Source organism: Camelus bactrianus, chromosome 5 (assembly GCF_048773025.1).
Source record: "Camelus bactrianus isolate YW-2024 breed Bactrian camel chromosome 5, ASM4877302v1, whole genome shotgun sequence".
Classification (NCBI taxonomy): domain Eukaryota; kingdom Metazoa; phylum Chordata; class Mammalia; order Artiodactyla; family Camelidae; genus Camelus; species Camelus bactrianus.
The window spans coordinates 54,104,786-54,393,143 of record NC_133543.1 but is presented as its reverse complement, the minus strand read 5'-3'; the positions used below and the strand labels follow the sequence as shown (position 1 = coordinate 54,393,143).

The 288,358-nt window shown below is 40.8% G+C and overlaps 2 protein-coding genes, 2 long non-coding RNA genes and 2 other non-coding genes across 22 annotated transcripts; 2 read left to right on the top strand and 4 right to left on the bottom strand.

Annotated features, from left to right (window-relative positions):
- Positions 1-30,790: 30,790 nt before the first annotated feature.
- On the bottom strand, positions 30,791-30,865 carry TRNAS-CGA (transfer RNA serine (anticodon CGA)). The gene has a single exon. It is a non-coding gene; the product is annotated as a tRNA-Ser (tRNA).
- Positions 30,866-71,733: 40,868 nt separating this feature from the next.
- Positions 71,734-84,226, bottom strand: CDCA7 (cell division cycle associated 7). 4 transcript variants are annotated; one of them, XM_074363899.1, is made up of 10 exons: positions 84,073-84,226; positions 81,070-81,192; positions 80,416-80,652; positions 77,599-77,835; positions 77,215-77,292; positions 75,996-76,199; positions 75,507-75,644; positions 74,494-74,643; positions 73,965-74,101; positions 71,734-73,041 (listed from the first exon to the last, which is right to left on the bottom strand). In XM_074363899.1, the coding sequence occupies exons 1-10, from the start codon at positions 84,091-84,093 to the stop codon at positions 73,011-73,013; spliced, it is 1,356 nt and encodes a 451-aa protein (XP_074220000.1). In that variant the 5' UTR covers positions 84,094-84,226; the 3' UTR covers positions 71,734-73,010. The 4 variants fall into 4 exon arrangements, with proteins under 4 accessions (XP_074220000.1, XP_074219999.1, XP_074220002.1 ...); XM_074363898.1 differs by lacking the exon at positions 84,073-84,226 and adding an exon at positions 83,920-84,066; XM_074363901.1 differs by lacking the exon at positions 80,416-80,652.
- An 88-nt stretch (positions 84,227-84,314) lies between these two features.
- On the top strand, positions 84,315-164,163 carry LOC141577712 (uncharacterized). 11 transcript variants are annotated; one of them, XR_012507030.1, is made up of 12 exons: positions 84,315-84,455; positions 85,153-85,356; positions 86,159-86,255; positions 125,186-125,414; positions 133,365-133,506; positions 136,092-136,231; positions 139,143-139,318; positions 142,274-142,424; positions 145,430-145,801; positions 147,820-147,966; positions 153,593-153,763; positions 164,023-164,161. It is a non-coding gene; the product is annotated as an uncharacterized LOC141577712 (long non-coding RNA). The 11 variants fall into 11 exon arrangements; XR_012507032.1 differs by lacking the exon at positions 142,274-142,424 and adding an exon at positions 163,815-163,879 and having other exon boundaries at positions 84,317-84,455; positions 164,023-164,156; XR_012507033.1 differs by lacking the exon at positions 142,274-142,424 and having other exon boundaries at positions 84,318-84,455; positions 164,026-164,163.
- MAP3K20 (mitogen-activated protein kinase kinase kinase 20) lies at positions 130,382-286,947 on the bottom strand. Of its 4 annotated transcripts, none has more exons than XM_074363894.1 (20): positions 286,540-286,947; positions 274,498-274,690; positions 219,720-219,807; positions 210,696-210,797; positions 206,725-206,790; positions 203,495-203,523; positions 203,240-203,377; positions 196,657-196,743; positions 191,137-191,211; positions 185,615-185,721; positions 177,831-177,966; positions 166,167-166,211; positions 164,306-164,336; positions 164,070-164,209; positions 159,695-159,757; positions 158,642-158,734; positions 142,741-142,857; positions 137,837-137,911; positions 135,040-135,190; positions 130,382-132,587 (listed from the first exon to the last, which is right to left on the bottom strand). In XM_074363894.1, the coding sequence occupies exons 1-20, from the start codon at positions 286,788-286,790 to the stop codon at positions 131,887-131,889; spliced, it is 2,688 nt and encodes an 895-aa protein (XP_074219995.1). In that variant the 5' UTR covers positions 286,791-286,947; the 3' UTR covers positions 130,382-131,886. The 4 variants fall into 4 exon arrangements, with proteins under 4 accessions (XP_074219995.1, XP_074219996.1, XP_074219997.1 ...); XM_074363895.1 differs by lacking the exon at positions 286,540-286,947 and adding an exon at positions 286,343-286,500; XM_074363896.1 differs by lacking the exon at positions 286,540-286,947 and adding an exon at positions 274,861-275,260.
- On the bottom strand, positions 131,187-131,259 carry TRNAA-AGC (transfer RNA alanine (anticodon AGC)). The gene has a single exon. It is a non-coding gene; the product is annotated as a tRNA-Ala (tRNA).
- On the top strand, positions 164,152-168,655 carry LOC141577713 (uncharacterized). Its single transcript, XR_012507038.1, has 3 exons — positions 164,152-164,287; positions 166,342-166,462; positions 166,843-168,655. It is a non-coding gene; the product is annotated as an uncharacterized LOC141577713 (long non-coding RNA).
- Positions 286,948-288,358: the final 1,411 nt, after the last annotated feature.

The window sequence follows — 288,358 nt, the reverse complement described above, 5'->3', positions numbered from 1 at the left end:
CCTTCTGACACGCAGAGTACACTGGTGAGCCAGCCCATCTCTGCCAACCTGCAAACCAGCCCAAGGTGTGATGCCACCTGTTCTTGTTTAATTCACCCCGGCCTGGAGGTTAAATGAACCGCCGGCGGCAGCCCGAAGCCCTGCGTGCAGCAGACTGGTCTCCCGACAGCAGCAGAAGCGGCGGTCCTTCCTCCAGGTCCCCGCCGTCCCCAGCGGGAGCATCTGCAGCGGCGGTGGTCTGCCTGGGCTGCTGCCAGGCAGCTGGAGGGGGATCAATCTCTCTGCATGGAGATTTAAACCAGTGTGTCTGCTCCACACCAAACCCCTTCTCGCCCTGTACCAGAAGAGGCTTCCCTGTCGGAATGAGGCTCTAAGCTTTGTGCAATCAAAAGCCTTTGATTAAATTGGACCCAGTCCTTCTACTGCCGTGGTATTGTGTGACCTGGGAAAGCAGCGGGGCTACAAAACAGCCCAATATGTCGCTAGGTGGGCTGACAAAGCAGGGCTAAACACACAGTGGATTTCAAGCTACGTTACATCTCCAAGTTGCAAAGCTGGTGATAAAGCAAGCCAGAAAAGCAGACCCGTAGGTGAATATTTCTCACAGACAGAGGCCACTCTGCCTCTGAGAGGACTGTTGTCCTTCCCACTGGGAGTTTTTAAGCCACTTAGGGACAGCAACCATTTGAACAGAAAATTGTTCCTGTTTCTAAATGATTTTTTTTTTTTAAAAAAAGAAAAGAAAGAAAAGAAAAAGGTCCCAGGAAAGACGCTGCTTTTCCGACATCGAACCCATAAAACACACGTGTGGTCACACAAAAAGAGACCAGTTTGTGAGAATTAACTCAAACAGATATTTGCTTACTCTGAGCTTCCCCTGCTGTTGGCTTCATCCTCAGCCTTTGTTTCTATCTGCCAGTGCAATACATCCTTCCCCAGCCTCTTAGCCCTCAGGACAGGGCCCAGGAGAGCTCCGGCTTCCACCTTTCTTTACTGGACCCCACGTTAACAACCTCCTTGCAACCAGAATGAGACCTGTGGGCACCCAGGGTCACCACTTGGGACCACTTTAAACCAGAGTTCTTTAAAGATGCTTCAGCATTCATTCTGTGGGAAATAAGATAAGCCCTGAAGAGGTGAAGAGCTTACGAGGACGTAAGTGATGGCCCCTGAGTAAAACCACAGCCTGGAATTTAGAGGCCGCTCCTCCCCACAGGCGGCACTTGGGCTAACACCCGCTGTTACTCGAGCACGCTCCTTGCACGAGAGACCTCTCCGAAACTTTCCCCAACCCTAACGGTCTAGAACAGCAACAGATTCCTTCCAACTATGTGCATTATTCTTCCACAATTAGATCCTAAATTCAATGTTCTCCATCCTCTCCTTTCCATATGTTCAAAAAGCCCTTATCCTCTGGTACCCCCAACGCCCCCTGCCTGACTCAAGCCTGTCTCTCTCTCTTTAATGATCTATGAGGCCTTATCTCTGAGCAAAGCTGAGATCTCACCCAAGGGATGGATTCGATGACAAAAAACTGAGGGATCCAAGCAGCAGCTATTGAAGAGCAGGTGAGGAGAGTGAACGAGAGTCCAAAGCCAGCCTTCTCTGAAGGCTGGGATCAGCGTTGCCATCAGTAGATGGTCCTAAGGTGACCAGGGGTTTCATGGCCCCCTCTACCCCACCGAGGACCCACACCCCACCCCTCGAGATCCAAGTCCATCCACTCACATCCACATGTGAGGCTAGTCTTTGCAACAAATGAAGAACCAACATTTGCTTGAGTTTAAGTTTCATCACTTCTTTAACCCACTGGTGCCTGAGTTCCATTTTTTTTTTAAAGTTGACGTTGATATTGGAAAGCTGTAAAATCAAGAAGGGTGACAGGGTGTTGTTACTGACATGGGGTGTGTCTGGGGGCACATCTGCAGTAAAAATGAGTTTCTAACACATCCCCACATAGGCGGCTGCTCAGCACCATCGCTAACCGCTATTTAATTCATTGAATATTATTCAGTGAAAAACACTTCTTCCGTTCCATTTGTTAATAAATCTATTTTCATTCTCATGGAAATCAGCCCCTTTCACATTCATTTAAGAAGAATATTTCATAAATTCCTAGTAAGGGAAGTATTTTTGTTGAAATACTTGCACAAATAAATTGAAAATTTACACCTTTCATCTTTAAAGATATTTTTCTTGTGGCTCTTGGATGCTTTGTGGTTAGAAAAGATTGAGAAACTATGAAACATGACACAGAGAATGAAATAAAATGAAAATTGTTTTCCATAACATTGGCTCTGTTGGTATCATTTATTGTGAGTCAATTAAATAACAGGAATTTATTTTTAAGTTAAAAAATTTATAAGGGTTTCATCTGCCTCAGAAGAAGAGAAATAAACATCTGAAATAATAACATCAGTAGGGGAAAGTGTGTTGCAAAATTTTTAATTCTATGCAATTATTGTTGAGTTTTTCTTTGCAAAAACAAATAACAGTCTCAAAAGGTAGATTCTACAGTGTGAAATGCTTCTAAGAGAAGTATTTGACGCAGTGTTTTTGTGGCTTCCTACTGTTCCCATCAAGCTGTATTTGGGAACCACGGGTACCAAGGAACTGTGTCGTTTCTACTTTGTAATTTTCGTTCATTTTAAAACCCAACAGCAGAGGCAATATTTGTGTATGCCTGAGACCCGAGGTGGTTAGGTCTCCGTTTTATTTTTTGAAAAGGAAGCAGTATTCCCCACCGCATCCCCATCTGTTTCTAATGCACTTTTGATGTACAGTAGTAACTCATTTCACTGTTACCTTTTAGTAGATCAGAAAGGAAAAAGAAACCCTACCCTAACTTCAGCAAGAGGCTTTGCACACTGGCAGCCTGCAGTGGTCGAGGTAAGGGAGCAGGTAGGACATGGAATCCAGGCTAGAACCAAGCCTTGCTAGAGTCTGAACAGGGATCACTTCCAGGATGCCTTGGCATCAGTCAACCTGGCTTCTAGAAGTACTTGTACATAATGATGAGAAAATGTTAATAATGATTATTTTCAGTAGCATAGTACAGTCAAGCCCTCAGAAAGAGGAAGTTTTCATTGGTAAGGCATTTCATTTAAACATTGAAATCTGGTGTAATGTGAAGTATGAAATAAGTTTTGAAAGGAAGCTGATGATTAAGAAGAAATGCAGTGGGCATTTAATAAGTGGAGGAACCGCAAGATAATTAACTGGCATGCATAAAGATTCATGCTTTATACCAAAATTTTAATTTTGCACATAAATGTGCCTGATGTAGGCAGCATTTAATCACCTAGCTGACAGGAGTAACTACTTTCATTTAACCTTGACTGAAGATCATGAATTCTAACAGGTTTAATTGGATACATCATTTAACAGAATGAACAGAGCAAATTTTTCTCAATTCATAGGTTCTGATTGACACGCACCAGCAATAAGGCGTTGCACAATTACAGCTGCTCTGCATTCCTGCCCTGGGCAGCAATTGCCATAGTGATGTGACACCATTGGCTTACTGGGGCACGGGAACTGTGCTGAATCTCCCCTTGTTTTGAAAAGGGCAATGCTTAAAAAGAAAGAAAGAAAAAAGAATGGGGGGAAAAAAGAGAGGGATGCTGGAAAAGAAAGGGGTTTGGACACAAATTTTTTTCCATATTAATCACATTGATATGCACATCCTATAAGAGAAGGGGTATGTCTTATCAGCCATATGGGGAAAATGGAGGAATACTGACATTATCTTTCATCTGTTTAGCACTTCTTTTCGGAGTGTCAGAAAAGACTATAGTCAAACAAAACAGACTCGGAAACAGAGGACCAAAAAGAAAACCTCACCAGCTTGAAGGCGCCAGCCCTTCTAAAGGGAGTGCTGTGTGATGTGAGCTCGTGGTGCCACTGTCTGTGCAGGGAGTGTGGGCACCTGTCTCCGCATCTCCAGAGTCTGCCATGCGCTGGGGGTACAGACCCTGGGGTGGAGTGAGTGGTTTGTGGCTTCGCTAACAAAAACCGAAATGAATCCAGAAAAAAAAAAGAAAGTTGCCAAAATAAAATTATAAACCTTTTCCTCCTGATACAGTGAACAGTATCAACCTTAAGAAACTGCCCAGGTGGCTGAATCCCCAACTACGTCAGTTACATTTGTAAATATTCCAGAGAGAACCAGAAGAGCTCTACCTCAAGGAACACTCTGCAAGCCTGGCTAGTTTCAGATATGAAAATAAAAATTAAAAACACTCAATTTTTAAAACTTTCGTCTACAAGTCAAACATCAATCGTTCCCTTACTCCTGTTCCTTTGCTTTCCATCCATTGCTCTTGTTGAGCAAACCTATTCAGTGGTCAGAACATCTCCACTCCAGCAGGCCTGGCCAGTTGCCCCTGCCCCTCCCCGATGTCACTCTGTGGTACACACTGGTTGGCTCGTTGGTTGCCCTTTCATCTGTGACCGCCTCGGTGCACATCCCTCCCCCATCACCGCCTACGTCCAGGGCTTCTTGAGGACAGACACTATATCCTTGGTCCCCACTTCCACAGTTTCTGGAGTGCCTGGTGGCTAACCCATAACTATCCAATGAACGGGTGAACTTAGGGCCGTGAAGAATCACAACTCTTCAGCTTTTCCTCTACAGTCTTTTCCGTCCCCTCATCTAGTCTGTCTTTCTTTCTTGCTGTTTCTGTCTTCCCCTCTCTTTCCTAAGCCTTGCAAATTGGTATTCATTCAGCAGAAACTGTGTATCAGCTTCGAGCCGGGCCAGGGCTGGGTGCTGGGTCCTCCAAGATGAATCAGGAGAAGCTGCTCTCCTACAGTGGTTCACGGTCTCCTAGGGGAGATGAATGAGAACTATGTCATTATAATAGGACAGTATTTGTACTGGACTCTGATGAGCAACAAGGCTGTGTGAACTAAGAGGAGGGTGAAGGTGTGACTACTTTTGTCTGGGGTTCAGAGAGAGCTTTAGCAAAGGAAGCAACACAAACGAGGAGCAAGTTTGGAAGCCTGGAAGATTCTGCAGACAAAACAGCATGGACAGGGCTCTGTCTGTGACACAGCATGACTTATTTTGGGAACAGGCAGTAGCTCTGTGAGTCAGGGGTGGAGGTGGGGGCAGGGAAGAGCTGGAGGGAAGTTTGAGAGGCAGGAGCCAGCTCGGGAGCTTCCCGTGTGATGTGCCAGCGGGTCTGGACGCTGTCCTAGAGATGGTGGAACGGTAACAAATTATTTTAGGGCGGATCAGTCTGTGTTTTAGAGCTATAACTCTGACTAGTGGTGTCGAGGGTGGATTTCAGCATGTAAAGAATAACAGCCCAGAGTCCTGTTTGGGTTCCTCTCTCAGAAGTCCCTCCCTCCATCCCCTCCCCTCTCCACCACTGGGCTTCCAGCATCCCCACCTTCTTTCTTTCCTCTCTTCTTTCCAGTTCCCAACTTTTTTCTTTCCCTCCAGAATGAACTCAAATGATTTTCCAAAGAACGGTCAAACCACAGATCTTTGAAATTCGGTAATGTTCCATAAAGAGTGTGAGTCTCAAGATTGTGCCACTGCTCTGGTAGAAGTTCCTCTACTCTCCTCATGCTGGTGGAGGAGAGACATCCAGGGCCTACTTTCCCCTGGGGTCTGTGGAGCAGCAGAGGCCCCGTGAGGGGACCCCTCTCCCCTCCACTGGGTCCCCAGAGGTCCCTGACGCATCTGGGCTGAAGTCACAGCACCCATCACTATGGGTACCTGCCCTGCATCCTCCCCCTTCCTCCTGACCCCATCATCAAGTACTCTGCTCTCTGACCCACCTGAGTCACAGAACCAGGGGATCGCTCTCCACCTGACAGCGAGGCGGTGAGCACTGGCCCTCCCAGCACAGCAGGGCACCCGCTGGAGCAACTTCCACTGTATTCCTCCCTCCCTTCCCCAGAAACAGACTGCCTGGGCTTCTCAGTTTCAGGCTCTTTGTGGCTGTAGTTGGCTATAAATTCCCTTCTTTTATTTTATTTGCCTTCGTTTGCCATATCAACCTGCCTCTCTCACTAAGTGGTGAGCATGTGAGGTCAGGGGCCGTACCTTATTCATCGCTGTGCCCTCCCTTCCCTTCAAGTTCATAGCACAGTGTCTGGCACTGGGTAGCTGTGGCGGGTTAAATGGCATACCACCAAATTCATATGCTGAGGTACTCACCCTTAGAACCTCAGTCAGACTGTGGCTGAATTTGGAGACAGGGTCTTTACAGAGTTAATCAAGTAAAAATCAAGTCCTTTTATAAGGACACCAAATATGACTGATATCCTTATAAAAATAGGAAATTTGAAGACTTTCACACAGGGAGAACGTCATGTGAAGATGAAGACAGACATCAGGGTGAGGCATCTTTAAGCCAAGAAACCCCGAAGATTGCCAGCAAAGCCCCAGAAGCTGAGAGAGAGACCTGGAACAGATTTCTCCTCCCAGCCCTCAGAAGGAACCAGTCCTGCCCTCAACTTGATCTTGGACTTCTAGCCTTGAGAACCGCAAAACAAAAAATATCTGCCGTTTGAGCCACCCAGTTTGTGGAACTTTGTTATGGCAGCCATAGCAAACTGATACAGCAGCCATTTGTCTAATATATTATTAATCAGAGGGTTCTAGGCGCAAGGGACGATGTTCTCCCTGACGAAAGACTGCCCACTTTGCCATCTGTGTTACCACCAATGCAAATAGGCACCACAGATACTAGAAAGACTTCGCAGTGTTTGGTCTTTCCTCCTAATTCAGTTTAACGGTCTTGGTTTTTGCAGGTGGACAACTATGAGCCCGCTGTTTGGGAAGAAGGGAGGGAAGAAGAAAACTCAGAAGGTTGGAGTGGGGGATTGCTTAACCGGCTTGAGGAATTGGGAGTGGTGACTAGATCGGGGCCAGTCTAAGAAATGATTCCACAGGCCCAAGAAATACTGGCTGGGGTCTTCCCTAAGCTTCTGTGAACAGTTCTTTCCCTTTTCCCTCCAGGCTGTTGGCCTCAGTTTCCCTGAGTATAGAACAGACAGATAACCACTCAGCAGCCCCTGGGTAACAGGCAGTCATGGCAAAATAATTTTGAGATTCTCATTTGTTACATATCAGAAGAGAGTTTTCACGGTTCTTACTAATTATTTCCAGTGTTAATATGTTTTCATAAAATTGTGACAACAAAATTCTACATAATGCCATGAGCTTTCTGATTTGCCACTACAGATGCATCCTAGCATACTGCTGAAAGCATCAGTTGTCTCCATGTCTTCATGGGAATTCTTTTTAAACATTAAACGAGTAGACGATTGGTTGCAAAAGAACAGCAAATCCAACACACACAGACACACAAATAGTTCTTTTGCTACTTGAACACTGATTCTTTTTGAACATGGCCTTTTCTTCTGCAGATCTCTCTCCTCTCACCACCCCCTCCTGCAAAGAACCGGCCAAGTCTCTCGACTCTCTGGAACATGCTACAGGCATGGCCTTCATTTTCCCACCCATTCTTTCCGCTTATTCTCGCCACTGACCTCCGCTCCCTGGGACCACCGTCTCCCCATCTCCCTTCCTCCATCACATCCTCCCCTGAAAGTTCAGTTCTTCCAGGCGTGGCCCCAGCTCCGCAGCCCCAGCTCCCTCCCCCTGAGCTGTTGATTCCTCACAGCTCTTTAAATCCCACCTTAAAAGCTTCCCCTGGGTTTTCTCTTGCCATCAGCTCTCAATACAAGATGTTTTGGGACACTTTGTACTAAGTGTGTCATTGGCACTAATGGTACAGGCGAATCAATTGTATTAAATCTTCACGACTTCAGGTAATTCGTCTGGAAAATGGCATTCTCCATTTCCCCCTAGGATTTTGAATTTGTGTGTACGTTTCTTTCTTTCTTCTTTTGTTCCCCCTCGATGCTGTTTTGAACAAACAACAAAAATTACATAAACTGCCGAATATCCTTTTCTTCCATTTTCCCTACTGCACCTTCTTATTGTGCGAATTGGCACAGTCCCCGGTCCGCCGTTGTGTCTACTTCTGGGGCACACTGTATAATTTAACTTTCTGCAATATAAAATAAGTCAGCGGCGATATTTTCCCTTGTTCTGACAATGTCCAGAGTTGTCTCTCACTGTTTTTATTTAAAGGAACTAGACACAAACCTGGCTGCCTCCATCACGACCTCTGGGAGGGCTACAGCTGGGAAAATCCGCTGTCAGGAGGAAGTGAATAGAGCTAACAAGACTATTGAGCTGGCCAGCAGATTAGTGAAGGTCTGGAGGTGAGGTCCTACAGGGCAGGCTAATGAAGCAGGCTACAGAAAGCACTCCTTTGTTACACACCACTGATCTGGCAATAACAGCAGCACTTAGCTAAGAGCCTGATGAGCTGAAAAAATTATGTCATTATCATTCATTTTTTTCATAATAGAAACATGTTTTTGACCTTTACATTTTCTTACATTTTACCATGCTGTGGCCTGGATTAACTGTAAGATTACCTAGTGACTAGCATATTCACGGAGCCCAACAGGAAAGGGAACAGTCGCTCTTGCTGGAGTATTGACAAATAAAGTTGGGGCGGTAAAAAGGCAAAGACTTGATTTGGAACAATTAGACGAGGTTAATGACAGAGCCCTAGGTTGGTTTACCAGGAAGCGCGAGGCAATTTGTCCGACTTAGTTAAGGAATATGATAATGCCCTCATTATCTGTCTAAGATGAGCCCTGGATATTACAGAGGAGACAAAGAATAAAGGGTGGCAAACCATGAATTATCCGGAATAATCCATATAGTGAAAGGTTGGCTCCTGAGAAAGTCTGGTCACTGGCAGCTTTCTCATTTGCCATTCATCTATTGTTAATTTAATCTTTTGTATATATTCAAATTTTTTCCTCCCTGGGTTAACATTTGTTGGGAGAATGTCTCTTCTCATTCCCTGCCATCAGAGGAGGCATGTTTTTCCAACCAGCGGCTTTCCATGCCTTTATTTTATTCTGGTGACTGGACTTGCAGTAGGCCAAGAAAGCATCAACCCACTGCTAATTGAACAGATTTATCCAACTGGATACTGTTAGGAGAATTCAAAATATAAATTGATGAGTGCTTGATTAGTGCCATTTGAAGTAACAATTGAAAGGATTTATCGGCTGAGAAGGAAAAATCTCAGTGTCTCAGATGAAAGCCAGAAAATCTAATGAATTTAAATGTATCCCACCCGGGTAGCCATATTTCTTCTCACTGCGAGACACTGTTGTCTCTCAAATTAATGGGAGTAAATTACTGTCTTAATCTGACAAATCTATCACTGTTTTATCAGGTCAATTTGCCTGCTCCCAAACAGATCAGGGAAATAGTAGAGGAATAGCAATGGATTCCTTTTTTTCCAAAGAGCAGAGTGAGCCCCATGTTCTGAAAGAACACCCATGCCTGAGCCTCACTGACTTAACTTTCACCCCGTTTGATTGAGGTCTTTCTGAAAGAAAGAAAAAAAAAAAAAAACCTCAAGGCAATAATTACATCTTAAGTCCAGAGAGTGTTGGATCTCCCAGTGTGTTCCATGTCTCTTGCTCTGCCCTTTCTGATGTAATGCATCTGTGGTCTCCAGAGAACATTCTACCAGGACTGTGATGCAGAAAGACCGGCCTCCCCTCAGCATCTCTGACGTTGTGCTGGATCCTTTGCAAGCCAGGCAGGCACTGGACGGATGGAGAAACCACGTTGCCGTAACCCGTCCACAGGTAAATTCTACCACCCCCTGGTGGACATGCTCCATGTGTGGTCTCCAGAATCTGTTGAGAGACATGTGTGGCTCACTTTGAGGCATTCATAGTACAGGAAAGCCTTAGAGACAGGGTGGCAATGCAGAAACGCCCACACTTCTGTACTTAGTTCCATGATGACAGGGCCCAACTACACAAGTGCCACAGAAACACTGCCACCTCCACTTCTCTGGCAAATTGGACAATTAAGGCTTATTTCCTGAAAGCATGTCTTTCTTGAGCTATATATTCCTAGTACTTAAAAGTGTTTTGATTTTTAGCCAACTAAATATTACCATCCTAGAGATGCAGTTCACTTAAAATTGTTTATCTTTTCTCTCCTCTGCCTGTGTTCTCTTCTTGCACTCTTTCATATTTTCTTACCTTCTAGTTTTCCTTCTTTCCTTCATTACTCTCTCCTTCCTGCCTCTTTTTAAGAATGTTTTATTTCTGCTTTATTGAGGTCTGATTGATGAATACAACTATAAGAAATTTAAAGTGTGCATCGTGGTGATTTGATGTACAGATACATAGAGGATTTCCCCTGTCGAGTTAATCAACACATCCGTCACCTCAATTATTTATCTTTTTTTTCTTCTTGGAGAAGTTCTATCCTCTTAGCAAATTTCGATTATACAATGCAGCGTTCTCAATGATGGTCGCCATGTTTTACATGACATCCTCAGACCTTATTTATCTTGTAGCTGAAAGTTGGTGCCCTTTTACCAACCTCTCCCTATCCCCCTACCACTCAGTCTTTGGCAACACTTTTCCACTCTGTTTCTATGAGTTTGACTTCTTTTTTTTTTTTTTCCAATTCTACATAAAAGTGATTCCATGCAGTACTTGTCTTCCTCTGTCTGGCTTATTTCCCTTAGCATAACACCCTCAAGGTCCATCCATGTTGTCACAAATAGCAGGATTTTTCTTTCTCATGGCCGAATACTGTCACGTTATGTGTGTGTGTGTGTGTGTGTGTGTGTGTGTGTGTGTGTGTGTGTGTGTGTGTGTGTTTTATATTTTCTTTATTTATCCATTGATGGACACAAGTTATTTCCACTTCCTAGCTATTATGAATACTGCAATGTTCATTGCAGTTCAAATACACACATCTCTTCAATATTCTGTTTTTGTTTCCTTTGGCTATATACCCAGAAATGGGGTTGCTGGGTCACATGGTAGTTCTAGTTTTAATTTTTTGAGGAACTTCCATAGTGGCCTCTTTTTTTTTTTTTTTTTTTTTTGAAGTCTTCATGACTTCTTTTTCTCTTTCTTTCCTTCTTTTTTCCCTTCCTTCCTTCCTTCTTCATTTCATACCTTTTTTTCCTTCCCGGAATTTTTTTTTTACTCTAACTTTCTGGTTGAAGAATAGAAATCTAATCATGGCTGATTTTTTTTTTTTAAAAGGCAATTCTTTTGGAGTAGACTGTTAAATTGTCTCTTCCTTTGTAAAGTACAAAAATGATCAGTTACAGTAAGTTCTGTGTTTACAGTTGGAAATTTATGTTTGGAATAATCAAGATCTTCATTTGTAAGATCTGAGCCTTTCTTTCTCTTTGGTACTGTGCTAATAGCCACTTCATTGTCATTTTAAATAATTCTTTGGCATCACTTATTATTAAATGCTGTTATAAAAATTGTTTTATCCAAGATTATTGCATTACCATCATGAAATTCATTTCATTAGCATGTTTTTAAAATTAGAACACATTAAAAATGAAATGCAAAAAATTTACTGATATTTAATGCTCTAAAACATACTGTTAACCTTTCTGGAAGGAAATTTCAGAGTATGCATCAAAAATATGAAGAGTATATATACTCTTTGACTTAAAATTCCCATTGCTAGGACTTCACCCTAAGCAACTCACTACTAGACTATTTATTGCAAATATTTATTTGTTCACAATATCTATAGGTTAGAAATAACCTGTGTCCCCAAACTGGGTATTGCCTAAATCAGTCATGGGTCACCCATAATATGGAATATCACATACCCATTAAAAATCAGGTTGTAGAAGACTATTTTTATCATATGGGAACATGTTTTTAAGTATACAGGGCAAGTTACACAATGAGGTGCAGGTTGTGATCTCAGCTTGGTTTGGCAATATCCTGCCTCTCAGCTCCAAATCCACTTTCATTACCTCTTCTGCCCTAATGGGCTGGACCCTTTACACATTTCTCCTTTGCAGTGAGCATGATGTTAGGTTTGTTACTAGCGGGAGTGGGAGACACAGCGCAGGAGGAGGAAGCTTCCCCTCCTGATTCAGGGGCTTCCCTTTTGTTTTCTTGCTCCTACACCACTGTCAGAGCCTCTGCCCCCGCCACACGCCCAGAGTGTGTGGTCCCTCAGCAAGCACTCGGCCCCACCCCGGCCAATGACCACTCGCAGCAGTCCTCCTGGTGGTCATTGCTGGTCACCCCACCGTGCCAGCAAGCCGACTCTCGGTGTCCCACCTGCCTCTGAGCGCCTGTCCGGCACAGGTGCATTTCCTGCTTGCCCAGCAGCTGTGGACCAGTTCCAGCTCAGGCAACCCAGAGACCGTCACCATCCGCTGAGGCTGCAGACACAACCCCTCACCAGCAAGGTCTCCGTCTGTCTTGGGAAGAGGCCCCTCTCTAAAGTTGTCCCTCCCTTGGATGCGCTTTCTCAGCCCTAGGGTTTTTCTTTTTTTTAGTTTTCTTTTCACCTTCCTGATTGCGCCTGTGTCATAGTTCTTTATAATAAATTTTCCCTGTTCAAATTACTGTGTGGTTTCTGTCTCCTGATTGGATCCTGACGAATACATATGTTTATGTATAAGGAGAGAGAAAAAAGACTGAGACAAAAACCCAAAAACTTAGCAGCGGTTGAGTCTGGGTGGTGTGATGATAGGTCTTAGGAGGGAGGGGGAGTCTTTGTGATTCACAATGTTTTCCAAAATATTTTGTCAGGGTCTTTTAATTTTATTTATTTATTTCAGTTTCCATGTCTAAGATTCATTATTATACTAGCAAAAGTGAAGCCTCATTACAAGTTTATGTTCTGGCTACAAAATTCAGGCTGCAAAGCAAAATGATCATATTTAGGTGCCTATTCAATCAGCAAACAGAAAGGAGCTGGCCTGCTGGGGGGACCACACCAAGTCCTAAATCCCTTCTAAGAAGTGGCCTCCATAGAGTGACCGCTATCAGCTCCCCCTACCCTGAGGAACCCCCTACGAGTCTGGTTGTAAAGCCACCCTGTTGATACAAAGGTGTGGGGGGTTTTTTGTAAATGGTAAGATGACTTTAAAAATACTGTAGCAATCTTGAAAAATATATCATGCAATTTTACTGCAGCCTTCTGCTACTTAGCAATGTGTGCCTATTTACATAGCAAATAGGGTTGTTACCATTTCAGCAGAAGTACCACTAAAATTAAGCACAGGAAAGGTGCTGTGGAAGGCAGAATTCTAAGATGGTCTCCCAAGTTGCCCAGCCCTTGACATGCACACTCCTTCTCCCAGTTATTCAATCAAACCCTGCAGTGAGAGGATTTTGCAGATGTAATTAAAGTCCCACACCAGTTGAGATTACCCCAGTGGGCCTGCCCTAATTATGTGAGCCCTTCAAAGGAAGAGGGTTTTCTCTGGCTGGTTGCAAGAAAGGAGAAAGTCAGAGATTGGAAGCACCAGGGGGATTCAATGTGGAAAAGTTCTCCACTGCTAACTTTGAAGATGAGGAGCCTCCAGGGGCTGAAAGCAGCTCCCGGCTGCTGCTGGCTGGGAAAGAAGCAAGGGCCTCAGTCCTAGAGACACAAGGAGTGGGCTGCTGCCAACACCTGGACAAGCCTGGAAGCATGTTCTTCCCCAGAGCCTCCAAATGAAAATAAAGGCACTAGAAAGGAACAGACTGGATCTTGCTGGCCACCTCTGCTCTTAAGGATCCAATGATACAGTTGAAAATGTCCCTTGGAGGGACGACAGAGTCCTTGGAATTATGAGATAAATCGATGTGGTTGTCTTTGTGGAAAGGCACACCCACACTCCCAATGTAATAGAGAAGAACAAATCTGACTCCATATTGGATGTTCTTTTACTTTAACCTTTGTATTCTATTGCTTTTGCTACAAGTCAATCACTAAAGGGATGTTGTCTGTCAGCTTAAATTACACATAACGGCCCAGGTAATGAGCGCTAAGCTAAAATCCCTTTGTGTAGCCCACAGAAAACATCCTGACCCAGGCCCACCTGTGAATGACTGCAGGAAGGAAGGAATTAACACACCCCCTTCGGGGGCTGGCCGGAACCAGGGAATGTCTGACTTTACTCCTTCCTCTTTTAGCATAAAAGCAGCGTGAATTCTAACTCAGGCAAGATGGTTCTTTGAGACACTAGTCCACCATCTTCGCCATCTGCTGGCTTTCTGCATAAAGTCACTATTCCTTGCCCCAACACCTCATTTCTCAATTTATTGGCCCGTCATGTAGCAAGCAGTACGAGCTTGGACTTGGGGCCACCAACATGAGTGGGGAGTCTGTGACGCGGGTCCACACTGGGTCAGAGGCAGCGCATTCACTGTCGGAGACACTGGGACTGTCCTTCGTTGTTCACACTCCTTGAGGACTTGATCACTTGAGTGGCTTGATGGTGGGCAAAGACTTGGGAAATGACAACTACTTTTTGTTTTGGTTACAGTTTTGAAATGGAATAATCTCTTATTCAGTAACAGGATACTGTTTTCTAGCACTTTCTTACTCCTGCTATTAACTCTCTTCCCCTTGTAGTCCTCTCGGCCCTTCTTTTCCTAATATGATTTCTCTAATTTGATTACTTCTTGCTTTTATTTTTGATTTTCTGTGTAGCCATTTTTTTCCACTCGTTTTCTTATTTTGGCCATTTGCCCAAGAGTAGGGAATAGGAAGTGTAAATTTTACTGGAAACCTGAAGTGATTTTCTTCTTAGCTTTCAAATCCTCAATGAGAATCTGAAATCCGGTTCCAGATCAGTCTAAATGATTTTGCCAGTGATCAGAGACGGAGAAGCTAAGCTCTTCATAGAGGAGAATGAAATTGCAAAGTCCTGAAGAGAAGGATTTACTCTGTGTCACTTTGAACTTCACTGATGTCACCAGAGTGAAGGAATCACCACTGTGGATGGGAGCTGCCACAAGGCCTTCCACCCTCCGCAAGCTTTCTCTGCCCTCTGAGTGAGTTGCTTTTATCCCAGTTTCTCAGTAAGTGTTAATCCTGGTCCACTCATCCTGAATGTTCCCTCCGCAAATGGTTATTTCTCTAGTCTCCTACAGCCATGTCGAGAATAAGGCAGAATAACACTTGATTTCCCTTTGGATAATCGACTGGGAACTGAACTACAGAAGCCGTGAAATCACAGTGAAAGCCCGTGAAATGATCAAGCTGGAAGGGCAGTGCCGCACGTTTCCTCTGTTGACAAGACTGACATTATCAATTCGAAAGTCTTCATCGCCGTTTCAGTCTGCACGCACCAAGAAGGAAAATGACTGCAAACTCAGGCTGAAAATTCATCTAGCAGATGAGTTTCTCACCTGCCTTCCCTCGGCACAGGGTCGTTTCCCTGGGGACTTCTTTCCATCAGAAAGGCTAGAAACAACCCCATCCAGCAGCAGGGGTTAGAATGGAGGTTAAACATACAGGAAATCTATTTGGTGAGTGTTACGACTTGAACTGGGTCTCCCACACACCAAAGGCACATGCTGAAGCCCTAACCCCCAACGCCCTCAGAATGTGCCCCTATTTGGAAATAGGGTCATCGCACATAAACCTAGATAAGTTCAGATGAGCTCACATAGGAATAGGGTGGGCCCCTAATCCAGTATGACAGTGTCCTTATAAAAAGGGGAAATTTGAACACAGGGACACACACACCAGATGAATGTCATGTGAAGACTGAAGCTATGGGGCCACAAGCCAAGGAAACACCAGAAACTTGGAGGCATCCCAAGAACAGACCCTCCTCTAGCACCTTCCAAGAGGGCACAGCCCGCCAACACCTGGATTTGGATTTCAGGTCTCCAGAATTGTGAGACAATAAATTCTGCTATTCTAAGCCACCCATTTGGGGGCACTTTGTTACAGCAGCCCTACGAAACTGATACAATGAAGACGGTGATTCTCTCTCCCTGGATGTTGAATGCCTTTGCAAACAATACATCATTATTGCCTTTAAATGCATTGTCAAAATTGCACGAGGTTTGAAGCATGGAATGATCAGGGCTGCATGAGGCTTTTGACCTAGGGGCAAACCAGAGATCTCTGGGAGCTGGTGCCCAAACTGACCTCTGCAAAGTCCCGAAATGAGTCCCAGTGACGTCCTTCACCACTGGCGATTCCCTGTGGTGACTGAGCCCAAGAGCTGCTGCCCATGCTTATGATCTAATGTCCTCCCCTGCTGAAAGTGGAACAGTAATTGCCTGGAGCAGATGAGTGTGTGCATGTGTGTGTGTGTGTGTGCGCACGCGTGTGTGTGTGGTCGTTTTTTAAATGATGAGAATGTTCACAGAAAAGTAAGAATTTCTAATTCTTCCAGTATAAATTTTTTTTTCAGTATTTGAAAAAAATACCCAAACACTACTATTCAAATGGTTACCTAAATATACCTTTTGAACACTAATTTTTTTCCTCATTTGGGGGAAATCTATATTATTTTTAACAACTCTTTATTTTGAATCACTCCTATCAAATTAGCCAGATTTGTTTTCCTTTCTGTGGGAAGGTCTTTTGTGGTGATATAATCAAATTAACTCCTTTAAAAGTCGGATGTATCATGAACTAATTGTTTTATATTGAAACTTGCAGTTGGCTGTGATATTAATGTTGAATTTTATTCTATAAACATTCAGTTAAAACCACTTAGTCTTAGCATGCAGTCTAAGCAAATATGTACGACATATATGTAAGTTATGCCCCATTTTTAACACAGGGATTCCACGCTGAAAGACACAGCTGCTTTTTTTCAGAAGGAAGCACATTCTGTAGAAGGTACAGGTAGGAGGGTAAGTTTCCCTTCATCCTTCAACATCAAGTTTATGGACGGTTTTAACACTCAATTCAAAGACAGATACAAATCAGCATGTATTACTATTCTGCCCCTAGGTTTGCATGGAACATCCTCTTAAGTGCAAACCTCTGTGGGGAAGATCGGGGGGTTCAAAGGCAGAAAGTGTCTGTGCTTCTGTGGACGTCTCAACTTTCTCAGACTCCTGCTTGAATTCATTTTGCCTCATCCTCCAGTTTCCAGTAACAAATGCATGAAAAAGGAGTAACAAATGCATGAAGAAAAATAGGGTGCCCTTAGCAAAATGCCGAAGGGACTCTTCCTAGTGACCAAAGATGAAACTCCTAATTTAAGAAAGGAGTTGGGAGGGGTGGTAACAGCTCAGTGGTCAAGCACGTGTTTAGCATGCACAAGGTCCTGGGTCCTATCCCCAGTACCTCACTCAAAAAAAATTAAAAGAGAAAAGGAGGCGGCAGGTTCAAGATGTACGGTCATCCTGAATATTTGAATGAGGAAAGATGTTAAAGATTTTACACATGATTTGGCAGCTTCTTATTAATCTGGATTTTTCTTCCTTGAATATTCTGTTGTTTCTCAAGAGCCACCCATGCTTCCACCCCAGGACCCTCTCCAAGGAGTCCCGCAGTCTCCATTAGGTCAAGGACAACAGAAAGATTCTATGTGGACACATCAGAAAAGTGCCACTCTTCACCACAGCAAAAGTGACGCAAAGAGCACGCCCCCTTGGTAGAGCATCACAAGCCTCATTTTTAGATGATAGTATAGAGCACTTTCAGAACCATCTCTGGCTAGAATACCTGAGTTTGGTTGTTGTTGTTGTTGTTTATTTAAGTGATCTGTGAAAAATGAGAGCAGTCTTGCAAAATTCTCTTCTTCACTCAAACCTTGGCCAGAAATGTTTAATTGTGGAAGGGGTTTTGTTTCCAGCTAGACGTGGCTGATTGAAGAATTGTCTGGAACCAACTGGCTACTCTCACCTATATGTGATTTTACCTTGTCAGTGGGACTTTCTGAATATTCAGAGGCCCCTTAGAGACTCAAGCAATGGATATTAATGTATATATGTACAAATCCAGAGCTGTGTACTTCCTTGCTTTATAATTCATCAGGGCAGATTGAAATAGTTAATGCCCCCCTAAAAGAGGGCAATTTACTCTGGTCTCACAAGTAAGATCAGAGCCAATAAACTGTAACAAAGCATAATATTTAGGACACACATCTAACTCCACTCAAGGATAATGTTCTACACATAACTCATAGAGTTAGTTCCAATCAATCCTCCTGTGAACACACAGGGCTAATAGGTCTGCTGTAGCCTTTAAATTTCCACCCACATTTTGATGCATATGTTCACAGGAAAGCACAAATTATTAATTAGAGTAGCCTCTTTCATGCCTCTATTATTTGTACCTATAGCCATCTGGAATATAAAGCAAGAGGAATAAAATTCAGAGGTCAAATCATACCCAGTTTGCCATATTAAGTTGAAAGTTAAGATGAAAAGTTTTTTTTTTAAAGGCAACTTTTCCCTGTCTGCTTCCAGGGCTCTATTTAGGTTCCAACTTTATGGCTGCCTGTTGCTACCATATCATGTAAATTTAGTTATCATGCATTTGAAGTTGAAGAACTGATTTTACAGCTCATTGAAGTTCTAAGGGATGCACTGCATTTAATTAAGAGAGTTCTTTACACAGGGTTTAAAAATATTTATAATGCTTCCCTGGCTATCAACAGGTGAAGTTAAGCAAGTAACTGGAAAAAAATATTTGCCTCCAGATAATAATGGACCAGCCAAAATTTTACATATTGTTTTCACATGTACAGGCACAAAAAATTCTTCTGCTTAAAAAAAAGGTGATAGGGTAGAAGGAAAAATTACATAGAGAAGGAAGAGTAGTATTTTTTAAACACAGTAAGTATTCAATTTTATATGTACCAGTGGCTGAGGGGGTATAGCTCAGTGGTAGAGCACATGCTTAGCATGTATGAGGTCTTGGGTTCAATCCATCACACACACACACACACAAAAAGCATAGTAATAAAAAAAAAAAGTGCCATCAAATAGATTTAATCACAGAGGAGAGGTTACCAACAGCAATGGAGACGGGGCAATTTATGAAGCAGAAGGTGAGAGCAGAGGTCAGATGCCTTTTTGACTTATCTGGAACCCTCTCTACTGCGGAGTGACCTCCTGTTACACAGCTTTGGGCCCCGGTTCACCCGTAGTGGAAAAGTACCCATCTGATAGCCTCGAACAACAACCATACATGGCTTAGCTTTGACACTGAAGAATTTTGAGACTATACCGTAAGTGAAAACGTGAATAAGGGAGTCTGCGGTGACTGTCTCTACAATGTCAGAGAAAAAGTAACTGGCTGAGGTTTTAGAAAAGTTCGAGAGAAGTCTTACACAATAACAAGGAAATAATAGTGATATCTGACTAAGAGATTTGCAGTCTCTTATCTGAACCCCTTTGCACCAGATGTGTTTCAGAATTCAGAAATGTTAGGAATTCAAAACTATAATTGAGTACATATGTTATATATATATTAGATATTAGATAACATCACCACTGGAGTCCGGGCAGCACTCCGTAATCAAACACATTCACATCTCTGTAGCTAAATGTGTAAATGTTTGTACTGAGATAAATTAAAATTACCAATAGCCTCATATCAGGTCATGCCATATTTTGCTGCCAAGAGAGTTATGAAATAACATCCAATTTCAAAATTGTGGTTATGGGATAGTCCACCTGTGTTCTCCTTTCCAATGCAGCATTACACACAAATTTTACAATCGTCTGTCAAAGACACACCTGGTAAAACAGGTAATAGCCCCCCAGTATGACAATGTGGAATTGAGGGTTGAAAAAGCTGAAATGATTTGACCTAACGTCTTACAGTTGGTTCTTGGGAAAGTGGGAACCGAGCACTGGTTTATAGGGATGCTCAGATAGTAATGAAGCACAGAAAAATATCCCCCCAGCACTGTCCTCAAAGTCCACACTCTTGAAGAGCAAGGTGACGACCTCATCACCTGCTCCACTGCCACTTCCATTAATACCTACCCTCATGGTGATACAGTTACCAGCATTATAATAAATTTCTGGTGTCCTATTATATGTGCAGAGAAAAATTTTAAAGACTTCTCTAAAAAGGAATTTCTCTAAATAAAAATTGTTTCTATTATCTTTCAGCAAGTGACAAAAAGTTTTCCTTTATTTTTGTATAACTTGTATGTAGAAGAGCATAGAAGGCAGATATTTCTCTTACCCCTGCCCTGAACGCCAGGTTCCTACTGAGAGGGAGAGGAGATATGAAATGACAAGAGTGAGACAAAACCTAAGAGAACGGTTGTGAAAAACACTCCTTCCCAGAGAGTGCAGCATACAAAGAAAAGGAAAGGGTAACACTGTTGTAGAGAACCCTGACAAACACTTCCTCAGCCAGGTGATCAAGGTCAACCTCCACAGGGATAAGTCAGGCGGAAATTACGTGCCCTTGATGGGGTATGATGAGAATGAATTTTTCTCGTGTCTTCCCCACCCCCCAAAAAAACTATAACCCCAGTCTAATCAAGACAAAGACATCAAATAAACCCAAATTGCGGGACATTCTACAAAATGCCTCACCAGTTCTCCTTGAAACTGTCAAAGTCATCAAAAACAACGAAAATTATCTGAAAAACTATCAGAGTCTAGAGAAACCAAAGGAGATGTGGTTACAAAATGTAATGAGATATCCTGAATGATATCCAGAAAAAGACATTAATCAAAAACTAAGGAAATCTGAAGAGAATATGGACTTTAGTTAGTAATAATACTGTATCAGTATTGGTTTATTAGCTACGACAAACCCACCATACTAAAGTAAGACGTTAATAATGGGGGAAGTTGATGAGGGGCATATGAGATCCCTCTGTACTAGCTTGGCAATTATTTTGCAAATATCAAACTATTCTAAAATTTAGGGGGGAATGTAGAGCTCAGTGGTAGCATGGGTGTTGGGCATGCACAAGGTCCTGGGTTCAATCCCCAGCACTTCCATTAAAAAAATAATAAAATAGAATTTTAAATTTATTTTAAAAATACTCAATAATATGCCAAGTATATATAATTAACCAGTAAAATGGAAAGAATTATTTAGGGTATGAAATAGCTTAACTTATGCAAAAATATTTTTATAATAGGGAATGTTCTTCAATGTGTGTGATTTATAAAACGATTTCTAGTAATGTTCATTCATTGTTATTTTCAGTTTTCCTATTTAAAGCTTGGAAAAGAGATCTGTAGAACTTGGAATTGTATCGCATTTTGTCTTTCTGTGTCACATTTGCAAATTAATTCACATGATAACGGTGCATATGGAGTATAGCTTTGTCCTTTTGTCTCTGGTTAATCTTCCTTTTGAATTCACACTTCATGGCTGGTGGGGAAAATAATTTGTTTTATGCCATTCAAAACTTAGTCTGATCCGACCATTCAAAATCCCTTTAAATGTTGTTCACTCTCTCAAGGAAGAAGTATTTCAGTCTCTCAGTCTGCACCATCTTCTCAGCTGAATTTCCAAGACAATGACTGAGTTCACTGGGGGAGAATGTGACCCTGTGCAGGCTTGTGGTGGAAGGAAGAGTCGGTGCCTCTGGATCCTCTGGTCTCCAAAGAAATCTTCTGCCACCAGATTGCCAGGCATCTGTAAGATCTGGTGCTGGGGACGTTTCCTGGTGAACCTGACGTCCCTTCTTTGTGCCCGCAGAGAGCACGTGAGGACTTCGAGCTTCTGGCATCACCCTAGCAGGCTACAGCAGCCAATATTAACTCCAATTCAAGGTGCTCTTCCAAAAGCTTCTAATTCATTTTTTTTTTAAACAATCATGAATATTGTTAAGCTACATCTTGAGGTCAAAATAAAACGGTCAGAGTTAACCTCTTCCTATGCTTTCAGATCCATCCTGAAAGTGGAGATCCTTCTTCTCCCTCTGTAGAGGATTTTCACCAGCCAGACCCAAAATAGAGTCGTGTAGAGTTGGATTATGTCACTTGGTTTCTCTAAGGTCAGATGTCATAACCCCCTGCTTTCTAAAGGGCTTGCTGTGTGCTTGCTGATCAACTAATTCAGAACAGGGCCGGTACAACCCAGTGCTTCTGAAGCAGTGTGTGCTCAGACCCCTAACCGCTATTGACAGAAGGATTAGGTTTATAAAGACCAACTAAGCCTTTTGTGAATTAGCAACTAGAGAAACATGGAAGTCTTCCTTGTCTGGCACTGCTTGGACTTCCCTAAAACGCAGACGGACGCTGGGCCTCCTCTTACTCTGAAGCCCCCTGTGACTATGATGGGAAACCTCAGGCCTTCCGCTTCCTTGTGAGCAGTGGCGCTTGTAGCTGGAAAGCTCCTTGTACAGATAGGCTGTGCTCCTTGTACGCCTTGTCACGCCAATAAAGTTACTGAAGTGAGGCTGACAGGTCAGAAATGGATTGGGAACGATGAGGGGAATGGTGGCCTCCCCACTTCCAATTCTTTTAAAGGTTTGATCTTTCTGTGCCAAACGGAGAACTTTAACTCTCCCACCTCTTAGTCTGACAGGACAAGAGAAGGTTAAAGAGATTACAACTTTAATACAAGACTTTTCTGTCCAGAAAGAAGACTCTAAAGTAAAATTAGCTTTCCCCTTCACCTTCTACTCTTTGCTTCATACTCTTTGAACCAGTGATATGAATAGTCAACCTACAAATCTGGGTGGAAGACTGAATCCCATGGGCAAATAACGACTCGGAGGACTCCAAGATCCCTGCGCCTAGCTCAGAGCATCCTGAGTCCCTCACCACCTCTCTTCCACCTTCAAGCCTCCCATGCTCTGTGGAATCCCACTTATCCCCACGGGCCTACTGTAATATCCCCTCTGCTTGGAAGTCTTCATTTATCTCAATCTATCCCTCTATTCTGAGCTTGAAAAATTCATAACACCTTCTGGGCTTCTCTCACTCCCAAATGGTACCTTAATTCATCTGCTCACATTGCATTACATGATTGTTTGCATCGTTATTATTGTAGAGAAGATTGGGAACAGTGTCTTGTGCATCTCTCTATTCCCCATACCTAACTTGTGTCTAGAACGTAGTAGGTGCTCAGGAGTATTTGTTGAATAAATTAACGAATGGAGGAGTACTAGGGGCAACATTTGCAGATAAAATTCAGGGATTATGATTGTTACATGTTCTTAGGGAAGAATAGCTGCCCCCACTACAGCCTCAGAAAATGAATTATGACTGGTATAAGGCTGCAGTCTTCCAACCACCCTCTACCAGTGATTGAACTAGGAGGGGGCGAGTATCCCTTCCATCGCCATGAAACATAAGGGAAGCCTCTGAAAAACTTCTGGGAGGGCATTTGCTGACCTCACAGCCTTTTTTTTTTTTAATGGAGGTACTGGGGATTGAACCCAGGACCTCATGCACACTAAGCATATGCTCCACCACTAAGCCATTATCCTCTCCCTGCTGACCTGATAAAAAGAACAGAAACATACAATGTTCCTCTTTCTACCCCTTGTCTTCTGCGTCTTTCTATTCCTAGTGCCTAGTTTTGTGTTGGGACACAGCAGGTTCTCAGTAAATATTTGTTGAATAGGTGAATGAATGAATGAATGAATGAGTACTAGGGGCAACAAATGCATTACCTGCTCAGGCATCACCTTGAAAGCAGCTATGGAGGCTGGTGCTGCAGGAGCCATCGTGCGCCCGTGAAGGGAAGCCTGAGCATCCCAGATAACATACCAAGCTGCTGAACCAACATTGAGCATCCATCCACTTTGTGATGTGAGAAAAGCAAGCCCCTACTTATGTAAATACTTGCAGCCAAAAACATCCAAACCAAATACAAGTATCATATTTTTATCCCTGTTGCCTCCTTGCTACCTACTGTGTTCAGCCACACCTCTCCTTATGGGTGTGTCTCCATGGTATTGACAGACTTCACAGTCCATGGGAGAGAAAACTTGAGATTCTTCTAGATCTATACATTTCTACATGAATGGAGGCAGGCTAGACATTTAATTCTAAGCATATCCCAGTAATGGGACGTAAACTGTGTGTCCATAATCAAGGAAGGCAAAGGATCTCATCTTTATCCATCCAATCTTGACTAGAATTCTAGAAAAGTAACTCTTTGTAGGGGAAAAGAATTAGCAGTCAAAAAGCTGGAGAAATACATGATACTATCCCTAGAGGATGCGTGATTGAGAGCAAATTAAAAATCTTGAAACAAATTTGATTTGAAAAAAGTCTTGTTTTATGTCTCACACTTGTTTGATTCACAGAAACTTTTCTGGTTTGCATTTGGGGAATCATCGGTATTGCGTGATGGGCAGTGAGACCTCCTTTCCAGTGCTGCCTCCACTGGTTTCTAGATCCACCGTTCAGAGATGGGCAAATGTAAAGCAAGCACTCTAGCTGCTCCTGGGGAAGCCCAAAATGCACAGGAGCCTGACTGGGAAGTTGAGTCTTTTCAGTAATGTTAGCTGTATGTGGCTTTTAATGAGAGCTATGCTTCTCATTAGTTTGCTTGTTTTCTTTAGGAAAAAATGTTTTCTTACTAAATATGAATTTAGGCCACACAGACTCCAGATAGTGCCCTCATGCTGGGAGACTGGAATTGCCAAAGCCCAACCTTGACTCTTCTGCAAAAGCCCCAAACCTGAGCCATTAACCCAAACTTTGGGAACTAGATGACATCAGACCATTGAATTCTCAAGTCTTTTATATGTTGAAGGGCAAGGTCATAGGACCGGGGCTGTGCCTACAAGAAACATATGTATTCAAGTAATCATAACCCTGGGAAGAGAGCAAATTCTATGCAAAGAAGGAAGAAGCAGATCTAGTTTTTTTTAAAAAAAAAGAACCTTTTCCTTTTTCTTGTTCTGTAAAAGGTTGGGTCTGGACTCGTGGACAGAAACATAAACATGCCATGTAGGGGAAGGGTGGCTACCTCCCATCTACGGAAGATAAGTAGGTCCTGCACATGGTTGTTGACAGAGTCTAGGAAGAAAGGTGCCCAGGTGGGTATCCCTGTGAGGGACGGGGTGATGGATTCTGAGAGCAATCCTGTCTGCTGTCCTGACCTCGGAGATTTAATTCACTTTCTGTGCTCCCAGAAACACTTAAAAGTTACAGCCTAGCCTCAGTTTCCACTGGGGGATTACAGGAAGGATCTGTATCCACCCTCAGGATGAAATAGGATAGAGAAAAACAAAAGAACAGGAAACTGGCCACAAGACGAGGGAAGAGCAGAGCAGTGGTCCAGAGCCAGACAGCTGGATTAACCAGCAAACAACCAGGAGAGACAATGTGGAAATGACCAGACTTCCTAAACAGAATAGGGCCTCCAACGATTGTGACAGAAACACCGGAGTGATGAATCTGGAACATGTGGGAGGCACGTTCAATACCAGACATGGCTCATACATTTCTCTGACAAATAAGGAAGCAGATATGGTTCTAATGAGAAGATCACCTTGATGGGGGTGCTGGTTATTACTCCTCGTGGGCAAGGATGACAACATGGTGGGTATTTCTGAGCGTGCTGGAGGAATTCCAAAGGAGGGATTAAAGGCAAGAGGAAATCTGAATGTGAAAAGGACAGTATTTTAACCCTACTTACACCTGGAGACAACTGCCTTTGTTATTTCCTGGTAGGCTGCACACATTACCACCCATGGTCTCACAGTTTCGCCCAGCAGTCTTCCCCGCCTTCCCACTTACCGAGTATTAAATACGCGAGCATTTTTTTAAGAACTAAAACAAAGGGCATTCTACAATAGTTCCAGAGATTTGTCGGCTCTTCTTTAAAAAGCATTCTAGAAGGTAAGGCCCAGGGGATCCTCACCTCTGACAGAAAAGTATTCTCTTTTCTAAACACAAATCTACTATGGATGTTCTGCTTTGAAAATTAACGTGATTTACCTGTTCTGTGTAAAGAATAGTAGTGAAATAGCTGACCAAATGGAACTGGAAATTCTGACTCATTATGAAAAAAAAAAGTAACGCTGTAAATACAATTTAGAATGAGCTGGAGCCAAAGCAAAACCAAGCTGCCTATGTCATGGTGGTGTTAACGTTTAGGACACCGTGAATATTAACTCCGAGTTTGCTACTCACTGGGGAGTTCTGTGGAACAATTTGCTTAAATTCAGAGGCTAAAACGCCTTTTTTAAATGTCAAACGTGTATAGGGGAAAAAAAGGGAAAGAGCAAGGTAAATGCAATTAGCAAAAACAGAAAACTGCGGAAAGTGAAATCTTGGCGCTTGTATTTTGACCTCACGTAGAGATAAATAGGGCCGTGAATCAGTGAGCATAAGGACTCTGAGTCCAAGACCGGCCTTGCACGGCTGTGCTCTGGATGCTGCCAGGGGAGGCACGGGTGCCATCAGCTTCTGACTGTACTGGCCGCCTCGGGCTTACCAGCAAGGGACCTACGTGAATCGCGTTGGGGACCCGTATTGCAAAAGCTGCACACAGGACATTATGTTTGCAGCCCACTAACCATACAGTTTTTAATCTAGAATGAGCCACTTACATCTTAAGTACTAACAAGCAGCATTTCAAAATAGCACTTTACAGAGACATAATGATCAACCACATTGACTCTGTGGTATGCCTGTGAGGCTCTCTATGGGGTTGGTTTTTTTTTTTTTTAACTTTTTTGACTTTTAAAAAAAAATTCCTCATGTCTCTGTACCTCATTTTTTTTCAGGGTGGTCCTTAAATGACAAAACACATCACTCTGAGGAAGAATCGCAGTAAAGAACTAGGAGGTTTCATCCACTGAAGTCCATCAATGGCATCTTGTGATTGAATTAAGGCTACAAGGAAAGCTACAAAAGCCACCCAGATTGAAGGCCATGGGGCAGGGCACCTGTCAGGATGTGGGAAAGACTCTAAAGCGTACATTCCACTCGAGGAGTTTATCATGAGAAAACCACACATCGGACAGTATTATTACTGTAATACTGTACAGATATTCCTTTTTCTTTTCACAAAGTTTGTTAATGCTTTTACATATAAAAATTATCTAGACTGAAGAAATCAATGATGTAGTATACAAATCCCTTTGGAGAAACCTCTGTAAATGACGTGAATTGAAGAAAATAGAGAAAACTCAAATGTGAGAACAGAGAATTTATTCAAAGATGACTAAAGTATGGCTCTTGCACTTACATGGCACATGGTCTATGCAAAAAACTAAAGATATCAGGTAGAAAGAAGTAAATGCTATAAATGAGATGTGTGTGTGTGTGCGAGAGAGAGAGAGACAAAGACAGAGACACACACAGAGACAGAGAGAGAGAGACAGAAAAAGAGAGAGACAGACAGAGAGAAGACATTGAGGGTAAGGAAGCAGTTTGGGGGAAACAAATTTTTACCAGTAAGAATGACTCTGCTGAGAGAAAATGCTCAAAGAGAGGACATGTGGCCATGAATGACCAGGGACTGGAAGCCTCAGCCACTTCCAGGAAGTTTGAGGAGGAAAGGAAGAACCCAAAACCAAATCAGGGAAAGCAAAACCCTCTCTGCTCTATTTAACTTGCCATGGCAAGGTTGCGTATCTCTGAGGACTGGGGTGCCTTGCCACTGCATAGCAACCAGGTGGGAGCTCCCCAAGATGGCCCCTGTAACCCCAAAGGAGGCACTGCTCTCGTGCCCTAAGCCAACCGAGGAAGCTCAGTCACCAAGTGTCCTGTGCAGCCTTGAACCAACTCCTAGACAGCTGGTGGTGACTCCAAAGAAGTGCCAAGGGAATGTCATTCTCCCTGAGCCCTTCTCAAAACCTCTCCAGAATCCCACAAGTAATTCAGTGCCTGGAGACTCTCTGGATTTTGAGATCTTGATTAAAGGATTGACATTCAGAGGTACCTGCTGAATGGTGGTGGTATTTATCAAACCGTCTATCCATTTATTCATTCAATCAACAAACATATACTAAGCACTCGTGTGCCAACTCTGGGGAAAAAAAGAAGACCCAATCTCTACCTTCCAGATGGGGACGGATGGGTAAACAAGTAAGCACACGAAGGATTGCCAGCACCACTAGAGAAGAGATGAGAACAAAGAATTGGAGAGCTACGTAGACACAAAGGAAGGAAGAGGAGGCATGCTTTTATAAACCAAATTGTGTCCCTTCAAAATTCATACATTGAAGTCCTAACCCCCAGTACCTTAAAATGTGACTGTATCTGGTGAGCAAAAATGAGGGATAATTCAAGAGAAAGAACACCCCTGAGACAGAGGGGAGGGTAAATGTGGGATCCTCTGGTTGGCCTCAGTCTCACTGGCAAAGGAGGAAGTGAAGTAGTCCACTGGGATAGAAGAGGCATCCTCAAAAGAGGAACAGGAGAGGCTTTGCCTCGGAAGCTTGACAGCAGCAGATCTTACTCTCACTAGCAATGCTCTCCAGTCCAGGATGGATGTAGGAATGTGGGTCCTGTTTTTCCAAACTTCCAGAAAAGTAAAAGAAATCTAGGGGAGTACACGGAACTATGTTCAACATCTCGTAGTAACCTACAATGAAAAAGAATGTGAAAAGGAATACACGCATGTACGTGTATGACTGAAGCTGTACACCAGAAATTGACACAACATTGTAAACTGACTATACTTCAATTTTTTAAAAAAGGAAAAAAATAAATAATCTGAGGGAAAAAGAGAAATCTAGGGGTTTGTGAATGATTCTGGGATCTCATAACACCCTGGGCCTGCCTGTATCACTGTGTTTACACTCTGAACTGGCATCCCTGGCTAGACTTATCTGGTCCCCACTAGGTGATAAACTTGAGAAAGGGACCCTGTCTTAGCTGACCTGGAAGCCATGATGCTTTGTGCTGTGCCTGCAGACAGGAAGCACGTGCTTCATGTCTGAGGATGGAGAAAAGACAAAAGAGGGACTGGCTGACCATGGAGTCAGAATCTGAGATGTCCAGGAGGGGATTCATCAGTGAATGAAAGGAGAAGGCTCACCGTCCTGAGGGAGGTGGAATCACACTGGAGCCAGCTCACACTAGTTCCCAAGAGTTAATGTGGCGTCTCTTCCCAACTCCATGTCAGTGAAATCACATCGGCAGCTTAAAAATCATCAGTGACGGGAATATTTATACCATGGTAATTGGCAAATGCTACCCATCAGAGCTTCTTTTTTCTTCTTTTTTTTTTGAAGAAGTGGTTGTTAAATAGTTACCAGCACACCACTGGATAACACCCAGATTCCACACAGGTCGGACAGTACAAGTGATGATTGGAGACTGAAGACAGGGAAGGGGGCCTCTACACAAGACAGCAGCCCCAGGTCCTCTCTGCAGAGGACACACTTACCAAAAGAGTCACCCAGAATCAATTCTCGTGCCTTTGCTGTTAAGGGAGGGGTCGAAGTGCTCCCGTCTTGCTGTCTTCCATCTTCTGTCTGCTATTATGACCCCTGGAAATGACAAAGAGGAAGAGGAATAAAAGCAAGCAGTACCGAGATGAGTTGGTTTACTATCACCTTTAATTCTCTAGGGAATTATTTTGGTTTTGCCTTTAGCTTTGGAAAGGGGAGAGGAATGAGAGAATGCTCTCGGGAGTGTGCACATGCACAGACCAGAGGAAGGGGGTGATACAGACAAGACTTTGAAGGGACATGTCCAATCCCCTCCTGTGTTTAAAAGCTGTAACCCCTTGGCAGGAATGGTTGAAAAGAGTCTACATGTTCTTTCGTAATATTATCAGTATTATCCAACACAGATAGTATGCCAGGATATTTTCCCACAACTCACTCAGCTCTGTGTAACGCTATCTCAGTCATGGACACTAGCATGGCCTCAGAGATCAAAAGAAATTAGAGCAGGGCCAAGAAAAGTCGAGATATGGATTATACGAGGTTTACTAAAGATTCACAATCTTTCCCAGGGACAATCTTCAGTCTGATAGTTGGGAGCTACTACATTAATAAGTGTAAGTCTACACTGGAACAGCCAAGGCCATTCTGTGAGAAGGTAAAGAATTTTAATGCTGATAAACAGATGGTAGGAGTGCATTCTTGTGCTGGCGGCACACGTAGGAGTTGAGCCCCAGGGAGACAGCAGCGTGTGTGGTCAGGCCGGGCAGCTGGGACGCCTCACCACCACTGTCCTCGGCACATATTTTATATGCAGACAATTTTGAGGGAAAAATAAAAGCTCTATCCAAACAAAAGAATGTTTATGTTCAGAGTAATAAAAGAGAAATTATTAACCAGGAAGTGTATCTTATTAAAACAAGGCAATTCGGGGTATTAACCCAAGAAAAAGTTTGCAGATCATAAGTAGTTCACTTGTAATAACTCTTGTAATCTACATGGTTATTTCGATTTAAAATGGACAGCCTAAAATAGATAACAAAAAAATCCTACTGTATAGCACAGGGAACTACATTCAATATCTTGTGATAACCTATAATGGAAAAGAATATGAAAAAGAATATGTATATGTATGGCTGAATCATTGTGCTGTACACTAGAAACTAACACATTGTAAATCAACTATATTTCAATTTAAAAAAAGAAAAAAACTAAAATAAAATAAAATGGACAGTCTGAGGTTTTCTCCTCCACTAATTTAAGTTTTAAAAACATGATAGATATTTCCAAGGAAAATATGAAATGGGATCAAAAATTATATCAGAGTTACATTTGACTGTTTTGAAACAACAGTGTATAATTATTAATCCATGATATTTAGAGTTGAAACTTTGACATTTCTTTCTTGCACTTCTGTTATTTGACACTTAAGCAATTTATGGCGTGTACAGAATGAGCTACACTGCCAGAATAACACAACCAAGTTTTAAGTTAACATAATCTAATCTATGCATTCACATTCTCTACCAGTGTTTAAATGTTCATTGAGTTCCTAAGGAAAATAAAGAATACCTTTTTTAAATCAAAACTATTTAGCTTTGTCTTTTTTAAAATTTGTTGGGTTTGGGGAGAGGGGGGCGAGGAAAGAAGGTAATTAGATTTGTTTGTTTATTTAATGGAGGTACTGGGGACTGAACCCAGGACCTCATGCATTCGAAGCATGTGTTCTACCACTGAGCTATACCTTCTCCCCAGGGATAATTTTAATAGCAATTCATATTTCTGGATTTTTAGGGGTTTTTCAAGTAAATAAACACCAAATTTTGTCTGACAGATGAAACTCTAGTTGAGCAAGATGACAAGGCTATTCAGGAAAGTTTGGGCGACCACGTATAAAAGGGCAATGATGAGCCAGTGGAGCTGACCTTCACATTCCTGCTCAAAACAGTAAACTTCTCTTAAGTAGTAGGGTTTGAAGATTAAGTTCAAAATATCACAAACCTGGTTCTGTAATTCTACTTCTTACAATGTAGTCTCAGAAAAATTTCTAAAAATAGAAAAAGCTTCAAGCTCAAAGATGTAGACCTAGCATTATTTATAATCGAAAAATTTTAAATGACTAAACTGTCCAGTAATATTTGGGAATGTCAGCTGGAATATACCAGCACCAGGGGATATGTGAGGGGGTTTTGCATGACAGAGTCATGTCACCAGGAGGTCCCATGGCCCAGAGTGAAGATCATGGTACCTGGATCATTTCTCCAAGGACACCGAAAAAGGTCAAAGACAGTGTATCTTTTCTTTTTTTGAGCTAGCATAAGGTGATATTCTGATGTTTACAGCCACTTCTGTGATTGATTCCACTTGTTAGTTTTGAAAGCATCATCAAATAAGTCTAAATATTTAAGAGAATGCAAATTTTGCCAAAATGTCAGTGTATTATAGAGCTGACTCTGTAGCTAACCAGAGAAAAGGGAGTGCAGAAAGACAGCAAATTTCCTGTTCTCAAGTAGGCTAGCACACTAAATAAATAAATAAGATAAAATAAAATAAAAATTGGAAAACATGGGGAAAAAAATCATTTAAGGGTACTTTAAAATATAGTATAAATGAATGTATCAACACTGAAAGGCTTTACATTAAAAAAAAAAAAGGAAATAATACCATTTGCAGCAACATAGATGGACCTAGAGATTACCGTACTAAGTGAAGTAAGTCAGACAGAGAAAGACAAACATCATATATCACTCATATGTGGAATCTTAAAAAAAAAAAAAAAAAGACACAAATGAACTTACTTACAAAACAAAAACAGACGCACAGACACAGAAAACAAACGCATGGTTACCAAGGTGGAAAGGTGGGGAGGGGAGGGATAAATTAGGAGTTTGGGATTTGCAGATACAAACTACTATATACAAAATAGAAAAATATCAAAGTCCTACTGTATAGCACAGGGAACTATATTCAATAGTTTTTAATAACCTACAATGAAAAAGAATATATACATGTATAACTGGATCACTATGCTGTCCACCAGAAACCCACAAAACACTGTAAATCAACTATACCTCAGTTAAAAAACAAAAGAAAACAACACACACACTAGAGGCTTTAGCGCATAGGGGCTAATCCAGTCCGGGGGTGACGGAGGCGCGCCCCGGGGCGCAGCGGGTCAGGACCGCGCAGCGCTCAGAGCTCGCTGCAGACGCTCTGTAAAGTTTTAGGGGCACGAACAGAGTACAGCCCTGCTCCAGCCAGTGGCATATTTGCTCACTTCGTAATCTGCTTCCTACATAAGCTGTTACTGAATGGAAAACAAATGGCCTGCGCAGCAAGTCTGCGAACAGATGGCGCTTCTGTGTGATGAAGAAAAACTGAGGGCAGAGGGACCGCAAGTTTAAAAAGGTGGCTCCGTCCCCTCCCCCCACCGAGGCCCGGCTTCCTCCCGGACCTCCTCGGGTTGCCGCATCCTTCTCGTCGGCTCCTCCCACCTTTGTTAGGATGAAAGGCGTTACAGGTTAGAGAGAGAGAAGATGAGGCTTAATCCCAAATCCCCCGTGTGCGTTTCGGGGGAACTCTTGTCTCCCCAAGTGAAATAAAGAGGCAAAGGCAGCTGTAAAATGGCAGCGAGGCCGCACACAAAGAGCCCCGGGCATATGGTGCCCTTCCTTTCTCCCGGGCCGGGGAGCCTCCCTGGTCATGCTGGGGGCTTGTTCTTAAATATCATTTGGAAGCTATTGTTCGTCTGAGGCCCCGAAAAATGTGGCCGTCTTACCGAGCTGGAGGGAAGAAGAATTTTAAAAGGATTTATGGAAATGCCTGGAAATTTTGCCAAAATGTCAGTGTACGAATCGTCTGTGGAATGACATCTGAGGCAGCTCCACCTCCGTGCAGGAGTCTTCCTTGTTGTGTACTGTGTGTGTGTGTGTGTACTTCCCTGTTGTTCTTTGGTTCTTGCCTTGTTTGGGACCAGGATTCTATAGCATTACAGCAAAAGCGGTGTGCTACATGTGACAATGGCCACACAAATCAGATCTTCCAGGCTAGCTCCTATTTCAAACATTCTGTTTCTCTGCATCTATTTAGGACTCTCCTACTTGTCAGACCATATGTTGCCCAGGTTTTTAATTACAAAAATAGATCCCTCTTGGTCCTTTGTTTTTATGAAACAAGTACATAGTAGGCCTGAATAAATACTGTGGGAAGGAAGGAAAGGAGACTGACTGAATGAACAAAGTGTTGCAGGAGGACGTGTCAGGAGGTTTAACTAGTCGTGTTAGCACTGGACCAAGAAAAGACCTCTGGGTCGTTGGTTTCTTCATCTAGAAAATTTCTAGACAAACCTAATGCATTTCTGAGATCCATCCAGACCCCAAAATCTATATTCTAATAAAAAAGCACTTCATCTAACATTTTTAAGCTCTTTTTCTTGGTTCCTGGTCTGATGACTTAATTGTGACTAATCAGATGTACCAGTCCTCTACTCGAACAAAGGCAAGTTTCTTTATCCTATGGTAGGCGGCAAGCCCAGGACTGGAAGTCACTAAAAGAACACTCTATAATGGGGGGTGAGAAACTAGGTGATTTAGGCTTCTTGTGTTTCTTTAAGAGGAAAACAACTATTAGCTTTAGGGCAGAGGGGATACCAAGGTGTAGAGGCAAAAATTAAAGAAAACTTAGGCAATAATTTGAATAGATGATTTAAGAATAATATACTAAGTAACTTGAAAGACATAAAAGTGAAATATGAGCAATTTGGGGCTTGCATGGGACTGTTCTATAATGAAGACAAGACATCTGAACTTACAGCCAAAGGAAGAACGCCTTATACTCAACGGCATGCACTCACAATGTGGTCCCAGTTATAAGAGAAGACGTGAGGACTACTTCTGAAAATAATTTTTATTCTAATATTTAATTTTGCTGGAAAGAGTGTTGTGATCAAATGCAGTAGTTAAAGGAAAGCTGGCAGAGATATAAGAGATGCATTCTTTCAGAGCCCAGGGCCTCTGAGGGGCCCTCCAAGCTGGGGCAGGGTGAGAAACCCCAGACAACAGAACTAGCAACTTCTCTCCTCAGCTGCAGGAGAGCTGTCTGAGGACTAGGAGGAGGAGAAGGAAACCTGGGGATGAACCCTGTGTCTGTGCACGGGTGTGGGGTGCATCTCCCAGAGAAACCCCCTCAATACTGGTATATATGCGGCGGAACACCAGTATTGAGTAGTGGAAGTTATTTGCTACATTAGCCACCTAATTAATTTTCTAGTTACATTTTTAGTTAACTTATTCCCTTTTTATCTGACGCTTTTTGTAGATCAGTTGGCAAACAGGTAAATTTACACAAGAGGATGTTTTTTAAGAACTGATAATTTTGTAAAAGAAAGGTAATAAGAAAGAAAAAAAGGAAGAAAACGAGGAGGGAAGAAAGTGGGGAGGAAGGGAAGAAAATGTGCTGCAACCCTTCCATCCCCCTGTGGGAAAAGCTTTGTGTTTTCTAAGTCCAAGCTCAGAGCATGGTTTCCTGCTAAGATCCCAGCCTCCGGCCCCTAGGGCCGGGAGAGCTGGCCACTAGGACATAATTCTGAACTTGTTTTTAGTATCTGTTGAAGCTCCCAGGGTAGCATACAAGGATAAAAACAATCGAGTTTTTGAATGGCACGGAAGCAAGGCAAGTTGAAATAGTCCTCTGCCACTCTCCACGCCCCACTTCCTGCCTCCCATGAGCCCCTCCTTGCTTAGAAAAACTTAACAAAAAGAGAAAAGCTTTTTTTTAAAAATATAGGGTATCCACATTAGACTTTGCACAATTTCACTAGCTCTGCCATTGATCTAAATATCTATTCCATCTAAAACAATAATAGTAATAATAATAATAATAACTGTCAGGTATTAAGCATTTAATATATGCCAGGTAGTGTTTATGTGTATTAATTTATTGAATCCTCAGAGCAACTCCATTGAGAAGTTTGCAAATATTAGCCCCATTTTGCAGATGGAGAAATTGAGGCAAATGAAGAAAAGTGATTTGCCAGAGTCATATGACCAGAATCAACCTCAGGCATTCTGGTTGCAGTGCCTATTTTCTTAATCCTGACATGGTGCGACAGTGAAAGCTTTTTTGCAAGAATTAAGCCTCCTATTTTCACTTATCTTCTTCCTTGTTAAGCCATACAAAATCCTTCTACTTTTATTTTTTCAATGAAATCTGTAATCGGGTAAGTATGTATACATATATAAATGTGTGTGTGTGTGTGTGTGTATATATATAGAGAGAGAGAGAGGGAGAGTTTCAAAAAGAAAAGTCCGAGAAAGCTTTGGAAGCATATTTGTTCATTTTAAAGGACTTTCAGCAAAAATGCTAGTGTTTTTAATCTCTACTCCCATATGTTTGAAATAAAAGGTTTTTATTAGAGCAAGTCAATTACTAAGATGCAAATTTTTTTTAAAAAGAATAAAGAAAGAAAGGGAGAAAGAGAGAAAAGACTCTCCTGAAAATAACCCAGAGCCACTGTCTGGGAAGAAAATGGTAAACATGATCACAGATAAAAAGTTTTAAAAAAATCTCTAAAGAGTTTTTGGGTTTAGTTTGGATATTTTTTTACATCTACCTTTAATCATCAAGGATGGTGGTTGTTAGCATTTTAGAGCATTTCTTCCAATAAGCATTAATATTTCTAATCACAACCATATTGCTTACATAATTTAACTCCTAGATTATGAGTGGGTTGTTTTTGGTTTTGTTTTGGGGGAGGGGGTTGGAGAATTTTTGTACCTTATAAAGAGCCCCCAAAGCCTTGTGGGAAAGTAATGGTATTAACGTATCAAAAGAAAATACCTGTAACACCAAAAAAGCAAAAGTTCCATGAAGAAGTTAGTTCTGATTCAAGTGTAAGTCCACATTTCATATGGTTTCGGTTTCACTGTTTCTTGTCCACAGGACAGACATCTGTAGCACAGGAACAACTTGGAAAATAGCTAGATTGTAGTTATTAAAGGAAACAAAAATCCAATCAACTGAGAGATTTGCCATCATAAATATGAAGAAAAGAAATTAACCATTGGAAATGTCTAAGTTTAAAATTTTTAACCCAATTTTTAACCCTGTGCTCTATGATACAACTTCATTTGATCATTTCCTTTCTTGAGTTCCTTGAATGGGTTTGGTACAAAACAACCACTATCAGAATATAGCTCAATTAACTTATTTAAAACATCTCAAGATGCTTGTTGAATTGGAATGGGGGGAAAAAAAAAGAAGTCAGTACAGGCTGAAATCTCCCTGTGGAAGGACTAATGCCTGAGAAGTTCATAAAAAAGACTGATAATTAATTGTGTTCAGGCGCACCCACTTTTTCTCGTCCATCCCCTAGTACAGATGATCTTAGTCACTGGTGACCCACGTGATTCAGATAAATGTATGTGACACAGCGGGGCTGTAACTGTGTGAGTGATGTGATGTAACCCAGTGGTTCTTAATCCCAACTGCTTGGTAAAATCACTCGGTGAATTCCTTAAAAATACTGATGCCCTGGCCCCAGCCCGGAGCAATTTCTTTAGAATCTCTGGGTGTGGAACAGGGGCAGTGGAGTATTTTTTAACTCCCAGGGGATAGGATTGTGTAGCCAGGTTTGAGGCACACAGGTGCAGAGAAACCAGCCCAGCTAGTGCTGGGCGCAGAGACTGGCCCCTCATTAACTGTGCAAATTTGAATCTTGTTTTCTCATCTGGAAAAGGGGATGATAAGACCTACTTTCTAAAGCCATTGTATCTACTAGATGAGAAAATATGTAGAAAATGCTCGGTAAATAGTGAGTACTCATTAATGCCAGACTTCTTCCCTCTAGAGCTTCAAACTTTGTTCTACTCTGAAACAAATCTAATTTTGCTAAATTATTTCAAGAAAGTAGCTCAGATGGCCAGTATCTTTTCATTCTGTCCCAAGGAACTGGCTTGGTGAAGCTGTGGAGTCCCTGGCTCAGGAGCTGTCTGGCGGGATTGTCAGAGAACAAGCCAAGTGTGAACACCATGCTCTGGACCCCAGGTCCGCACCCGGGAACACTGACCCATGCCACGGCACAGGAGGAGGAGAAAGGTCTCACTGGTGTCGGTCTCTGATTAGGTGTAATGGGTGGATTCTTCCCGCCTTTAGGAAGTGACTCCTTAAAGCAGCCCAGAGGCTCTCCGTTGGATGACTTGCTGAAACGCAAGGGTTCTGGTGTCCATTTCCAGTGATCTGCAATGCAAAAATGCAACTGCAAATGCAATGTGCAAATGTGCCGTGCAATGAAACTCTGACCCAAGGCGTTTTCTTTAAAATAAGATGCATAATGTGGTCTTAAAGACCACAACAGACCTCCTTTTAATGACCTTGAGACGCCCAGTGAGCTCTGTAAGGTGACACAGAGGGCGTGAACGTTTGCAAATGGTTAGTGCCGGGCAGATTCAAGGCTGTCTCTACAGGTCTGTGGCGGTGGCAGCGGCACTTACCTGACAGCCCGACCCAGGGGTGTGTGAGGGGGGAAGTGAGGGGCCCTTCCCCTTAGTGCTGCTCTTCTTCCGTCTTCAAGTCTCCAACAGTCAGACTTCTGTCCACTCAACATTCTAGAAAGGCCTGGGAATTCTGTTGACATCTGTGCTCACTTCACAAAGAGAGAAAGAAGTATGTTTTTATTATCATATTTCATTGGCCTGAATTAAATACCAGCCACTTTTCATTGGTGTTCATTATTTTGCCAAGAACAGTATATATGTTTGGGGGCTCAAGTTTGGATGCTTCAACAGTTAAAAAAACTCAGAATGTATCCTAGAGGCAAAGACAGGAAACTTCAGCACCAACAGTCTTGGTAACTGCATCAAAAGAAGGCCACTGGATTCTGCTTCAAGAACATCCACATTTCCCGGTACATCTGTGGTGTGTTGCAGGACTGAAATCTGTAGCTTTTCAACATAATATGTGTCTAGATCAAACAGTATTAAATAATCATTAAAATCTGCTTTGTCCTTCTTGAAGAGCTGCTCATAGCTTCACATTGTGCTCTGTGTATTAACGGAACATTGGATATTATATAAAATGTGAATTGCAACTGTCTTGTGTGGTAGACAGTTTACTAAAGTATTATCCAGAACACATGCTATCTGATTTACTAACTTATTATCCATTAAAAGAATCCCTGGGTAAATAAATGTGTAACTAAAAGAATTGTTACTCTGTATAATCAGATGAATAGATACAAACAGGGAAGATTGCTGTCATTATGTTGTATATTGTGCTAAACAGATGCACATGATTTTTTCAAAGAGTGTGCTATATCAAACCACTTTCTTCGTCTAGGCTTTGCTTTTATCAATACAATGTTTCATATTTCAGTCAATCGTTGTTTTCTGAGAAGGCCAGTCCTCTCCCTCTCTTTCTCCCACCCTCCTGCCTTTCCACCCAGCCCCAAATCTTTCAGCCACAGGGCTTGGCACAGAAGAGAAATGACTGGAAAAATGAGGTTTATAAGGTGTTGCTAGCACTGGGTCTGCCCTCACCCCAAAGAGTATATCATGCCACAGAGGACATTGGAAGCTCAACACAAATCACAGGGAGTGGAAACTGAGTCCTTGGTAGTTTGCCAGTTGCCCTGGATAATTGCTCTGACAACGTCATTTGTGTTCTGGATGCTTCAGCGGATAACAGTGATGGAAATACACTCATCTACACATTCTGTCACTCTCCCACTGGCACACATATGTTAGGTAACTGGTATGATTTCCAAGGTAGTGGTCATGGGCAGAGATGATAACTGGCCCTTTCCGTCCATCTTATAGTGCATCTTAAGGTGCAAGAAACCTTCTAAAGAACCTATAGCATCAGGCAGTGTGTTAGGAAAGGAGATGGAAGATGCCCAGAGACTTGCTAGCACAGCACCAAGTATAATCTGGAATAATAAATGAGATGCTCACGTGTGAGATGCTTTTGGAGCACAGAGGAGAAGCTCTTGACCCAAACTAAGGCCAACTACTGCACTAATAGTTGGAATCAGAGAAGGAGGTAATCACTGAACTGAAAGAGGTGGGGATGTCAGAATAAATTCCAGAGCTTGGATTTGGCAAAATGAGTAAAAAGTGGTGGCATTTGTTAAGATAAACAATTAAGGAGAATATGGTATCTGCCATGACACACCTCTCCTACAGAAAACTGCCTGACGAAACACTCTTTTTTAAAAACAGCTTTATTCAGACATAATTCACTTACCATACCCATTTAAAATGTATGCTTCAAATGGTAACTAGATTTATCATGGTGATCATTTTGAAAAGTATAGAAATATGGAATCACTATGCCGTGTACCAGGAACTAACATAGCTTAATAGGTCAACTATACTTCAAAAACAAACAAACTCAGAAAAAGAGATCAGATTTGTGGTTACCAGAGGCGGGGGTGGGGGGAGGGTGAATTAGACGAAGGCAGTCAAAGGGTACAAACTTCCAGTTATGAGATAAATAAGCACTAAGGATGCAACGGGCAACCTGATAAATAAAATTAAGTGCTGTGTGTTATATATAAAAGTTGTTAAGAGTTAATCCTGAGTTCTTATTACAAGGAAAAAAATTTTTTTCTATTTCTTTAATTTTGTATCTATATGAGATAATGGATGTTCACTCATAAGCAACTATCTTCAAGATATTAATAAACCCTTTGAGCTAAAACAAAGTAATAAAAATAAATAAAGTGTACACTTCAATGGCTTTTAGTACATACACAAAACTTTGCAACCATCACCTCAATCAGTTCTAGAACCTGTTCATCACCCCCAAAAAGAAACCCCATCCCTTAGCTACCATCCTCCAACTCCCTACTCACCCCCAGCACTAGGCAACCACTAATCTACTTTCTGTTTCTATAGATTTGTCTATTCCAGACATTTCATGTAAGTGAAATCATCCAATATGTGATCTTTTACAGCTGGCTTTTTCACTTAGCACAGGACATTTAGGTTGTGGAAACACTTGAAGAAAGGCAGCCCAGGGCTCCTACCCTTGGCCACGGCTGACTGGATCAGATCTGACCCAAGGGTAGCCAATCCATATACGTTGGCCAACAGCCCGTAAGGTGGTCTGGCGAGAAAATATGGGCTAAGCCATCAGATCTTCTCAAACGTGAACTGCAAAAATACTGAGAGAATGATTCCATGGGATTCAGGGGCAGGACCAGTGGGAGCTAGAGGTGGCAGAATGCACACGGATTCCATGAGCCAGACAGAGTCTGGTCGTGAGGGGTCAAGGCAAGCCAAAGTCATGCAGAAGCAGACACTCTGGGCAAGGTGAGGGAGTGGAAAGTTAAAGAAGCTATGAGGTAGAAAGAAAAAGATGCGCAGCCTGAAGGGTGGACCAGCCACTCAGGAGCAAGTGCAAAGTAGGGCAGACCCTGGAGAGCTGAGTAAGGCGAGCAGCAGTGACCCGACGAGAAGCACCCCAGCTCCTGCGCTCCCAGACTGCTCTGTGTTCCCGCTTCTCCTGACCGACTGTGGTTGCGCTTCCCCTGAAGCCGGGTTTTGGTTTTTGGTTTTTTCAGCTTTAACGGGTTCTCTAACATAGGTATTCTTACAGTAAAACCCTCATTTACCTGAAATGATACAGATAAGCTTAAAAGGAAAAGCAGCTAAGCGGGATGAGGGAATAATGACTTCAGTACAAGATGTGCTATGTATGAGGTATGGGCTCCAAGCTGGGCAGGTGCTGGGGCTATAAATGCACCTGCAGGAAGGGAGTCGGTGCTGTGAGTTAACAATGGAGAGGGAGCCCCTGGACACAGTAACATGGAGGTGAAGAGAGAAAGAGAAGCCTAAAAGGAGACTACGAAGAGGCAGCCAGAGAGATGGGCAAAGAACCAGCGACAGTGTTTGGGGACCAAAGCCACAACCCTAGTGTCATTATCCTCCATCACAGATGCCAGCAGCCTTTGCAGTGTGGGCACTTGGGTCTTCACGTATTTCCTCCACCCGCTTAGGAAAGCAAAACAATTTCTCGTTCTCAGCTTTGATTTCCACTTAACTCAATGAAACTTTATTGAGAAACAACTTCTGCAAAGCACTGTAGCATAGGGAATATCTACCTGGGGGTGGGGACAGTGATTAGGCAGGTGCCCAGACTCGAGGGAATGGAGAGACAGACCTAGAGTTTACTGTGAGCTCACCATGGGTCAGGCTGGTACCATGCTATTTATCTTATTTAATCCTTTCCACAACCAGTGCAGAAACTGTGAATCAGCACAGGTTAAAAACTGACAAAATGCAGCTTTCAGTCCCAGCACTATCGGTTGGTGATTGGAAACCCTTGCTCTAAGCTCCAGCGAAGTATTAAATGAGTGCTACAGACTGAATGTCTGTGTCCCCCTAAATTCATATGTTAAATCCTAACCCCCAATATGATGGTGTTTGGAAGCGGGGCTTGTGGGAAGTGATCAGGTCATGAGGGTGGAGCCCTCATGAATGGGATTAGTGCCCTTTCAAAGAGACCCCAGAGAGCTCTCCCACCCCTTCCGTCTGCCACGTGAGGTACAGAGAGAAGACAGCCGTCTATGAACCAGGAAGTAGGTTCTCCCCAGACACCAAATCTCCTTGATCTCGGACTTCCCAGCCTCCAGAACTGTGAGGAATAAATGCTTCTTGTTGATAAACCACCCTGGTATTAGCAGGGGGTTAGCAAGTCTCTGGCATTAGCAACCCAAACAGACTAAGACAACAAGATAAAATGTGTGCAGTGCCTCATACATAGTAAGTACTGAATACACAGGAGCTGTCATTATCACCATCACTACCGTTCACTCGCATGTGAGGGGCAGACCGACTTTTAGTCCCAGGTGTTCAGACTGAATACTCGTCCTCTACCTCTTAGTACAGGCTCTGAGGGTAAGGGACAGTTCTGACAATGACCACAACGCAAAGCAAAACACAGGGCAGGAGAGGGTCAGAAGAACCTGACCCCCGCCTGCCACCTCTTCCTCACTCTTTGTGCCAGTCACCTGCCCTCGGCCTCTCCACCACCCGCTCCTGGTTGCTTTACAGCTCAGCTGACATTGTGCATGGAAGCATTCTGCGGACTCTAAAAACATGCAAAGGTTACATACTGGGATAATTGGGAAAGACCGGACCAGTTAGGCTTTGTGAAGGATTTCTGAGTATTTCAGATAGACTGATTTTTCACACAAGTACACACTTGGAAGGGGACCCACTGTAAACACTTATCAGCCCCCAACCTACTTTGGCAATGACCCTGCAGCAGGGAACACCTAAGCTGGGCTCCAGAGGAGGTACAGAGTTAGGTAGAGGTAGAGACTCCACAAGGTAGGCAAGGATGCCAGGAGGAGAGGCGTGAGAAAGGCAGAGACAAACGTCCACTTCCCTGCGGGTCCCTCTGAAAGAGCCCAGACCCCACAGCCCCACAAATCCTCTTCTGGGCCACCTGGGGTGTTGGTGCCATCTGTGGCTACATCAAACCGACTGAAAGCCTCATAATTAGCCCGCAAACTAGTAAAACAGAAAGCCAGGGAAAAGACCACATCAGTGGAAGTTGCCTTTGGAGATGAATTCAGACCACCCAGAAAGGCACTTAATTCCATGGAGTTCAACAAGTCTTACTGCCCAACATTATCAACAACAAATAGTGAGAAGGAAACCCAAAATCAGAGCCTCTAATCCTGAAGCTAACAAAAACCCACTGAAACACAGAGTACACATGACAGTTGTGAGCACATAACACACGACATACCCCATTGGCTCAAACACACATTTTAATGCTCAGACGTGCAGAGGCCTTTTGTCTAGAGGACTCCCCAGATTCTGCTTTGATTGGTTGTGATTTGGTGAGTTGTATTTAAGGAGGTACCACGGGCAAGGAGAAGAGTGTTAGGATGTAGCCCCTGCTCTCAGGACGCTTATATCCTAGTTGGGAATTCATATACGACCACAGCAACAAGGCAGGATGTAACGAGTGCTAAGTTGTGTGGTCTGCCTGTAACAGTTTAGCATCTGGCAGCTATCAGTAAAGGCTGGAGAGATCAGGGGAGGCTCCAGAAAGGAGCCAGAACTTGAGCCAGAGCTTGGAAGAGAAGACTTTCCACTTGGTGAGAATAAATAAGCATTTGACACATAGGAGGTGCTCAATCATTATGTGCTGGATTTGTTCCATGTTGCTGGACAAAGACTTGCAGATGGGCCTGAGCAAGACACTGCAAACCCCCGTCTCCCCAACTTCCTTCTGATTCACTTCATCAGCATCCCCAAGGAAAGGCATACAAGGTAACACCACTTCCACTTCCAAGTGAAGGAGAGGTAGGGATTCGGGGAAAGAGCAGAAAGACTCTTAACCCCGAGAACCTGATACTCTAACCACTGTCCCTTACAGCTATTTAGAAATAAACCTTCAGGTGTATGCTTTCCAGTTTGCACCATTTCATTAATGCCAGTCCCTGACCACTACGAAAGACACTCTGGTTCATGCTGTCACTCAGAGGAGTCTGTAAATCCTTGCAATCTGTGGAATCCCTGTAAAAATTCTGGATAAATGTCATCAACAATTAAAACTCATTCTACACATGGATTAAATCAAAACTTGTACAGATAAACAACAAGGTCCTACTGTATAGCCCAGGGAACTATATTCAATATCTTATAATAACCTATAATGGATAAGAATCTGAAAAAGAATAGAGATATATATATGTATAACTGAATCACTGTGCTGTACACCAGAAACTAACAAAACAATGTAAATCAACTATACTTCAGTCAAAACAACAACAAAAACAAACTGTCACAGTCTTGCCCATGAAAAGCAAAGAGAACGAAGCCTGCAGCTATTCCACAGATGAAGCAAAGTGGAAGATAAACACACAGAGGTAGCCACACTAGTGTGGTTTATACACCAAATACAAAGAGAAAGGAATAATGCCTCCTCCTGTCAGATGGTTTCATCAGTTTTGACTATTCATAGACAAACGTCTACAACTTACTTTTGACATAAATGTGTGCTCAGTTTCCATCTTCAGAAACATAGGTTTTATGAGCTCTGAATGCATCTGAACATCTGGGATCCCTTTTCAACCGGGAGCCCCGTAGATGCATAGAACTGACGCAATCATCACTTCACAGGAGAGGAAACCGAGGCCCAGGAAGGCCAGATGACTCCTCAAAGATCATAGCAACAGTCAGATTCAGAGCCCATCTGCAGAAGCAGGCAAGTTTCTTCACCCCTAGAACTTGGCTTTTTCATCTGTACTCAGCATTTCTCTAAGTGTATCCCCTAGAACTCAAGTGCCTAGGGCATAGGTAATTGCTGGAGAGGGTAAAAATAGTTCGTGGTTAGATAAATTATGGAAAAGCTGGATTAAAGAAAATTAAGCGGGTGTTTTCACTGGTTCCTTTGAACTTGCAACAAGCTTTCTCGCCATGGGTGGGGGTAGGGGAGGGGTGCACGGGTGTCGGGCACAGCCTTTCTCCAACTCTGTAAGGCAGCAGTTTTCTGCCCCCTGAAATACCCGGGCGCTCCCTAGGGACAGCAATGTTCCACACGACACAGCTCGGAGACCAGCTGCTTCTCAGATTATTTAGATTATTTCCTGGGCTGGAGTGGCTTTTATAACATGTATCTTCGTTTTGTGGGACTGCCTTCCTCTCTCTGCAGAACCTTCTGCACCAAGCACAGAAGACATGGGGAGTGGAGTCTCTTGGCCCTGACACAGTTACAACTGAAGGGTTTTCTGCGTCTCCTTCCTAAAAAGTCAGAGCAGCAGGAACCCAGCAGTGACCCGGAGCTGACTGATGGCATGGAGAAATCCGGTTCATCCCAACCACCGGCAGCTTATTCCACTTGGCAGGCTCCCCCTGAGAAATGTGTCTTTTGAGTGTCCTCTCAGACCTCAGGCCACAGAAACAGACTTGTGCCCAGAGGCGGAGGAAGCGAAAGGACGAAGAAAAGGCTTTTTCTCTGCTCTCTTTGAAAGACTTCGGTCACCTGCTCCGAAAATGCCTCTTGTATCCGGCCAGGGGACCAGCTCTGCTTCTATAAAGGTATTAACTGCTCTCCGCGTCCAGGGACCACGCGAAGGGAGACCTCTCTTTCTGGTTCAGCGACGTCACCCGTGGGTCTCCTCACCGACCTCTGCGACTACTCGGTGCTCAACTCCTTGGAAAGATCTAGACCCAGTAAAAAGCTTTCGGTGACCGCTGACGGGTTTCCAGAGCTAGAGCTCCCCCTGCTGGCGGCCCAAGCGCTTCGTAACTCTGTCCGGAATTACTTCCCGCAAGAGTGCGTGGAGCCCTGATTGAGTGAGCTTTCAGTCAGCCACTTTATTCTCACAAAGTGGCTTCGTCCGAGGACTGGAGCTGACATCGGTTCAGCCATTTGTGATTCTTACCTTCCCGAGGCTATTTCCCTTTTACTGAAAGATACTTCAGTTTGCCCAGCCTTGATCCAATCAGGATTCAGGCTGGGAATTTAGGTTTGGGGAATTTCCCAAATTAAAACAAGGTCCTTGTAGGACAAGTTTCTTGCTAATAAAATTACATTTTCAAATATCAGAACCTTTGCGTTGGCCATCTAGATGGATGAAAGAAAAAGAAGGAAAGAAGGAAAGAGGAAGGTGGGGAGAGGGGGAAGGGGAAAGAGAAAGAAAGAACAGCCCTGCTTTGCTATCATGGAAAAAAGACAGTCTAAAAAAATGTTTCCCTTGACATCCAGGGGATGAGGGGGTGGAAAAATCAAGAAAGTTGCCCTTAGTGAGGTCTACAGCACAGAGGCTGGGAATCTGGTTTCACTCTGCTCTGATTGCTAAGCCTTTCCTTGCTATGGGACCCTGTGGTTTCTCTCTAGTGAAAGAACGATCAGTAAACCTTCCCTCATTTCTAACTTCATCTTCAGAGACCAGACTCTCCAGGATCCCTGGTGGCTGAGTAATTTCATGTCCCTCGATTTGGGGAATTCCTGCTAGGTAAAGCTTTAATAGACTATTTTAAATTGAGAACTCTGCGCATTTTTTAATTTTCCAAATAGAATGATGAAGGAAAGGAGAGAATCGAGGCCAAAATGGCTCTCTGGCTTTATGGTGCAGGGTAGGGGCAAGGTATTCTGCTGGGTTTTTTTCAATCAGATGATGATTCATTATGATCCACTGGCACAGAGTTCAGAGGCTTTTTACAACCTAAGGACTGGAGAGTGTGTTTTCTGTGTTTCCCTCCTCTGAAGGTAGACGGTGTGCCCATTTGCAGGCTCATCGAAAATAGGAAATGGAAAGACATCAAATGCAAAAATCTAAATGAAGGCATACCTCCTCCAACCCACTGAATAATGATTCAGATTTACAAAAATGAATAAGGGAGCAGATCTTCATTTTACAGAAGGATGCACCATGGGATTCCTTTACATTTCAAGTTCTCCTGATGCATAAAACATATGATTAGATTTACAAAACTTGATTTACACAGTTTTGGAGGAAAACATCTTTGCAGAAAGATTAGGCGTGATTAGATGCAAGAGCTCTTCTCTCAGGAGGGAAAACAAATGAGCTTAGCTAACAGGAGACGGTAGAGTTAATAACCAAAAACTCTGCCATTGGGACGGTTGATTTCAATTTTGTGGAGTTCTTAGAGATTTCTTAGGCAACTCCAAATTACTGCTTACAGGGATGGGAATGGGGCTTCTCTAATGGCCTGCCTCCACACTGGGTGGTGTTCATACTTATCTGAACTCATGCGTCCTAGAAAAGTCCGAACATGGCAGCTGTGAAATGGTAGCATGGGGCCTCCTCTGAAGCAAAGGGAATCTGCTTATTGTCCTTGATGACTGACACACTCCCCTCTCCTTCTGAACTGCTGTCCCTCCCTTGCTGTGAGGCAAAACGCTGTTAGTTAGGAGAGAGAGACAGAGACAGGCAGAGAGACCTGTGTGGCACTGAGAGGCTAAAATAAGAAATCTGTTATTCTAAATTAATTGGTTTGCATCGAGGAGTTCAGGTTTTTCGAGCACGAGCCACCCTTTCTCCTTGCTCAGCCCTACAGTAAACCTTTTTTTGCTCCAAAATAAATTAATTAATTTAATTAATTAATTGGTTTGTTCTAGGGAGGTCTAAGAAGACTCACAGAACCTACAGAATACAGCTGGGTTTTCCAGTTGCAATTTCCATTATTTCCAAAGACCTGTCTTCCTGTGCAGTCCTGCCATGCACAGGGCAGGCGGTACAGCCAGGGGGATGACAGGCAGGATAAGCGCTCACCTAGCTCCCTGCGGGGTCAGAATCCAGTTCATTTTAAATTTTAGATTCAGGATAATTAGCCATCCTAAACTTAAAGAAAAAAAAATTCAGTTCACACACTATCTTTTCTAACAAAGAAATCCTACTCCGATCCTTCTGAAGTGTCTGGGAATTTCTGTCACACTGCGGTCTAATCCCTCATCTGCTTTTAGCCTTCCGATCTGAGAAGGAGCTATGAGCATCCACATCACGATCCTCGCTCTCTCCCTGTCACTCTCCCCACGGCCGCACTTCAGGGTGCTAGGAAAGAGTGTTCTCTTTCTCTCTTCTCTCTCTTGGACTCCAAGCCACATAATGCTGAAAACCAGTGCAGACGTCCACTTTGTTAGCTTCCATCTCTGTTCACGCTACAGTATTTGTTTATGATCTTGCACCCGTTCTGGTGATGCAGCACATTCACAGCTCATGAATATTTGATACTGAATTAAACCGTTTGTCATTCTATTACATAAAGAACACAATTAAGTTCAGAGCAAACCATTTGAAAGAGAACTCATTATTATGATACCATGATTTTACTTTATTTTACTGGAGTGTTTTGATTGTTAAGTAGACAATACATGTCTTTCTCTCTCTTTTTTAATTTTTTTTTTTTTTTTTTTGTCTAAAGATAAGCCCTGCCTTTTACTTTGCAAACTATATTACTTGTTTTCATTTAAATAGGGAAAAGTCATTTTCTTAAATATTAAACTGTTTAATTGGAACAAATGGAATAATAATATTTTGCCATGAGACAGAGCTTCAAAAATTAGAGAGGGAATGTCTGCCCCCTTTTTTTTTAAAAAAAAGGCCATGTTTGTATTTCATAATAATTCAGCTAAAAGAACCAGCAGCAGCCCAGTTGGAATGTTTGTCAATGAAGAGTTCATAATTGTGTTCTGTGCACATTGTTTAAATGATATGGATTCGTTCAGGCGTGCACGCATTATAAATGTTGGGTCATTATCAACACTACTGCCGCAACAGAATCGTTGGCTTGCGCATCTGATCTGGGCACCTACCGCGAGCCATGATGACAATAACGGGTTTCACTAGACGACTGTTTCTTGCCCACCCCACCCTGTTTCATGGCGGCTTCTCCCCAGATTTCCAGAGCTCACCAAGGTGCATGGTTGAAAGACTGCCTCAAGGGGTTACCTGGCCCTGCTAGCCCTGTTCCCTCAGGGAGAGATTGACTTCCTGACAGTGACATTGGATAGCTCGTCCTACAGCCCGGGAGCCCAGTGTTGGTGGGGACACCACCAGCGGTTAGTAAATACAGAGGTGCTCAGAGGGAGCGGTCCATACACGCAGCAATGGGAAATTGCCCACGAAAGTGGCAAAGGGTGTGTGTTCTTCTGTATGGCCATTGACTTCACTTAACATAGCTATTTTCTTGTTTGATTGTTCTCTTCCCTTCAATTTGACCAAAGCGAAGCAGGAAATGGTACTACAGCTTAAAAAAAAATACCCAATAAAACAAATCAAACTACATAAACCACTCTTTAAAATCATAAAGATCTTTTCTTTTATTTTCAATAATTGATAAGACCTAGCCATATAAGGAATTGTAAGAGAGAGAACCCATCCTCAATTTACAGTGTCAGTTGTAACTCTCTCAAATATTTTCCTTTCTTCATTTTCCTCCCTATAAAAATATTTTTCTGTTTTTTCCAAGAGAAGAATTGCTTTTTAAAGATCAGGGTAGTGGGGAGGGAATAGCTCAAATGGTAGAGTGCATGCTTAGCATGTGCTAGATCCTGGGTTCAATCCCCAGTCCCTCCTCTGAAATAAATAAATAAATAAATAAATAAATAAACCTAATTAACCCCTCCTCCCCTGAAAACAAAAAATAAAAATAAAGATCCAGGATAACATTCTGTCTGCCCAGTATTTGCTGATTTATACTCTAATATCGAAAATGTGTTTTTTGCCCCATCCAAATGCTTCATTTGGTGCATAATTTAGATGAAACCATAGTCAAATATAACTAGAACAAACAGACCCCTGCATTCTAATTGTCTGTATAAGACACCAAAAATATTTAGAATTCCTCTGTTTTCTTTTACATTTGATGAGCCTACTACTGTATGGTATTCTTTAAAAACTTCCAAAAGCACATGGGCTACATCTGATGTTTTTTCTAGAATAGTAAGTGGCTCTCTGTAACCTTCTAGAATATCCAGTTAGCCCTCTGTATCCTTGGGTTCCATATCCATGAATTCAACCAACAGAGGATTGAATATTTGGAAAAAATTTTTCAGAATGTTCCAAAAAGCAGAACTTGAATTTGCTGTGCACCAGCAACTATTTACATGGCATTTACATTGTATTTACAAGTATTTACATAGCATTTACATTGGATTAGGTATTATAAGTGATCTAGAGATGACTTAAAGTATATGGGAGGATGTGCACGAGTTATATGCAAATACTACACCATTTTAATTTATATAAGAGTCTTGAGCATCCAAGGGTTTTGGTATCTGTGGGGGTTCTAGAAACAATCTCCAAGGGGACCTAAGGATGACTGTAAAGGAAAGACAAGACTAGTCAAATTATGCTTTCTCTTCAACAAACTATTTTACATCAGAAGTTACTGTCCATGTGTTTGTGATGATTTTTCCTCGTGATTAACTTTCCACAGTAATCTCCTGTGTGCATCTGCATTGATCAATATCATGCTCAGATCATCACGATTTCTGCTTTCATATTAGTTCCCCATTATTGACCACAAGGCAATGAACTCTAAGGTAGATTTTATTTTTTAAAGGATTAATAACAACAAAAAGCTGGGCTGGTTACATGAAGTGCTACATCTGCACAATGGAGTGTATTTTTTGTTTGGTTGGTTGGTCATTTTTGATATTTGAGGACCCTGTATCCTCAGCTGTATAGTTGGATTAGATGGTATTTAGGTTTCTTACAATTCTATTTCAACTTCAGGGTTGGCTTGTAGAAAAAAGCTTGCCCTTTTAGGGTATAATAGTTTATGCTGACTCCTGTGCAGCCTCATCAGCCACCTGGTGTCACTGTCAGGGTACCTGGTGGGTGTTGCTGACCTTAGAGAATTTGGGCAGGACTCCATTCTCTGGGATTTGATGTTGTTTTTGTTGTTTGGTTTTGGTTGTTGCCATTTGGGCGCATTTTCACTCAAGTGATTTGATTTCTCTCCCTGGCCTCTTTTTTTTTTTAAAGTAAAGGTAGATTTATTCAGAGAGATACGTGCTCCATAGACAGAGAGCAGGCCATCTCAGAAGGCAAGAGAAAGGCCACGAGGAGCAGGGTTTGGGTGCTCAGTTTAAAGTAAAGGTAGATACACACTCCACAGACAGCGTGCGAGCTGTCCGTCTCACTCAGAAGGGAGAGTGGCCACGACGTGTGGGGGCTGTTAGTTTTTATGGGCTTGGTAACTTCATATGCTGACAAGTGGGAGGACTGTTCCTACTTTGGGGAAGGGGCTGGGATTCCCGGGAACTGGGCCACTGCCCGCATTTTGACCTTTTGTGTCAGCCTCTCCCCCGGCCTTCTCATTGTTCTCTCTTTCTCTGTGTGTTTCTCTAACCCACACACCTCACCTCCTTCCCTCTTCCTTTTAGTGTCCCTGACTCCCCTTTCTGGCTTGTTTGCCTGCCTTCTTCTCCCAGGCCTCACGAGAGTTTCCTCACAAGACTTTCTACTTACTCGCCCTTTCCCTCAACCACTGGCTTCTAAACCACTTTAGCTCTAGGGCTCCCCCCAAATTTCCAGGTTTGCCTCAGTACTCCTAGGGGTGAGAGGGTCCCATAACCTGAAATGGAAACAGGAGGCTGCCTAGAGGAGGAACGGTACAACTAGATGTTTTTTATGGAATGTGTTTGTTGGTGGTGACGTGGGTTCTCCAGGGGCTCAGACAGAGCCAAGAGGCCTTCAAAAGATAAAGACAGGGGGCCGGGGGGGAATAGCTCAGTGGTAGAGTACGTGCTTAGCTGCACAAGGTCCTGGGTTCAATCCCTTGTACCTCCATTAAACAAACACACAAACCTAATTATCCCCACCCCTGCCAAAAAAGAAAATAAATGTAACCAAAAAATTATTTAAAAAATAAATAAATGTTGGTCCCGGGGGAGTCAGTTTCTCTCCCAGAAGTCACGCAAGTGTGGAGAGACCCAGACCTGTATCTGGCCTCCTCTGTGGGCAGGCTGAGGGCTTCCCAATGCCTCTGAAGTCACCAAATTAATGACTAGCATAACCTGATCATGTCATTCCCACTGACCAACAAAGACACGTCTTACTGTTCATTGTAGCCCTTCCATCAATGGGGTGTGGATGGATCACCATGGCCTCCCACCTGGTCAGCCTGAAAAGAACAGCTTTCAAAGGAATGTAAACCACTCAGGGACTAAAGGTTAATCACACTGGGATTCCAGCTACTTTAAGTCTCAGGAGAAAGTATGGCATTTAAAAACTATAGTGAAGTTGGTCATCAAAGGATGTAATAGTAGAGGCCAGCACCCACAGAGCAGGAAGAAACACTTTCTAAAAAATCAGAAAGCTCCTCTGCCCCATGGTTATTACTGGTATTTGATTTTGACATGTTTTCTACCCACACCAAATTGTGGACAGAATGTGCTATTTCCCACCCAGTCGGTGCCTGCAGGCTGAGAGCGCACAAAGCCCAGACTTTCCTCTCCACCTCTGCCAGCACCTGGCCTTTCAGATGCACATGCAAGACTCTGTCTTGACTCACTGAGTAGCCCCCATTGTGAACTCCAAAAGCCAAAGCTTGTGCGTGGAGGAAGTTTGTGCGGCAGAAACCCTTGGACCCCACTGGGGCACGTGGAGACCCAGGCTCAGTCAGAACCCTCTTCCTGAGATCCACGCTGAGCAAAACCCTCAGCGACTCTGGACCAACCAAGTTCAGCAAGCATTTGTTAAGGACCCACTCCAGGCCCGATCCTGAGGGCACCTAGAGGGCCCAGCCGGGCCCAAGGCTGAGCTCTGGCAGCAGGCACTTGAGATCCAGAATCAGCTCTGCCCAGGCCAGAGGAGCCCTCCCACCTACTAGACATGGTCTAGTTTGCTGTGGGCGGGGGACTCCCCCCAGGAGCACTTTGGGGGCCAGGGAATGTTACGAGAACACCGGGTCAGGAGAAAAGTAACTGCTTCCTGCAGGTGCCGCGTGGACTTCAGCTGTCTGCCAAAGCATTTTCATCTCCAAGTGCAACTTGTTCACAGTGTATCAACGGCTGTGTATGAGCTAGAGAAGCAAGCCTGCCGAGGTGACCTGAAAACACTTGAAATCGGTGCCATCCCTGCAATTCATGAGGGGTAAAGCATCTCCGGGGGACAATTTCCTATTCAGATGCACTCAAGTTCATCCAATGTGTTTCAGAATCATAATAAACGCCCTCAGTGAATCCAACAGACAAACCCCTGTTCCTGGGGCTTTGCCAGATGATGATCCCACTCTGAATTTCATGGAGGGACTGGATCTGCCTAAATCCTTCTTGCTGCAGGGTACACTGTATCTTCTTGTGCAGTGGGCACAGTCAAGCAACTAGAGAAAAGATATGAAAGGGAAAGCACGGAATTCTTAAAGAGTTCTCTTAAAGCTGTTGGCAACACTGGCTAGAGAACTTAGGCTAGACATCTGCAGACACTTCTGTGGTTCAGACCAGCTCACCTTCTTAAAATAAACAAGCCTCGACAATTGTGCGGGCTGAGGTTTTCTTTGCACTACACCATTTAGCTACCTTGTGTGTTTTTATGGCAACCTTCCTCCCACCTCCACCCCGCCATTTATCACGTCATCTTATCAGTCTCTTTCTGAGACGCAAATAGCACACTAATGTTTCCTTTTGTTAGGGTGAGTTGTCAATCTTTTCAGAAAGGGAGCAACTACAGACAGCTCTTTCTTTTGATAATCTTCCTGACACTTGCCTGAGCCCAGCTGATCCATCTGAGTGCCTGGCTCAGGGGAGAGGCACATGCTGACAGTCAGTCAGTATGGATGTCACTGTGTCCATCAAGCAAATATGTAATGTGAAGTATCATGTATGTGTATCTGGTTCTGGTAAATTGCTTTCCTTTTTTCCTATATCTTGTCTATTTTTCATGGGCTGACAGTACAAACACAACACACCGAACTGTGCCCTTTTAACGTGTAAGTCTGAAAGCCATCCTGTGTGTGCAGTTTTCAGCTTATTAGCGTACTCTGTTATTTTCCACGATGGAGGAGGGGGAGCATGAATGTGAAGACTCAAAACACCGTATGCCGAACTCAAGAGCGTTCTGTTAGAATCAGGAATGCTGGACTTGCGGTGGAACTGCTACTACATTGTGTCATCAACCATAACCCTCCAGCCACTGGAAACCCTCTCATAGAGAATAGTCAATATTTCATAAATGCGGAACAATCCAGATAACTTGTAGGAGAAAACTAGGAATATGGAACCAGAAAAATATAATGCAGCCATTTCTCCAAAGGAGTTTGTATACATCCGCCTCCCGGAAGCCCAGAACTTTCTCTTAGAACCTTTTTTTCCCATTTGATGGGTGGGGGGCAGGGGGAAGGTGTGTGGGAGGAGGGAGTTAGGGGAGGCTGGGATGGAAAAAGGAGAGAATGGGTTTTATGTTTATACTTGTGTACTGGGTGGGCAGGCCAGTCACTGGTTATGGATTGCCCCATTCCCTCTTTTCTGAGAACAGAAATGAATGAAAACCACCAGCCTCCAATTGTGACTGGCTAAGCTTTGTGGCTAGAATTATAGCTGGACCTGTGAGACATTTAGATTCAATACACAGGTTCTTAAACAGAAAATCTCTAGAAAACCTAGATGTCCACTGATAGAAAATGGTTTAAAAAGTATAGGGATTCATACTATGGAATCTCCTGCTGCCATTTTAATGGGACAGATCTTTGTGTTCTGCCAGAGAGATGTGTCCAGTGTGGGTGGAGTGAAAACAGCTTTTTGCATCATGATATGAATAGTGCAATCTTACATTTTATTTCTAAAGCATGATAACAAATGCCAACTATTAACAATGATTAATCCTGAGGTCATGGGACCACGAGAGACCAAATTTTATTTTTTACATTTCAGATGTTTCCTTGAATATTTTCAAACAGGTATTAATTTGCTTGGCTGTTTCTTTTAAGCCTATACAAAATTTTTACTTTCTTTCACTCACACATAATCTCCTAGCCAGGAAGGGTTTTAGGAGAGAAACTTCATGTGCCTTCATTGCTTTGGAGAGGAGAGTATGCGGAGATATATATATATATCGCTCAGGCCAAAAAAAAAAAAAAAGAAAGATGAAAAAAAATCCATTTAAAAAAACCTCCCAGGCTGACTTTGCTCTCCTTGGCTGAGAAAAGTAAGATTTTGGTGTGCTCTGCCAATGCGAGTGAATTGAATTGAATTTGTTTAAATGGAAGAGAAACTGGTTCTTCTAGGCCTCCCACAAAGATCTAGGGATTCCATGACAAAGAAATAATAATCCCTGTGGCTTCTACACTAAAAAGAATTCTGTAGAGTCGACATAAACAAACATCCTAATAAAAACCCCTTTTACTTTAAATACATATCTCTGAGAATTATTTTTACTTGTCTTTTTGACTGAAAATAAAAGATGTCTGTAAAAAATAAATTAAATAACTGACCAGGAAAATGAACCCATGATTCGAAAATTCAGCAAGCGTGCCAACCCACAGCACTGGAATTTTGTATGACAGACTCTAACTCTGAATAAAAAGCATGGAGTATTGTACAAAAAGCCTGAGGCTGGGGCTAACAAACCAGGGCAGTGACATTCATGGATTACAGCAGAAAGAAACACACTGTGCGTGTTCACAGAGGCGCTTTCTAGGGGAAGGGGTGACGTTACAATAATGACGGAATCGGAGGACTTAAGCCAGGTACCCTTTTTTCTTTTTTTTTTTTTCTTTTGTTTTGCCCCGTAAATAGAATGATCTGTGAAGAAATGAAATGAAATTTGACGAGAATTTTAAAATGACTTTTAAAACCTCCTGACATGGTGTGTGGACCCGAACATACTTTCTGTCTCCTGCTCCAAAACTATGCTAGATTGGGACTATTAGATTAACAATAACATAGAATAAACACACACACACAGAGTGCTGAAAGATGAGTGTGTGCTAGAGAAAGAAAATGTGCAACAAAAGAGATGGATAATATAAAAATGTAGAAGCATTTAAGAAATACTCACACTTAACGGTAAAATAGGATTACAAAGCGTGTGGAATAAGTTTGCTCACAAATGTTACCCTGATGGCAATTTCTAAATATAATCAAAAGAGAACAATGCTGAATGCCCATCAGTAGGAAAGCAGTTTACAAATTACGCTACACTTAATAATGGGACGCAGCCGTTATGAACATATGATGGTTAATTTTAGATTTATTGACATAGAAATATATGAAGTGATAATTATGTAAATTGTATATTTGAATATTATATGAATGTGAGATTTATTGGTATTATATAAAGTGATGTTATACAAATATTTTATTATATGTATAAAAATGTGAAATTTTCATTATATAAAGTGAGAAGGTCAGATCACAATACTATCTGAAGAACTTGGTTCGTTTTTGTAAAAATGCCTGATATACATAAGCATAAAAAGTGTAATATAGAGAGAACAAAGTATAAAAATGGGATATGTGTATTATATGTGCTAGGAAGGGACCTCTGGAGGGCTACTAACTAGGAGGGACATGACAGACTTTCCTGTGGTACAAAGGATGTTTTGATGTGGGTGGTGGTGATATGGATATATACAATTAAAATTTTTTTTAATGTTGAGATGTGCATTTATGATTTATGTACTTTTCTATGTGTATTTTATACTGCAATGTAAAAAAAAAGAAAGGAAAACATAAGATTGAAGGTATTAAGGCTACAATCTTTGGAAAATATGACTGATGTTTATTTTTCTTAGTCTATCTTTCTCCATTACTTAAATTGCTTTTACATCACATATTTCTCTTATACTCTGAAAAAAAAAATCAGAAAGCAGTTATTTAGAAAACAAATAAAGCCATAAAGGCCAGGGCTGTCGTGATTTTTCAGAATGAAGATAGAGCCTCCCTCGGCCAGACTCATTTCTTAATTTGTGGGAGACGCACATTACCTATGCCATGTTTTCCATACATTGTGCACATTATCCCCCTTCCCAACGAAATCAACAGTTTTTACTTCGCGGTTAAAAGGTGTAAGTAACATGGAGACCTCATCCTCCTGCCTCATTAGGAAAACATCCAACCAAAAGAGGTCATAAACCAGAGCAGTGTCCAGCCCGGGAGGGAAGTGAATGAGAGAGGAGCTGAAGGCAGGCCCGTCTCAGATCCCCGCGGCTCTGGCCTACAAGTTGAAGGGCTCCGTTGAGGTGTGTTGCTGTGTACGTGCCAGGTTCTGTTTATTTCATGTTCTGAATGGTTCCTTTTTAACCTACCAAGTATTTATAGCCCATAGAAACTCAGAGATGAAAGTTTTTCCAATGCGCAAAAGCCACAAATGACAAAATCTTGTTAGAGTGACCGAAGCCAGGAGGGCTCTCAAGCCCGTGTGTGTGTCTGTCCGTCTGAAGCCCTGTTCATTATGACTGAGCTTTTCTGGGCTGGTCCTCAGTGCAGAATGGGTGACCCTAGGAAACCGTTGCGACCACTGTGTTGTGAGCTGAAGGAGAGCTATTGAACACAACAAAAAGAATGCTTCAAGGACGCATCGCCACACAATCAGAACCATGCCACGGGCTCTGATGGCTAGGAGGTGACAGCAGGAGCGACACAATTAGGGACAGGAGTGGTTCAATTTAGGGGGAAAAAAGCCAACAGAAGTATGCTGTTTGCGGGACAAAGAGGCTGAGTTCTAAAGTACCCCCGATAAGCAGCTTCCACAAAGAGCTGACCATGTGCCTGGAGCAGATGGCCCTGTCAGCCACACTCGGACCTGGCGCTCTAAAAAGAGTTTGGGGGCAGCAGGCTTGCCGGCGAGGGAGAGCAGAGCTGCGTGAGGGTGTGCGGGTGCCCCGGCGTACCAGAGGCAGGCCGGGCCAGACAAAGCCGCGCCTGGCAGGGCTGTGAGCCTCCAGTCTGTGTCTGCTCTTCTGCTGCCTCTTCCCCGATCTCCCCTCCCCACCACTCCCAGGTTGATGCATTTGGAAGTGATGAGACAGTTCAGAATGCCCACATCTCATTCATTCAGCCATTTTGGTGACAAAGCTCAGTCAACCCATCAGTGGACGCTTTTCCTCTAGACAGAAATTCTTGGAAAATAAGAGCTTTATAAACCTCTGGACGTACAGGTTGGAGAGTGCTATGTCTCCCCTAGCAGGAATTAACGATGCACAGGATACCCTCAACGACAATGACTCATCACGGAGAACTAAGGGAAAGTACAGATGAAGAAAACAAATGGGATGAAATATATGTTTAACCAAATCGTCTTCCTGAGCTACGAGGCCCAGGTTAATCCTTTATAAATATGTTCATGACCCACTCATGCCAAATGAACCTCAACTAGCCTTTGATGGGCTCATGAGGAAACTTTTACCACTCCTGGGTCCGGGGACATGGAGTTCAGGGGTAGCAAAGATCCAATTCGACATCCTCCAAACATCGACATCGTTGACCTCTGGGAGGGCTCTGGGTGCAAAATTTTTAACTTCTCTTGCAGTTCTTGCGGGAAAGCCTCTTCAAATGTGAGAGTTGTGCGCGATAACATTAGTGAGAGGAATGTACATGCATCTTTTAGAAAAGATAAACCCCGCAAATCTTAGTTTTAGGAAACAGACTTCCCATAATAGCAAGCACAAGAGCAGTCTGGCCTGGGAAAAATATAGACTTTTCAGTGCTTACGGATTTACCACTCTGTAGGCACTCAAAGAACGGTGTGTTGGACTCAGAGCTTCTGAGTATGGTTGTGCAGTTTGTTGACTGAACAAATCTCAAATAAATTATGATGTGCAAGCTAATCTACCACACGTCAATGAATGTTTACTTTGGGATATTGTTGTCATGAAGCCATGTAAGTACCCGCTCTTCTGTTCTCTATGTCCTGACTCAGGTATGATGGCACTGCGATGCCTTCACATGCCTTACCTTTGTCTGCCCAATGCCCCTAAAGTCCATTTAGCACAAGCACTAGGCTGTCTGCATGCTGTCACATAGCAATAAGCTCACCAGCCTGCCCCTCAGTAACAGTTATGATTATTTCCAGGCACTGAATTTCCACTACATGCCACGACTTGTGCTAAGGGCTTCCCAGAGGGTGTTATTTAGTCCCTTACAACACAGAGAGGTTGCCTGGTCTGAATTCAAACTCAGGTCTGTGTGACCCCGGAGGTCACATTCTTCACACGGTGCCTGTTGGGGCCACCCACCTCTTCCCTCCATCCCTCTGACCTGTCGTCTGTTCCCACGGAATCTGCATAGTTTCCCACACAGGAATGCTGCTTCCTGTGCCTCAAATGTTCTCCCATCACCGTTCCCCTCCTAAGGCCTCATCCTTTCAGTTCTCAGCTCCAATATCACTTCCTCCAATAAATGAGGTCTCTCCCTCCCCAGCACTTCCACCACACAGACCCTGCATGTGAGTCTGGATGTGTACTTGTTCAATGTCTGCACTGCGGGCCTCACAAGGCAGGTCCGTGCCTGATGACTGCACCACTGGGTGCCCAGTGCCTAGTGCCAGGCACGCGGGAGGGCTTATTAACATTTGATGAAGGAATGAATGGCCAAGGAGGGCTTCAGCAAGGCAGATAACACTCCTCTTCAAATTGCTTCTAGTTTAGCCGCATGTGATTCTAACTGTGAAGAAGACTCACAATTGACATTGATTCCTTCCTTCAGAAATCATCTTCTGAGTACCTATAGGGTGCTTCAGTCTCCCTGAAACAGCGCCGCTGGTGTGGTGGTATCGTGCAAGATTCCCCAGTCTCCCTGTGGAGCCCTGCCTCCCTTCTGCTCTGGTCTCACCTCGTCTTGACCCCGGTACTCCTCCCTCTGCAAAGAGGGCATCTTGACTGTCCCTGGGTGATGAAATTCCAGCCTCATGTCCGCAGCGTAGCCATGTTTCCTAGGTTCTCTGGTAAAATGCAAGGCTGCTCACCATTTTTAATGGTAATGTGACTCAGTCCCACCACTATTGAGTAAGTACAATATTACTCATTAGTTTCGTGTACAATGATCATATTATAGTGATATAATACACTGTGACAATCTTGATACTTTCATATGACAAGCCAACAAACCTGACAATCTCATTTTAAGGCATCTGCAATTTAAAGAAAAAAAAATGTACACTCTAATGTCATTGCATCCTCCCCGTGTGAGGAGGGGCTGAACCCACTTGGTGTACGACATTCTGAGATGCTGTCAGAACTTCTCAAAGTTAAACAAAAACCCTCTTGGTGTTACAAGTGAGAAGACAAAAGCAGCCACTACCTGAATAGATAGCTGTCACTCCAGACGACAGCCTGCCCGCTATCTTGAGAGACGTTGCTTTGGAAGGGGGATGCTGTGCTGAGGCTTCAGCGGGCATTTCTACTGGGTACCAGATTCCAGCCGCCGGTAGGTGGGAGGACCTCATCTGGCTTGGCTGGTCCCTCCTTGGCAGGCATGGTTCTGTGACTGGGGAACAAAGGTTACCACTGTGACCTGACATAGTAGCCCTGTTATGGGGCAGGGCTAATATCCACCGTATACATTAATCCAGAAAACTGCAGGACAAAGCTGTGTCGAACCACACCTCATCAAGGTTTAATGTTCCCATTTAACTCAGCTACTGTATTTTTTTTTAATTGTGCCTGCCCTCAGATCAATATATTTTCTGGCTTTTTTATATATAGGCTTTCAATCATAATTAATTACTTGCATCCTTAAAAAAAAAAGGAAAGAAAGAAAACAACTTAGCTCCATCCTATAAATAGAAGAGCAAAAATTCTGGTTAGTTCTGAGCCTTCAGAGGAGGAAGAAACCCCCAGGAGCTTGTAAAAAACAAAACAAAACAAAACAAAACAAACAAAACAAGACCATCGACCGTGTTTGCGTTAGAGCAGGCGCCAGGCTCAGCGGCCGGTTTTGAAAGCGCGGAGCAGAACCCGCACCTCGGCAGTCAGAGTCGAGCCCCCAGACTTGGCGGGCGGCCTGTGTCTGAAATCATTTCCTAGCCTTAATAAGAAGCTCCGTCCTTCCCAGGAATCAGATTAGTGCTCCTCCGTGACCCCAGCACGCCGGCAACTCCACGTCCCTGAGATGATGCTCACCTTTGGGAAAAGAACGCTCTAATCTTTACCGCGTTCTGACGGCTGCAAGAATCCACCCCCCACCCCTCACCCCGGTTGCGTGTCCTTGGTCTTTTTTTCTTGTTTGCTTTTGTGGTCTGGGTACACTGCTCCTCTCCTGCCTGGGTGAGGGGCCTACAGGGCTCCCTCCCTCGCAGCCTCATCTGGGTAGCGGGCTTTTTCAACCCCCAGTCCTTCTTCACAGGTAGGAAGCACATCACAACTCATTAGTAATTTACTGCTACAGTAATTTTTATAATTACTGCCAGGAGGCCTCATTAAATTTGATCTAATGAATAAATATTGTATTTTTCAACGTGATTACCAGAACAGCTTAAGCTGAGTGCCATAAACAATTATTTTCCTCACTACTCAGGATGTCGGTGACTATTGATTTTTATTTCATAAAGAATTTACTGTCTTAATACCAATATAAATGACTTCAGGAATAGGCAACATCCCTCGTGTCAATTCACAAGCAACACGCAGCCCCAGAAACAGTCAAAGGGGAAGGCTGGGAGTTGGAAAGAAAAATCTGTCTGGAATAGAGGTCTGCTGAGTGTTTGTGGCCCCGGCGAGGACTTCTGCATGTGAACAGAGATCAAACTTGTGATTCCTGGCATGTGGGTAGCGAGCTCCTGGGCTGAGCAGTATTGCCAGCAGCTGATTTTTGCATTTTATAAAATAGCTTTAATAAATTCTGCTCAGTTACACACTTCCCAAGTAAAACATGAAAATCAGGCTCTAACTGGGGAAACTCACACCAAAATCTAGTTGTTCATCTGTGTTACTTCACTGCCACTGAATATTTTGTGCTTTCCTGCCCTTTTTGGGGGGCAAGGGGTTCTAATGTCATGTAATTAACTAGTGCGATGGATACTTTCCTGTATCTTCTGCTTTCTATTCCACTGGATACCCCATCCTCTTCATACCTAAGCTACTGTGAAACAAACATTAGGATTGTATGTGACTTTTATTTCTCTTCCTGTAACCAAAGCAGCAATTTGCTGCCCCAGGTGCCCCTCACTTCTGCTTCTCCTGCCTGGCTCACTGCTCTCATCAGACCCCTCTGCCACCATTCTCAACCCTGGCTGCACATTAGGCTCATGCAGGAACTTAATTTTATTTCACTTTCTAATGGAGGTACTGGGGATTGAACCCAGGACCTCGTGCATGCTCAGCATGCGCTCTGCCCCTGAGCTATCACCCCCCTCCCCGTTCCCAACAGGACTTTTAAAAACATGCTGATGTCCAGGCTGGGCCCCAGAGATTCTGTTTTAATTGGTGGGGGGTAAGGTGTGGCTATAGCTTTTTTTTTTTTTAAGTCACCAGATGACTCTTAACGTACAGCCAGGGTCTAAAACCACTGCCCTGGAAGGTAAGTAGATGAAGGCAGGAAGGTTAGTGAGACAGCAGCCAGAGCTCCACGCCCTGTAGGTGGTTGTTACAGGTTAAGCTGTGTCTCCCCAAAACTCACGTGTTGACATTCTCACCCCCAGTACCACAGAATATAACTGTACTGGACTAGAGGTAGGGCCTTTTGAGAGGTAATTAAGGTAAATTGAGGTCATGTGTGGGCTCTGTCCTTAGAAGACAGGGACACAGGCACGCATGAAGTGAAGACCATGCGAAGACAGCATCCATAAGCCAAGGAGAAAGACTTCGGAAAAGAGCAACCCTGCCAACTCCTTGATCTTGGACTTTCAGCCTCTCACATTATGTGAAAATAATTTCTGTTTAAACCACCCAGTCTGTGGTGCTTTGTTATGGCAGCCCTAGCACACGGATGCAGTCGTCTTCACAGATCGTGGAGCCCAGTGGCAAAAAGTAGAGATCCTGGAGGTAGACAGCTAGGCTCGGAGCCAAGGCCTGCCAGCTACCAGAAGTATATGGCGCCTTGATGTTCTGGTGTATCAAATCACCTCAAAGCTCAGGGGCATAAAACAACACTTTGTCACATTCATGGGTTCTGTGGAACAGGAATTTAAATAGGGTACAACGGGGGCAATTTGTCTCTGTTCCACAATGTCTGGGGCCTCAGTTGGAAGACTAGAAGGATGAGGGCGACTCATCAGCTGGAATCCAGCATCATCTGAAGGCTTGTTTTCTCACATGTCTGGTGACTTATGCCAGCTGTTGTGTTGGCTGGGCCCTAAGTTGACACCATCAGCCAGATAACATACATGTGGCTTCTTCATGGAGCCTGGGCTTCCTTACGACATGGTGGTTGGTTCCGAGGGCAAGGATCCACAGGGAGAGACACTGTAAGAAGCGTTCTACCGTCCTAAACCCAGCCTTGTAAGTCATGCAGCAGCAATCTTTGCACAGCATTCTCTTCACCAAGTCAGCCACAAAGGTTTGCCCGGGTTCAAGGAGTGAGGAAATAGACTCCAAGGCAATGGGAGAACGGTAGTGTTCTGGAAGAACAGGTGGGACCAAAACATAGCCGTGGCCACACTTTGGAAAATGCAACATGCCACACTTGGACAAGTTTCTACCTCTCGGAACCTCTGTTTCCTTACCTTTAAACTAGGATTATGTAAACGAACTCATTTGGTTGTTGTAAGGATTAAAATGGCAACTTTAGAGCAGAGTGCCTGGCACACAGTAAGCGCTTAGGAAATTCTAGCTGCTCCTAATATCTGGGGCCAGTGTGCTTATTCTGGTCAGACCTTGGGGGATGATGAGGACGTGGGGGAAATAGGTCAGGAGGTCAACAGGTAGGGTCTAAACTTGATAAATCAAGAAGTATCAGGAAAAATATCATTTAAGATATGGAGGTTAGCCCTCAAAAGTTACAAAAACTGGAATTAAAAGTGGTTGCCCCTAGAGAGTAGGACCAGGGTTCTGGAGAAGTGGGAAATGGCATTGTTACTTTTCATTATGAATCCCTCAGAACATTTGATTGTTTTAACCAAATGCATGTGTTATTTTAATTTAAAAACAAAAAGGACATGTCAAAAGTGGCTATCCTATAAATATAAAGAAATTACTGTTACTTGTTATTTTTATAAGTGTACTTAAATTGATGTTTCCTAACAGCAAATCACTATTACATAATTTAGATATTAAGATAATGGAAGGATAAAAATTATATGATGAGTATGATCTTATGTCCACATTCAGCACTCATGAGTAATCCAATTCTTAACCATTGTTACCTGTGAGTGGCAGGATTATGGGTGGTTTAAATTATTAAATTCCAATTGTATACAATAAGTAATCAAAAGAAACTTTATAACCATCAAAATATATTGAACAAAAAATAAAATAAGACTAAATTTTAAAATATAATGAATATAAGCTATTCCCCCACATCTCTTTTTTCTCCTCCCCAACATATTAGTCAGCATTTTAAAATGAAGTATTATCCATGGTTAATTTAAGAGCAGAAACTTCTTGCTAACAAGACAGTGTTGAAATCCTTATATCAAGAGGGATGAAACTAAGGAGGGTCTTAATGTCCTTCAGCATTTAGAAAAACTGAAGGTCAGAGAGTGACTGTTAATCCCAAAGAATTAGCAAAAGTGAGAAAACAGTTCCCTTAAATATAATAGTAACTTCAATACATAAAAGTGAGTTGTATTTCTCAATGTAAGCAATAAACAATCTGAAAATGAAATTAAGAAAATAATTTCAATTACAACAGCAACAAAAAGAATAAAATACTTGGGAACAAATTTAACCAGGGAGATGCAAATTATAAAATATTGTTGAAAGAAATTAAACAATATCTAAATGGAACGACATCCCATGTACATGGGTTGGAAGGCTTAATTTTGTTAACATGGCAATACTTCCCATATTGAATTACGGATTCAATGAAATTCTTATCAAAATTCCAACTTCCAATTTTTCAGAAATGGATAAGCTGATTCTAAAACTCATATGGAATTGCAAAGGACCCCAAATAATCAAAATATTCTTGAAAAAGAAGAAAGTTGGAGGGATTGCATGCCCAATTTCACAACTTACTACAAAACTACAGTAATCAAAACAGTGTGGTCCTGGGATAATAACAAACATAAAAATCAATGGAATAAAATTGGGAGTCCAGAAATAAACCCATATACCTATAGTTAATTGATTTTCAACAAGGGTGCTAAGATCATCCAATGAGGAAAAAAAGAGTCTTTTCAACAAGTGGTGCTGGGACAATTGGATATCCAAATGCAACAGAATGAAGTTGGACCTTTACCTCACACCCTATAGAAAAATTAACTCAAAATGGATCAGACCTAAATGGAAAAGTTAAAACCATATAACTCTTAGAAGAAAAACATCGGCATAAGTCTTCATGATGCTGGATTTGGCAATGGATTCTTAGATATAACACCAAAAGCACAAGCAACAAAAGAAAATAATTGATATTGAATCCTATTAAAATGGAAACTCTTGTGCATTAAAGAGTACAAATCAAGCAAGTGAAAAGATAGTCTGGCAGTTACTCAAACAATTAAGAGTTATTATATGACCCAGCAATTCCACTTCTAGGTGTATACCACAAATAATTGAAGTCAGGTGTTCAAACAAAACCTTGTAAATGTATATTCATAGCAGCACTATTCAAATAGCCCAAAGTGAATACAATCAAAGTTATCTATCAATTGATGAATGGAGAAGTTATGGTATATCCATACAATGGAATATCATTTGGCTATAAAAACTATTTCAAGGATGAACCCTGAAAACATGGTAAATGAAAGAAGCCAGACACAAAAAGCCACATGCTGTATGTTCCCAAATATCCATGAGACAAAGCAGTTGGGTTCCTATGGGTTGAGGAGGCAAAGGAAAAAGAGGAGTGACTGTAGTGAGTACCCAGTTTCTTCTGGGGGTGATGAAAATGTTCTGGAGTTACATAGTGGCAATGGTTGCACAACATTGTGAATGTACTGGAAGCCACAGAATTGTACATTTTAAAGTTAAAATGGTAAATTTTATGTTGTGTGAATTTTACTTCAATCTTTTATTTTAAGTTAAAAAAGAGTAATAAAAAGCTAAACACTAGGCAAAGATAGAGCAAGCTTGATATTAGGTTGTTTCCAAAACCCAGTTTTCTGACAAAACAAAGTAAGTTGCAATAGAACCTTGTTCTTTCCAGGGGCAGCCCTCTCCAATTCCTAAGGACCCCACATCTCACTTTGCTGAAATCAATTAATAGAGTTCTTGGTGTCTGCCCTAATCATCCTTTTCTCCCTCCCCAACACTGAAAAATAACATAAATAGAATCTCTCTCCATAATTTTACTTAGTCATTTAGTTCAGTAGCACCTGTTTATCATGATTTACAAAAACTGGACTGGCAATGAGAGTTGCAGGAAGCATTTGCATAAAGGAATTTTATTTACATATTTTTCTTCCTCCAGCACTAGGATACTCAAAATGGTCAGCTCTTGGAAATTCAGGCAAACTCCAGTGGTGATTATTACTTTTTTTTTTTTTTTAAACCATACTGGATGGTCTCCAACAAGTAAGAAACATTTAAAGCTATTCAATTTAGAAGACAAACTTGAGGACCAGTTTATTAAAGAATGTGTAATCAAATAAAAATAAGAGAACACTGAAATACTGGTTCCTACTGATATGGCTTGCCTGCTAACTAAGCATGCAAAAAAAGAGAGGATTTGACTATCTGAGCGTAAGTTCTCAGAACAGTCTGACCTTTTGGTGTTTTAAATAGGAGAGAAAACCGTTCTCTACATCTTTTTCTCTGAAACTTTAAGGCTTAGTTCCATGTTCATATATGTGAGTATTTTTCAGAATTCTTTGTATAATAAAAAATTAATTATATTTATCTCTCCCATATATATAATTAAGTAAAAAAGGCAAGATAAAGAAAAGTATGTAGTGACTAGGATACACTCATTTCTCTGAGAAAGCAAAAGGGGAGCACAAATATATATATATATATATTTGCTTATAGTTTTGAAAATCAAAGTGCAAGTCATAAATTTTTTTAAAATGTTGACCTATAGAGGGAGAGACGGATCAAGAGGAAAGATAGGAATAAAATCTAGACTCCACTAGAAATACCTTATTTTGCAAGCTTGACTTTAGAAATACCTGTTTTACATCATTGCAAAATTAAAATCTAATTTTTAAAACAAGTCTTTAAAAGCAAAAGCAAAATAAAACAACTAAAGTAAATGCTAATATATAATTGCTTACATATGAGCACATTTATAAGTTGTGTGTATATATAATAGACAGATCAATATGAAAGAAAGAAGTGTGTTTTGAAAACAAAACACTGGAGAAATGGTTGATTCCAGTTTTGGGGCAGAAAATGTATAAGGCGAACCTGGAATATTTTGTTTTAGCAGAAAACAAAGGAAATTATCAAAGACCACTGGGGTCAGTCATATCAGAAGGAAGTGGGAGCCTACATGACAAGTCTCCCAATGGGCCAAAACTGTGCATTAATAATAATAACTGCTATGGACTGAAACTTATCAAATATTTGAAAAATCCAAGAGTTCATATGATACTTAAATAAACAACAACAAAAAACTCTTGGTAGTCACCATTAGAAGATACTAGAGAACTAATTTTTTATTCTGAAAACAAGTTAAAAAAAAAATCAAGTCCTTGCCTTCTATTGCCTTCTGAGATGGCCCATACTCTATGGAATGTGCATCTCCCTGAATAAATCTACTTTCACTCTTAAAAGGAAAAAAAAATCAAGTCCTTAATACACCTGTTATGTATAAACTCTACCTAGTATAATTAAATTGTTGATATGGGGAAGAATTTCCAGTCGATTAATGAAGAGGGAAAGAGAGAATTTACAGAAAATGTTCATCGGTGGCCACTAACTACAAAAAGGGAGCAAACAGGATAATAAGAGTCTTCTGATGGCAGTACACAACACTACAACGTATTGTTGTTGCATTTGAGTCAGATCAAGCTTCTGGATCTAACAGAGAAGACAGAGAACATGTTAAATGACACCATGGGGTTGCAATTAGTAAAATGTGAGAAACTCTTCAGGAAAAATGGCTGTTTTTTTCCAACAAATAAACAGCAAGGAGAAAAAAGGGAAGGGACCCTAATAATTAAAAGATTTTTAATAAATAAATGAATAAGAGTTAGAGTCCTGAATTGAAATAAAACAATTGTATAAAAATAAGGTGAGGGGTAGGATAGTGAGAATTTGAACAGAGTGGATATTTTATATCAAGGAACTCTTGTTAACTTTATGTAAGTTTAATAATGATATCTATTTTTTAAAGTCATTATCTTTTAGAAATACTTGTGTATATAAATATCACATGTCTAGGATTTTCTTCAGAATAATTCAGTGGACTGGGAGGAGCAAGGGAGTATGGATGAAACAGGATGGGCCACGAGTTGATCATTGTTGAAGTTAGTGATGGGTAAATGCGGAGGGGCAAGGGTCTCTTCTCTCTTACAGCTACTATTCCTAAAATTATCGTTTTGTAGCTCAATTTGTAGTTCATTTACAGCTCAATAATACAAATTCTTCACTCAGTACAATGGATGTATTCTTTAAACTTAGCAGGATGAAGTTGTATTTTCCCATAAAGAAATAACATTATTAGAAATACTTAACTTTTGAGGACGACCAATGCAGCTTCATAGCAAGTTAAGCATATCACAAAGAAAGATTGCACCTCACAGGAGTTAATGCTGGGATTAACCAACAGTTCAACACTGGGATCTACCTATTATTTCTCCTCCACCATAACTTTAGTTCTCTCCACCCAAATGTCAGGTACTTTGCTGCCTAGGACCCTCAACTCATCTTCTGATAAATATGTAATAAACATTTGTTGAGCACCTATTACATGATAAGGGTATTTGGATCAAAGATGGTCCTGCTCTCAAGGACTTCAGTATTATGAGGGGAAAAACTGAAACAAACAACTGTGGGTGGCTGGTAATATGTGTTATGATCAAGATATGTAGCCAGGTCTACCAGAAGTCCTCAGAACAGTGCTTGGTTCTAAGCTCTCTTCTCAGGCTAGGATGGCAGGTGTGGGGTCTTGAATCTTCACAAGTGACTTAACATCGTTGAGTCTCCTCATCTCTAATACACCTGCTATGAAAAGCTAACGTACATACTTGTCCTGAGCACTGCATCTGGTACCTAAGAGGTACTCAACTAACTCAAGTGTCCCTGTCCCTCCTTTAGTAAATATTTACAATATTGGATTGAGAACCTGCAATATCAGCAGGTTCTCTCACCTGACAATAAACACTTCCAACAAACTACCTTAAATTCAAGGCACAGGATTACATAAAACAATCCTATTTCGGGGGGAGGGTGTAGCTCAAGTGGTAGAGCACATGCTTAGCATGCACCAGGTCCTGGGTTCAATCCTCAGTACCTCCTCTAAAAATAAAGAAATAAAGAAATTACCTCCCTCCTACCAAAAAAGATACTCAAAAAACAAAAACAAAAGCAAAAAACCCAATCCTATTTGGCCAGCTATGCACATTTGCGGTCCTACAGGTTGACTTCACCAACAGGGAGCCATGCCTTCCATTTTGGTGTCTAGTCAAGTAGCTTACCTCCTCTCTCCCCACCCTTGGGCTACACTCAAGTTCATCTAGAACTCTGGGCAGTTTAGATCTACAGACCAGCTCCACTCTCCAAAACTCTCAACTCCCTACCATTTTTCATCATTATAACTGTTAATGCATTTTCTATTTATCTATTTTAACCAAAGATTTAGGCAAAACAATATTAACTATAGCATTACTCACAGCAGCAAAGGATTGTTAACAACTCAGATACACCTACGTCACAATGCTTCCGTCATTCACCTCATGTCATCAGTGGGCATTTTATCATCTCAGTACCATGAGAAGAGTGAGTGCAGTATAAGACATTTTGAGAGTGAGCGTGCATACATTCACATAACTTTTATTTACAGTGTTGTTCTATTATATTTTTAGGTATTACTAATCTCCAACTGTGCCTGATTTGTAAATTAAACTTTATCATAGGTTTGGTATAGGAAAAATGTAAGGTATCTAGGGTTTGGTACTATCTGCAGTTTCAAGCATCCACGGGGGTCTTGGAACATATCCCCATGGCCAAGGTGGGAACCACTGAACCACAGTCCTAGCCCCTCCTGTCTCCCTTTTCCACATAAGCCATCACAGCCAGGCTTGTCCCCAAGATGCCCTTGTTCTCACGACACAACCTGGTCAACCATCCCCACCTCTGCTTCTCTGACTCCTAAGGCAGGTGAGTTCAACTTCCTTAAAAAAAGACAGAGCTTCTCCCTGGAATTCTCCAGTCTAGCTTGGCCACTTTAGCTCTGTGGCGTTAGACATTTTTCTCAGCTTCTTTGGATTTAGTTCATCCATGAGCTCAATAAATATGCACTTTACATTAACACAAAATCACATTTACTCGCCTTTTATTCCCTCAGGACTTGCCATCACTTTCCTCTCCAAGCCTAATCCTCTCCAGCCACGCTCCAAAGCACTGAACCTTTCCACCATTCCCCTGGTGTGCAAATAATTTAATTTTCTACCTGACCTTGAGCCATCAGGAGCTCCCTCCTTTTTTTTCCTAAAAGCAAAATAAAACACAACCCTCTTCTGCAGCACCTTTTAACTACTGCCTTTGCCCCTCCTATGAAACCACTTAAGTCTATCATAGTTTCTATTTCATTTCTCAACCCCTCAGTAGGTGGAGGTAAAGGTGGATACCATCTCTACCTGGGGGAACCCAGGTTGGAGAGACAAATATAAAGGCAGTTCCTGAAGCAAGAATACCTCAACTACTTTTCATGTCTGGCTGTCCAAACTTAAGTTCTCTCAACTCTAAGGATGGTGCATGGAGCTTTGCAGAGGTGGGGGCAGGGGGAAGTAGAGGCCCCCACAGTCAAGGCTGAGAAGGCAGACCTGCCCATCAATGCTATGCGATGCCTGCTAATGAGAAAACACCAATTGCTTTTCCTCTCTTCACTCCTACAGAACACTACTTTCAGGTTTTTGTCTTAGTTCCTCCCCTAGACTGTAAATCCTTCCAGGGGATAAGGCTTCACAACCAACTGTTGCTAGCAGTATTTTTAATGAAAACCATATTAGTTCCACTTCGTATTAAAACATGGGTTAAAAAAATAAAAATAAAATAAAATAAAACACGGGTAACACCAAAAAGGTTCCAAACAATGACCAATTTTGACTAACTCCAAAACCATAAGCTTCCCAGTTGCATCCCTTCAAAGAGATACAATTTGGGTTAAGAGTCTAAGAGTTTAAAAAAAAAAAAAAAAGATTCTAAGAGTTTACGAAAAGAAATAACCATTTTTTTTTTGGAGCTAGATAGACTCGATACAGTTATGGCTATGTAACTTCATTAACCTGGCCTTCTCCCCAGATGAATACATGTGGGTAAACACGGTTTCTTAGCAAAGTCAGAGCAGGAGTCAGCAAACTTGCTGTGAAGTGCCAGATTGTAAACATTCCAGGCTTTGTGGGACACTGTATCTTATCACCTGCTTTCTTTTTTTTAAAAAAAACTCTCTAAAAATGTAAAAAAAAGTCGTACGGAATTCATGTGCCTTTCAAACACAGGCTGCAGCAGGATCTGGCCCACAGGCTATAGCACAGAAACCCAGGTCGTGAGAATTGGGTACGAAGGCTTTTGAACCAGGCCTTCTTTATCTTTTGGTTCTCTCAGTCCTGGAACCCGACTCAAGGCACAGCATGCATGCCTGTAAACAAATACCCGAACGGGTGATAAAAGCAAGCCAGGTATTGTGAAATCGCTGTTGGTTCTCGGGTTGGCAAATGGTCAAGGAAAAGGAAACGACACTGTAAAACTTCATGAGCCTATATTTTCTACCTGGTGATGAAGCTGTCTTAGTTGATCCTGATCACAGCTATTCGCCATTATCACCAAGCGAGGCCCTGTTCTAAAAAGCAGGCCCTCGACCGTCAGAAATGAAGCCAAAAGGAGACTGACTCTAGGAAAGGCAGAAATTGTCTTTTGTTTAAGTAGGAGGAAAAAATTAGGATTCAGTGCAGTAAGATTCAGTATCAAAGATTAAAAAAAAAAGGCAGACAAGGTAGAACACAATGTTTTATTATTAAAATAAAAAACTTTGTATAAAAGCATAACAGATCAAAAGCTCTATTTACAGTTATTGATTCAAGGTCCAATTATGCACCAAAATACTGAACGGGCACAGCTACTGGCTGCACATGCAAAGCAAAATGAATACACACACACTTAGATTCCACTTCTACCAAACGATTTGATTTATGCCAAAACAGGGGAAGGGAGAGACGACACATGAAATCTGCCCATTAGCTAAACTGGCAGAGACGTTACGTTAGCCAGCTGTTGAAAGTCACCCTTCTCCAAAAAGGCACTTCTCAGAGTTATAAAAGTGCTTCAAACCCTGTGCCTAGCTTACAATTTCTTCACGAAAGCAAGAGCAAAGACTTGTAGATGAGTATAAGCATCAATTTTCCATGCAACGTAATCAAGAATTTATTTGAAATACCTTATGTTATGAACAGCAATAAGCCTGGCAACTACAATTACACTGAAGTTTTATTCTGTGAATTCAAATCGGCCTGTTCCTGAAGCCTCCATCCCAATTCCCCAGGATGGCTTTTCTACAATGATTTCAAGTGTAGTATTGCCCATGAACCTTTGGGTCATGACCATGTGGACCAGATGCACATGATGAAACAAATCAGCAGCAACTAAGTCTCAGCAGTGACAACCTGTATAATAAGCACCATACACAGAGTATTACCAGGAGAGGCCTCCAATGTCATATGCTCCACTCGCCAACGATCACCTAATGTTTCCACATGGTTTTAAGACTTTTGTGTCTTGATTCTGTCAAAAATGTCAACTAGTAGGAACAATAAATCAGACCTACTGTTTCCATGTAAGCAAGTTAGACGGTTATTCTCTGGAATTCGATAGATGTACTTAACACTACTACTGTGTTTTTAAGTGCTTGGTTTTATGGGTGGATTCCAGGGCTATTTCAACACCAATTAAATCAAACATGCTTTCATAAAATTGTCATTTAAAAGAACTCGGAAACTAAATGATGGAAGAGAACCACTGGAAATAAGAGGGGGATGGCATGGGGTGAGAGGTGGGGAAAGAAGCAAAGGGAAACTGCAGGAGGGCAGAGTACAGCCCACACTATACCTCTGCGATGCCCAGACATGCACTCATGTCTAATGAGATTAACCTGATTTGCCTGTAAGACAGATTGATCATCAAAATTCTTAACTCAGATTTTGATCACATGACAAAATTGAAAACTTTAACAAGGAAGATTTGTGAACTGGAAGGCAGCTAGCAGATCTTCCAAATATTATGCTTGCATTTCAAACTCTTGTTTTAGACTGAAAGAGAAAAGGGAACATGTCAGGATAGGATTTTCAGCCAAAGAATTCTCTTCTAAAAACTCCAATTCAAAATGATACATGCATGCCAACGTTCACAGCACCACTATTTACAATAGCCAAGACATGGAAGCAACCTAAGTGTCCATTGACAGGTGATTGGATAAGGAAGATGTAGTATATATGCACAATGGAATACTACTCAACCATAAAAAAGAATAAAATGCCATTTGCAGCAACATGGATGGAACTGAAGATTGTCGTACTAAGTGAAGTAAATCAGACAGAGAAAGACAAACATCATATGATATCATGTATATATGGAATCTAAACAAATGACACAAATGACCATATGTACAAAACAACCAGACTCACAGAAATAGAAAACAAACTTACGGTTACCAAAGCAGAAAGAGGGAGGAGGATAAATTAGGAGTTTGAGATTAGCAGATAAAAACTACTATATATGTAATAGACAAACAACAAGGACATACTGTATAGCACAGGGAACTATAGTGTATCTTATAATAAGCCATAATGGAAAAGAATATGAAAAAGAACATATTTATATATGTATAACAGAATCACTCTGCTGTACACCAGAAACTAACACATTATAATAATCAACCATTCATCAATTAAAAAAAAATTTTTTAATTATCTTGAGAGCTCAATTCACTCTTTTAAAAATGTTATGCTCAAGTGCACACATCGTAAGTGTACACTTGAACCTCTACACACACGTACCCAGGAAGGTCATCATCACCCGGATGAAGGTGTGTTTCCAATGCTCCCAGACTCCCGATGGGCCCCTTTCCAGTCTATACCAGCACCCAATCCCTGACTTCTACTATCTTTTTATTAAGATACAAAAATGAATGAATGTAACATTTGAGTGTGGAAGGGAGAAAATCCAGCCCTACCTTTTCAAGTATGCATGGACGTTCCCAAAGCCATGGTACTTAGCTAAGTACACGAGCACCCCGGTCGCACACCGCCCGTCTCGCTGCCGACAGAAGCTACAATTGCAGATCCTGCGACACGGTGGGCAGTGCCAGTTCTGAAGGAGAAGCGTAAAAAAGGCACCGTTAAACCAAACCTAACACCCCCTTACTGATCCACTCCTGTTTAACCTCTAAGGTGGAGATCATCCATTGCACTTCTATCTTAATACAATTAATATTCATTAGCCATGCCTCACGTTCCCTTAGGAAATCCCGCAGAGAAAGTTACACAGCAATCAGCAGGGATAAATGAAGAAGTGACTTCCCCCTGGACAGCCGGGAACCGCGAACTCAGCAAGGACTCACATCCATGCAGCACCAACACTATGAATTCACCTGCCTTCCCGGGAATGAATGCCCCACAACACTAAGGACTCCATCTCTTTCTGGCCCTGTCAGCTCCGGGCTGACCTTCCAGCTCACAGGACTACCCCCTGAAGCCACCTACTGGGTCTAGCAGAGCATCCCGGACTTCTTCACCGTAACGGTTCCGGAGGCAGGGACCACAGAACTGGCCTCGAACGCCCCAGCACTCTGGGTTTCTGCAGTTTGTCTTGGTATCAATAGTTTTTTGGCGGCACTGATGACAAGTCGATCCCTGCAAATAAGAAGAAAAGCAAAAACACTGCATTTGTAGAGGAAAATGGCATATTTTGAAGAATGTCCTTCTTTGTGGGGAGAGTCTGACATTTTCTCCTTGAATCCTATTTCACATCTATGTACACAGGTATTTGCCTGGGCAGGAAAAGTATCTCAAGCATGATTTCATTCAGTTGCCATACACAATAGCTGCTGTTATAAAAATATGAAAAGAAAAGATCTTACTATGCAAAAAAACTGTGCCCAAGTCCTTTTTATCTTTAGCACACCACCATATCCCCATCGCCATCTATGTAGGTACACATTAATAGATGTATTTGCTGGGGTGGAGGGTATAGCTCAGTGGTAGAGCACGTGCTTAGCACGCAAGGGGTCCTGGGTTCAATCCCCAGTGCCTCCATTTAAAAATAAATAAATAAATAAATAAACTTAATCCCCCCCAAAAGTATGTTGAATGAGTCCATTTCTTTTTTTTTTAATTTTTGAAATTTATTTAATTTATTTGGGGGAGGGAGGTAATCAGGTTTGTTTATTTATTTTTAGAGGAACTGGGGGCTTGAACCCAGGGCCCTGTGTATGCTAAGCATGCACTTTACCAATTGAGCTATACCGTCTCCAATTTCTAAATTAAGAGAAAAGATTTAATGCTACTGAAGACTTACTAAGCAAATATTACTACTGCAAATTTGCTAAGAGGGTTAAATCGCAAGGATGTTACAGAACTGTCTCTTCCTATATACAAAAAAAAAAAAAAAAAAAACCACATAGGGGCATATCCCATATGTTAAGACCGTTAGCATATTAGCAAAACATCTCCCTCACAGAGGTGTCCATCTGCAGACACCCTGCAGAGCCACTCACCAGTGACCGGTTATAGATCTTGTCTCGAGAGCTGCTGCAGATGTTTTCCAACTCTTCCTCCGTGATTTCCTCCACCGGGCGAATGATGTGGGGAAGGCTCATGGATCCGGGGCGACGACTTCGGGGCATGTCATCTTCCTGCATGACGAGAACCAGGGCACAGCATGTTCTTATGGGCTCGCCCCAGCTCTGAATCTCAAATACTTGCTTTGTAACTTTTCACAGAAAATTCAACCTGGAAATTGTTCTTAGAGCTTACAGAAGGGGCAAGTCATAAGGTTACTAAGGATCACGAGACATCAAGGAAACGACTCCTACATTTAAGAAAAGCCAAAGAGAACTTTTGATTCTGTCGCCTGCTACCAAGAACCATCGAAAAAAGGTGATGCGACATTAACAACTCTGAGCGGTTTGAGCGTTTACTATGGTTCACTGGTGCTGAGGGGTCCTGCGCCCACAGAAGAGCCAGCACAGAAAGGGAGAACTCACGTTCATGTAGCCATCCATGGGCTTCCTCTTTCTCACCAACATGTACTTATCCTCCTCCTCCTCTTCCTCCTCCTCCTCCATGGGTAGGGCGCCAAGGGACCGAAGGACCCGGGACCTTGACCTGGTGAGAGGACGAGCTCTCCGCTCAGGGTTTCTCCTGCATGCAACACCTGGGAATGTTCGCCTCCGTGGTGTCTTTGGACGCTGGACAAAGCAGAGGATAGCTCAAGTGGCAGAGCACATTCCGAGCATGCACAAGGTCCTGGGTTCAATCCCCAGTACCTCCTCCAAAAATAAATAAATAAACCTAATTACCTACCCACCCCACCACCCGCCAAAAAACTCACAGAGGATGGCCCCATTTATTCTAGAATGAGAAGTGGCAACTTCTCCTTCAGCAGGTTTTCCTTTAAGTAAAAGGGGTGCTGCACTTTCTAATTGTCTTCCTCCCTTCTGTAATATATGGAAAATGAGCCCAGAAATGAGCCCCTCCCTTCTGTAATATATGGAAAATGAGCCCAGAAACGATACAGCCATTGTCATTTTGCTTTTGTTAACACCAAGCCTGATGTCTCTCAAGTGAGAGATGATCTGTTTATTCTTTTACTTAATAAAGATGTAAGAACATATCCCATGTTCCAAAAAACACACTCATTGTCTATAATGCATAAGAGAGAAATGGATATGTGATTTTCTTTGTTCATCTCCTTGCTGGCTTCTTTCCTTTTTCCTCAGGGAGAGGTGGGGAAAGAAGTCTTTTCTTTCATACCACAGCAGACACACCAAATTCCCAAGCTGTACCAGCTCAGTCCCTCAGAATATAGTCACGTTATTAGTATATGACTTGGTTAAGAAACTGTTTTTTTCTTTCTTTTTTCTCATTCTCAGATTTTAAAAACATCAATCACCATGGAGGAGTAATGTGCCTATGCTGGAGGACACAAGAAAAATAATTTTCGATCTTTATTCCCTACCCTTGAGGAACGTAGTTTACTTGGGTGGGAAGGAGAGAACCAATCAGAAGGCGTTTGAGCCCCACAGGGCACGGGGGACCAATCCCCACTAGGGATGCAAGGAAGAGGTCTCAGAGATCTGTCAGAAGGTTTCCTCTATGTCCTCTTAAGTCTGTCTGTAAGACCACACAAAATAATGAAATTGGACATGACACATCTCCCCTAGACCTGCCCAAAACACTATACAAACAAGGATGTGCACTTACTGGACTGGGGCCTGGCAGGGAACGCCTTCCAGGAAAGGAACCAGGGAAGCTTTCTAATTCTGACATTAGTTTTGCAAGCTACAAAGGGAAGAAATTAAACAGAAATTATTGGTTTAGAATAAGTGCTGAAAACAAGCAAATTCTGGAAACCACAGCAGTACATCTCAGAGAGTTTCTGATTTCCCCTATACATTTACCAAGCCTCTAACAGATTGAGAAAAAAGAAAAGTTGGTTTAGGGAAAGAAACACATTTTAAAGCATACATTAAGAAGACTTCAGAGCTACAGTGAAAAATAATTCTTAGGACACAGATATGAGGAAAAAGGGGCTTAGAGAAAAGCTGGGAATGGTTAGTTCTAATCCACTCAAAGTCAGATACCTACCATTGCTTTGTTTTGCTTTATATTTAAAGCCCTTTTCTCCAAAAAATTCATGCCATTTTCATCTTCTGAATCAGAATTGGAATCGGTCACCGAATTCTCTGACGGTTCAGGGGCCGCTGCCCTTTTGTTGGCTGCCCCTCTAGTGCTTCGAGTTGGAAACTTCATGGCCACGCGGAGCGGTCCGGAGAGTCTGCGCTGACTGCGGGTCCTACAGCCCGTGCCGTCTGCCTGCAGCCTCTAGTCAGTCAGAACAAGTCCGGCATTAATGACTTGTTGATTGTCGCACAGGTTGCACCAGTGTGACTACAAAATCCCTTCTCAACAAAAGACACTTGCAGCAAGTACATTCTCATTGAACATTTTAATTGTCAAGCTTTACTGACAGCTCTGGCTAACAAAATCAGGAGCTACAAATAAATACAACAACCTGAGTGGCATTTAAGTCGGGGAGCCCACCTGGGACACCTTGTTATAAGCCATCTTCACAGTCCCTAGGCCAGCGGTTCTGAGCCATTTGTCTAAAAGCGAAAATCCCAGCTCCTTTTTTCATTTCCTTAAACATAGATCTATATGTATTTTAAAAGAATTCCCACAGGGACAAATAGGTGTTCTCTCACAAACACGATTTCTTATGGCATTATTAAACTATATTAAAGATGTCTCAATAATCTTACTCTTTTAAAAAAACTGTAGTAAAATATACGTAACATAAAATCTACCATTTTTAAGTGCACAGTTCAATGGTATTAAATACATTCACATTGTTCTGCAACCATCACCACCATCCATCTCCGGAACTTTCTCTTCTTCACAAACTGAAACTCTATACACGTTAAACAATTACTCCCCATTTATCTCTCTCTCAACCCCCCACAACCACCATTCTACTTTGTCTCTGTGAATTTGACTACCACACTCTGTAATCTACTTTTTTATGCCTAAAATAAAAATTTCAGATTCCGAAAGTGATACCAAAATCCGTCATCAAAAATGTATTAAAGTTAGCCATTGGGGAAATGCAAAACAGAATCACAAGGTATCACTTCATACCCACTCGAGGAACCAAATCAACAAGTCTGGCAAGGATGAGGAACCCGCATACACTCTGGAACATACACTGGAACCCTCATACACTCTGGCAGGAGTATAAAAGGGTGCAGCCACTTTGGAAAACTGTCTGGCAGTTCCTCAAAAGGTTAAACATATGTATATGACTCAAATTCTACTCCTACCTATATACACAAGAGTATATGTCCACACAAAAACTGGTACATGAATACTCATGGCAGCATCATTCATAATAGCCAAAAGGTACAAACAACCCAAACATCCATCAACTGATGAATGGATTAATAAAATGTGGAATGTTCACATAATGGAATATTACTCAGCCATAAAAAGGTAGGAAGTACGAGCACATGGAAGAATCTTGAAAATATTATGCCAAGTCAAAAAAGCCAGTCACAAAAGACCACATGATGTAAGACTCCATTCATATGAAATGCCCAGAATAGGCAAATCTATGATAAAAAATAGATTGGTGGTTGCCAGGGACTGAGGGTGTTGGGAAAACATACACTGTTAGTGGGTACAGGGTTTCTGTTTGGGGTGATAAAAATATTCTAAAATTGAGTATAGTAATGATTGAAAACAAACAAAAAATGGGAGGGAAAAGAAAAAATATCACTCATAAAGTCCCAGAAATGGAAGACCCATTTTTTAAACATTCAAAACTTTCTTAAATCCCCACCAATTTTTAGGACTCTTCGTGTACTTTTAGTGTGCATGGATTGAGAGAATATAAAAGAAACTTTTATGAGTTCCTAAGCCTTTTAACTGACCGCATTTTATCAATCACAACAACAGCATCTACAAAGAACTGAAACATCACCCAGAAACGATTCAGGTTATAATGTTAGGGTCACAGCCAGATTTACAGACCAGCCTGAGCCAGTAACTCCAATAAGCACCGACTGAAACCAACATCACCTCTTAGAGGAAACTTTACATTACGATGAGGTTAGACAGTGTTAAACACTCCCTGGCCAGGCGTTCTCACTTATGTCAGTGCCACTCAAGTGTGGTCCCAGGCAGTGTGGACCCGTGTCAGACCACAGTGAGCTGTAAGAGCATGCACCTGACTGCAGATCAAGTTTCTTTTGTCGAGAAAGTCTGGCTAAGAGGAAAACGTGTGCAGAAGTAAACAGCATGCTCGCGGACAATGGGAGGTGCGTCAGCGGCAGCAGTGTCCTGAGCAGGACAGAAGCTAAAGATCAGACAGCATGCACAGGAAAAGCCAACGAAGGAGCAAAAGTGGAAGCAGGCAGGGCCCTAACTTTCATTATCTGCACTCAAGCTCCTGCACTCGAGTTTATCACAGGCCTTCCAGATGCAGACACAGATCCACTATGGGAACCAACATTTACCAAAGGCCTACTCTACGTCAGGCCCTAGGCTGGGCACTTGAACTTAAATGTGAACGGAGCTCATCTTGAGGACATGTGTGCTTCCTCTGATTAGGCTGGATTTCTGTGGCAACAGAAATCTGCAGGTTGGCCTATTTTATCTAACCAGTTTCCAAGATTTTCAGGGTCTACAAAAATGTTCAAGCTTTACAAGCAGAACTACATAAAAACTGCTTTTAGACATGGGGAAAATACTATTAAGACTTTTTAAAAAATCAACAAAATCCCCCTGCATGACTAAAATGAAAATCTTAAGGGGAAAAAAAAAAAACCAACACTTTCTTTTAAAGCAAGTATGTCATGCCTCTAAATGTACCTTATTTCTTGATATTGGTGAAACTCTCAAACTCACCATTCCATCTTGTATCTCACTCTCTGAGAAACCGCAAAATGATTCATCATCAGAGTCGGCATGAAAAATACTGGCCAGTTCGTTAGTGACATCTGGCCTTGGTTTCTGTAAAAATCCACAATGGTCTAACACATCTTGCACCTCACTTTCTGAAAAGCCGCAGAAAGATTCATTATCAGAGTCCTCATAAAAAACATTTGCCAGTTCTTCACTGATATCTGACCTGAATTTAGGTTTCTGTAAAATAAATAAATAAATGTGGTTGTGCATTTTTTTCCTTTTTCAAGAACCAATTTTCCATAAACCGTGCAGAGAGCAAATCACATTTACAAGTGCACTACAAGAGAATAGCTTTTGTTATGAAGAAAAACGGTTCAGAGGTTTACAAATGATTTCTGAGTTGTTATGGCAAATCATCAGGCACGTTAGGTTAGGCGACATTTCAAAAGGATAGAATAAGTAGCTAATCTACCTCCAACAATTACTACCTAGAACCACAGCAAAAAGTGAAGTGAAATTACAGTGCATACTGTATTTTCATAACGGCTGTATAGAAATGTAGGCAAAAAGCAAGCAGTTTTAATCACGCACAAAGCATTTGGGGCATTTTGAGCACTGCAGACTCCATTCTGTTTATTCTCAGGCAGCACTTACTGTGTTTGCAAAATTATCAGAAGCAAAGCTGTCACAACTGTCATCAGAGGATGACGAGGTTTCCATGGAAATCAACTTCATATATCTGAATTTCTTGAAGTTCTTTACTCTGCGGTCCTTTTGCTGCAAATGGAAAAGGCAACACTACTAAGTGGGATGCTTCCTGCAGTATCTAAGGAAAGACATCGTTTTTGAGTTTAGTAGGTTCAAACGGCACAGGAGATACGTCCATTTTTTATACCTTATACAGAAAAAGGAGGGTTTGCATTGCTACAGAAAAATTTTCAAAACCAGGTAAAATCCTCAAGAGATCCCTTTGAAGGAATATTATAATGACATCAGTTTATTCAAATATCTATAAAGCTACCCTTTTACGCGCCTTAAGAGCTCCCGAGATCTTAGCATTACATTGAGCTCCTAAGGAGTTAAAAGCTAAACCCCTAAAATCTGCCCTTAAAAAGGAAAAAAACAAAACTAGACTGTACTTTTAAAAGGAAATTTCAAAAATACAAAATGGTAGAGTGATTTCTCTCCCTCAGCCAAAATCAAGCTAATGAGGTCTTTCTGTGGCAGCTTTGGGCTATGTACTGTGATGCTAATTTCCCAAATTATGAAAACTGGGCAGCACCTCTACTTCAAGATGACAGGTTTTCAAACAGGCGTTGTGCCAATCAGGAGGGGTATGGTGATTTCAGCACAAGTCCTTACAAATCAAATATATCGACCCAGTGAACAAATGGACAAGGAGCCAAGTTAAAGGTCAAGTAGTCATCCAAACCCAGGTAGAATGCTTTATCCAACTTTTGTGCTCTGTTAGGCTGGCGTGACAGTCAGCTCTTTCTGCAGTCCCCTTGCTACACAAGTCTTAAGTTTTTAGAAGTCCTTTCACAATGCACAAATTGCCTATAGATATGAAAATGCTTCCTTCATTCATAAACACTGACCAGCCTGACACTGCTCATCAGAGTATACAATTGGTATTTACCGCATATAAAAAAGACAGCAGTTTTCTACCATTTCTTAACATTTAATGAGATTTCTTAAATGTTAAATGTATTATAGTTCCTATATTTTTATTTTCTGAAATATGGCCATGGAATAACATAAGTGACTCCTTACACTGAAAACTTTTGAGAAGGCAAGCTCTACTATGGGTCCCACAAAATAACGCCAAGATGTGAGGTATCGGGTGAACAGAACATTCTTTTTTTAAGTCAGAAAAAAAAATTAAATGGTGATACTGGGGTTGTGAACCCAGGACCTTATGCATGCTATGCACGCACTCTACCACTGAGCTATACCCTCCCCCAGAACATTCTTGTCCTTCCTTCTCCACCTAACATTATGTACTGCAGTCTCTTGCAAATAAAATTATTTTCATGTTGATGGGATCCAATCACCCAGTGCTCCTAAATAGACTCCATTCAATCATCTTTGGAAGTTTCTGTCTTTTGTCCTTTTAGAGAGGCAGAAAAACGTGGTAACAGGTAGAGTTACTCCCCATTTTCCAGGTAAGGAAGTAAAAGGCTCCAGGGAGGTGAAATAGATTGACCACGATCACAGGGCCGGGGGTGGGGGGTTCTGCAATCTCCTCAAACAGCACCACTCCTCGCAGCACTCCAGGAGTTATCACCATTTACTCATCAATCTACCTGCCAGCAGTCAGAGGACCCGGACAGCCTCAAGTGAGGCATTCTAGTGGAAGCTCTCAGGGAAATACTCGCTGGGCTTTAACAAAAACGTTAGCACATGCCAAGAGGTAGTTACCAGGCAAATGTATATACGTTTGGAGGAAAAGACAGAGAAAGAAGCAAGGCAAATGGTCATGTCTGAGATGGAACTTCTTTGGCAAGTAGGTAATAACTAATAAAATTTACTGGGTGTTTTTTTGTGCCAGGCACTAAGCATGCTTTCACATTATGTTTAATTCCTTGCAACAAAGGTGCTATCGTTATTTCCACTTAACAAATGGGGAAACTGAGGCTCAGAGAGGTGAAAGTGATTATTCAAGTCAGGCACCGTCAGATTCCAAGTCCAAATTACAAACGGCTTTCCTCATCCCGAAAGCCCATGCCCAAGTCCATTCGGGAGGAGATTTGTCTCTGAAACCACGCCCTCATCGCGCCCTCTCTCACCCACCCCTGGAGAACCCCTGCCTCCCCACGTGGGTCCCTTACCCCTGGTATTTATTTTAAGCATGTCACTCTCTTCCTTTTCACCCAACCCCCATCCTCTAACCTCTCCTGTGGCCGACCCTACACTCCGGTTTCCGTTGGAGCAAAAAGTAACGTTCCATTCAGGGTAACGTCCTGCTGCTGCGAGTGAGATGGGGGGTGGGGAGGGGAGTGGGAAACCAGCTAACGATCGGCGAACCGTTCAGAATACCAGGTCCTTCCACTGCCCTTAATCACCGCCTGGGATAGAGATGTTCCCTTAAGTGTGCGCAACCCAAGTTCTAAAGAGACAGATTTTCAAGACCTTTAAACTCCAACCCACCGACGCTCTGAGGTTAGAAGCGCCTGCCGGCGTTGCTGGAGCAAAAGCGGGCGGGTAGCGAGCCCAAGGACCCCCCCAGTGCGCGCGGTTGGAGAGGCGGCGAGACACCCACCCGCCCGGGGCTGAGCGCAGAAAAGGGCCGGGAGGCTGCAGGGCGGCGCTCCCCTCCGCGCCCCACAGACAGGGCTCGGCCAGCGGACACAATGAGGGACTGGGCAGCTCCTGGCTGCCCCAGCGCACGTGCATCTCGGGCGCACGTGGCCTGGGGCTCCCCCGTCTGCCAACCATCCTGCAACCCTCTCAAAAGCCTCCGGTGCACACGCCCGGCGGGGACAGTCCCTCAACCCGAATTACCTCCAAGAGCACAAAATCTGGGGCTCGCATAAACGGGCGCCGCCCAGGACGGCATCCAGTTGATTAGGGCACTCCGCCGGCGGAGTTGGAGGGGGTCGGCCCGCGCCCAGTACCCACCGCGCCCGCCCCGCCGCTTCGCCCGCCCAGCCTCACCCGCACGCGGCGAGCGTCCATGCTGGCCGCCGGCGCTCGGAGCGGGGAGAGGCGAGCAGCCGCGCGCGCCGCCGTCCCACAGCACAGGAGCCGCAGCCCGAGCCGCGCGGGCCGGCGGGCGGGGCGCACAGAGCCCTGGCCCAAGGGGCGGGGCGCGGCCGGCTTTCCCGCGTCTGAACGCAGGTCCTGCCAGCTGCGGTGAGGACCTTCCCGCCCTCGAGGCCCGCCAGGCGCCAGGAAAAAAGTGGACCCCCCCGGAATACCCTGAATTCCAGTGATAAGCCTTGCAGTCTCTACAGCCCGCCTGGAGAGTGGCGCTTTGGGGGCTCCAGGACCACTCTCTTTACGTAGCTGCACGGTCCCGAGCGAATGGCGCGAAAATGGTTCGTATTGCCCCGGGGTTAGCAGGCTGATTTGCATGAATTCCGGGGCTGGGAGAGGCAAGAGGCAAAGTGAAGATGGGGGTCATGGAGAACTTAGCACTTTCACTGCGGCGTACAGTTTACGTTAATAAAAAAGTAAAAATTAAAGAATCAAGCACTAATAACACCCTTTATCAGCGTAGGCACTGTTCCCGGTTGTAGCACCTCTTATCCGGTAACCGCACAATTATCTGGAGAGATAAAATGAGTTAAATCCTGAGCTTTCTTTCCAGAAGGAATGGAAAGCCGAGTTGTTTTACATAAGACTTGTGGTTTTTAAATTAGAAAGAAAGGGCTGCTGTTAGTTAAGACTTATCTATGGGATAATAAAGTCTAGAGACTGTTGGGGTAGAAGCTAAAGACTATTAATGTGATCTGGAGATATTTTTTTCCGTCAAAATTTAGAATTACCAAAATCAGAGTGAACGCGAGATTTTTTTCATTGCCCTTTTAATCGAACCTGACTTCACGAAGAAATAAAGTAAGACGATTAAAAAAAATTTTTTTTGCAGAGAGCATGGGGGAAAAGTTGCTTTTAGAAGAAAAAGTAAATTAAATTGGGTTGCTTTAAAGGACCCTAATTATAATCTTACATTTAAAATAAGTGCTAGACATAAAAACATTCGCTTTCTCCTTACTTCAAAACTTTCCCCTCCAGAATCCCTTTGCAGGGAAAGAGCATGCGTGAACACACTGCGTTCCTCTCCGGATGTATTGAATACAAAAACTTGTGAACAAGTTTTTGGACGAGGACGTGGATTGAAAGAACTGGAAGGGTCGGAGTCTTTGAGCTCTTCTGAAACACGCCTTGCCACGGTCACTCTGCCACAGTACGAGGGACAAAGAACTCACCGTCTGGAAGGTAGGCGCCAGGAGAGGTTGTTGGTCTATCTGGGGAAATTCCTGGCAGTAGCGAGCCCTCAATAAATATTTGTTGAGTAAACAGATGATGGCATGAATGGTGAATGAACTAAAATTGTCGTTAGTACTGTATCCTTGGGAATACACTCTTGTGCCACTAAAATTAAATATATGAGAATTTGTCATTGTAAACCTCATAAAGGAGGGTTAGATTAAGTCTCTTTGCCTATAGGTTCTGAAAATTCTTAGTCCCCCAGGGGCACTAAAATCGAGTTTACATATTTTTTTATGGTTGAGATTGCTGATCTATCAGTCTTTTTAACAATCAAGAAAATGCAAACTAGAACAGATTAGAACAGTGTCACAGGCAAAAATTTTAAAGCCTTTTAAGACCAGGTGTTGGTAAGGAGATGAGGAAATTCCTGCAGTGATATTATTAGTATACATTTTTCACTTTGGAGGGCCATTCAGGGATATTTAGTAAAACCGAGCAAAACCACTTCCAGTTATATACCCTAAAACAAAGTTTTTCACGCTGCAAGTTAGAACCCATTGGTGAGTTGTGAAATCAATTTAGTGGATTGCAACTAGCATATTTTCTTCTTTCCTTCTGAAATAGAGTAACAAATATGAGTAATGAGTATAAGTATTGTTTCCTGAAACTCGAGGTTCCCATCTGTGTGTGCGCTGTATAAAACGTGTATTTCTTATTGTGCTTCACCATCAACAAAGTTTCCAGGCTACTGTCCTGGAGAAGGGACATAATGAGTCCTGTACTAATGCTCTCTCATTTATTTCTTCAGGTGAAGATTGCCAGCGCCTCTTGCACCAGACACTCTTCTAAGAGCTGGGACACCAGGAGCTGACATTCGTAGCAGAGAAACGGGAGTAAACAGAAAGGTAACTTCAAATTTGATAACTTGTGATAAGAAAAAAGCAGGGTAAGGGGATAAGAAATGAAAGAGGTACTAACTCAGATAATAGAAACAGGAAAGGAGATTTTATCTGATTAGGAACCCGAATTAAAAGGAAAGGAGGAAGCCATAGGAAGATGAAGGAAGTGCTGGCGTCAGGCAGAGCAAACAGCTGGCTCTAAAGCAGTGAACAGAAGCCCAGGTCTGGACTGGACTGGACTGGACTATGGAGAACTAGGGAAAGGGGGCGAGGGGCCAGATTACATGGAGCCGCCCTGGCCATGGGAAGAGCTTTGGATTTTATATCAGGTATGATGGATTTTGATGAAGACACGACCCATTCGGGTTCCATGGGCTGTATGAGCTATAAACTAATGGGCAGCAAGAGTGAGAGACACTTAGGAACCTCCTGGAAGAGAAAATGATGGCTTGGACCAGGGTGATTGCGGGACGAGGAGAAGTGGTCAGATTTTAAGATATATTATTTTGACGGTGGAGTTAATGGGACCGGAGGAATGGCTGGTTCATTCATATTAGTATTGTGCATCATGGTAAAATATTGCAAACAACTTAAATGCCTCTCTGAAGGGAACTGGAGACATGAACAGTGGTATATTCATACAGTGGAATTTGAACAATAATTCACAGGAATGGCCTATCTCACTTGCATCACTTGTAGGTAAATCTTAGTGTTGAATGAAATAGTAAATTGCAAACATTTCTGTACACACCTTACGCCAATTTTTAAAAACAAACCATGTATCAGTTGTAAAGTATAAGAACGTGGGCAATTAGAATAGGATAGAGGTTAACTCTGAGGAGGGAAAGATGGAGGATGGAGGAAAGAGGGGAGGGTCAAGTCTTTGACTCTATCACTAATTCTTTCTTTAAAAATAGTAGGAAGCAAATATGGCAAAGTTTTCAATGTGGGTGGTAGATATATGAGTGTCTTTTATATATTTTACTTTCTGTGGGGGGCTTTTTGGTATCTGAAACATTTTATGATAAAAAATGAAATAATAAATAATTATAAAATAATAAATAATAAAATGAAACATTTTATGATAAAAATTTTTGAAATACTTATCTTCTCAATCAAGATATCTACTGTAGTGTTAAATATGCAGTCCCTTTTCCAGGGTCCTATAGATGCGAATGCCAGTCAATCTTGCAATTTTAGGTAGCGTGTAAAGGTCTTAAGTCACTATGTTAATCATACACAGATAAATCTGTTCATTTTGAACAAAATACACAACATGAACAAAAATGGAAGCTCAGTGTGCAGAGTGATGAGGGTGCAGCTGCAGCAACAGGTAGTAGGCACATACCTGAGATTTCATCAGCACATACCGGACATATACAGACAACGTCTGGTACAAGAGCTGTAAACACAGCAGGCACTCAGTAACTACTTATTACCAGCTAGCATGATTGTAGGAGGAGTTTTAAATCTGTAACACATTCTAAAATACCAGTTTCCTGTTAGGAGGGTTGTGTGCTGTTCCGTAACTTTTAGTCACTTTACACAAAGAATTCCATTTGCTATTATTAGGTTTGATAGTTGACCCTGAGGTTCTGAGCACTCAGCACTCGTGTAACCAAGTGAGCTGAAGTTGAAGTTGACCTCCAGATGCTTGGTTTTAGGGCAGAGAATGCAACATCTAATAGGAGGTGTCATTTCTAGATGGATTTCAAAACAAAGCTAACGTCCCTGTACATGTGCTGCTCTGCATTCCACACACCTTTCCTTCTTTCAGGCAACGTAACTTGAACCCAAGTGGCTCTGTCAACTAGAGACCTTCAGTAGCCCCCACACGCCCAGGGACAAAGGGCTAGGGGTAGTTTTCACTGTGCTTGTGGATACAGACAGGTTGCAGTCTGTCAAATGACAGATCTCTATTTTAAATAACCCCCTAATTATCGATTTACCTCCCCGGTGCCTGCTTTCAGGATGCACAAAGGCAAGAAACTAGAAAGGTCTAAAGTTACCCTTCTGCTGCCAAAAGCCACTCTGCGGGAGGCACCCCCTCCATAACCACCCTACCTCATTTAGATCCACAAATCCTACCCCTCCAAACCTTATTGGAATGTTTGCTTTTGATCATATGTCAACACCGTTTTAAGTAGGTCGTTTGCTGACATCTGATACCTGATTTGAGAAAGGAGTATGGAAACATGAATGCAAATCTGGCCACTTTCAGCTAGGGGAAATATTTGTTTTTTCATGAATAAGCATTGTCCATTGTGAAATACTTAACTGCTAGTGTTAAAGCACCATTAAACACTGAAAGAGATAAAGTCAAATTTTAATTACTGAATCTGTCAGTTTCAACATTAAGGAAGCTAAATTATAACTATAACCTAACCCTGCCTATGTTTTTACATTCCAAACTCCCCTCTGACTTGCTCTCCTTCCATAAATTTTTTTTTGATTTGCACTTGGCAAGGTTTTGGTTTGTTTTCATTCAAGATTTTTTTGTTTGTTTTTAATTTGATCCTCATCCCACCTCACACACACACACACACACACACACACGAAACAACTGGACTTACCAAAAAAAAAAAAAAAGGTGTGAAAAATCTCTGTTCACTGCATAGACAACTTATTCTAAACTGTCCTAGCTGTGAATTTTCCAGGTCATTGATTTCCTCTTCAGATCTGTTCAGCTTAAGCAACTCTGTGGAAGGAGAACTGTTGCAGAGAGAGGAAGTTTAACTATTAGCTAAGAGGAGACTTGGGGATTGACTGTAGATTGGTTAAAAATTCAAGATATTGGTCAGGGCCCCAAGCAAGAGTCTAATCTGCCCATTGACCTATAGAATTCAAAACCAGCCTACCAGCAATCCTCAGAAAGTTAAACATAGAATTAACTATATGATCCATCAATTCCACTCCTAGGTATACACCAAAAAGAATTAAAGCAGGAACTCAAAGAGAAATTTGTACACCCATGTTCGTAACAGTGTTATTAGCAATAGCCAAAATGTGTAAACCACACAAATGTCCATCAACAGATGAATGGATTAAAAAAAATTTGGTATATACTTACAATAGAATATTATTCAGCCTTAAAAGGAATGAAATTCTGATATATACTACAACATGGATGAACCTAAAAAGCATTATGCAAAATAAGCCAGACACAAAAGGACAAATACTGTATGATTCCACTTATATAAAGTACCTAGAATAGGAAAATTCTGAGGCAGAAAATACAATAGAGGTTACCAGGGACTGAAGGGAAGGAACGGAATTACTGCTTAATGCATACAGATATTCTGTTTGGGAAGATGAAAAAGTTCTGGAAATGAGTAGTGTTGCACAACATTGTGAATGCACCTAATGCCAGTGAATTGTACACTTTAAAATGATCACAGTGGCAAATTTTAAGTACATTTTATCACAATTAAAAAAAAAAAACAAAAAAACAGCAACAACAAAAAAAACAGCTCACCAGCCACCAGGAAGAAACGAGAAGAAAACATCCAGCATCATCAATCTGGCCCAGGTGGACAGAGATCCAGCCTTGGGAGAACCAGCATCCCGTCCCTTGATGAGCGTCACATAGTGTGAAAAGAAATGATTCTGATAGGCTACTCAGACTAGGTTGGCCTGGACTGCTTACGGGATTTTGGGCCCAAAGGGATGGTTTGGAGTAGGACACAGTGATGCCACTCAAATGATCTCCAAACAGGCTAATGAAACTTATGCCTCCTGGGCTTGTAACTCAGAATGGACTGCTCCCTTTGGAATTTAATGAAAGAATTATAAAAGTGGGTGGGGTCTGGGTGAGGAGGCTGTCGCAGCAAGACCAGTATCTGCAACTACAAGTGCCACCAAACATCCTCATTAGTGACTGAGGGGAAATGGGCTGGTGTGAGTAGTATTAGCAAGATTCTTTGCTGAGTAGGACCACCAGGCAGTGGAGCAGAAAAGAGGGACTGACGGGGGCAACATAGATGATTTAACGGCAACCAAGGAGATCACTGGGACGCACTGGGCTAAAATTGGAAAGGCCTAAAGAGTTTAGGTTGTATCCCATAAGCAACAGGGTTTTGAGCAAAGGAAAAATATAATAATATTTGCATTAGGAATCACTCTGGCAGCAGGATAACGAATGCACAGGAAGGGAGCAAGGAAGCTGGATGCTGGGAGAACAGAAAGCTATTCCAGCTATCTAGGACACAAAATGATGAGGGCCTAAATTAATACTGTTTTAGTGGAATTAGGGGGAGGGGTGAACATAAAACAAGGTGTAAGATGTATTTAGGAGGTCAGAGACAGCCAAGAATATAACCAGTGGGAGAGGAGCATGAAATGGTAGGATTAAAAAAGAGATTTATCTAGATGCCCCATGTTGTACAATACATCCTTGTAGCTTATTTTGCCAATATTTTATAATAATTATAAATGGAGTATAACCTTTAAAAATTGTGAATTACTGTATTGTATACCTGTAACATATAATCTTGTACATCAACTATACTTCAATTTTTAAAATATGATATTGTAAAATAAATACATTAAAAAAAAGCCAAGGGAGAAAAAAAAAAGAGATTTAGAGTGCGGTCATTAAAAGAAAATTCCATTGATGTCCTCGAAAAAAGCCAATGAACAACATTCATAATGTTAAGTTTGGAGATACATTTTAGAAGCTATATGAAAAACTAAAAACCATGATTATGATTCCAATAAACAAACAGAAGTTAGAGGGGGAGAGTATAGCTCAGAGGTAGAGCATGTGCTTAGCATGCACAAGGTCCTGGGCTCATTCCCCAGTGACTCCATTTTTTTAAAAAATTAATAAACCTAATTGCCATCCCCCCAAAAAAATTAAAATAAGAAATAAAATTAAAATAAAATAAAAGTCTAAATAAAAATATTGTCCCTATCGCAGGCCAGTTATCTTTTTTGCAAAGACACGGAGACAAATAAAGCAAATACCATAGGAAAAATAAGTACTTTTGAGGTTTTGCTCCAATTGTAGTGTAGAAACTCATATAGGACCAACACCCTTGGACAAAATATAAAAATCAGTTGCCTGAAGGCACAAGAGAGTGACCAAAAACAAGCAGGAACTGCAAAGACATTTATAGTTGGAAGAAGGAAATAGCTGTGTGTGAATTTCCCATTTTTATGACTTTTCACCTGAGGTCAGTCCTTAGTTGGCACCAGACAGGGTGGTCAAAAAACTCCATTAGAAACCTGCAGTCTTACTGGTTTGAAGAACCAGAGTTTGAAGTGGATACAACACTGGAAACTGAGGGGAAATCTCAAAAAGAGTCCTACAGGAGTAGTCTCAAATTCTGCATGTCAATTCTACCCAAATCTTTGGCTGATTCCTAAACCATACGTGTGCACTGAGATCCAAGAAGTCCATCCATGGCTAAAAGAACTAAACAGAGTGGGGAGGGTACAGCTCAAGTGGTAAAGCCCTTGCTTAGCATGCAGGAGGTCTTGGGTTCAATCCCCAGTACCTCCTCTAAAAATAAATAAACCTAGTTACCTCCCCCCACCAAAATTAAAAAAAAAAACAAAACTAAACAGAGATTTCAGCTGCTGACAAGTGCTAGGGAATCTGAGTGTGGAGTTTGAAGCAGGCCTAGTTAGCCTCCTGTTAAAACAAATAATCAAGATTCTTTAGAAGAACAAAACAGAATCCAGAGTCTCTACAATGATTATTTATAATGTTTGAATAAAACCCCAAATCACTAGATAGAGGAAAAAAAAAGAAACCCATGACTCATAGGCACTCAATGTAAACTGACCTCAAGATACCCCAGATGCTGAAGTGAGCAAAGAAAGATTACAAAGCCACTATTATAACTGAGCTCAAGGACACAAAGGAAACATTTTTTTTCCCTCCAGCCACACTAACCCTGTGGTTAGGGCCCCGATCAAATCCAGAGGGGCCTACGTAGGAACCTCCAGGGGGTAGCAATTTCCTTTAGGAAATCCTAAGCAGAATCAACCCTTGAGTATTCCAAAGAATGCAGGAGCCTCAAATCCTGTCTGACCAGAGGCAGTGTAGCAAGATGGTAAAGATTCCTACCACCAGCTGTGACCTTAGGCAAATACTTCTCCAAGCCTCAGTTTCATCATATGCAAAATGGGAATAATACCTAAATTTGAAGGATCCTTGTGATGATTAAATGAGACCATGTATCTCATTTGAAATGGCTGGCAAAGTAAACTTAAAAGTTAGTTGTCATCACCACTGTCAAACCAGGTTGGGCCTCCAGACAGCATCTGGTTAGGCACTGACACAGCCAAGGAACAAGGTTTCTCCTAAGTGACCCAAATCGACTTATTCCCATGTGCTCCATTCTCCATCCTTCTCACACTCCCAAGCCCCTCTGAGGGTTGGGCGCTCCACCACCCCAGGCCTTCCAAAGTCCATCTCCCCTCCTTCAGGCAGTCCGAACCCTTGGAGCCAGACCGAATCGGCTTAAGCGCACCTGCTGGCCCAAACACCCACTACAGCCACCCCTAGGCCCAATTCGCTGCCACAGAGGCCAGCAGGCCTCTTTTTCCCCACCCCGCTCCCATGCAAGGCCCCGCCCGGCCTCCCTCCGCCCGGCCTCCTGCCCCTTCCCACGGTCCCTGAGGCCCCCGGAAAATATCTTGTAATAAACAAATGAGATATCAGCATAGAAATCAAAAGTATAAAAATAGAACCAAATGGAAATTCAAGAGTTGAAAAATAAAGTAATCTGAATAAAATATCTAATAGGCTTAAGAGAAGATTGGAGACAATATCAGAATAAGTAAGCATAAAGATAAATGATTAGAAATTACCCAGTCTAAAGAACAGAGAGGAAAAAAGATTGTGGAGAAAAAAGGAAAAGAATAGAACAGGGACTTAGTGACCTATAGGGACATTATATTTTAAAAAATTCAAATATATAAGTAATTGGACTTCTAGACGGAAAGCACAGAGAGGATGAGACAGAAAAAAACAGTTGAAGGAATAATAGCTGAAAATTTTCCAAATTTATAGATTCAAGAAGCTCGGCGAACCCCAAGCAGGATAAATACAAAGAAAACCACATCTGTGATATCCTTAGTAAATTCTCTGAAAATCAAAGATGAAGATAAAAACCTTGAAAGCATTTTTTTAATGTATTATATGCAGGAGAATACAAATGACCACTGACTTCTCATCAAAAGTATTGGTTTAAGTATTCCAAAGCCTATATTGTAGCATAATCCAATTGTGGCATACTACCAGCCAGAAAAGACAGCATAAGGATCATGTCCATGGCACAAAGCCCTCCGCAGAATTACCAGGAATTTTTTTTTTTAGTCCATCTTTCAAAATAAATCAAAGAACGAGTTGTTCCATAGTGAACTGACTAAAACCTAGTTACTTAAGAAAATAAAATTGTGCCCTCATTATATAGATAAGTATTAGCACCAGGTAGTCATACAAATTCTTAAAAAGCCAGGGTAGAAAGGATGGATAGCAGAGAGTTTAGAAAAAGAACAGCTGATTAAATTGGATTATCATCCTGACAGACCCTTTTTCTAATCTCTACTCAATGCTGTCTCCCTGGGGGTTTATTTTTCCTTATATTCTTTGGATAACAAAAGTGTTACTTTTCAGGTGCTATTGACCTGATCTAGGACTAGAGTCAGATGACTTAAAAGAAAATTTTATAGCTCTCCTCAGGATCAAGATCAATGTAGGAAAGAAAAAAAAAAAGGAAAGTAACAAAAGACATTTCTGAAATTGAAGTTTCATCAGACATTCAAACAAATGAACTTATAGACGTATTTTAAAGCTACATTCACAATGGTTGGAAATAGAAAGCAAAAAAATCAAATAAGAAACATAAATCAGAAGTGGAATTGAACATGCTATACTGATTCTTACAAAATTTAACAACCTGTAAGGATAAAAACATCTTAGGGAACCAAAGATAGAACCTCTGAGAATGACTGTATTCTCAACCTTTTACATTAAAGTTATAAAACTTGATTCTAACACAATGGCACTGGACTGAAGGTCTTAAGCCTTTGAATTCTCTCATCTCTATTGCGTGTCCTGACTTCTCTTCCTAACCCTAGACTCCCATTCACCACTGTCTCATGGTCAACGGAAGTATGTTACTGAATGGCGTTTTCCTGACTTCAGTGTTTCCAACACTGTTGTCTCATGTTTTGCCGTAACTCTGTGACCCTTCTACTATTAGTTCTTATGAGTTTCCTTTACCTCGACTCACTTGTTTTACTTGTATAAAACTTAAAATTATAGCTATAATGTGAAAAGCAGTATAATTGGCCATCGAGAAAATGATAGATGGATGAAATATGAAACATGATTATTCAATTCTAATTAGAAGTTATTGTCTTCCAAAGTCTGAGATGTGATCTCTTGGACAAAACAATGAGTGTGATGTTAAATAGCAATATCAGACTGAGGCTTTCTCATCGATATAAGAAAGACTTTTAGATATACAATTTGATGAATTTTGATAGATACACCAATGAAACCACTATCACAATCAAGATAGCTAACATTTCCTTCACTCCCCAAGAGGTGCAGTTTTTAAAGGATTAAAAGAGAACTGAGTGTAATGGTGCTGATAACGGCAGAGTTGCCAGTAGTAGAACAACTCTGCCACAGGTAACAATTACAAATTGTAATTCGTGGACAAAAGGCAATCAAAAAACTATGACACTGGTGAGGGGTGAAAGCAGGCGGAAACTGGAGGAGCCTTCAAACCTTAGAAGAAGGGAACTACACTGATGAATAAGATCCACTCATATAAATATTCCATGTCTGTGCAGCACAGGGCAACTGGAACTCAAGCAGAAATCTGCAGTCTTACTGTTTGAGGTGTCAGGGCCAAAAAGCTAATAGAGGGACTAAAATTAAATAGTAAGCAATATTTGATTTACCAGAGGATGGAAAGGAGAAATAGAGGAACAAAAAACAGTTGAGACAGATAGAAAACAAACAGAAAAAAATAATAGAGTTGAATTAAGCATGCCAATAATTATATCAGATGTAAATGAACCTAAAAAACCAATTAAAGGACTAGAATTGTCTGAAAAAAGGAAGACCTAACTGTGTGATCAACAAGACACCCGCTTTAGAAATAGCTATACTAGTATGAGGCAAATTAGACTTCAAATCAAAATGTATCACCAGAGATAAAGAATATTTTATAATAATAAAGGGATTGTTTCACCAGGGAGACCTATCAATTCTTAAAATATATAAACCGAACAGCAGAACTTCAAAACACGTGAAGAAAAATCTGACAAAGCTAACAGGAGAAAGAGAGAAACTCGCAATCATAGTTGGAGATTTTAACATCCCATCTCAAAAACTGATAGAATTAGACCAACACACAGAAAAATTAGGATATGAAGAATTTGAAAACCGGGGGGGAGGGTATAGCTCAGTGGTAGAGCACGTGGTTAGCATGTAGGAGGTCCTGGGTTCAATCCCCAGTACCTCCTCTAAAATAAACAAACAAACAAACTTAATTACATCCCCCCCAAAAAAGGAATTTGAAAACCACCATTAAACAACCTTACCTAATGACTTAATTAACATTTATAAAACATTTCATCCAGCAATGGTAGAGTAGCAGAGTACATGTTCAAGTGCAAAGGGGACATTCATCAAGATACATATTATTTAAGGTAATGAAATAAGTCTCAATAAACTTCAAAAGAAATTTCAATTGTACCTAGTGTATTCCCTGACCAAAAGATAATTAAATTAGAAATTAATAACATTACGATATCTAGGAAAGTCTCAAATATTTGGAAACTCAACAGCACACATCTAAATAATCTGTGAGTCAAAGAAAGAATCATAAGGGAAAAAATATTTTGAACTGGATGATGATGAAAGTACAATACCGGTATCCCGTTTTTCGAAAGTTTGCTTTACAGCCACTTTGCTTTTACCTGTTTTCAACACTGAAAAGAAAGCTAAAGAGCATTTTCACTTTCACAAAAAAAAAAAGGTGAAAAACGAAAATAGCCGATGGTGCTTATTTTCCATCCAGCAACAGACAGAGGTGGCGAGCATCCAGGAGCAGCAGAAGCGGCCCCACCAACCTCTTTCCCCGGAACGAAACTCAGCATCTCAGCATCAAGCTGCCGTAGATTTGAGCTAAATCTATGTGTGCTTTACCTCAATTTATTTTGTGCACCAGTTAGCAAGATGTGTCCTAAGGTAACTGCTGCTTCACTTTGCACCATTACGGCTTAGGAGAGTTTTCACAGGAACACTCTACTCTCAGGTAGTGGAGGGGAAACCTGTATTAGAACATGCAAAATGAGACTATGGCAACAGAAATCAGAACAGTGATTGTGGATGTGGGGATTACCTGAAAGATGGCACCGAAGCTGACATGTTCTCAAGCTAGCAAAGATGTGACTTTATCCAACTGTTTTTGAGGAACAGGTCATCTGAACTCATGGGCAGTGGTGCCCATCATATCCTACGACTCCCAATATTGTATCTCCGGCCAAGACTTCTCCAGAACTCCAGACTCTCATATTAAACCAGATATTTGGCGTCATTTTGAATATGTCAACAGTGGATCTCTTGATTCCCTTCTCAAAATCCATTCATCTCCAAATCTTTCCACCTCAGTAAGTAGCATCATCATCATCTACCCAGCTGCTCAAGCTAAAAACGCAGGTGTTATTCTGGATTTCTCTGTATCCCTATTTCTCACATCTCATCTGTCACCAAAGACTACTGCTTCTACATCACAAATGTATCACAAACCCAGCCGCTTCCCTCCCTCTCTACTGCCATCGTTCTAGTTTAAACCACTATCATCTCTCTGGACAATCCAGTGACTTCCTGAATTATATGTATCTACATGGGAGACAGAACACTGTTTTAGAAAAGTAACTTGGATTGTTCTCCTGATTAAAAATCCTTCATTAGGTCCCCATTGCCCTAGTCCTGCCAATCTCCTGCCCATCTCCTCTATACCAGTGGCCCCTTGCTCAGTGTGACCCAGCTATGGAAGCCTCAGGCTCTCCCACCTGGAGGTCTTTGCACGGGCTGTTCTGTCTGCCTGAAAGGGCCTTTGTGCTTTTCGACCTCAAGTCTGAGTTAAAATGTCACCACCCCTAGGCCCTGTGTTACATTCAGAGAGGCCTCCCCTAAACCTTACTATATTCTATCTCAGGACCCCACTGTCTTCACAGCCCTCCTCGGAATCTGAAGTTTTCAAGGTTATTTCTTTATAATCTGTCTCACTTACTACCCCCAACACACACACACACTCACACAAAACCTACCTAGAATATTAATTCTAGGAGAGCGAAGATCCTGTCTGTCTTATTCATGGCTCCCATCTTAGTCCCCTAGCTGGTATAGGGGTTCAGAACATGTCACCCCAAAATATGCCACTTTGGCATTTGATTATTTTAAATTGGAGGGAGGGCATTGCTTGGTGCTGGAGTTCATGCTTAGCATGCATGAGGTCCTGAGTTAAATCCCCAGTTCCTCCATTAAAAACAAACAAACCTAATTACCCGCCCCCCAACACAAAATAAAATAAGTTTAAAAAATGAATTAAAGTTACACGAGAAACAGCCAGTGCAAGGGAGACACTCTGACCCTCCTTTGTGCCCCTAAAATCGGGAGATAAATCCTCCATGTGAAAGGTACTGTCCCAGTACCTGGAGGCTAGAAGGCATCCTCACCACCAGATATAGGGAATTTAGGGCCAAGAGGGATGAGTAAACAAACCTTACTTCCTCACCATTTACTACTTTTAGCCCAAACCCTTTTGTCTTTTAATTCTTCACAAATTTATTGTTTCTTTGTCTAAAAGTTGGGGGCGGGGGGCAGGGTATAGCTCAAGTGGTATATTTTATGCTTAGCATGCACCTCACGAGGTCCTGGGTTCAATGACCAGTACCTCTGTTGGAGCTGGCAGATAGCTAGATGTGAGCAGAGAGATGGGGACACAGACCAAATGGCAGGAATTGGGCAGAATGATGGGGCACAGGCCAAATGCAAGAAACCATACATCATCTAAGCACCAAGGGTCCCTGGACAGAGAAAGAAAAGCAGGGATCTTTGGGCTGATAAGGGGCCACACCTTTTGGCCTGGAGACCAACAAAGAAAGGTGAAAAAAGGCAGGAATTTCCAGTGTCTGAATGTTAACCTTTTACTCATTATGCCCTCATTTCAATAAAATTAGCCTTGCAGATCAGAAGTACCCATCATGCACTTACACCATGACACTTCCGATCCAGACTAAATAAGGACAAAAATCCCTCCTCCCTTTGGGAAAGTGGAGTTGGGATGGAAATCAGGAAATGCAACCCCAAGCCCTTCCCTCCTCAATGAATATTCCGCCAATTCATTTTCACACCCTATGTAACTAACTTGCCAAAGAAACACAGGGCAGCCTCTCACGTGAGTCGGCCTGCTCTCTGCCTGAGAGTGTGCTATCCATTCTTTAATAAACCCTCACTTTACTTTTTTTAACTTCTGCATTGTCTCTGAATTCTTTCTGGGACACGACAATAACCTGGAACACCAGTTGCATCCAGCGGCAACACCTCCATTAAAAAACAAATAAACCTAATTATCTCCCCCCACCAATAAAAAGGAATTTTAAAAAAGGTTACCAAAAAAATAAAAAGCTTCCTGCTTCCTCTCTTCTTTCCACCTCTTATCCTTGTGGAGCTTTCATATATAGGAACGGAATTAAACTTTTCTCTTGTTAATCTGTTTATCACAGGGGTGTCTCATCCAAGAACCTAGAAGGGTAGAGGGGAATTAATTTTTCCTCCCCTCCACTGACGTATAGTAATGTTGAATGAATTACGGTAATACCTGGGGATGGCAGGACAGCCAACTGAGAGTTGTAGTAGTTATGACAATCCCTGTTCCGACAGTCTCCTTTTTGTTAAAACCTAGCAAGTCTTACTCTTTTTCAGTGAGAAAGAGGCTACGTTTGTCACTTTCATTTCTGACAACTGTGAAAAGGAAGAATCGCCCCACACAGCCTGGGAAGAAAAATAAGTCTCTGGCCTAGGCATTTTTGGGCTCCTGTAGAGAGGGAGAGGAAGAGAGAAAATAAATGATGGACCCGCCTCTTGTCCCACCGTCACCCACCCAGCCTCGCAGCTTCTTCCCAGTCAGCAAGCGGTTCTAACACACACACAACCGCATAGTCCCCCTATTTGCAAGTCCTCGATGGCTCCCCATCTGCTACTGAATAAAAATTACAGAATTTCAGCCCAGCTCAGTTACTTATTGATCTTTATTTCTTTGTCCTCCCCAAAGACAGCCTGTTTTTCACTCCTTCTTAAAACTCCCCCATTCACCCTCTGCAGTCACTTGGTGTTCTTTTTCTCTTTCCCAAGACAGGCTACAGAATGGGTCTCATTTCCTGGGGAACCTGTGTAGCCACCTTGACAGGCGTCTTTCTCACTGCCTCTGCCCAGCCTACAGATGTCAGGGTTCCTGGGGATTGTTCTAGGGGCCTCCCGGATCCACACACTCTGTGACCACATCCAACATCGCTGCCTCTTTCCTCTCCTTTCCGGTTCCCCTTCTACTGACCTTTTTGGGGCCAAGTCTTTAGAGCTAGGGTGTGTCTCTCTTTAAAAGAAAGGTGAATAGTTTCAGAGGCAGAGTGCGGGTAAACAGTGTATTCGTTTCTACCCTTCCTTCCCTACAAGCCGGGCCGCCCTAGAACTGGCAAAGGCTCGGTCTTTGCAGTGCTGCCCAGACTAGAGGCCAGCAACGGATAGATATCTCATCTCCCTCTGACCCCCCACTATTCTTTCACTTGGCCCCAGGCTAACTTCTTTACTCAGAAAGTGGGCCAGGAACAGCAAACAATGAGAAACAATAGGTCCTCCTAGGTCTTAAGTGGCTTATTTGCATTTTGAAATAACTTCCTTCCAAGGAAGTACCTGTCTCAAAGAGCTTTTGCCTCACAAAGAAATGTCCTCAGAGAGGGCATTTTCTATCACACTTTCTAGATTTAGGTGTTCCTTTTCTGAGCCACCATCAAGACTTGCTTATCTCCCACTCTGTCCCCACCCCGATCACCAAGATCCTTGAGAATATGCATGGGGGTGGGGCCTGGGAATTAGGTTTTTCTTTATTTTAATGGAGTTGCTGGGGATTGAACCTAGGACCTTGTGCCTGCTAGGCTCGCACTCCACCCTTGAGCTATACCCTCCCCCCAGAATATGGGTTTAGTATTCCCATTAGCAAAAGAGCAAACTCTAATGGATTGGTAGTGGTTGCCTGGAGCACTGAGACTGATCATGTTCTGGGGAAAGAACAGCAACTCTATTTTGATATTTTGATCAAACCATCTCCAGTTTGATAGGAATTGTTGGGGCCCAGGGCAGGCTGCCCCCAAATGTGCCTCACTGGCATATTATTTTCAATTAAAGTTACTTAAAGTGGCCAACACAAGAGGGACACTCTGACCCTCCTTTCTGTCTTCCTGAGAGCAGGAAATAAATCTCTCATGTGCAAGGTATATACTCCCTGCATCTGGAGGTAGGATGCACTTATTGCTAAAGATGGGGAGTTCAGATCGAGGAACCTATTTAAACAAACCTTGTTCCTTCCTTCGTTATTACCCTGAGCCCAAAATTCTGTTTAGATTCTTCACTAATTGGGCACCCAAGTTTCTTTGTCCTGTCAATGCCTCAGAAATTTGTTTCTTTCTCTTACTTCTTACTAAAAAGTAAAAAAGCTGCCTGGCTTAGCCACTTCTTGGGTCACATTTCAATGAGACTTCCATGTGCATGAATCAAAATTTGTTCCTTTTTCCCCTGTTAATCTGTCTTGTGTCAATTCGATTATTAGTCCAGCCACAAGAGCTCAAGAGGGGTGGAAAGGGAAATTTCCCCCTCCCCAACAGGATGAATGAATGAATGGTCACAAGACTGCCATCAACATTCTCTTTGTTGCCTTCATCTAGAGATGTCGAGGTTTCCTGAGGATCAAAACAACCCTATAGAGCTCCGGCTTTTGTATAGGAACCCTTGTTTCTCTCCAGCTTCCATGGGAATGACTAGAGTGAAGCTTTCAGCACTTCTAACTCCTGTCAGACCCGGCCCCTCATCATGACCCACCTTGGGAACTCCAGAGTCTCCAGATGGCACCTACCGGCTTCCTACACCTCACATACCACAAATGAGAAGACAGTGCATGAATTCTCCTAGCTCTCTGCAGCTGACTTCCATTCATTAGTCTCCAACCTTGACAGGAAAGACTTTGAGGCTCCCTCCACTTCTGCCTTCAATTACACTGTCCCCTCGCACCCATCCTGCTCCCTTACCAACACCAGGTGTCCCCAGATGTGTCATTATCCTCAGGAATTTTAATGCCCATGCAAATGACTCATCTCGCAGTTTACCTTCAGATTCCTTCCATCTGATTCTCTTGATCTCCAAATCCTTCTCACACCTCAGAATGTTTGCAGAACGGTCAGCTCTAATAGAATGACAAAACCAATCTCCTGTCCCATCTCCAGCTTTCTCACTCACTTACTTCCACCAAGCCTGCTTTATATTTTATCAAACCTGCTGTCCTTCCCCCCAGCCCACCCCCACCTTTTTTTTTTTTTTTTTTGGTTTGTTTTGGCAGGGAGGAGATAATTAGGTTTGTTTATCTATTTTTTTAACGGACCCAGGACCTCAAGCGTGCTAGGCACACACTCTACCTTTGAGCAATACCCACCCCCCAAACCTGCTGTCTTTTTGACACTTTTTTTTGCATGTTGGTCAGCCCGGTCAGAGCTTTCATCTCCAGCCTCAGTCACTTCTAGTAAAGTCACCACTAGCCTAAGCTCCTCACCCTGCCCTCCCCTGGGCGGCTGCCCTTCTCACCCTTTAGGCATCCTCAGGCAGCTGAGCACTGTTGCACAAGATCATAGGATGATGAAGGCTAGTCGTCATTTTAAATGTCTGTCTAATTTAAGCTGGATTTTTTCAATGCCCTTAGTTAATGCTTTATAGGATTCCAGGTCAGTTCCTTCATTAACCCATTGAGGCTTACCCAAACCATTCACTCCTTTTATCACACCTTTTACTCTACTCTTAACCTTCTTTTCTGGCTGAGGATTCTACCTCCTACTTAAGATGGGAAATAAAGATGCAATTTCTGGCCTAGGTTCCACCTAACAAACAACTTTGCACGTTCATCTATTCTTAACTTACCTCCTTATCTTCTCTTGTTCGAGACGATTTTTCTGTCTGTCGTTTCCATCAGTGTTCTGCCCTCAGTATTCTTCGAGTGTGGTTCCCAACCAATAGCTTTAGCCAAGGCTTTGGAACTTGTCAAAAACTTGCTAAAAATGCAATTATCATTTTCCCCACCCCAGACTGACTGAATCTTTCACTCTAGGGATGGGCCCAGCAGGCTGCTTTAACCTGCCCTCCAGGCTACTCTAGAGTTTGAGAATCACTCCTTTGAGGATTTGCTCTTTCATATTTCTGCATTCTCTCTTTTTTTCATGTAGTATTTCCACTTCCATGAATTTATTCTGTTAAAAAAAGAGAGACAGTAGACCCCAAATGGAGTCACTCATGCTAAGCCCCACATCAGCAAACCAAGACTCAATACCTAACCTAACTGCAGTGCCAGCCTCTCCCAGAAATGTAATCTTTCACCAGTCAGTCTGCAATTACCTGGTCAGCCCTAGTGAGGTAATCCACAATAGGTCATTCCCCCACGGAAGGGTGACCTGCCATAAAACAATGCGCTCTTCCTTGTCCCTCCCCCTTTCTACTATTTTGTACAGTCTTCCATTTTGCACCGCTCCTCGAAGTTCCTCTCTACTATCTATTGGGATGCTGCATAATTCATGAATAGGTGAATAAAACCAATTAGATATTTAGATTTACTCAGCTGAATTTTTTTTAATTGAAGTATACTTGATTTACAATATTGTGTTAGTTTCTGGTGTACAGAACAGTGATTCAGTTATATACATATATTTTTTTTTCACATTCTTTTCCATTATAGGTTATTACAAGATATTGAATATAGTTTCCTGTGCTACACTGTAAATCCTTATTGTTTATCTGTTTTACATATGGCAGTGTGCATCTGTTAATCCCATACTCTCAATTTATCCCTCACCCCCTTTGGTAATCACAAGTTTGTTTTCTATGTCTGTGAATCTGTTTCTGTTTTGTGAATAAATTCATTTGTACTATTTTTAAAATTTCATACATAAGTGATACTATGTGATATTTGTCTTTCTCTGTCTGACTTACTTCACTTAGTAAAATAATCTCTAGGTCCATCTGTGTTGCTGCAAATGGCATTATTTCATTCTTTTTATGGCTGAGTAATACTCCACTGTATATATATACCACATCTTTATCTATTCATCTGTTGATGGACACTTAGATTCCATGTCTTGGCTATTGTAAATAGTGCTGCTATGAACACTGCATGTATATTTTCAAATTAGAGCTTTCATCTTTTCCAGATATTTGCCCAGGATTTGGACTGCTAGATCTTAGGGTAACTCTATTTTAGTCTTTTAAGAGATCTCCATACTGTTTTCCATAGTGGCTGCACCAATTTACATTCCCACAGTTAGCAGATGGAGGAACCCCTAAATTAGGAAGCCCACCAAAGTGTGGGTTCTTGCCACCAACTGCGAAAGAATTCGTGTAGCAGAGGCAGAGGGATGAAGTAAACAGCCCCTTTATTGCTCAGCAGGGGAAATGGAAGAAAGTACTCAAGCAGGGAGAAGGGAAGAAAAAGCACTTGAGCCAGGGAAAGGCACTTGAGTAGAGAGCTGTTAGCCAAGATAGGCGGTAGGGACGGCTCTGGCCCTGGTTGGGCCACGTGCAGTTTTTTTTTTTAATTGAAGTACAGTCATTTACAATGTGTATGTCTCTGGTGTGCAGCACAATGTCCCAGTCATGTATATACATACATATATTCGTTTTCATATTTTTTTCCATTAAAGGTTATTACAAGATATTGAACATAGTTCCCTGTGCTATACAAAGGACACTTTTTAAATCTATTTTTGTATATAGGGGCCATGTGGACTTTTATGAGAGCCTTCCACCATCATGTCCTCCTCCCAGGTGTGATGGAGCCAATCAGTCCTTGTTCGAGTTTTTCAGTCCTTACATGGACTTTTTCAGTTGTTGTCATGGCAATCATCAACTGTCATGGTGCTGGTGGGTGTGTCATTTAGCATGTTAATACATTACAATGATCTTATAATAAGGCTCAAGGTCCACTGGAAGTCAGATCCTCCACTATCTTGGATTGGGTTCTAACCAGTTCTTGTTTCTTCTCTGCAGCTGCCTCCTGAGACTTAGATAAGAGTAACTGGTTTCTAGTCGAGGGAGGAGCAGGGGTATGATCTTGGAGGCAGCAGCCTTGGTAACAAAAAGGAAAGTTGCTTTTAACCGGTATGCTTACAGTCTGGTGGATCCAGTACCCCTCACCCCCCAAAAAATCTCCAAAGATTCTGTTCAGCCATGAAAACTTTATGGGGAGATAAAGGAATAATCTCAGTTAATTGCTGAGATAGTTGGCCAGAGTCATCCCCCAGTGCCTGCAGGCTTCTCCTAATCAACTACTTGAGCCTGCTCTTCTATGACTCAGAGAGGCCTGGGAGACCAGCTTTTCTATAAACAAGAGGCAGGGTATTTTGAGTGGGGAGTGGGAAGCAGCACAAGGTCCTATTCCCTTTCACCACCAACAGTGTAGGAGGGTTCCCTTTTCACCACACCCCCTTCCAGCATTTATTATTAGTAGACTTTTTTCCCCTGATTTTTTTAAAATTGAAGTACAATCAGTTGCAATGTGTCAATTTCTGGTGTATAGCACAATGTCTCAGTCATGCATATACATACATTTATTTGTTTTCATATTCTTTTTCATTAAAGATTATTATAAGATATTGAGCATAGTCCCCTGTGCTATACAGAAGAAACTTTTTTTAAAAATCTATTTTTATATATGGTAGCTAACATTTGTCAATCTCAAAATCCCAAATTTACCCCTTCCTACCCCCTTTCCCTGGTAACCATAAGATTGTTTACTATGTCTGAGAGTCTGTTTCTGTTTTGTAGATGAGTTCATAGTGTCTTTTTTTTCCTTTTTTTCTTAGATTCCACATATGAGTGATATCACATGGTATTTTTCTTTCTCTTTCTGACTTACTTCACTTAGAATGATGATCTCTTGGTCCATCCATGTTGCTGCAAATGGCATTATTTTATTCTTTTTTATGGCTGAGTAGTATTCCATTATACAAATATATCACAACTTCTTTATCCAGTCATCTGTCAATGGACATTTAGGTTGCTTGCATGTCTTGGCTAATGTATATAGTGCTGCTATGAACATTGGGGTGCATGTATCTTTTTGTGTTTGTAGACTTTTTGATGATGGCCAAGTTGAATTTTGTTTTTTAACAATTCTAAGGAAATAATCTAAAATGGGGTCATTGTTTTATATACAAAGATGTTGTTACAGTATTATTTAAAATTAGGAAAAATTAGACATAAGCCCAATGTGTCCATGATGAGGAAATAACTGAGAAAGGACAGTGCCATATAAGCAACAATTAAAATGATGTTTATCAAGTTTTTTTTTATCACATAGGGAAATGATTATACTATAATACTAAATTTTAAAATTTTAAAGGAAATATGAAATTGTACATAAAGACTAGTTTACAATTTATTTGCTTTAATACCAGCAATTAGCCATGTTACCTACCCACACTTCACTAAACTCACAGTAACAGAGATGTTGAGCTGTACCCCACAGGCCTACAATGCCAACTTCAAGACCAGAGAAAGAGCCCAGAGTCAGCAACAGAGACATCAGTGGTTTTACAGCTGGGCGGAGCTCACACATCTGAAGCAAGGTCCTGGCGTGACATCCTACTGTGTTGGGCAGATGGCAGGCAGGATATGGTGGCAGGCTTCACTCCCGGGGACAAGGGGAGGTTAGCAGTAATAGGGGAAGTTGACATCAGGTTGGCTCATTGGTTACCAGGGAAACCAGCAGAGGGGCAAACCTCTCACCACCCCTTTGATAAGAACAGTCACTAGCTGGGGCCTGGCAAGTATGTAGGAAGGTCAGTCCTGTGAGTAGGGTGTAGGTGAAGCAGGCCCTGTCATGCAGGCGGTGTACAGAGAGCCAGAGAACAGCCATCTTGATTGGTCTGACCATGCAAGGGATTTCCTTTGTTGTTTGTCGGTTTTGAAAACAGGAAAACATAAAATCACAGAGGTTAGGGGAGGAAACAAAACAACAACATTGTAGAAGCTGGAAAGAAAGGGTGCAATGGTAACCCTTGAGAAAATGGCCTCCTTAGCAGTGAGGAATGCCAAGAAACAGACCCATTTACAGGGCAAATTTCCCCCAAAGAATCAGGAATTGGCAACATTGTATACCTTTCTGAATAGGGGTGCAGATGAGATACAAAACAGGAGGAGCGATTGAAATTCAGTGTAAGGGGCAGTTGGACCCCTAGGCTGCACCCCTCTGGAACCCCCAAGTGGCTGCCCCTCCCCTGAGACTAGAGCTTTATCCTCTGCAGAGGTTAATATAAAGGGCCTCTGAAGTGAGGGACTCCACCTTGACACTGGTGATTAATAACAGTTCTCATGTTGAAGATCAAGGCCCCCAGCTTCTACCCCAATTTGTCTCCCAAATTTCTGGCCACCAGGGATGAACTCTCATGAAAGGAAAATCAAAACGGAGTTGGTATTGCTAAGAGAGCTCTCTAAAATGGAACTGGGAAGCCATTAAGGATATGTGACTTATGCATGTCTCAGCCTGGATGGAATCTGACCTTTTGACCTGACAAAGTCATCCAGAACACCTGCTAGAAACTCAAAAATAGTTATCAGACCCTTAACCTAAAACAACTCATGACAGTCTATCTACTTATCAGACCCCTACCCTAAAACAATGTGACTCCTTAAATACGAATATTTTCTGACTGGAGTTAAGAGTCAATTACAATTCTCACCAGCCAACTTTTAACAACATCGTGTCTTTTTTTTGTCTTTATAAGCCCCTGAGTCTTTCTCTTCCCCAAAACACTCTTTCGAAGTTTCCTGGATCTCTCTTGAATTGCAATTCTTAAGACCCCAAATAAACTATTCTAACTTGCAGCTTGCTGTATTATTTTTTCAGTTGACACTCTCCCTTTAGGAAAGAGGAAAAGTATCTCCTGGATACTTGTCTAATAAGTCCAAGAGAGGTCTGATCAGGAATTCTTCAAGAAAACCCCAGCTAGATCACCTCTACTGGTGCTTTGCAGTTTATGGTGATAATACATTACTGTGTCATGGCATAAATGCGGTAGGTTGTGTCCACAAAATGGAAAAGAAAATATGAGAATATGTCATATATAATACAGGAAAGTATTGTGAAAAATTATTGTGAAACTTTTAAGACACACATACATCCACATACACAAGGTTGTTAATGTGAAATGCATTTCTTACTGTTCCCTTGGTCAAGACATGTAGCAAGCCACTGCTCTAAGGTGAGATCATAGCTAACAAGTTATACTCAAGTGTTCAGAGCTTTTTACCAGCTTGTCTTCTCACTCTAAAAGATGATACTGGAGGAAAGCATGTAATATGAAAGATACAGAAAACAAAGAGAAAAATAGAGCAAAGCGACTTGGCTAAAGCAGAGACTTGGGGGGAAAAGAAAACACTAGGACTCCATTAATATCCTCAGAGAGATGAGAAGATTTTAAATGAGAACAGGCTGCTCTAAAGAGGGAATATTCAGAGCACAACAAAAGGAAAGCTTTCCAAAAGGAAAAAATAGAACTGCAGACATGAAAACCTTACTATGTGTGTTGGAAGATAGATTTGATGCAGCCTTATTCACCTTCATGTCACTTTCTAGTACCACGCTCTGCACAAATCAAATGGTGATGAAAGATTTGTTAAATGACTGATTCACTGAGCTAATGACTACGGCACAGAGAGGTTAAGTGATTTGTCTAAGGTCATGCGCATAATGTGCAGCGCCGTTATTGTAAACCAGGTCACCTGGCTAAAAAGTCTTTCTACCACATCAGAGTAATATAATAAATAGCTAACTATTTTGTTTTGCGTTTTGTTTGCCTTTTGACATGTGGCAGGAAAGAGTAGGCGGAGCTGGTGTGACATTTGAACACTGGTATTTTTATTCTGAGACCTCGTCACTTCAGTCAGGTTGATCTTCTGAGCTGCTCTGTGCCTGTTATGTTTGTGGAGTTACAGGATATTCAAAGGATATTATCAATGACCCTGATCAGGAGACAGCTACTGTCTAGTGAGAAAAGATGGATCTACAGAAACAATTAGACCATTTTAACACCTTATTATTTCACATGCTCTGTATTAAAATCAAGTGATAGAATATAAGTGTCAGACTGTAAGGAGTGTAAGTATTTGGGTTTTTTTGTTTGTTTTGTGTGTGTGTGGCGGGGGGTGGTAATTTAGGTTTATTTATTTATTTTTGGTGGAGTTGCTGGGGAGTGAACCCAGGACCTCTGCACACTAAGCATGCGCTCTACCACTTGAGCTGTACCCTCCCCCCGAGTATAGACATTTTGAGAAAGGAAAATCGAACTCTCTGTCAGCTTGGATACTCAGGGAAGGCCAGAAAGTCACTTGGGAGATGTCACCTACGCTGGGTCTCTCTTCCAGAAGGGAGGCAGTGGGACTCCGGGGCTGTCCCCTGCAAGCCTTCAGCTCAAGCATACTGGCGCTCTGCGGCTCAGTCTCATAGTGGGCCTATTCTCTTTTTTTCACATCAGATGTTTACACATAGTTAAATAGCATCCACACAGACTGTTATTAACTTTAGACATAAAAACTCCTATACTACCCCCAACCTGTCACAGTGAACGATGTGATTGTCAGAGTTCTAGAAGTTTATCAGAATAAAAAATTAGACAAATATATTTCCACATCACACAGCAGCCCATCACAAAATATTTCTGCTGATCTCCATTTTTTTTTTCCTTGAGAGTGGGGAGCAAGGTTATTTTCTTCCAGTTTATGATATGAAATGTCAGGTCTTTCTGGCTCAGGTTTTTCCCTCTCAATTGCCAGATAAAACAACTTATCTTTCCCGCCTAGGAGTAATAATAGTAATTAGGTCAGAGGGCATGTCACTATGGAAGTAAAAATTCAAATGATATCTTTGAAGCACATCCTCTATCTCTTTGGGAGCTAGGTTTGTGGAAAACACAGGCTTAAGAGGCAAAGGTTTGAGCCTCAGCAGTGTCACCTAAACCTGGTAACGGAATCGTCGGTGGTGCTGGGCACAGAGATCCTGGTTTTGCGTGATTGCTCACAGGGAGTGGGGGAGAAGGAGGAACAAAGAATGTCTGAGAAACTTGGTGCCCTTCCATCAGCTCAGCAAGTTTCTAGATAACGCTCAGGAGTAGTTTTCATGTGTCCGCTTGTGGGCTACACTTCTGCTGGTCTTCCTCAGGGACTTCCCCATGCGTGGGGACATCTCCTGGAGGAGGCCTGAGAAAAAGGAGAGGAAGTTGAGGATTAAACAAACGAAACTCAGCATCAAACACATCTGGGATGACTGAAGTTGACTGGGGGCAGAACCAACTAGTTATTACTGTAGTTTATTGGAAACCCCCAAACCAAGTTCTCTGCAGGAGGGGATAATGTTCTGCCACTCAACTTCCAGTAACGTGACTCATGCAGAAATTACTTTAGAGGCTGTCTGTGTACCCTGTTTTCTCTTCACTGACAGTTTTATGCACATTTAATGATTTTTCTGCCAATGGTCATTATTTAAAACAGAATCACTCATGTAGGCCATAGGCCATCCTGATGGACTGATGGAGTTGAAAACGTTCCTAGACTGTATTTCACTTCTATAATGTTGATCACATATTAATAGCTACTTACTGTATGCTGGGCTCTCACCATTCTAAGTGCTTTACCTTATGAAGCAGGAATAAGTACTTTATTATCAGATTATACTGTTGAGGCTGAAACAGCAGTGGGCTTAAGTAACTTGTCACAGTTCAAAAGTGGTGAATTTGAGCTGAGGCAGTCTGATTTGAGAGGCCTCTCTGGCTTGAGCCTTGAGAGTTTCAGAGATACTGAATTTAAAAGATAATGGTTTGTTTTTTTCTTTTAAAAGACTTAGCAGCAGGAGGAGGTATAGCTCAGTGGTAGAGCACATGGTGAGCATGCACGAGGTCCTGGGTTCAATCCCCAGTACCTGCATTTAAAAAATAAAAAGATTTAGAAGTCTTGAGGAATTGTATTTTATCAGTTTAATTAAAGAGTAAGAAAGTCTTTAGGAACACAGGAGGTTCATACATTAGAAGGGTGAGCAGAACAAAAGGTATTCAAAGAGTAACAGTAACATGAGTTGGCAGTCATTATAAGCAGCTAAATTAAATACGGATTTTAAATATCTATATATCCATCCATATGTAAAATGATGTATAAAATAGCATTGTCTTAAGAGCTACATGCGTCTTCATCATTTGAACGCCACAGGAGTGCAAGCCAGCTCCCTTTTACCGGTGAGGCTGTGTAGGAGGGTCTGCCTTTTGGAGACGCTCATACTTGGGCGGTGGTGGAAAGGATAAGGCCCACTTGCTGTTTTGCCTGCAGAGAAGTGTAAGAACGCCTGCCCTGTGTTGAATGCTGACTCTTGCCACGCATTTGGCTTGGAGTCATACTCACTCCTAATAATCACAGCTCTCCTGTGAAGGCGGGATCCTGGTACCCGTTTTATAGACTGGGGATGTGTGTCCAACATGATACAGCTCCTAAGTGATGGATTAAAATTCAGGACTGTCTCAGTCCCAAAGATAAAACCGTCAGCTCATATTTGATGGAACAAGAGCTCAGAGATCCTGTTCAGTAGCAGTAGAATCGATTTGTGCTAAGATTTGTTGGTTACCCCTTGAAATTTCCTGGCTGGAATTAGAGCTATAGACAGCAAACTGGTGTGATTCCTTCAGAGCCCAGTGAGATACAAAAAGACTCGGCCAAGGAGATAGAAATCTCTCTCTAGTAGATTTATCTACAATACTAAAGAATAATATTTACATAAGTAATGATACAAGTAATTTACCCTCATTTTTGAGATATTATATAAATAAGCAAAACAAGGATAAAATGCAGAGCACCTGCTACCTAATCACCCAGAGACAAAGGTAATACTTTATTGTGTATCTTTCCAGACATTGTCTTTACACACACACAAACACATACAGACACACACACAAAGAAGTATTTTTTTTTAAGTTGACTTTTTCAATAATATCAGATTGGAATCTTGGGGATCAATTAAAAAGTTACAAAATTTTATTCAACTTACCAAGCCATCATCATCTTTAGTGTTTAGGAACATCCAAACTTGTACAACCAAGTCTCTGATATACAACCAATAGCCAAAGCCTGACCCCAGTGTTCACAGCAGCACTATTTACAATAGCCAAGACATGGAAACAACCTAAATGTCCATTGACCGCTAACTGGATAAAGAAGTTGTGATATGTGCATGTGTGTATACACACACACACACACACACACACACACACACACACACACACACACACAATGGAATACTACTCAGCCATAAAAAAGAATAAAATAATGCCATTTGCAGCCACATGGATGGACCTGGAGATCATCATTCTAAGTGAAGTAAGCCAGAAAGAGAGAAAAATACCACATGGTATCACCTATATGTGGAATCTAAAAAAAGAAAAAGACACAAATGAACTTATTTACAAAACAGAAACAGACCCACAGACATAGAAAACAAACTTATGGTTACCAAGGGAGAAAAAGAGTGGGAAGGGATAAATTGGGAGTCTGAGATTTGCAGATACTAACTACTATATATAAAATAGATAAACAACAAGTTTATAGTGTATAACCAAGGAACTATATTCAATATCTTGTAGTAACCTATAATGGAAAGATTATGAAAAGGAATTTATGTATGTATATGTATGACTGAAACATTATGCTGTACACCAGTAATTGATACATTGTGAACTGACTATACTTCAATAAAATAAACAAATTAATTAATTAAATAAAATAGCCAAGGCCTGGAGGCAATAGGTATATTTTGGGGGGAAGCTGATGAGATTATAAAATTTTAAGGAATTTAAAAATTGGTCATCTACTAACACAGATTCCTTAAAGCAATACAAAAACAAAACAAGGAAAAGGGCTGGGGAGAATGGTTTAAAACAAAGAAAATTAACAAAAGACTTAAACACATGTAACGGAGCAGGATCCTGTCCTTCCTGGGACAGACCCCTCCCCCATCTCCTCTGCTGTAGCTCCTCTCTGAAGTGCCCAGATAATAGTACTTGATGCACGCTTCCTGAGTTGTTTTACAGATGCTAAACCTCAACCAAGTGGAAGAAATTAACTTGATGATCATGAGCACATAACCCCCAGACCTACTAGAGCCTAAGTATTGATGATGTTAACGTCTGTTACCTCACCATCAACCAATCAGCATTGTGCACGAGCTGATCAGGGACCCTGGGACGCCCCTCCCTCACCTGGCCTTTAAAAATGCTTTGCTGAAACCGGTGGGAGAGTTTGAAGTTTTCTCCTTGCTTAACCCTGCAACAAACACTGCACTTTGCTTCACCACACCCCAGTCTCAGTAGATTGGTTTTACTGCACGTGGGTGAGCAGGCCCAAGTTTGGTTCTGTAACAGTTTCGGTGAGCCAGCCTAGGAGTCTGTGACCACAGCGGGTTAGCCTGGCCAGGAGCAGCCACTTCCCCGAGTCCCAGCAGCTGCTGGAGCTCATTTTGCTCTGGGGAACTCGGAGGACTCTCCCTGACAGGCACCAGCAGCTGGCATGAGGCTTTTTGGGGCAGAGAAACGTCCTGAGCTACGGTCCACGTTCGGTGTCACTTGAGGGTGAGTCAATCCAGCTCTGCAGGCTGGGAATTCTCTCTGCTCGTCCTGGCTCACCCCGTCACGGGAAGCAAGCTCCAGACTCAGCAACTGTCTGCAGGCTGACTAGGACATCACCAGCCCTTCTTACCCCTTTGCGTATAAAACTGCTTCTGTCAGTAAACCATTCTGCACTGGGGTTGGTCAGGGGCCCATCCCTGAGGTCTGGCCTATTGGAGTAAACTTGTTCAACGGTCTCCACACATGAATGAACAGGGACCCCTGGGGTAGGAGGTCCAGCATTGGAGTAGCTGGGTTCTGGACTTGGCCGACCTTAAGAGTTACACCTGGGGTGTCAAGTAGGCGGGCTTGGTATTTAAGCAATTGTCCACCCATCAGCCACTGGCTTCTAGGACTCCTTGTACCTGGTGAGAAGTGAGGACTTCCAGTGACTGTCCCAGGATGAGCTTATTGGCCTCTTCCACTAGCAGAGCAGTGGGGGCCACTGCCCTAAGTCATCCTGGCCATCCGGTAGCCACCTGATCGAGTTGTTTTGATAAATAAGCTGTTGGTCTAGGGAGGACCCTGAGGTTTTGACTGAGGACACCCAGAGCTACCCCTTGTCTCTCAGCTATATAGGGATAAAGAGTTACTCTAAATTCGGGAGACCTAACGCAGGGGTGGTCCCTAATTTCTGTTTTACAGCTAAGAACACCTGTTGACAGTTCATCCCAGTTGAGGGGTTCAGGGTCACCTCCTTTTAGGGCCTCATAGGGAGGCTTTGCTATGAGCCCAAATCCAGGCATCCAGATTGTGCAAAATCCTGCCATCCCTAGAAGGGCCTCAGCTGCCTCTTTGTCTCGGGGGCTGAAGGGTTATAACAGCCTCCTCCAGGTCCCAGGCTGGAGTTCTTGGCCAAGGGCTGAGCACATATCCCAGGTATTTAACCTGTTGAATGGAAATCTGGGTCTTGTGAAGACAGAAAAAAACTAATTTTTTTTCTTAAGTCATCTTGTCTAAATGTATCCCAATTAGTTACTATGTATCCTAACAGGGCATCTTGCGGGGTGCTTACTGTCACCACCATTTTGGGTTATGATGTCACGATGAGACAGGGGTCTGACGGATCCTGGCCCAATAGTCGTTAACTGCCCTAGTGCTCTCCCAGTGGACCTGGTGTCCCAGAAAGGTAAGAAGGGACTGTGCAGCTGGGGACTTCAGTGGCTGGACCCCCTCAACAGGGAGTTTCAGAATTCAGCTCTGACGGCAGTTAAAGAGATGGCATAATTGGGCCATTCTTCCTCTTGGATTCGCCCGCTCCCAGTTCTTGGGCGTGTACTATCTTTCACTGTTTTTTCACTTCACTAATAAAAATCTTGTTTATATCACACTTTTTGTCTCTCGTCAAAAAAAAAAAAAAAAAAAAAAGAGAGAGAGAGAGAGAGATGGCATAATTGGCCCGATTCGTGATGGCCCCTGACTCCAGGGCAGGGAATTCAGCAGAAGATGCGTTTGAGTAGAGGAAACTGGACCTGTGGCCATCCAGCCTCACCAAAGGGTTTGTTTGGCAAAGGCAGCAGTGAGATCCCTGTGGGAACCCAAAGTCGGCCTGTGCGGTGAGCCTGAGGAGGCCCCCTTAGTTAAGGAAAGGAGCAAGAAACAGCAGCAGGAAAAGCAACCAGAGTGCCAAGGCCTAAACATTCCGAGAGGGAGGGAAGACGCCTAGGCCCTGAACTGGCCAAGTGCATAATCTTTACCGTCCTTCAAAAGAAGAAAAGAAGCAGATAGAGGTGGAAGGCTGGGCTGGAGCACCACCAGGCGATGCGGTAATAGTAATACAAGGGAAAAGTTCCCTTTAGGATGGGACCCTCATGTTTAGCATAACAGCGTTGGATTAAACATCCAATGGGGCAAAAATCAGCTGTGGACTCAGGTAACAGTAGGTCTTGACCTGAGGGGAGGCTAAAGAGGGACACCCTGTATGGCCATGAAACAGGAAATACCCGACCTGTGGGGTAAGGTCTGCAAGGGGTCTCAAGGACCAGTAGACAGCCTAAGAGGTTAGGAGGGATTGAGAGGAGGAGGAGGAGGGGAAAATCCAGGGTGATGGATCTTGTGACTCTCAACTAGGTTAGGAAATACGTCTGCCACCCCTGCCAGGGAAGTGCCTGCCTGCAACTTCTGCTCAGGAGTGCAGTGAGGCCAGGAGCCCTGAGAAGCCCTCAGGGGAGGGCCAGGCAGCAAGTCTGGTGGAAGACTCCTTAGTCCCCCTATTTGGGCTTCCTAATGCAGTTCCAGGTCCTGAGACTGGACTGAGGCTGGGAACAAATAGGGAGGAGGAATTGGACTCGAGAAGCCACAGAAGAGAAACTCACTCTAAGTCACCAATTATGTGCCATGGTCTTGATTTGGAAGTCCAGGTGGTGGTCTCGCGTATTTTCTTGGATCCAAAGAGATAATATAAAAGGTGGGAAAGGAGAAGGTGACAGCCAGCGGAGAAAAGCCTCGGGCTTGGCAGGCTCCTTCAGGGCCAGAGAGCTGGCCTCGGCCAGATCCTGTGGGCAGCCTCAGCCACCAAAGTCTGCTTGGTCTTCATGGCTTGGGTCAAGTCTCAGCCACCCTCCATCTACCCTCCATGGAGGAGGGGAGCCATAGCCATAGTGGATGGAGGGAAATGTCACGTCCTGGGACTTGCAGAAGTCCTTAGGATGGACCACTAAGTGAGGATCCTTGGTCTCAAATGCAGGAAAGAATTCAAGAGCCAACCAAAGAAAAGTGAAAGCAAGTTTACTTAGATACACACTCCATAGGCAGAATGTGGACCATCTCAGAAAATGAGAGCAGCCCAGGGCATGGGGTCCCTGGTTTTGTTGGACTAAGTCATTTCATATGTTAATGAGAAGGAAGAATATTCTTACTAATTCAGGGAAGGGTGGGGATCTCCCAGGAATTGGGCCACTGCCCATTTTTTGGCCTTTTATGGTCTGCCTTGGAACTGTCGTGACATAACGGGGAGTGATTTTTAGAGTGAAAGTATAATGAGCTACAGGTCAAGGACTGGGCTAGTCTCAAAGCCTCCTTGGTTTTAGCTGGTTCCAGCCAGTTTTCATTGCATCCCTACGGCTACGCCCCTTCCTCACTTATCTAGTGGTTGTGTCCTGCTGCTTTCCCTCCTGCCTCAAGATGTTAGCAGAAAACAGCAGATGTGTAGTGGCCAATAGCTCCTGTTATGCCTATGTTAATACCACATCAGAAGTTAAAATCTGATGAAAGTAGACAACTGGCGACCTGGCTACAAGTCTCCCCCAAAGTGCCAGATCCAGACTCGTTTTCAGGCTTATTCTCTTGAATTCCTCAGGGGATGGGATCTATTTTTGTCTGTTAAAGTTCCAGTTGTCACTCCTCCAACTACTTCTAATTGGGGCTGTTGGCTCCAAAAGGGTGGACTAGAGGACTGAGATCTTGAGCATAAAAGACTCAGATCTAAGACTTGGAACTCAGGAGTATTTCCAGCTTGGTGTCCATTCCCCACACTGAGGCAGGACTACACCCCACGTCAGCAGGAAATAGCCAGAGTGATTGTCACGCCGTTCCCTGAAAGATTTGGGGAAGGTTGGAACGGGACTGGGGATCAAAACAGTCCCCCAAAACTAAGTTTCTCTGCTGAGCTTATGATTAACCTGTGTATCCAAAATGTTAGCCCCTTTCTTGCCTTAACACTTGTTCTCAAGATTGAGGAATATCAAAGAAAAAGGGGAAACTCTAATGAATAGGACCCTATTGGCCTTCCCAGGACAGACGCCTCCCCCATATCCTCTGCTGTAGCTCCTCTCCTAGATAATAGTACCGGATGCACGTTTCCTGAGTGTTTCACAGATGCTAAAACCCCCACCAAGGGAAGACATTAACTACTTGTTGATCATGAGCACTTAGCTCCCAGACCTAGTGGAGCCTAAGGGTTCATCAGGATTGATTGACACCTACCCTGTTACTTCACCACCAACCAACCAGAATTGTGCACGATACAGTTTGTTTGGCCTCACTGTGCATTGGGCACATGAACTGCGTTCGGTAACACAAGTACATATGCAATGACCTGGGAGGTAGCTAGAGTATACTTTTACTGTGTCTATCTCAGGCCTGGGCAATTTGAGTTTTAAGACAGAGTAAAATACTAATAACAATAGTAAGAACTGTAATCTGTTGAGCCCATAGCTGGAACCAGCGTGAACTGAGTACTTTACACATTTGCCCTTTTATCTCTTAAATATACTTATCTCATTCTTATTGTGGAGTCATTTAGTGAAATAAGGGTTAAGCACACTGCTTTCCAAGGTGATGTAGGGAAGGTAAAATAATTTTCCCTCTACTCTTCTGGGTTCTGGGCCAAGACCCTGCCTCCTCATAATAAAGACAGATGAACAGGAGGAAAATAAAACAATTTTAATTACATAAGTTTGTACTTCAGCCTAAGATAGGAGATTCAAAAGGCAGCCAGATGATTGAGACTTTAGTGCCATCCCGATCTAGGGGAGATAGGGTCTGGGGCTTCAGAGGGGGAACCAATACAGAGGGAGGTGAGGAATGTTTGGTAAACAAAGAGGTATGTTTGGTAAACAAAGTTTGCTCACCACTTCAGGGAAGTCCCTCAGGTGAAAAAGTTAGCTGGTAATTGCTGGTAAGGGCCCCCTTTCTAATGCAAATTTCCTTTATAAGTGTAGATTTCCCTTTGCCAAAGGGTAACTGCTACTGTCTTCAGAGATTCTTTTGCATCTGCAGTTTCTGAAAAGTAATCAACTCAAAATAATTCTTATACCAAAGAGGCATATTTTAGGGTGGCACATTGGGCTACCTTTTGGTAAGGAAAAGAAAAAATATCCCTAGCATGACCTCTTTAAGAAAAAAATCAGAGCTCTTTATTTTGTTTGGTTTTGTCTTTGCATTTCTACTTACTTTGGTAAATGAGTGGTGGATCTAACAACCAGCTGGGCTTTGGTGGGCTGCCCCTTACCTCCAACCCAGCTTCACTTTGGGAAATTTACAGATTTGCCCAGTATTAAAAGTCAAATCCTAGAAGTACTAAAAGTGATGGAATTTATTTTCACTCCCTTGCCTGTTAATGGTAATGTTTTGGTTTTCAAAAAAGAGAGTATGTATCAATAACCATTGCTTTATTTTTTTATGTTTTTGTGTTCTTAATCATTTGTTTTTACAGTTTTAATGTTTTTTTAAATTATTTTTTATGGGAGGAGGTAATTAGGTTTACTTATTTATTTTTTAATGGAGGTACTGGGAATTGAACCCAGGACTTCCAGCATGCTAGGCGTGGGCTCTACTACTGAGCTATACCCTCCCTGTTTTTTAAACTAGAATCAATGGAAAGTCACTTTTTAATCTTGATACAACATCAATGCTAGGGAGATGCAGAACATATATGTTTTGGATGTGCCTAGATTTTTTTTAGTAAAATCATTTGTTAACAAAATCTGAGATACCCATCCCTTATAGCAGAATGATTGGCAGTGGAGGTTGGGAATAGCTACCTCCTGAGAAATTCTTTTAAGATATGCATAAAATTAAAGAGGGAAATTTTTTGGTTCTTATAAATTGTGTGCTTTTCTCCTGTTTATCTGTCATTGGTTTAATTTTGAGACCCAGCCAGTGACCCTAAGAGGGTCAAGGAAAGCTGTTTCCTCCCCCTATAACATTCATTCTTTCTGTTCTGTAGCTATGACAGCCACCAGTCTTGCAGTGACTGTTGTGAATGGGGCCACAGTGATCTGAATTAAAGATTAAACTATGTTCTACTGCATTCCAATTTGGACAGCACTCTAAATTTTTCTAGATTTTTAGGGAAATCTTTTCACCTCTGTAGAACAGAGATAAGGATGTTCAATGGTGCCGCCAACTCTGAGGCCAGCATTTGTCGCTTGGCTGTAAAGCATTACATAAAGGAAGGACATTGTTACATTTGGTACTTTTCCTGTCTGTGTTTGAGAAACCTGTCTGTGTAAAAATGATGGCTGGAGAGGAGAAGAGGAAGGGTGTTTTCTTTCAAGGAATCCAGCTAAGGAAGGCAGCTCACTGCAGAACACTCTAAAATACAAAGGTTTCCACTCGCATGTAAGTTGTTTTTTATGGAGGACCAAATCACAGTGCTATCCCAAGCAAAAGGAGCTGTCTCTCCTTAAGGACAACAAAAAGCTCTCGAGATAATGACTAGACAAGTGTTATTAATTCATGATTCCCATAATAGACACAATAGCCAGATTCAGGTCGAAATCGCCACCCTTCAGGAACACTTAGCAGACATTCATGGTGAAAAGCTGCCCAGCTAAAGAAACTTCTACAAGACAAAGACAAGGGGAAGAAAAATTGGTAAATGAAACAAAACAAGACAATTCAAGATTTGAGGGGTCTAATTAAACAGTGAACACGATAATGTTTATAAAACACTGGGCCCTAGTAAGCTATAGTTAAACTGTAGTAATAATTATTGCTACTACAGGAGAGAGAAAAAAAGGCAGGAAAAAGGAGTTGGGAAATAATATGGAGGTTCCTCAAAAAGTTAATAGAGCTACCATATAACCTAGCAACTCAGATTCTGGGTATATACCCAAAGCAAATGGAAACATGCTATTGAAGAGAGATATGCATTTTCATTTTAGTACAGCCTTATTCTCATAGCAAAGATAAGGAAATAACCTAAATGTTCATCAGCAGATGGATAAAGAAGATACACACACATGGAATATTATTCAACCATGAGAAAGGCAATCCTGCCATTTGCAATAACATGAATGGAACCTGAGGACGTTATGCTAAGTGAGATAAGTCAGACGGAGAAAGGCAAATGCTGTATGATATCCCTTGTACATGGATTCTAAAAAAGCCAAACTCATAAAAACAAAATAAAATAGTACATAGAGGCTGGGGGATGGAATGATAATGTTAAGAGGATAAACTTGTAACAAGTAGTAAATAAGTCCCACGGACCTAATGCACAGTACAGTGACTATAGACAGCAACATTCTGTTATAATCATCAAACTTACTGAGAGACTAGATCTCAATTATTCCAACTACTAAAGAGAAATGAAAATTGTGATATGATAAATGTTAATTATTACAATAGTAATCATATAACATATAAATGTTATCAAATCAACATGTTGTACACCTTACAGTTATATGTCAAATATTTCAATTAAAAAAAGTTACAGGTGATCCAGTTACGCCAGAACTGTCAAGCGTCTCAGGGTGCAATAGGAACGAAGACAGGTATAGAAAGCTGGTCTTGGCTCTGTCTCCATCCTTGCTGTGGTCTCGAGCACTTGGGTTCAAGGACAGTTAACTGGGCATCTAAGTTCCACACACTCAGAAAGAACAAGTCAGTTCCTGTCTTAAGCTGCTCACAGGTTTCTTTATATTTCAGGGCCTTATGCCTATCTGAAAATTAGTAGGGTTGACTTAAATCAGTGTTCCTCAAACTTGAGCAATGTATGGTATCCTTTTAAAGGAAAAGAGTTACTAAATTTTGTCAGTATTACTAAATTATTTTGGTTATGTGTTACTTAAAAGTAAGCATCACCACCCCAAAAAAAACCTAAACCCCTTACCTTATAGTTGTCATTCAACTAACTATACAATCCAAACAAACTTAAAAACTAAATATAAACAAAATTAAACTTGAGAATATTTATTTAGGTATGAAGAACTTTTTTTTGTTTTGCTTCTTCATTCATAGTTTCATTTTTATTTATTTTATTGAAGTATGGTCTGTTTACAATGTGTCAATTTCTGGTGTACAGCATGTTTTAGTCATACATATAAATACACATATTCCTTTTCGTATTCTTTTGTTATAGGTTACAACAAGATATTGAATATAGTTTCCTGTGTTACACAGTACAAACTTGTTATTTATCTATTTTACATATAGTAGTTAGTATCTGCAAATCTCAACTCCCAATTTATCCCTTTCCCCCCCTTTTCCCCCCTGGTAACCATAAGTCTGTTTTCTATGTCTGTGAGTCTGTTTCTGTTTTGTAAATAAGTTCATTTGTATCTTTTTTTTTTTTTTAAGGTTCCACATATGAGTGATATCATGTGGTATTTTTCTTTCTCTTTCTGGCTTCACTTAGAATGATGATCTCCAGGTCCATCCGTATGGCTGCAAATGGCATTATTTTATTCTTTTTTATGGCTGAGTAGTATTCCATTGTATATATAGACCACAACTTCTTTATCCAGTCATCTGTCGATGGACATTTAGGTTGTTTCTTGAACATTTAGTTAGATATGAAGACTGTGTTTTGAAGTAAAGTTTATTTCCATCATGAGTACAGTGCCCTCACCTACACAATTCTATCACCATTTTCCTCTGTTCAAACTACTGAGAAACCAAACCACTGAATGCAGTGAGTTTTGGCATAAATGCAGTTCATGTGTATTGTTAAGTTTTCCTCTTTTATCATTAGGTCACCGAAGTTATGTTTATGATCTAATTTAGCACAAACAAAAACAGACAAACACTGACATTGTATGGCAGTACATAGGTTTGAGGTGGCCATATAGGTGGTCCAAAATATGCTCATTTTTGTTAATTATTATTGGAATATAAACAGAAAAAAATTTCTTAAAGAACGTGTGACCTTTAGAATACATCCTACCTCAGTTTGAGGAACACTTAGGGACACTACGTCATCCTTAAGTCCTTCCTAGCTCTCAAATTCTACGAACTCTATTCCTACTCTTAAGAAGTTTGTCTTTGATGTTAGTCATAGTAGGTGCTTAATTAAATACTGATTGAAATTGATTACACTTTGGTACATAAAGTTGTCCAATCTATGAAATAAAATACTTTCTAAAACGTTTCCCTAAGCAATAAGAACACTAGGAACATCTTTTGTTCTAATATTTGGTCTTTGACTCTGGTTCCTGACATCAAGCTTCTAAATCCCGCCACCCATTCTCCAAAGGGGAGAGGGGCTGGAAAAGGAGTTAATAATTGATTATGTCTATGTGATGAAGCCTCCATAAAAATCCCCAAAGTGTGGAGTTTGGAGAACTTCTGCGTTGGTGAACACATGGAGGTGTTAGGAGGTGGGTGGTACTCCTGGAAAAGGCATGGAAGCTCTGAGCCCCTTCCCACACACTGTGCCCTATGCATCTTTTCTGTCTGGATGGTCATCTGTATCCTTTATCATATCTTTTTGTAATTAACTGGTAAACAATAAGTAGACTGTTTTCCTGAGCTCTGTGAGTCACTCTAGCAAATTAATTGAACCCAAGGAGGGGACCATGGGAACCTCTGATTTGTAGCCTCTTTGTCAGAAGCACAGGTGACAACCTGGACTTGTGTTTGGTGTTCAAAGTTGAGGGGTGTGCATTGCAGTCTTGTGGGACTGAGCCCTTAATCTGGAGATCTGGTGCTATCTGCAGGTAGATATGTCAGAATCGAGTCAAATTGCAGGGTATCCTTGCTGGTGTGGCAGAATTGCTTAGTGTAGGGAGCAGACCCCACACATCTGGCATCAGAAGTGTTACAAGTGTGATACTAATGTGAGACTAAAGGAGAAACACAGGAGTGGTGTGGCTTTCCTACTCACAGTCTAATCTTGTTTAAAAAGCAAATTTTTTGTCTGTGTAATTTTCTCGGTACAGTTCTTATAAATGCCACATAAAATACTTATTAAATTCAGCAGATTTGCCCTTTTTTTTTTAATGGAAATACTGGCGATTGAACACAGGACTTTGTGCATGCTAGGCATTCACTACCACTGAGCTATACCCTTGCCGTGGTAAACTTATTTGAATACGCCCTTCTAGCAAACAGTGTAGATGAGACATTAGAGGATAAAAATGTGCTGGAAAAGTATGCCTGTACCCTGTTTTAAGAGAGATGATGGCAGCTGCAAGCCCTCGAAGCCCACATGACCATGCTTTCCATCACATGCTGTCCTTACCCTCCTCTCTTCATAGGTCACAGGACCAGGGAGGGTACCTGCCCATTCGGGGGTCTGCTGAGCATCCTGGGCCTTCTCTGTTCTGTGTCAAAAATTTGAGCTGGGCCAAATCGATTCTCTCTCTTTTGGGACTTGGAGACAAGGACTGTGGAAGGAATTTAATAGTTAAAAGTGGGAGTTGCAGCTGAAACCTCATGAAATAGCATGAGGGATGGAAAGCTCTGTGGAAGCAGGCTCGTATGTGGGAGAGCAGCAATCAGATGTTGGTGACACGGAACGCAGCTGCCGTTTGGGGGTAGCTGAGTCAATGATGGTGGAGCCTGTGGGACAAGGATCCCACAACCCCACCCAGGCCCTTGGGGCCACCTTGAATTCTGAGCAGCCCTCCAGCACCAGTCTTTGTGGGGTCCTTCCCTGTCACAGTGCCACTTCTTGAATTACTTTGGTCAAATTGCTAACTTCGATGCTTCAGTTTTCTCAACTGTAGAATGGAGATAATAATAGAATCTACCTCGAAGGTTGAGAAGATTAAAAGATGGAAGGGCTTAGAACTGGGCTTAGCACGTTGTGATCTGTCAATAAATGTTAACTCTAATCATAATTATTCCATGATATGTTTTACATTACAATAAATGTGTGTTTGAACTAGCTAGAATGGGACTCTGATTCTTAAGTGAAAACTCAGTCAAACAAGCAGGTGCTGTTGTTACCCTCTGAGTCTCCTTGGAACTTCATCTGTGTTGGTAAGAAGTCAGGGATTTGTGAAAATTAACCATCTAGCATCGGCTCTCTCATTTTCAGTAAACTCATTTTATTCTTTGATCAGATATGATAGTGATTTGCTGTAATGGGTCAAATTTAAGGAAAGGTCATTATTGAGTGTGTTACATTGAACAATGGAACTAGTAATTTTTAAGACTTTTTTTGTTTTAGACAAAGACAAATAGTTGGGTAAGCTAAGTCCTGAGAATTTCAAGTTCAGAGCCATGAGTGCCTCAAGCAAGGATGAAATGCACACAGTCAGAGGAAGGGGTGGTGTGCAGAAGGAGCCAAAGAACAGAGGAAGAATTTTTCCTGTCTCACAAAATAAAAGATTTCTTTATTTCCATTTTATGTTTCACTGTCTTTTCAAGTTTCTAGTTTAGTCTGTAGGGAAGTGATTTCCCCCTACTTCTGAGACGTTTCTGAATTGACAATGGAAATCAGAGAGAACGCTGGGCCAGTACACAGCACACGGTGATCCCAGCAAACATTTTCCTGACCAAACTGAGCATTAAAATGTATAGACAACTTTATTAGATGTACTTACTCCTTAAAACAAATGTTTTCTCTAAACCACCTCAGAAATCCAGAGGAAACCCACACAAGCCTGATGAAAGAAGGAGGAAATGTAATTGCCTGAATGTTTTGTTTTTAGAAGCGTTTAGTCACACCTACTAATCCACAATGACTCTCCCCATCTCTATGGAGATCTAAGAGGTTCAAATGTACCAAAATAAAATAATTGTTAACTTACAGTTGCCCAACCTCACAAACACCAATTTCACATGTGATGAAACATTTCACAAAGGATGGCTTCCATGAGAACAGGGGAGGGGAGAGCCTAGGCTGGGGCCTTGAGCGCTGCCTTTGCCTGTAACCGGCTGAGCGACTGGGCGGACTCCACTCTTACAGGCTTTGGTTTATTCATCTGTAAGATGAGGGCTTAGAACATCAGCAGATGGTCTTCAAGATGCCTTCCTGCTCTAACACTCAATTGAAGTATGCTCAGGTTCAAATCTTAGATTGTGGGAAAAATATAAAACAAGCAGAAAAGCCAAAGCTCCGGAGGGAGGACGTCATTTTACAGTTAGGGAGTACAGAGATTTTAACGGTGTCTGTGGTAGTCAGCCTGCCGGATGGCCCTGTGGTTCTCACCCCCATATGGAATAGGGCTGACCTGTGCAAATAACAGGATGTTACAGGAAGTGACTGGGTATAACCTAGGCTGGGTCATAAAAGTCACCCTGGCTTTCTCCTTACCCTCTGGGATTTCTCTGGGGGAATCCAGCCACTACATCATGAAGATACTTAAGCAAATGGAAAGACCCACATGAGGAGCAAATGAGACCCCCTGCCAACAACCAGCTCCATGTGAGAGAACCATCTTGGAAGCAGACTCTCCAGCCCCAGTCAAGCCTTCAGGTGGATGCGGCTCCAGTGAACATCTTGACTGACACTTCATCAGAAACCCAAGCCAGAACCCAGCCAGCTACATCATTCCTGAATTCCTGAACTAGGTGAGAATAACAAATGTTTATTCTTATTTTAAGCCACTAAGTTTGGGAGCGATTTGTTACACGGCAGCACATAGCTGTTAGAATGTCTAGAAGAACAATTGTTTTTGTAGTATTTCTATAACACGCACTGGTTACTCACCTTCATTCCTTCTTCACTCATCAGAAAAATTTATCGAGAAACTATTCTGTGCCAGACACTGTACCAGGTAGTAGAAATTCAGGGAAAAGTTTTCCTTATCTTCAAGAAGCTCATACTCTGGAAAGCTGGGAGTGAGGTGGATGGTAGCAAATCATAAATGCTTATAACGGATGCCACTTTGATATCCCTGCTTTAATATTACCTTTTCTGTCTCTGCCAGCGTTTTGAGTACATAAACTTTGTTGTGACTTAAGTGGCCAAAGAGAATGCTCATCAGTTACTGCTGCATGATTGTTTTTGGTTTTACTAAGAATGATCAATACCATCAGCTTCCCCTTTAAATGCTAATGAGTGCTTTAACATAGCAGATGCAGGCATACAGTACCCTGCAAATGAAAATTAGGCACAAAATTAAATCGCTTACACACAGTAAAGGAGCCAGTGTGGACATCTTGAGCCCCAACCAGCTGACAAATCTTGAATTGTCCCTGGACTGTGGTTAAGCCTCCCCCAGTCAGTCAGACTAGCAGCATCTGGCATCAGGAGTGTGCCTGGTGCCTGCGGGTACAAGAAAGAAAAACTGCCAGGTCAGACTTTCAGTAGAACTTTATGTACTTTTAGAAGCAGTCATAGCAGGACTGTAGAGGGGACTAGGATTAGGAACAATTGGTATTCCTTAAAAAAAAAAAACAAACCAAACTTTGTGTTTCTGGAAAGGAAAACCATGTAGTGAGATTCTATAAACGTCTAAGAGCACAATATGTGTGAATTTCTTGAATATACATAATATATTTCTATTCTTTTCATTTCTGTGATAAGCATTTATTGAGGTCCTGTGTTTACAGTGCCATATTAGGTATTCATAATGGAAAATGAGCACGGATCACTGTGATACCAGAGGCTACTTCTTGGGAAAAACAGCATGGCCTTTCCCTTGGGGGAGTTGGCACACCCAGAATCTGCTCTCATTGATAAGCCCCTAAATTTAATCAGTGTCTCAGAGTTGTTTTCAGGTGCCAGCTCACATTGGCAAAGCTCACAAGAGACTGATGTATAAAATCAGAATGGCAATTATTTCAACACTGGAAATTTCACTCTAACATGTATTGGAGACTCCTGTTAAGATCACTTAATGAACATGGGATTAGAACAAGAATTTAGATGATTTGATGGCTTGCTAGCCTGATTAATAAGATAATTAATGCATTCATTCAGCAGACAGATTGAGTACCAACTATGTTTTGGAGATACACTGATAATCAAGACAGGCTCAGTCCCTGCCTTCATAGAGCTGACAGTCTAGTGAGGAATACAGACAAGCACGTTTTGGGGCAACCTTAACAAAGGAGGATACATGTGATTAACCAAATGGTTCTATGTGGACCCATGGGGAAAGGCCTGACCCAGGCCAGGGGATCAGGGAGGGTTTCCTGGAGGTAGTGAGAGCTGGAGGTAGCAGGGAGCTGAAGGATGGCATAGCCAGGCAATGCAGGGGAAGCTGGATGGAGGGAGTAAAAGTTTTGAAGACAAGAGAAAACATGAAGCAATTCATCTTGATTGCTGGGGGGAGAGGCAAACAGTGACGTAGAAAAGGTAGGCAGGAGCCAGATCATACGGCTGTCTCCACAAGTTTATAATTCCCTAGCTGAGCAGACTCTCACATCAGTTTGGGAGGGGCTCTGCTGCACAGTACTGTCCTGCTCACTGGTCTCCACGAGTGATGGGCAGATGGTGCCCTGTGTGAAGGCCCATGTGGACAGTACAGCTAACCTTTTCCTCTGTGGATCACCTTATTTCAGATTCCAAGTCTGATCACCTTATTTCAGATTCCAAGTCCCCAAACCCACCCCTTAACCCTTCCACCGCCTCTAGAAGACTCATGCTCTCTTTGGATTGCTTCATGCCTCCGGTCTGATTTATAAACGTTTTTCAGGCCTGGGAGGCATGGCAGTGTTTGGGGGCCATTCCACTGATGAATTCTTGGAGGTTAGTTATATTTCCCTCTGGTCAAGTTCTTGGGCAGCACTGCAGTGTTCTCACCAAGCACTTCAGGGGAGTGGGAACGCCAGGGTTAAGTAGGGGCAAGGGAGTAGGTGAAAAAGGCCTCCAAGAGGAGCCCAGAACAGGTAAAGTGGCTGGAACTGTGGAGGGAGGGCTTCAGGAAGCAGGATGCCAGCTGGAACCTTGAGGGCTGGACGAGATTCATCTAGATGGTGGGAAGGAATATCTTTGGGAGAACTGAATAAATGGAACATGGGTTATGGAGAGTAAATCAAATCTGAATGAACTATGGGGTCACGAGTCTTCTTCATTCTTTAACTGTCTTGATTTGCTCATGCATTACTTGGCCAGCCAGTCAGTCAAAGGGGAAGGGCAATTGGGTGAGAAGTCATGGGTGCCTGCTACGCTAAAGCCTGGATGATTTGACCGTGGATCTGGCATTTTTGCCCACCTCTGCAATCTCATCAACCAGTTCCAGTAGCAGCAAATAGGCTGAGCTGGGTCCAGGTTTTATGCTCTGACTTCCCCAGGCCATCCTGGCTTAACTGCAGCTTCTCAAATCCAGGGACGGCAGGAGATTTTATAAGCCTCTTAACTGTAGTGCCTCAGATTTAAAACTTCAATGATGTTGCATCCTGAACACGTTGGCACAAGCAAATTATGGCATCTTGTAACTGAGCTGCTTCTGAGAGCCAGAGTTTCAGAAGCATGCCGTATCTGTACCAGCATGCTGAGGTGAAATGATAGGTTATAGAGAAGATACTTAGAAGGCTTATAAAATATTTGGTATTTCCAAACTGGAACAGTTGCAGTTAAGTCAGAGTGCTCTGAGCTATGTCCAGGATGTTTTGAACCTATGACATTTTGACTCTTTTTTGATGGATAAAATACTGTAATCAGAACTATATAACTACTGAGAAATGTTTTTATCAAGAAAGAATGTCATTATATCAACTTAATTCCCTGACATTCTATCTAACATAATAAAATCATTTCCCATTTTTCTATTAAGTTTTTTTTTGTACTGATTTATCCCCCCCATGGGATCAGTTCTTTCCAATGTAAATTTTACAATGAAGACTTTATACACCAATTTTTCTGTTGTTCATACCAAATTTTACCAGTTGCCATTTGTGCTGCTGTGAGTCTTCTTTTGTGGCTATTGTTTCTTAATCCAATTATCCCAGGTCAGATTTTACTGTTCTAAATTTTACTGTGGATACTTTTAAACACTGCAGTTTGATTTTTATTATTTTTATGAACTATACTCTTGACTTGGTTGAAAACAATCTCCAGGTTATATTCATTTCTAAAGTATCCTTGATAAATAATCTCCTGTTCTCCTTTACATATTTGGGACTATTCAGTTATTCAGGTTAGTTCTATAGAATTGCTGCTCATCTAGTGACTGTGCAAAGAGGAAAACATCCTGCTTCATCTGGGCCATGCCTGGAGTAACGACTGCCTCTTTGGTAGCAATCGGTATAGATTTAGCTGTTCCAGATTTGACTGGAAGCCTGCTGATGGTCTACCCTATCCGCACACTTAGAGGTACCCAACTCAAGATATACTTTCTTAATTTGTTTCTACCATAATTTTTTTCTCTTAAATATCCGTGGTGGGTTATTTGTTTGTGTTTTTTGTTTGTTTGTTTTGGCATTATCTCAGCCTCTCGCAACTGATTTAACTTGATAGAAAAAAAAAATCCTGTTAATCCTTGCTCTGTCCTTGACTTACATTCATCTTTCAGCCTGGTAAGCAATTTTTGAATAAGCATCAAAAAAAAAAAAAAAAAAGATAACATCTTATCTTTTTTAATATAACTCTTATATTATTTCTTTATAGACAAGAAGCAGACTCTAGATGTTCTTATTTTTGTTTTGACTGGGAGCATTGATGTGACAAGTGTTTTTTCATGAGATATTATAAAGTGGTCAGTTTTGTGCACTGTTGCAATAACCTCTTTGTGAGCAGCTACGACACTGGCTAGGAATGAGGTCATTAAGTCATTTTACTACCAACTTGCATTCTCTAATCGCTAGCCCAGGAAAGCAAGAAGAGGGGAAACAGCATGAGATGAGCCATCATTGGCACAACACCTTTTAAACTAGAGTCTTAAATAATTCCCTAGAATGCATATTTTGTTTAATAATGAAAGCCATACTTTGTGTTCCCATCAGAGTGACTCAGTTATGACTCTGCTTAGCTACTTATCCAAAAATTCTAATCAGAGAAAATATTTTGTTGCTTATTTGGAAGCAGCATGCTATTAAGATAGCATACTTTGTATTAGCCCACTTTTTAAAAAATTTAACCATGAACAAAGGACAAAGCGGAAAAAAAAATTGAAAACGGACTATGGTTGATATAAGCTTTGTGAGAATGGATCACAGTGGAGCTTAAAACCTTAGAAGCTGGTTATCCATGGCAGAAAAGAGGACCTCGCTGTCTGATGTCACCATTTCCCATCTCTTCTGCTTGTAAATGCAGATGGCAGACAATAAGAGTTATACAGTTGAGTGGTTGGATTGACGTTTGGGTCACAGTTTCTTTTGCAAGTAAAGGTCATTTCCTATAACCTTGACTTTAATGATATACAGATACAGTTTTCCCCACCAGGCCCCAGGCACTGTAATAGAGCAGGGCAGCTACTCTGGGAATATACACACGTACTTGATGACTTGATGACGGGTTTCTATTAAAAGAGAACTCAACCCCACAGAATTATCAGTGTGTCATGTGGGTTTCTGCAGAGCACTGAGAATCCTATGCAGGGCAGAGGACACTTGATGTTCAGGGCTAGTGAATGTTGAACAGAATCTTGGAATATATTGAAAGTAACATTTATTCATTTGACATACAAGTTTGTTGCCACCTGACTTTTTGACTTGTAAAATACAAGAATTTCCCAAGCTGGCTCCCACAATTCCTGTCCTAAACTGCAGGCAGTTTCCTCCCACCCACACCATGCACCTCTTTACCCGCCCAGCTGCTTAGAGCTTTGGCTGCAAGGATGGTATTTACTGTCTTGCTCTAACAAGGATGTTGGTAATTTTAAATTTCTCTGGCTTTTAGCTTGTGACGTTATTACCCTGTTCTGTTTTCTTTTAGACTTTAGAGTTCTGACAGCCCAAGAGGACTTTATAGATTGTTGTCTCCCCCTCTTAGCTCCTCCTTTGGTAAAATGTAGAAAATTAATATTCGAGGGCAGTCTGTGGGAGTATTGGGAAAGAAAGAACTACAAATCTGCTAGGTAGCTTGGGTTTTGGTTTCTGATGAGTCTTAATGAATGGGATATATATCACAATCAATATTAAGTTCAGTAACTTTTTTATTGCCTAGAAATGAAGAGCCAAATCAGTTCAGCTCTGATGGTTATAAAAACCCAAATATCTTACTAAAATAAATAATAACCAGCAGTGTGGAGATTGGCTAAGGCAAGTGAGGCACTTGCCTTGGCCACAAAATTTGAGGAGGCATTAAAAAAAAAAAAACAAACCTCTGCCTCAGTAATCAAGACAAATGATATTCTAAGGCAGTATTTTTTTGTTTGTTTTTGTTTTGGGTTTTTTTGGGGGGGGGATTAGGTTTCTTTATGTATTTTTAAATTAATTTTTTACTTTATTTTTTAGTGGAGGTACTGGGGATTGAACCCAGGACCTTGTGCATGCTAAGCACACACTCTACCACTGAGCTATACCCTCCCCCAAGGCAGTATTTTTAAAAGAGAAAATTAATGCAAAAAATTCATGATGAACAAAATATCAAAAATTTAAATACAGACAGGATCAGTAACAGTGCATTGCCAAGCCATACTGGAGCCTTAGACAAAAGGAAAAATCAGTAATACTGACCTTGTCTTTATCTAGAATTTCAATTTTTTCTTTATCACAAATTTTTGCATTGATTTTCATGTATGTAAATATTGCATGAGAATAGTATTTATCTTGATTAATGAGCTTTTTGGTTCCCCCTTAAATTTTGTACCTAAGATGAGTGCCCCATTTAAGACAAGTTTCTCCATTTAACCTTACCCTCTTCTAACCAAAACGGCAGCGGTTAGGGTAATAAGATGGTATAGTCCCTCCTCTAAAGGTGTTAACTCAGGGCAAAGAATACATAGAGTTATGTTTAAATCTAGTTCCCTACACTGGATGACCCACATCCATCACTTTGGGTCTGTTTTGGCTATAGTCTCACTTAGAAGGTATTTCCCAAATCCAAAAAATGGAAACGTCGTCTTTTGGTTAATTCTACCGGAAGGCATCACGTTGTCAAATTCTATTACATTAAGAAAAACCCTGCTAAGAAAAACTCAACTAGCTCAAATCATCAAAAGTTTCTCTTTCCACGGTAGTTTCCTCTGGGCCTCTCTCTGGTGGTCTTGGCAGGGGAGGGCCTGTGGGGCTTCTTCCGGTATTCCACCTTTGTCCATCCCCCTTCGCTGACCTTGCCCTCCTCTTCCCCGGCTCTTGAGTTCGTGTCAGTGCACAGAGGCATCCCTGGGATGGTCCTGGGCTGATGGGGGTCATTTGGGCTTCTCTTCAAGTCAGGTGACTGGTGAGCATTGAGGGCTGACTGAGAAACCCTGGAGAATTTTCCAGAGTATCTTTCTCTTGAAGGTGTGGAAGGCTGACTTTTCCCACTGTATCTTCCTCTGGGAGAAGAATTGAGTGATAGGCTACCACGATCGTATTTGTTCCTGCTTCTACCTGAGTATCGACCCCTCTCTAAAGAGTTGGCAGTATTAAGACTGGAAAAGCCACTATCCCTGGAGTTGAGATGCAGAGAAGAAAAGTTTTTGGTCAGTCCATACTGAGTAGGAGAGGAGCTTCTGGACTGGTTTACAGGTGTAATCTGTTGATACTTAATGGGCACCTGGGTCCGCCTCACAGCAGCAGCGTAGGAGTCCTGGTCATTGAAGTAGGGGAAGAATTGTGACCCGAGGATGGGGTTGCTCTGGGAGCGCTGTAAAGAAGTGTTGGATGCAATCTGCCGCATCCTGAGGGTATCTAACCACTGGCAATCAGCACCTGCAGAAGAAATGGAAATGAGCATCTTTGAAGCCACAGTAAAGCTGCATGCCTAATTCATAAGCCTGTCTCAGGATAATTCAGCCTGTTTGGGAAGCTCTAAGCTTTACCATTCATAGGAATTCTAGGCTCAGTGTAAGGACATTTCCTTTATTATTATAAATAATTCCTAAAAAATACGGGCACTTACACTTACTGAATTTATGCTATATGGAGACACTGTTCCAAAGGGTTTCCTTACGGTATCTCATGTAATCCTCCAAAAATCTTCTCAGGTCAGTACTAATACCATTCTATAAATGAGGAGAACCAAGCTTGAGAGATCAAGTAATTGGACCCATGTCACTCAGTTAATAATCCCAGGTCCTTCTGCATCAAAATTCCATCTTCTTTCCACTTAGCCATGTCATTGCTTCTAGAAATTGATCTTTAAGTGTGTTTAGATGGCAGAGGCATGTTTAGTAAACAAAAAGCTTTTTTTTTTTTCACCAACCAGCACTTTTAAATCCTCAAGAACCCTAACTGCAGATGAAAGAAATTGGGTTCTAATGGCTGAGACAGCTTAGAGATTGGGAGAAAGACAGTTCATCTCTCCAGAGGAGAGATTCCTGAAGTTCAAGAATAAGAAATGTTTTCTGCATGAAAAAAATAAAGCTTGATGGCGAACAGGAAGAAATTATGGTAAAATAAAATGGTTAATTAACGAGCCATTTAGGAAGCTATATTTCAATGAGTAGGCAAGTTCCTCACACCTAGGATCCTCTCTGTCTCCCCCAGGGCCTGAATCGCCCACATTCTCCAGTTCCCCAGAGTCTTCCTGGAGCTACTCCCACCCTGCTTGTGCAGGTGAAGCTTCGGGGGAGAGACAGAGCATGCTCACCTCCCTCACTGCTCTGCCCAGTTGACCCATGCCTCTCAGGTGAGTGACTCGTCCAGATACAGGCGACCTCCTGGGTTCAGACGTTCCTCACAGGCTTCATTCAGCCATCATATGCCCTCTTTCCTTCACTTTGACTTCTCTGAAATCTTAGCCCCCAACAGAACCTCGATTCTGTTTAGTGTCCAACCCCTCTATGAGGCCATGGGCCTCGGGGAAGCTGACCACATTCTGGCTCTAAGGCAGACTCTGATGGTCTAAGCCAGGTATAGCGATGTTGTGTTTAGGACTGGACAAGTCGCTCAGCTCTGGCCAAAGTGACCTGAAAGGTAGTCTGCAGGGTGTTTCTAAGCAAGTCTTTCTCACTCCTGCACATGAGTGACCTCCTGTTTCCTGTGGGCGTTATCCTATCTTTACGTGATGATTGTGGACACGAGCGGAGCTAGGCTGAGGGCAAAGGCAACACGTTAAGGATGGCAAAGTGGAAAGAAGGAAAGGCTCACTTCGCATCCTTAACGTGGCTGAGCGGTTTATCCTACTGCACCTGGAGCCCAGCTTACCTTTGGACTTCTTGTTATGGAAGACAATACATTTCATTATAGTTAAAATCTGTGGTTTAAGAACTTGAGAATAAGAAAGAAAATAACCAAATCAACTGTGTTGACCAGCATGCTGTCAAAAACCAAATGCTGGTAGTTTTAGAGTACTGTCCAGGATCTGGGGGCCCTTGGTTGGTGGGCATTTAAAAACACCTAGGCTGCTTGGCAAGCCAGTCCTTAAGGTGAAGACACAGAGCGAGGCTCTCACAACTGGTGACACTAGCGAGCGGGGCACTTGGTTTCCATGCCACCAAAGAACCTTCTCACAGGGCTTCTCAAGTGTATTTTCTTATTGGGGGAGAAAAAGGCACTGATCATAGAACATGTATTTCTGGTCTGATTAGCAGATGTGTTTCTCTTTCCTCCCTTCCTCTTTTACCTTTATTTTCCCCCTCCCTCCTCTCCCCTATCTTTCTTTATTTTGTTTGGGGCGGTGGGGGGGGTGCTAATTAGGTTTATTTATTTATTTATAAATGGAGGTACTGGGGATTGAACCCATGACCTTGAGTATGCTAAGCACACACTTTACCACTGAGCTATACCCTCCCCTTGCCTTCTTACTCTTTGATGGATCTGTGGTGCACAGGACTCAAGAGGCTGCCCCAGCAATAGCGATCGCAGTGATTTCATGGGAATGTTTGTTGGACGTGGAAGGTGATTCTTATCTTTAGCTACAATTTTGGACACTAAATCTATATCATGTGTATAAATATACATGCATATTTTTATTTACCAATATAACATAAAGAACATTAATTTTCATCTTCTATGATAGTTATCCCAAAGATTGAACTTTGTTATAACATGCTCTTACTCATAAGCCCATAAATACTCCTTTCCATATAATCTGTTTATGAAGCCAATAGTCTGCAAATAGAAAAAGGAAGTATTGTATCAGTTCACAGACTGACACTTACCCTGGTGTGAGAATCTGACTTCTCGGCTTTGGAAGCCGTCTGGTGCACGGCTGACTTACCTGAGTCAGACCTGCTCCCAGGGTTGCCGTCTGAGCTGGGGAATAACGTCTGAATGGCAAGCTGGACGGCTTTCACTTCATCCTGAGGTTTCGTTCTACTCCACTGAATCAAATGGATGTGTTTCGTGCTTTTTGGAGCTCTCACATCGCTCTGTTTAAAAACAAAACACACACACAACCAGACATCCACATGCTTATAAAATAGGAAGGAAAGGAAGGAAAATCAGGTTATCCTATCCCTTCAGTGTAACTCCTTAGAACACTATCATAATGCGCTAGGTAAGATATTTGCACGGTTTGCCTCAACATGTAACCTGATTAGAAGAAAAATTTTAACCGCTTTATTGCTTAGTGGATTATAGTAGTAGTAGTTAAAAAGGTAGTTTTTATTTATTCCCAGAATTTATTATAGTTGGCAAGTCTCAAATTACCTCTTTGTTTAATAAATAATGAAAAACAACTTGGCTTTTGCTTACAGAAGTTGAAAACAGATATTTTGTTGAATAAACAAAAATCTGGCCACTATTTTGCCCAAGACTGCCTGTGATCACCTGGGTGATGGGGTGAGAGTAGGTAGGCTGGCGGGACTATTACCCCCATGGAGGGCGCGGGGTAACAGATGCCAAAGTGAGGCAGGAGAGCGTTAAGAATAAGGATTAGAACAAGGAGGACACTAGATCGAGACACACCACTTTCCTTGTCCTATGACCCCCCCCATCACTAGGTGACACAAATCAGATTAGATTGAAGAGCCTCTCAGGATTTGATAAGTTTATGACAATAAACAAAACAACAACAACAAACACAACCCTGAAGTGGGACACAAGTAGCATAGCAAATCGTCATGGAGTCTGAGGAGGAGGCGGGAAAGGCAGGGGAGAGAGCAAGAGAAGGAAGGACGTGGAGTGGTGTGTCTCCAGCCCAAAGGTAGGCAGAGGTGAACACTGACTATGTGACCGTCCAGTTACTGAAAAGAAGGCTTTTCCTTGGAACTGGGGACTGGTCAGCAGGCTCCAGAACAGTCCAGATTCCAATACCAATTAACTTCTTAGGTTCAGTGCCCTGCAAGCAACACCTTGACAAAGAATGCTGCTTCCCAGGTGCCTCATCCCGGACGAACAGCGCAGCCTGGCTGGTGAGGATAACTCACTGCTATTCATCCTAACTGGCTTCCAGCATCGCGCTGCCCTGGGTAAGGGGACTGGCCAGGGTTTGGATTGCTAATGTTAATGTTAAGGTGCTGAACCCTGGCAGCTCAGAAGCCCATCCCAATGCAGCAGTGCATGAAGTCCAGTTTGTGGCTGACTTCCTTCACCTTGCTGCTGGGAAAGGAAGAGCTAGGGCAGCTGAAGAAGAGCGGAAACTGTATTCACAGTCAGGGGACCTGGGTGTGATTCCACCGACTCTGTCTTGACAGCCTAAACTCTGGGACTCCCTTCCATCTCTCCGTTTTGCCTAGCTACCAAGTGAAAACGGTGCTCCCTTATCTTTGAGTATTTGCACAAAGTTAATGAGCTAACACAGGTTTAAGGTGGTCTTGTGCTTAGGTCATGGTAGATCCTGACTAAATGTTTTTTGAATGAATAAGTGAATGAACAAATGAAGTGCATGTCTTATTGACGGTGGGTGCACATTAATATCTCCAAGTGTGCCGAGACTGTGCGACACCTGTGTCCTTCCAGCCCCATCCTTCAGGGTTTCACTATTTTGTGAAGCAGATGCCCACCCATGAGATTTCTTGCTGATTTTTAAAACAGTAGATCTTTCTAAGCAGTAGACTGCTTCAAACACCCATTGGCTTCCCACGGTGCTTACAGTAAATCCAAACTCCTTGCGGGGCCCCAGCCCCATCCCTGGCTCTGTGATGGGCCCTGCCCACCCTGCCAACTTTGTCCCGCCCGCTGTGCCTCAGGAACTTGCACTGGCCTTTCTTCTGCTGTTTCTTGCCGCCTCCCCCTCAGAGAAGGGGCCTTCCCTGACCACCCAATCTAATGCCCCACGTCTCACTATTTTCTGGTTATCACTCTCTGACGTTACCTATTTATTTGTTACCTATTTATTATCTATACCCCCCCTCCACTGGAGTATAAGCCTCCTTGAGAAGGTATAGATTTAGTCTATCCTAATCACAGAATAGCACCCTTGGGCAGGTATTTGTTAAATGTCTGAATTTTAACTTTAATAGCACATTTTTCTAAAGTATAACTTTTTCCTTTGTCCATATACAAAATACATGGAATTTGGCTTTGATAGATCATCCTCTCCTTACCCCCAGGTGGTAGCAGAAGTTGTACTCTGTCCTTGTGAAGAATCACTGATCTGGGGGTGGGGGTATAGCTCGGTAGTAGAGCGCGTGCTTAGCATGCACAAGGTCCTGGGTTCAATCCCCAGTACCTCCATTTAAAAAAACATAAATAAACCCAATTACCCCTGCCCCCCAAAAAAGAATCACTGATCTACCCTCACCCTTAAACTCTAAGCATCAAGACGGCAACACTCTGTTTGGCTGGTCACTGTTCGGTGTCCCGGGTACCTCACACATGCGTACGTACGTGGTGTGTAGAGGGGGCTCAATCGCTAGGTGATGAATGAATGAATTACTCCCTCAGTCTCCAGGTAGGTGTATCCTGTTCTCATTCCTTCCCAACACTCTGTTAGAGTAATTACATTGATCTTCCTATATTCATGTTGATTAAATAGTTTCTTTTCCAATAACTTTTAAGTACTCTGAGGGGAGCAAATAAATCTCTACTGGGAAACTGATGCTGAGGCCACCAGCCACCCCCCACAAACTTACCTCGTATGTGACAGTGCATTCTACAGTCTGATTTTCCATTATTCCTACCATCCACTTCTCCATTACAAACGGGGGCTGAAAGACAAAAGTGGGATGGTGTAATGCCGTGACACAGCCCACCCTGCTACGGTGTCAGTTTCTGAGGCCGGCTTTGCTGTACACAGTTGGCAAAGAGGGTCTGAGGCTGGGTTACCATGAAAGCCATAATGTCAGATTACGAGGACAGTCATGTTGGTTCACACGTAATTACTCACAAAAGGGTAATGTCTGATGTTTTGGGTTTTGGTTTTCATAAGACATCTTTTCATATGTTTGTGGACAACCAAGACTACCTGTTTACCATCTTCTCTTTTCTGATACATCACTCAAGTAACTCATGCTAATGTTTTGAAGCCTCAGCAGAAAGCCTTAAAAATATAAGAAGACCCAAAGTGCCTTTTTTTTTTTTTTTTTGGTACAAGCAGTGGCTGGTTCAGCGGCTTCAATAACCGCTCTGCTTTCCGGCTACGTCAGGCTCTCCAGCACAGCTGTGGGTGCCAGTGAAACTGCGGAGATGTTTCCCCACTGTATTAAAATATAGGAGTAATGAAGAAGCCTGTGCTTTGGATCCTATTTTAAGTTTGATAAAAATGGTCTTTATTAGAAGTGAATAGCCACTCTCTTCCCTCCCCCCGCAACCCTTCATTTCAGGTTTAAGGCTGCAAATGACTGGACTGGCCAGGAGACGAGACAGGCAGAAAGCAAATGCAGAAGAGATTTAACTGGGCTCTTCATGTTTTTTAAACAAGAGAAAAACAAAGACAAGTTTATTAACATATATAACTCATGTATACATGGGAGATACCCAGGGGAAAATGAGGAAGTCAAAGAATTCAGGATTAAATGCCATTTTAATAGAGAAAGGGGAAGTAGGGGATGTAGGCCTCTCAGGGGAGAGTAAATGATCTTTAGGAAGAATAAATGGGCCCTTAGAACAGACAGGAGGTAGGATAGTTTGTGACAAAGTTGGTCTGGGTGTAGAGCAACTTCTAGTCTTTCCTGTGGCAAGAACTGATCTTCCCTGTTTTTTTTTTTTTCCTTCTTTAACGAATTTTTATTGTTTCTGTTGATGTTAAAAAGTTCTACAGATTTTGAATGGTCTGCTTCAATCTTAATTTTCTTACAAGTTCTGTTAACATTGGTGCGTGATTTTGCAGAAGATACGGTGCCTCTGGAATGCACATATGGCCTTAGAACAAAAACACATGTATTCAGCTTTATAACTCCACCCTGTTATTTTTTACTGCGAGTGACTTCCTTCTGTTAGCAGGCAAAGATTTGGATCTTGCTTCTCAGTGACACTGAAGCCACAAGTAACTGGCAGCAACAAGAGATGGCACAGGTGGGGAGGAAAGAGAAAGTGTGTCTAGTCTCCAAGACATCAAAACTCAGCACATCCCAACAGAGTAAGGGAAAGAAGAAAGTAGATCACAACTGTTACGGGTAAGTAACACCGTTGATGACACCACTGACATAACTTCCAGCTACTCGGGGCAATCCAACAATGAGTGTCAATATACTTAATGAATAGGCTTGTCAATTAGAAGGACTTGGGCGGTGAGCAGCCTTATGCCTGGGAAGGGAACGCATTTGCAAGTTTAATGCTGTGGCTTTGAAGACTTTCACTTCCCCACTTATGTTTGTACCATGGCTCTTCTTTGCTGCCAGCCCCAGTTTCTTCACTGAAACCAAATACACAGTCAATAGTGCGCTAGAGTTGATGGCTGTGTGAGGTTTAGGGTGACTGTCCTATTGACATCATGGTTATTTACCTGAGTGCTGACCTTCTACAATTGAAGTATATATATATTTTTTAGTGGCTAAATTGTTATTTATTTCTTATTTTTTAAAATTGACATGCAATTGGTGTACAATGTTAGATTCATGTGTACACCAAAGCAATTCAGTTATATATATAAACATACATATAAATAGATTTTTCAGATTCTTTTCCATTATATGTTATTACAAGAAATTGAGCTTAATGGAAAAAAATATGAAAACGAATATATGTATGTATATGTAAGACTGAGACACTGTGCTGTAAAAAAAAATTTTAGTATATTTAGTATATATTTCCCTGTGCTATATAGTAGGTCCTTGATGTCTATTTTATATATTGTAATGTGTATCTGTTAATCCCAAATTCCTAATTTATCCCTCCCCTTCCCTTTTCCCTTTGGTAACCATAGTTTGTTTTCTATGTCCATAAGTCTATTTTTGGTTTGTAAATAAGATTTATATCATTTATTCAGATTCCATATATGAGTGATATCGTACGATGTTTGTCTTTCTCTGTCTGACTTACTTCACTTAATGTGATAATCTTTAGGTCCACCTACATTGTTGCAGATGGCATTGTTTCATTCTTTTTAACGGTTGAGTAATACTCCTGTGTGTGTGTGTGTGTGTGTGTGTATGTATGTATGTATACCACATCTTCTTTATCCGGTTATCTGCCAATGGACATTTGGGTTGTTTCCATGTCTTGGCTATTGTAAATAGTGCTGCTATAAACATTGGGGTGCATGTGTCTTTTTGAATTATATTTTTCTCTGGCTATATGCCCAGGATCATACAGCAAATCTATTTTTAGTTTTTTAAGGAACCTCCATACTTTTTTCCATAGTGGCTGCACCAATTTACATTTGCACCAACAGTGTAGAACGGTTGCCTTTTCTCCGCATCCTCTCTAGCATTTATCGTTTGTTGACTTTTTAATGATGGCCATTCTGACTGGTGTGAGGTGAGGTATCATTGTAGTTTTGATTTGCATTTCTCTAATAATTAGTGATGTTGAGCATCTTTTCATGTGCCTGTTGGCCGTCTGTATGTCTTCTTTGGAGAGATGTCTATTTAGGTCTTCTGCCCATTTTTTGATTGGGTTGCTTGTTTTTTGTTCTTGTTTTTTTTTATTAAGCTGTATGAGCAGTTTGTGTATTTTGGAAATTAGCCCCTTGTCAGTCACATCATTTGCAAATATTTTCTCCCATTCTGTAGGTTGTCTTTTCATTTTGTTTATGGTTTCCTTTTCTGTGCAAAAGCTTTTAAGTTTAATTAGATCCCATTTGTTTATTTTTGTTTTTGTTTCCATTACTCTAGGAGATGGATCCAAAGAAATGTTGCTGTGATTTATGTCAGAATGTTCTGCCTATGTTTTCCTCTAGGAGTTTTATAGTATCTGGTCTTACATTTAGGTCTTTAATCCATTTTGAGTTTATTTTTGTATATGGTATTAGAGAATGCTATAATTTTGTCTTTTACAGGTAGCTGTCCAGTTTTCCCAGCACCATTTGTTGAAGAGACTGTCTTTTCTTCATTGTGTATTCTTGCCTCCTTTGTTGTAGATTAATTGACCATAAGTGCATGGATTTATTTCTGGACTTTCTATCCTGTTCCATTGATCTATGTGTCTGTTTTTGTGCCAGTACCATACTGTTTTGATTACTGTAGCTTGTAGTACAGTCTGAAGTCAGGGAGCATGATTCCATTCTTTTGCAAGATTGTTTTAGCTATTCAGGGTCTTTTGTGCTTCCATACAAATGTTAACATTTTTTGTTCCAGCTCTGTGAAAAATGTCATTGGTAATTTGATAGGGATTGCATTGAATCTGTACATTGCCTTGGGTAGTATGGCCATTTTAACAATATTGATTCTTCCAGTCCAAGAAGTTTCCATTTGTTTATGTTGTCTTCAATTTCCTTCATCAGTATCTTACAGTTTTTGGAGTACAGGTCTTTTGCCTCCTTGGGTAGATTTATTCCTAGGTATTTTATTCTTTTTGATTTGATGGTAAATGGGATTGTTACCTTAACTTCTTTTTCTGATATTTCATTGTTAGTTTATAGAAATGAAACTGATTTCTGTATATTAATTTTGTATCTTGCAACTTTACCAAATTCATTGGTGATCTCTAGTGGTTTTCTGGTAGACTCTTTAGCATTTTCTATGTATAATATGTCATCTGCAAACAGTGACAGTTTTACTTCTTTTCCAGTTTGGTTTCCTTTTATAACTTTTTCTTCTCTGCTTGCTGTGGCTAGGACTTCCAAAACTATGTTGAATAAAAGTGAGAGTGGGCAACGTTGTCTGATTCCTGATCTTAGAGGAAATGCTTTCAGCTTTTCACCATGGAATATGATGATTGCTGTGGGTTTGTCATATATGGCCTTTGTTTTATTGAGGTATGTTCCCTCTATGCCCACTTTCTGGAGAGTTTTTATCATAAACAGATGTTGAATTTGAAGTCTTTAAATGCATTTTTTCAGCATAATTGGACAGAACTGACTTTTCTGTTTTGAAGAGAAGCTAAGCTTTCTCTAAGTCTGTCTTCAGTGTTTTAATGGGCATGCTCAACCCCTGACCCCAAAGTAGTAAGATGCTGTCTGGCCACTCCAGGAATTCACAGGTGTGAACTCAAGGAAGCCACAAGGACTTTAATGCGCACCTCACAAATAATCTCATCTCAGTCCTTCAAGAAACTGAACACAACCAAGAAAGACTTTCTCCTGACAAGTTTTTACAAGTTTAAAATGACCCAGAATTTGAGGTAAATATTTTCATTATTAGCATTTTCTTTCCTTTAATCAATGACAGAATACACATAAAGAAATGTAGAAGAAAGTTTAAAAAAAATTAGACAACACTTCTTTGTGGTACTTTTTAGTTCACACAGCATAAGTGGAATTTTAACAAAAAAAACTATTATCTCAATCTGCTAAATAAAATGTGTCTTTCAACAGCCAGCTTGAGGCTGAGCTCATGTGAGCATCACAAACACAAAAGTACACTGCTGGGGTATTTTAATGTCTTTGTTTGAGATCTGTGAATTCAAAAAAGCTTTTAAGCTGTAAATAGAACCCTACCTTTGTCATCTTTAAAATCTCTGCATCAGGTAGGTTAGTGTTGAATGTCACATCTTTGATGTAGGTTATTGCAATTTCATCCCCATCCATCTCCATATACATTTTCCACTTACAATCCTGGAATTAAAAGCAAAATTATAGAATTTGAGAAAGGAAAATAATTTTTTTTTAGTCTCAATGTTTTATAACACATGAAGTATTCTAAATGAAGTATTATTGGAGTGTGTTTTTTAAGGACATGAAATTAGATCTCTTTATATCTCTAAATAACCCCCAGGTGGGGCAGTCTTGCGATACCATTTATCAGTCTAAGTGTTCTATTATAGGAGTTGCAAACTCAACATCCTAAAAGGAGCCAGGCAGATAAAAATGAGTGAAGCCAGGCAGTTTCATTATAGAGCCTTAAATTGTAACCTTTCAAAATAGACCCGTTAAATTTACATACTGGACATTGTAGGAATATTTTTCCACTGACACAAAGAAATGCAGTCTTCACACTTTTTTTTTTTTTTAAATGTAAGACCCTCTGGATCTACCTTTCACTTTTCCAGTATCGACAATGACATAGGTTCAAGAAATAGCTCCCTTTCTTCTTAACAGGAAATGTGAGGCTGCATAGCTGTTGATAGTTGGCCCAAGCACTGGTGGGTTATGGGAAGGGTTAGGGATTCTGGAGGTCTAAGGAGCAACTGCCCTAAAGGCACAGCCATCACTCAGCTTCTGTTAATTTTTCCCATGTGGGAATATAAGCCTAGGCTTGCTGGGTCATGAAAAGTTGGATATCTGATTTGTAAGAGAAACCTTGATTTTTTTTTTTAATGACGGTATATTTATTAAATTTTCAGTAAGCCACAATGTAATGAAAAAGTGCTCTACACCATTAGTCACCAGGGGAATATAAAGTAAAACCACAATGAGATATCACTGTATACCCACCAGATGGCTAAGACTGATAACATCAAATGTTGGCTGTGATTTGGAGCTACTGGATTGTTGGTGGGAGTGTAAATGGCAAAATCACTTTGGGAAAAGTTTTGGTAATTTATTGTGAAACTGAACTTATACCTATTCTATCCCAGAAAGTCTACTCCTAAGTAGTTACTCAAGACAAAAAAGACTTTTATTGTTGTGAGCAGCTTTATCGTAGTAGCTAAAAAATTGGAAACAAAGTGTTTGTCAACGGGAGAATGGATGAACTGTGGTAATTGCATGGAATGGAATATTACCCAGCAATACAAAGGAACAAATGATTGATGCATGCAACAACAGGGATAAATCACAAAAGCATTCTAGTGAATGAAATCTTTATATATATATTCCTTTTCATTATAGGTTATTACAAGTTATTGAATATACTTCTCTGTGCTGTATCATAGGACCTTGTTTATTTTATATAGTAGTTTGTATCTGCTAATCCCAAACTCCTAATTTATCCCTTCCCCTCCTTCTCCTTTGGTAACTGTTAAGTTTGTTTTCTATGTCTGTGAATCTGTTTCTGTTTTGTAAATAAGTTCATTTGTGTTGTTTTTTCAGGTTCCACATATAAGTGATATCATATGATATTTGTCTTTTCTCTGTCTGGCTTAACTTCACTTAGTATGATAATCTCTAGGTCCACGCATGTTGCTGCAAATGACTTTATTTCATTCTTTTTTTTATGGCTGAGTAGTATTCAATTGTATATCTAGTAAGTGAAATCTTATACAAAAAAAAAACATACTTAGGATTCCATTAACATGAATTTCTAGAACAGACAAAACTAATCTACTGTGGAAAAGTGGTTGCGGCTTCAGACAGGGATTGACTGGGAAGGGGCATGAGGGGGTTTGCTGGGGGCACTGACACTCTATTAATCGGGGTTTGGGTTATATAGGTATATGCATTTGTTAAAACTCAGCAAATGTATGTGTGTATACATTTAAGATGTGTGCATTTCGTATTGAACGCTAGCATATGGAAGTATTTAGGAGAGAGTGTACTGATATCTGCCAGTTACTTTGAAATGCATCAAAAAATAAGGGTTGATGAACAACTAAAAGGATATATATACATATGGAAAGATGTGTAATAAAGCAAGTTGAATAAAATATTAATGCTTGAATCTAGGCGGTGGGTAAACGAGAGTTCCTATAAAATTTTTTTCAACTTTGCTGTATGAAAAATTTAATGATAAAAATGTTGGAGGATATACACTGTGTAGGCAATTAGAAGGAAAAAGAAAATCCATGATTGTGCACCACATTTGACCCCTGGATCATAAATTCATCTTCTCTCTTACGTTATTTGAAGAATGAAGGATTCTGGGAGATTGAGGATAATGCTCTGAGCACCTAATGTGCTGAAATTAGAACGTGCTCTCATACAAGTAGACCTGGAAGTTTTCCCGAGCAGGCTCAGACAAAATTGTTACGGAAGAGTGCTAACAAAGAGGCTGTTGAAAACCTGTTGGCTTCAACAGGAAGCTGGAGGAGCCGGATGTTTTAGGAGAGCTTCTAGACACACTGCAGAACCAAGAAGGGCCCAGGCCTGGGGGGAGGGACTGTCTTGGCCCAACCACATTCACAAGATGGAAAGCCCATTAGTGATGGAAAAGGTCTATTCAATAACATGAAAACCTAGCTCTTGGCTAACATAAGTCAAACCAGTTGCTCAGAATTGACAAACCTCTCAGTATTTCTTTGTTTTGCAGCCACCGCTACCCTAGCAACGGGAGCCCCGAAATCACTGGTCAAGATAAAGACTCTTTGGAGTCATGATTGCTCTTCTTGGAAATAGCAAAAGCCTCCCCAAGGCAGTGGCTGGAATAAAAAGCATTAGAAAAGACGAGTTTACTTAGTTCTATTTCTTTTGCCTGTCAAATTTGGGAATTTAGTCAAAAGCACAGTTAAAAGACCCTGAACTACGGTACTAATGTCTGAACACCTCTGCTTTGCCTCCATGACCTCAGTCCCAAATCAGACCTGGCGGTGCCCAGGCTCCGGGGAGCTCCGCGTGGACAAGGGGCTGCTGGGAGGGAACCCACGCCATGGAGGGGCTTCCGGTGCTCGAGGCATGTTGTCAGGTACCTACACTGTGCTACTTTATTTGATATCCATAATGACCCTGCAAGTTCGCTTTCTTTTCCCATCAGGTGAGTGAGAAAAATGAGGCTGAGACAGATGAAGCAATTTTTCTAGGGTTTCCTGGCCAATAAGTGGTGGAGGTGGAGGGGGGATCAGGTTAGCACAAGGCTGCCTGGCTGCAAAGTGGGAGGAGATACCCATAGGGAACAGCAGTTGGGAAGGTGGCGGGATGGACTCGCTGGATGCTTTAGTGAGGCCAGGACAATGGGCAGGAAGGAGGAAAACCAGAGAAGATTTCACTAATAAAATCAAAAAAGCAGGTGGCCACAGGTCCTCCCCTACAGCAACTACTTCTTTGTTCCCCAAAGTGCAATGCAGAGAAACAAAGATCTACATTTAGGTTTACAGACCTTTTTTTTTTAAATTCTTTTCTCTTATCTGAAAGAAAGCCTTTTACCTGAACCATAAAAGATAGCTACAGAAGCAATAAAACTATAATCAGAGAAGTTATAAGACAAGAGGGGCATTATCCATTCATTAAAAAGCAGATACTGACTGTTACAAACTGGGCGAGATAGTGAATAGGCAGCGTTCACCCAAATTACTGACTTAATGTGTCAAGGCCTTGACGTAACGCCTAGGTATTTTCAGGGTATCTGTGATTTTATTGTTGTCTAGTTAAGAAAAACAATCTACAAATAAAGTAAGGGAATTCTTTAAATTCTGCTCCAATTTCAGATTCCCTTAAGGTATCCCTTACATTTTTTTGTTCCTTAGTGAGCCAAAGATATCCATGAGCATTCGCCACAACTGCCTGGATTTAAACAAGTAATTGAATTCCACAGGACCCAAGTGTAGGTGGGATGCTGTGTAATGAGTTCTTAACCAATCGATCTTTGGAAAGGTTTTCATACAAATAAGATGAATTAAATCATCAATATCACTAAAAACAATTCCACATATTTCTGAGCCTAATATGGAATTTTACAAGCACAATTGCTAGCTTTTCAGTTCTCGGTCTTGATAGGGACCAGAGAGTGGGAATATGGGCTCTGATTTAAAACCATTCACTTTTACAGGATGAACTATTGATTTTTGGCTTGATGTCAATGACAGAAACATGGGTATTGATTTTTGAATCGGAAACATTCAAGAGTCACTTTGGACGTCAGTGAACAACTCTCAGTCTGACAGGCAGAAAGCAGGAGCAGACAACTGTATATTCTGAGAGAGCCCGTGAGGGCCTCAAAGGACTCCTTTTCAAAAACCGTCTCACCCCTGGCAGCCTGCAATGGTGCTGTTAGTCACTCCTTTAGTTTAAGGTGTTGATGGTTCCTATTAAAATGGAAATGATGTAAAAAAGGGTTATACATTAAGCCGTTACTGGGGGAGCAATGTGGTGGGGAGGGTGAGGTGAAAGATCACAAGTTTAAAGGCCAACTACCTGAGCTTGAATCCCAGGTTTGCCACTTGCCCCCAACCCCGGCCACCCTTAGCCAAGTTAGATAATCTGAGTCTCAGTGTTCTTTATTCACGAGTGGGTTGCTCACTGTGTTAGGACTAAATGAGATCATGTAAATAAAGTACCCAGCACTGTGCGAGAGCCAAATTAGGAGCCCCAAAGTGATTATTAGTGTTACCAACACTGGTCACCAACAGAGCTCCAATGTGTTGTCAGATTAGCCAGCCCGTCATCTTGCAGCCATCTAAGGGAAAGGGCCAGAAGGTAAGTGAGCGCTGACAGGCAAGAAGGTTCAAAGAGTGTCTAGAATAGGGACCTGGCCAGAGCAGGCAGGCTGAGTCAGAGCATCTCACTTGGGATGGAGTTTGGGGATCCAGGGGGCACTGAATAACTCTGGTGCCAGGGTTGATCAGGTCTGATCAGTGTTGAAGATGGTACAGCCAAATGGCAAAATAATGATGGCTGCTCTTATGAAATAAATAGAAGGAATAAACTTGCATCGTCTTACCTAGATGGATTGTAGAGTACCAGCTCTGTCCTTTCCTGCTTCAACAGATTCTGATGTGGCACTACCAGTGAGAATCAGCAGATGTCTGGAGGGACAGTGGCTCTGAAATGTGACTGACAGCCAGAGAGCCCTATCTTGGATGAGGAAACTGAAGCACAGAGGGATGAGGTAATTTGACCAAGATCACACAGATGGTAAGTGGTGGAGTTCAGAAGTGAACCAGGGGGCCTATCGTGCTATGGAGAAAGAGCAGGTTTCCCCTTTCTTTCCTGAATCCCGAACTTCCCTTGTTAAGGGTTAACGAAAGCAAGAATTACGGTACAGAGGAGTTCTACCTTCCAAAGTCAACAGGTAGTCCAAACTATCTTGTATAGGTAGGGCTCCATGGCAGAGATGGAAATACTGAGCCTCTGGTGAGCCCAAATAGCCAATTTCCCCCTCTTTTGCTGGGAAAGATCATTGTTAAAAGTGCATATAGTGCCATTCCACTGTCTGCATGCTCCTTTCCTTGACTGATCTGACCAGGATCTGGAATCACAGACACTCTCCTCCAGCCCTAGCTTAGGCTTGGTGTGAGGCAAGACTCACTTTCCAAACCAGAAACCACCTTCTCCCATCTGTTTGCACCAGCAAAATCATGGGGCAGGTCATGACTACCATGGATTTTTATTTCCTCTCTAGATTCCCACCCAAGAGGACATTCCTACTGTTCAAGTTTGTACCTTGATGCACATCCCTCGGGAGTGCTAATTACTAATCCATGGGGGAAAGGTACTGACATGGAGCAAAGCTGGGCCCTGGGAGGTTCTCTGCTTGGGTTGAATAGCATAAACCAGTTATCTGCCCCTTAATGCACATCTACAAGAGATATAAGGGATTCTGCTGGGGAGAGGGGAATTTTTGCATTTGAAACTGATGGAAAAAAAAAAAGACAATTGTATTAAGGGCCCAGGATATGTACCACTTTTCTTGGCAGCTGCTGAAATACCTGGATAATTTTAGGAGCAAGTGTGTGGTTAATGGGGGATGAGAAAGCATTCTGTCTCAACTGCTCCAGCATTGCTTATTATGCGAAAAAATTTTCTGAATAAAGTTTACTGGCCAAGTAAAACAGAAACTCTTACTCTGTGAAGATAAAATCCCAAACAACACTCAGTTAATGCTAAATTAAGTATCTCTTTGTGAGAAATCACTATTACATTCTCTGTGAACTGTTTAAAATTCTTTGGAGTTCCAGGCTAATGCATGTGACGCCAAACACAGACGTCTCTTTTCCCTCCCACAAAAAGAAAAGGAAAAAAAAAAAAAAGGAAAGAAGTAAAGAGATAAAAAGAAGTAATCAGGATAGAGGTAAATCTTCTAAATAGAAAAAGTGATTGAAGGGAGCACAAAATTACACTCTAAATATTATTTTAAGTTCTGGACAACTTAGAAACAACCTCTCTATTATTTTTTTCCCTACCAAAGTTTCATTGCAAACATAAACATAGGCAAATCTTTAATAATCTTGGGCCAAGATGATTGAGGACATTTGAGAAGGAAACAGATCCCCAAATTGGGCTTTCAGACTCCTATACATGACCACCCCCTGAAGGTTACAGATGTTAAACTTTTTAAAATGTATTTTTTATTGAGGTATTATTCGCATACAATAAAATGTAGTGCACAGGTCAGTGACTTTTAACAAATGTCTATACCAAGGTAATTACCGAAACAGGTAAGAGATTTCCACTGCCCTAGAAAATGCCCTCATGCCCTCTCCCAGTCGGTATCTCCCCCACAACCAGAGGCACCCACCTTCTACCACCGTAGGTCAAATCTGCCTGCCCTAGACCTTCACAAAACTGGGATTTTTACGGTATGCAGTTGCATAGGTCTGGCTGCTCTCACCAGACATAATGTTTTTGAGATTCTTATTTAACCCTCATAGCCTCACCCTGTTATAGGTAGCACTGCCCCCATGTTACAGATGAGCAGACTGAGGCCCACGAAGTGTAGAGATTTGCAGCACGTTCACCTAGCTGCCCCGGGACTAGAACTCAAGTCTGGGGCATGCCCAGTGTCAGGGAGGAAACACTGGTTTTAAACATCCCCATCACTGCCCTTCCCCTTCCCCATGACCCAAGAAAAAGTATCATCGGAGAATGCTCTGAATTCTAGCACAGAGGCCCTTCCACCTTAAAAAGAAAGCCTGTACTGAGGAAACATTTTAAAATATAAAACCCAGAGGTCGGAATAAACTTTTTAAGATTCAAGAGGGGGGAAAAAAGGAAACAGGCTCATAGCAGGCGACTGACTGTTTTGAAATGTAAGAAGTCATACAAGATGAAACAAAAACACGATAGACACACCAGTCGTGCTGGTATTAAAAGTAGTAAGATGTTGATTTAGGCCTCCGAAGGCTCCTTTACACGCATTGCTATTATCTCGCTCAGCTGCCGGAACCTGCTGTTTTAAAGGCAGGAGAGTGGCACATCCCGTGATAGCACCTGGGTTATTTATCATTATGTATAACCCTGCGCCACTCGATTTTATTCTGCCGCCTTTAAAAGGAAGATAATGCAAGGATGGTTAATTTGCTTCTCTTCTTTATCTATACAGTGTCGTGACCCAGCACGGCTTTGTCCCACGAGATTTGTTTTTCAACGGAAAAGAAACCCACAAGAAACTCTCCCTAAAAATTCCATTAATAACCTCTTTCAGCGCATCTAGGTTGCAGGGTCTGGAACTAAGAATGTTTTAATCTCTTCAGCAAAACAATGTCTCATAATGATGTACAGGACTATTGCTGTACTGATGAAGAATCATACATAATTCAGCACCTTTCACTTGGCACCACTGTGATGTCCTCATTAGCCGTGGCTCACAGTGTCTGTCAGATGGTGTCCATGTGAACGCAGGCATTATATTGTCTTTGAGATGTGCAGCTGCTTCCATGACACTGCCAGTATATAAAAACATGACGCCAGTTTGTTTTATTTAGTGCTAAACCTTCCAGTTTGTAAAAACAAGGCTGACACAGAGCCTGACATGAGGCAGTGAAAATAATTAGCTCTCATTTTCTCAGCCTCCTATTTCCTTCTCCCTGCTGTGTTCTCTTTCCACTAAACCACCACATGTCAGTCGAAATGGGAGGCAATTAGTGGGCTCATTTCAGTCCCCACAACTGTGCTGAAAAGAAAGTATTTATGATGGCACAATGAACAGCTGAAAGATTAAATAACATTTGCCTTTTGAAAAGAAAATGACTTCTAGCTAAATGGGCAATTTTTGATTATTCTCAAACAAGCTTAGAGTAGTTGGTTTTTAAAATACAAGAAAGGAAAATGAGTCATTTTTAGGTGAAAGAATCAAATAAAACTTGACACAGTAATGCAAATAACTGATGTTTTATTGCAAAATATGTAAATGCGTTATACCCTTAACAATGGCTTGTGTCTAAGGTCAGGGCAGATTGGTGCCAACCAGACACCAGTGGAGAGGAGGTTGTTACATTGCCTTTTGGGGGGTTGTTGTTGGAGTTAGGTATGAAAAAAAGGACTTGAGGGATGCTGTTAAAATGGAGTGAAACAGATCGAGTGAGATGCACTTTCAGACGATGCATTACACCCTTGACTCCCTGAAATGGTTCAGATGTTAGCTGACATGTTTGGAAGGGGCTTTTTTATTTATTTTTTTTAAACTGCATTTGAAATTGGAAGGTACTAGGTATCCATCTTGGAAAAAAAGAATAGTTAGTCTTGCTATTGATTTTTGAATAATTAAGAATCTGTTCTATCTCAGGCTGGGTTTCTTACCAATATAGAAGGTGGTCTGGCTTACCTAATGACTGCTTAAAATGTTTTTCATACTGGGAAATGGGCTGCAAATAAACTTTTACCCAGGACCTTCAAAATACAAAAACAGCCCTTCTCGCTACCAAGTTCTCCTCCTACCTCCCGTGCCTCCAGAGGTGACTCCAAGAAATAGTTTTGGAAAAAAGACAATCCTAGTTAGTGGGCATTGTTTATTTTCAGTCCAAATCCTAATGTTGATATGGTTGTCATACATCTTTGCTTTTCTAACATAGTGCTTTCAATTTCATTTCAAATAATCTGTCCCCTTTCCAGTTGATTATTCTTAAGATCTAATTTTTGATTAAAAAAAAACCACAAGTCCCTGTGAGTGATCGAGGTTTTTCTCTCTGCAGAACTTTACAGTGTCTCCCCAGAGACTTCTCAAAACCTGCTTCTAAAAGCAAAGATATCTATTATTATCAACAACTGGGCCTGTCATCATGGAGTCTCCAAATACGGCTGTTCCAACAGTTTTAAGACAGTCACAAGTTTAAGTTTCGTTTCTCTGTTTCCATAATTACATTCTTTTTACAAACTCAAGTCCTGAGTTGTGATTCATACAATATAGTCAGTGTAGCTCTATGAGCCAGCAGCAACCCAAGGAGATCTAAGCCAGCCTTGGATTCACTGGGAGACTGGAACTCTCCCCGAGCTAACTACACACTGTAATATAGCTGAAAACCAGCAATAATGTGTTTGTAATTTATTTAAATCTGTGTTTTATCATGTATACTTCCTTGCTACTCCTGATTTTGATTAAGAAGACTAAGAGTGATTCAGTAATGTGCCGGAGCCCCAGCCCTCATGAGCTGATTGCTTTTATCTCTTCCTGACTTCAAGTTCAGTGATGTAAGATTGGTAATGTGAAACTGGCCATGGTGGGAGTACTGACACCATGGAAAGCTGCAAACACTGCAAGTCAAGGCTGTTTTCTCCAGTTACTAGACATTTTCTGGCAGGCCGTTTCTACCCATGACTATCAGTCCATCAGCAAGGATGTACTGGCCACCTCTCTGAGTTTTGTTTTAGTTCTATAGGAGGCTGTCTGGCCTGTTTGACCAAGTACACCACTAACTCTAATCAGAAATCAGCAGCAAGTCCTGTAGTCAAATTCTGAACTGCATTTGCTCCTTTGCAGGAGGAGTCAGTTCAAACTTATATTTCTTATAGAACCCTACCACCGCGAGCTTATATACTTAGGAACACAAATGCATATGTGTGTACATATGTTCTCCCCCCACCCAAATAGCTGCTTATGGGACATAAACTTCCCTACACTGAATTTTTAATAAACGCAAGACACATCAAAGAAAGCAAAGCACTGCCCTTCAGCGCTTCTGAAATTTACAAAAGGTGTTGGCTTTTTCCTTCCTTACAAAATCCTTTTCTTTGTGCCCTGTGATTTTATTCATGTTTATCTATCCATTTTATAACAATGGGGGAAAAAAAGCATTATTTGACAGTGTTTGATATTTATAGTGCTTTGAGAAAGGGCCTGAGATTCAATTAAGTTTATTAAATGCCGCGTTTTATAAGCAATCTAATAAAGGCGTAAAAGCACAATAGTTAAGTGGGAAATATATGTTTAAAAAAAAAAGTGTTTTTAACCTATAAGTGAAATAACCAGAGAGGCAGAACTATTGACTGAATTTCTCAGGGTGGGGAGCGGGAGACGGGGCCAGGTGCTGACAGATGGGGCAGAAGCGGGGCTGGGGGGGGGGGTGGGGAGAAGGTAGACAGAAAAGCCCCCAACTCTGCCGGGGGAAGTTAGTGCTGAGTCCACCTCTTCAAAATGTTCCTCTGATTTTCTCTTCCTGATTCCCTTGCCCCTTCAAAACATCTCTCGGAAGGGAATTAGAAGTGATGGTCATCTGGAGGGAGGTGGCTGGAGTCTGTAAGCCTGTCTCGAGAGTTATGTATCTGCTGGAGCCAGGGGGTCATGTCCCAGCCTCCTCCCCTAACCCTAGTCTCTTCTCTGAGACAGGTGATCCACTGAGACCCACGGGGGCCCAGCTTCAATCCGCTTTCCCTGCCTCCCTGGGGAGAGGAAGGACTGTGACTGTCCAGCCCTCACAAGGAACAGACAGCTCCTCAGAGAGTTCCCTCCTAACTCTGCTTTTGAATTTTTATGACACAAAGTCTCAAAAGGATCTCGGTGAGAAAACTGCTGGGTGATTTGATAGTTTATTCCTTGGCAATTTGAGAATCAATGTTCTTGACTGGTGAGCTTATAAGAGACATAATAATAAACTCTCTGCAGCTGAATATTTCAATAAAAAAGGGTGGTTGCCACCCTGGGGAGCGCATGAAGCTGCCTGAGATTCTGGAAGCCACTTTCCTTCTGTATCAAATCAAAGGCCTTAGGTTACAGAACGCAAGGCACTTTCTACATGAAACAAAAATAATGGGGGTTTAGTATTAACTGCCCCCTGAATTTTGCCTTCTGATTACCAATAACCTGTTTTGGGGGATGCTAATACTTTCCAGCAGTATGACACCGTGGTTGAGCCCTTGGGCTGGACCTGCTCCTGACCAGATGGGGACTCTGGGCAAGGAACTTTTCCTCTCCCCTCCTCAGTTTCCTCCTGGGCCTGATACAGGGACAGTGCTCCCTGTGAGGGTGGGTTGTAACAATTCCACCAGAAAAATGTTTGCAATGTACTTGGCTGAGGTATGAAATTATTATTATTATTATAAGCATTTCAAGCCCCTCAGACAGAAAACTTGAGCTGAGAAAGACCCAATTTCTGCCAATACCACTGTCACAACTTCAAGACAGCCTCATAGTACAATGTTCTTTAAATTAATGATCAATTTTACCCTTTAGAAATGGGTCAAGTAAATGGGTAAAGCTCTGTCTCACTTCTTATTAAATTATGAGTGAAGCCTTTGGTTCAGTCAATCCCCCTGCTAGGTTATCTCAAAAAAGGAGAGGAAAAAGGACATTTGTTTCATTTGTGAACAAGTTCTTGAGTCACAGATGGGGCTGCAGTCAGGTGAGGGCCTAGTCAGGTCATGTGGAGATGGGTGGTGGTGGCAGCAGAGCCTGAGCTCATGGGCAGGGGTCACACAGTGGCTTTGGACCACTGGAGCCAGCACAGGCTCTTCAATGTGAATGGCCTTCCTTGGTCTCATGAATCAACCTCACTTCTTTTTTGCCATAATCCATCTGATTGTAAAATGAGGCTATAAAAAGAATTTAAATTGAATTCTTTGACCATAAAGGTTGAAGGGTCTTACAAGGAAAGTTTTTTTAAAAATACATATATCTGTGTACAAGGTCATACTTTAATTGTTTCCTCTTAGTAGGCCAGTTACTGAAATGACAAACCAGTTTTAAGTGGTAGTTAGCTGGTGGTCTTTCTCAGAGGCAATGGGAAAACATAGCTACTGTTTTCACGATAAAATCACTTTCTTACCTTATTCCCAGTGGCTGCCATTAGAACACATCTTCCATTTTAATTGTAAAAGAAAAGGTGAAATGGTCAAGCAAATCTCCCTGATACACAAACTCGGGTTTGGAGAGAACTTCCAAAGCTCCAGTGTTCTCTTGTGATTTATTCTAGTCATGGAGATGGGGGTAAAGGCTTCACCTTTTCTGTGAAGATGGGTTTATGGGAACTCAGTTAATTGGGATTTTGAGGATGTCTTTTTTTTCTTGGGTTCTACCTTGAAGGGTCAAGGTAACAGGGTTTTCATGTGGAGAAATGAAATTTCAATTTAAAGCACAATTTGTAAGAGCATATTTCATAATGTTAGGGTATAGGTTGGCATAATTAGGTAGTTTAGGTTTGGACAATAATTTATTCTAGGATTATTTTGTGAGAGTTTACAGATGGCTTAAATATCTTGGGCCAGGTATGAGAGCTAGCACATATTTAATAGAAAGGTAATGATGAAGATGTAATTTCTGGTCTCAGCTCTGTCCTCTCCTCACCCTAGGCTGGTAACACACTTTCTCTGATCCAGGATGACAATACTGTGTGCTTTATGCCTCTCACAGAAATGCCAAGGGGATAAGTGAGATGACACTTATGCAATAACTAGAGCTCTTTAGAAAGAAGTCCTCTCTAAGCATAAGCTTTAAACACTATATTCAGCAAATTCTTTGCAAATGACCACGAACCTCTTTGAGGCCATTTTCAAAACTCATTCCTTCCAAAAAAAAAAAGCTTTTCTTGACTAACATCACCCATTCTGGTCACTTCTTTGTACATTTAGCACCTTGGAGTTACATCCACCTTGTACATTTCACTATTACTTTATAATGTCATCTGTCCAGCTGCTCACACTAGAAACCTCAGCACCATCCTGGCTCCTCACCCCATCTCCAGATAGTCACAAAGTCTGATCAGGTCCATTTCAGTGTCTTTCGGTGAATAGCACCGCCATGGCCTCAGCTCTTTGCCCCTCTCCACCTGGTTTTCTGCACTGCCTGCTCACAGCTCTTTCTCACTCTATCCTGAGCTCTTTCCAATTCCTCCTCTGTGCTTTTGAGAGATCTTCTAAACACATAAATAGGTGGGATGGTATAGCTCAGTGGTAGAGCCCATGCCTAGCATGCACGAGGTCCTGAGTTCAGTCCCCAGTGCCTCCATGTAAAAAATAAATTAAAAATTAACAAAAATAAAAGAAAAAATAAAGTTGTGGGGAAAAAACATAAATAGAGTCCTGTCTATTCCCTGCTTAAAACTCTTCAAACTCCTTAGCTCAGCAAATAAGGCAGTCCTTTTTTCTGGTCTCTAGCCACTATCCTGGCCTTAACTGTCACAACACTATTCCATGTGCTCCAGGCTAAGCCCTCCCAGAGGGAGGGGTGCTTAGCTGAGTTGTAAGGTCCTACAGAAATTAGCCCAAAGAAGAGCTGCCTCTGTTTTCCTGGCTTCGTGCTTCTGAGCTTTTGCACATGCTGTTCTTTTTGCCTTCAATGTCTTCTGCCTACCTAATACTTCCTGATGGTTTTCAAATTTTAGTTCAAGCATCACCCCTACCAAGGAGACTTCAGGATCCTCCTCTGACCCCTTTCTGCATCTGTTTTCAGTGCTTATCCACTGTGCTTCCAATGAATGATGTGTGTGATATCACAAAAATGCATCGTTTTGTATTAAAACCATTCATTGATCTTGTCTATTTCTTCTCGTAAATTAAGGGTTCCTCACAAGGCAGTACTACACTTTTAGATTTTGCATTCTGAGCACGGAGTATAGAGTCAGGCACACAGAAGGTCCTCATTAAATGTCTGCTGAGTGAATAGATGAAATTTTTACCCCACATAAGTGACCAAGGATCAGCAGATAATCAAAAGCAACAGTGACGTTAGGCCTTGCAGATAACCAGTGATTCAAGAAGTCTGTACAATCATGGTCAAAACCAGACCACTGTAATTGGTCTCAAATATCATTTATAACTAGCACTGATTTTTACTAAGAAATATGTATTTTTCAGTTTTCCACATTAACAAGTCATTTCTTTATTGAAAATTTTCTTGGTTGAAACTACTCGTGACAAATCTCTTTCAAGAAAATTCTTCCCTCTTTTACCACCTACAAGACATAAAAATGTTTAAACACAGAGTACTCAGATTAAGCACCATGGAGATGAGGATACTGAAGAAGGCAAATTAAAATGTGCAATTTATTGTGGGTTGAGGTATAGCTCAGTGGTAGAGTGTTTGCCTAGCATGTATGAGGTCCTGGGTTCAATCCCCAGTACCTCCATTAAATAAATCTAATTACCTCACCCCGAAAACAAACAAAAACAACCAAAATGTGCAATTTGTTTACCATCAGAAGGACTTGGGGTGCCCACAGCTACAGAATCTCTTGGTGGTTTTTGGAGAGAAACTTACTCTCCTGCCTTCCTTTCTGTAGCTGCTTCTAACAGGAATGAGTAGCCAGTGATCCGTTCACAGAGGGAAAAGAAAAGTGTTCCTATGCTGGACACCTGGAGTCCGAGTGGCTTTTACTTTACCAAGTTCTGTGGCCCAAACAAGGGAGGTTAAGATTTCCATTCAGCAGGAGCATCAACATACCTGCAGTACTGCAGGTAAAACACTGTCAGGTGTCTAGAAAGAGCATCTTTTGAAGCCCCAGGTAAAACTCATCCCTTTGCAACAATTTCCGATCATTTCCCAGCACTAGTTCCAGGAATGGCCTGGGGAAAGCGTGGTTTAATTGGTGAGGGCCGGTGGGCCAGCTGAGCCCACACCAGCTCTAGCAGAGCGACTGGCTCCAGGTTGTGAGGAGTTGTACTGACAAGGTCTTTTTGCTGCCTCAAAGGAAAGGTACAAAGAGGGCAGTAGCTAAGAGCTTGGTTCTGGGTCAGAGAGGCCTGCGTTCAGATCCTTATTCTGCTACTTGCGAGCCATGGGCAAGTTATTTAAACCTTTCAGAGCTTTAGTCTCCTCATTGTAAAACGGGGGGAAATAGCACCTAAACCCGAGTACTGCATGCCTGGCACGCAATAAGTGGTCGATTAATCAAAGTGATCGTTATTACCAGCTGTTTACAATAATCCAAAGTAACACAAACCCTTTAGGATTCCAGTTCACATGCCACCCAGCCCACGCAGTTTGTCCAGACTCTAAAAATAACATAAAGTGGCTGCTGGACTCAGTGTTGGCCAAATGTCCTGCCATACTATTTAGAGCTGAGAATTTGAGTTTCCATTTTGCCTGCAGTTACATTCTCGGTGTTGCTCTGCTCTCAATATTGAATCAGGAAGCTGTGATTTCAAGCAGGATAAACCATCAGCCTAGTGTCCATGCTCCCAAACCCCCCAAAATTTGCAGTGAGTTTCCTTGCGGGTTTGGACGGCCTCACACAGGACTCTTCAGCTGAACGAGAGGGTAAGATTCCTAGATTGGATTTCAGAGGCAGCTGGAAGCCCTGCAACTAAATTCTATTTTATAAAGTCTATAAATTTACTCAAATCATGTTACCAGCTGGTAGAGGGTATATAAAACCAGAGTTCCAGGAAAGAAAAAGAGTAAATCAGATTGAAATTTATCCAAAAGATTTAAAATATAATTTACCTGTGGGCCAGTTCCTGGTTTCAAGTGAAAACCAAAAACAAGTTCAAGGTTCACTATTTTTTCCTCATTTTCTTCAGGTTCACCTACAGAGTCCTGAAACAGAAAACCATTTATTCTAGACAGTGCTTTTACTTCTCATATAAAGGAGATGATTTCTCAGCACTAGTTTTTCCATTCTAATCAATTGCTAATTTTTGGTCTATTTTGGATGACACTACAGATTACAATTGCTTAAAGTAAGAGAAATGACATTAAGTCTTTGAGAACTTTGCTAAATGATTTGCCTCCTGCACACAAACTGAATATCACCATTTTTCATTCTTTTCATGATGCGTCTTGCATTGTGCAGTTTTACCCTAGAAATGCACTTAGTCCCTGGAGATGCACAGTGAATTCACCTTGAGAGTTTCACAACACTCAAGAGATTTACCAGCTATTCCCAAAGAAGAACTGTGCAGCTCCCAGAGCATATGGGGATGGAGAACCAAGCAGAGGAACAAAGCAAACCTTCGAGGGCTAAGAGATGGAGAGCCATGGTTGTTAGTGACTGAGAAGAGTTCTGTGTATTTATTGCAAGGATCTACTAATTTTATAACAAGCTATGCCATATGCCTTTAGACTATGTTCAAAACAATCTGTTAAATATACTAATATGTTATTCAAGCAATAAAACTCCTACCCCTCAATGCAAGTGGGAATTCAGAGCTTAACGTGTGAATTCCTCCAGGGACTTCCATGTTGGACAAAGGTCTGTGGAGCCAGGTGGGAGGCCGGAGGTCTTCACCTACAATGTCAGCACTTACATCCCCTAGCCACTAAGGTGACATGTGGTGTTCTTATCATAAACGTATTGTTAATATTTCAACTTGCATGGGAACAAGGGTGTTCAATTTATGCATATCCTTAACTTCACTCAAAGGACCTTTTGTTGGACAGATACGATTAAATTTCACTTCAAATGATTCCCGACATTGGCAAATTTAGGTGTGGATGGGGCAGGTGCACATGTCAATAAAAGTAGTGTATTCTCAGTAAGAAAAAAAAATTACTTACCTTAATTAGTGGTGGGAAGTGAAATAAGTTTAGGTAATCGTGGGTTAATTTCTCGATGGCTGACTGAAAAAAAAAATCACAAGACTTTATTAATGATCTACGAATACCAAGAAAGGATTAAAATCATTGTGCACATATAAAGGCATCTTTATTTATGTAGTTCACAACACACCTGGGGGATGTTAGTGTCCAACATCCGTTGAGAATAAACCTGATTGTTCAAAGTATTATAGGTAGTTTATAATTATTTAGTGGAACAGGAAGATATTTTACAGATGTTAAATCTCAGCATAAACAATAAATAGAACCATTCTTCAAACACCGGTAGAGTAGTGACACGTTAATATTTTAGTGCATAGAATGCAGTTGTCACCCTAAGTAACTGGGAAAAACAACAAAGAACACGAATCTATCACCAGAGGCTCTCATTAGGGCTGAAATCTCACTAAAGGGTTTATTGCATCGTAAGGGCTTTTCTGTGGGTTTGTGTCCAACACTCCCTCCCCCAATGAAGCACAAAGAGCTCTTAAAGGAAAGGAGGACAATTTAAATTATGATTCTTTTTTATACTCATCAGGTATAAAGCCAGCTTTTCTGTGAACGGAACATATCATGTAGAGAGTAAAAAAGTGCCAATGTGAGAAAAATTAGACGTATTTTTTAAAAGTGAAATGAAAGCTGTTGACACTTGACAATGTAATGAGCACCTACTAGATGTTCAGCTCTATTCCTTCTACAAGGCTCCTCCACATGAAAGCTTCCAGGCTCGAGGGTTAACAGCAGTGCCTGTGCCTCCTCAGCCAGAGAGCAGAGCCCGGCGGGCAGCGTCTCGCCCTCAGGGTGGGTGTGTGCGGCACTCTGACAGGGACCAAGCGGGCTCCTCCAGTTCCCTCGCGCCGTCCCATCCCGAGCGGCCCAGCTCCCTGTATTCTTCATCCTGGTCGCCCCAGGACTGCCTGCAGGGTCCCCCGGCCCACCTACCCAGGGAAAGGTCCGTTTCCATGGCCCCTCCCCCCTACTCCTTCCCTCTCACATAAGCTTCTTGGTCAGAAGTACCCAGGACCCATGTGAGTTTAAGGGTGTCACATGTGGGCTGTGCCCCTGCACCCACAATGGACGGCCACTGTCATACGGCCCTGGCTTTGGCAGAGAGGGAGGGTCTACCCGCCTGAATTTTGAGTCTGCCCCGCTCTGGGGACTATTTCTGTGCACATGCAGACCCAGCCAGGAGCTTGAGGGAGTCTCAGGCCCCGTATGTATGCTGGCCACACCCCTCCTTTGGAGCTCAGGACGACACTCTGCGGACACAGCATCAGCATCGGAGGGCTTTGCACCGACCCCACCCCAACCGACCCCTTCCAACAAGGGCTTTTTCTCTGTGCGTGTGTCTTGGTTTCTCTGCAGCATTTAGTCCCTTTGGCCACTGTTTTCATAAAGCATTTTCCTTTCACTACTCCTGGGCAGGCGCGCCTCTCTCCTGCCCAGGCTCGTGGACCCCCTGGCCATGTGCATCCTTTCTGAAAGCACATCGCGCATCAGAGAAAGCTCCCCAGCGGGAAGAAGACAATTCATGGGCAGGCGTGTCCGTGTAGCTGTGCTTGCCTCCTTTTTATTTACTTACTTATTGAGGTGAAATTCACATACCATAAAATTAACCATTAAAAAAATTTAGGGGGGTAATTAGGTTTTTATTTACTTCCTTATTTTTATTAATGGAGGTCATGGGGATTGAACCCAGACCCTCCTGCATGCTAAGCGTTCAGTCTACCACTGAGCTATACCCTCTCCCTAAAATTAATCATTTTAAAGCGTGGAATTCAATGGCATTTAATATATTCACATGTTGTATAACCACTACTTCTATCTCATTCCAAAACATCTCCAACACCCCAAAGGGGACATTTCATATAAATGAAATTCTACAACACGTGCCTTTTGTGTCTGGCTTTTCTCACTTAGTGTGGTGTTTCTGAGGTACTTCTACGTCGGAGTCTGTGCTCACTGCACTTTTCTTCTTAAATCTGGAAACAGACCTCTTGCCCGGGGTTTCCTGCCCCCTCTCCATCCCATTTTCACTACCCTGGCTAAGCCTTCTTACTCTGTATTAGAACCCTCGAACTGGTCTTTCAAAATCCAACCTCTCCTCTCTAATCCACTTTACAACTTTCAGAAGCAAAGCTTTAAACATGTCAACTCTGGAAACTTCCCATGCTCCCCTCAGCTGGTCCAGTTCCAGATCCCTGCCCTGAAGTCGCAGGCTGTCCGGGATCTGGCCCCACCCCCTTCTGCTTTACATATCCTGGGTGCTGCTCCCACCAAGACTTCCACCAGACAGAGCGACCGACTGTTCCTTGTATCAGAACCAATTTTTTTTCCTTTTTTCTGCTCCAGTCTACATACCAAATTCTGTCCTTCCTCCAAGATCCAGCTCAAGGGCCACCAGCTCCACGAAGTCTTCCCTCTCCGCCTCCCCCTACCGCCCCTCCCAAGCAGAGGTGGTGAATGCCTCCTTTCCTCCAAACTGCCAAGACTCCGTATTAGAAGTTATATAGACGTGTTTTAGCTCTTTTCTGGGATGTAACTTCCTTCAGGGCAGGATTCTTTGCATCTTCCTAGTCCTGAGATTAGTAGGCAGCCACAGAATTTGCTGAACAATAATCAGTAAGCTTTGACATTGCTTGTCTTAACAATTCCAACCAGCTCAGAGGGGCCCTCTGACTGTCCTAGGCTGAGTCTGGGAATAATTAAGTCACCGTGGCTGTTGGGGAGCAATCACAGCTTGCCACCGCCTTTCCTCCTGACTGCTTCTTAAGGAATGCTGGTCCTTTTTCAGAAGAAACAGGGGAAGGGGAGGTGGGTAGCTGCTAAATAGGACAAGATTTACCAAATCTCTCTTGGAACCCTGAAACTTTTCTGTACTAGAGAAAATAAATTTTCCTACTGTGGTCCATCTAAGCTGGCACTGCTTTTCAGGATGGACTTGTCCACAGTCAGAGGTCGAGATTAAATTATTTATCAGCATTTGGGGTGTATGTTTATGCATGAGGTTTCCTGCCCGTCTTCTAAGAGGGAACAGATGGTAGGTTAAGGCTAAGCCATCACCCCAGGGGTGCAGAGTGGCTGTAAGGATGCTCCTTACGTGGCTCCAGGGTCCCCAGGACAGAAGGGGATGTGATCTCTTTGGACCTCAGTGGGGGTTCCCTAGAAAGCCTGGTATCAGTAGCTCTAACAGAGGCAAAGGCAAAAATTGTTGGTACTTTGGGAGCACCTTTGTTAGGGTGTGGATTTGGATAGGAAGCTGCTTTTTCTGTATTTCCTTTTTTATTCTATTTCCCTTCTTTCTAACCTGTGTCCACCCCCTCCATCCGCCCACACTGGAATGGAGGAGGGCTGGTGAGCAAACTGGATTTTAACATAAGATCTCTCATGAGACATCTTTGATTAAAAACCAGGTGCACACAGATGCCAGCAACTGCCATGTGATTTGAGTAACTAAAAAGCAAAACAAAATAGGAACAAAAACCCAGATCTGGGTGCTAAACTCCAGAAAAAGCATCAGTGACTACAAAAACAGAGGTGTTGCTTTGAAAGTGCTCAAGACTGATGTTCTGGGGGGAAATGTTAGGGATTCCAGAGAAAATGAGACATTAGAATACACATAAGGTGGTGTCTATTCCGAGTCAAAATGCAGCCGATTGCAGACTGAACACCCCCCCTCCATGGTTTAGGTACTGCAGTGTCTCAGCCCTTACTCAGTCCGCAGGGACATTCTGGCATCCTTAGGGCTTCCTAATGGAGATCCAGCCTGTCTGGCCTCAAAGGAAGTCGCCACCTGCTACTCCTGGGTGGGAGGGCAGCTCTGCAAGGAACACGGCCTCAGTTCCTGGTCCTCTAAGCTTCTTCTCACGCCAAGGCCCCTCCACAGGCAATGTCTTCCCCCAAGAACCCCTCCTCCCCACGCCCTTCACCCCGTTAACACCTCCCGGTCCCTCAGCTCTTGACTCTTTGTAACTTCCTCACCAAAACCTTTCCTCAGCCCAACCTCACCTCTCCTTGGTGGCATTTCCTACAGCCGCCATTTGACCATTATTGCCTGATTAATACCTGTCTCCTCCACTAGACCAGAGACTTCTGAGGGCACGGGGGTGATATGCAGGTGTATCCAGGTGACTTATGCTGGACCAGGTATTAACCCTTTTGTTCTGGGATTGTCAGGAGGGAGTAGGGGGTCCCAGGGGGGCAGCAGCTAGTGACCAACTGGTAGGGAAATATTCTCACCCTGTGACCACCAGCTCAGCCTCTAACCTGACACATGGTCTGCTCCACAGCAGGTGCTCAGGGAAGATCTGCTGACTGCCCTCCCTCCCTGAGGTACCTTTAAGTGGATGATATGTCCCTTGGAGACAATGCCCATGTCTTTCAAGTCTTCCTCCTCCAGAAGAAGCAGTCGCTTTCCCGTAATGTTGTTCTCCTTAAACAAGCTTGCATATACGCTCATCTCCGCGGAAGAGTCACCTGAGGGAGGTGATTAGAAGGCAGACAAAAATTAGACTCAATCACATCCAAGCAAAGTTAACTCCATGAATTAAGAAGGTAAGTTATGCCACTTGCCTTTTCTGACGAGCTGCTGAACCCAAAAATACTGTGAAAGAGAGGACACAGAACGTTTTGAAGATTCATACATGGTCAGTGACGACATTGGTTAATAGTGGTTAAGTCACAGACTTAACAGTAAAACACATAGTTCTCAAAGGATTAATATAGCATCAATTCTTGGTTCATCCGCAAAGGTAAAAAAGATTTTCTTTTTATAGTTTTAAAACTTCCAGCTTGCAGATTGGAACTATCCCTCCCTTTGGGGGTTTCGGACACTTGAAGGACCACTGATTTTCCTCCTTATTTGAAAGATATTTAAAAATCCTCTCAAGAAGTTTCTTATTTATAATGACTTTTCCATTCATGTTTCAGTGGTCCCCTGGGGTGTTGAGGGAGGGTCACTGGTTTACCCAGGAATTGTATGAGTAATGGGGACCACAGAGCAGTGGACAGAAAAGTGCGTAGAACGTGTCCCCTGTTCTAGGCCTGGTCATGATGTCACGTTGTGGCCCAGGACAAGTTAAAGCATGGAGCCTCCTATACAGAATGAGGTTAGATCCAGTGACCTCAGTCCTTTAATTTCACTTGGCACGTGTTGACCATAGCCTCTCACATTCCCGGGGGGAAGGGAGACAGAATTGGGGGCCAGACCCAGGTCCAGTAATTCTCTGGGAAGCCCTTGACCCTGGAAATTTATTTAAATGGTTTGAAAACCACTCAACCTCAGAACAAAGTCTAAAAATAGCCATTAGAGCTCAGTGCCTTTTAAAACATTTCTTCAAATGAGATGGGCCAACTTTGCAGCTGGGGATAAAGGGATTCTGTCCAGGCCTGTGACTAAGGGAGATCCTAAATCCTCTTTCCTTGTTAAGCAGGGCTGGCAGGAAATGTAGAATCACCGGGGCTTAGGGAATGGGAAGGAGAGGCACCTGGTGTCAGCATCCCTACCCTGCAGAAGCTCATGCTGGAAGCAGCATTGCATCACCAGAACACCAGGGGCAGGAAGGGACGTGCCCAGGCCCAGAAGCCAGGCTGAGTTTGGTGAACCTTCCAAAGACCTTCCCAAAAGTTTCTAGTAGTGAGTTTCTACCTTGGGGTACCTGGTCTGTTTCCTGAGGTGTGGGCCTGCAAAGGCTACCATACAAGCTTTTTTTCCCCTCATTTAATGAAACCCTGAACTTATAAAATGGATCTGGACAGACATAAATCTCTGAGAATTCTTAAACCCATTTTTCACTAAGGAAACAGATATAAAGACACAAGAGGCTAAGTAGGATCGTTGCTCAGGGTCTCTACCCAGAGTGTAGGGTATAGGAAGGACATCCTTTGGACTTAAATAGTCTGTTCACATCCTCCCCCCAAAACATGGGGCTTCTCTGTCACCAGCTGTAGAGAATGTCTGGGACCTCATGTCCATTCTTTCTTGGGAAGGTCAGAGTAAAGACGGCAAAATGAACCTGTCACTTGCGAACAGGCTTAAGGCAGGAGGGAAATCCCAGTCTGGCCCTGCATTTACCAAATCTTTCCCTGCCGTGGTTCAAGTCCATCCCCAGTCTTTTAGGAAAATTTAAGATTAATTGTTTCTAAGTATGTTCATTTGGTATCCTGGATTCCCCCTTTAACTGGTGATTCATTATTGTATTCTGGAATACCTTTCAGAGCAAAGAGGGAGGTGGAATCCTCTTGTAAGATTTCAAGACATACTTGCTTTGCTCTTGAGGCCTGATTTTAAATCATTACTGCATTAAAAAAATAGAAAAACATGGCATTTGTCAACTTCTTCTTCTTAGACTTCCCTAAGGCCCAACCCCTCTAGCTGTGGACACATTTTGAGATACCTGCCCAGGTGAAACGAGGCATTACAGAAGCAGCTTACCACATCATCTTCCGTCCACGCACCAATCTCAAAGGAAGGCAGCAGCTGCATGGGGAATACGAATGAAACGGAAAAAAAAAAAAAAAAAAGGAATATTATCATTGTCTTTTTGGTTTATCCTCTCTTCTCACTATTTTACCTCTCAGCTGCTGCTCTGGCTTGGCTTCTCCTGCAGATTACCTTGAATGGAAAAATAATTTTCTCCACCTTAAGAGGACGTTCTCAGGGTTCCAAAGATGTTGCCGACAGAAGCCAGTCAAGTGTATCAAACTCTCAGCAACAATTCCTTGCACTGGGTGAGCTATTACAATGGGACCCTACACATCTTGGAATTTTCCTCCCTTGGTACTTGGCACATGGAGAGTAGTTGCACCTCCGGCAACAGGGCCTGGGCAGTCAAGGAGTTTCTGACATTTGTCAGATACCAGAGCCTTCTCTGCAATTCTGTCAACACAAGGATCATTTAATTATTAATGAAAATTCCAAAGCAACCTCTTGGTAACCAGATGTCTTATATACATATTCTTAGAGGGGAATTTCTAAGTGTTTAAATAATGTCTTACTTGCACTATATTCTTTAAATTAAATATTAGAAGGACAAGTGAAATCGGAACTGTCCTAAGAAACCCAGATTGTTGAGTTGCTGTAAAACTAAACTAATCTCCTTCCCTGGCAGGTGCAAAAAAACAGGAAAGATGACTTTGCAAGAGGACTTCTGCCTGCCCCATTTTCAGAGCCAGTGGGCTACTCACTTTGATATATGCTCTATGGCCAAAAACTAAATAATAAATACCTACATACTTGGAACAAAAAAATCTGCGTCTTGTGACTTGAATTAGTTTGCTATAGCCATTAGTTTTGACTAACTTAACTTGCAAGAATTGTTGGACTGCTAATGAGATAACATGGCAAAGTGTCTTTCAACTCCTGTTACAAATAGTATTTTTTTTGTGGAGGTGAGTTGGGAAAAAAGTTGGGTTTGGTTACTTTTACGATTAGTGTAAAAAAATCAGAGGGCAGGTGAGTTGGTCCTTCTAATCTCAGGTATTTAAAATCCACATGCCCAAAACCTTGCTAGGAAAGGCAAGCCCCTGCCTTCAAAGAGGTTTTAATTTAATCGGAGGTGAAATAGGTATAGATTATACCTTGGAGGAGTTCAAGACCGCCTTGATCTTGGTTTCCTCAGTGCAGCAGAGTGCCTGGCACACAATACCTGGTACAGTTTTGCTGAACAATTTGTTGAATGGGTAAATGGGAGGGTGCATTTGCCACGATGCTGTATTCTCTGGTATAGCGTTCAATGTCTATGGGTAGACCACGGAAAAGGGAGGACTCCATAGCCTAAGATGGAGGATGGAAGGCACAGTGACTTGAGCTGGCCCAGCAGAGCGAGAAGGGAGGTGACCCCTAGTGAGGAGAAGCAACAAGGCAAGACGCTGGAGGGGCGGGGGCGGAAGGGAGGATGGACACCGCACGTTTGCCTGACCGGAGCTCCAAGTGCAGTGTGCGCATGTCCGAGGAAAAAGGGGAAATGAGGCCGATTCCGGGGGGACGCAGGCAGAATTATTTAAAAACCCCACTAGCTACCATAGGTCTGAATGCACGGAGCTTGAGAAGCACAGATAAGTTGCAAGGGTGTAAATCGCTACTACTCTGTATGCACGCTGCTACCCCCACGCGCTTCGGTTCCCACAGGACTGTCCCTGCCTGACCGCCTCTGAAACACTTGGCGTTTTGTAGCCAAGTGCACTCACCTGCTTTAATAGTGCAGAAAGGAAAGTGACTTGAGAAATAGGATCTAAAAGTTAACTTGATCAAAGAAAATGCATGACAAGTTCTATTTCTTCACAGGCCAGCTGGAAAGAGCTGCAGAAACATGTCATTCCCTTTTCCCATCATGGAAACAAATGTGAAACAAGGAACTTTTTTGATTAGTTCAAGAAACAGCAGACTGCATTATAGAGATGTTTCCCCGAATCAAGGCAGGCTTTTTTAGGGAGTAAGGGTGTATGCAATGTTTGATTTGTATACAATTCCCAAATGTTGTGCTAAACAAAACTGAAAATTTCTTGAATAGAATAAAGGTGGAAAATGAAGCAACTAATCAAAACCAGCATCTTTGGTTTTCATGTCAGAAGGAGAGACGTGTCCTCTCGTGCTCTGAGGATGGCTCATCAAGATGACGAGAAGGGAGAGGTACTGGCTTCAGTCTGAGACTTGCTCTGGCGGGATTCTTGCACGATGCTTGCAAAGATCAGTCAGAGGATGGCTGGGGCCAGACACTGCTTCCAGACGGTTTGAATTGGGCAGGACAGGGGAAAAGAGTTAATGATCTCCAGCCACAGAGTGGCTTCCCATTCCCTTTCTGTTAGCTGTAGCAGTATATCTGCTGTAGGGTGAGTTCTAAGCCCTTCTCTCTCTCTTTGGGGATAAAAAAAAAAAAAAAACCCACCTCGTGACTGCCCCATCACTTTACAAATTCATTATTTGCACTCCAGTTGATTTCAGGAGAGAAGAGTTCACACTCATGGGAACGTGTGTGACAATGATTCCTTCAAAGGATGTTGGGAATCCGATCTAACAAAGCTCTGATATACACAGCAACACAGAACAAAGGAATTTACTGTCAAAACGTTTATTGCAAAATGTAGTCTTAAAACAAAGGAAAGCAAAGAAAAGTTCACATCAAAATGAAATGTATGACACCAACTTGGATTTCTGAATACATTGTGGACTTTGTGCTGGAATATCAAATTCCAGCGATGACGTCAATAACTGAGTAGTCTTACCACACAAAGTAAAATTTAATCTTCCATACAAACATGATACAAGATTTTGGCATAGGACTTGCTCAGAATAACATTGCCATAGAATAATTGAGAAAAACGTTTTGTTAAAAAAAAAACAAAACCAAGAATGTGATAATGCCATCTATTCAAAGCTCACACTCAAAGAATATAAATATTTTCTATTATTTAGTACAAAAATTTTAAAACAGTGCAAAAGCCATATGTGCAGTGTATTCTATCTGACATTAAGAGATATATTATTCTGCACACATACAAAATAATTAATGTAGGTGCTTGAAACTCTCGTTCTGAAGTAAATAATCACATGCCAGAAAGCTCCACACAGGCAATGGAGTGCAGACTAGCTTGGAGTCCGAGGAGACACAGCTAGTCCCCGTGTTCCTGCTGGATGCCCATTTCTCATCACAGAGAAGCTGTACCTAGAGCTGTCAGGCTACACTACCATCAAGAGGACAGAGCCATTCTTCTCCTGGCAATGCTTAGAATCTAAACAGGAAAACAGTCTTAGTCCAAAGCAGCAAAAGGTACCTGATTATAGAGAAATTGTGTCCTATTCTATATGTGATATGGTGAGAATCTGTTAGTTTCAAAAGGCAGCAACAAGTCTAGTGTATCAAAAAAAAAAAAAAATCAAGATTTAACTCAGAGTAAGTTTTAAAATTAGCTTTCATGAAATTCTTACCACTCCAAAGAAAACTCTGAAATATAAAGTTGTGTACATTGTAGTGTTGTGAGAAATCTTTTTAGAGCTCTCCCAAACCTTCCCCCCACTCTCAGTTCTTTGATTTTCAGAGATCAAGTCTGAGTTCCCCAGCTGGTGTGAAAGTCTAACCAATCTACTACATATTCAAAATCACTGGCTAAAAACTGCCCTCAACATTTCCAGAGCATCAAAAACAAGTGTGCTCTGTGCCTCTAACCTCTTTCCATTGGTTATTTATGTAAAATGATAAAATGTGATTTTGCTTTAAAAAAAAAAAAAAAAAGGCTGTTAAGAAACGAGTCCTTTTAAATTAACCTGGCCACTTTGCAGGACAATTTTTCTTTCAATGACATTTTTCTTGTGAGGATTTAAGATAAATGGCACAAATCTACAAAATTCAGATTGTGTAAGTAATTGTAATTCTGAAAAATGCACCTTTTGACTTGGATAGTTTTGTTTAGGGGAAAAAAATGAGATGTGGAATTCTAAAACTGCCAGGTTTAGCCAGTTTTCTCGGTGGAGGAAGGGACAACACAATGGGTATTTTGGATGGGATTCTTCATTGGATGGGATTCTTCATTGGGTGGGACTGGCCCTAGCATGCAGGATATTAGCATTTTAGGCACTGGGTACTAAATATACCCCGTCACCATGACAACCAAAAATACGCCCCAGCATCACCAAACACCATTCAGTGACAGCATTATCATGGATGAGAACTGCTAATAGGGTGTCATCCAATTCTACATGATCAACTTTATGAGTAAAGGGAAAAAGATGAAAGAGTAGTTATATTTCCCATTGTATGGCTCTGATAATATTACCACATTTGAGAGTTTCAGTTCTCATTCTAAATCTTCAGATTTCTGTTTCTTTAACTATTCTCTTTATAAATGAACATTTTTGTAAGTCAAGTAACTAGAAATAAATCCAACACCAGTAAATAAATCCAACATCAGTTTCAAAAACTGACCCGACAAGTGAATTAGAAGCTGCACAGTTAACATCATCATTAGGAATTCTGCATATTGCTAATAAATATTTCTTGTTAAAATTAATAAGGCTAATAATAGAGTTGAAAGTTTTCTAAATCATCTTCACAGGTAGAGTGAGACCACTTTAAGATTCTGTTTATATGATTCAGATTCCAGGGATGTTCAAAACCCTAGAAAGACACTGATTTGGAACAGGAAGTAAAATAACCAGTGCCATTAATTCTCTATAGCCCAATTCTAGGTGGAGAACATTTCAGGCTTATCACCGAGGTTATCAATTCTGCTGTATTGGAAATCTCTGCAGTGTCTAGGTGGTAGAGTATTGAGCTGTGACCATCTCTGGAATATTGGTGAGGAAAACGGCAGCCTGACTGAAGGCAAACCCAGGGCTGGCTTATCACCCTTCTCTTTCTGCCATATTTAGTTGCTTTTACTGGTGCACCAAAACCTTATCGCAATAGATTGAATTATAAGTTTTGATATAATGTGAATTAATGTAAAATTCTTAAAAATGTCAGTCTGCATTTCACATGTTCTAAATTTACTGCTGATTATCCTCCAATGAGAGGCAAAGTTTATATTCTTACATAAGGTGCGCAGATCCCAAAATCAGCCCGATAGAGACTGTGTATCAGTGAGGCCTCTCCTGACCATGCTTGAAAGTCCGCAGCACTCCCCTATGTGCCTCATCCTCCTTCCCTGCTTCATATTCCAGCGTGCGCTTATCAAATGTTTCCTGTACAGTCCATTTGTTTTGTTTATTGTCGATCTCAGCTTGCTAGCATTAAGCTCCAATGGTGCAAAGGTTTTCATCTGGCTATTCCCTAGGATGGTACTCAGCACAGAGGAGGGGCTCAATGAATACTGGCAAGATGAATGACTTTGCCTTTGCCTGGGAAGATGTGCCAACAGGGTTTAAACTACCCAGTCTTTGGCGCCCTCCTTCAGATCACATGGCCACAGAGCCCCAGGGCATGCTGGGAAGTCCAGCGCTGAGTAGCATCCCTTCTGCTCCGCTCCAAGGTCTGTTTGACTGGCTCGGCCTGAATCAGGGAGGACTTCTCTGTGTCTGAGCACAGACAGGATGCCTATTTATGTCTGCACCTGTTTGTCACCAGCTCTATACTGTGGTGTGTATCTGTTTCTATGCACAGACATAGTGTGTCAGAAGGAGTAAGTGGGGACTCCATCTTCTAGGGGAAACGTTTACCTCTTCTTTCTGGGTTTGCCTGCTCTGGGGGTGGTAGCAGGGCCGGCAGACGCCTCAGACCAGGCAAACCTTGCCACGTGCACGGTCTTCAAAGAGTGACAGAGTAGATCTGCTTGCATAGCTTACGTTCTGAAGGTGTTCTCCTTTATCTTTCCTGAAGGCAATTCACTTCAACTTTCATCTCATCCTACTCAACAAATATCACTTGAAGTTGATGGTTTCGTTTTCCAGCTTATGGAAACAACTTATTTTCCAGTGTCTTTCAGCGGCATAGTCAACAGTAGCGAACATTAACGGACCGCTTACCGCGAGCCCGGTACTGAGTTAAGTGCTTTACCCGTATCATTTCATTGAATCCTCCCACCAACCCTCTGAAGTGGATACTATCATCATTCCCATGTTAAGATGAGCAAACAGACACACAACCTACATAATCTGCCCAAGACTGCACAGCAATTCTGAATCACGGTCTGGCTCCAGATCCTTCTCTCCATCACTATTCTATACAGACTGGTCTACATTTCACACCCAGAACATCTTATTGGGTATTTTTCTTCAAATAAAGCTGGCACAGCATACTGATCATTTTGTGATATTTTTCCCGCTCTTAACAGGGATTAGAAGCATGTCATGCGTCAAATTCCAAGAGGCTTTGGAATTGGAAATAGTATTAGATAATATTTAATTTCTTAAATCTTCTGTAAAAAGAACTACCAAAGTCAAACGAACTGCTTTCTAACTGAGGTTGAAAAAAAGTCTTTGTTCTTTTGCCTTTCTGTATATGTATATAGCTACAAATATTTTTGTAGTTAAAAAAAAAGTGTTTTATAGTTTAAACAAGCTTTGACAAATATGTGAAAACATTCTGAGAATCTCTCTCTGGCTAGCTAGGTTTTCAGAGCAGCACCTACACTGACTTCTGTTTAACAGCAGCATGGCTGAGTCAGGGTTAAAAAAAAAAAGACAACTCTAGAAGACCAGATCTGATAGAAAAAGGACCCTTCATTCTGCACTTTTGCCTAAGTAAGGATAGCTTATCTTTGCTATTCTTTTCATAATATTTAGTTCCCTCTTTAAAATATCTATTCATGTATTTAAAACGCAGGATTTTCATGCAGAGCCCTCTGGAAAACAAACACGCATACCCTCTTCCTGCCCCTGCCCCGTGTTAATACTCACACTGCCTGGAGGTATCCCTTTAGAGCATATCCTCCTCTTTGTATGAAGTATAAGCTCAGCCTTAGATGACAGTGTGTGAAGGAGCTTCAAGGGCGAGCACCGGTGTAAACGCCTGCAGCATCTGCTGCTGGTATCAAATTAGAATATTTCTCCTGTAAACGTATTATTGAGAACATCTCTCGGGTTTTACTTTTAGTAGTTGTGCTATTATCTATTAAAAAGTCTCAGCACTTAGGTATTTCTGAAGAAGTATTTGTTATAACCTCCTTTCATCTCATTTTTTTATTGCTGGATTTCTGTAGTCACTATCACAATTATTTCTGACAGGACGGTGTATTGCCATAAGAAGAAAAAATGTAGTACATTTATAAGAAAATCAAGTGTCAAAGAAGAATTAGGAGTTCAGTGCTTGTTCAAAATGTAAGTTTTTTTAAGCAATTGAATAAATGAAATGAAATCAAATCAAATGCTAACTATAAAGTATTCATTTAAAAAAAGCCAGAATGTCATTAGTTAAAAAAATACTATATTGCATATAGAATCACAAATTTCTATAATCAGGTACCACATTTGCTGATTCATTAAATAGACCCTTTTGGCTTAATTCCCCTCCTCCCCCATTTTTCTGTAAGCAAAAACAAATCAAAAGTAAAATCGTAAAGAAATGACTGTCATATAAATGTGATTGGCCTAAAAATGCAGTGCTTGGTTCTCTACCTCCCTACTGGCTTTTTGTACAGATTGAGATAACAAGTTTCTTTTGTTTTCCCAAACGTATTCAATTTTCTTACTTCGCTTTCTGCTTTCATTCACTATTATTATCCATGTCATTATCCTCCTCATCACCATCATCATCATCGTCATCATCGTCACCTTCTGACAAGTCAAAATCACAGAACCCCAGGGCCATGTTGACTTTCTTCCCCTTTCTCTTAGATGTGGTTTTGGAAGAATTCTGCTTGGCTTGCATGTTTATCTGCATCCCAGAATGCAGCACAGCTCCTGCTTTGTTCATTGAGAAGATATCCCCAAAGCCCATCAGCATCATGGCCTGCAGACTTTGGTTCATGCCATGGCCCTCCCCGTTACTTGCTGCTGTGATCTGACATGACATCTCTGCACTGTTTGACTCCTCTGTCTTAGATTCAAAGTAAGACTCCTCAGACATTCTTGCAGCAAGAGGCAAGAGAAGCTATCACGAGGGAAGAAAGGACAGAAGTAAAAAGAGAAATTAGGACCAATTTAAATAAAGGAAACAGATAACACAAAATTAGTGGGTGCTGCACAGAAGGTAAATGATTAGTGAAATAAATGAATGTAGGGAATTATGTGAGAATTTATATAGTGGCAGGTTTGGTTCCAGCGTGTTTACCATCATTTATAAATGACAGAGTAAATCACCACCAAAAGTTTGCACCGCAGCAAGCCACATTTCAAATAGGAAGGAAGTCATATGTTTCAAGCCCTCATTTTGCTTAAAACAAAGTAGTTTTTAGAATTTCTCTTATTTTTTTTCCCAATTTCACTTTCATATGGAAACATTTAGTTAACTATTACATTAAAAAAGAAATTAAGTAGAGATTAAAAAGCGAGAAAAAAAAAATCAAGAAACCTTGTACCAACGAAGAAAAGCTTAGAGGAAGCATGGGAACAATTCAGCAGTCAATACAGTTCTGGGGAAATTTGGGTCATTATTAGCTGCCTTTTCAGCTAGATCAAGTATTCGACTATAAACTAAAAATGAGTCTAGAATTCACTTGTCTCCATCTATTATTTATTACAGCCAGATATGATACAATACTAGTTATTCAGTTTATGAAATAATTCACTTGTGAACAAATACTAGATTGTCTCTAAGATTTAAATTATAAATAAGTATGGAAGTACATCTGCAAATGGAGAGGAAAGGAAACTAGTATTAATTTAGACCGCTACCTTCGTTTGTATTCTCTACAAGTTTCCTTCTTTTAGCAGAATTTTTTTTCCCTAGGGATTCTCCTTCTCATAGCAGAGACGGACATTTATTTTCAATCTTACATAATTACTTTACACAGCCAACCTATTCCCATAAATGTTGTCCATACACATTTCAGGGGTAAAACTGTTTGGGTCTTAAAGTGTTCCTGCCTCTTCTTTTAAGAAATAAGCAAATGACGGCTTATATTTTTGATGTTGTTTAAATAAGTGTAAATTTATGATAAACAATGTACAAATAGTATAACTCTGGGATGACCTTTCCATTCTGGGTGTAAAGGTACTTTTAGGGCCAATTTCTTAATTTTTAAATTAAAGTTTGATTCAAGTTTTTTTGTTTTTTAAACTATCTTAACTCCATTAGGAAAAAAACCTCTGCAGTTACACATTCAATAAGAACTTCACAGAATTCAGATAAAAAGTACCAGTTACGTGGGAGAAAAATATTGCTTTAGATCTTTAACTCTGGAAACAGGCTATTATTTTCCTTGCAGTCAAATTTCCCAGCCCCTCAGATTTGTTTCCTATTCCTGGATGCTCTCAGGGATCTCTTTGTTGCTTATCTATTTTATTATTTCATGGGTCCTTCCTCACATTATGTTAAGATGACAATGAATGCCTCACAAATGAGCTTTTGCTTTTAAAAGAAATAAAATTTCTACATCAAGCTACAACAATCATTAAAAAATAAACATTGGTTCATATTTGTGTATGGAGAATTTATCTTCCCAAATAGCTTTTACTAATGTTTTCATTTCAAGAAAGGAAAGTGTCCTTTCTCAAAATAAATCCAATAATATAATTTTTTATAAAGTTACTTAAACTTTTATAATTATGATGAGGCTACCTACAGAAAACCTTAGTCTCCAGCCATTTCCTTTTAAAAATGTTTATTTTATCCATCTCTCAGAAGCCTCATTTAAAGTCACCTAGAAACTGATGTGAGGATAAAAGAAAACACCTACTTATAAAATACGTGAGCACAAACTTTCTTTCCTTCAGAAATACCAGCTCTAAGCAGAAGAGCTGTGAAAAGCAAGTGCTGTCTAGAAAGAAAACTTAGGCTTCATAAGTAAAAAAAGGAAGGCAATCTCATTGAGGTCGTGCTGCATGCTGTCCATTGTTAGCTGGGAGCCCTCGGAGTGGTTCCTTTACAGAAAGTTTTCTGCAGTTACAACGCAAGCGTACAACCTCCTGTGCACTCAGAGGTTTTCATTATTTATTATACAACTGTTTTACTAGTAGCAATAATGTGTGCAAGGCAGGCCATAATTTCTTAGCAAAACTAATGCCAGTAAACCAAAGAAAGGTTTTAAAGCATACTCTAATGGGTAGTTTAAAGTTTTTTTTTCTTACAATGCTACATTTAGAAAGAGTCAAGCCGTGCAGTGCTTTACAGCTTAAGATTTCAGTGTATTTTAAAACACCCTACAACTCTCAGACTTCACAAGATGGCTATATTTTTGCCTCTCATCAGCTCTGGGAGAAGGAATGTTCCCTTGCAGATCCTTAGGCTTTCTGAATCTGCCTGTTGGTACCAATTCAACCACAACTGGAAACTTCCCTGGACTTCCTTCTTGAGAGCCAAGTTAAATTCACTGGACTTATAAAATGGGTACCATCTTAATATCCCATGGCAGTCTTCTGCATAGCAATTCAGTTCTTACTCTGGGATTCCCTGGATAATCAAAGTCATTTTTGAAAAAGTTAAATCTGATAATAAACATTTAACTTCACTGTAGCTTTCATTTTGGGATATCAGCTTCCTTCTCTGCATACATTTAAAAAGGAGGCAAACCATTTTATTCTTTAGACACTGGAAAATACTTTGTAGCTGGGTTTTGGCTGCTTAATGGAGATTAAGACTTTTAAAAATAGGAAAGTCTTTTGAAGATGACAAAGTGAAATGCATTGAAGTATTCTGGGGGTAAAGCTGCCACGGCAACAATCAAAAATGAATTTAAAATACGTAACAAGTGTACTTTTAATCTTACTATTACTTGTGATCTTAAAGTGGACAAATATTGCCCATTAAAAACCCTGAACAAAACCCGCAATGATAAATTTATACTTAATTCCCAAAATGATGTCATTTAAAATAGGGAAGATTGCTGGAATTTGACTAGATTTTAATATATCATATCAACATATAAGCTCAAGGTAAGTGTATAAATAGCAAAACCCTTAAAAAGCCATTTTTATCTTACTCCAAATACAAGAGTTGGAAAAAAAAACAAAACAAAACAAGTTATTTCCTAGGTGTAGTAAGTACTGGACGCTTATCCTGAGAGATGTCTTTTTCCAATCTTTCGCGGCCCATGCTCATGACCCTAAACTGAGTAAGGGATATTGACGCTATTTACAGGTCATGAAGTTAGCTCTCTTTTAGAAGGAAAACTCAGAGAAGTTCTGACACATCAACGTCTCCCTAAGACAGCTGGCTGCCTTGGTGTAACGTTCATTAATTACTGAGGGACTCTAAAGAGTTAATCAGCCTCGAGGCACATGTTCTAGGGATCTAACAGATGGTGTGAAAATACACTGAATTTTATTTTTGTGCCTCTAACATACAAACACACTGACAGAATAACAGTTCTCAGGGAAAGAGCCAGAAATAGGATAAGCACTTCTTCTAAATTCCTGGCGTTTTGTTAATTGAAGAGAGAGATGAGCGCTACTTGCGTTATCAATGCAGCCCCTTACTGCGCAGGCGCAGCCAGGAGGTTTGGGGAGGTGGGGGGGGGGGTGCCATGCTGCCATGCTCAGCCAGGCTCCTCGGTAGGGGTCACTCACCGGGGTGTTGGACTGCTCCGTTAGCTTTTGCTCCCACATCTTTAGACGTCTCTCTCGTTCTTTGAGCTCCTGCTCTTTAAAGCTGAGGTCACGTTCGAGTTTCTTCAGCCTCTCAAGAGTTGCTTCAATTTCGCACCTGCACAGGGAGAACTGGGTTAAGTCTCAGCTTTGCTCAAGAGTTACTCCACGCTCGGGGGTCCACCGGAATGCTTGGTCAAAGGAAAAGGCGAACACTTGTGCTCTGAAACCAAACAGTAAACTAGCAGGGAAGAAGCGATCGTTCATAGCCTTCAAAATCAACAGGTAGTTTCTAGCTTGGAAACAAGCTCGGAACATTTCCACCAAGCAGGGAATAACCACTGGCTGAAGCCTACACTTCGGAGCTGTGTCCTGGCTTAGCCATTTAATTAATGCTTACAGTCCTCTACCTCTATTAGTATTACCGCATCTTATTCTCATTACAGCCCCAAGAAACAGGTACTAATCTCACATGGAGAGAGATGGGAAAATGACACTTGGTTACGTGGTCACCATCACACTAGTAAATTTACATTAGCCTATTTCCTGGCTGAGTAACTCAAGCAACCAGCTGATTAACCTCAGGTTCCTCAGTTGTCTGGGGCGGTGGTTATCCTATATCAGGGCTCAACAACTTGCCTGATCCACCTGATCCTAATAATTACCTGGGCAGCCTATTAAACGAACAACACACACAACAAAACAGATTTCTAGGATCCTTCCTCAGAGCTCAGGATCAGTAGGGCTGGCTGGGGCCTAGGGATTTCCATTAATTTATAAAAGACCCAGGTCATTTTTATGATCAGGCGAGTGTGGGAAATCCTGGGCCAGAAGAACTCTAAGGTTCCTTCTAACTCTAACAATTTTAAAAGCAAGTTAGTTCCCTCCTTAGTCTCTATGGGCCGACCAACCTCACCACTTGGAACAGTAATGTCCGGTGATAGGAACCTGTCCTTTATAGAAACTGAAACTGGTAAGATGGCTCAGTACAAGTTTTTTCCTCCTTCAGGGCTGTCATCATGCTTAGGTCTAAATTTATGCTCTGAAAGTTGGAAGTTCTTTCCCTTGAGTTTCGGAAGAGCCTGTGAGAAAAGCAATGATAAGGAGAGATAGAGAAAGAAGGGGGGCGGGGGGAGGGGAGGAGAGAAGAGGGGGCAGAGGAGGGAGGGAGAGAGGGCTGGAGAAGGCACACAGAGAGCAGGATGCAGGAGAAGGAAGGGACTGGGGATAGGACACAGGTGGAGATCAGCTGCTGAGCCAGTAGCTGCTTCCAGGTGCCCTGGGGACACATCTGCACGTCAGACTGCAATTCTGGTGGACACCTTGACAGCAGAAGGTGGAAGCCCCCACATCTAAGTTAATGAACCTGTGTAACTGAAACCTGCCTTTTCACATTCAGGGAAAACCAGAGTAAGTGGACAGCCTATCCCCAATGCCCTTGTAGATGAGAGAGAAATAAATGAAAACAAAAAAGTCCTAGGTATTGACTGGCAAAACCCAACTCAGGGAACAGCTTACTGAGAGGGTTCTGGATTTGGGCCCCACGCTTTCCTTTGTCGGCTGCTGGCAAAGGACTTCAGAGCAAGGGAAGGAGTACAGTAAGCGTAAAAGCTGTCAACCCTCTGTCCCTTTTATCGGTGCCATATGAAAATTATAAAACCATTTAAGTCTAGTCACGTAAGAGTCCCTCGAGAAAGGCAGTAAATCTGCAGTCTCAAAATTATGACCGTACCATAAAATCTCAATTTTATCCCTGATATTTCAGACAGCAACTTTATGCCCATTCATAAATAAGGTTGTTTTATTTTTCAAAGGGAGGACTGAAGGATAAAAACGCAGTGTGGAAAACCTTAGGTTAAACTTTGGTAACAGAGCCAACTTCAGTAAGTGAGGGTGAGAAGAGGGGGCAGCAGAGCTGGGCAGACTCGAGGGGTGTGGTCAGTGGCCAGGGCTGCTGCCTACGCCCAGTCCCGGCTCTTCCAGTCCCGGCTCTCCCAGTCCCAGGTCTCCCATTCCCAGGTCTCCCAGTCCCGGCTCTCCCAGTCCCAGGTCTCCCAGTCCCAGGTCTCCCATTCCCAGGTCTCCCAGTCCCGGCTCTCCCAGTCCCAGGTCTCCCAGTCCCAGGTCTCCCAGTCCCGGCTCTCCCAGTCCCAGGTCTCCCAGTCCCAGCTCTCCGGCCTGGGACACTGAGCTCACTGATGTTCTTTCTGATCACAGTAAGTGGCCAACACATTCGATTTCACTTGTCATTTAAGCCAAGAATTCATCTCAAGTTCCAGCTCTGGGAGCCCACTCTGATTTGAGCCCTACTGGAAAACAGATCAACAGTTAAGTAAGCTGAGATCTGGGACACAGGAAAACAAACACTGGCTGAGTAAATATGCTTCCTTGGTCCGTCCCCTCAGGGCCAGCTCCCCAGCACAGCTCCCCCAGATGCCCCAGGATCCTGACAGCAGGGTTCAAGGTCTTATGCCCTGAGAGATGTAACCCCAACCCGGGGGGCAGCACACAGACAGCTGCTCCCCTTGCTGGTCCCTGTTTTTCTTCATGCATTGTTTTGCATCAAGTGTGTTTGGCTGCTGCACTTACATAAATTTCCTTTTCTAAAAATATGGTTTAAGTGTTTTAGTTGCTGAAAATCACAGTTTTTCTCTTAAACCATATCCACCTAAGGTTGACTTCAACTAGTATCAATTTTCCATACGTCAAAAACAGGGAAGGAGCTATAATTACGTTCTTTTATTAGACAGAAACTTGCTTTGAAATAAAAGATCAATTTGTATAAACAGCTATATGATATATAGTACATGAGAAATAGATCATATATGTATTAAAGTTAGTGTTATGTATTAAATAATTTGTGACAAAAATCTAAATTGCAAAGATTAATTTTTCTTAATCTCTCTTTTTATTTTAATGGAGGTACTGGGGATGGAACCCAGGACCTCGTGCATGCTAAGCGCCTGCTCTACCACTGAGCTGTACCCTCCCCCGTTTTTGGTTTTTAAGAAGGCGCGCCACAGTGAGAGCATTCTGATCACCAAGGAAGAACACAACCAAAAAAGTGTTTTGCCAAGAGACAGAGACCTGATTGCTCCATCAAAGCAGCACAGAGCTCACTCAGTGCAGATAACTGCAGGTCTGCAGGCAATCACAAGAGGTGGTGAGAACTGAGAACGTGACCATGACGACGATGCATTTTCTGCTCTTAATGCTCATTGCCACTATTGCTAATAAGTCAATAGGAGGAGAAACGAGCTGAATGTGATGAACAGGGAAAGGTCTGCCACGAAATTTCTTTCTTATCATTTATTAGGTCAAAGGAAAGGACATAGTTTTTGTGGTTTTTAATAAGCTAGTTATAAAAAGAATTTTCAGAATATTCAGTAAGACTAGAAGATCCATCTGATCTCTGTGTAGAAGAAGCTCTACAAGCAAACAAGCTTTTGCCAGAAACACCCAAACAGGACTGGAGTCTGCCTTCACTGAGACTCTAACTTCCCAGCCCACTTTGGAACCTTGGTGCATGGTTTCCGACACCAGACACACGTTGGGGTTGGGGGAGAGAGAGGAGTAGTCTGATTGTGTTGCCCTTTGAAACATCCAGATGACCCGACAGAACATTTCCCTCTTCTTGGCACTTGGCATAGTGAGTGGAATGGCTATTCTGCCTTAATCATAACCTAAAAGCATCATGTCCTGTAAGATTTCTCTTTGCTAAAAGGGAACCTAGTTGGGTGAACACTGCAGGCTACCTGGGTGGACAGCACGATGCTGGCCACTCGTCCCGGGACAGCACTGCAGACAGAGTGTGCGCCACACACAGCTGGCCTGTGGGGCCGGAGCTGGGGCTCCAGCCCGGGCTCTGTCTTATGTGGTGTGAGTGCTGGGCAGGTTATCCAACCTGTCCAGGTCTCGATTTTGCACCTGTGATGTAAATTAGGGTTGCTATGTGGATACAAAAGATAATCCACATGAAGAACAAGCATCTGAGTTAAGAATGTAATAAATGACAGCTGTGTTCACTACTGTTACTCTGGCTAATATGATTATTCCTCGCGTTTTTAACCAATTGCCAAGTTCACTTAAAACAGCTCTGCTGCTTCTCAAACTGTGGTTTACTGGTTCAGGTAAAGATAGCTAGTCTCTCTCCAGCTCTCAGGATTAACTAGTTCCTGAAGGAGAACCAAAGGGGAAGCTCCCTAGGGAACTGTTTACCTTTTACTAAAGTACTTTAATGTATCACCAACTTTATTCCTCTCATCTTTTCAGCTGGAAGCATTTAAAAAAATATAAATTTGTTATTCAATGAATCCAGGTCTACTGTAGAAAATGAAGACATACACATAGAAAATTCTCCCATAATTTCATTACGCAATGATAACACTGATCTTTTTATACTTTCTCTGTGTACACACACACATATATACACACATAAACGTGTTTATTTTAGAATAAATGGAATATTCTAAACATACTGGACTGTAGCCTCTATTTTTAAATCATTTATCAGATTTTTCTTATCATGAATGGCTCCATACTATTTTGTATATGGAGATACTATAATGTTTTCAAATCATAAAAACCACAGGAAACCCAAAATCTTTTATTTCACTTGATGCCCATTTCCAGTTTTACAGTTCTAAATGATGCTGTGATAAACAAATGCATACATACACATCCTTGCATAGCCCTCCCATTTATGTTCTTAGGATAAAATGACAGTGACAACTGGTCTCCACAGTCACACTGTCTTCCAGAAAGGTAGTATGTTCGCAGCAGCAAAGTATGAGGAAGTTTATAAACTTTGGTAACATAATTTTTTGCCAGTCTGATGAATAAATTATGCTCCCTTTCACTTGATTGCTAAGTGAGGTGGGATATTTTTCGTATGTTTATTGGTCACGTGATTTCCCCTTACTGAAATGCCATTTCAGGCCCTTTAGTATGATATTTTAATTGGAATGTTATTTTAAAGACAGAAACTCTATCACGGTGGTTCTCAGAGTGTGATCTGGGGACCCACAAGAGGTTCCCAAAGGATTTGCAAGGTTAAACCAGGTTTCAGAAGAACAGGAAGACGTGATTTGCCTTTTCCACTCTCATTCTCTCCTAAGTATACAGATTTCCCAGAAGCTTCACGATCTGTGATAGCACCACAGGCTGAGGGCAGAGGCAGGACTTACCACTGTTTTTCAGATGAACCAGTAAATACATATTTAAATATTTTCTCAGCTCTAATTTTGAATGTGGTAAATACTGACAGATGTAACCCATTTAAACTAAAGCCCTTTGGCGTCCTCAATAATGTTTCAGAGTGTCATGGAGTCCAGAGACCAAAAACTCTTAGAACTCCTGACCTATCGCATTGGGAGAAACGCTGTAACAGTCTGGCATTTGTCTTGGAAATTTATTTACGGTGGATAGTGCTTTGGGCCTTATGGAGGGTTTACATTTTTATATAGAAAACTTACCAACGTGCCCCGTAGGTTCTGATTTTGCTGACATACTTTGGACCTGCTAGCTCATGGGTATTAATAGTAGTATAAAATTCCTGCTAATCCTTTGGCTAACAGATCAAACAGCGGTTCCTCAGGGAATCCTTTGGTTAAATCCTCAGACTAGATTAGATTTCACGGTTACATACTCTCAGAGGTCCAGTCTTCCCTCTGTCGTTTCTTATCAAAATAGTGATGAAACAGTTATTTGTATATTTGTACTGAGTCATCTAAGGCTGGACGCCCCACATGCACTGGGACTGTTCTGCTCACCACCACAGCCCCGTACCTAGAGGACACCTTTCCCCAGCAGAGGCTTAACCAATTCTGAGTGAATGAATGTACAAAGCATCTCTGTCAAAGCAAACAAATTAACTTACGTATTTACGTTCTCTAGTGTAACTTTGTATTTACGTTCTCTAGTGTAACTTTGTGATGTCTTTTTTTTTTTTTTTTACTTTTTTTTAATTTTATTTGTTGCAATGTTATGTCAATTTCTGGTGCACAGCACAATGCTTCAGTCCTACATGAACATACATATATTCGTTTTCATATTCTTTTTCACCATAAATTACTACAAGATATTGAATATAGTTCCCTGTGCTATACAGCATGAACTTGTTGTTTATGTGGTATCTTTTAATACTATTACCACCATGGTATTTCCTTCCCCATAAAATATAGTCAATGATTGAGCAACTTCTTTGGTCAAGACATGCTCTAGATGCTGTCGTCACAGAGATGAGCAATAGAGGTGATCTGACTCTCTCACATTTGACCCAGTGGGACACACATTAAACAACAAACTGCAGAATTACTTTTTTTTTCCATCTTGCGGGGGGAGGTAAACTAGGCTTATTTATTTTTAGAGGAGGTACTAGGGATTGAACCCAGGACCTCGTGCATGCTAAGCATGCACTCTACCACTTCAGCTATAACCTCTCTGACAGAATTACTTCTTAATTTCAATGGCAGTAGAAGCTATGAAGGAGATGCTCTCAACGGACATAAAGTGGAACCTCATCTGGTCTGGGATCAGGAAACACCTCCTTGAAGAAGTACTTTTTTCAGTTGCTATCTGAACAACAAGGAGCAGCTAAGCTGGGTGTGGGCATCCAGGTGGCGTATCGCTGAAACAAGAATGAATGCGTTGGCAAGGACTCCGAATGAGGGAGAAGCATGCGTCTGTTGAGGGAGCGAAGGCAGAAATTAAGGGGCAGAGCGATCCTCTTCAGATGACGCCAGAGCACAGAGGGTAGCGCGAATCTTAAGTATTTTGGCCTTTGTCCTAGAGTAATGGGAGCCTCTTCTACAGATTTGAAAGGGGAGTGATCTGATTAGATACAGTAGGAAACAAATATTACTTACATGTTTTGCTTTGTTAATTATTTCAGCCCAGAACAAATACCTAGACTTAAGCACACAGTATTACTTTTGAATCACTAAATAAAAATTCATTTAATTCACTGTTCTTAGAGATTTCCAAAGAAAAAAAAAATCAAGAAGGCTATTGTAAGACACCAATCAAAGTCCAAAGAAATGTGTAATCACAGGAGTAAACGAGTCCGTTTTTTAAGTGCATGCAGTACTCATTTGGCATCGGCAGGTGGCGTCAAGCGTTATGTTCCTACCACAGCTATCAGCTGCAGAGACGAGTTACTTGAATCTCTGCTGAGTCAAGGAGGAATAATGTTAGCTCCCAAACATGCTATTTATATTCGTGCATCATGTGACCAGGTTCAGATGTCTCACCCGGGGTTACTTCTTCCACACACACAATACAATTTTCTCATTACTATGTTTGTTTACACTTTACAAAATTTAATAGGACTTTTAACACCAGAAGTTTCCTTTTAAAAGTGTTTTTACAGTCTCCCTACCTCTTCCACCAACAGATGCAGTGCTCTGCAAATTTCCAGGCAGACAGTATTTTTTATTCTCCCTGGACAGAGGCCAAAGTTTCCTAACACGGAGTGTGCACAGAGAAATGTCTGGTAACTCTCTTTTGTCTCAGAAGATATGGTTTCAATATTCTTTCCAAATACTTAGACACGTGATAAGGCAGCAAGTTTAGAGGGGCACTCTGCTTACATACGAGATGGAGGGCCTATCAGCACTGGAAAAGATTTCGACACACAAAACACATCAAAAAGCCCTTAGTTTCTAAGAAATCAGGACTGTCCTCAAGTTCTCAGGTTCTCTTCCTGGCTGAAATCAGTCATGGTTCCTAAAAGCCAGAGGCTGTGACTCAGGTGCGAGGCCACCTACCTCCACTCTGCCTTGTTGTGCAGGAATGAGTTACACTGGTTAGGAAGGTTAATGTCGTTTGACATGGACTCCAGAATTGAAATGATTTGCTTGAAAGATGGCCGTTTCTGAAGAAGAAAAAAAATAAATAATCACCTTCTGCGGCTTAAGAAAGTAGATCTTTAAGAGAAAATCCACAAGCAAAGTAATAAGCTCAAGTCACCATACCAATGGAAAAGATGATGGAATGTCCTGATTTAGTTATTTCACAGCTGTCAGACTGCTCAGGTTTAGGGAACCATACTTATTTTTAATCAATTATCCACAAGAATAGACTCAGACATCATTTTTCTATCATGTGGCCTCAGGTTGGAATGATGACAGTATTTTTCCAGGTAAGGAAAGTACTAACTAGTTCTCTTTTTGGGGTATGATTAAGGGCTCCCAAAAGAAAAAAGTTAAGTCTTTAAAAATTTACATGGTAAGGCAAGTATTGTAAATGTTAACGGCAGAGTCTGAGTGATAAGTGTACCTACAGGTATCACCTATAGTGCTCACTGTAAAATTCTTTGCCCTTTTCCATATGCTTGAAAATGTTTATAATAAAATGTTGGGGGAAGATCTATTTACCAATCTATCAGAACTAATAAAATTTCCTACACCAGGTGCTCAGAGAAAAATCCCCCAATTTCATAGCCACCAACATAGTTCTCAATGTTTATTTCACATTATAACTAGCTTTGGTGCTGGGAAACTCTCAGGTACAGTTTACTAGAAATGGAAGAGGCAGTGCTTAAGTGTGTTTCTTTAGTTAGCAGAAACTACACTAGTCTCTCTCTCGACTCTAGTCCAGGTTGAGACAAAAGCTTAAAACAAAAAACGAGAAAGACAATAAAAGGATGATGCACATTCTCTCTTCATCATGCCCCATAATTATACCATTTCTGAACAAATTACACTCGCAGCAATTAAAACATGCATTTTAATTTAGGAGCACAAAAATAAGAAGGAATGCTGAGGTAGCTTGCTTTCAGGACTTGAGTACTTCCTACATTAAGAAAGGCAATTTTTTAAGGAATATAAAACTGGGATATTTACCCGAGTTCTACCCCTTCTGTACTCTTTCAAGGGCGTGTGTGGGTATGTGTGTGGGGGTGGGTGTGTTTTAAAAACAGGGCATAAATAGCTAAATGTCACTGATGTACATGAAGCCTTCTAATACGCAAAGAGAAAAATGCCTGAGTAGGAAATCTGAAAAAATTCTGCTTGCCTTATTTGAATTTGTTCCCATTTTAATTTCTCCCACCATGTGTCAGGCTGCAAAAGGAAAAATGTTTTAATTGTTTGCACAGGAACTAATTATATAATAAATATAAGGTTTTCATTTTTCATGGAAAAGCGGCAAGAGGAGCTAATAAATTTTTAAAGCCTAATATTTTTCCCTACGCCTAATCATTCTTCAGATAAGGTGGAACTTTTTTGTAATTGGATGGCATCCCTAGAAAAATCTTGATTTTATAGCCAGAATATGCTCTCAGATGGAAATTCTCAAAGTGAACATTTAGACAGTAAGAACAATGTAGAATTTCATGGTGATAGTATTTTATGAGTATTCTGGTTACAGAGGATTTGGTCTCAGATCTTCCTCTGGGTGCTTAGGTTCCTTTTATGTATTGTGTAGGCTTTGCTTACTTAAAAAGGCACCACTAGGATCATGTATTAAGCATCATACACATTGTTTATTTGTTATCTTCATTTTATAGATAAGGAAGATCAGTCTCAGAAGCCTAGTATCACTCAGGAAGCAAATTACAGAACCAGGTGCTATGCTCTTAAACCTTCCAAAATGTTTATCCTTTGAAGGAAAGCTATTACCTTCTATCAAACTCAGGGCTTGAATGATCATTCTTCCTGATTTAGGAATGTCATTTTAGAACTTGAACCAATACCCACATTTACTTCCTTCTTTTCTTCAATAAAATATTTTGAGTCCCTGGTGGAAGCCATTGGAATGACCCAGGCATTTACCCAATAGCCGCTGTCTTTTGTATACATTTCCCCCTCCTCATTGCAAAAGAACACATCTCTATAGGTGAGTTGAATACTTTAATATATATGTTAATACTCTAGAGTTTAAGGAGTGAAAAAAAAAGAAACAAAAGATTGTAACCACTATTGCTCTAGCTAGGTGCATAGGACTGGCACCAACTCCTGGCTGAACTGCGACATTCTAGCCAAAGAACTAAAATGCCCTCTCAGGAAATAAACCTTGGTCTGGCCACTTTAGTCAACAACAAACTGTGCATCTGTTTACTAAATTTACAGAATATGCTATAGGGAAATATAAAAACTAGCTCTATTCTTTCATACAGCCTGTAAACCATTTAGGAAGAAAGATAGTTTTAAAAAATGCAACAGCACAAGATAAGGCAGCAGCCCAGACAGTGGTTTAGGAAAAGGAGTACTTGGCATGGGCTGGGGTAAACGGAATCACCAGGGAAGGCTTGATGACAAAGTAAGTCATCAGAGGAGAAAAGAACAAAAGAACATGATCAGGGAATAAGGAAGGTGTGGAAGCTGTGCATAGAGGAGGTAGCAACGAGAGAGTTGGAAATGTCAGCTGGATGTTTAATCAAACCAAATATAGAGGGCATTTATCAGTTGTATCAGAATAAAATGCCATGATCTTAGGAAATAAAAATCATTCTCAAACTTCCTTCATATTTCACCTGGCTAGAACACAAGATTTCTCTGGCCTTAAAGAAGGGTTAGCTTACTACATGTTAAATAAAGACATGCCAACTTCATGGCATCAACTCTGGGCTTAATGTCCTTGTTGTGTTAGGTGTTAACACTATCATTTAATTAATGCGCCATAAATGCATACGCTTAGAATTTTAATTAATGTAGTACAGAATTTCGGATTAAGAAATTCAAAACCTGCTTTGCATACTGAAATATAATCAGAATTATAAAGATCTAGTTGCATTAATCTAATTCAGTGCAAATAATTTCAGGTGAAATTTCTATTTAAGTGTCAGAGAGAAAAATACTACCAAAATGACTATAAGTGCCACAATGGACATGTAATTGGTAGAGTATGAAAAAGTATTTCAGCAGCATAAAATAAATGTTCTAGAGCAAGCCTGCGCATAGCCACTTGTGGTTTCTACTGGGTTAGCTGCAAAGTGCTAGCATTTCTCTTAATGCTTAAAAATCCCCGTAGTCTGAAAAATTACACACTAAAACAGGGCCTAAACAGGGGCAGTGCAGGCCATTCAAAACCTGTGAACTTTGTTATAAAAAGACTAATAAAAACAGTTAACAATCCTAAATAAAAATACCAATGTTAAATTCTTTCATAAAAAACAATACTAAGTCAATACAGAACTTTTAAAAGGGTGAAGGTAGTTCAGTGAACAGGAGTGAAAGCAAAGATTGAGGCTTCTGGTTTATCAGGGCAGAGATGACATGCACATGGGTGGGCAGAAACAACGACGAACTCTTCCGAGACAAAGCACCGGGCATCCAGCGCACAGGGAGCGCGGGGCGGGGGGCGGGCCTCGCAGGTCCGCGTCCCTGGCCGCGCTCCTGGCCGCTCCTGGCCGCGCTGTTGTGCTCGGTGTTCAGCTGTTCTTTTCTTACTTGGTGGCCTGGAACAACGTGCTGGGGCACATTACGTATGACTCAACGTGAATGCTGTGTGACACTAACTCCCATACTCACCAAGTGGTTATGAGTTACGGCCGACAGACAAACAGCAGGCTTCCACATCCACGGATTCAACCAGCTGGGATTCAAACCAGAGTGTTGAATCCGCCGAAGTGGAACCCGCGGATACGGGTAAAGGGTGTGTGTGACTGAACCACACCAGGTTACACCAGGGACTTGAGCATCTGCGGATTCCTTCCGCCTCCTGGAACCTGGAACCTCCTGCAGACACCAGGGGATGGCTCTGTATGTTATCAATATTAATTATTCTTGGCAGTCAGACAGAAACTGGGTTTAAATTAAGGAAGAAAGTCCATTCTTAAGTCTTTCTTTTTTAGATCTCTATTTAAAAGGTCAGTCTGTAATACATATATTTCCATGAAAAACTGAACAAATTTGAACTATAAAATTTTAGTTCTTTTTAGTGTCTCTCATTGTAATGTTTAATCTGTGAGGGCTATTTTTATTTTTTAACTCTTATTATGTAAAATTCCAAACATATAAGACAGTAGAGAGAATAATATAGTGACCCTCCATATACCTATCACATCAAAAATCATCATGGCCCACGGAAAGAGAAAGAAAAATACCGTATGGTATCATTTATATGTGGAATCTAAAGAAAAAATAAGGACACAAATGAACTACTTATTATTTATAACTTAGATGATTGATTTCTTGAATATGTGTAAGCACATTTGACTGTCCTTTATGATTGGATTACTGCATTCTGTTGATTCTTATTTTGTGGTTGGCTTTATTCCTTTGATAACTATGTAAGTTTAAAAAGCTAAAGCTCTAATCTGGTCTTAGAAACAATGAACAGTACATATATGTAAACTAAAAAATGTGCAGTATATTGTATACATGTATTTACATGCAATGTAATATATATGTGCAGTCAAACTGTTATAAATCTACCTAATAAAACTGAAAAAGGAAAAAAAATAAATGTGGCCTCTGATGTGGCCTCTCTGTTTAAAAAAAAAATCATCACGGCCCATCTTATTTAATCTATACTGTCATCCATTTCTCTCCACTTTATTTGGAAGCAAATCCAAGCCTCGCCTATCATTTTATACGTAAACACTTCTGTATGTATGTGAGAGTCTTTTAAACCCATCTTTGCAGGGAAAGGAAATGGGCCATCCGTGCTTGAATGTGATAACCACATGAAAGCCTTAATTTTGGAATTTCTCCAACTCTATTGTGACAGCCTAAAAAACATCCCCGAAACTCCGCAGGGAGTGCACATCAAGATTCTTGAGAAGTGCTCCTCCTGCCTGGTCTTTGGTTAGAGAGGCAGCAGGGCGATGTGGTCACGCACAGGGACTCCTGTCAGCCTGCTTGGGTTCACTCTCCAGCTGCACCACTTACTTGCTGTGCAGCCTTGAGCTCGCTGCTTAGCCTCTGTGTGCCCTGGTTCTTCACGTGTGAAATGACGTTAATAACAGTACCTATTTCACAGAGCTACTCCGAGGAATAAATGAGTTAAGGGACATAGGGTGCCTGGCATACAATAAGCACCGTGTGCTAGCATTTTTATAACACGAAGGTGTAACAGTTATTATTAAAGACGAAAAACAAGGGAATAAATGCTTTTTTATTGATTGACTCAAGAATGCCAGAGTGCTGTGGGAAAGAGCCAGTAATGAGTTTCCAGGGATCAAGACAAGCAGATGTCAACAGAAGGCCTTCACAGTCCATCTGGGGCTCAGAGGAGCAGCAGTCCAGCTTTGCTTTGTAATGGATTTTATTACCCCAGGTTTTAAAAACTCAAAGTCAAACAAGTGAAATTTCAGAACAACAACAATAACAAAATATGTACATACCTTGGCATCAGCTTCCCAACACTGATGTAACAGTTCAGCAAAACTCTTGGGGCAACTGCTTGGAATGGTTAATCTCTGTAACAGGGAAAGAAAAAATAAACCAAAACAAAATGAAACACAAGGATTTACTCATTAAAGGAAGGAAATACTAATTGAAAGGTACAAAAGAATTAATTTAGTGGCATAAGCAAGACATTAAATTTAAATCTTCCATTAATTAGCATATGGCAGGTGAGAATTCACATTTAGATTTGTATCTAATCTCTAAAGATACTTATAGGTTTCCTTGAAAGAGGAATCACAGTGGATGAAGAAATCAGGTTCGGCATAACAAATGTGACAACACATAGAATCAAGCCTTAGAGAAACTATAGTGGGAGAGGAGCGAGTTGGAACATAAACACTAAATCTGAAACCACAAGTCTGTCACTGTATTGTTAAAGGCAACTATGAAATATAAAAACAGGTCAGGTAACTAGGAAACCATTTCAGCTTTGGCAATAGGTGTACAATTTCTGAGAACATCTTGAGCACAGACAATCATGGAGATAATTTTTAAAAAGTGTGCATTTTCTCTTTGGCAAATGAGACATTCTGAATGGATGACTCACTGTGGCTTAGTTTTGGCCAAACCCATAAACTGTAAGGACTTGACAGGACAAAGATTATAATGAGAGTATCAGTCCTGTTCTCACATTCTACAGCAGTGGTTCTCACAGAACATGTAACGCCCCCAGGGGCAGTTTACAAAGCTACAGAGGCGTATTTGTTTTAAAGACTGGAGGGCTGCACCTGGAGCAGGTCAAGAATGCTGGCCACCCTTCAATATGTATAGTAAAGCCCTGATTAAGAATTCTCCTGCATTCATGAAAATGAATATATGTATGTATATGCATGACTGGGACGCTGTGCTGTACACCAGAAATTGACACATAGTAACTGTAATTTAAAAAAAAAAGAATTTTCCTGCATTCCACTAAACTTCAAATGTCCTGTGTATTCATGTAAATAAAACAAGCAAACAATGAGGTTTATAATGTTCTGATCCTAGAATCTTCTGATTTATAAATAAATACAGAGTATTCTTGAATATTTTTAAAATACATTCAACTTTCTATGACTGCAACTACCAAATAGAATAAATCAAGCACAGGTGCATTATTCATAACCTTACCAAGATTTTGGGAAAATTTTGCCTACGATAGTGTTGTTCATGGTACTCGAATCGTTAATACAACCTAACTCTGCTTTGCATTTGTTGCTGTTGAATTCTATTTATTCATACGTGCAAGCATCTAAAACTGTTCCATTATCACCTCTTCAGTTACCATGAATGAGCATATTTATGTTGCAATACATATTTGATTAACTTTTTCCTTATATTACATTTAGAGCATTATGCTGACTTAAAATGCAGTGTGTGTAGGTAGGTGGCACCACCTCTGAATTTCATCTCAGGGAAGAAGAGGGAGCATTAACACAGTTGGTATAAAGAACGCACTGGATGTGAGAACCACTGTACTAAGAAGGTTTATTCTACAGCATCATTTGCCAGGAAGTTTTGCAAATAAAACATTCAAAACTCAATTTAGCTGGATTTGGGGAAGGCTACGTGTAAAACTTGAGAAACAGTTGCCTTGGCAAGAAAACAGACAATCTATATTTGGAATTAAAATAGAAATAAACCAAAATAAATAAAACCTTAAAGCAAAGTAGGAAAAAAAAAAACCTCTCCAAGTTATGGGCTACACTAAGCATTTTTAAACTTCAAGTCTTGGCAATTGCATAGTATAGAGCAAGATGTAGTAAATGGTACTATATTTACTATAATGTGAACTAGAAATCTTCTGATGAAGGTCAAAAGGAAAATCAGGTTTTTTTGGTTTTTTTTTTTTTTTTAGTGTAAAATGGCTGGGGATGGCAACTAATAAAAACAGAGAGTGACTGCAATTATGTGACTAAATGTACTCTGTGGGTAATGAAAAATAAGCTTTCATAAAGGGTAACATTTCCAGAATAACTTTAGCACAACATCTTCCCAAGGACTGAAATGTGAAATAGATGAATATGGACATTGATCTTTTCTATTGTCTTTTCTTACTCAGACTTTAGATGCCACATCTGAGACATCATTAAAAAAGACAAAATTATTTAAATTATCTGACATGGTCAAATATCAGTTAAATCTTGACTCAGACACTTTAAGGGATTATTTTGGGGCACTAGAAAGTACTTTAAAAGAGAATCCAAAATACTTAAGTCTCAATTACATAACTGTGGGCATTGCTAATGCATTAGAACATTCTGAAATAATCAGATATTAGCAGCAGATTTGTAACGCTACTTACAACTTAAATATTTTAAAATAAAAGTTTCAAATTTGAAATTAAAATATTTCCCAATCACTAAAAAAATGACATTTTTAAAAAAGATCACTTTTTTTTGCACCATTTTCTACATAAGATTCAATAATAATTTTTTAAGTCAAGTTTGTTATCTTTTTCTAAAGTCCTTTTTCAAAGACAATGGATTAAGTTTTTGAGGATTTTTATGTTAATAAGGAACAGTAGTTTTGCTACTTAGAACAAAACACGTTTAAGTATTTATAAAGATAGAAGTTATATTGCCAAAACATTCTGAATGACTACTAATTAATTTTTATGGAAATTACAAAGGCAGATACACATATCTGTAAGATTTTAAAAATGTATTGGTAATACCCTCTTAATTTCTTGTCTTCTATACAGGTTCATTGTTTGCTTTGTAAAGTTCAACAGCAATTTATGGGTTCTAGTTTTAACAGGATTTAATAATAGGAAAAATTACTGTTTGAAGACCTTATTTCATTATTAAGGGTTTACAATCAAAGCCTTGAGATACCACTTTTAGAAAGTATTAATTTTCCTATAGATGCAAAAAGCAATCCTAAATGGTGAAACCAAATAAGGTCCGGAGTCTAGTTAAGAGTAATGTGTCAGTGTCAATTTTCTAGTTTGGGTATTATACCATACTTGTATCTCACCAGTGGGGGGAGCGGGGTGAAGGGTATACAGAATTCTTTGTAATATTTTTGTAACTTCCGATGAGTCTAGGATGACTAGCATTCTAGGGTGACTGGCTCACTTTTAAAATGTCTCCCTGAAAGTTTAAACATGTCATTCTCTATTTAAAAGATGGCTGTTTAAAAAAAATACTGTTTTCTCTTTTCAACTCAATAACCCAAGATATTCTAGAGTAAAAATAAATAAAGTAACAAAGTTGAAGGGATTTTTATGAATTATATTTAAGTCAAAGTCTCAGTTTTATTATGAAATGAAATAAAATCTTGGGGATTATTTTCATGCCATCTCAACAGAATTTGTCTTGGGAATAAGTGCCTCCATTTATGAGGTAAAATGAAGACACTTTCTTGAATGACGACAATGGACACTATTTGAATTTAATTCCCATATTTTTGATGAATGAAATAAATATTGTACACAATGAGAACAGACAGATAAAAATCCTTGCAATACCCAGTTGTGCTTAGGTTCATTAGAAAGTCTAGAAAACTTATTTCACCATGTGGGTTTCTTTCCACTTACTATTATATTTAATAAATATAGCATGGGAGGCATTTGAGTAGCCTCCAGCCACTATTAGTTGATCATCATATCACACTGTGGATAAAATGCTCTAGGAGACCCTGGGGAGATGGGGGTGGGTGGGGATGGCCTCCTCCCATACCTTTTGAGGAGGTTCTGAAGGTTATATATAGATGATTCCCAGCCCTCAAGTCAACTAACCCAAGGCAGCTTCTAAATTCATTTTTCTCTTCGGCTTTAAAAATCCTTGATGGATACTCCAGTGTTTTGAAAGTGCTTTAGATTTGCATCTATTAGGCCATCCTTTAAATGAAATACTATTTTTAAGTAAAAATTACTCTGTCTTAGACATTTTGGAGTGTTCAGTTAGCTTTAAAAAAAAACTTCCTTCTTGTTTATGTTGAAATGACGTAGAGGGGAAAAAAGACATTGAGTGCTCTGCTCCAAAGTCAACAGAAGGTCAATAATTTTCTTCACTCTCATTTGTAAACCCAGAACCAAACATCCAACCATCTCTCTGGCAAAAGAAACAGAACAGAAACAAGGGGGTTCTCATATCATGAAAATAATCAGCTATCCTGTGTGTGAGGTCTGATTTAACAGCACACCAGGAATAACCCTCACATTTAATTAAAACAGAACAGCCTCTGTGAAACAATGAGTAAGGCACATTCTTCAATTTAACACCTTTTCGTTTTTCTTAAATTGGCAGCCCTCTCCCATCAAGTCCAGCTATCACGAACATTTCCTCCATTCGCAACGGCTCAGGAGGACAAATTAATAAGGTAACTGCGGATTATGTGATCTAAAATATGGACACTTGGTTTCTCTCTGTCAATAGCTGCTTTTGGATAGATCCAGCTTGCTCCTGCACTCACATGGGGAGCAGATCAATCTCATTCTTTTAAAGAATTAAAAAGGGAATAGCTCTCCACATTCACCTTTTTGCAAATTATTTTCTCCTAAGGTTGCACCCTTACCTTTTGTGGAGGGCACGGATAACATGTGGAAATGAAGACGTTTTGCGAAATAAGGCTGTTTTGCAGCGTTGCAAAGACAACTGTGTGCTTCCATTACTCGATCTAAGTTCTCATAATACCTTGATATTGGATGCTTCATCCTTATGCTGAGAATTTCCATGGCTGTGCGTTTCAGTCACAATTTTAAACCTTTCAAAATGTAGTTGCTCTCTTTGATATGAATGTACCATGTCCTCTGATGTAGGCTCATAGGTCCAACTAACTGAAAGCCTCAATTTGTGGGAAGAAGAAAAGCGAGGCTGGGGACACAGCACAAACGGTGTTTACGCCACTGAAGTTCTTTTGAAATGGAAAGGCTCTGCATGAAGAAGGGAACAGTCCTGCCACTGCCTCGCCAATTCCAGTGAGGAGCTCATCTTCAATGTAGTGTTCAACGTAGGTGGCAAAACTGTAATTTTTCCCTTTTTTGAAACTATTTTTTCTTCCTTTATTTTTGAAATTCTCATCTAAGCGACAGTTTCTTGTACTATAGTGACTCCTGCTGGGAGAGGTAAGTTGAAGTAGCTGAAGGTCTCTTACAGATATATCAACTCCCGGACAGTAAAAAAGATGTCCTAAACGCAGGAGATGGAGTTAAACTGTTCCCCTACCTTGGACGCAATGGCTTCTTTCATCACTAAGAACAAACCCCTAGGTTTTACAATTGAGACTGAGAAACTAGTACAGTACTTGTACAATTTTTGATCTACAGCATCACGACGTGAAGCTGCAACAATTAGATGTAAAGGGTCCATTCATGAGGAATAACATCACTTTGACCCTTTGTGTTAACTCCTACTGCTAATCTTTCCATAAGCGTGAACTTACTTTCAATTTGAAGAAGATGAAAAAGTCTTTTGCAAAACCCCAATACTGTTTTCTGATCTATGTACCTGAATGGAGAATCGTAGTCTTACCTCGTTTTTTTCCACTACAAGCCAAGCTACTTGTAATCCTTCCAAACCTTTAAAGGGGACCTCCCTTGTTAGCATCTCCCAGAGAACCTGGAACAAAAAGAAAGTGGAATTTTTATTCTTGTACTTTATATTTTTGGTATATTACTGAAACTTTATCTAATATTTAACTGTATCCAATTACCAGACACAACCAACTCCATCAATAGAAACTTGGGCAAAACGCATAGGACTCCTTCCATAAATTTTACATATGTATATTTTTTGTTGGTCTTTTTTATGTATATTTTAAAAATCTGATTTAGAAATTAGAACATCTAGAGCCAGGCTTAAAATTTTATGTAACCAATGAGCCTAAGGGATTTTACCTTGTAAATTAACAGAATTCTCAAGTATCCCCATAAATTAGATTTTATATTTTGTTAGTTAAAACTCTTTCCACCTTCAACCTCTGATAAATTTCTCTATAAGATAATAACTGGAAATTCAACCATATTTTCAAAGAGTCAAGGACGGTATCATTAAAAAAAAAAAATTGAGCCCCAGATCGAAATCACTGGGTAAACCACTTACTCCACAATGGTAGGTACCTGCAAAAGTGTCACATTTAGATTTTGTGTTTTGGAGAAATCTCTCAAAATGAGTCAGTCTAAGGAATTCATTTTCATCCACCTATAACATAGTTTATTACACTATATTCTAAAATGTAATAAACACCTTATATACACATAAAGGCTGTGTGCATGTATATGTGCACGTATGTGCAAATTTATGTGTGTGTTCATCTCTCTGCAATCCCTGAGATTAGCATGCTTCATAAATCTGCACTGGAATATGCCCAAGGAAAGCTGAGGCTGGGGATGCTGAAAACAGCCAATGACTTTGCACTCTCTTTAAACCCTGAGTAAAGGAGATTTTTACACTCAGTTACTTTCTCTGTTTATACAAATGAGTATCTAAAGCTGAATCTACTGATACTTTGCGAAGTGCAAAAGGAACTATAATTTTATCAATAATAAGCATAATAATAACCACCACTGTCTTTGACTGAGTGATTATGTTCCAGGGGCTCTGCTATGCCCTTTACGTGTGTTATCATGAATAAGCTCAATCCCACAGGTATCATTCTCACTGTATGGATGAGGAAACTAAGGCGTAAGGGAGTTAAATAAACTTGCCCAAAGACACTCAGCTAACAAGTGGCAGAGCTAGGATATGAGCTTGCTGTCTCACCCTGCAGGTCGAGGTCTTAACCACAGGTGACCGCAGGGAGGGAAGAGCTGCTGCAGGGGAAAGGGAACAATGGGTCCTGCTTTAGGCATGGAGCCCTGCAGAAGCCAACGAACTCAGCACTTTTGATTTACATTTCTCTTGTTGTAAAAACAAAAACCCATTTCTAAATAAGAATGTAAGTTTAAGATTTATTCCAGCAAATCCTATAAACCTTTAGTTCTATATCAGAGCTCAGTCTTAATTGAGCCATAACATGTGAAATGAGTTCTGGCTAATACGAAGATAATTAGCAGGAAAATCAGGGAAATTGGCAGATGCTGCTCAAGTGAGAGAGAAAAAAAATCCACTGAAACCTCTTTGGGCTTTTAATCAAGTGTGTAAGGTACTTCTTTAGAAGAGCTACTGAATAATTCTATTTGAGTCACAGAAGTGATGAGGGAAAGGTAAGGGGCATCCCAGAAGGGGAGGAATCGAGCGAGCACTGCAAGTAAAGGAAGGGTGAGAACCGGAACAGGTGTGGGGTCGGGTCACCCTGACACAGGGTCCGCCCGCACAGGGGAGGGAGGGGACTGGGCGGCGAGAGGGCTGAGCCGGAAATGAAGCCCCTCAATCTGGTGTTGGGGTGGGGAGTGGGAGGGGTTTGAGAGCAAGGAAATGAACAGATCTGGCATTCCTAAGGAGGATGGGGAGAGTGACTTAACCGCTTAGGACCCTCAAACGTTCAGGTGAGCAGTCTGTGACCCCACTTGCAGAGTTTGGCCAGCCTGCCTGCACAATACGCCACATGCACACCCATGTGAATGAAGACTGCCTGGATTTTGGGAGGTAAAATGCAAAACCAGGAGCTTGGGGAGTGACAGCAGAAAAAGATTTATGTCATTCCTTCTCCCAAAATATTCATTTGGAAGGCGTCCAAAATCTAGTAAGATCCGAGTTATATTTCTCTAAGAGTTCCAACGCTGGAAAAAATAAGACAGTTTCATTCGACTCCCTTTCTGTGTCTCTAAAGAGCTCCTACAGTGGAGGGAGCCACTCCAGGGACAGGAAACTGTCAGGGCTGATGTCCTTAACTGCTGGGTTCTGAAGGCCAAGTCAGGTCTTTAGCTTAATTCTAGGATAAGCACATTTCATGATTTCCTATTGTTTATTCGCCAGATTCAGAAATGTATCAAAAAGTCAGTGGCATGAGATAGGACAACAGCTTTTTCTACTGAACAAAATGACATTTGGCACAAAAAAGTAACATTGTTGAGGAAGTCACCTGAGGTCTAAAGGCATCTAAAACTGTGCCTGAAGATATCAGTTATGGGGCTGCAGGCCAAACATGATTGTGATCTGTCACCTTGAAAATATTTTCCAGCTCATTTTATATTGAGACGTCCTCACATTTAAACTGTGCACGCAAGGAAAATTTCTATTTTCAGTTTGCAGAAGAGAAACTTGGACAAGGCCGTGTACTCTTCCTGCCTTTTCTTCTACAAACAATGGGAAGCCATCACCTGAGCCGGGCTGGTTCTGGAACAGGGCTCACAGACAAGCGAGGCGGCGGGCTCTCTCTTAAGCCACTCTATTTTCAAAAGCCGGTTTTGGCTGAGAAGCGTCTAAGGAGGTAATCCTTTCTGCATTGCCATTAGGAGAGCTTTGTTTCTAAAGAGTGGCAAGGCCTTGTGTTCTCAGAAGGCTTATTCTTTTAATGATTTTTGCTTTCCTGATGTCTTTTCTTTTTTGTCGCTAATATCCTAAACACTCCTGGTTTAGCCCTTCAGGAGAAATCATCAGAAGGGGACAGAAAAATCTCATTCCTTTAAAATAGAAACAATTGCCTGCCTAGCGAAGTTTACCAGCATAGAAGCAAGGATCACAAGATCCATTTCTGGCATTTCACCAGCACATTTATTTTAAGGCTGTGCAAGGCTGGCTAGTCTTGCCATGTGTTAAGAAGAAACACAGGTTAATTAAGCTGGGGAGGGCTAGGGACTTTGAGACTGTTAAGAGCTAAATTCTTACAGCAAGTCTGAGGAAGAAAAATAAAAAGCAAAAATATATTGGGTTTTTTTTGGGGGGGGTGGGGGTTCAAAACCACCTGTATGTGACTGCTATGTGTGTGGGAGGCTCAATTAACAGAAAAGACTTTTAATGAACAATGGGATATTTTATACAGATATACCTGACATGAGTCCTGCTTACCCACCTATTTTGAAAGGACTTGTCAAAAATTCTAACAACCACACTGTTTTCCTAGATCGATACCATTTTTAAAGTTTATGGACTACAAACTTCTAAAACTATCATGGCCCCTACCTTAACAACTGTCCTCTCCTGGCTCTTTTTGGGAATACCTACTTTGGGCATGTAATGCTTTCTTCATTTTAAAAATATTTGTGACTGATTAAACAAAAAGCCTCGGTAAAGCAAGCTGTGTACTTTTTCTTTCACTAATGGTGTTAATTTAGAATAGAATGGGAAGGAGTCAGAATTAAATAAAATCCTGATTTGTCATTTATACCTAAATTAGCATATGTGCACGCTTCTGTGCAGAATTCTGCTGATGCAGCTACGGGGTAAGAATAACCAGCAATCCTAGTAAACCTCCCTAAGATAGTAAAAGAGCAGACACTGTTTTAAAACTAACAGGGTCACTGAAAAGGCATTTCTTTTTTTTTTCACCAGTTCAAAGAAGACCCACAGGAGTGTAGAGTTGATATTTAAAAGCATGTGACTGAGGCAAACAGGTTCTGAAGAGCGACTTTGGGTATGTAAATACTGAGCGCCACTGGAAATGTTCAGCGACTGGCTGTAAAGTTTGCTTTTACGTTAAATTACTTGATAGACTGATTTGTCAATAAGCATTTGTTAATCTCTCAAAACAAAAGCAGAGTCAGTAAACAAACAGACAAAAAATCTAATTTGCAAAGAGAAGGGTTCAAGACCCAGCTGCTGAGAAGTAGTGAGCAGTCACTTGAAGGAAAGGTTTTTAATAAAATAAGCTGAATGTCTGCAGGTTCAGAAATGTTCATTCAACCTACGTTTAAACATGGGGGCGGGTCCATGTGGATTATAAAAGGATACAGGAAGGAAAGACCCTAAGCTCCATGAACTAAGTCACTTCTTAACTTTTAGAGTTTACACGTGAAAAGGCATTGGTTCCCGGTCACCAGAACCAAAATTCCATTTCAGCTAAGGAAAAGTAGGTGGGTGCATTGCAACAAAGTCCCTGGCACCTGTACGGTTTTGGAAGAAGGCAGTGTGACGTGTGTTTTCATAAACGAGACAACACTGAAACCGAAAGTTCACTCTACACATAACTCACAGTCATGCCTTTCTGGTCAAAAATGTCTGTGATAGGGAAATCCCAAGACTTGGGAAGAATTTTAAATGGAAAAGCATTGTGTGAGAACTTGCAGAGTGCTAAAATGAGCCTCAAAAGCCGCCTACTTCATATAAATGTGCAAAAGAATTAAAAAATACCCTAATTATCTAAATATGTTTATATATATTTATATACATGTGCAGGCAGAGGAGAGAGAGCTGTGGTCTCCTTTCGAAGCATGAGAAACTGCTCTCCAGCCATGTCGCTGGTCTTCCAATCCCTCCTGTTCCAGAGGGGTCTCAAACGACTGCCCGCTACAGGCTGCAGAGTGGTTTTAACAGTTTTAAAGGGTTGTAAAAAAAAACAAAAGACTCTGTAACAGAGACGGTAAGTGGCCCTCACAGTCTATTTACTACCTGGTACTATTTACAGAAAAAAGGTTGCTGGCTCCTGGTTCCACAGGATAAAATGGGACAACGGTTTCAAGAAGCAGGCAAAGTAGAGTTCAGTTTCCCTAAGTTGGTGTCTAGCACAGTGCTTTACACAATAAATAGACTTTTGCTTAAAAACGAAGGAACATAACTTCATAAGAAGAAATAATCTCACACAAAGTCTTAAATTGCAACAAATGCTCCCATTTTTAGACTCCCCAGCAGATAATTTGTAGGATGGTTGGAAGGTAGTAACTTTTGACATACAGGACCAGCTTTAGAATGTATTTCTTTAGGAACTTGTGGGTTTTTCGTAGCCGACAAAATTGACACCGTATTAATTTGGTATGCAAAAGATGTAGTTTGATTTAGAAAAAGCTAGCTAACTGAAACCAACGGGAAGCGTGGGTAATGAGGTCAGCAGCAAATACATAGGGACTGATGAACCCTAGAGAAAAAGATCTGGGTTTGACAGTGCTGGTCTCCTCCTGTACCATCAGCTATTACCTTCAGTTGAAAACACAGAAGTTCAGGAAGAAGAGGCATGTTGATTTGGTCTAAAGTTAGACTGTTTCTTTCCCCATTACTATGAAAATGTCCCTTTAAGAAGTAATAATACAAATAAACAGGCAGTATGACTGGGAGATGAGATGCCAAGACAGGAGTTCCAAACACTACTTGGTATGTTTAAAAGGATATACAGCATCTTCAGGGATTTAAAAAAAAAAAAAAAACAACTCATCCTCAAAAAAGGGCAACAAATGAATTTCTTCCTCCACCAAAAAACCACTCTGACCACTTTCCCCGCCCTCTGCTGCCCCACTGCCCCCATTTCTTTCTCTCTGCTAATTCAGATATAACACATTCCTTAAGAATGATCCATCTCAAAACTCCTCCTCCAGAAGCTTCTGCTCCTTCACTGATTCATTCCTGTGGTCTTTATTCCTTGAATATCCTACCCCTCAACCCCCACATTATTCTATTTTTGTAACTGTTGCTCTGCTGTTATTCTTACGTGAGACCTCAGATTCATGTGTCAGTAGCCACTACTTTACATGACTTGTAGCAAACATGGGCAAGGCCATGTGCTAACTGTTAAGTCCATTTTCTTCTGTACTTTCCACTCACCAACCAGTTTAATAGTTGACACTCAAAAATTTCCCGTTGATAAAAAAAATTTTTTTCCCATTAATTAACTCATTTGGCATATGTACTGGTGGTTTTTGAGGAACTCATTACAATGAAGTCCTGTTCCAAATGATCCATGCTTCTACTGACTTAACAGAGATATTCTCCAGTTACCTGTCCACCCAGGAAAGCACACTCCACAGGAGGGCATCAGGCCCAACACTATTTTAGGTTCCATCTAACTTGCTTCTTGGAAATGGCATTGGTTTCTTCTCTACACAGGACAAAATAACTCAGACACATAAAAGGGATCAAAGTAAACATTCTAGTAATAGAAAGTGTTCTCTCTGTTGCCACTGGTCTCGGCATTCCACCAGAAACAGCATCATTGTCTTAAACCTGTGTTCAATTGTTGTGTCCTGCTTCTGTAGGTGGTCTGCTTTTTGTATTTCCTTTAGCAACAAAAAATGAGAAATGAACTCACCACACCATAGGAATATGTGTCACAAGTTTCAGACACAGGGAGACTTTGGATGACCTCTGGCGCCATCCACGGGAAAGTTCCAACCAAGGACATGTGTGTTGTATGGTTATGGAACCGGGAGGCACCAAAATCACAGATCTGAGAAAAGAGAAACAGGTATCAACTTTCTAGTTATTGCTTAATAAAAGAGTTATTAGTCACAAACCTACATCAGAAATTAACAAATTAAAAAAAAATTAAAATAAGTAGTCCTACCTTCAACACTCCATCAGCAGCTATAACAACTAAAAGAAAGAAAAGATAAATTATGAAAATCATCGGAGTTGTCACATACTGAAAAAAATCATAAGCCAGTATTTCTATCTTTCATATGGCATTATGAAAGGTAAAATCAAAGTATTTACTGCATTGAGGATTTTGCAAAAAGGAGCTGACATTAAAACAAAAATTAAAAAAAACTAATTCCATAAGGTGCTGATTAAAAAGGCTTCAAGGCACTGATTTAAATCAAACGTAGTACGGTCCAGTAAATAAGGCATGTATTAGGAGTAGTCAAGAGAACCAAGTTTTTACTTGGGTTCTGCCACTAGATTGTCACTGTGATACTGAGGAAGTCATCAGCATTATCACTTCATGGTATATGTGGTTTTTCCTCCCAGATGAAGAGTAGTTTTCTTGAAGGCAGAGGTAACATTCATTTATTTACTTATTCATGCATCCACTCACTTAACACATATTTGCTGAGCATATACTGTGGGCAAGGCCATGTACCACCTTCCAACAGAGGACGATGAGCAAGTCCGGCATTATCTCTGCTCTCATGGAGCTTACAGTCTAATGGTAAAGACAATGACACAAACACCTGTAATAAAGTGGGATACGTTCTGTGATGAGAGACATGGAGATTGCCATAAAACCAAAGGGCAGTCTAAGGAGTCTGTGTGTAAGGAGGTCAGAAGAAGTTTCCTGGAAGAAATGAAGCTATGCGAAGACCTGAAGAACAAATCCCCGGTAACCAGAAAGAGGAGGACTCAGGGAGGAAAGCAGTTTTCTAGGCAGAAGAGCGAGCTTGTGCAGAAGGTCAGGAGCAGAGGAAAAGGCACACGATTTTGGAAAGGATGGGCCAGGTCCAGCAGAGCCTTTGTCAGAGATGGAAAGCCAATGAATGATTTTAAGTGGAAGAATGAAATGGTCAAATGTGCAGAGGGGAACAGAACGCAGGCAAGGACATCACTGTGCACCAGTGTTGTGGTCCGAGAGAGAGATGAGGATGCCTGTGCTAAGGCTGTGGCAAAGGACAGCAGAGAAGTGGGCAGAGCCAAGAAACATAAAGCAGAATCAGCTGGGCTTGGATAAGTGGCTGGGGGAGGGGGGAGCCAAAGAAGACAAAGAGGCCATACAGTGTAATGGTTAGAACAGGAACTCTGCAATCAAACTGTAATTCCTTTTTATTTAATTTCTGGCTTAGGCCACTCACTGAGAAAGGGGATGTAGGGAATATTTTTTAGGGAGTAGGGAGAAGATGGAAAGATCAATTTGGACACAATACATTTTAGGGTTATACGAAAATACCTATGTGAATGTGTTCAATTAGCAAATAGATACACAGTTTTGAAGTTGAGATCTATTTGGGAGTGTTAAGATGTAGATGGGGCTTTTCTGGGAGTGAGCAAATAAGAGGATAAGAGGGGAGGAGGCCAAGGACAGAACCCTGAAGAAATGTTTCTGGCATTCCTTTATAAGCCACACAGTGCCTTGAACATGGTAGGTTATCAATACTTATTAGCTGTTTATTGGCTGATTATCAATATTTATTAGCTGTTACTAATGTAAGTGGGGAAAATAATCTTTGCATGATCTAATACACAGAAACAGCCTAAGAGTAGATCTGATACTATATATAGTAAGCTATACATTTTTCAAATAGAGATTTAAATATTGTTAATACTATATTAAGTTATTTAAAAAATACCTCTATTACTTTCTCATTGAAAGATTAATAAGTGTTCATTAAAGAATCTGACATTATAAAAATATATAACTTAGAAAATGAAAGTCCTATTATTCCCTCTCTCCTCCCCCCAAAATTCCTAAAAGTTTGACTATACTGTTTCAAGTGTGTGTGTTTTCTGATCAAGTAACTATGCAAACTGTAATTTTTAAAAATGGGAACACAAATATTCTCCATTGTTAGCTTTCACAATGACAGCCTGGATAATTTAACCATTTCCTTTCAAGGGAGATTTAGGATATACCAATAAAACAGATTAAGAGGAGAGAAACTAAACAACTTATTTAAATTGAAATTCTGAGCATGAACTGAAAATTTACAAAGTCATAAAACTCTTGAGACTTCCTACTAGATTCTAGATTATTTCGTAATGACTTCCTGTTAGTCAATACACATTAAAAGTATTTAGCTCCAGGAAGCTTATGTCTAAGAATAGCCAGGGTCAGGGTTGGGGGGGTCCAACCTGGACTGTCGTGAGTGGCAGCTGCCAATAACTTCCCTTTCTCCACCCCAACAAATATCGCGGTCCTGGACAGCTGGTCAATTCCCTAGTCCCCTTCCCCCGCAGGCCAGGACTACTCATTCTAAGGATCACACTACTAGCTTTTATCCATTTTAACTGCAGCGATTTAAAGGTTTTCCAAAAACAAATAGTTCTCCTCCTCCATACTGAGATGAATCACTTAGAAAGCATGTAAATAATTAAAGTATGTAAATGAATTGATAGCAAGATTTTTTTTTTTTAACTAGAAAACTGTGGGTGCTGGCTAGCTAAATAATCCCACTGGCTTTCTCCGTGAACCTTCGAATGATGTAATGGAAGAAGCATTCTGTTACCACTCCTACTTGAAGGTATCATCTAATCCTGCAAAGTCATTTAAAAGTGCTCACTCTCCAAATTATACAATACAGGATCCTAGATAAACTTTAGGAAGTAGAGAAGAAGAGAAAGAAGAAAAAGAAAGCTTTTACTTTTCAGACTCATGCTGATCATTTTTGGGTGCTCCTCCAGGTACTATGAGTGACATAAAATATTTACACCAAATAATTCAGGAGTAACAAGAACAAAACTCAAACTGCTAGCACAGGGAGCAATCTAAAAATTGAAATACACAACTCTGTGCTTTGATCCAGCAACACCTCTTTTAGAAAATGATTCTAGAGAAATAATTAGGGATGTGTTGAAAATTTTTACTGAAAAGTATGAAGCTCAACATTTCTTATCATAGGGAAAAAATGTAAACAACCCAAGTGTCCACATTCTCTGCTATTTATACAGTGGAATACCATGCAGCCTCTTGAAAGAATATGGAGAATTTTGACATTTATTAATAGTGGAAAGATTTCCATGGTACCAGCAGTGAGTCAAAATAGCAGGTTACAAAAGATGTGGAAAGCATGATGCTTATTTCTATACAAAGGTGCACATATTTTATAATAAAACAGGTAAAATAAAAACATGTGACTACGTTACCATTTCTTGACTTGAGATCTCTGTGAATCACCTTGACTGGCGCCTCCATATGTAAATAGTGCATTCCTTGTCATACAAGAAGGAAGAAAGGCCTATTAATATAATTTTGCAACATTGTATCAGTATTCCCTTTTAATTTCATATTTTGCAAAGGATTTAACAGCAAAAAGTAAATTCATGTGTTCTGTTCTCCCATGATGGATAAAATAGAGACAGGATATATCTACACTAGGAAAATGTATATGCTAAGGAAAATGTATGTGCTTTAATCTCTTAGAAGTTGGAATCTGATCATGGGTAAAGCTAGCTTCTTACAATATCCAAAAAGGACACCTTAATTTTCTGGAGTCTGCACGAAAATAGCACAGATACCAGCAGAAGAAGTGCTCCAGTGATGAAAGTATTCCACCAGCAACTACCTTCTAAATCAGCCAGAGCTCTGACCTCAAATTTCAGTTTTCCTTTGCATGTCTGCAGTTATCCAGTGCAGCCTGGTTTATTTTCTCGGTACTCTGTCCAATAAGACCCTGGGAGTAGAGGTGGTGTAGAGGTGGGAAGAACCGGTTGGATTCATTAGTTGTGTCTAGTAAAGGATTTTGTGATCCTCAGAAAGAAAAATATACAGTAGCTACAAAATATTTTATTCTTTTTTACAAGGATAAATCTGTGCCATAATCTATATTTAAATACATTCTAAAATGCTCTACAATATATTGAGAATGCAAATCAAGTTACTTCAGTGAACTGGATGTATATAAACTAAGTAGAGTTTAATTATTTTGAATTAAAAATTATACTTTAAAAGACACATATTTCACAGTTACCCCCTTAGTAGTATTTAACTCTTTCCCTGTATTTGTTGTCTACCCCCTCAGAATAAAGAAAAAAAACATTTTCTACTGTATATAGAAAATTTCAGTTTTATGCAGGCTAATTTAAAAAATAATCTATTATTTTCTACTATTCTGATTATTACATATATATAGAAGAATCATGAAAGAACAAAGAACATTTTTTAAAATTTTAAACTCTTTACATATAAAGATACTACTGAGAAGAGTCAACAAAAGTGTTAGTAATTCAAATTACTAATTAAACAAGATGTACCTGGAATGAAGGAAATCTTTCTTCTAATGTTAAGTTCTACATATTCCAAACAGTGAAAATCAGTAGTACCAACTCGGGTAACTTTTAATAATTTTTATGACTGAATTTCATAGTTACTTCTCTCTTGCTTCAAGAACAAAATTCCTGAATAATTTTTCAGGTGGAAACTGCTTAATTACTATTAGAGGTAGAGCTAGATAGTTTCTACATTTGCTGATAATAAAGAATTTCAAAAAAACCACTCAAGTTCAAAACCTTTAAATATAGGTACTTTTTCTTCCTCATGGCAGATATTACTGGAAAAAGTACCATGAATTATTTGTGTTTAACGTATAGTATACGTTTATAGAATATTTATTGTATATAAACACAGTTGTAATCACAGTCATACAAAATTCTATTTAATATGTTTTAACAGTGCCATCTACAATTCTGCCTTATTTTTATTGCAAAAAATTAAGAAGGCTGAAAAACACCTTCTTCAATTTTAAGATTCAGGGTTTCCTAGAAAGGACTTGACACATGTCACTTTAGGGAGACCTGGAATCAGTGATGACCCTTTGGGGACTGGGTCCAAGTTTATTTGCTTTAATTGTTCCTCTTCCACACTGTTGACTGACTTGTGGCAATTTCAGATGTACTAGCTGACCCACCCTCTTCCCATCCAGAAAGAAGAGAATCTTTTTTTGCCTTTGAGGAGGTATTCTCTCAGCAGTGATGTTAAGCAATGCCTATTTCAAAAGGCATGAATCAACTCTTATCTGAAATGAATTATTCATTCTTTGATTTCTCAACATCTTGTTGCTTCAGTGGCTTCAATCATGGTCAAACCGAAGGGCACAGCTGAATTCAAAACAGAATCAACAAAAATCAAGCCTTCCCATTTTATCTCCATAGCTTTATCAGAGAGGGCTGAAGTCATTCCGAAAGCACTGATTTCCTCTTCCTTTCATGGGCCATTTTAAATACCAAGCGCTACTTGTGACTATAAATAAACAACTCTTCTCTGCCTCACTCTTCTCACCTGTGTTTGGCCTAACACGTTAGAACTTGTCTTTCAGATTAATTCATCAGCCACCCAAAAGTGATTTTATTAGTGGACACTACCCCAAGGCCCACTCCCATTTTCTCCATCCCTATTTTTTACCTCTAGCTCCAGTTTGCTATTTAGTCCTGTTCCTTCTCTCCCTTGACCTTCTGATACAGAGTGCCAGGGCTCTTGAGAAACCCCAGGAATGACTGAGCTGATCTGGAGCCAAAGGACTTGCCCCTCAGACACGGACTGTTGCAGGCGAAGGCGCCCAGAGGGATGAGGTTTACAGGCTGGGGGTGCCAGGGAAGCTTCAGCAGAGTGTGCACAGCAGGAAGCGGAGGGGCTGGTGTCAGTTGATTTGTTTGCTGTCTATCCATCCTAAGTGCCATTAAGTAATAAGATGGGTGTAATTGGCTGAGCACCCTAAATGCAAATGTCTGTAAGGTGAAGTGCTTTAAGTCAAGGACTGCTTGTATATGTATTTACATTTGTGTAAGTGTATTTCCACAATGCTTCAGGCAGTTTCCAATAATAGCACATTACCCTGCTTACAAACAGGTGGCCCCTGTGTACTAGTGACATGCAGAGAAGTGGCTGTGATACATGAAAATGTCCTGAAGAATGTGAAATTTTAAGGTTGATTTGAGACATCTGATGCATGAATACACAATTAAGTTAATTAACACACCCAAAGCCTTAAGTACACCATCCTAAACATAGAGCTTATTATTCTTATAAGGTAATGAAGTATCACTCAAGCAGCAGCATTTGGCATGAAACTTTTTCCTTTTTTAATTTTCATTTTCTCTTTCCCTATGTGAAAAATTTGTCAAGTGTTGATGAAACTTAAATCAGACATGATAATTCCCCAAAGGAAAGACTATTACCTTGGGAAGTCCCTGTATGACTTCCCAGTGAAAGCAAAGTATGAGTTGCTCTCCTTACTGAGTGCTAAATATCCTTTTATTTGCTTTGTCAAGGGATGCCTGTAGAGATCAGAGTAGCAAAATGCAAAGTAGTTAATTGCCCCAGTAAAATCTGGACACACTTGCTCTCTAGGGGTTGCTAAAATACAAACGTAACTATCAGCATTCACAATTTAGATTAAGTTGTTTCCAAAGCAACTTTGACAGTTATAAATAAAACTCAGAAACATTCAGTTAGGAAAATGGAAAATAAAAAGATAAAAATAAATGGAATTTAAATTGCTTTAGAGAGCATTCGTCTATGCAGGAATTTATGAGGGAAAAAAGAACTAGGCACCTTGTTTAGGGATTTTGTGTATTAAAAACATTTCATTTCCAAGGCTGATTTCCAAGTTTACATTAAAATATGAAATCTAAATTGCTTTTAAATGGCAGAGCTAATAAAAAATGTTTTTTAAGTGGTTACTATTTTTAGCTATTACATATATACAAAACGAGTAGAACTAATTCTGCAATAAGTCATGTTTTATGGATACTACGTCTAAGTAGAGACTTGCAGAACAAGAGAATTATGACCGTCCTGCCTAAGATATCCAGCGAGCTGGTCAATACAATGTCACAAAATGTGGCAAAAATGGCTGCCCTGGAGCCACTGATTTTGTTGGAACTTGTTTTTTTGGTAAAGAAATAAAGTAAGGAAAGGTAAAACAGAAAAGGAACGCAGGAGTGGAAAAGCAACGACCTAAAATATTACATGCACAATGAATTGCAGAATTCTTGCTACTTTTGGTCTCTGAAAAAAGAAGAACATCTTAAGACACAGAATAACAAATCTTCTGACTTGAGCCACCACGTCAGGATGGAGAAAATGTTCTCCAATTCTGTAAGAAAACGTGAAGCATTACCTTTGGCTACATCCGTGGCCCAGGTCATAATATGTTCCATGTCCATCTCTTCACTTCTGTTACTGTTAATGTAATCATAGAGTGATCCCAGAGAAGCATATTCTATTTTCAAAGGAAAGATAAGCATATAATTAATACCAAGGTACATTTCAGAAATAAGACTACATAGTTTCATTGGGAAAAACGTGTTAAAGAATTTAACAAAGGACGTCATTAAGAGCTTGTAAAAATTATTTCATGCTATGGTTTCTAAAAGTTAATATCATTCTGGAAAGAAATCTGTCAAGGACAAGACCACTAACAGAATGAATAATAAGACTTCAAAAGCTATTTAGATGGAATTGAACACAAAGAGGTGCTGCAAGACTATTTGAAACAAAGGCACGCATGGATACAGGTATTTCTTAAGAAATTGTTATTCTTATGAGGTAGATAAGATTAAACATATAAGTCAGAGGGTTTATGGGACAATGTAAACACATCAGTATCTGTCATATCAGGATTTAGAAGAAGCTCACAAATTTTAAGCACAAAAGGCCAAAAAAGTGAGAAAATTCCTTTAAAAGTGGCTTTGAGATACAAATTACACATCATATAATTCATCTACTATAAGTGCACAATTTAACAATTTGTAGTAAACTCAGAGTTGGGCAACCACAAGCACAACCCAATTTTAGAACCTTTCCATGATGCGAACAATTCCATTATGCCCATTTACAGTGAAATCACCACTCTCAACTCCAGTCCTACGATCAGTTTTCTCGCTTTACAAATGTGCCTCTTCTAGATATTTCACATAAATGGAACCATACAATATGCAGCCTTCATGTCTAACTTCCTTCTCTTCATATAATGTTTCCAAGACTCATTCATACTGTAGCATGTGTCAGTACTTCATTCTTTTCTACTGCTGAATAATATTACATTGTGTGGATTTACCACATTTGGTTTATTCATTCACTGATTGATAGACATTTGGATAGTTCCCAGTTTGGGTGATTATGAACAATGCTCCTATGAACACTTGTGTTCATGTCTTTGTGTGGAAATACATTTTCCTTTCTCCTGGGTAGATTCCTAGGAGTGGAATTGCTGAAGCACAAGTAACGTGTATGTTTAACTTTTTTTTTAAATTCATTATATTTTACTGTATTTTCCAAGATGCCTTTACAATGAGAACACACTGACTTTAAAATAATGAAAACATTACTTTAAAAAATGTACAACATGACAGTAAATAGCCTAGAGAACAATGAAAAGCCCTGAAATAGAGTTCAGAATGTTTTATACAAAGACATAAAAGCATGCTAGGAAATTTTGTATGTTGAACAATAGTCTCTGTTTCAACAAATGCAAAAAAAAAATTACTGTAGCAAGTGATGAATTAATACAAATTTAATTGGTAAAATTATGTGTACTTGAGATAAAACTGAGAAAATAGAAACGCCCTTTTGCTTCAGATAATTGTCAAGTTTAAAATGGAAAAAACAGGAAGGATGTTCGGTGCATATGTTAATGCAAATGGTCTATTATTTCACCTGTCTAGCAAGAATGAGGAATGAGGGAATGTAGGCATGCTTCACAGTGCCTAGATTTTTGACCATGAAAGCACTGGAGCATCCGTAGGTAACAGTCCAGTTACTTAATGCGTTAACTGCTTATAGTTTTAACCTGGTGAGTAGTAGTGAGAGGAACAGGTTTGGATTGAGCCCTGCTATGGCTGCTGAAGTGTATGTTTAACTTTTTAAGAAACTGTCAAACTGCTTTCCAAGGCAGTTATGCCATTTTATACTTCCAACAGCAATCTATGAGGGTTTCAGTTTCTCCACACCCTTGCCAACACTTAGTATTGTCTGCATTTTTTATTACAGCCATTTTAGTGGGTATAATCTAGTGATATCTCATATTTTTCATTTGCATTTTCCTAGTGAGTAATAAAGTTGGCATCTTTTCATGTGCCTATTAACCCCTTGTATATATTTTCAGGAAAAATGTCTATTCAAATCATTTACTCATTCTTATTAATCCTGAACTCTAAGAACTCCTTGCTTATTCTGAATACAAGACCTTTATCAGATTTGTGATTTGTAAATATCTTCTTCCAGTCTGTAACTTGTTTTTTCATTCTCTTAACAGTGTCTTTTAAAGAACAGAAATTCTTAATTTTGATGAAGTTGAATTTATCCATTTTTCTTTTATAGACTGTTTTTGGTGTCATGTTTAAGAACTCCTTGCCTAAGCCAAATGTATGAAGATTTTCTTCTTTCTTTTGGAGTTTTTAAAGTTTTAGCTCTTAAACATAGGTCTGTGATCCATTTTGAGTTTATTTTTGTGTGTGGTTTGAGGTGAGGGTCTAAGTTTTTAATTTTTGTTTTTCTTTTCTTTTCTTTTTCTTTTTTTTTTTTTTTTTTTGCATGTGGAGTTCTAATTTTCCCAGCACAGCTTATTAAAAAGACTATCCTTTACCCACTGAATTCTCTCGGCACTTTTGTTGAAAATCAATTGATGATCAATGTAAGGTTTTTTTTTCCCTAAATTCTTAATTTTGTTCCATAGATCTATATGCCTGTCTTTGTGCTAATATTGCACTATGCTGACTACTGCAGATTTATAATAAGTTTTGAAATGAGGCAAAGTCCCCAAATTTAGATCTTTCTTAAAACTGGTTCAGCTATTCTAGGTCTTCTGCATTTCTGTGTGAATTTTAGGCTCACCTTGTCAATTTCTTACAAAAAAGTCTGCTGAGATTTAGATAGGAATTATTTTGAATTGGTAGATCAATCTGGGGAGAACTGCTGTTTTAACAACATTGAGACTTCCAAACTATGACCACGCAATGTCTCTCCATTTATTTAGATCTTTATTTTCTCTCTGTACTTTTCATTGTGTAAGTCTTATACTTTTTAAATTTATACCCAAATATTTTATTCTTTTTGATAGTACTATGAATGTTGTTTTTTAATTTCATTTTTAGACTATGCATTACCAGTATATAGAAATACAACTGACTTTTTTGTATTGATCTTGGATCCCTGTGACCTTGCTTAACATGTTTATTAGTTTTGGTAGTTTTTTGGTGGATTCCTGGGATTTCCTGACTCTTATAGAATCATGTCATATGAGACAGTTTTACTTCTTCCTTTCCAGTCCGGATGCCTCTTATTTTCTTGCCTGATTACACTAGAACCTCCAGTACAATGTAGAGTAGATGGCAAGAGCAGAACCTCACTGTTTTATGCCTAAGCTTAGGGGAAAAACATTCAATTTTTCACTGGTAAGTATAATAATAGCTGTGGGTTTTTGTAAATGCTATTTATTAGGTTGAGAAAATTCCCTTCTATTTCTAGTCTGTTGAGATTTCTTACTATAAATGGGTGTTGTAATAATGTCAAATGGTTTTTGTCTTTTATTCTATTATCTATTATGGTGGTTTACATTAATTGATTTCAAATGTTAAATCAACCTTGCATTTCTGGGACAAATTTCATTTTGTTGTGGTGTATAATCCTTTTTACTGGTGGCTGGATTCAGTTTGCTAATATGTATTCAAGGGTTTTTGCAACTATGTTCAGGAGGGATACTGGTTTGTAGCTTTATTATGTTTTTGTCTGGCTTTGGTATTAGGATAATACTGGCCTCACAGAATGAGTTGGTAAGCGTTCCTTCTTCTTCTATTTTTGGAAAGAGTATAGGAAGGACTGGTACTATTTTTTTCTATAGACATTTGATAGAATTCACCAGTGAAATCATGTGGGTCTGGGCTTTTCATTATGAAAATGTTTTAAATTACAAATTCAAATTTCTTTACTTATAGGTCTGGTCAGACATTACATCTAGATTGTCTAATTTGTTGGCATAAAGTTGGTCATGACATTCCCTTATAATCCTTTTAAACTTCTGTAGGGACCATGGTGCCATCCTCTCCTTCATTCCTGATTTTGCTTATTTGCATTTTCTGTTTTGTTGGTTAATTCAGCTAAAGGTTTGTCAGTTTTACAGATCTTTTCAAAGACCAAATTTTTAGTTTCATTGATTTTCTCTATTATTTTTCTACTTTCTATGTTACTGCATTCTGTTATATTATTTCCTTTCATTGACTTACTTTGAGTTATTTTGTTCTTTTTGTAGCTTAAGGTTGAAGCTTAGATGATCAATTTCAGACTTTTTTTTCTACATAGATGTTAAAAGCTGTAAATTTCCCCCAGGTGTCACTTTATCTGCCACCTATAATTTTGATATGCTGCACTTTCATTTTCTTTATGTCCAAAATATTTTAAAATCCATTGTGATTTCTTCTTTGATTCATTGGGTATTTAAAAGTATGTCATTTAATTTCCAAATATTTGGGGATTTTCCACGTTTTTTTCTTGCCTTGATTTGTAATTTAATTCTATTGTGGTTGGAGAATATTTCAATTCTTTTAGATATATTGAGATTTATTTCATAGCCTGACTTATCCTGTATGCTAATGAACGTTCCATGTGCACCTGAAAAGAACATGTATTCTTTGTTGGGCGGTGTGTTCTATACATGTGAGTTAGGTAGAGTTGGCTGAGAGTGTTTGTCGAGTTTTCTATATCCTTGCTGACTTTCTGTCTACTTGTTCTATGAATTATTGAGAGTAGGGCACTGCAATTGGTTATTTTTGAACTAACTACTTCTCCTTTAAATTCTGTTTTTGCTTCATGTACTTAGAGGATCTGTTGTGTATACACTTACAGCTGCATTTGCCCCAGTCATCTTTGTTCAGTCTAGTAGAGCTGCTGGCTCTCCCTGCTCACCTGCCACCAGGATTATCACTTCCACTGACAATGCTGCTGAACGTAGGCATTACCTATTGTTCCCAAACTAGTGAGCACACTTTGACTATGACCTGCCCTTTGTGCTGCTGAGCTGGGGTGGGGTGGGGTAAGAATGAGGACAACCCCAGGCAAGAGCACTGCTGATTCCCACTACTATCACCCAAAGTTAGCAGTTTTTCAAGCATAAACACTTCTCAAATTGTTATAAGCCTCTGGCCAATTTCCAGAGTGTCAAAAATTTTGTCCAGATTTATAGATGCTTTTGAGGAGAGGATTTGCTGACCCCCTAATTCATTCCTAGCTGGAAGTCCCTCCCAGAAAATTCCTTTTTATATTAAAGGCCAGTTTGGACAAAGGTTGAGCCTTATTTTGGGAGGCTGAGAATTACCCTATTCCAATTTTATTTATAATAATTTCAACACCATACCGATAATGTCTGTAATTTCAACAAATAGTTTTTAGCAACTTCTTCTCTCTCTGAAGACATAAGGTAGGAACAATACTAGGAAACTAAAGTCAATTCATGCAATTAAATGTGTGTTATCATGAGAATTTATTCCTTGAGAAAAACACTACTACTCATAGCAAAACATTAATTATCTCAGCAAAACATTATCTCAGTGATAACTCACATTCCCATTTTTGTTTTGTTTTTGTTTTTGTTTAATTTTTATTTTGACATCAAAGTTATGTAATAGCTATCAGTCAAATAGCATAAAATTACAACAATAATCTTAGGTGAATAAAGGAATGACAATGAAGAGAACAGCTTAAATTTTTCTATGAAATAGTTTGGTCCAATGTAACAATAAAGGCATTTGCAGCCTATGCTAATAGGCTAACAGTAGTAAACTATACTCTAGACAATTAAGCAGCCTTCTATAAATAAAAATTTTTGGTTACTAAAATATCATTTGGTAGAAGATTGTCTCACAACCTTTAAGAGTTACTGTGGATGCCAAATATAAAGTAAAATTCACCTCCATCTCCAAAAAAAATCATCCTCAGAAAAAAGTGAGTAACTTTATATCCAGATACTTCTAAAATCTGTTATGTTACAGGGCGCTCTCTCAATTATTTTATTTTGAACAACAAAATGTATTTGGGGGAAAATATATGAGCCTGAGATTACCTCAAATCAGTTTTTAAAGGCTTACAGAGGTCACCTGTACAAATAAGAAACAACAACAACAAAAAAAGAGGCCACAAAATTTAACACAGATAGAGTAATTATTTCTGTACCTATGAGTTCTCAAATGCAAGTGTGGGATGTCACTGAAAACAGGTCTTCTAAAGAACAATTTAAAAAGTGACACAGTTATGGTTACAAATATACCTTATGAGACTAAAATAGCCAACAATCTTAATGCTATGGCATTGGGTACTTGTAGCTTGGGGAAAGTATCCAGAGACAGCATCATAGACAGATGCAAAACCCACTATATTTTGAACTGTAGTGAAGACAATTTTGTGATATTGTGATTTATATTAAGAAACACACATTTGCTTTTGTCCTGTTTCTGGTACAGATCTCCTAAAATGTTCTGGCACAGATCATCCTTGGAATGTCCTAAGCAATAAGAGCAATGGGAGCATCTTTTGTTATAATATATGGTCTTGGTCCTGGTTTTCTAAAATCGCTCCAGAGCCATAAAGGTAAAAGGAGAGTCTTGTTATTCATAACAAACACTTTTGACCACATTTGAGTTTGTGTCAATGAAGTGACTTTGGGAAGGCCCCTAAGGATGGGGGCTGGTTGCCAGGGGAACCAACCATGCAATCAGAGGGTTGAAACTTTCAGCCTGACCTCCCATCCCTCCCCTTACCTTTGGGGAGGGGAGAGGGCTGGAGGTTGGAAATCACCAATGGCCAGTGAATCAACCATGCCTATGTAATGAAGCCTCTATAAAAATCCAAAATGATGGGGTTCAGAGAGGTTCTGTTTTGGTGGGCAGAAACACATCCACATGCTGGGAGGGTGGCTCACTCCAGACTCAGAGGTGGCATACATTCCTGTGCTTAGGACCCTTCTGGACTTGACCCTGTGTATCTCTTCAGCTGGCTGCTCATTTTTACCCTTTACTATCCTTTATAATGAACCAGGAATCTAGTAAGTAAACTGTTTTCCCGAGGTCTGTGAGATGCACCAACAGTTAATCAAATCCAAGGAGGGCATCATAAGAACTTCCCATTTATAGCCACCCCCTCTCCTAGGGGTTACCTCATCATCACAATCTCAGCCCTCAAGTATTTAGTTAGTAAAGGAAAAAAAAAAGTTGAAAGAATGAGAGTAGTACAGAATGAAGAGGTTTCCAAAGATTAAAAAATAAAATATAATAAAAAAAGATGATCCACTACTGTATCTTTTATTTTGATGTTGGAATCTGAGATTCTAGTCACCCCATTTCTTTGTAGATCTGGGGGAAAGATGTTCAATTTCCTTCCAAAGGAAATAAAGTGGCAACTGTCCTCTGGGCTCTGTCCCAGGTCTTCTTATAAGCAGGGCTTTATAAAACCTTCTCTGTGAGAAGTTTCAGCAAACACACACGCACAGGTGCACACATACACACTCTCACCCAGAAATCATCAATTCCAGTCCTTTCATTCACATATGAGAAAACCGAGACATAGATCATCAGTGGCCCATCTCTGCGGCTTTGGCAGAATTTAAGACAGGATCTCACAGCTCTCAATTTCTATTCCAGGGTTCATTCCAGTCCATCACTCTGCTAAAATGTTCTTTCAGCTCCTCAGTATGAATGACAACAGCTGCCTGCTGCAACAACCTTTACTGTGAATAAGTAAACTCAAGTCAGAATAGATTCAAGCCATTCAGGTTTCCCTGATCAGAACCCCAACATCTGAGAAAGATGACAGGGTTCTAAAGAGGGAGAGCTAGCTAGGCTGGCCGATCAAGGTCTGTGTCTGTCTGACTCTCTTTCTGTCTTAATCTCCCTATACAAAGATGTATTTCTGTTCATTTCAAGATGCAGGGCAAGTGCTATCACCCCCAACTGGTTTGATCTTACAAACTTGACTCAGTTTGTGTACATACAGTCATCCTTCAGTAGCTATAGGGGATTGGTTCCAGGACCCCCGGCAGATAGCAAAATCCACGGATACACAAGCCCCTTATGTAAAATGGAGCAATACAGTCAGCCTGCCACATCCGTGGGATCTTGTGCCCATAGCCTTTGGGAACCTAGCTTGCACACAAGAAGAGGAGAATCTGTACACAACCAATCAAGAAATGGATACCACCCTTGTTCTACCACTAGCTGTGTAACCCCAGAAAGTACCAAGTGAGAGTTTTAGTTCCTTATGTAAAACAGAAATGATTTTACCTAGCTCACGGTGTTATTCTGAGTGTCAGATGAGATAATGTATTAGGAAGTACCTAATCCAGTCCTTTTTTTTGAGGGTGTTTGCTGTTATTTTCTGTAAAGGCAATCCAAGTTCTTACCACTATAGGAAAAGAAGACAGGGCTAATCTTTTAAGGTTTTCCTGTTCATTTTGTTTTGATCAAAGAACTACCATGATAAAGAACCTGATCAAAGTTACTTACTGTAAAACTGAATGCTATACTTATAGACCTGAAGTTGCTCACTGTATTATACAAATATGAGTATAAAGAATTAAAAATATGCGCCTTTCGGTGTTTTTACACGGCAAAATTTTCTGTGTGCTCTTTTTTAGAAAGGGTATTTCCATTCGTTATGAACTCATTCTCCAAATTGTGATAATTTAGATCAAGGTCATTACCAACCCAGATGACCAAACCTGAAAAATATTCTCATGTCAGAGACCTTGAAGAAAGAACGCTCCAGTGGGATTAAAATGCCTTGCAAAGAATTACAACATGAATAGCTCAAGAAATCTTAATTTGTAAAAGGTCACAGAGTTACAGAAAACATCACTCATTTCAACTAATTAAATGAAATTTTAGTTAAACGGCACCTTCAAATATCAGTATTGCAGCTGCGAGTGGATTTAAACAGCATTTACGCAGATGTAATTAGCACAGTTAAACATGGGTAGAAGTGGAAACACCATTCTTAATTATATTGATATAATCAGTTTTATTAATGCTTTATAACAACAAAAGTGGCACCTGACAGTAGCACACAATTCATGAGTGAACCTAATATTAAGCATTTTAGCATGTTAAAGAATCTAAAGCTAGGTACTTGGGGAAAGGAAAAAGTCAAAGAGCATTCCTACCTGTGACGATACCATAGTTGGGAGGCTCAAGAATTACTCCGTAAAACTGGATGATGTTTCTGTGACTGAGGACACTGAGTATTTCTGCCTGTACAAAAATCGAACACAAAAGTGCATAACATTTCACATTTACAAAAGCCTCAGAAAATAGCTTTCCTATTCAATTTTCTTTACATATGTTTACAAAGATATATATGTGCTCCATATGTAAGTGATGCTGATAAAACTTTGTCTTTGGTAGCATTCTTGACAGTTTAAGAATTTATATTGAAGCTTTCCGAAAATGTTTAAAAAGAGATGGTGTTGAAGTGGCAACAGAAGCGGTGCTCGCCAGCAGGTTGGCCTGTCTGATGGTGGAGGGGGATGACTAAAGAGGGGAGGTAACCATATTTACTTACGGTAAAAGCCCTCATCCTAAAAGTCAAATACATTTTTCCTGCATAATGCCTCTTCCGGGAGACTGCAGCAAGACTGAACTTCTATCGGTTGGATGAATAGTCATTACAAAATTAAGGGAGGGCTTCTTAACTGTTACAGAATAGATTCAAGTAATACCCACTTATATTATCTATCTAATCACTCATTTAAAATATATTATTGCTCTCCTGCTGTAGGCAAGGTACTATAAAGGATAGACAGGTGGATCCTTGACCTTCACTGGTGATTTTTTTTTTCAGTAACCATTCTTTAACTAATAATACAGATATTATTCTTTTGATAATAATATTGGATACACACACATACAGAGAGAAGAAAAAGAGATGAAAGAAAGGATCAAATAAAAAAAGTAGTCCCCTTTATCTGTGGTTTCCCTTTCTGTTTTCAGTTACCTGCTGTCAACCTTCATCCAAAAATATTAAATGATAAATTCTATAAGTAAATAATTCATAGTTTTTTAATGTGAGTATATTGCTTTATTCACTATTTGTTAGAGGTCTCATATTAAGGACACCAACTAAGCCAAAAATTTGAAGGTAAATAAAAGCTTTCAAAGAAAATATAACAGCATGGCATAAATCTATACAACTACAGATCTCTTTCCCCCCAACAGAGTATTTGAAAAACTATAAACAAGTTGTCTTGATTCCCCACTTCAGTGGTGACTGGATAGGGAAGCCATACTTTACAGTTTATTAATGTATTAAATACTAGAAAACTGTACTGCAGAGCACCATGGTAAAAAAAAATAAATTGTTCACTAAACTTAATTTTTTTAATTAAAAAAACTATGGATACTGTAGTGTGTATCCGCTACTGGCTATATAAGGACGTTCTCCAGACTACCAAATCACATGTAGTCATTAAAATTTTATTACTTTTGTGGAGATAAAATATGGTTAATCAAGTTACAAACAATTGGGTACAAAATCATGTAAGTGAAATAAAGAAACTGTTCAATATTTTTAAATGAAAGGCATGTATTGGCAGTAAGTAAACAGGGGATTTGTTAAGTCCCCCATCCCAGAGAGGGCATGATCAAGAAGAATGGCAGCATTGAACAAAGATGGAGATGCCTTGGTCAGAAACAAGACGCTCTCTGGGAATCTGCACACTGAATTTGTGCTATTCCTTACACATTTGTTTCATAGGAAGAGTTAAATTTTCCTTAAAAACACTGTGAAACTTGTTTTGAAGGTGGTGTGGCTAGACTGAAAATCGAAGTTCGAGGGTTGACATAGGATCAATATGGGAACACGAGAAAGGAACACAACAGTGACTGGATGAGACATTTATCAAGGTGGACTGGACAGCTTTTTCTTTTAGTGACAAAGGTGAAACGACTCCTTGACATTCACTGAGTGTCCACCATGTGTAGAGGTTCTGTATTCACCAAAGGACCTTCTCATAGCTTATTTTTCCAAGTAGAAAGAAAATGCATTAATTGGGTAATACAATTTTTCATTCAGATGGCAATTCTATTTCTTATTAAGTAATAATAAACTTTGTTGTAAAAACAGAGTTCATATGAAGCTTGGAAATCATAAGCCCTCTATTTTTATGCAGCAGATCGACTCTTTGTGAGTAAAACACGAGAGTTCAACGTGAGGAAAGCTTTAATGGTGGGACCAATGTTGGTCAAAATAGAGGAGTGCTATCCTTTGGCATGTTTCAGTATGTTCTTTGGGGTATCTAAATCCTGTGACCATTAAAAATGTTTGTATCAACAAAGAAAAAATACAAGAATATTCTGAATCCTTGGATGACCACTTTATATTCAGCACGACATGGGATTTTCACTGTTCCAGCTAGTTTTCATGTTGATATTTAAGACATTGCCAAATGACACGTTGGAGAGACAGAATTGATCTTTTCAAGCATCGGCAAACGTGTCTAACAGCTCTTGAGTATGCATATGCTAATAACAAAATAACAACTGTTATCTTGTGTCCCTTTGCTGTGCTCATAGTTTAATTCTTTACAGTTATGAAAAACTTTTGCAGTATAATTTGCAAGTAAAAGACATTTTTATGGAATAAGACTTTGGATTCCAATTTAATAAATTAAGAATTTGATTTAACATCATGAAAACAACACATTACTTTAGAGTGTTGTATTAGTGTCATGGAAATGGGCTAAAAACAAACAGAGGCAGATTAAATAAATAAGTGGCATTTGCAATAGATGAAGGTCAAGTGATACTAGGATGTTAGCAATTCAAACACACTCCAACAGAAATACCTGGGATTAACTGAATTACGCAAACTTGTGCTGTAGTGGCCAGTATCTGACAGCAAGAGGATGGATTATGTAGATTTGCCTTTAAAGGACCCCTGCTTGTCAACAGTTCATTAATGAAAACTGTTGTAGTCAATAGGCAGCAAATAATTTTTCCTTAAATTGTTGATTTCCCATTGTTTTCCAGATTTAAATTCCGGGATACTTTAGCAAATGGACTGCCCATCAAAATAATGGATTGGGGGGAGGCTATAGCTCAAGTGGTAGAGTGCATGTTTAGCATGCACAGGGTCGTGGGTTCAATCCCCAGTAATCCCTCCAAAAATAAATAAACAAATCCAATAAAAAAAATGGATTAGTGATTTTAAAAAGTTCACTGTTAAAAAGGAAACATAATAATGATGAAGGCTAAAATAATGGTCCACTGTGGCCAAAAATGTAAATATATCTTTTTACACTACTAAAACCAACAAAAAATTTATTTTTACTACATATAATTTGATGAAAATTATTTACTCTTGTATTAATTTTATAGTTGCATTTGTATTTACCTGAAAAATTGATGTTGATTTTATGAGCTATAAGCAATAAAAAATTAATTCTTAGTTTTATGCTTATGTATACTTAAGTTATGTTGAAATGATAATTTTAGTCAATATTGGAAATCTCAATGATATATTTTTCTATATAAAGAATTTACATTTCTCAGTTTGCAAAATGCTATTTTTGGGGGGACTCTAGAGCCTCTAACAGATACTTGTATGCCAATATTCATTAGTAGCATTATTAACAACAGCCAAAAGGCAGAAACAACCCAAGTGTTCATCATTTTGAACAGATAAATAAAATGGAATATTATTCAGTCATAAAGAGGAATTAAGTTCTGATACTTGCTACAATATGGATGAACCTTGAAAACATTATGCTTAGTGAATACACCAGACACAAAAGGACAAATACTGTATGATTCCACTTATATGACATATCTTGAAATGGCAAATTCAGAGATTAGAAAGAATGCAGATTAGACATTGCCAGGGGCTGGAAGAAGGAATGGGGAATTACTGCTTAATGTGTAGAGTTTCTGTTTGGAGTAATGAAAAAATTTGGAACTAGACAGTGGTGATGGTTGGTTACAGAACTGTGAATATAATTAGTGCCACTTAACTGTATAGTTAAAATGACAGATTTTATGCTATATATATTTTACAATAAACATTAAGCATGTTTAAGAAAATGTTACTCTAAACTTTTACAGAGATGAATGGTCATAGTCTGTTTAATAATCACCCCAAAGTTACACAACCCAACGTCTCAATATCCTTGGGATAAGTAGGTAGTTTTCCAAGATGAGGACTTGAGGATTGAAGGAGAGACTGGGACAGACTACAGCAATTTTAACTGAGGCTCAAAGACTCTCCATAAAAATGACAAATCCCAACATGGCAGAGAAGTGGAGTAACCACAGGTCTTTTCATAAAAATGTCTAATAGCAATGTCCTTATCAGAGCACAAAAATGTCTACACAGACACTGTGCAGTAAGATACGTGACTGCTCCCACTGTTCCAGCTGGGGCTGCTGTCTTCCTTCCTCCCTCCCTCCTTTCCCTCCTTCCTTCTTCCCAGGAAAACCTGCAGGGGTTTGGGGAGGAGGTGGGCATTCTGTTAGTTTTATTTTACCTGGCATTTCTATTCATTTATGTGAGAAGATGAGCCATGAGCTCAGTTGGTCGTGTTTCCGGAAGTCGACCAGCACACGGTTCCAAATGGCTCATCCGATCAGAGAGAAAAGGAAACACTAAATATCATAATTTAATTAAATTTAGTAAGTATCATAATTCAACCTAATCCCAAATTTTAATTTGTCACAAACTTTTAATTTTGGAGAGCTGTCAGAGAATCCTTAAAGATTCTGTGGGTTTTTTTTTCTTTTCATTGAAGCATAGCTGATTTACAATATTGTGTTAGTTTCAGGTGTACAACAAAGTGATTCAGTTATATGTACGTTTTTTCAGATTATTTTCCATTATAAATTATTAAATGTTGAATATAGTTCCCTGGGCTATCCAGTAAATCCTTGCTGCTGGTCTAATTTATCCATAATAGTTTGTATTTATTAATCCCATACTCCTAATATATCCCTCCCCCATCTTGCCCCTTTGATAACCATAAATTTGTTTTCTATGTCTGTGGGTCTGTTTCTATTTTGTATATAGATTCATTTGTATTATATTTTAGATACCACATATAAGTGATATCATGTAATATTTGTTTTGTCTCTCTTACTTCCTTTAGTATAATATTCTCCAGGTACATCCAAGTTGCTGCAACTGGCAATATTTCATTCCTCTTTTATGGTTAATATTCCACAGTATATTTATGTCACAACTTCTCAAGCCAATAGTCTGTTGATAGACACTTGGGTTGTTTCCATGCCTTGGCTATTGTAAATAGTGCTGCTATGAACAAGAGTTTGTGTGTTTTTTTAAGGCTTGTTTTATGTTTTTTAATATTCCATTGATACATTCTGTATGTATTTATGTGACAATATATTAAAAATAAAGTCGAGTTCACTTCTTTTTGTGAAAGAAGGTAAAGATACCAACAGCATTCTGTTGATCACTACGGAAGGAAAGCAACAGCTTATGAAGACCCCCATCACTCGGCCGGCAGGCCCCATTTAGATTTTGTATTAGTAATAGGCTTTTCTCCCTTGTTGTCAAGAAATATCAGTATCCACACAGCAGCAGGGCTGTGTCTCACAGAGTCCGTCCTTCTGCCTGTGGCATGGCACTGACCAAAAGGTGGTAGGTGTAAAACAGCCCAAGGTACACTTCTACCATCCAGGAGCGTCAGTGGCTCCTCCTTGCCCTCTCCAGTGTGTGGTATTTAAAGCACTACTCCCGGGACTCTGATCTCTGGGGGCGTCACCAATTCCAAGATTCTATGATTCCATCAGAGTATGGTAGAAAAGAAAGAAACGTGGCTCATCCAGTCACAGTCAAAGGAAGCGGATTCTTCACCGCACTGTGCATGCAAGGTCAAAGGCTCTCTGCAAAGACAGCATCTCCAAAATATCAATATGATCCAGGGTCAGTGTAGTCCCCCAAAGTCCAAGCAGATATGAGATGATTCCACATTTTTTAAAAATAAAAATTATACATAAGAAGAGAGATTTAAAAAACCCAACATATTAATGTGGTTATCTCTAGATAGCAAAAAGAATCATAAATTATTTAAACTTTTTATGTATTTCCTAAATTCTTTACAATAAGCCTATATAATATTTAATAAGAAAAAGCAATACACACGTTATATGTAATATATAACTAACATACATGTGACTAGAGCATATAAATATAAAATAAAAAATATTGATTTGCATGGAAATTCTGATTTTCCCTAGGATTGGATCAGGAAGAGGTAAAACTCTTTCCTTTCCTTCCCAGGACTACTCTAGGCATATTACAAAACTAGTTCAGTTAACCTCTGAGCTGTTTCTCCTGACATGGTTCTAGAACAAACCAGTGTTTCTCCCAGGCTATTCCTGAAGGCGGCCATGGGGTCTGAGGGGCCGTGAGACAAAGATGTGGGTGCTGGACACAGTGCACCCACTTAGAGCCTGGCCTGGTGTTTTAGGAAATGATCTTCCTCACCCTCTGACATTTGCTCCCATGGCTCGCTGCTCTTAAAGGAAGCCTTTCCTACTTGGCTTATCTTGAGAAACTTCTAGTATAATATCACACGAGGGAGAAAGATCAGATACTTTATATATAGGAAGTACTCAATAATATTTGAAGGGTGGATGAACAAATAGCATTTGATGATGACAATAGTAAATGTGTTTAAATAATCGTCATGGAGAGTCCATGTGAGGTAAATGTTTACTCTGAACAGAACAGTGGGAAGAGTAAAATGCCTGTGGGTGTGGATTTGCTTCATTCTGTTTTTTTACATGCATAAGGGTTACTTAAGGCTATTATTTCGTAAGAATGACAATCAATTATACAACTACAGCAGAAGCCACAGTGAAATTTATGTTCACCAGCTCATTGTTGATTTGAACTTTCAGAATGAAGACTTGGACGGCAACAAGTTGCCTCTTGCATGCTCTGTAACAATCAAATGAGCACAATTTCTTGAGAGCCCTTCCCTGCTTGGCTATTCTCCAAGCATGCCCTCATTGCACTTTTTTAAGATTCAGAATGCAGAGGCTTGCTTAGTCTTAAACCTCCCGGTTCCAATTTTCTACCCAGTACATTTTCCCATATATGTTTCCAAAACCACCCCTGCAGGTGAGCTAGCCTCTTGTCAAGTCCACACTTTTCATACCCACCGCGGCAGATGCTCCTTCAGCACACCCTGAGAAACGGAGCCCTGATTCTCAGTAGTGGAGCTCCATTTCACAGACTCCCTGCTATAGACTGAACGTGAAGAAACCTAACCCCCAATGTCATGGTATTTGGAGGTGGGGCCTGTGGGAGGTGATTAGGTTATGAGGGCGGAGCCCTCATGAATGGAATTAGTGCCCTTATAAAGGGGACCCCAGAGAGCTCTCTCGCCCCTTGCTTGTGAGGACACAGAGAGAAGACGGCCACCTGTGAACCAGGAAGCAGGTTCTCACCAGAAACTGAATCTGTTAAAGGCTTGATCTCAGATTTCCCAGCCTCCATTACTGTGAGGAATAAAATGCTTGTTGTTTATAGGCCATCTCATCTTCGGTATTGTTACAGTAGCCTAAATGGGCTAAGACAGTCCTCTTCCTAGGTTTGGGCCAGTATCACAAAAGTCCACAGCAGCTGAACAAGACCTCTCATGCACAGGATGGGTTTGAGAAGACAGGACCACTGGTCTTCTCAGTACAGCCTAACTCTTAACTGTATCCCCACAGAGCCCACAACTATTGTACTTAGCAGTGGAATGTAAAGGACAAGAAATCCTTGATTTAAAAACTCCTGGGGGTGGGGTGGTAAAGCTCAGTGGGAGAGCATGTGCTCAGCATGCACTAAGTCCTGGGTTCAATCCCCAGTACTTCCATTAACAACAACCACCACAAACCAAAAAACAAAAACTCCTGAAATAATATTTACAAATCTATAAGGTTAAAACACCTAGATCCTTCAGGCAAGACATGGGGTAGACCTTCCCCTCCTTCTGTCTCAGGCTCTGATTATAAAGAGAGCTGAGGCAGAATGCTCACTCTCAGTAATCAGAAGATTTATATGTATCTGATCACAAGAACCAGGGTTAAGAGCAGCAAGAAACTGCTGTTTAATTCATTAATGCATTTTCACTTCAAGAATATCACTGCTAGGGGCATTGGCTAAAATAAAAACTTGATTCTTACATGTACGGCAAGATGGAAAACCAGCACCCCCTCCTCCTAAATACTCGGCGCTACAGGACAACTTAAAAAGGAGGCTGAGAGGATTCTCTGTCCTGTATTTAATCACCAGAGTCATGTCCAGGTCATGTTCTTCAAGTCCCTTTGGGCTTAATGAGACCCATTCAGTAACCCAGTCACATGATGAGCAGCAACCCTCACCATTCATTCCGTAAAGGTTCTCTTTTCAAATGCTGCCCTTTAGGAATTCAGGGAAATAAAGAAGGGTAAATGAACTGAATTCAGGTTCCATAATATAATACAGCCTATATTCCTCATGACGTTTGATGTCACGAAGACTTTCTTTGGAAGGAAAATCGCTAGAAATTCTAAGAAGGAAAAATAAACCAGTCACTGTGCTCACTCTTCGTGAACAGCCGAGGCTGGAGCCATGCGGGATTCATTACAAACATCACCGGTGCCGGGAAGCCTGTGTGGCTCAGTGGTTTTCCTGGTGGGCTGCGGCGGGCACCACGTGCAGCCGCTGGGACAGCAGCCCGGGCTCCCCTCCAGGGATCAGGCTGCTCTCTGGTCAAGTACATACCCAACTAAGGGCAGACCAAGCTGGCAGGATGGAAGGGTGGCTAAAACTGAATGAAATAAATAGTGAAGATTAAAGAACAGGGATTTAAGAGATATCACCAGAGCATAAAAAAGCTAAGGGATTTTACATTCTTCGTGCTCACAGCAGACTATCACCGTAATGACATGAAAAAGTCAAATATATTGTAAGCAGTCTGTCTTCAGCTTGGGTGACAAAAGCACAAACACCCAACTTTCCACTAAACAACTTAGGTAACTTGGTCAAAGAGATCACTTGGTGCTAAAATTATACAGAAAACCTCCCTGAAGAAAGCCCTTGAATAAGACTTGAAGTATGAACTAATGAAGGGTTAGGCTATTAAAAAAAAAGAAAAGAAAAGCAATATAATTTTATCAAACACTGGACTAGGTGAGTGGAAATTTAAATTCTAGTTCCGAAACGGATGGCTCTGGAGCCACCTGGTCACTCTGGACCTTGCTTTCTTTCTAGAAAATTACTTGGTTGGACAAAATTATCTTCCAGACTCCTTCATGCTCTAGAGCTCTATCCATTTCTATAAAAAAACCAAAAATGATGTACTGTTAACAGTACTTTTTACACAGGGTGGGTACTCAATAAATATTTGATAAACTGACTAAGGTAATTAACCGTGGTATATTAGGACATCCTCTGGAGTCAAACAAGGCTGGAGCATGAGTTTTGGTTCTGCCACTCATAAGCTAGATGACTCTGAGGAAGTTAATTCATCTCTCTGGGCTCCAGTCTCCTCATCTGTGAAATGGGAGCAGTAATCCTATCCCAGTGTCTAGTAAATACCAGGTGCTTAACCAATGCTAATTCCTTTCTCTGACAGTTTTCTCCTTCTTTTTAAATCGATTTAAAGTCAAGCTTATAGGCAAAAATCAGATCTCTTCCAGCAGTGGATTCCATTTTCATAATTTGCTTGTTCAAGTTAGCTTTGCGTATTTATTATATTGGATTTTCCATGTTTATCTATCTTTTTACCTAAATACAGCACTTTAACATTTCCAAAGCACTTATGTTGTTTGACTCTCAAAAATAAGGTATTTTATTGTATTTAAGACTTACGAAAACCGGGTCTTTGATTTGACTTGTTCAGGCTCACGTGTTTTTTTTCCAGGAGCCTAGTGAATGTCAGTAACAAAGTTAGAATCTAGGTCTTCTACTGCTGCTTCTTTTTATATATTTCCGCCTTCTTTCTCTAAAAAAAAAAAGTCCAACAAAAATAAGAGTCCTTTCATCTAAATATGTTTTATTTAGAGCTGCCCTTGCACAAAGACATTCCAATTTGCAGACTCCTCTATAATAACAGCTAGTGTGTACTGAGTGCCTCCTATGAGCCAGGCCAAGCACTTCTTGTAGACTGAATTTTTTTTTTTAACATTTCCATTTGCTTTTATTTATTTTATTTGTAATCTTGCTCTCTTATTTTGAAATGTTTTATATTTGCTGTGAATACATTTGTAATGTTATTTAACGACTTAGATCAATCTGGAGAACTAAAGCATAATATAATTCTAAAACACTTGCATAGAGGGGAGAAGGTATAGCTCAGTGTTAGAGCGCGTGCTTAGCATGCACTCGGTTCTGGGTTCAATCCCCAGAACTTCCATTAAAAATAAATAAATAAAATACATACTCTTCTTGAGCAGAGGTACTTATTTACCTTTATTTTGAATATATATTATATATAATATAAAGAAATTAAAGGAAGAAATGGAAGGGATAGTTAAAGAACTTGCTGAAAATAATCATATTGCAGAAAGGTGAGTGATGCAGAAATCATTCTGCCCGGTGAGTATACACACAACTGGGAGACTGAACTTTCAAGTCCTCACAGCAAACCATGAGTGAGGGCCTTCTCCTCACCCTTCACTAGGCACACAGAAATTTTAAAAGTTGCCCAAGGGCACAGAAAATGGCAAAGCCAGGTTTTTAACACAGGTCATCCTAGGTCAAAGCCCTGCTTATAATCACTGACCCATCCCACTTTACATGCCTAATTTGAATACAGAATGGAGAGTTAGCTTATAGACCATCCAAAAATTAAATACACTTAAAAAATTCCAAGGCTCTTTGGTTAGTTACAGAAGCAAGAAAACAACTCCTTATCAACTCCCTCGTAGGGCCTCGGCCGCCACCCCCACTACAAGATTTCCATGCCCTCCTGACACTCACCGGTGCAGGATGGAGTCCAGAACCAAGACCTAATTCTCCACAGGCATTGGGCTATCAGGCCAGCCAGCAACAACCAAACTCAGAGCTAATAAAACCAGTTAATTGCACAGCATGAAGCACCCTCTCTCTAAGCAAAAATTACATGGTTAGGAATTTTGAGCGACTCTCACAATCTGATTAGCTAAGTGCTTTATAATATTACTCAACAGTGCAACAGAATTTGACTATTTACATCCCATAAGAGAAATGTTTGCTACATTTATTATGGAAATCTGCAAAATCATGTAGAAGAACTCAGGCAAATTTAATTTTTAAATAGTCTGAAAAGTCCTTTCACATCTTGTAGACAGTATCTTACATACCTGGATTCTTTAGCTAAATTTATGATTTCAGTCTTTCTGGGTTCTCTCAGCATACTCAAGCAATAACTAATGACAAAGGCATGTGTGTGATATCTGCCAGACTATTGGGTTAAAAAAAATGTACCAAACCCCAACAAATGTACAGCAAAAATAATCTGGAATCCTAAGACTCTTAAGATTATTTCTCCACTAAAGGTTTGATGAAAAGATAGCTTCCACTTAAGTGAACCCTCCAAGACTAAAAACCATCATCTGAAGCAACCATGACAAGCTTTCTTTTCACTAGCCTTCATGCTGAAATCTAAGTCTTTATTTGTCTTTGGTGGAGACAGTGAAAGATAATATCTGAATGTATACATTACATCATAGGTTTTCCTAAGCCTAAAAATTCTAATTCTTATCAATTTGCTTGACATATCTTATTTTTCAATTTTGGGGGTTATTTTACCTAAGTTTATGCAAAGACATCAGTAATTCTGAAAACATACTCAAATAATTAGTATTAGGTAGAGCCACCTGACTGAATGCATTTGCTTTTCAGCCTGATATTGGGGTACAGTATAAACTTGGTTATTGTGGTTCTCCTCAAAACCATCTTTATAGTCCTTCCATCTAAAAGAAAAATTTTGATGTTGTTTTTAGTTTCATCACATACAGTTATCATTTAAGTATAATGGTCTTTAGCTGAAGAAATATTTGTGATTTTCCTGAACAGCTGGTTTGTTTCAATCCCATTGTTCAACAGCCTATCACAAGCTGCCTGCTGGAAATCTTAGACCCAAGCTGGTCGCCTACATCTGGAAAGTATAAAAACCTCATTGGTGGTTTTTTAAAAAAAAATCATACTAACTTCATTCTTGTTTCCATTTTGTTCTTCTACCATATTTTCCCTTTGCCTTATTTTCCTATTTTTAATTTTTTTAAAATCTCACAATTTATATTTTCATTAGCTGCCTTAATCATTTTGACAACAAGGTCATACAATAAAATAGTATTTTATATGTATCTCAAATTGGAGTCCTCAAGATAAGATTTCAAGGGTCCACAGACAGATCCTAGGTGGCCTGTCAAGTCAAAACTCAAAGGAGCACTGATCTAATCAAAGGGTTACCTTTTCGTTACCTAACTGTGCACAGATACTATTTCCTTGGCTTTTTCTCTTCCAGGAGGCTTCACCAGCATTCTGCTTTAGCAATTTATGATCACCCCTTAGATCCTTTCATTATCCGCCCATCTCAAACTTAGGGGCCTCTCTTTGACCTGAACCTCTTAGCCTTATTCCTCTTAAACCTGCTCTTCATTTGACCACATTGAGGTCTCCAGTCCCTTAATTCCTTTCAGTTTTTCCTTTCTAATCAGTTAGGTTCTATTGAAAGAAACAGAGATTCAAAATAACAGTAGTTTAAATAAACAGTTTATATTGTCTCAAAATATGAAGGCTGCACGAAGCCAAAATGGCAGCTCCACAATTACATTCTGTCCCACCATCCTCAGAACTGGTCTGCATCCTCAAGGTTCCCTGATGGTCACAACAGAACCCTTGAGGTTCCAAGCCATTATATTCACATTAGCAGGAAGGAGGAAAGTGCATAAGGACGTCCTCTTAGGTCAGCTTCCTTTAAAGAGCTTTTTCAGCCATTTCATCCAGCGGGGTCTGCTTATATCTCCACTTATTGAATGCTAAAAGATTGTAGCAGTCATTTGGAGCATCTCCAGTTAGCACCCTTCTTCATTCTCAACGCCCTCAACAAATATTTCCCAAGGGTCTAACTATGTTCCGGTTATTGTATTTTTTCGTGCTGAGGATAGTAATGAACAAGACAGCAAAACCCTTGCCTTCGTGGAACTTACAGTTTAGCAGAGGAAGATGGACAGTGATGCTATCAAATGATAAACGAGACCATTTTTATGCGGTAGCTGCAGTAAACCTCGACTCTTCTCATGTGCTCCAGCGACTCTTGCCTTTTCCAGCCTCAGACTACTATGAATATTCTGCACTGGAGAAACAGGCATAACTGCCCCCAGCACTCCTCCCTTACGTCTCGGAGACAAAGGCATCCTTCCCTCCTGGAGACCTCACCCTGACACCTGTGTTCTTTGTAGCTCTCCTTCCCTCAGGACATTATGCTCCATCAGCTATATCCTTTTGGGAGTCTTTAATCTCTTTCTAGTTCTATCCTCGAGGCCCCCAAAATGCTGAAGGTTCACCTCTCCAAGAAACAAACAACTTTCCTTGACCCTCACTTTCTTCTCAAACTACTTTCCTGAACATCAAAATGTCCGGAAATAATACTTTACACTCAGTTCTGTTTCCCGGCCTTCTGTTCACTTCTTAATCCCATTATATTTGGCTGGATTTTTATTCTATTGTTAAAGTTTCCCTAACAAACCCTGAATTCTGATCTTTTCTTTTAAATATTTCCTTTAGATTCTATTCTGAGTTTTTAAGTTAAATACACCTGCCTCTTTGAACATTCTGATATTGTCCTTAGCATCTATACATTGTGCTATATCCTTTATGAATGAAAACAATGATAAGACACAGGTGTTGTAAGATTTATAACAATTAAACAAACCTCTACTGTCAAGGGCTTACACAAGATCGGTGGGGGGGAAATAAAAGTGCACAGTAACAAGAGGCAACATAACCACCGTTAAGAAGTACAGTGTAGTGGACGACCCACGTGGGCACTGAACTGCATCCATCCTTCCATGCCCGTTGACTGAAGTAGTGTTGGTGTAACAGATACCTTTTATTTCATGCAACAGTGCTTAGAACCCTGGAGATCAGAGACAGGCCTCACTTTATATCTGAGTACTCCAGGTGGAGAGCTCTTCTCATGTGGAGACCAGGGGAAGCTGGGGGACAATGGAACGCTTCCATTAGACAATGAAGAATGAAGTAGACTTGGATTAATAGTTGGGGATGCTGGGCATTCCAAGCAAAGGGACTAGCAAGAGCTTTGGTAGAGACAGTGCAGGGCAGCATGTTTGAAAAGCAGTAGCACTTTTGTTGGGTTGGAACATGGAGTATATGGAAGAGAACAGAGAGAGTAATGGATTTGCAGACATAGCAACGTGACCACACATGCCAAGCTGATTTTCAGGTTGAATTTCAGTAGGAGCAACTCCTCAAAAGTAAGAAAATATATTAATATTTAAAGAGACCTTCCAGGATCAGCGAGACCTGCAGAGGTAAAAGAATTATTAATTTATCACCAGTTGGAATTTAAAGGTCATCTGGTCCAGTCATCCTTCTAATGAAGTAATCCCCTTAGTAATATTCTAGGAAACAGACACCCCACCTCTGATTGAACACTCCTAATGACAGGTTAACGCCAGGGAAGCAGTGATGTATTGCTGGAAATTTGGGGATGATTGACCTAAACAGGTGAAAGCAGAGATATGCCAAGTCACTAAAGGTGAAAAGACCCTCTCAGGCCAGGAGCATGGGCAGTAACTTAATCAAAGTATTAACATATTTAATAAAGTTGTGTGTGTGTGTGCACACGCATACGTGTTCACACATATGTGTGTATGTGTGTATTTAGTGGTAGTTAGGGATGGTCAGTCAGCCATAATGGCCTAGAAAAAGTTAAAAAGATAATGAGCACTGGCAGGGAGGTTTGTAAGGCATAAAAAGTTCCCCAGTGAGGCGGGCCCTCCTGTTGAAGGGTAGATAAATCAGATTATCGGCAGAATGTTAGTGCTAGAACATATACAAACCCCCTTACTAACTCCTCTTGTTCTGAATCCACACTCACAAAGTAATGTCTTTGTAAGTTTGTTTCCCATATAACTCACCTACAAATGGAAAATTTTTTAAATTAGCAAGTTGATTTTCTTCTTCAGTTGCAGTCAAAGATGTTTAAGTGAGATTTAGCATCCTGGGTCCACTCAACTCCGAAATTTCTGAACACAGAAGACAGCAGCTACCTTACTAGGGAGCTATTTGGGCAGCTCCCAGCTTTCCCTGGGAGGTGCCTTTGCTATATCCTTGGGGGCCTTAGATCTCTCATAGTAGGAAACTACTTTTCAAGAGAGCCTATTCTATTGTCTCAAATTGCTCGAGTTGACCTGTGTGACGTCCCATGTTCCTTGAACTTGCTGGCTCAGATTTTTATCTCCTTTCCAAACACCACTTCACCCCCCAGTTCTGATTTTTCTCTTTGCTGGGAGAGTCAATTGGTGTCCTTGATCTTAATGGGACTCTACTTAATATCTTTGAGCAGAAAGAAAAAGAGCCCCTTTAATGGCATTTGATAAATGGCACTTAATGGTACTGTAACTGGATCCATTCTTCCATGCCTGTTGACTGAAGCAGTGCTGGGGAAACAGATTCCTTTTATTTCATGCAGCAATGCTTAGGACCCTGCAGAGATGAGAGCCAGGCCTCAGTTTATATTCTGAGTTCTCTAGGTGGGACTCTTCTCATGCAACAGATGATTATCATCACTGAAGTCTCAGAGAAAATAATTTAAAATTTTCTGTATAACAGTGCTTGTCAATTGCATACGACCCTCAAGAGACACGAATCATTATGCACGTAAAGAAATATAAACCTGGAGATGACCGATGCCACGTACCAACCAGAGCAACACTTCCAGTAGCCCAAGACATTTATTAATATAATGCATAGAAAGTCATTGCTAAATGTAGCTGAGCCCAGAGATAAAGGGTCTCACTAAAGAGTGGGGTCCGACAGTAAGCCCAGAGATAAAGACAAAAATAAATTAGAACATTAACATGTTTTCCAAGAGATGGACAGAAGATTATGGGCTATGAAGCATAAGAATATAGACCTTGTTAAGGGCCTACAGAACGGTAAACTAAGGCTGGGAGAAAGGGATTTGATACAGATGAGCCAGATCACCTAGATACCATTATTTTAATTCTTTCGCAATCAATGAATGTAATGACTTGTGAGTTTCAGAGGCTGTAAGCTGAGCACACCATCACTCACACACTATCCCACCTAACAGTGATGGAGGGCTTCCTCTGTATAAACTCTGCCTCAACACATTACAACCATTAATGCATTTAATCCACGAAGTAAGTACTATTATCACCCCCAGTTTACCTCTAAGAAGCTAAAGAACAGGAGGCTAAGTAACTTGCTATTGGTCAGACAGCTAAGAAGCAGTGAAGCAAGATTCAAATCAGGCAGTCTGGCTGCAAAGCCTGTGATTTCAGCCATGACACTGGTACTACCTCCCTCACAAACGAATGTCAATTTTCAAAATCACATAGATGTACGTGCTCTATATGTGCTCATCTCACACAGATGTACAGGGACACACGTTTCTATTACATGAGGATAAACAAACTCACCTGTGACTATACATAAGCCTAGGACAGTAAATAACATATGTATCTGATCTGAGCATGGAAAGAACTCTGGAATCAGAATCAAGAGGTCCACACTTAGTCTTGGTTCTGCACTGGATGGCTCTGTGATTTGGGGCCTCAGCTTACCTACTGGTAAAATGTCAAAGTGTGACGTAAAAAGGACAGAATGAATAATCTAAAGTCCCTTCAACTCAACATTCTGACTTAAATCTAATTTAATTGATATGGGGCAGGACCCAGGCATGGGTGCATCTTAGAAACTTCCCGGGTGAGTCTTAACATGCAGCCAGGATTTAGAACCCCCAGCCTGGAGAGATGTTCTGTGGCAAAGCCCAACTGTGGCCTCATTACTTTGGAGTCAGAAACCCTGGGGCTGAATTTCAGCTTGATTACATATGAGCTGTGTGGCTTTGCAAGTCTCTGAATGTCACTGACCTTGCTCTCCAGTTGTAAAATAAACTGGTATCTACTTAGAGCAGCTGTGAGGGCCAAATATACATGGAAAGTATACGCTAGGCACTTGGTTTTCCTCAATAAATGCCAGCTGCTAGAAATGTCCCCAGAGGGAACAAAGACAAGTTTTGTAAAAGATGTACAGAACTGAACTCAGATACCCAGAACATCAGCTGCAACGATGAATCACTGGAAAACAGATCCAAAGACTGGCAGCAGCAGCAGCAGCGCACAGCGAAACTCATAAAGGAGAGAAGGGGCCAGAACACAGGTCTGGGCAGGACGCTGACCACAGACCAGAGAGAGTCTAGCGAGCAGAGCACTGGAAGAGACTGAAGGCCTGTGTCATCCCACACACTCAGGTCCACAGCTGGCAGAAAGGTCTCTAAATTCAAAGGCCAAAATATACCAAGATGACCACAAGTTGTTAAGCCTTGTTCTTCAAACATCTAACTAAATCTCCTGAAGTCCCCTACTATTTTAAAAAGAAAGTAACATTACTTCTCTTTTCCACGCACAGGGCGAGGAACCTGGCTTAACATCATCAGCCTCACAATGACTGCATTTGCAGAACGAATCTGAGCTGAATCTGGTGGGGCAGCTCCTGTGTTTCTATTTTCTGCCCATTCTCAGATCCCTGTGTCAGAGGTCACAGGAGACCACGCTATACCATTATTCTTTTTCAAAACAACTGCCTGTGACCCTGGCTGCCTTCCATCATAATGAGGTTTCTGTTGCATTAGTTTAATCAAACGAGCCCAATAGCTATATTGTATTCTCCATCCAGATATGGAAGGACAACTGATTCAGAGTCAATGGGAACAGTATTTCTGAGGTTATTTTTTTTTTCCAGGACTCAATTTGGATCACAATGATCTATGATCTGTAAAATGAGGACATCCTCTCCCAGCTCTCTACAGGCTGCTGGGAGATGACACGGAGAGCAGTGCCTTCTCACCGCGGCAGCTCGGAGCAGAATGTAGGCACCGCACCAGGAACTCACGGACGAGGGTTTCGGTCCTGGTTTTGCACCAGCATCCCTGTACGCAACACAGCAAATGACGTGACCTTTCAAACATGAGAAGTCTGTGGAATGGGGGATAATAAAACTTTAAAATAAACTTTTACTTTTGGAATAAATTTTCAGTTCAGATAAAAGCTGCATTTTGGATTACATTTAGGGTCACAGAAAAAGAGAGTCTTTGTGGAGCCTTCGCCCAGTGAACACCTTGTTACTGCAGTACACTACTGCTGTTAACCCAGTTCAAGACTTTGTTGCGATCTGCCCTCTTTGTGTTCCAGGATCCACTCCAGACTAGCACAGCACACTTGGCTGTTATGTCTTCCTGGTTTCCATTGGCCTTATATCATAGGGTTTTAATAAGAATTAAACAAATGTGAAAACACTTTGTAAAATGAAAAGGAGAACCAGAATACAATTTACTATAGTTATGTAGTGAGTGAGTTCATGCATATAAAGCACCAGGACAACTGGAACGTATTAAGCTCCCAATACTGGTTATTAGCGTGATCATTACAAATGTTAAACCTGTCCCACAATGTGATCAGTTCCACACGTCGTCAACAGTTGCTTGGGGTTCAGAATTCCTCTACAACTACAGATTTTTCTCTGTAAGAAGTCAGCTTTAAGAGTTAGCCCTTGACCAAATCTTCAGAAATACCTTGGTCTAACCAACTGAGTTAGCACAAGCAGCTCAATCTAGGAGGGCAGGAAAGACACGAGACAAGAGTGAAGGCAGAGGCATCAATGGAACCTCAGAAGACGCCTAGGTTTCACCTTCTCATCAAACATCAATCTTGTGTCCGAGAGCTACACATCCAAAGAACCCATGAAATTCCAGAGGGACCATTTCATAGAAATCAGTAAAGTAGCCCACACTTACACATTTCAGGTTAAACAATCTGCACACAGCTTCCAAGCACCATTAGGAAGCCAGAAAAGATGACCTGCGGTGAGGGGGAGGCAGGAGAGTAATGCTTTCTTCATCACTCAGTGCACTGAGCTTGTTAACTCGCCTGGAAGAAAGCTCAACCAGGATCCACGTTACTCATACAACTCATCCTCATGAGATCCGGGAATAGCAAATAAAGTCCAAGGTGCTTCAGAAGAATAAAGCAAAGGAAAAGCTCCGGAGCTGAACCAGCACAGAGAGCCACTAAACATCCTGCCTCCAAAGCATACCGTTTTACTAAGAAGGTTCAGAAGTTTTATGATCCAAGAACCAGGGAGATACTAAGAGCTGTTTTTCAGTAGAGAAGCCAACATATCCTTGAGGGTATATTTGGCAAACCCATTAATATAATGTAATGCTAGCAGGCAAAAACTAAGGGGTGTGTATGCGTATATGCATGTTGAGTATGTGAGTGTTGGTGGGCAGATAGCTAAGTGGAGGCGTGAAGAAGAGTGAAATAAATTCTTTAATTGGAATAACGAGAAACTGACATTGACACAATCCACAGAATTTACTCAGACTTCACCAGTGTTATATACACTTGAGTGTGTGCATGTGTGTTTTGTTCTACACAATTTTATCGTCCATTTATTCAAGTGATCACCACCACAGTCAAGATACAGGCAATTCCATCACAAATTTCCCTCAAGCTACATTTTTTTGGATGATTCATTTTTTATGGGAGTGAAGTATTAGTATAGATATAAATGCAGAGAAAAAACTGATCTGTTAAGTTATTCACAAACTGATAAGCTGTAGAGAATAGGACTGTAGGGAGGACAGGGTTTTTTTGCTTTTTTACTTTCTACGCTGCTGTAATGTTTAATTTCTTTTTATAATGAACACATACCACTTTTTTAATATAAAAATAAAATACAGAAAATAAATGTCTTTAAAATATTTTAAGTATAGCAGGGTTACAGTAAAAAAAATATTAAAAGTATAAACTTTAAAAGGGGAATAATACTGAAGTGTATAAAATAAAATATAATATGTAGGAATCTACTATTATTAGTATTCTATATCCAAATTGGGTTCTTTACTTAAGTAAGAGCTGGTCACTCTAATACTAGGAAGAGATTTCAGAAAGCAAGAAAAAACTTTTAAAAGATTCACAGAAAACTAAAAAGCTGTAATAAATGGAGTTATAATACTAATAAATAAGAGCTGGGGACAATTAGGCACTTAATCAATGTCATTTGGCAAGAGCTTTGAGGAGTGTAATTTTAATGTTGTTTTTAAAAATCACATCACAGTATTACATTATTTATGCTTGGTGAAACATACTGTTAGCATGTGGTATAGAGTCAGAATAACTCAGAGAACTTTGTGACAGTCAGTTTTCCAAAGGTAAAACAGATTGTCCCAGGAGGTCAGTGAGTTCCCCATCATTAGTAATCAGAATTCAAACAGAAGCTAACTGCCCATTTGTGGCAGGAATATTGCAGAGGAGACGCGGGATCAGAAAGACAGTCAGTTAAGGTCCTTTCCAAAACTGAGATTCTATCAGGGTAAAGAGCTCTAGATCCAGAGCCAGAACACCTAGGATTAAGCTCTGGTTTCCACAGCACACTTTCGGGAGTCATACTGAACCTGTTTCATCATTTGTAAAGGAAATAATACAACAGTGCTTTGTAAATGGTAAAAGCACTATCTGATAATATTATTTATAATCATTTGAGGATAATGCAAGGGATACCGGATTAAAACCTTAACAGAAGTTATTTAAGCCCGTTGTTAAGCAGACTTCTGAATGGTAAGGATCACAGAACCCATTTTCCAGAGAGGCTGTGGGATTTTAACATGACGTAACTACTTCTCAGTATCTGTGATGATTTAGACATAATGTTGGTCAAAAACAAGAAGCCAAATTGTGATTTATGTGGCCCTGTTTCCAAGATGCTAGAAATACTATGAAGAAGAAAAGCAAAATGACCCTTTACTGCTAATGTTAGTGTTAGCAAATGCCTATCATTCAAGCATATTTAACTTCCTGTCTTATAACAAGCATAGGGTAGGCAGTTGAATGTCATTTGAAAAATAACAGACGCAGTAGGAACTTGACAGTGTGCTCCTGACAAGAGCTCCAAACTGGCAAACCAAAGGCCTGGGCCCTACAACTAAATTTACTGCTACCCAGCCTAACAGTTCTGAACTTCAAATTACTGATTTTTAAAACGGGGGTTTGGGATTGTTGGACGAAAATAGCTATTACAATTTCACTTTGAGTATTATATCAGATTTGTAAGATAACAGACCTTCTTACAATTACGTGCAAACCTACCTATTAAGCAAAGCGCCTACCACAGTATCAATCCTTCATTACCTTTCAAATCTCCTGTCTCTTATGTCGATAAGACTATGTACCAAACAGCCAAATCTTCATCCATCTACAACTAGGAGTTCACAAAACAAGAAAAAGAAAAAAAATCTCATAGTTCATAATTATGCATAGTTTCAGGTTTTAAATATATTCTAAAATTATAAATATTTATTAATCTGTGTTAACTTTTTAAATAAGCTATTTATCTGAAACAAATGAGGACTGTTGAAGTACAAAGAAATTGCTATGTAATTGTTTAAATAGATTTTTGTAGGTTGAAGGGTACTTTTATTTTCTTTTACTTAAATCTTGCTGCCCAAGAGCCAACAGTCCTCGTGTTAGGAAATCTTATCTGGGTTATAATTTAAGTCAGTACTTTAAACACTAGACAAAATAAAATTTCCCATTGTTGCTGCTCTAGGACTCCCATTTCTTCCTTCGGACCTACAAAATTTCAACAGAATATAAAACACAGTAATAGCAACATACTTATTCACTGAAAGAAAGAACAGACAAAAGAAAACACATACTTTTTTCCCCACTGTTATATAAGATTACTAGACAATCCCCCTTACATGTGAAATTACTCGTTCAGAAAAATACGTTCTCAAGCTGACATTTTAATTGTGAGGGATGCTTCTGTCTTCTGCTGCCTTCATACTGACACCTGCCTCCCCAGACAGAGAACTCAGGGTATCTGTAATTCTCTCCTGTCCATACCTGCACCACCCTGTACGCCTTGATAACAAGGTGACTATCAGAATAGAAAAGATTTAATACAGTCATAATCATTATTATTCTTTAGGCCATGTGTTTTGGCAGATTCCTAGTCTAGATTCTGATAGTAAATGGGGGATTTTGCATATAAATTTTACGGTAAATTGTTATATTTAAGATATAAAAATATAATAAAGAGCTTAATAAAAATCTAACACTTCTACGCGACCCAGCAACAAACCCAGGAAACCATGTTTTCCCATGTAAAGTTCACAAACCCAGTCATGGTTCTGTTTTAGGCCGAGAGAGAAACTGAGAAGACCAATCTGAGTATTTTCACAGCGACTGCTCCTGAATGTGGTGCTTCTCACAAGAAAAGGCTAGAACAAAGATCTCAATGTTGCAGGTCTGACAGACAGCCACATCAAAACCAGGCAAAGTGGTCCCAACCTGAGCAGCTGGCCAGCTGCAGGATGGATGTGGGCACTCTTCTGCCTAATAAAATCCGAATCAAACACTTTGCATCTGATTCTCCGTGTGAGCTTTTTATGCAAACTTCTAAAGTGCAAGGAATCCTGGGGTGGAAGAGCTATTCTGAGAGATTTCACATAGTTCATGTAATTAGGGAAACCACTTCCTTTGATTGTAAGTGTTCAAAACAGCTGAATTTCTCCTATCAAAGGCGCTCTGTGATTTGGGTCACCTCTTTTACTTTCTCTTTCATGTTTCTCTGGATGAGAGGTGAAGCTGGAGAGCACATTATTTGGGAGAAAAAAAAGATCGTGCTTTTTGTTTTAGGGATTGAACTTACACTACTCAAAAGACTGTCATTTAGAACCTCCCTTTCTTTCTCACCCTCTTGTCTCTTTCCTTCTCCATCGAGGCTCTTCAGTGGCTACTGAGAACACAATACAAGGTGTCAATGTAAGGCTCGTGGAAAACTCACATGGTGTGTAAAAGGATTCCAATTTTCATGTTTGGGTTTCAAACATAATTAGAAAGAACTGTAATCTACAGGAACGTGATCGCCATATTATGCATTTCATATTATGCATTTCTGTTGTTAGAACAGCTGAAAGAGAGAGACACAGAGGGCATGCGTGGAGGAAAGGAGGCTCTTCGGTCCTCCCCAAGAAGCCCAAGCCACCAGCAGCAAAGAGTGTAAAAGAAACTACCACCCTGTTCTTTCCCTCTATTCCCAGGGTATCCCTTTTCCCTAAAAGTAGAACACAGGCTATTCAATGAGGTGGTTCACGTTGCTTTGCTACAGCTAATCTCAGCCCTCATGCTGCTGAGTTTTTCAGTGCAACTTATTCTAAGACACTTTGGCCAGTTGAGCGCACAGTTAGGTCTGTCAGTGAGTATACAAAGTAAAAGAGGTAAAAAGTAAGTCACCATTTACCAATCACTTTGATGTCCATACTGCTACTGAATATAAAGCAAGATGAACAATAATGCGTATGCCACAATCTCTAAGATTTTAGTTCCTTTAACTTCTAGTTAATTAAAATTCTGGGTAGTTAATAAAACTAGTAATACTGTCAGTCATATCAAGGAATGAGAGTTTTGAACCATATGAATAAAATGTGACACAATTCTCTAAAGTGACAATAACACCATGTATATTCACTATATGTGATCTTTACAACTTAAAGGCAATACAACCAGGCAGGAATTAGCCCCGTTTCATAGGTGAAGAAGGTAAGTTCCAGAGAGGTTAGCTGACTTGCCCAGCATCCCAATCAACAGGAGCAAAGTGAGAGCAGAGCTAGAACTTTAAATAGAGAACAGAGCATGATTTTCACTCACTCAGGATCCTAAATTTACCACGGTTTAAAAATCACATTAATTTTTCTGGCAAATATATCACATTTTAACTCATAATAAGCCAAATATAAAATGTCCTTCTGCTAAGCCACATCTTCCTCATCTTCTGCCTACGCTTAGCTTTCCTGAGTCTACGTATAAGATTTTTCATTTCCGTCTACAGGCTCATTGCTCTAATCCGTTGAAGTCTTTTAGGTGTTTGTTCTTAGTGAGTCTTTTAACACATCAACTACTATTCCTACTATCATATTAACTGAATCCGATGCTACCTAAATTATTAAGGTAAGTGTTAAGCAGGACATGAAAAAAAGTAATTTAATTTCACAAGGATTAAGTGTTCTTTATGTACTTGTAAAATTCTGTACAAAACTTTATTTCAGTAGTTTTATTTCCATACCAGGTAAACTTTCCCTGCCAAGTAGTAATACATCCTCTTTTTTCCTATCACTATTATTACCCTTGGCATATTTTTTCACCAAAATGTGTTGAGTATTTACTATATGCCAAGCATTGTACTGAAAACCGTGAATTCCCCCAGAGGTACTCTGAGGTGGGTCCTATTAGTATCCGCACCTTAGAAATGAGGAAAGCAGGGTAGAAAGAGCTTGCCTGAAGATAAGCTAGTCAAGTGAGTGAGCTAGGGATTCCAACACAGGTCTGACTCTAGAACCCACACTGAGCCACTGCCTCTGTACTGAAGGTATTTATTTACAAGTTCATCTCTCCCAGTTCAATGGTACAGATTCCCCAACTTCCAACACAGTTCTGGCATATATGAAGTACTTAATATATGGCTTCTGAATTAAGTTGAAACCACAGCAGAGTAAGGATGGAGAGGGCTCTACAGCCTAAAAAGGTTTCAAACAGGCATAACAATTGCCTCCAAATACCTGATGGAGCAGGTATCAAACCCAGTCTATGTGGTTCCAGCAGATGGTACCAGAACCAATGGGCAGAGTCAAAGGGTAGCAAATTCTAACTAAAACCAATGAACTCTTTTAAAAGAGACCAATGCAAAAGAAGAAAAGGTATCTTATTATAAGTTGCTATTACCAGATGTATTTAAAGCGTCCAGTTAACCAGATGATGATGAAAATAATCCCATAATGAGAATCTCTGGTTAAGGGAGAACAGGGGCTCCTCAACGCCAGGCCACTGACCTGCCGCATCAGGGATAAACGTTCACACACACACACACACACACACACACACACACGCACACACACACACACACGTGCCTAGGCTCTAATCTGGGACTGCTAAATCAGAATCCTCGGAAGTAGGGCCAAGCCATGCGTATGTTAACAAGTCTACCAGGTCATTCTGATGTGCAGTCAAAATTAGGAAAACTGGATTTGTGAGGTCCTCATCAACTTTTAAGTTTCTGTAATTTTATGAAGGTATGTTCTCAACCGTGTCTTCATTTTATGACTGCATTTAACCTTGTAAAGCACCACAGATGCTACGGTCCCTGGATGACTCTCACTCTCTGCAGCCAGCTCTGACCTTGCCTCTCCTCCCACTAAGCCCTCTCTGCCACAGTTGCTGTGACAGAGCTTCTTCCAGGAAGTCAGTGTCAATCTGGAGTTTCCAAATCATGCGTCAGCTCTTCACATGTTACCCAATCTGTTTTCAGATCGTATCCACATTTATTACCATGGATAAAAACAATGACATCAGCTCTATGGGTAAAGGCTTCTTAAAAGTTTTCATTGCTTTCCTACTATACAGTCTTCTAACATTCAGGATTTACACGTAATGTGTGTATTCTTTACCATACTTTCCCTCCTAAAATACACAAATATTTAGGTTAAGTATGTCAAAGTACTGCTCCCTAAATTTTATCTCTATCACGTGCTTAGTAGAGAAACACTGAGGACTGTACAGAAATGAGCCACAGTTTTTAATCAATAAATATTTTTGAGTACCAACTATAAATAAAATACCATGGGGAGCTGGGAAGTGGAAGAGATAAAAAGATACACAGTATATATTTCTAACATTAGTTTAACACTTAATAACGCTTCTTGTGCATTATCTAATTTCTTAAACACGCCTATGTGAGAGCTGCCAACGTTATTTATCTACAGCTGGCCAGTGATGAAAGTGAGATTTAGTGGTTGTTCACTTGCCCTGGGTCACAAAGCTAATAAGAGAACAGCTGAGGCAGATTCAAGCCCAGGATGACCACTTCCCAGCTGCAGTTCCAGCCACTACATGGCGCTGAGTCTGCACATCTCACCAGGTCACTACCCATCCCGATGAGAGGAGGGGAGAGTCCTACACAAGCAACCTACGGGGTAGAGGTCTACGAAAAGACTCTGGAAGTAGGGCCAAGCCATGCATATGTTAACAAGTCCACCAGGTCATTCTGCTGTGCAGCCAAAATCAGGAACACTAGACTTGTGAGGTCCTTTTCAACACAGAGGGAAGATTTCACTTCCTTGGGCAGGTGAGGAAGGAGGGGCAGGAGGGTTTAAAGAGGGGTATTTTAAGGACAACAGGCTTCTGACAGGCTGGGAGCAGGGAGAAATGCATTTCAGCTGGAGGCAGGAAATTGCACTGCCCACTTGGAGAACATCCTGTCCTCTTATGAAGCTGATACACAGCCTGCGTGAGGGGAGGGCAGCAGGAGAAGAGGTTGAAAAGCTTTACTGGAGGTGAATGAACTTTACTGGGGGTGAATTTTTTTTTCAAAGGGGCTAACTTATTCTATAGGTAATGGAGAACCATTAGAAGTTTCTGGTGCACAAATGACAAGATCTGATGTTTTTGTTTGTTTGCTCTGGTGTCCATTAAGCAGATGGATCAGAAAGAGAAAACATGCTGGAAGAAGAGAGACTAATGACTTATATTAAGGGAAGCGGAGATGGAATAAGAGAGCACCAATCCCCCCAAAAATCTTTCTATTGTCAACAAAATGTACATGATTGAGAATACAGCTGAGATGAGCACCCGTTTCGTTAGAAGCCCTGTCCTTCCATTCCAGGGACCTTGTTTCAGAATCTGTTCGATTAGAGATGAGAATTCTGCCAGGGACGGTTGCGAGTGAGATCAGTGATATCTCCAGGAAACTGAAGAATTAGAATTAGTCCTGCTGCAAACTGCTCTTAGACACAGGGGAGGACACGAAATCACATCAAGCTTGTTAGCTGCCATCCTTCTACTGCTTCTATCGCATCTTATTAATTCTTAAAACTTGTTCTTTCCCAAATTTGTGCTTTGTAATCAATCCAGAGGCTCCCTGAAGGCTCATGGCACTGAGTGCGTCTGAGCAGACCCCCGGAGAACTTGCCTCCTACTCTCCTCTGTCATCCTTCTGTACTTCTACACTTCATTTTTTGAGTTTTATTCATCTTTGATTAAAATATTTTCTCTTAAGAATATCTATATGCCACACCATTTTCTAGCTGAAATGAAGAATTCTGCCCAGCTTTTTTATTTCTGACTTAACAAAAAAAACCACAATATAAATTAACTGTCATTAACTGATAATCATTCTGAAAGACTGACAATTTTGAAAACAACTATTTGTATACATCAACAACTGGTTTAATGGTTCATATCTCTAAACAGTTTAATTTTCACTCACCTTAAAATGAAATTGTTGAATTCCTAAGTAACTCCTTCCCCACCTCCATCACACTGGGTATCCATGGCAACATGTCCTGAAGAACTGGTACACTGCAACATTTCATTGTTTAATGGAGCACCTGATATCATTACTACACATGTAACATCATAAGTGTATGTATTACTTAGTCTCCTTTAGGTTCTATAAGACATATAGGATCGTTTCCGAATTTCCTGGAGACAACGCATTATTCCCTTCAGTGGGTAAAAGCCAGAGCAGAAAACCAAAATGAGTGTACGCATAAGGATGATTTAAGATCTTTGGGCTGCTGTTTTCACCAAGTTAAAAGACACAGCTAAGGGTCTGATCCAGGCAGACAATAACTCTGTACAAATGCCACTACTATGTGAAGTAATTACAATCCTTAAGAAATTGTATGCACATTGTTTTCAAAGGTGCTAATAGGCAAGTCAAAATCTGTTTTTGAAAGCATCTTACTTGTTTAAGACACAGCCACATGTTTCAGTAGAGATTTGGTAGGTTCTGAAATCTTGTCAAACTCTGAATCCCAGAGCAGTTAGTTTTTGTTTTACATGGTGTGGTAATACTCCAAGAGTAGTAACAATCATCAGCCTGATTTTCCCTCTCTCCCACTGAAAATCTCATTTTATCTCCTAGATAGTCGGCAGCATGGAACAGAAATGCAAAGCCCATCTCACAGGGGCACTTGCCTAGCAAGGTGTTCAGCTCTGTCCCAGCCCCATCACACCTGACCTTGGTACCTCAGTCAACTAGCATGTTCTGGACAGATCCAACACATTCTTGTGTCATATTTAATTCTGCTCTTTGGTGAACATGCACTTAGAACTGGAAAGATTGTAATCATTCTATTTTTAAACCCTCTCTTTTATGGAGGAGGGAGCCAGAAAAGTGAAGGGACTCATTTCAGAGTCTACCATAAAAATGAGAATTCCACTGTCTCCTTGACAGCATAAGAATACTGAGATCGTCTCATAACTCTTTTTGTTTGTTTTTTGTGATAATGATGACAATTAAGTGGATATCATCTCAAAATAGTTCATTAAGCAAATACTTCTTGCCTATAAGCTGCCTTATTTTTCCATGTCTGTAATTATGGATGGAGATCATCGTTTTCCATAACAGCTTAATTTTCATTGAATGGGAAAACCAGAAGTCATTTGCCTAGTTCTCTATTGTTGACCATTTAGGCTGTTTCTAATTTTTCATGATTATAAAAACATCTCTGTACACTTATGAGATACACTTATTTGCCTATAAGCTTAGCATATGTTTTCAGTTGTGAAATGCCTGGGTCAAAAAATATGCATGTTTTGATACATAATACAAAGATGCACTTTGGAATTGTCAACCTAAGCTTCTACCAACAATTTGAGGGAGGATCTATTTCCCTAGCCCTCACCAGTAGTGAGAATTTACATCAGCTTTTGATCTTTATTGACAGTAAATAGTCTATTTGGGTGAAATGTCCCTTCATGTCCCTTTTATATTAGTGTGTTTTGCCTTAAGTTCTTGACTCTACTTTAGTTAAGTGGGTTTCCATTCTAATTTCTGATGATGTATAGATTTTGAAAAGGCAATTTCAACTTAATTTCAACAGGTCAAATATAGATAAATCCTCAAGTAAAGTTTCACTTCTAAATACTCCCAAATCCCTTAAAGAAAGCATTCGTGTGAACACAAGGGTAACAGGTATGAACTTAAAACCCACAGTCAGAGCCCTGGGCTCCGATCCCAGCAGGCTACTGATCAACTAAATGACCTTATGCAAGTTATTTAATTCTCTGTGTCTCAGTTTCCTCATATGTAAAACTAACAATGATGTTGTACTTCCTGGATCCTAGGATGTACATTTCATTCTTCAGGTATTGCTGAAATCAGGGTTGTATTATAACTGGTGTCATCTTGCAATTTTCATTGGCAGCATTTTTCTTTCTTAGTGGTTCAATACCACTAAGAATGAGCCAACAATAATGGCTCATTTTAAACTGAAGGCGTCTTAGATTTGATGAGGTATGGTAGCGCCTACCTCACAGGGTTGTGGTGAGAATGAAATGAAGTAACAAATGCATGAGCTTACCCTAGTAAACACTCCAGGAATGTTACTGATTATTGATATAATAATATTGATTACTGATTATTGACTATTGTTACATATTTCTATAATTTTGTTTTCAGTGTTTAAGATTTCTAAAATTGAGAGGAAAAATGTTTATGGTTCCCTGAAGCATATTTTATTATAAAACAGTTGAAATTTTTTCATTTTAAAATTATCACAGGTAAAACAGGTTCTTGTTTAATGGAATGTAAAGGAAATTCTCTCCGAGTAGGAAATGATCTATCATTTTGCACTTTCAGGAAAGAATCAGTGAACACCCTAAAATCATGACCTTCAGCAAAATCTCCAACTAACTATGGGAGAAATAATGCAAAGAACAGCATGGAAACTTTCAGTTAAATTCGGTGTAACCATAATGTTTTCCGTCTGCTGCTCTGCCAAAGGATCTTTTGCAGATGCATAAACCCAAACCAACACTGCTTCTTGGGAGTTGCAATTAGAAAAGCACCATGAGAAACACTGCAGATGGCATCAAGGACGCGCGAGACAACCTAGCATTAGAGGAAAAAGTAACTTTCTTTCTCTTGTTATTTTGGTAATTTTCAGAAAATTTTGCCTCTAACTTAATTCATTATATTTCTCCTGTCAGAGTCAAAGAGAAATTCATAGCTAGATGTGGGAAGGCTTCAACCAGGTATGCTTCAGGTATCATAGGTACAGTTTGAAAGAATGTGTATGTGGGAGCCAGGAAGGTCTGGATTCACATTCCAGTTCTACCACTGACTATGTGTCTTTGGATGTGTAAATCCACTGCTCTCCATTGCTTCCCCTGGGTACTGGTAACAACCCCTCATGCATGGGAGTTACCTACGCCCCACTGGATGGAAGGAAGAGTTCAATAAAGGATTGCAGGTTATCATTATAAGCTGATCTGTGTAAATTATGGAGCTTCTGACTTCCTCTCTTAATTCTTTTGCCCTAATTTTGGATAAATTTAACTAACTTCATATTCCAAACTAACATATACATTTCACCTTCCTCCCTGTCCCCATGCCTATCTCATTTAGGACTAAGGCAAGGTAGGAAATGGAGTGAGGAAAGCGGAACCTAACCTCCAGGGAGTTTATCATCAATGTCGCTCCATCCATCTTTTCCTTCTTTCTTAGACTCGCTGAGATAATTAGAAGTAAATGACCATGGGGTGGTCCTCTGCAATGAAAATTTGCTTTCTTATTCCTTGTTTTACTCACTGTGTGATGTTTACTGAGCGGTCATACCACTAATCCCTACTTCCTGTTGCATGTTCGAAGAAAACCACAATACCAACCCAGAGAGGATTGTGGTCTGGTGACAAACTAAATGTCCATTCCAAAACCGCACAGCTGTCACACAAGTGAACAATACCGCAGGCTCTATTTCATTTTCTAAGATCCAGAGAATACAAACCTCCTACTTGTTGCAGAGGGCACCACCAGTTAATTATACATGAGGATGCCGCCTCTCTGAATATCTATCCCGTTTTCCTAAGCAAACCTTACTGCCCAAAACTGCCTGTGAGAGCATTCTGCAATCCAGGCAGTCCTCATCCTCCCTCCTCCTGGACTGACAATAAAAATAGGAAATGAATATTCTCTTGGTAAAGAAGCTTGCTTTGTTACTTTGGACATTACCCTGCCCTCCGTATCACTGCCGGGATATTGGAGCATTATCTCTTCAGTGCCCATGCGGTCATTCTTTTCACTGCCCCGACAATACAGTATGAAACCTTCAATTCTAGGCCCTCTCTAGTTTATAGAATCCCTACGTAAGTGCCACAGGCAAGAGCACCACACAAAGCACTTTTAAAATACATGTATTTAGAGACAATGCCTCATTCTTTGGATTAAACATATTAAAGTTCCACAAAGAAATGTAATTATATTGCTTCAAAGCATTTGTTTTTAATCATTCAAGAGGTATAATTTTCTGTTCATTTATAGCGTACAGATCACTGCAAAACAAAATTGGAAAGCATACATCCCTCAATCTAGAAGATTAAAAGGAAATAAAGACAGCTTTCTGAGAAAACTCCTCTCCGGAATGAAATGCATCTTCTCTTCCACTCCCCAGTGTACTGACATGCTTAGTATTAGGCAAGAAATGCTAGTACATAATGTAAAGTTCTATCTTCAAAGAACATATCTGAAACTTAACTTTGTTTTCTATTTTCAAACTATGAGGCAATGTCTTCTAAGCAGAAAAACACAAGTAAGTGAAGTTGCTATTAAGGTAATCCAAGATCCTCGTATTGCTGTGATGAGAGCTCTCTCCAAGCTAAAAAGCCATAAAACAGTATGTTCTTTAGTTGTGGACTCAGGACTCATGGATAGAAGGCTGACATACATGGCTGCGTATGGAACAATTCCAACCTACGGCGGTACGTGAAACGTCACCAGCACGCCTGCAGGTGGCCTCTCATGAACCACCTCCAGCCCGTGGAACTGCAGTGAACTCCTCTATCACCCGCTCACAGCTCCAGCTTCTCTAACAGGTCCCAGCCACCACCTCGGGTTCAGGCCCTCTTCCAACTGTTCCCTCCTTAAATGCTCCCCCTCAGCTCCAGGGTTAGTGTCAGTCCCTGCATTTGTTATTTCTGTACTCCTCAGTCTTTTACCCCGTTTGGTAGCTAACCATCTTTTATTAGCTAATAATTCTCTACATTAATTTTCCTAACTGATACAGAATTGGTACTGGGTATGGTCCCAGGTTACATGCCCTCAAAAATAAGATTTTAGGGTTAGTTTGGCCATGCACTTGGACTGCAGTGCAGTGCTAAGTTGCCTGCCGATGGAAAATAGGATGTTAGTAATCCATGGCAGAAAGTGGCATCAAAATTAGTCATGTTACCACCTGTGATTAATTGAGGTGAAGTGCCAACTGAAACAAGGCCAAGTGGCTTCTGTCCTTGACCATTACGGCGGTAAGGATGGATGTAAGGACTACAGGGTAGGATGGATTCTTTTGAGAGCAACGTGGTATCTACCAAAAGAAAATGACAAGGTCAGTTCCTTTCATCCACCAAGTCTTGGTCTAAGAACCAAAGACCTTCCACAGCAGTTCTAAAAGGATCATTTATTACCAGTGGCCGCAGGACTAGTATTTCCAGAGATCAAAAACAACATTTATCATGGGTTGCCGTATTACAACATCAGTTGATTTCACAACCTCACCCAGTTCCTCATCTGAAAGTTACTGTATTGATGGAGAAAAAAATGGGACCTGAAACCTGGAAAGTGGTACATTTGGTTGGATTCAAAATGAAGTTGACAATTTCAAACCCCAGAGTCACTCTGAGGCTCCCCTGCCTACAGAAGTAGCTTGTTCTCCTCTGTCTTAAGAGACCAGCCTGGTTGTTCTGGAGAATTTTGGCTGGAGAGCCTCATCTGGAGTGCATGCCTTGCAAGGGGATGCTCACTGTCCCCAAGATCTACCATAACCACCGGCTGTTCCCAAATCTCAACATGCCCTCAGGGTCAAGTACACACTGTTAATCCAGAAGGAAGTATCTTACAGACAGAAACAAAAAACAAGCAAATAAAACAAACCCAGCAAGAATTGTGTCAATATATATTGGAAAAACCCAGGGAACATGTGTGGGACTAAGTGTCAAAAGTGTTAGAGGAGGGTGGGGATATATAGATCAGGGTGATTTAAGAGATATATAAACATTTACTAGAGATTCCAGATTGAATGTGTTATCCCATGAAGTTGATAATGGCTCTAATAGTTTACTTGATTGGTTGACTAAAACTTGAACCCAGTGGTAGCCTATATATGATAAGGTTGAGATGCCAGAACTTCCCTAGCATGATACGGAGGAAGGAATACAAAGGCTTAGGGAGAAAAAAATGTTGGCGTGGATTTATCACGGGCAAACTGCATACCCACCTACCCCAACTACAACTCCTGAGAAGGACACTCCCTTCATTAAGACACTGAGAAATACATTAGTGAGAGAAGCACTGCATCTCTAAAAACTCTGTGGTTATTCTCATTTGCTGACCAGGTATGACCGCAGGAGATGCCACTATTGAGATTTCTGATTTCCTTGGGGATGAAGAAATACGGGAATCGCAGAGGTCAAGCAGCAGCACCTAATGCCAAAGACAAGGCTGGTGCATTACTTACAAAAGGCAGCAGGGACGTACTGACAATCAAAATGCTCTGGCGCACAGGAACCACTGGCAGTAGCTAATTTATACTGGTATCCCTAGAAATGAAATCAGTATGGAATCTACTAGAATATTATGTGACCCTCTTAAACGGAAACGTCTCTAGGTCTGGCAGCCATTAAGTCACCACCAGGGTGTCAAACATCACATCGTTTCTAGGCTTAGGATGGTGTACAGCCCAGAGCCCTCCAACTGACGGGAAGGCCAGGTGTCCTTGAGAGGGAGCCCTGCTGTATTGCCACAGGTTTAGAAAATCCTCCTCCGAGTGTTCACCAAAGGGACCTGCTGCCATTTACTGGATGGACAGTGCACTGGGGAAAAGGAAATGCCCAGAGATTACTAAACACTAGCTCTGAATTGACACTGAGTTCCCTACAACAGGTTGACCGAGAAAGAAAAAACACGAGGTCAATTTGTAAATGGTTCTGTGAGATATGATGGTACCAGTTAGAAGTAGCTGTCTGAAGCCCCAGTCAAGGGGAGCCCTGAAGAACAGCTTTTAAGGAAAATCCTCCCAGTGGGCTGGACCTGGGCTGTATGTCTAGTGATCCACTTCATCTGGAATGAGAGATGGCCAAAGGTACGAATGTACACTAACACACGAGTGACTGCTTACAGTTTGGCTGAATGATCAAGGCCTCGAAAGGAAAAGCATTAGAAGACTGCTGACAGAGAATTCAGTGGGAGACGTATGTGGGTGGACCTCTCAGATGGGGCACAGACTGTGTCCCATATAAAAGCTCACCAAAGGGCTCACCACCAGAGACAAGGTGCCCGATAATCTGACGAACCAAACTACACGCTCTGCAGATGCCAGTCAGCCTCTCTGCCAGCCACTGCAGGGCTAGCTCAGGGCCTAAGAACAAAGAGGCCAAGCGGCAGGGACAGAGACTCAGCAACAAGAACTGCCCCTCATCAAGGCTGACTGGTCCCCGGCTACCGCTGCCGAGAAGTGATGCCCGTGGTGTTCCTGACATCACCTTCGTTGGCTGCCTCACGGCGTGCCTCAGTCACCATGACAGCATCCCATTTACTCTACCGCACTGCTTCGGAGGAAGGGAACCGCTTCACAGCCAGGGAAGTGCAGCCATAGTGTACTTCCCCTTTGCTTGCCATCTATATACTTGTGTCTGTATCTATGTAACATACAGACACTTATTTCTGTGTATTAACTCTTTCTTATTTCTCCTTCTCCTTTTTCTTTTCTTCTAGCTTCTAGGTATAATTGACAAATAAAAATTGTGTACATGTAAGGGGTATAACACGATGTTTTGATATATGTATATGTTATAAAATGATTACCACAATCATGCTAATTAACATATTTATCATCTTACATAGCTACCTTTGTGTGTGTGTGTGATGAGAACACTTGAGATCTACTATCTTAGCAAATTTCATATTATTACTGACTACAATTACTGCGCTGTACATTGGGTCTCCAGGACTTATTCATCTTATGACTCAAAGTTTGTACCGTACACACAATTTCTTTATCCATTCATCTATCAACAGACATTTGGATTGTTTCCATGTCTTAGCTACTATGAATAATGCCGCAGTGAACTAGAAGAAGTGAAACTTCTTTAAGATAGTGATCTTTATTTCCTTTGGATATATACCCAGAGGTGGGACTGCTGGATCATATGGTAGTTCTGTTTTTAGTTTTCTAAGGAACTGCCTTAACTATTTTGCATAGTGGTTGCACCAATTTACATTCCCATCAATGGCGCATGAGATTCCCTTTTCTCCACATCCTTGTCAGCACTTTAATTTTTTGACTTTTTGATAACAGCCATCCTAGCAGGTGTGAGACATCTCATTATGGTTTTCATTTCCCTGAAGATTAGTGATGTTGAACATCTTTTCATATACCTGTTGGCTGTTTGTATGTCTTCTTGGAAAAATGTCTATTCTTCCCATGTTTTATATGCAAGTTTTAGGGGTTAACTTTATGATTCAGTCTTTAGGTAACAGAGTGTTCAATGAGACTATGATGGAATTTGAGGAGAAATTAATAAAGCCAGCAATAGATACAAAGATGTTTGGGACTGTGTATCTCCTTATTTTGGGAAAAGGGTGAAAATTTCTTTACTTATACAAAGGACAGCTGATCTTGTTTGGTAAAAGCATAGAGTTGTTTCACTATTACGGGGAAGTTCAAATGTACACAGAAGCTGAGTAGCCAAAGGGGTGAACTGTGCCAATTAACAATCTGTCAATCTCTCAGCACCATACCTATTGGGTTTTGCCCTGCCTTATGATACCAGAGATAAATCCTATGAACAAAATATTTTTCCTTTGCCAGGTGGTACAATGTTAGGCAGTCAATCAAGGGTATTGGAGAGACATTGCAAGACACAACAGAGGAGGAGACTGCCCTTCCTGCTTCTTGTGTGGTTTTTTCCTAGTCGCTATGGTTGCCAGCAGCATGAGACACCCAATGTTATTCACCCTCAAGTGATTTAGTGGCACCTCAATGGACCAGCTTCGGCCTGCCAGCTCCCCAGCAGGTGGCTTCCTGCATGCCAGCCGTGGTACCCCCGAGAACCTCACTGGAACCCCAGCAGATGCCTTCTGGTGAACCAGATCCAGACTCTGACACTAGAGCAAACCCCTCCACCACCCAGGAAGCTGCAGCTACATGCTTTCCATGGTAATCTAGATTTCTGTCCCACATCTGTTCCTTCCTTTGGTATTCCCCCCAGGTCCAGAGCAGGTAGCTGCTCTCTACCCTAGCTATTCTGTTATTCTTTAGAGATTTTTACTTGAGAGTTGTTGACCTTTTGCTAGTTAGTAATTTTAATATCGTGTTTGCACTGTTCAAATTACTGATGTGGTTTCTGCTTCCTGATTAGACCCTGACTGATGCAATCTACTGTTTTGTGCCAAGGTCTCTCCTATATCCTGGTATAATCCACTGGGCAGGAGTTACTAATCTTACACACAGTACACTTTTAAAACTTAATTACCATTATTTTGGTAATATTTTAAGTAAACAGCAGGAAGATGTTGCAATGTCTTGAATGCAAGAAGACAGTCTGAAATCAAGCCTCATATTCCATGATGATGTAGATGCAAAAAAATGATGGTGAACTGACATAACTACTACCAACTTCTAAGTCAAGCCCTGCCATTAAGGACGTCCTCCCCTTTAAGGATTCCAGTAAGTCTCTGTCAAATACAGTGTGAGTTCCCTGCTTTATACTATAAAATCACTGTACCCATAACAAGTTCTGTAAAAACCTAAGGGGGAGAGTGCGAGGTGTGTTTGTATGTATATGCTCGTGGCTCCCGGGTATTCCAGGCCACAGGGGTCAAAATTAAACACACAGCCAATCTAAGTAACCAGCACATAAAATATTTATATGTTACATTTTTTTTACCTGCTGCTTTCCTAAATTACTCCCCCACCGCAAACCCATAACACAGAGACAAGAACCTGGAAATAATTAAAAAAAAATAAACTGATCCATAAAACTCTGTGGGTAGTTCCTGCTTCTGCAACCAGACTCACTAACGCTACTAACTAATATCAGATCTCATTTTTTTCAGGCACATCTATTTAAAGAAAGATTTTTACCTCCTTACATATAAGCAATATAATAAACTAAGAAATATTCAGACTTGGCTTAGGAAGGTGGAATTACAAAAAGTAAAAGAGACAGAATTTAATTAAAGTCTACCACATGGCTAGATCTCCCCATCTGCAAAGCAGTGGGAGTGAAAATAGCTGACTTTAGATAATTTGCTTTCAGGTCCAAAATTTTCTGATTATAATTGTGTAAAACACCGAACACCCCTTGGGGTAAGTCTCCTGCCATGGCAGCGTTTTAGATTCTGTACTGCTGTCATGTTTCTGCTGTCGTGGGCTATGAGGCTTGATTTCAGACTGTCTTCTTTCATTCAAGACATTGCAACATCCTCCTGCTGTTTACTTAAAATATTATCAAAATAATGGTAATTAAGTTTTAAAAGTGTACCGTGTGTAAGATTAGTAACTCCTGCCCAGTGGATTATACCAGGATATAGGAGAGACCACGGCACAAAACAGTAGATTGCATCAGCCAGGGTCTAATCAGGAAGCAGAAACCACATGCTCCCAACCATCCACCAGCCCCTTCCCTCCCTCTTTACCTTGACAAATGCAGGTACATCACTCCTGCTGAACAGAGAAGGCCTTTCTGTAACTTGGGTGTTTTTCTAATATACCTCAGGGGAAAAGAGGAGAGCGTCTCTGGCATCAGATGCCAGAAGGGATTAACAAGGGTTTCAATAGCCAGAAATGAGGGCTGTCTGTTTGCCTCCTTGAGGGGTATTTTCTTGATGCGCATTTCTCTAGACTATCCTAACATCTGTTCTCTTCTGTACTGTGTAATCTTGGAAATTATTAACCAATTCTTGTGCAACCAAGGATATTTAAGTTACAATCTAACAAGGAAAAATTTTATTAAGAAAGTAAATGGCAAAACAGTTGAGGTATATAAGAGCCTTGGTATTACCTTCGTTCATGGGTAAGTTATCAAGGAGCCAATTCATATAAAACTTTATCTTTTTATTGTTAACAAATTTTATCATTTAAAAAAATTCTCTTCAATGAAACAAAAAATTAAATATACCAAGGCACCTAACACTCCTTATATTTTGGGGGAAATCTCTAAAAGATGTAGGAGGAGAAGGCTTTACATGGAAAGGAAGTGTCTACAAATACAATATTCTGCTATGTATAAACTGTTACATGTTTTACTTCTTTCGCTGTCATAGAAGCGAAGAAATAAAAACAAGAGGATGCACAGCCTGATCATTTCAGAATCTTCAAAGAAAGATTTTTTTTTTTTTTTGAGTAGCTTTCCTCACAGAGATAACCGATGACAGAAGAGAGAGCTTCATGTGGAAAAAGAAGACGGAAAAGAGACAATAATCTTTTCACTAACACTCTTCTTGGCTTTTGTCTCATTCCTTTATTGCCACTGTAGGAATGGAACAAAAGGGTCACCACATTAGCACTTTGCCACATTAAAATAATCATCCATGTCAATAGTTTGGGGAAAATGAACGGAGGTAAGGAAGGTACTACTATCAAATCAGAAGTAATTCACGAAATATGGACATGATATTTGTAATCCGGAAAGCTGCTGCTTGCTCAAAACATACATTTCAGCTCATGTTTTTTACTGTGTTTTTGTACTGGTACTTTAAATTCTGGGGCTAAAAGTACATTCCAAGAATAAAGTTCAGTATGCCTTCTTAGGAAAAAAATTAATGAGGAAGTTTAGAAGTTTACGAGAACATACCCCTACTTCAAAAAAGGAACTCCTGGAATTCTTAAGAGAGTCAGCTTAACATTCCTTAGTCTTTCAGACATACTCTACGGAAAAATTTTTTTAAAAGACCAATTCTTTTAATTATTTTGTGGATTGTATTATTAAATACTAATGAAAATTGCATCTTACTAAATGAGACATAATTGTAAAATTATAGTATTGATCTTTACTCAATCTTTTAGAATTGATACTCCCAAATGAGCCTTTGCCCCCCTCATCAATGAAGTCACCAGTGTCACCACTCAACAACAGGGACCCAGTATGCTTCTTTCTAAGGAAGCTAGCTGGAAATCTGGATTTTCATACAAAGTCATCTAAGTTTTAAACGCTGACAACAAAAATTTTTTTAATTAAAATACTGTGTGGCCCAAACAATGTATCTGCAGGCCTGAGATACTCATGAACTACTAGCTTGACCATGTTTAACCATGGCAGCCCTGATGGACTAGCACACAGCTATACACAGCGGGGGACTGCCAGCTCCACCTCCCCAGCCCCCCTGCTTCCCACTGTGCGATGCTTGGCTGACTTCACACCTTTAGCTTACCATATGAGGACTCTGGAGATCGCAGGCCTGATTTAAAACTACAGATCCTGCAATTCCATCAGTTGGGTTCCTCGTGTTGTAAACATTTGCCCTCTGATGGCAGGTTCAATTTTTGACACCACCAAAAGTTATTAAAACGAAGCCTGTTAATAGATAATACTAACATCCATTTGCCCATTAGAAGCAAGGCGACGCACAGATATACAAAGCCATTGTCTTTGTCTTCAGGGAACAGGTCAAGGAGGAAAGAAGAAAAGGGTTTAACAGGATTTAAGAGGCAAACACTGAAGTAAGTGCATGGTGGGAAACCTGCAGGCTTGGAGGCAAGTGAATCCAAAAGGGAGGGCTGAGTCTGGAGAAGAGAGGCTAGATGCCATGATAAGGATGAAGAAAAGCAGAGCTGCTGGAAGACTGGGTAAAATAAATTATGGGCAGAGAAGGAAAGCTCAGGCTTGCTATTTTGAAGGTAGAGCAGTTCTCAGCTCTGAGATTTTACCCCTCAGTGGCTGAAGGGAAGTGGAGCTGAAAGTCATGGAAGAGGTAGTGACAGAAGTCTGCACTCAGGTCAGGGGTCCTCCGAGCGGATGCCAAATTCACTCAGGGATGGTTGATGGTCAAAGGCAGGACAGAGATAATAATTGTGTCAGGTACTGAAATCAAGAAAGGTAGGAATGTTTGCAAGGTGAAGTGGTTTAAGTAGCTGTATGGAAAGAGAGTCAGTGATGAGAGGTGGGAGCAAAGGAAAAAATAGACTGATGTTCTTATATGGCTTAATGAACTGATTCAGTCAAAGAGAATACCACTTACTTTGATTTAGAAGATGCATAAAAAAGAACTTTGTTTCTTTTTAAAGTTAAAAAGGGTTATTAATTTAACTTACTATATCTTTCTTACTACTGAATTGAATTAATATCTTAAAAGGAAGAGATCTTCAAACATTCCTTTAGAGGAGACAAATATGTCACACCCCAGCCCCAAACAGATTTCCTAATACACTAGGATAAGAGAGACACGCACTGTATCAAATGAGGACCAAAACAGAAAGGCAGTTTTCATTAAAGAAAAGAATTCCGGGGATGGGAGGGATAAATTAGGAGTTTGGGATTAGCAAATACAAACTACTCTATACAAAATAAACAACAAAGTCCTATTGCATAGTACAGGGAACTATATTCAATAGCATGTAACAACCTATAATGAAAAAGAATATACATATACACACACACACACACACACACACACACACACACACACACACACACATATAACTGAATGCTGTGCACCAGAAACTACACCTCAATTAAAAAAACTTCTAAGATGTGTTTCTGACATGTGTATCACATGAGCATCTCATGAACATAGACAATTCAGCAAGGCGAGCTGAAAGAACTGTACAAATGAGCTCAGAACGAGAAACGAGAAGTTCAGGACAGGTTTTGTTAGCAGACACAAATAGCGGGTCCCTCCATCTGGCTCTCAAAGTTGACAAGGTCACAGGATACTGTGTCTCTTTTCTAAACTCCTCTCTGAATGGAAGAGTTAATGGAGAACCTGCCTCCCCCTCTCTGCAGGCCCTGCTAAGATAAACAGGTGTGAAATGTTTTCCTCTGTTTAAACACAGTTCTTAAAAAGGAAAATTTCTTCCTAACTCATCCTGACAAATGGCTGTGGGTAAACATTCCAGAACCTTTATGAGTTTACTAAAAAAAAAAAAGAAAGAAAGAAAAATCCACCATAATAAAGGAAAAGACATATTTCAAATACCACCCAAGTACTAGTTACATGTTCTTTACATGTTTTCACCTATAGAACTAATACAGATTTCTCCCCCGTATAATTACTAAATCTGGAGCAAGCTAGAAACAAAGACAAAATTCTAAAGCCCTATTGGTTGGTTAGCTAAATGCTCTATTTGTCTTCCTCAAGAATACTAAAAGGAGATGCCGAGCCCAGATAAATGGGCATTTCACTTAAAATGTCTGCAGTGTTCCTTCAGCTATCAACTAAGACCCAGAGAGCCTCTTAAGTAGAATTGATGTTCACTTTATACCATGTGTATGCAGTACTTCATGACAGCAAAGAAATTAAGGGGAACAAATAAGATAAATAAGGAGATTAAAATTAGGGGCCATCAATGATACCCTAGGAGAGCTAAAGCAGAAAATATCAACAGTATATGAGTATACTTTCAAGGTACTTTGCATGACTCAAAGCTAAATGGAGTGAATTGCCTCTGTACACAAAACTGACGAATCATAAAGATGTTTTCCCCATTTCCATGCTAGATGTAAGATTCTATGCATTTGGTTAGCTTCGTTGGTTTTTTTCCTCTTTTCTTTCCCCACATGGACACGTACAACTCTTAACATATACACAGGTGCACTTTTCCAATTATTTCCTTAGAACAAACACTTAAAAGTGAGAGCAATGGGTCCAATGGCATTTCGGTTTAAGTCTTCTGTCAGTCTCCTAAAGCCTATGCCATTTCAGACTTCTGCTGAAACTCTAAACTTTCTGGGGTTGGAGGGGATAAATTTGGGAGTTTGAGATTTGCAAATATTAACCACTATATATAAAAATAGGTTTAAAAAATTATCTTCTGCACAGCACAGAGAACTGTATTCAATATCTTTTAATAATCTTCAATGAAAAAGAATATGAAAATGAATATATGTATGTATGTACATGACTGGGATGTTATGCAGTACACCAGAAATTGACACATTATAACTGACTATACTTCAATCAATCAATCAATCAATTAACTTCCCTAAACTTTCCCTCATCTTCTGATAGGAGCAGGCTCCCTTCTGCAGCCCTCTGGATGGCAGCTAGTCTGTCTCTTTCCACACTTGTTCTGTGGGGCCTGGAGGTGAGCAAGGCGTCCTCCTGCTCCTAGTTACCCCTTCCAGACGGTTCTCCCCACCGCCTCCCTAAAAGAAGGATCTATGCCATCAGATTGCATCATCCGTTATCCTTCACTGTTGCTGCCCTACACCAATGCCAGGTAGCCCCCCTTCATTTCTTGATGATTTCAGCCCCCAGCTTGCTGTCATTTTCTCCAATTATGATTCCTGTCTCAGTGTGGGAATGTTTATGGGCACATAAATTGAGCCTCTGACACTTGTTCTCTCAAGCCCTTGAGCTCCCCTGCAACAGTCCAATCCTTCATCACACCTCCGTCATGCATTCCTTCGGTCACACCCTAGACCCTGCATTACCAGTAAGCACACCCTCCAGAATCCAAAATCCACCCATCCCACTTCTTATATTTCCAGTTCCCTCCTTCTGGTGCCTGGATTCCAACAGTCTCTCAGCCTATAATCACCAGTTCCTACACCTCTTCAGTGCCACTCCCTTCCCAGTGGCTTCTCTCCTCTCCTCACCGAGCTTACTTTCCATGGCAAATCACAGCATCCTTCCCTGGCATCCACCCTCAACTCCTGTTCTGCTTTCACTTCACTGTACTCAGGAAAACCACAGCCCTGAACAGACCCAATTCTCCATCTGCTCCAATCCTGTACCTGCTGAGCTGAACATGGCTGGAGAAAACACACACCGTTATCACTGCTCAGCAACCAACCACATTTCCCTAGTCCGGTGGTTGTCAATTTTCACGTATATGGACATTAATCGTTCCAGCACTATTTGTTGAGAATATGACCCTTTCATTCACCTTTTCATTCTCATCTGAATTTCCTTGGTATCTTTGTCAAAAATCTATTGACCAAACATGTGTGGGTCTGTTTCTAGACTCTGTTCTGTCCTGCTGGTCGATCTATATACATCTTGATACTGCACTATGTGGGTAACTGCAGCTTTATCATAAGTAATGATATAAAGCAGTAGTATAAGTTCTCCAACATTGTTCTTTTTCAGAATTGTTTTGGCTATTCCAGGTCCTCTGCGTTTCCGTATATGTTTTACAATCTGCTTATCAATTTCTATCAAAAACCGGCTGGTGTTATGATTGGGATTGCACTGAATATACAAATCAGTTTCAGGAGAACTGACATCTTGACAGCACATATTCTGACCTATAAACATGGTGTGTCTCTTCATTTACTAATGTCTTCTTTCACTTCTCTCAGCAATACTCTATTTAATCTTACCCTACATTCAGGTGAAAAAGATCTGGGAGTACAGAGGGCCTTCCCTGGAACCTCAAAAATAGGCTTATTCTACCTGCTAACAATTTAAAAAAATCAGTTTTTGGAGAATTAATTTTTTACACTCCACACCTCCAATCCAGTTAATATTAATGTCTCGATCTCATACTAAGCTTTGTTCTTGGCCTGATCAGCACTTACGGTAAGACTATCTAGGATCAGGATTCCCCACATATCCTCACTGTTCTGAGAGAGGTACCCTGGCCTTCGCCACAACTTCCAGGCTTCTTTGAGTATAAAGTTTTTCACAAGGAAGAATGGAGATTACATTCAGGGGCCTTTTTTTTGTGGTTAAGAAACTATCCTGAGATTTTTAAAAGGAAAAGATTCTCCACTTTTACAACTTTAAAGAGCTGGTCAGCAGCCAATTAGTTCAGGAGAAGTTAGTTTAGATGTTAGCTAAACAATGCATTATTTTTTAAAATACCCATCCAACGAGTAAAATAAAAATGAATGCATTAACTCTTCAGGTAGACTCTACGACTCTGTTTCCAACAACAGAAGTAACTGTTTCCCACTAAAGGAAGCATCGTTCTGCATGTTCTTAAAAGTTAGTGAGTTAAACTGATTTTGCTCATTAATTGCTTACTATCATCATCTATCTTCAAAAGCAGATCAGCCGTGCGGTCCCCTCCTTCTTTAACAGAGCCTGCACAGATCCTCACCAGACATTTTCATGCTTACAGGTGCAGCTGCTGTAATATAGCTGATTTTACTCAGCACTACTTTCCTAAAGAACAGTGTCAGAGATAGGCGTCATATTTTCAAGTCATTAGACTTCCGATGGTCTCGTTTCATTTAGGACATCTTAATTTTTCTCAAGTCATGAATCACTGAACTTCTGATATTAACACAGATAAGCGAAAGCATCTTAGATTCCTTTTTTGGAAACATGTTAAAAAAACAAACCAGATGAGAATCATGGCCAGGAAAATCCTGCCTTGCTGCTACAGAACAGAACCTTGCATTCAAAGACAAACTAATTTATTAAGAACTCAAAAAATCAGCCACACATGGAGAAGAAAAGGCTATGAAGTAGACTGGGAATGCCAGGCTATTCTTTTCTGTAGACGCAGGAAGAGCAAAAGATTTCTGAAATCTTACAAAAGAAGAGAAATTGGAGAAGGGATCACTGTGATTATTACTGTATTTATGCTCTATGCAATCACTGATGGCTTACGATCCTCCAGGCTCTATGTAGAGCTCAGAAAAAAAGATCAATAAGATACAGATCTTGCACTCAATAAGAAGACATGTGGAAAGAAGAGGGTAAGATTTGTTCTGTGTGGCACCAGAAACAGAGACCAGTATCCATGGCTGGAAGTTACATTATAAAGAACTTTATAAGAATTAAACTGTTCCGAAACTGAACATCCTGCATCTCACATGTCATCAACGACAAAGCTCAAAAAGAAACTGGATGTCCTAACCAGGATCAGGAATCAAGCATGAGTGGAAAAAAAATTGGTAAGGTAGCCTCTGTCTTAGGTAATTTCATGTCAGTGACTTCTGGTCTTCACCAGAAAGCACAGAAGAAAACTGGGTACATTTCTAATACCCAAGTGATATAATTCTACTCTGAAGACTGAAAGCTATATCTACTTCAAAACTATTTGAAATACTCATGGGTGGCTCTTCCTCTCCTCAAATTTTTCAATTTTTCAATTGCTCTCTCTATATTAGGCTTTGAGTTTCTCAGAAATTCAATTTGTGCTTCATACTATTTTTCTTCTAGAGGCAAGAGCCTAGCTGTGTAACACCAGTTAGTCAGGACATAACATTTTTATTGGAATACATTCACTGGTTTGACTTCAGCACAGTATTTAGAGCATGGCCAGAGAAAAATTACTAACTAACTGAAATGTTTATTGCTTAATACAGAGATCAATAATAACTAACGAAAAGCTGAAATAACCATGGTAATAATGTTCCTCATATGGCAAATCAAAAATCCCCATGCAAGTAAAAATGTAATCTAACAAAGTTTTGAAAGGAGTAAAAAAATTTTACTGACTGAGAAGCAAAAATGAGAAGGATGGGGCTTTCTTTCACAAATAAAACATTTTTATGGTCACATCAATGATGTGAAAAATATCATAGAGTAATGTTTGTCTTAATGTAACTGCATTTCACATAACACGATAAGAAAATTATTTATCTATTTTTAATTAATTTTTTTAATTGAAGTATAGTTGATTTCAATGTTGTGTTAATTTCTGGTATACAGGATAGTGATTCATTTGTACACATACACACGCACACATATATATATATTCCTTTTCATTTTCTTTTTCATTCTAAGCCACTACAAGGTATTGAATATAGTTCCCTGCGCTATACAGTAGGACCTGGTTGTTCATCTGTTTTATATATAGTAGTTAGTATCTGCAAATCCCGAACTTCCAGTTTATCCTCCCCTACCCTCTTTCCCCTGGTAACCATACATTTGTTAAGAAAATTATTTATAATTCAGTTAGTTTTCTAAACTCCTCTTGGTTCCAGGAGAAGCCATTCCTCTAGCTTTTCTTCACTGTAAGGTTACCTCTCCCGTAAGGTTTGTGTTACCTTCAGATACATCAGTAGTACATGCTTACTCATTTAATTTACATATTTGTTCAACATGCATCCAATTTTCTATGTCTCTTTATAGCAGTTCACTTTGGGGTGTCTCAGATTATAAGCTCCCAGCAACAGAAATGTCTCATAGAATAGAGCTGAGCATGGATAGCTGTTATATATATATATACTTCTAGATGGTGACTACATATAATTATCAAAGAAACTGATTCATTATTTCATTGTTTTAAACTACTTATTCTCTAATTCAAAGTGATGATTTTTATATGTAGTGCAAAGTCAAAGCATGGCACAGTGAGATGTTCCTTAATTGGAAATGGCATGCCAGTCTAAAAACGTACAAAAGCAAAGGCATTTTTAAAAATCAAACTAACAGCTAAGAGTTCCGTTACTATGTAGCTGAATGCAAGTGATACAGTAAAGATGCAGTAAAGACAGATGTGCTCTACCCTCTTCACAGCTCAAAGAGAGTAAAGGAAGAAAGCGCAGGTACATCAGTACAGAGAATCTTTCCTGGAGGATGATGAGAGGGAAGTCTACTGCGACATGATTTCGAATATCAAGGAACAAAAACTTTACTGTGAGCAAGGCACAGTGCTGGGTGCTGTGAAGCAGACAAGAAGGAGGATCTTTATATCAGCCAGGTGACTTAACCTCTCTGAGCCTTAATTTCTGAACTGTCAAATGGAGATTATAACCTTATACTGCAACTGTGAAGAAGAGGGTAGTGATGGAAAGAACCTAACCATGTGACCAGCTCCCAGGAGGAGTGGGTGGTTGGTACAATGAGCATGACCAGGATGCTGACAGCATCAGCAGCAAAGAAAAAGGCTGTACTCGTCCTCAGAGAGCTCAGCCATGGATGCTGATGCCCCTCACATACATGCTTGCCCTTCCGCATTCATGCTGAGCCTGGCCATGGCTCCTGCCTGCAGACTGTAAATGTGGCCTCTGACCCCTTCTCAACATAAGTTCTAGGAACCAATGAATTGGAGCTTTCGCAAAATATCACATTTGTCTGCTCTCCTAACTTGAGAGAACAGTTGTGAAGCCACAAATGATAGTTAACCCAAGTCTTCCTAAATGTCAAGCACTAAATATTCTAGACAATTTTACACATGTTAACTCAATTCTCTCAACAACCTATGATGTAAGTAGTGTTTTTGGCCTCCCTTTTGGATGAGAAGACATGGCATGTTCACATGAAAAGTTAAGTGGCAATTGCTTACAGTAATTTTAGAGTCACAAGACAGTTTTAACCACATGTCAAATTAGTGGTATGGGCATTAACTGCTATAAATTCAGAAGCAAAAGAAAAAATATATATGCTGTTTCAGAGAAGAAATTAATGCTGAAAAATGAATGGGACCTGCCCAGGCAGAGGAGACAAAGGTATTACAAGTGAAGAAAAGAATGTGGACAAGGTTGCAGAAACAGGAAAGTACAACAGAAGAATGCTTAAACGGGAGGCGGGAGTTCAGGTGAGAAAATGAAAGACGAAGCTGGAAAGTCAGGTGAGAATCCGGGTGGAGGAGGTTCAGAATCTGAAGGCATTTGCCTGAGGTTTCTCACCTGCTCACCATTCCTCAGTCAGCCTCGGGGTCACTGTGCTCAGTGACACTGCCAAGTAGGGCCTGGGCACAGGTAGTCACCTGAACATGGTGGATTTAAGGGTCTCAAAAGCCTCTTACAACAAAAACTCCCCCACCACCAGTTTCACAAGGTACCTGAAATTCGAAACTGGAGTTAACATACTGACCATCTGTATCTGACAAACAATTGGCCAGGTACAACCTAAAGCTCCAGTGGGCATCAGAAACGTCTGGAAAGCCTGCTACATCACGGACTGTCAACCCCTAGACACCAGAGTTTCTGACTCAGGTGTGGTGAGGCCCAAGAATTTGCATTTCTAACAAATTTCCAGGTGATGCTTGATGCCATTGGTACAGGGGCCACGCTTTGAGAACCACTGACCTAAAAGAACAGGATTGAGAATGGCTCAATTCTGACTGGGGACAGAAAAACTGCACAGAGTTGTCTTAAATAATAAGTCATGAAGGGACTCCTGAGTGAAGGGGAGGAGTCTTGGGGTGTGGAGATGCTGTCACAGACCAGTTAGGCACTTGAGACAGCAACTTAAAATGTGAGCTCTGGCATAGCTCAGTCCGCTCTCTTGAGGCTTAAAAATACCCAGTGGCCATTCTTGAGCACCATTTTGGGCAGATTATCACAGAGCTATGCCAGAACTCAATGGCAGTTATCAAGTCCCCAAGATAGTTAATTTTTGTTTGTATTGGCCCCATCAACGTATTTAAGCGCTGAGAAGATTTGCAAAGAAAGTAAATGTCATATTCTTCTTTTTTATTGTGTTCTGGGACAGGGGGAAAATATTAAAACAGCATTCTGACAATTAAAGCAAATACCGATAATTCATTAATAAAAAGCCACAGAACTGCAAAGAAGAGGGAAAAGAGTCTCCCATGAGCTGATAGTGATAACAACATTAACGAGCTCTCTCTGAAGCTCTAAATGCTGTCATGTTGATAAAGTCTGTATGATAAAAGCTTCTATTTTTAGTTCTGAGTTCTGCATCAATTTTAATATTATATTCCTACCTCACATGGATATCTCCCCCTTTATGTAAAAAGTTATCGATAGTTTCTGTTCTTATGACCAGTTTTGACATTTTGATCTTCTCTCTTTATCTATAAATATTTACAATGTGGGACAGTTTGGAAACTTGAATTATCTGGCTTTCAACATCTCTACAACAGTCAAATGTGACAGGAAAAAAATTTTTTTTTTTTTTTAAATAAAGGGAGTGGGACCTTACAAAAGGGAAGGCAAATGAAAGAGTCTCAGTAATATTTCACCTCTTGAGGATTCTGGCTCCTTTCAATTCTTTTGGAGAAATAAAAAGCAATCACGTTTCTTTCATATCTCCTACTTAAATCTGGTTTCCGACTACTGGCTATAGATCAACAGATTTCAAGTTAATACAAATGCTTGCAGGTTTCTACCTCTCTCAGACGAAAGAAGTAGCAGGTATAGACATGTCTGGTTCATGCTGTGAAGCTGATGAACCACTTGTGTGGGGACTGAGCTCCTCTGGGTCAGAGCGGAAAGGGGACACTGGGATCCGGTGTCTTTCTCTGTCCTCTCCACTCCTTGCTTCAACTTTCACCTAAGCAGCTTGATTTGATCTCAGCTCATCTGGAATTTACCAAAAAGATATGATGATGGCTTCTTTTCTTATCTTTGGTATACATCCTTAAGCTCATATTATTTTTTTCCTGTTGAAAACTTTTTTTTTTAAACAAAAATAGTGCACTGTAAGCAAATGTGCAACTGACATAAACAAGCTAAATTACCACTGAAAATCCTGTAGTGCTGCTATGAGAAAGCCACGCAGAAGTGAACATTAAACATTTTAAAGCACATGTTGAGATGGGAAAATCTGTGATTTATGACATGCTAAAAAGGTCTGTAAAACTCAGTTTGCTTGAACATCCTTAGAAAGTGGCATAGGTTGTCAGAGCTATGATTGGCTTAATTGAGTTTTTTTCTGATCATAAGAGAAAATATATGGGTTAAACTGTTCACACCAGTCAAAACTTAGTGATTGGTGTACTTCATTATATGTAAATTTTACCTCAAAAGTAACAAAACTGCAAACACATAATGGACTCTGTAATAATACGCATGCTGAAATATTTAAGGGGAAACATACTGATACTTGCGACTTAATCGTGAAATGCTTCAAAACTGATGGATGGATGGAAGGATACATAGATATACATGTAATAAAGCAAGTATTTATGTTAATGACAGATCCTAGATGGTAGACTTACAAACATTCAGTACAAAACCCTTTCAACTTTTCTTTAGGTTTGAAAATTTTCATAATGAAATGTTGGGAGGGGAAGACATATGAGATCATCATAGAAAAACACTAAAAACAAAGGAAAGTGTAAGAAAAATAAAAAACACTACACAGATACCAAGCAGACACCTAGGATCATATTACAAACATTGTTTTGTAACTTGCTTTTACCACTCGGCAATATATCATAAGCATTCTCCTAAGTATTCTCTTTAAGTATTCTTCCAAATGTAATGGAATCCATTACACATATGAAGCATAATTTTTTTCATCTCTGTAGTTGACAAGCAAAATTGTAATATATTTAAAGGTATAACATGATGATTTCAATATACGTATATATGTTGTGAAAGGAGCCCCACAATTAAGCTAATTAACACACCCACCACCTCTCACGTTCACCTTTTTGAGGAGGGGTGAGATATAGGATAATTCGTTACAGGACACTTGAGTTGTTTCCAATTCTTCACCATTATATATATCTGAAATGAGCAACCTATTACAGCCTTCTTTTATCCCTGATTATTTCCTTAGGATAAAGTACTAGAAGTAAAATTTCTGGCTCAAAGGAAGTAAATGTTTTAAGATTTTTTGATACATTTTGCTAAACTCTTCTCCAAAAAGTATCCCAGTTTACATTTCTAACAGGAGTATATCACAGATTATACCTATTCAGATTATGATGTCAAATTTTAAATTAAATGCTTCCATAAATAAAATGTCTATAACCATTTTTTCTCCCAAAAGAACAAAGGCTCTTTTTTTAAAAAAAGTCTACAATAAGCAAACCTAGCTTCCAAATCTTAGTTTCTCAATATCGCACTCCCATGTCAGGTACTCTGAATCAGGGCTTCCTGAAGAAATGGCTGGCTCCAGGGCTGCAGCAGGAACTAGTTCAGCCTGGAACATCTCTCTGTGCCAGGAAGTAAGTACAGGCTAAAAAACTGACGGAGACGCAGCAAGAGGACACAGGAGCCAATCTGAAGGGTCTCTTACTTGCCCAAATCAGGGACAATTTAAGCATGAAAGTGCATACCAATTGTAATGAACTGTAACATTTTGAATTTGAAAAAAGAATCCATAAGTCTACAATGAAACAATAAGTGAAGAAAGGAAGGAAAGAAGGAAGAAGGGCTCTCGTTTATGCTAGAACTTCTTGCTTTTCTACACAGTAACTGTCATAATAAAATTTGATTCCAACAAGAATCACAGATGGATGCTAAAGACAATGTACTGGAGGTTGAGGAAAGATACTTACATAACCTCAAAGGATCTACCAATAATTTCATTATTAATTACAAAGAGAAAACAGGTATTTTTACTGTGGAGAAATTCAGTGATCCCCTCAATCAAGAGTTCAAAATTAATATCATCAATAATGTGACAAACCAACACTGCAGGTCTTGCATTAAGATACATCAAGGACACAGGCCCAGGCAGCACTCCTACCAAAATGACATAACCTCAAACTAGGCTGGTGGGAGGGAAAATCAGAGAAACCCCAAATGAGGGACATTCTACAAAACTTTCTTGCACACTTCAAAAATGTCCAAGTTTAAAAGACAAAGAAAGGAGGGGAAATTGTTACAGATTAAAGCAGACTAAGTATAGATCAACTAGATGTAGTACGTGATGCTAGGTTGGGAAAAAAGTTCCCATAAAAAGCCATTATTGGAACAACTGGTAAAATTCAAAACCAGACTTGTATAGTAGGTAATATTATTGTATCCACCTTAAATTTTTGACAGTTGAATTATAATTGTGTTCTTGGGAGATGCTAAAGTATTTAGGGATAAAGGTACATAGCATCTGCAATTTACTCTCATGTTTCAGTAAAAATAAAATATATATGAATATCTATGAATCAATAATATATAGACAGAAAGCAAATGTTACAAATGTTAATTGGTGGTGAGTCTGGGGAATAAGATGCTAGAGTTCATGGCGCTAGCCTCGCAGTTTTACTCTAGGTGTAAACGTTTTTAAAAAATGAAGTTTTATAAGATATGGAAACAACCTAAGGGTCCATCAACAGCTGAATGGATAAAGAAGATGTGATATATATGCTCTGTGTATCATGCTTAGTTAAATAAGTCAGACAGTGAAAAACAAATACTATTGCTATCACTTATACGTAGAATCTAAAAAATAAATCAAACAGATGAATATTTAAAAATTAAGTTTTAAAGCACTACAAAGATTTTAAGTAAATGCTATTTTTCTTTCCTTTTTTCTAAATCAGAAAAGTAATATATACTCACTAAAGCAGAGGGAAGTATACATACTCACTAGAGGTCTACAAATAAAGTGAAAATAAATAGCATCCCTCTGTCCTTTCATGTAAACAAAATTAAAGAGTTTTGCATATATTTTCTCCATGTTCCATATATTTTACCAGATATCAGGTAATTCTTAAAGAGTTCCAAGAGTGAGCTACAAACATATTATTAAATGTTCCATTGCTTCTAAAACTCATTGGCAAAAATGACCAAGTGACACAGGACTGAATCTATAAAATGGAAAAAAAAAAACCCCATAGTTTATTACCTTTATCTTATCATTGAGAAAACATCTAGCCACGAAGCCAATACATCGTTCACAAAATGTAACACTTACAGAAGAAATGTATATTTTGTTTCCAATAATTGCCAACCACTAGGCAAAATGTTTTACGTCTTAAACTTAAGTTGAGTCAGTAGGTGTGGGGATGCTTTGCAATAACCTACCATGTCTCTTTATCACTGACAGTCACCAACTAAACTGAGCCCAAAGCTGAAACTGAGTTTCTGGCTTTCCCATATACAAGTTTATGAGTTGTGCTCCTGCAGTTTAATTAACATTTCTGAATGCTACTCACTCAGGTTCCATACCTACACCAGAGCAGGACTTGGCAGTTTCCAATTCTTGCTTTCACCCTTGGGCTTTCTGATGTCATTTCCCTGGCTCTCTCAAAAGACAGTAAAAAAGGTATTGGGCATGGAATGGGGGGGTGGAGTGAATGAGTTGCAATTATTGTTTTCATACCAAAATTTGTTTCATATCTCATAAAATCTCTCTTACATCCAACAACCAAATAAGAACATGCTCATTGTATTGAAGTTGCATGCTTAAAAATACTAGCATACTTATGTACTTCTTTGAATATAAATTTGATGGAATTGGCTTATTTTCTATTCCTACCTGGTCAACTAGAGGTTTCAGAGTTAAAAACTAAAGAACAGAGGGTCTCATCTGGATTTCACCTGACCCTACGGGGGCAGCTTAATACATTTCTCAAAGCTCTATTTCCCCATCTATGAAATAGGTACAAAAATGCTTGCCTATAAAGGGCTTAAGAGTTCATAGAACAAAGAAGGTAGGTTTAGCCTAGAGTAAGAAATGGTTTTATTATTTGGCTACTATTAAAACATTTATTGATAAAGCAATGAGGGAGAGGAAACTTTTTCTATATAGTACTCTTCTGTTTGGGGCACACGTTGGCTTTAAAAGCTACCACTTCTTAATACTTTCCACAAGCTACAGATACCATAAGGCAGAGACAGCTTAGTCCTTCTGACTTGGCTTCAACAATCGGAAACACAGCTGGTGATCACACAGCCACACGGCAGTGCTGGGAGGAAATGCCACAAAGTGCTTTCCATTTGGGTTTCTGTCTCTAATCAATTGCTACGGTTCACTGGCAGCAGTTAATGGAAAAAAAAAAAAAAAAGAAATCATTCAGGGAGAGTCAAAGATATTTATGGAAAAGTTCACTTTAAAAAGATATAGAAAAGACCAACAATTAGCCAAAACAGGACATAAATAGAAATGACCAAAAAAAAAAAAAAAAAAACTGCAAAGGGTAGCTATTAAAAATGATCAGTGTCCCAAGCCTCTATGGGTCAGCTCCACAACTGGCTTTACTGTAGAGTTTAGGCACCAAACTGAATGTGGGGACGATGCTGCGTCACTTTCCTGAGAAAGCTGAAGGGTTTATGTATGAGTTCTGAGCTCAACTCGGACCAGCACAAACCCTAGATGCCAAAAGCCAAGACCTTTTTCTGATTTTACAAGTTGGGCAGCTCTCTGTCTAGCACCTTTATGATACAAAGACCATCACCTCGGGTTTCAAGTGGAGGTAAAATTCAAGAAGCTGGAATTGTTTACATTTCAGCAGAAGAATAACGTTTTTTTAATTTTCAAAAGACAACTCCTGATGACCACAAATTTACAGACAAAAAAATGCAAAGGGGATGAAAACTTTACACCCTACTCTCTACTGACCCCTCTTGGCTGACCCAGGAAAAAGAAAAGCCTGCAGCCAGGGAAGGCCTGAAGGCTCACCTCCCCTGGAGGAGAGCTCAGAGAATATTTGTCTTTCATGCCATGGAAAGAAATCCTCTCAGTTCAGACGACCCCTAGTAAAACTCAACCCTAACGCACACATGGCATTGATTGCTATTTATGGGGCTCCTAGAATGGAAATTGGGAAACGGCCTCATAGATCCGACCCAAAGGCTTTGCTAGGTCCCTGGCAGCCTGCGCTCTAGGTTGAAAAGCTTACATAAGTTGCTACCGTGACCACTTCTGATAGCAGGAAAAGACCTTACCTCTTTCTCTATTTTGAGTAGCTTCTTTACAGCCACCTCCTTGTCCTGTGATATCCATTTGGCTCGATAAACACTCCCAAAACTTCCTCCACCGCAGTTTTCAAAAAACTGCAAGTCATCAAATTTAATTTGCACAAAGGAGGTACCGAGAGACGACATCTCATAATGACAAAGTATTATACTTCCACAAAATCTGCAGAGAGAAAGGAAGGGAAAAGTTAGATTGTAAACATATTAGAACGAATCCTCTGAATTCCACTTTTGCTGATGGATACCAAGTCCTGTGATGCTTCCAGAAAGAGCCTTAATGACTTAAGAGGAAGAAAAACAAGAGTATAAACAAATCAACATGAGAACACTTACCCTGGCAGCCAGTGCAGAATTCAACAGCACCTTGTCCAGACTCTGAAAACACAGCTGTCCCCCCAGAAATGGTTCAGATTCCCCCCCGGACCAAACCTGCAGCAGCACTTCCTGCACATCCCCAGCTCTGCCGAAAGGCTACTATGTCGCCAGGTCTACCCTGAAGCCCGGACAAACGGGAAGCACGCTCTCAGCAGCAGGCCTGCACAGCGATCCTGGCATCCGAGGCATGCCATCTCTGCACGCTGTGCTCACTTCACAGAAAATATACATAACCTCAGCATCTGAGCATGCTGGCACAGGAGGGCCGAGGTGCTGCAAACCGAACGCACGTTCGGTGTTGCAATTCCAAAAGCAAAGTGGTCAGCTTAGGGATGAGAGGGGAGCTGGCCAAGTGTTTTCCAGAAGTGACTCCCTGGACTGTATCCTGGAGCAGAATTTAATTAAAGGGCAGAAAATCTGCCCTTGATTACAATATATTAAGTCATCCAGAGAACTCTGCCAGGAATGTTTAAAAAAAAATATTATGCTTGTCTCCAGAGGAACAGATTCTCTCGCCCAGAGATTATTACAGTGATGTTTTCTGCAGTCTAAGGAGTTTCACTGTTCTCCAGGTAAGTGGTCGTTCTTCACACCCCATGTCAAACCACAGATTAGCAGGAAAGACAAAACAAAACCATCCAAAACAGGACTGAAACAAAGGACTAAAACTCTGAACCTGCATGAAAATCAGACGGATAAAAATGTTTGTGTACCTATTCTTCCCAAATTGTAAACCAGAATCTTATAATGAGGGAGTAAAAAGACGAGTCTGTATGTACAAGACATTCTACAAAACACCTCCCCTGGGCCCTTCATAATTGTCAGCATCATGAAAGCTTAAAAAAAAAAAAGAAAAGAAAAGAAAAAAAGCAGAGAAACTTCTAGAACACAGAATACTTAAAGAAATATGATGACTAAATGCAATGCATGGTCACTGACTAGATTCTGGATCCCAAAAAAGCTACAGAAGGTCTTATTAGGATTTTAGGGAAATTTGATGTATTAGTTAGTATTATTTTATCCATGGCAAATAACAGTATTTTGGTTTTGTAGAAGGATGTTCTTGTTCTTAGAAGGTATACTGGGAGATGTATTAAAGTATGATATCTCCAATTTAATTTAAAATGGTTCAACCCTCACTCTCCCTCCAAAAAAAAGCGAATGGGTATAGAAAGCGAGGAAGCAAACGCGACCAAGTATTCAGGACCGGCAAATCCAGGGCAAAGTTACACGGGCGTTTCACTGCGCTTTCCATTTTTCTGTGGAGTTTGGTTATTTTCAAAATAAAAAGGTGGAGGGGGCCGTTTGTGTCTACATAAATGGACAAAATTTCTTCAGAAACAACCTGTGGCTTTGCTGAGTGATGCCCATAGTCAGCTCAGAGATCTTAACGTGCAGCTGACTAGCCGTCCCATTTTAGGAACATCAGGTCATTGAAGAATGCTGATTTCTTATGTGAAGTTCAACTCTGCTCTACTTTGGGAAGAACGCAAGACAGAGGACTGTTTATCCTCAGAGCTCTGAAAGATAGCTTAGAGTCTACATAAATAAAAAGTATGCAGATACAGTCTGTCCGTGTTTGATTCAACAATTCACCTCACTAATTTTTGCTTCAATTCCTATTCAGTTCAATAAGGAAAAGGGGGACAAAAGATAAAATTTAAGAATGTGCCAAAGGTAGGTAGGGACACGGAGTACACAAGTTTGTTCTTAAATGCAAAAAGCTTGTTCAACAAAACGCAGAACACTACTTGCAAGAGTCCCTCAGTGTTACAAATGCTAGGTCTTTATTTTTATGATTCATTTTTACTTTTATCAAAGTACAAAAAATAAAATAGGACCACAGAGATTATAATGAAAAATAGAGCTCCCCTGTCCCTCCCCTCCCCACACCCGGTTCTCTCTTCAGAGGACCCTAATTTCAACTCCCTTAGGATTTTATTCTGATGTTCATATTTCATGATATTTCTATATCTGTATCTGTTTAGAAAATGTGTTCACATTGCTATTTCCTGATTGTTCCATTTTAGTTATTACCTATTAACTTCTCTTTGTGGAAGCTAAGGGTTTAGTTTTCATATCCCATTCTTCACCTACTTACATACAAGTATGCCACACTTGCTCAATCCTCCCAGCATCCAACGATGCCGCAACATTTGGTTAAGTCAACAGTCACCGTTTACAGCAGTCTGACAAAGTAAATATTACTCCCAAGAGTGCTGTGCAGGACTCAATGACTTTTCCTTTCTTGGATAACTTTTTATTTCTCCTAAAGTTATTAGTTGTTTCTGTTTTTGTTTTTTTTTTTTGCTTAGCTTTGTATACATCTAAAACTTAATTCACCTCAGCAAACTTTCCCAAGAACTGCAAAACTCCTCTCAATAAAGTAAAAATGTCAGGTTTTTTAGTTTGTTTGTTCTATTTTCTCTTGGAGACATTGTTCCTATACCACTTATCTTGAGTCAGTCTGGCTGGAATGGTCTCTCTCGGCCTGACCTGCCTGGGACTGCTTTCCCCACCATCCTCAGAACTTCCTTCACCTTTTCCTCTGGGGAGGGGCTCCTGTACTGGGATCTCCTGGCTTCTCGCCTTCCTTGGTTTATTTTCATGCTTTGACAGTGCACGTCTCCCATTTGCTACCTGAAGAGAGGGCCCAGGATGCATTTTTTCTGGGGAATCTCTGTGTTAAAATGTCTTGATTGGTAGCCCAGCTAAGTATGCAATTCTAGGTAGGAAATAATTTCCAAAAGCAGTACTTCATACTCATCTAGCCTATAGGGCAGTCTGATGCTACTCTGCTTACTAATTCTTTTTACATTACTTTTTCCATTGTGAAAGCTTTTAGGATCTTGTATGCATCCCTGGAATGCTGACATTAACAGGATATGCTGAGGGGTGAGTCTTTTTCATTCATTGGTGGGACACTCAGTTTACTCTCGGTCTGTGACTCATGTCTTTTAATTCTGGGAAATTTTCTCATGTTCTTCCTTCACCACTTAGAGCCACTTTCACTTCTTGTCTTCTCCCTCCCCAGACACACACGAGGAATGACTTGCAGTTCCCCGTACATGCTCTCACGTCTCCACACTTTGGCACAGGCTGGTGTCTCTGCTTTGAATGCCTCTCGCTGCCCAGTGATGTCCCTGACCACCTCCTCTGGGCCTCGGGAGCAGAGTTAACTGCCCTTCTTCAGTGCCACAGCTCCCTTATTTACTCTTTCATCTTTCCCACTGACTTCCCCCCAGACTAGAAACTCCCCCCTCCCCCAGTGGCAAACGCATTTCTCTTTACATCTGGACCCGCAGTACCTACTACACAGCCAGGCACGTCACACCTTTTCCATTTAAAAACATGTATTGAATGAGCGAATGAACAAGCAAATGAACAAATTATTTCTGGCTCTGCTGTTACACCTTTTGCAGCTAGAAAGATTCCAATCAGAGTAAGTAAAATCTGAGATCTGTTTTTACAAGTGCCCCCCAGAGGATGCTGAAGCAAATCCTGATTTGGAAACCGCTGCCTAGGTCTCTTGGGAGATGGAGAAGAGTATGTCTGGGACCTCCAGGACTGAGTGTCTCTGAGTCCAAGGGAGGGGGACAGAGAGGAGGGGGAGAGGGGAAATCCTTTCCAGAACAAACGGAGAGATGTGAACCAGGATGAGATTAATATGGGTAGGTCTGAACCCTCTGGTGCAGAGCAAGCCCAGGGAATATGGATGAACTGAGGCAAATCAATCCCATTTGAAACCGACCCAGGGGTGCCAGAGGAAGGCTGACCTCTGAGAAGCACAGCTCTCCAGCATCTTCATCCCGAGATGAGACAACCAGTCTGTCTTCCCAGAATCACTGTTACTCACTTTGTGATGCATCCCGCCATTTGGAAGCTGGCTATGTATGAATGGAACTATATCATTACTTGAGTGTTTTATTGAGTCTATAAAAAATTAAGTCCTGTCTGATTACCAAAGAGACTAACAATTCTGAGGTGTATGAGTACAGGTTTTCACTCCAGCGAGCCTGGCAAAGCATCATGGACTTAGCTGAAGAACACGAATGAGATTCCCACTGCCATTACTGTGAGCGTCAAACCACACGCATTAATTTTTCCCTTTGTGCTTTCTCTCCTTTAAAATCATTATTCTAAAGGGATCAACTTATGACCAGAAGAATGATAATCCAAGTTGCTGATTAATCATACTTAGAGCATCTTGGGAAAGACTGCTACCTGATCAAACTATGTTCTCATTTTTCAGACGTGTTCTCCAGTGCGTACACCAGAACGTAACATTAAGAGTCATCTGTACAAAGGTATTTACATAGTACACCCAATCAAATGATGTTTTCATCCCACTATGTTAAAACAATTCTTCTATTTGAGAAGGGTAATTTTTCTTCATGCAACAATTCCCAGTCCCAACTTTGTAGCATCTTAATTTTTGTTTCATAAACTCTCCAAGTTGTTTTAAATGTTAGTCGTAAGTATGTACCACAGAGCACTGAAGGGTAAGTTAGAACAGGGATATCACAAACATGAAAGCTTAAGAGTGGGTCACAACTTTGAAAATCACTAACTCAGTGGTTGAACCCAATCATTTGAGTACTTGGGTAGTAAGACTAATCTTTTTTTTTTTTAATTTTAAAAATTTCCTTAAGTTAAAATTTTAAAAGATTTTTAAGCTATTAATTAAATTGCTGAAGCTTATACAGTACCATCAGCTAATTATCAAAAGTAGAACTACCTGGAAGAAGAAAACCTTAAAGGGAGTATCATTTTACTTTTTAAAGTTTTCAGCCTTCCAGTTCAAAAAAATCAGACTTTTGCTCTGGACTTAAAAATGAAAAGGAAAAAAGGAAAAAGAATACCCGCTAAAGTTTAAACGTTAAAAAAAAACAAAAAAAAAACAAAAAAAAAAAACACCAAAGTTTAGAATTAAGTGTGAGTTAGAACTCTGCCTCTACCTCTCAGTAACCTTGAATCAATCACTTTTTCTCAGATCATAGCATTTCCAGACCCAATAAATAAAATATCCAATCTGTTATCAACTGTCTCAAAATTAATATTCCAAAAGTTATCATGTTTGCACAGTATTATTTGACTTCTTTAAGTCTTACTTCCAAATAACAGATATTTCAACACAGAAGCACATGGTCCAGGGGAAAGACCCTGGTTAGAGAGATCTGGTAGCAAATCTGAACTTATTAGCTGTTAGACCTCAGGCAGGTCACTGAGCCTCTCTGACTTCAGTTTTCTCACTGGCAGTAATACCCTTTCTGTGTAGTCATTGGAAAGTGGGAGATGCTGTGAAAGGCCTTGCACGGTGCCTAGCACACGGTATGTCACACTCAATAAATGGAAACTAGGTTGTCTAATTCTTTTAATAAGTCTTGACATCCTATTTAGCCATCTACGTTCTCAGCCTTTGTAGTTAGGAATCCTTTCGTCAATTGTTTTCCTCTTCCCATTTACAGAATTGTTTTATATTCTGTCTCTATCAGCTTTGCAGAGCAACTATTAATAGATTAACGTACTGTTGACCTCTAAATCCTTACTATTTGAGTTTCTTTGTGTATGTTTCATTTTTTCTCACTCCTCTATTTGCTGCTTTTGGTTTTAGTCATTTTTGCAAAATGTAGCCTCTTAGTAATTATAATTTTCTTTTAAACATTTTTTTATAAAGAGAATATTTAAGTTATTAAAAGACAATACTCTGGGGTTTTTGGCACTTTTTAGATATTAGGGTTTCTAGGACCTATTTATTCAACTGCAGCCCTGACTGTGGAAGGTCCTAGAGGATATTACTTTCTGTGGTGGCCACTGGCTTTTCTCAGATCTTATCTGCTGCATATCAGATAGACTCAGAATACCTGCAAGTCTTAACTTAAAAAATTAAATCTACTTACAAAAAGGTTAAATATATTAGAAAACAGACCTTTGGAATTTTTCCAGATTTTTCTTTTAGGCTTATATGGGCCTATTATTTCTGAATCCAGATCCTTCCTGCTTTTCTTTCTCTGATTTACACTATCCTTTGTCCTCTCTTCACAAAAGTAGTTAGATGTTTGTTTTCTGATGGAATAGAGAAGGAAAATTTAGTTTCTTTATCATGACCTGAATATGACAAAAAAAAAGAAAACCTACTTTCAGAAAACAGCGCTCAACAAATTCCTCGGCCAAGCTTGCTGCCCTGATGTTTACTTATGCCAGCATTATTTCAGCCTCTTTAACACATTAGTGAACAAACTAATAAAAATGTGCTTTATCATGTGTGTAAAACAATACCACTTGGATTACGCTTCTGCAATTATTATTTTTTTCTGCAAGTCTTAACAATGGGTTAAGCTCTGGTTTGATGTATTTGTTCGTAACACCAAAGTCAAGGAGTCAAAGATTCTGTTCCTGAACAGGACTGCTGTTCTGCTATGTTTTTGTTTTGAAATCACTCAAAAGAGATAAGATCTACGAGACTAGGTATGGCTAGAACTAACTAGTATTGTGTCTGCCGTAGGTACTTCCTTCCTTCCTTCCTCCAAGGCTGCCACTGGAAAGCAGCATGTCTTGTCTAGAACAGGTTGCTGGGCTCGGTGAAGAGCATCTTCTGTCATGGATATCTGGAAGGTGCCAACTTTCAGAGGCTGAAACATAGGACAGCTGTTGTTTCCCTTGTTTCCCCTTCTCTGCTTCACCACATAAATGACATAACTCTCCAGTTAAAGCACAGGTTCAATATTCAAATGAACTCGTTACATGAGACATGATTTGCACGTTAATATTTCAATTATGAAAATAGATGCACTTTCTCGCCAGAAATGTTGTTACTAGAAGCAACATCCAGGATGAACAGGAGTGCAGGGAGCAGGGCCATTTATGCCACAGACATGCCGCCCAAACAGCAGCCCGACTAGTAAACGCAAAGTAGGTACAACCCATGACACGAGTCACTGTGGGGGCTTTCTGTGTGGAACAATGGGAGGCGTGAGGAAGAGAACCCAGCCAGGGTCTGAATAAGCAAAGGCACACTGAGAGCTGGCTGGAAGAGGCATTCCCAGGTGCCCGGGGTGCGTGCTGGGGAGAGAGCAGCTGGTAAGCAAACCAGGTTTATTCGGTCAGCAGGCCCACCCATCCTTAAATCTTGCAGCTACTCAGCTCCTGTTTTCATAGTCTTCTGTCAGATAGAAAGTATCTCACCTTCCTGGCTGCTCACAAACAGTACAATTTGGGACTAACCTAGAATGAAAGTTCCCTGAGAAGGGTACATAGGAGAGTTAAAACCCGGTAACATTAAAAAAAAAAAAAAAATGGGGGTGTTAAAACTAGATAAGACCAAAGGAAGATCCTACAGCATGTATCGCTGAGTTAGGGGCAACGCTATCTATGGACAAGAATTCCTGGTTATCAGGGCTGCCTAGCAAGGAAACATACCACCCTGTTTAGTAGTGAGTTCCCCGTCACTGAGCGTGTTCAATGGGAGGCGGGCATGTGGGGAGGAGACTGGGAGAGCAGAATGAATGTTTTTTTTTAAAGATCCGCTCCAACCCTATGAGCACGCTATGACTAACTGACCTCTCCCTTCCCTTCTTAGGTAAACAGTCATGAACCTGTCACTAAGAGCCCCTTGACACAGTGCGAGAACACAGTGATCAGTTTCAGTGATGGCAGTAATGGAGATGACTGGACCATCCTCCCAAATCTCTCCTCCCATGCTGGCTGGGAAGGTGCGAGCCGGACTTCAGACGTCTATCCTACAACTATCCTCTCCCCTTTTTACTTTCAGAGCACAGAGCTCTGCTCACCTCAAAGCCACAGTACGGCCACAGAAAATGAAAACTCTTTGGATGATGATCTACCCCTGTTCTCTTCTCTGCACAGTGGAACTGCAGCAGCCTATGCAGTGGGCTGCACTGTGCAGAAGGTGGATAAAAAACACACATCTTACAGCATCAACTTTACTTTAAGATTCGGGGGAATAAATAGGCTTAGCACCTGTTTGTATTGGTTTGTTCAAGAAAGTAAACCAGTACAGGAGAGAAAGAAAAGTCACATGGATTTTTAAGATAAAATGCAAGATTTTAAAGAAAGTGCCTGCTTACATTGGGGGTATTTATGGCTGTTTACAGACCCCTGGAGGAAGACATTCTTCCCCACAATAGGGCACTTTGGTAGGAAAGTTTCATAAGCAAAGATGTACTCCATGACTGTTAGGCAGCGATTCTTGCCTTCTCTTTTTGGTCTTCCTCTACGGAAGTCCAGAGATGATTCCAGAAAGAAAGCTCTTGGTCCCTGAAGATAATTGGTGCTCAAAATCAGCTGTAAGAATGGTTCCAAGTAACTTCAGAGTTGGTCTTCCAGGTCATAATCTTCCACTATTCCTACAACTCCCAAATTCTTCAAATGTAAATGCATTAACTTGCAGATTCTCCCGCAAGAATATTACAAAGCTGTATGCAGACACAGAGGCACACAAAGCTGCTTTAGAAATCCCTACACTCAAAGCAGGACAGCAGCTATGAAGCCTGCTTAGCTGGGAACAGGTGAGACAGGCAGCTTTCTCTGTGTATAACTTGAGAATGTGGAAAACCCCTTCTCGGCCACTCGGTTATGGCAGCTAAAGCTTCAGGCACTGAGTCAAGCATTTCCACATGCTGCCTCGTATCCTCGCACTTATGAAGCAGGGCTTACTGCTCCCAATTTGCACGTGAGGAGACTGAGGATAGAGGGTGTAAACATTGCCCAAGCCAACTACCTAACTGCAAGTGACAAAGCTGGGATTCGAATTCAGATCTGCCTTCAAAGTCATCCATTTTTCCCACTGTATTGTGTCTCTTTCCCACTGTATCATTCTGCCTCTTCCTTCTAATTTGTCTTTTTTCTTTAAACACACCCTTTTCTCATTATAGGAATTACTAGATTGCTTACCATCCACCTAAAGTTCAATGTGAGGCTTTAATTTCCTACTAGCCGTTGTGATGCTGGGGTTAGGATGTCAAAACTGCGGCTGCTTTGTTCTCACAGAATCTTCTACTGAGCTACTTAACTGCTATTCAGGTATAATCAATGCTTCGGCTGTCCATAGGCGGGTCTGACACAAAAGCACTCAAGTATCAGTCAAACCAATCTAAGGTTCAGCATTTATACCTCTCTTTCCTTAACAGGTACAGTTTTCTGGTCACAGCTGGAACTCTGCTTATTTGTGTGTAGTGGGCAAGGTTAATAGCCACGAAAGAAGTAGCCTAAATCTTCCCTGCAGTAAGACCGAAAAGGTGCCTTAGCTGTTCTATTACATTGAGATAGACAAGACATAGTCCCTGTCAATCTGTCCTGGGTAGAATCAAATGGAAAACAAATGATCCAAATTGATTTTTATTTCTAACATCTCTGGATACAGATATAAGGCTATCTTATTCCAAGAAGTACTAAATCACCACAAATACCTTTTTCTGTTTTGTTTTGTTTTTTTAATCATTGATTCTCTCCTTTCTTTTCTTTGAATCTATCAATTTCTAAAATCAACTGTCCATTTTTTCTTTCACGCCACACTAATGGTTTCACTCTATCTCTGACCTCTTTTCATAAAACATTATTGTAATTTCTCCAGTGTTTTCTCTGATGACTAGATTATTCACTCCATGCCCCTCTTAACTCCTGTTTATAATTTTGTAGCCCTATCAAAGTCAGTTTCACTGCTCATTCCTGATAGGCACTCAGCCAATATATTGCCAATAACACTCACTCTTGGGCTAACTTAAAATACACAGTGCCACTTGCCAAGTTTCCTTATTTGGCAAGAAGGTCCCTTAGTTCCCAAGATCTTTGACCATCCATTTTTAGATCCAAATCCTCAGTGCTTAATATCTGGATATTTCTCTCTCTCTTTTTAATTTGTCCTTAAGTGTTCCCTAAAAGAATAAGAAAAAGAGATCAATCATCTATTTGCTTTCCTAGACAAGAAAAAAACGTCCCTGCACTTAATGGTCACTTACCCTGGGATTATTACACTAACACTTTTGATAAAAACAATAATATTTTCCAGTTTAAAAAAATTCCCAAAATAATCTCAAAAAAAAGTTGTAATAGAAATTAAATTGTGAAAGATTAAAATAAGCAGTACACATTGCTCTAAAAGACTGTTTCTTAATCGTCTCTTTCCAAACAAACTAAATGCACATTCATTTACAATCTCCCAAATCTCTCACTATTGTAGCAGGAACGGAAAACAAAGGCTCCACAAATGACTAAAACTATAATTAAAATGCAGCCACCCCATATTTTTTTGAACATCAGAAACGACATGAGATTTCATTGTGGAAGTGGCCTACTACAAAGAAGACAAGTATCTTGAATCACTTGTCTAAATGTGTTTGTAGGTTTGGTTTCCCTGAATCCTAGCTGCTCACGTCAACGGAGGCCAGAAAAGCAAGGAGGCTTTCCTAAAACAGCCTCAGGGTTAACATAGGAATACGCTTTAACAACTACCGTGGCTCAAATATCATCGAATTAATTATGTGAGTCGATTCTAAAACACTATCATTCATGAGAAGCTGCTTATTGTGGTATCACTGGAACAGGCCACTAAATGGTGTTGCTTTCATTATTAAAGAAACTAACAAAAATAGTAATTAAGTTCTCCCATAAATAGTGCTTATGCAAGACCCGGAGGCGCAGCAGAAACATACATTTTCAGCAATCTAACAACGATTGCCCCGTTTTTTTACGCAATTCACTGCCCTCTGACCAGTTTCGGATTAAAGTTTTCCCGCAAGCTGTCAGGAGCAAGCGAGGCGTGGCGGCCGCCTCAGCCCTCACCTCCTGGCCTGGTGCAATTCTCCAAGCCCAGGGACTGGAGGACGCCACCGTGTCGGCAAAGAGGCCACAGCCGGCGCCGCGGAAGGAACAGGGGCGCTCGCGGTGCGGAAAGGCGCGAGCTCCACGCTGCTCGGCAGGGAGCGGCCGCTCTCGGTGGGAGGCGGGCTCCTGGGCCGGCCGGCAGGAAAGAAGTCAGTGGGCTCTCCTCGCACGCCAGCACCTCTGCTGGGAAGCGGCCTGCACCCTTCGCTGATTTGGGAGACTGGCGCCTCGCTGCCCGAGAGACGCCCGGGTCACCCCGGGCGAGGCCAGCTCTCCGGCGTCTGGGAAGGGCGAGCGGCGACCCGGAGGCGCCGTGTTCCCGGGGCCGAGAACGCCGGAGACGCTCCGGGCTGCGCCCCGCTCTTCTGGGCGCCAACTTCTGCGTGGGACCCGCCCGAACTTTCCCAGCCGCCCCGCGCGGCCGCTGGGGTCCGGCGCGCAACGCCGCGGGAGCCGAGGACGCCGGGTCTGGTCCGGCAGGGGTGCCCCGGGACGCCGACCCCAGCGCGGCCTGGGTCCGCGACGCCAGGACGAGTCGATATCGCGGCGCGCCCGCCCCGCACCCTCTCCCCCCGCGGCCTCCGACCTGGCCCCTTACCTGGCTCCCGGGCCGGGCGCGAGCAGCTGCCGGGGGCGCAGAGGCCCCGCGCGCGGCGAGGACGGGGGCAGCGACCAGGGGTCGAGAGGACAGCGGCCCGAGCGGCTCCCACGCTTCCGCCCGAGTCAGGAGTTGAACATTCCGCCTCTCCGCCCCGCGCCAATGAGGGAGACAGCCACTGCAACAGCACCACCTACCTCCGAGCGCTGAACCGCCGGGCTTCTCTGCCCGCGCCGCGCACGCCCGCCAGCCAGCCCGGCCGCAGCGCCGACGCGCGGGAGAGCGGGGCGGGGGGAGGCGCTCGCGCTCCCGGGCTGCGCCCCGAGGGCACCGTGCGCCCCGCGCCCTGGGGCCTTCCCAGGCCGGCCGCCGCCCTCGGACGACAACCCCCTGTCGTGGGGGCGCGGGGTGGGGCGGGGTGCCTCTGCGCTCCTTTGTGCCTTCTCATCTTTTAAACACGTTAACACCACGTATTCCCTGAACTCATCCTTATCAACAAGCATTAACTGTGAAAAAGGCGTCGGGATACAGAGAGATGGGAGGCTGCTTCTTGCCCTACAGAAGTTAATTATCTACTTGGGACGAGGACCCAAGTGTACAGATATTTCGGAGGATAGGGCTGAAGGATGCCTCAGTGGAACCATCGGTAGATACCTACGAAATTTTAAGGAGGGATCATGGTCTGCTGCCCTGGTTGGTGACTAACAAAGCCGAATTCAGATGAGGAGACTAGAATCCATTCCAGGTGTGAGCCAAAGGTGGAAACCACTACTGGGGAGAGAAGTAAATGTCGAGTAGGAAGGATGGTTCAGCAGAGAAAACGTGAGACAAAGTTGCAAAGGTATGGGCAACATTATCCAGGGCTTTTGGGTTTGAATCTTATCATCTATGGACACTGGGGATCTGTGGAAATTTAGACTCAGATGGGTAAAATAGGCGTTTGTGGTTTGGTTTTAATCGTGATTTAGAGAGAGCGCCGTCCACAGTGGTTGTAGGATGGGTTGCTAGGGCAAAACTGGGAAGCAGCATATTGTCACTGCCTGGTTATGAGATTGTGAGGACTTGAGTTGGTGTGTATAAAATAGAATTAGGAAAGAGGAAATGGACTTGAGAGACATGCCTCAGGAAGAGGCCACAGAAATTGGTGGCCCACTAGATGTAAAAAAGAAGAGTCAGAGATGATGCCAAGATTTCAGACCTGGGTGACTGGAAGAATGATGGTGTCATTGACAGAAATAGAGATATGTGGAGTAGGAGCTGGCTTCCTGTTGAGGTTGAGGTCATGGGAGGAAAAACAGGTAGAGGTGCAGCAGTTGAAATAAGAAATCCATTCAGAAAAGAGGTCAGGAGGGAAATATAAAATTTGTAAATCGTTCATAAAAAGATAGGAAAGTGGAGAGATGAGTGAATATAGGTTAAAAACACCCCATTTTCTAGTCTGTTATTCAGATTAATTATTGAATTTTCCCTTTGATAAGGTCTATGAATTTTAGCATTGATAGATTCTATTTAGGGAACTGAGAAATTAGGATTGATGAAAACTGTCATGCTGGAAAAAAAAAAATTCCTGACTAAGTAATCAAAGAATTTCAAAAACCATTCAACCATTAAAGAGAAAACTAAGGCTCTTTAGCAAAGACTCAGGTATAAGGTGACTCCAGTCATTTTACCTCACATTCAAAGGCACTCTGTTGTGATGGGGACAGATTCTAGGGAAAAGAGAACCTGGCCACTTATCAGCTGGAGTTCTTTGCTAGACAGGCCTCAGTTCCCTCCTCTGCAAAATAAGAAGGCCCAATTAGTGGTTCCAGCTTTAAAACTGTGAATAATACTGTTTTACATTTGGAGCACAGATCTTAATATTTGTAGCCACATTCCTCTTCCTTTCCATCCATTTTTTTTTTCATTCTATTTTTCCTCACGTAATTAGGCTAAGAGAATAACCAGCAGGAACAGTGAACAGTAATGAGGAGCCTCACAAATGTGCTTCAGTGATAACCCTGTAGGCATTCTCCT

Coding starts and splice junctions, on each gene's coding strand:
- CDCA7 (XM_074363898.1), bottom strand. CDS start 83,949: ATGCGAGCCCCAGATTTTGTGCTCTTGGAG. Junction 77,836..80,415: donor GTGAGATACAAGATGGAATG/GTGAGTTTGAGA, acceptor CTGACTGACTAG/AGGCTGCAGGCAGACGGCAC. Junction 77,293..77,598: donor TAAAGCAAAACAAAGCAATG/GTAGGTATCTGA, acceptor TTCCCTTTGTAG/CTTGCAAAACTAATGTCAGA.
- MAP3K20 (XM_074363894.1), bottom strand. CDS start 286,790: ATGAGAAGGCACAAAGGAGCGCAGAGGCACCCCGCCCCACCCCGCGCC. Junction 196,744..203,239: donor ACACATATTCCTATGGTGTG/GTGAGTTCATTT, acceptor TTTTTGTTCCAG/GTTCTCTGGGAGATGCTAAC. Junction 185,722..191,136: donor GTTGGGAAGCTGATGCCAAG/GTATGTACATAT, acceptor TTTCTTCTTCAG/AAACGGCCATCTTTCAAGCA.